Source organism: Lagopus muta, chromosome Z, assembly GCF_023343835.1.
Source record: "Lagopus muta isolate bLagMut1 chromosome Z, bLagMut1 primary, whole genome shotgun sequence".
Classification (NCBI taxonomy): Eukaryota; Metazoa; Chordata; class Aves; order Galliformes; family Phasianidae; genus Lagopus; species Lagopus muta.
This window is the reverse complement of record NC_064472.1, coordinates 53433521-53686683: the sequence shown is the minus strand read 5'-3', so window position 1 is coordinate 53686683 and position 253163 is coordinate 53433521. Positions and strand designations below refer to the sequence as shown.

General features: G+C 40.0%; 4 protein-coding genes and 1 long non-coding RNA gene across 17 annotated transcripts; 2 read left to right on the top strand and 3 right to left on the bottom strand.

The window, feature by feature from the left end:
* Positions 1-5993: 5993 nt before the first annotated feature.
* MARCHF3 (membrane associated ring-CH-type finger 3) lies at positions 5994-30739 on the bottom strand. Of its 2 annotated transcripts, XM_048932307.1 has the most exons (5): positions 30555-30653; positions 29807-30016; positions 29327-29534; positions 12847-13056; positions 5994-6385 (listed from the first exon to the last, which is right to left on the bottom strand). In XM_048932307.1, the coding sequence occupies exons 1-5, from the start codon at positions 30617-30619 to the stop codon at positions 6227-6229; spliced, it is 852 nt and encodes a 283-aa protein (XP_048788264.1). In that variant the 5' UTR covers positions 30620-30653; the 3' UTR covers positions 5994-6226. The 2 variants fall into 2 exon arrangements, with proteins under 2 accessions (XP_048788264.1, XP_048788266.1); XM_048932309.1 differs by lacking the exon at positions 29807-30016 and having other exon boundaries at positions 30555-30739.
* A 24411-nt stretch (positions 30740-55150) lies between these two features.
* On the bottom strand, positions 55151-71069 carry LOC125687293 (uncharacterized). 2 transcript variants are annotated; one of them, XR_007374045.1, is made up of 4 exons: positions 70946-71069; positions 69892-70265; positions 56196-57199; positions 55151-55507 (listed from the first exon to the last, which is right to left on the bottom strand). It is a non-coding gene; the product is annotated as an uncharacterized LOC125687293 (long non-coding RNA). The 2 variants fall into 2 exon arrangements; XR_007374046.1 differs by having other exon boundaries at positions 55151-56314; positions 57061-57199.
* Positions 71070-72632: 1563 nt separating this feature from the next.
* On the bottom strand, positions 72633-89572 carry CZH5orf63 (chromosome Z C5orf63 homolog). The gene is made up of 4 exons (XM_048932530.1): positions 89331-89572; positions 84935-85025; positions 81619-81675; positions 72633-80893 (listed from the first exon to the last, which is right to left on the bottom strand). Exons 1-4 carry the CDS (start codon positions 89570-89572, stop codon positions 80714-80716), a joined length of 570 nt encoding a protein of 189 aa, XP_048788487.1. The 3' UTR covers positions 72633-80713.
* A 19884-nt stretch (positions 89573-109456) lies between these two features.
* MEGF10 (multiple EGF like domains 10) lies at positions 109457-205295 on the top strand. 6 transcript variants are annotated; one of them, XM_048932292.1, is made up of 25 exons: positions 109457-109589; positions 134539-134671; positions 136820-136921; positions 137853-137953; positions 145081-145173; positions 158169-158415; positions 158710-158830; positions 160673-160809; positions 164200-164412; positions 169715-169889; positions 170641-170761; positions 173302-173465; positions 175541-175643; positions 184799-184945; positions 187936-188070; positions 188459-188587; positions 190621-190749; positions 192123-192251; positions 194368-194496; positions 195438-195674; positions 196916-197043; positions 197205-197328; positions 199197-199241; positions 199892-200098; positions 201010-205295. In XM_048932292.1, exons 2-25 carry the CDS (start codon positions 134556-134558, stop codon positions 201168-201170), a joined length of 3393 nt encoding a protein of 1130 aa, XP_048788249.1. In that variant the 5' UTR covers positions 109457-109589; positions 134539-134555; the 3' UTR covers positions 201171-205295. The 6 variants fall into 6 exon arrangements, with proteins under 6 accessions (XP_048788249.1, XP_048788251.1, XP_048788248.1 ...); XM_048932291.1 differs by having other exon boundaries at positions 109466-109619; XM_048932297.1 differs by lacking the exon at positions 109457-109589 and adding an exon at positions 114204-114281.
* Positions 205296-208970: 3675 nt separating this feature from the next.
* On the top strand, positions 208971-237622 carry PRRC1 (proline rich coiled-coil 1). 6 transcript variants are annotated; one of them, XM_048932305.1, is made up of 11 exons: positions 208971-209284; positions 209805-209899; positions 210487-210571; positions 215496-215612; positions 219258-219641; positions 220837-221000; positions 224431-224533; positions 229316-229479; positions 230505-230608; positions 232868-232970; positions 235652-236433. In XM_048932305.1, exons 4-11 carry the CDS (start codon positions 215516-215518, stop codon positions 235754-235756), a joined length of 1224 nt encoding a protein of 407 aa, XP_048788262.1. In that variant the 5' UTR covers positions 208971-209284; positions 209805-209899; positions 210487-210571; positions 215496-215515; the 3' UTR covers positions 235757-236433. The 6 variants fall into 6 exon arrangements, with proteins under 6 accessions (XP_048788262.1, XP_048788256.1, XP_048788257.1 ...); XM_048932299.1 differs by having other exon boundaries at positions 208974-209284; positions 236316-237622; XM_048932300.1 differs by having other exon boundaries at positions 208974-209284; positions 209805-209914; positions 236316-237622.
* The last annotated feature ends 15541 nt before the right edge of the window (positions 237623-253163 follow it).

Below are 253163 nucleotides of genomic sequence, written 5' to 3'. Positions count from 1 at the left end.
GGAGATCTTGCTATTGAACTATATTCTCAAAGCAAAACAACAACCGTGAATACCTTTCCTACATTTCATGTGAGTCCCATAATAACTTCAGAAAGTTTCTCTTTACTAGGCTAAACAAAGTCCTCCTATCTCTTCACCACAATTTCAACCTTTAATTAGTCTGTTGAAAAGCACTGACCTCAAGCTTGAAAGATATGATTTTGTCAGTATTTTTTCCTACCTCTTAACTGTTGTAGTTACTGCTGTTATTTGCCATTTTGTGTGAAAGAAGGCAGGTGGATGGAACTCCTTAAAGGTATCAGACCACTGGAAAATAAGCTTGTTGGCTTTTAATGTAATGCTTTGCAAAATGTGTTTTCATTTTCTGTAGGTTGTTAGCTAATGAGCTGGAGATGAATGAAACTGTCCTAGTTAGCTCTGTAGACCGGCTCCTACTACTTCTAGAGTAACATCTAAAGATTGCTTCTAGGTACACTTCCAGAATTGACAACATAGATGATCAAGATGTGATACTGATCTGTTTTGTAGCTGACAGATGAATGCTGCTTAGTGACTTGCTGCATGCAACAGGGAAAAAACAAACAAACAAAAAGAACACAACAGTGCTAGAAATACATCTGCTAACACGTTCTTCCTGTGAAAACCAGAATAAGAACTTAATAAGCAAGTCTTTTGATTTCTGTAACACTGCTATAATATGATGAGTGTTCCTGAAGCAAAGTGTATTCCCATCAGTTGTTCCTGGCTCAGAAGATTGAGTTTAGGTCTGGTCATAGTAAAAGCAACTAACATTTAGATCATGGTTGGTTTGTAGTGGACAAGCTCATAAATAAACGCTGGTGTAAGCAGTCCTAGCTGCATGCTACAAATTGCTATATGTTTCATCAACATCTACCCCTGCTGTATGTGATATAATGTGGGGAAGTGGTATCAATGTGCCCCAGGGAGGTTCAGAATGGATGTGAAGGAGAATTTGTTCATGGAGAGAGTGATCAAATCTTGGAACAGGCTGCCCAGGGCAGTCGGGGAGTCCTCTTCCTGGAGGTGTATAAGGGAACATATAGACATATTGCTGAGACATGTGGTGTTAGTGATGGAGCTTGTTAGGCCAGATTGATGTTTGAATTTGATGATCTTGAAGGTCTTTTCCAGCCTAGGAAGTCCAGCGGTTGTGTATTCCACTGAAATATTTTCCCAGGTAGACATCAAAACATGTAAATTAGTAGCTGTTCATGACTGCATTTCGTGACACATTCTATTCAGTAGAAACTAAGGATTTATTTGTCGACTTCTGTAGAAGCAGTTTTAATGCAGTTCTTAGAATCTCACAGGGAAACTTAATTGTCTTAACCAACATTTTTATACTGATATGAGAGTTTCTGGAGTTAAAAAGGTGTTTTTATGGGAAATTCCAAGTCTAGAAAGTGGTGCTTTTTTATATCTGCTATAAGCACTATATGTCCTTGTCCTGCTTTTAAAGAAAAAACAATATGCTAATTGACTATGAAGTACTTTGTTCCAGGCAGGAAAGTTTAGTAAAGGTAGGAAAGGTAAGTAGTTGATGGGAATAAAAACTTCTGAAGCTCTTGACCAAAATGGAGCATTTTATGAAAGAAACAGAGGCTATGTAGGATGAAGGAGAATATTTATTTAGACTTAATTGGAGCGCAGCATTTAATGTTGAGGAAGCAGTGGGGCACTTAATTATTTATAATTCTCAGCTAGATACAGGAACACAGCAAAAGTAGCTACTCTTTATCTCTGTTTTTGCTTAGTGTGCATTTAGCAGCCTCCCTCTAGTTTTCTTTAATGAGTTTGTATAGATAACAGAACTTGTTCTCAGCATGCTTAAATCTGAAGGAAGAAAACTTAGGTGTGATGGCACTGGAAAAGGTATGTTGCATTTTATACTGATTGTCTGGTTGGCTGCTTTTCATCTAGCTGTCAAAAAAAAACATTTGGGTGCAAAGTGTTGTAGCTAATTTGGCTGTTCCATTTTATGAACAGAAAAGATTACTGGTGAACAAGTCTGACTTAAACTTTAAGTCACAGAAAGCAGTTACAAAATTGGTTTTCTGTGCAACTGTAGCATTTCCTTTGTTTTCTTTTTCCCTGGAGATGGTGTTTTTGCTTTTCAGCAGAGTGGAATGCTGTTGATAGCATATCAGCATTATCCTTAAGTTTTATTGTGAAAGTGTTTTGTCCTTCAGCTGTATCCTGAGCATACAAGTTGTTAGTTCTATAATCTTTCAGCATCAAAGGGAGGAAGGTACTTCTGTAGTGTTGCCACAGTGAGGTGTAAAAGACTCAGTGAAAGCTGGGTAAAAGCTAAAAGCAGATACTAAGTAACTTGGCAGCATGTTGACATGGGTTTAAAAAAGTTTTCTTGTTGCTTCATGGGATAAACAAAAAACGAATAACAGCAGTGAGTTGGTATGTAGTACAGTGTTATCATTGCTGTGCTATATAGTGCTTATCCATATTTCAGACTTTGTTTTACAGGCTTGCTAGATGTTTATTAAGGCCTTCGTTGTACACTTTGCATTGTCGGTCAGCTTCAGAGGCACTTTGAATGCTCCCAAACAGTATTGGGCAGTAAATAGGTATTTTCCTGCTTGCACAGAAGATTCTTTTTTTAGTGAAGCAGATGCGTTTTGAATGGAGCTTGGTCTCATCAACAGATGAAAATCGTAATTAGTAGGAGTTTTTATCTTACCTTTGTTCTGTAGGGTAGAGCTTTCTTTCAGTGCACAGCTGGTCCCTCTTGTAGCTTTTCCTATTTTTTTTTTTTCCTGATGGTAGCTCCTTGGTATCTCTCTGCATCAAAGACTGTCTATGGATATTGGCCCTAATGCCCATTATGTGCTAAGTTGCCCAGTTGTCCTACATGAGTTCCTACTGGGGAAACAATGCAGAGCTGTTTTAAATAAATAAAATGTAAATGGCAGTTTGAAATCTCAGTCTGGCGGAACCATACAGACAAGATAAAAAAAAAAACAAAAAACCTGAGGGCTCATTAATCCTACTTATGCTGTGGTGTCCATGCAAAAGGCTGTGGTATTTCTAAAACTTCATTACAAGAGTGGTATAGTCATATATATAAATTTCTGCTACCCAGTGCATATATTCTCCTCTCCTTCTGCCTACAGTGTATACTGTTGCTCTCTGTCCTCGGCATGAGTGAGAGGTTACATAGCTGCCTGTTGCTGAACCTCTTCCCTTTTCAGCATCAGAATTTTGTCATACACTACTTCTTTAATCTCACCTTAATTTTGTCTTTTTTGTTGTTTTGGTGATAAATCAGGTTTGCAGGGAAAAGGTTGCACAGAAGGAAAAACCTGACTTTTTGCACTGTACTCGTACTGAATTGTAATAGACTGAGCTTAGTGGTATATACAGGGATGGTGGTCTATCATCGGCAGACAGGGTGTGAAAGGAAGGAATGGATCAATGTTGTGTGAATCATTAGAGATGGGTTCTTGATTGTTTTGTTTGTTTTTGATTACTTAAGTTGCTGTTTTTTATCCCTTTTGGCTCAAAATACTGATTTGAATGTACTACCTCTATGACTTTTTCCATGGAAAAGGAGTATAAGCAGCAAGGCCAGCTGCATGAGAGGAAAGAAGAGCCTTGCTAAGAAGAAAAGAGTGACATCCTATTAAAAACAACCTCCTGAATTATTAGTTAACCTGTATTTTTGCTTAACAGACACTATTGTACAGCTGGGAGTTCCGGGTAGCTGTAGATACATTTGCTATATCTAATCAATAAATGTATTGCTACTGCTGTAGAATATATCTGCTGAAATCCAGTTTTGAAATTGTTAATGGGAATTGGGATTTGATGTGGCAACAATGGCAGAAAAGCTTCAGGAAAGCCTTTTGACTACAAGTCTTACTGCACTTCAGAAGTGTGAATAAGATGTTAACATCACCCACCTTCTTTGTACTTTATAGAAGTACAAGGATGAATATGAAGTGCATAGTATTTCCATAGGTTTAGTGGAAAAGACTAGATGTGTGTTTGGTCTTCATTGTTTTCCTCAAGAAAATCCCTGGCAGACAACCAGTAGTGTCTTTGCCTACCATTTCTGCCCTGCTTGCTTGTGACATACAGAAACTAATGTAGCAATGTATCGTGCTTTCTCTGGTTGCTTCAGAATGCCTTCTGCTTAAATAACTTTCTTGAAACTAGAAATGAGACTTGATCTAACAAAGGCCGTCTGTTTCAAGTTTCTCTGTTGGTCTGTGTGCAGATGACTTGCAGCTTGATTTGAATTACTGTTTTCCTTGTTACTACTGGAATTCCAAATCGGCCCAATTTTTTGTTTTATAAAACAAACAAAAAAAACCCCTCTGACTGAACTTTTTCATGGGCACACTTCCAGGTTTTCTTTTAACCTGGAATATTCTCCTTACATCCTTTTCAATCTTCTACCCAGATAGTTACTGTTCTGTAGAGATATGGTAATAATACATTTTAAGCAGTCACACTTTTCTATACACTTCTTCAGAATTTTGAATATTTCTCCTACAGTTTTGTTCTGGAAGACAAGCAGGTATCCATTGCCAGATATATGATCAAATCCTGACCTTACAGTCAAATTAAAGGATACAGATCTGTAGGTTCATAACTTTCTCACATGAAGAGATGTTTGTTTCTTGGTGTGAAACTACAGTTTTATGTCTGAATAAAATTGAGATTTATTGTTCAAATAACTGATTATTTTTATACTATGAAATTGACAGCTTCAAGAAGTATTGATAAGCAGTTTCTTTATGGAATTATTTGGACAAGTCTAGCTATAGTTACGTTAATGGATTTGTCTTGGTGTACTAAGTTCATCTCTCCCTAAAGCACAGCCCTAAGCTCTTCTGATAGTGAACTACTTATTATGTGTTCCTTTTATTATCACTGCAGAGTTTGGAAAACAATGCACGTAGTGGCATTACTATCTACATTTAGAAATGTGTATATTCAAGAAACTATGCATCAATTTCTAATTCTAGCAGAATTTGTTAATGAAATATTATTTCATTATTTCTTGTTTTTAAAAAAAACAATCTGTGTGTTTGGTCTCTAAGAGCACAGAGTTGCTGAGTGAATTGGAAACCAAATGGGAAATAGGTAATGCCATTCAACAATACAATCTAGTGTTCAGACTCCAAATACAGTTCAGTTACCACTGTAGGTTGTTATACACATTTTAGAAAAGCCACTGTCACTGCTATGAGAGGCCAGGGTTTACATCAACTCTGCTGAATCCTACCTGGTGAACTGAAGACTCTGCAGGCTTTCAAGACATGCTCATTGTCATTCAAGATGAGTTCCTGCTTCCTGAGACATCTCTAATGATCTCATTCATTACGTATGTGGAGTTTGCCTTGCAAAATTAATTTATACAATTAGGATTAAATTCAGCTTGATGTAAACAGCAGGTTGGCTAACTGGAATACTCACTGGCACAATTGTAGTACAGAATGCAATGCCTCATTTGATGCTTCTGAGGGGAAAAAAGTACAGTTTTTGTTCCCTGAGTTTTGTTGAATTATTTAATAGAATACTTCAAAATAGGAAGGTGAGTGCAAGTGTCACTTTGTTCTTCTATGTATTCTAAATATATTCCTGAAAAATTTTCTTACGGGCAACTTCCCTGTAAAACAAGAAATGGGTAAGTCTTCCACTCACTACATCATGTTTAAGTAACATGCTGGCATGTAGAATTCATCACACAGAAGTATTTTAAGTAATCAAAAATGCTGGAATCTGTTAAATAAAATTAATTAGGAAAAAAAACAAACAAACAAAAAAAAAACAATCATGCAGTGCTGTTGATGTGATTCAGGAAAAACAAAATAAAGTACTGGTTGCTCTCTGCATTCCTAAGCCATACTACTGTAGGAACAGAACAATAAAAACAAAGCACTCTACATCTGTTTTGCATTGTTAATTTTCAGTTTATTTTAAACAATAATAGAAAAGTTTGCATCACTTGATGATGCAAATATTAACATCAGCTTCCACACAGTATCTGCTAAATAAACACATTTGGTAGCTTAGCAAATAGGACTGCAGCGTCCAGCATTTGAATTCAGATAGCAATTTCCTTCTTCATGAAGAGTCTGTGCATCAGGATAGCACACTGCTGGGTTCTGCATGGTGTTTGAGCATAGTGAGTTTGAGGCAAATGTCCTTAGTGCACAGCCTCAGAGCAGAATGGCCCAAATCAAACGATTGTCTCCTTTGAGTTCCTTTTGACTGATGGCAGGCCCAGCAGGGACTGCTGGTTGGAGGGAATGTTGGCAGACTTGGGGGCAAGGAGTATCACCCGCTGGTTGGTCCGACGCCATTCGTTGTATAATCTACAGTGATATCTAAATGATACCTGCCGAGAAAGGAGACAGGTGCATTCAGAATCACTTCATTCCTCTAAGGAATTGGTGAGGGGTTGGGGAACACACCTTCAAGTGGGACAGAAAGCCTATAAGCAGCCTCACTAGGTAGGATGAAATTGACATATGAAACCGTATGGATAGGGAGCTTGTTCCCCAAGCTTCCACAGCAGAGAAGACCAGTTTGTGCCCTACTTTCTGCTGCTACGCAGTTCTCATTCCCTTCTAATGAAATGAAAAACTAGGCATCCTGCCTGTCTATCCCAAGAGGTAGTAGCCATCTATAACTAGATGAATTTGGGTTTGAGGTTGTTAAGCTGATGATTTCTGTAGCTGACTGGATGGAGAAGGCTTGCATGCAGACACTAACGGCCTTATGTTCCACCTTGTAATGCTTTGTTGCTAAAAGTATTGAATTCAGGATTGCATAGGTAACACGAGGTGAGTGTGACTGACTTCCAGCATGCCCTGTCTCAGAATCAGTGTCTCAACCAGGGTTGTCTTTTGAATTTTTTTTTACTGGTCTCAGGTAACCAATTTCAAAATCAGTGCAGCCTGCTAATAGTGGAAGAGAAATGACTGCTGTGAAGATATACTGTATAGATAGTTTAAAGTAGTCTACTGGTTATTTTAGCAACAGCCAAGTGCACAAGTTAGGTCTGTATGCAGTGCTGTACTTAAACAACTATGTCAAACACCAGTTAGTTGGCTTTGGGCTTGTGAGATGAGGTGTGCCAATTGACAAGATGATGCTCCCAAGCTGCAGGCAGGAAAGGACCCAAGCAGCAAGCACAGAAGTGCTATGCAATTTTCACACACAACTTGTCATTTGTCATTGATTTTTATGTACTTGTGCCACTTCAGTTGGTCACTGCCATTCAGAGGGCAGAGAGCACTATGCAGATACTGCATCTGGTTCCCTGACATGCAGTGCTGGTGGTGTGGATGGCTACATAGCATAGTGCTTCTGCACTAGCCATCTGCATGCCTATGAATGTATCCTTCAAAACCCTTCTAGTTGCAAAAGAGTGTTTTTAGCTGAATAAATAATTTTCCATTCTGTAAAATCATACAGGAACCAAAAAAAAGAAAAAAAAATCTATTTTTTTTTATTAGGTTCTTATCCTGAGGGAAACCAACAAGCTGAGCAGTTACCCAAGGACAGCTCTTCCCACAGATGAATTAATTCCTCACTTCTCCATCTCCTCTGCTCCCCCTGAAGGTAAAGCAGTCTGTGTCTTCACCTCATATAGGAACAGCCCATATGTAAGAATATGAGAAATCTCTTTTAAAAAGTCACTGTAGTCACTGTAGTATCAGCAGAAATAATGTGGTAGAGAGAGAGAGAGAGAGGAAGCAATTAAAAAAAAAACAAAACAAAAACCCTCTACAAAGATGAATGCTATGCAGAGTGCTGTGACTGCCTCAGATAACTGAGTAGGAGTTCAGGCTGAGTTCTCCTATAGCATGATATGTGATTCTTTGAGAAAGAGCAAGATCGTTACTCCAGGCTTTAATTGCTTGTCTGCTTACAGCATTTCACAGAATATCCTGGTTCAGCAGGCTCTTGCCTTGAGGTGGTTTCCCAGTGATGTCAGCTGCTCAATTTCATTAAGAGCATCCAGACCAGTGCTCCTAGCCCAGTGCTGCTACTCTGGGGTGGAACTCAGACACTGCACCAACAATATATGTTCCTACATTGAGCATTGCCACACAGAGGTTCTTTGTTCACCTCCTCAATACTATAGGCAGGGGAAGCATTTGTCTTTCTAATTTGGGTTCATTTAACTGCTGGTGTTTAACCAGCAGTTACATTACACTGGAATCTACATGGCCAATCCTCTTGCACCCAGTCTTCTTAGTCTCATAGAAAGGTTGGCCAAAGGTTGGCATGGAGAGGCAGAGTGTGGCCCTGAATCCTTAAACAGAAATCAGTTTTTTTCATCTTGGGCAGAGCAGGACTTTTCTTTCTTTGGGGTGTGTGTTGGGAGGCATAGATCAGTTGCAGTAATTAGCTGAGGAAAGATAATAGCATTTTATGGAGGACTTGGCTGTGGCCTCCCTTTCAGTGGAAGGGATCAGACAGCTTCTTGGGCGCTAAAAATAACCTCCCCCATTTTCTGTTCACTGGGATACTGTGGTGCTTAAATGACCTAAGTGCCAGCTTTTGTCTACAAGTGAATAAGCTGATTTATGGGAAGTAAAATTAAATATTAGTTTTCTTAATTTTCTCAGGACCTACAGAAGCGTTATATCACAGGTCATGTGTAATTTACCCAGTAGCTCTCATCATAGCCATAACTAAGCAAGCGGAACTGGATTCTCCCATCTCCTCAGCACTGAGAACTGAAGGGAGGTCTGCACATCTGGCACACATCTGGGCAAACACAGGTGAAGCTTTCCTGCAGGAGCACTGCACCTCAGGCTGCTGAGCACACAGGTGGAGTGTACCCTCTGCCAGTTGTAAGGTAGCTGCTGTAAATCTCTACCTTGCTTTCATAAATCTGCCTTCTGATGAGGTGCATGAATACACCACCACTTGAGCTTGATGAGTTAATGTACAGACACACATATATCTCCTCAGAACTCTTCCAGCACTAATGCTGAGAGGGAAATGAGGGCACCTTCAGTACTGTGGACAGCGCCTGAGCATCCTCCCCACGGCGTCCTGCTCCACCGCTCCACCACTCAGCTGACTGGGTGCTGAGCAGAAGGTCCATGCACCCCACAAAAAGGCAGGGTGGGGTGCCTGCACCTGCTCGATGGATGCAGTGCTTCACTGCCCATCCATCTCCTGCTGAGCTGTGCGATGGCTCTGATTCAATTACATCTTGCACACCTCAGTGGGCATTAAAGATTTGTGCCTCGGTTAAACCAGTTGAGGTGTGCCTTTATATCAAGATCACTCTTAGCATACTCTCCAAGCGCTAAGTAACTTCTAAAGGGCGTATACATTTCTCTGTAGGATTCTGAAAGGAGAAACATTCTAAAGTGAATTAGAGGTGATTTTTCATCCCTGTCAAAGCAGTGGCAGTAGATGTTGCTAGCTTACATCTGAGATGCTCCTGAAATCTTAATGAGCAAGGTCAGATGTGTCCACATGTCACAAGCAATTAAATGAAATTATTATTTGCTTGAGGCATGCAATCCAGAAACTCAGATGGGCTTGAGCAGTGGCCCAGGAGAACCTCATGAAATTCAACAAAGCCAAGTGTACGGTCTGCACCTGGGTCATGGCAATCCCCACTACCAGTGGAACGTGGGTAAGGACTGAGCACAGCCCTGCTGAAAAGACTTGGTAGATAGCAATTGAATACGAGCCAGCAATGGGCCCTCACAGTCCAGAAAGCCAACTGTATCCTGGGCTGCAGCAAAAGAAGCACGGCCAGCAAAGGCAACGGAGGTGATCCTGCTCCTCTGCTTTGTGCTGGTGAGGCCTCACCTGGAGTACTGCATCCAGGTGTGGAGTCCTCAGTATAGGAAGCATGGACCTGCTGGAGTGCATCCAGAGGAGGGCCACAAAAATGATCCAAGGGATGGAACACCTCTCCTAGGAGGAGAGAGCTGAGGCTGTTCAGCCTGGAGAAGGGAAGGCTTCAGGGAGAAGTGATGGCCTTTCAGTATCAAAAAGGGGGCTACAAGGAAGAAGGGGACAGACACTTTAGCAGAGTCTGTCATGACAGGACAAGAGGAAATTTAAAATCCATTTCAGGGAAGACTTTGCGTGTAACGACTGCAACGAAAGATCCTGGCAAAGAGGTAAATCAGAACCAATCCCCAAAATCGCCGCTCGACCCGCCGCGCACAGCCATCTGGTCAGCGCGGCGGGCAGGAGCCGCGCTTGTACCGCCGCGGGCGCCGACGCTGTGTGGGCGGAGCCGGGAGTGAGGGCAGCCAACCCCCGCCTGTATAAAAACTGCCCTCAGTGAGCGCCGCGACCCTGGAAGGACGCGGAGAGGACGCGCGATCGAGGCGAGCTCGTCAGTTAGCGCCGGCAAGTCGCGCGGGGCAGGGTGGGACGGCCGGAAGGAGCCTCCTCTCTTTCTTCACTCCTCCTCTAGGAACTCTAGGGCGTTACCGCCTCTTTCGTCATCGCGGTGAGGAGCCGCCGCAGCAGCCGGGCTGAGGCATCTACACAGACTGAGGGGACGCAGCCTCTGTGGGCTCATGCGTACACCCAGGTGGACAACCCGTGGGATGAGGCGGCAATCCAAAATACTGACTGTGGAGAGCTCCGTAATCTGGAGGTCTCCCCAGGTCCTGAGGCAGGAGAGGGCTGTCATGGCTGCAGGTGTGCCCTGTTCAAGGAGATGCTTGAGCAGATGGCCGGACTGCCGCAAGAAATCAGCAGCCTGAGGGGCTCCCGGGAATCTCTGAGGGAGACAGATTGGAGCTGAAGGATGTTGTCACTGTTGAAGATTGCCAGGAAGAACCTCGAGCTGTCCTGTAGGATCGTGCAAGGACTCCTCAGAGAAGGTCATATTGCCAGTACTACACCCAAAATCTTCTTGTGTCCCTCCAGGGGTAACCGCACCTGCTGCTTCCCTTACCTGCCTGTATACGAATGCATGCTTTGTGGGAAGTAAACAGGATGAGCTGGAGATCTGTGTGCAGTTGCAGGGCTGTGATCTCACTGCAGTCACAGGGATGTGGTGGGACAGCTCACATGACTGGAATGCTGTCGTGGAGGCTACAACCTTTTTTGGAAAGACAGGATTGGGCAGTAAAGGTGGAGAAGTTGCCCTTTATATGAGGGATCAACTAGAATGTAATGAGCTCCATCTGGGAGGGAGGAAAGAACGTGTGGAGAGCTTGTGGGTGAGAATTAATGGGTGGGCTGGGATGGCTGGCATCATTGTGGGGGTGTGCTACAGGTCACCAGATCAGAAGGATGAAGTCTACCTTGTAGCTGGAAGTAGCCTCACAATCCCATGTGCTGGTTCTCATGGTGGAGAACCATCTATATATTTAATCATCTATATATTTGTTAGGTAAGCAACATGGCCAGGCATGTGCAGTCCCGTTGGTTCCTGCAATGTGTTGAAGATAATTTTCTGACACAGGTGGTGGAGGAGCCAACAAGGCAGGGGGTTCTTCTGGATTTTGTTCTTTTCAACAGGGGTGGGCTTGTTAGGAATGTGAAGGTTGAGGGCAGCTTGGGATGTAGCCATCATGAGATGGTGGAGTTCAAGATCTTGTGTGGAAGAAGTAAGGCAAAAAGTAGGATTGCTACTCTGGACTTTCAGAGAGCCAACTTTGACCTTTTCCTGAACCTGCTTGGAGGTATCTCTTGGGCATCTCATCTCTTGAAGGTAAAGGGGCTTGTGGGAGCTGGGCAGCATTTAAACAGCACTTCTTCCAAGCTCAAGATTGATGCAACCCTAAGAGTAGGAAATCAGGAGACCTGTCTGGATGAGCAAGGAGCTCATGGATAAGATCAAAGGGAAGAAGAAGGTTTATGGAATGTGGAGAAAGGGCCTGGCCTCTTGGGAGGAGTAAAGGAGTGTTGTCAGGGCCTGTAAGAAAGCAACATGGAAAGCTAAAGCTCACCTGGAGCTGAAGCTGGCAAATGAGACAAAGGTTAACAAGGTTTTTTTTTTTTTAAAGTATGTTAACAGTAAAAGGAAGACTAGGGATAATGTTGATCCCCTGCTGAATGAGGGAGGTGTCTGGTAATGGGAGATGCTGAGAAGGTGGAAATGCTGAATGCCGTCTTTGCTTCAAAGACAATCCCTCAGAACTCCTGGACTCTGGAGGGAAGAGAGAGTCTGGGAAATTGAGAGCTTCCCTCTGGTTGAGGAGGAGATGGTCCAAGAGTGTCTAGGTGGAATCAATGTGCACAAATCCATGGGCCCTGATGAGATGCATCCATGTGTGCTGAGGAAGCTGGCAGAAGTGATTGCTCAACTGCTCTCTATTATCTTTGGCAGGTCTTGGAGAGCAGGAGAGGTGCCAGAGACTGGAGGATAGCCAGTGTCCCTCTGGTCTTCAAAAAGGGCAAGAAAGAGGATCTGGGGAAACTACAGGCCATTCGGTCTTACCTCTGTCCCTGGAAAGGTGATGGAACAGCTTGTTCTGGATGCCATCTCAAGCAATTGAAAGAGAAAAAGGTCATCAGGAATAGTCAGCATGGATTCACCAAGCGAAAATTGTGCTCAACCAACCTTGTAGCCTTCTGTGATGCTATCACCATGCTGCAGCACCTGCTTTGAATTCCTCCTCATTGCTTCCTCTCTCCCTCTCACTATCCTGCCCAGAGTTTGGGATTTGAGAAGTGCAGACCTCAAATTCACTGCATCTTTCAGAATTTCCAAGAACTTAATAGACATGGAATGAAGAGATTTCTGAATGTAAACGATGCTTTATGCAATGCTTCACTCACTCTACAGCACTCTAGAGTGGTAGAGGTGTAATTAACTTCCTGCTCCACTCTTTGCCCCATACCCATACTCACTAAGGTCCAAAAGAGGTAAATGGTGAAGAGTGCAACAGTGAGTGCAATGAGGCCGACAGCTTCAAGCCTACTGCTGAAGTGCAGGTGGTCCACAGCTCCCCGCAGGCACAGCCAGCCAGAGACAGTTGCCAGTGGAGTGATGAACAGGAAACACACCATGTCTCCGAAGAGAGTCCGCTTCTCATGCTGGGGACCCGGGTTCCTCAGCCACTGCAGGCAAAGCACAGACAAAGCAAGTGTCAGCCAGCAGAGTGTGTCTTCTGCAACTCCAGAGCAGTTACTCTTGTTACTACTTTTTGTCCTATTTTAAGATATATGTATGTATATATAAAGCTGCCAGTAACACTAGCAAAGCCATTTTTAACTTGCCCTCAGATATCTGCATGCAAGCAGAGGTGAATGCATACAGGGTTACTTTTATTAAGAGGATATTAATCTTGCAAAACAGAGTGCCTGAAAGTCAATGCCTGAAGTGAAGGCTGATTGAACAGCTATCAGCCCTGCATGCCCCTGTTGCTATAAACAGGATTTCAGAATAGTAGAGGTGAAGGAAGTTCAGCCTGGAACAGCGCACTGAGGCCTTCTAATTTAAAAACCTCATCATTCAAGTCAATGTTTAAACAGGATGACTACTGAGCCATGCAACCTTTGCCACTGTGAGATGCAGGTTACTCTCTGTGACTGCTGCAGCATCCTTGTTTTCCTTTTTCTCTCTACAGATATGCTCAGTACTACCAAAGATAGCAAACATTTATCCTGTAGTGCCACCCAAAAGCCCCAGCCAGCAAAGGGCTATACACCAGTCCTCGGCCTTGCACTGCACTCTGGCTGGTAGTGCTCTCATCCTCTGCTCTCAGTGGAGCAGGAACCATGGCCACTGCAGCCATGATGCTCACCCAGGTGTCCCAACCTGCTGTTTTCAACCCCCACTTCCCCTTTTCCCACTTTGCCCACTGCAGGAAAATAAATGCAGCATGTATCTCTTCAGCTGAATATGAGGTAAAACAGCAGCCACAGAAGTGAGTGCATCCAGGAGCAGGTGGCCGCAGACCACACTCAGTTTTTCAGCATAACTCAAGAATTCAGAGGAACAAAAACATATACTTTTAAACAAATTTTTGGCAGGCTTTCAAGTCACTTACTTTAAAGTAACAGGATCAAAGAGTCATAGAATGGCTTGGATTGGAAGGGCCCTTAAAGACTACCCAACCCCATGCCCTTGACAGGGCTGCCCTCCACCAGCTCAGCTGCCCAGGGCCCCATCCTACCTGGCCTTGAGCACCTCCAGGGATGGGGCACCACAGCTTCTCTGGGCAGCTGTGGCAGGGCCTCACCACTCTGAGTAAAGGATTTACTCCTAATATCTCATCTAAAGTTCCCTTCTTTTAGTTTAAAACCATTCCACCTCATCCTATCTCTATCAGACCATACAAAAGTTGTTCCCTGTCCTACTTGTAAGCATCTTTCAAGTACTGGAAGGTTGTAATGAGGTCTCCCTGGAGTTTTCTCCAGGCAGAACAAGCTTGGCTCCCACAGTCTTGTTTCAAAGGAGTGGTGCTCTAGCCCTTTGGTATTCTTCATGGCCCTCCTCTGGACACACTCCAGCAGTTCCATGTTTCTTGTTCTGGGGGCCCCAGGCCTGGATGCAGTACTGCAGATGGGGCTTCACAAGGGCAGAGTAGATGGGGACAATCCCCTCCCTCTCCCTGCTGCTACCCCTCTTCTGTGCAGCCCGTGATACTGTTGGCCTTCTGGGCTACAAGCAGACACTGCTGGCTCATGTCCAGTTTTTCATTTACCAGAAACCTCAGATACTTCACCATGGGGCTGCTCTCAATGAGTTCTTCTCACAGTCTGTACACATATCTAAAATTGCCCTGATCCAGGTGCAGCACTTTGCTCTAGCCCTTGTTGAACCTCACTGGGTTCCTGTGAGCTCATTTTTTGAGCCTGTCCACGTCCCTTTGTATGTTAGCCCTTCCTGCTATTGTGTCAACTCCACCTTCAGCAAACTTGCTGAGGGGGCACTTGATCCCACTATCTAGGTTGTTGATAAAGATGTTGAAGAGCACAAAATCTTAAGTATGAAGAGCTTCATAACTACTTTGTACATCCACAAGCAACTTCAGATGCAAGGCAAGGCACTCTTCCAAGAGGACTGTGCAGTAGCATTCCTTCCTTTCCAAGCAGTGCCAGAGATTTGACATTAATGAGTGCACCTCACGACTGCAGCGGGGCAGGCAGAGGGCAGGAGCAACACACCCAGCTCACCCCCAGGGTGTGTGTAGGGAGGAGAGTTAGGCCCACATAGAGCAGTTTTTATAGTATTTAAATACCATAAAGCCAGGGGGGAAAACTTGCAAACACTTTCCTTGGAGTCTTGTTCCATGTGTTTAAAAAATATACCAAGGGTGCATGCATAACAGTCTCAGGGTATATTCTAGACATTCTAGACATGACTGATTGTGACTTCTTCTTGTTCAATTTCCGTGAATCCCTGTAATGAGAAACTGACAGGAAAATGAGAGGAACTCAACATGCCTGGCAGCAGGGATTCTGCTTTTACAAGCAGCTGTCAGAAGGGTTTGTGACATGCATTTGTTTAAGAGGTAACATGGCAGAAAAATGCTGAGCACCTGCTCTGCATCTCAATCTCCACAGAGCAGCAGCTGCACACCAGTTTTCCAGCATCTGCATACCCCAGTGCCAGGCAGGAAAGAGGCATGGCTGCTCCCCAAGCATGCTCAGCATGGTTACATTCATGAGGCCAGTAGAACCCAGGCAGCACAACTGAACGACAAATGCCATGCATCTATGGAAAGGCAAGGAGAAAGGCAGGAATGTGTCCATGTGGCAAGCATGCAATGCACCCTCAGTATGTTTGTAGATGATGACAAGTTGGGAGGAACTGTCAGTCTGCACGAGGGCCCTCAGAGGAGTCTGGAAAGGCTGGATCAGTGGGTTCAATGGTATGAACCTATAAGCTTTAACAAGACCAAGTGTCCTGCACTTCAGTCACAACAGACTCATACAACACTACAGCCAGCAGAACATGGGCCAGCATAATGCTCAGATGGCCAAGAAGGCCTATGGCATCAGGCACGTCACCTGCGTAGAATACAGGGATGGTGTCTGGTCTTGCAGAGAGGGGATTAGGAAAACCAAGGAACTGAACTTGGAGAGGGATGTTAAGAGCCACAAGAAGGGATTCTATAAGTAAAATGGTCAGAAGAGGTACACAAAGAGAGTGTACCTCCTTTGGTAAATAAGAAAAGAGAACTGGCTACAACAGATATGGAGAAGGCTGAGGTATGAAATGAATTTTTTGCCTTGGTCTTCACTGGCAGACAGGATTCTCATATTTCTCACATTCCTGAAGCTCGCATCCCTGAACTTCTAGGTGGGAACTGGGGGAGTAAATCCCTCTCCTGCTGTAAGGGCAGAGCAAGTCTGAGACTGCCTCATAAGAGTGAACATATACAAGCCTATGGGGCCAGATGACATTCACCGCGGGGCTCTAAGTGAGCAGGCTGATATAGTTGCTGAGCCACTCTACATCATATGCTCTCTGGTTGTGGCTCTCTAGTGAGGTCCCTGGGGACCGGAAAAATGGAAATGTCACTCCCATTTACAAGAAAGGGAGGAAGGAGGACCTGTGGAACTACAGGACAGTGAGCCTCACCTCTTTGCCTGGGAAGATCGTGGAACAGATCCTCTTAGAAGACATGTTAAGTCACATTAGGGATGAGTGGCCTCTTCATCCATGTAACAGTGATAGGACAAAAAGTAATATCCTCATGTTGCATCAGGGGAAATCCAGGTTGGATATTAGGAAAAAATTCAACTCAGAAAGAGTGGTGAGGCAGTGGCACAGGCTGCCCACGCAGGTGGTGTAGTCACTGGTCCTGGAGGTGTTCAAGAACTGTGTGGATGTGGCACTGAAGGGTGTGTTTAGTGGGCACGCTGGGGATAAATGGGCTGCTGGTTGGACTTTGTGATCTTTGTGGTCTTTCCAGCCTTAATGATTCTATCATTCTATGACTTTTCCAAAGCACACATCTTTCTCATAGTTCTGGAAATAGGAATACAAACAAGATCTTAGGAGTCTATTCCAATCTTAATGATTCTATTATTATATGATTCACACACATTAGGGCAGATGTTGTTTCCCCAACCCCATTGTGACTTTCACAATGTACAACACAGTGCACTTAAATAAAGACAGCATTTGGTGGTCTGCAGATTATCTTGATTGAAAGGTTGAGCATGCTTCATATCCAATGGCTCCCAGCACCATTTTTGTCTGTCTGACCCATGTGAACAAAGAACGAAAACTAAGTAACTCAGATACAAGAAGAGGCCAGGACAGATGAGTAAATAACAGTTATATAAAATCATTAGGTTATAAATTAAAACCTCAAATTTTTATAGTCCAATTTTAAAAGCTGAAGTAATGTCATATTTTGAAAGTGGAAGTCCAAAGTTCTCAGGGGAACCTGCTTCAGCAGGGATCTGGACCAGGTGATCTCCAGGTGATCTCCTTCCCATCCCTATGATATGTGATTCCAGGAATAGTAATTTCAATGGCTACACAGATTTCAGTCACAGCATGCATTTTAATCTGGAAGTAGCGCACTTGAATTTTCAAACATGCTCCTGTTTAGATTCTAGGTTTCAGTCTTTTGTTTTGAAAATGTGCGCTGTCAAGTTACTTTGTAGCTAAAAAGCCAAGTCAGCAAATCCTTAGGTGAAAGTGAAATCCATGCAACAGCTCCAGCAAAGTGCTGAGCTGATTAATTGCTCTGGCAGCACAGTCAGGACTGCCGTGTTGGCAAAGAACAAGGCGCAAGGCCAGATATAACTGTTAGACCTGCACTGTGGCACTCTGAAACCCTTCCTATTAAAATGTGTCAATGCACTCGATTATATCTGCAATAATTTTGATTTTTGAAAAACAGATGGTCTGTAAAAAGGGTCACGTTTGAAGCTAAACACTGGCCCAGCTGGCAGTCAGCGCCATCACCAAGTGCCATCTTGAAGTGAACATCCACTCCTGTTCCAGATATGCAGGCGGAGAGCCAGAGCAAGAAGGCACAGTGATGGCAGCAATGGCGCATGGCAACATCCCTTGGCAGACAGCCTCTTGCTAAGAAGCATGCTGAAGACTGCAGGAGTGGGGAAAGTTCCCTGATCTGGTCTCCTGCAGTCAAGAAAAGACTCTGCTTTGGCTGGAACAGAGAAGGAGCATAGAAGGGACTGAGAGCCTTTGTTGTAAGAGCAGACTTCAGAGGTTTTCTCAATTACCCTAGCAAAATCATGTCTATAGGTATGGCTATCTCAGGGGTGGCCAGGAAAACAGGAGAACTGATGAGGGATGTCAGTGAAGGAGGCGGGCTACTTAAGCTAATGGACAATGCTGGCATAAGAACAAATGGCTAATGATTGGTCATAAATACATCTAGGGTAAGAAACTGAAAAAACTTTCCAGCTTTCAGATGTTCTAGCTCTGGAACAGCCTCCTAGGAATCTGCAGATCATGAAGGAAGCTGTTTATCTTTTGAAAAGGACATCAGAGGTACTGCATTTGTCAAAAGGAACCACCGCTAGCACATCCAAAGTACCTTCACCTCACACACATAGTGCACACAAAGGACCTGCTGCAGTTACATCACCAGGCAGTGCTGAATTTGAATGACTGCTCATCCCAGAAAGACAAAACATAGCTCCTGACCCTCATCAGAGCATCTCCTTGCTTCTTTCAGCCGAATGCCAACTCCAGCTCTTCAGAGCTTGATGTGGATTTGCAGCAATCCCTGGAAGACTTCTGGCCTGTAAGCCAATTACTGGCTTCCCAAACTTCACTTAGGCTTAAAACTGCACACAAAGCCAGATCTATCCCAGAACCCTTTTAATACACATGTACTAAGATGTGGCAGAAGCTTTCCATCTGAAGAAGGAATTAACAAGAAGAAACTGAGGGCACATTCGAGAGGCTCTGCCTTGGCATTTATTGACCCAACTACAACGAGCCGCATCAGCAAACTTTCTCAAAGCACCTCCAGGAGTCGGAGGTATTTTACCAAGGTCCCAGTTCTAGGACAATTCACTCATCAGTCTGACTCCAATTGAATGACACACAAAAGCTAAAGTATTTGCTTTAGTGTTTTCTGTCTCAGATTCTAAGGCCACTCACAGTTTCTAGTGGGAAGACCTTTTTTTGTTCAATACATTCTGCTTGGAAAATTGATTTCACATAAATACTGCTTGAGTTGTATCAACAGCAAGGGAGATTCTGCAGAATATGATGAAAATCCTCCACCTTTTTAGTTAAAGATATTTATAGTGTTATCATATCTGAGGCTTGGGGAGAAGACAGGAAGGAATTGTTTCTCTTTGAGCCAAAAATAGCTTATTACACATCAAACATGCCAGTTCATTCCATTCTTTTAATGCCAATGGCTTCACAGTGAATCTCAGTGGAAGCAGCCTACATGCAAGCAGAACTAAGAACAATTATTGTCATCTCTGGTGTCACTCTGGCAGTGCCCAACGGGAGGGTTTTCTTTTGGGGTTCCTTGAAAGCCAAGGAAGGTCAATACTGCCTGGTTTTAAGCACTGGTTGTAAGCACTTCTCTTAGATGAAGGATATTCAGACTGGATATTAGGAAAAATTATTCTCTGAAAGAGTGGTGCTGCAGTGGCACAGGCTGCCCAGGGAGGTGGTGCAGTCACCGTCCCTGGAGGTGTCCAAGAACCCTGTGAATGTGGCACTGAGGGACGTGGTTGGTGGGCACGGTGGGGCTGGGATGATGGTTGGATTTGAAGATCTTGGAGATCTCTTCCAACCTTAATGATTCTATGATATTTCTAAATATGACCAGTTATGTACAAGAAATATACAGTAATTTAGTTTAAATAGGTAGGTAGTTCTGTTCAAATACTTTTTTACTTGAAAATTTTTGTAACTTAAAATTTCTCTCAGCCCAGATTGGTACCTATATTTGTTTCCAGTGTAATTAAACATTTTGGTTCGCTCAAAACTTTCTTAGGTAAATGTTTTACCAAGGAAAACAAACATTTCTCAACTGAAAAAAAGAATTTCTATTTCAGGTATTTTTCCTTCTTAGGTCAACTATCAATTACTGGTGCAACACTACTGTCTTCAGTGGGCTGCTCCTGGAAGAGCCATGGTGATAGCCAGTATAGATGCTCCTTCAATCCTAGAGAGAGAGTTTCTAGCTATGTGACAGCTGAAAACTGAAGATTTGAGCTCTGCAGTTTGCTGTGCCAACATTATGGCCTGTTCATACTTGTGTCAGCACTTAACCCTCATTTTAACTAAAGTTTTAGGGAATATTTTCATTGCTGATGTATGAATGAGCCAAAGATACTTTTCTGAAATAACAAAACAATCTCATTTGCATGTTTTCATGTACAAAGAGAATAAGAGGTTTATTATAAGGGTGGTATAGGATACAATTTAAATTATTGTGTTTTGAAATAAACAAACAAACAAACAAACCTGAACATAAGCAACAGTGCAGACAGGAACCAACCCTGGGCTAGAAGTAAGCATGAAGTCTGCTTCATGCTTGTACTGCAGGCTGTAGCTATCACAACACAGCAGATTCTGCCACTTGGATCTTTCAGCCTGACAGCTGGAAAGCAGGAGTGTGATACACAGTGCTTCACCAAGCTGTGATAACACAAGTGGCTGGCAGATGTGGTGTTCATTTTCTGGATTATACAACGTTACTATCTAAAAACAGGATTACTAATTTTATGATAGCAAAAACAAACAACAGAGCATGCTAAGCTCACAAAAGCAGTGACGTTTCTTGGAGGTCCAATTAAATAATATTGAATCTTGTAACATTACTGCTGTTCAGTTTTCCTATTACAGACTTCTAATTCATTTAATTATATTTCACATGATACTTCTAACAAGTAAAAGATTCCAAGATGTGTCAAGAAGAAAAATTATGTGATACTGGAGAGAAGCAGTATTTCATTTTATCTGCATGTTTTGTAAAGCCACCATTGCATTTTTGTGTGAATGTCCTCCCAAAAAAAACAAAGCAATCAAGAAAATCAATCAACAAAAATTATGGTTTTAGATTTTAAATCCAAAATGAAGCAGATTCACTATTTGCAACACATATTGTAGAACACTGCAAATACCATGATCCAGTCAATAAAAGTTTGATAGCTCTTCCAGAAGTCAGATACATTGAAACTTTCTGTCTTAGCAATTTTCTCAGTAGAAGCAGCAGCCTTTGACTGGCTCCTGTGGGCAGTATCTGCTACCTGCAGGTAGGAAATGCTGACTGCAGGACAGAAATGATAACCTGGTGGCCCAGAACTGCATTACAGAATTATTAACGTTGGAAAAAACCTCTAACATGTTCAAATCCAGCCTCCAGCTCATCTCACCATGCCACCATCCCTCAGTGCCACATCCACACGGTTCTTGAACACCTCCAGTGATGGTGACTGCATCACTTCCCTGGGCAGCCTGTGCCACTGCCTCACCACTCTTTCTGAGAAGAACTTTTTCCTAATATCCAACCTGAACCTCCTCTGGTGTAACTTAAGGCCATTCCTTCTCATCCTATCACTGTTACTTGGAAGAAAAGGCCGACTCCCACCTTGCCACAACCTCTTTTCAGGGAGTTGCAAAGAGCAGCAAGGTCTCCTCTGAGCCTCCTCTTCTTCAGAGAGTCAAGAACTACTGCAAAGCTTTTCTGCAATAAAAACTAACTATTTTGTTTATTTTACAGGACTACGAGCAGCTTGTTTTGATCTCTGGACTCTCCCACTAGAAATGAATACAGTAGGGCATTCTAAGGGCAGGAATGCAGTCTTGAACAGGTCATGTTTTCAAAACTCTATGTTTCACAAGGTTAATTGTTATTTCTTTTTGTAACACTAACTCAAACACACTTCTACCAGAAGGCTGCATGGCTGCTTCAAATTCTGCCCATATGGCTTGGACCTTAAGGGCGCATTTAAGCAGCTGAGAACAAGTAGATATAACAGCATCTCCCCCACTTTGCCCTTCCTATTTGGTATTTTTGGGATCAAGAAGGGAGTCAGGACATATATATGTATGTATGCCTGTCTGATAGAAAGGCCCCTGTGACACCTTCGAGATCTTCAAGCACTCTCTTCTCCAAAGCACTGTCCCTTTACCCATTCATTTAAGGCTGTAATTTGCTTGCTCTTTTTTCCAACTATTTATATTAGTAGATCATGAGCACTTTCCTGTTGCCAGTGCTTCATCAGTACTCTGTTCCCATTTTTAAAACATGCTACAGCAATTCCAAGTGCACCCCCTATTCCCCGCAGAAGCAGGCAAAAGAGCTCAACCTGTTTTGCACAACCATGCTGCACCGAAAGCTGGGGCTCCTCTGTGTTCTGAGATTTATGGAACATTTCATAAAGTCATAGAATATCCTGACTGGAAGAGACCCATAAGGATCACTGAGTCCAACTCCTAGTGGTGACTACACCGAGTCACCGTTTTCCTTCTGATTTGGAGAGCAATTCCTCCACCAACAGCATGCAACAAATCAATTGTTAATGATCTGCTTCACTGAGCAGAAGAAAAATAAATAAAAAGAAATACAACAGATAAAAAAGTATGATTCAGAGCCTTACACAAAAAATAAACTCATGTTTCGGAGCAAAGATCCTGGAAGTTTTAAATGAGAATGCATGCTTTACTTAACTGCTTCCTCTCTTTCTTATCTAGTATGAGCTCTAGAGACAGAAATATATGGGTGAAAAACTATAGTTCATTTCTACTCAATATTGCAATGTTTATCCTGACTATTCTTTCTCCTAGTCATGCTGCTAATATTTATGTTGTTAATGAAGTGCTTTTTGTTTGCTTGTTTGCTTGCAAAAATAATAATAAAAAAGAATGAACCGACAGATACCAAATCCAGATTGGTTTAAAACATGTAAATAACTTATAAGCAATACTAGCTTGTTTTAGAAGTTCTTACACCACTCTGATGGTGCATCTGGTTGTTTTCTAACATTTTGTTGGGCTTAAGTACATTGTAATGCCATGTTTTGGATATATTTCTGGAGGAAGGTCATGGGAAGCGATACAGTTGCAATGTAGAAATCAAAGCCAAGATGATACCCAATACTCATACAAAGTTTGTCAAACCTTCATGCTTAAACACAGCAAAAACATCCATGTGACTGTTGTCACACATTTCCAGGGTCACAAGAACCATAAACTGGCTTTACTGAAAGAATAATCCTACTTAAACGTGAAATGTCCAAAAAAATCACTTGCAGATTGATTCCACTTTATTTGTTTTTGTCTGTCACAAGCAATATCAGGTCTACGTGTACCAACCCAAATTATCAGACTCACCTTTCCTCCACCAACTAGAGTTTCTGCTGCTTCAGCCTAGAGGTTCTGGGTTGGTTGTGACAAGGCTCCCTCTGGCAGTGGGGGACAAACGCAGAAGCATTTTTTCCCTTTGAGATGAGGCACCCTTAGGCACATGCCACGCATCACATCTCCATGTCCACCTTCTCATGCTGTATACTCCTTGTATCCAGCCGACTGTAGAGAGGTGCTGCACATCTAATGTGTGTCAGGAAAGGGGGGATCAGTATCATAGCATACTTTTTGAATTGGATTTTCCAATATGGTAAGCCCTCAGACTGAGGAGAATGCGCATATACTGGTAATGTGTTAATAGACAGTGCATAAGGGATTACTGGCAGACAGACTGTAGTGAAATGAGTAATTCCAGACAACCTGGAGAAGCTCTGAAATCAAGGGAAATGCCTAGATTTGCTATGCTGATGCTTGTCAAGTGCCTCAACAGCAACATACCATCTCTAGCAAAAATGTCACTTCACATTGCAGCGTCAAGGATACCACAAGAAGTTCATGCTAAAGCACATTATTTCTGACTGATGTTGATTATTTCAGCTTTCTCAGCAACCGAGTTTGCTGCGTGACCCCTGTAAGAAAGGAACAAGTTGGAGACCATCTCATGAGACTGAATGTGTACAACTCCATTGGGCCCAATGACATGCCTAGCCACTGTGCAACGTCTCTGAAAAGTCATGGCACTCTGGTGCCATGGTAAACATAACTTCCATTTTTAACAAAGATGGAAAGGAAAGCCTAAGAAACTACAAGCTGGACAGCCTCACCTCTGTACCTGGGAAGATCATGGAGCAGATCCTCCTGGCAGACAATTAAGGCACATGAGGGACAAGGAGGTGATGTGAGACGAACAGCACAGTTTCAGCAAGGACAGATCATGCCTTGCGAATTCAGTGGCCTTCAACAATGAAGTGATGGCTTCCATAAACAGAGGAAGAGCAACTGATGTCATCTAAATGGACTTCTTCAAGGCCTTTGATAAGACTCCACACCCCCACTCTCATCCCTAAATTGGAAATACACAGATTTGAAGAGTTGGATATTCACTGGATAAGTAATTGGCTGGATAGCTGCAGCCAGAGTGCTGTGGTCCATGTCTCTACATCCAGGAGGGGGCCTGTGACAAACAGTGTCTCCCAGGCATCTGTCTTGGGACTGGTATTTTTCCATGTCTTTACCAATGACACAGACAGTGGGATCAAGTGTATGCTCAACAAGTTTGCAGATGATTCCAAGCTCAGTGGTGCAATTGATACAACATAAGGAAGGGATGTCATCCGAAGAGACCTAGACAAGCTTCAAAAGTAGGCCCAGGTGAACCTAATGATGTTCAACAGGGCATGGTGCAAGGTGTTGTGTTTGGGCTGGGGCAACACCAAATATGCATACAGACTGGGAGAAGAACTATTTGAGAGCAGACCTATGGGGAAAGAGTTGGAGGTCCTGATGGATGAAAAGCTGGACATGAGCCAGCAGTGTCTGCTTGCAGCCCAGAAGGCCAACAGTATCCTGAGCTGCATCAAAAGAGTGGTGGCAGCAGATAGACAGAGGGGATTGTCCCCATCTATTCTGCCCTTGTGAGGCCCCATCTGCAGTACTGCATCCAGGCCTGGGGCCCCCAGAACAAGAAACACGTGGAGCTGCTGGAGTGAGTCCAGAAGAGGGCCATGCCCAAAGGACATAAAGTCCTTTTCAGTGTTTTGTAATTTTCTATTTGCAGCCTCTTGTGACCCAGTTTGAAAGAGCAGGAGTGGATAGTAGTCCTCCAGGTTTACCATACCTGATACCCAGTTCCTGATGTCCCAAATGTACTGAAAAAGCACTTTTACTATCATATTCCATTTCTTTACTTTATTGCAACTATATACCAAGTTATCTCCAGTGCAGCTGCTGTGAACAAGTTCATAAGTAGCTGTGAAATGAAAGTCCAAGGCAGAGGAGCATCAGCCCATCCACTGAGCCAAAATCCCTGCAGAAGCAGGGACATGTGGAGGGAGTGCAACAGCTCCAGGTTAGCTGTCAATCCCTATCACTCCACACCTGCTGCACACAAACCACTTGTATAACTAACCCTGTGAAGTGCCTAGCAGCAAGCAGTTCTCAACAGTGACTGTAAAATCACACAGGGCAGCACTTCTGACACAAAGGAGACCAACGATATGGAGACAAAGAAGAATGCAAAGAACAATGCTTTCTGCCAAACAAGCTTTGATAAATACCCATGGAGATGAAGTGCTTGCATATCCCTGGTGCATACTTCTTTTACTTGTTGAAGAACAACACACAGAGCACTTCTCCCAGTGCAAAAGGCAAAAATGACAGTGTGGTAAACAGGTATCAAAACCAACGTAGAATTTGTTTCCCTCCTGTATTACTCTGTATGTCCCAGCATCAGAGAAAAACACAGGACCACAGCCTTCATATGTCACCACCCAGAACCATGGCATGATGCCTTGAGGTAGAAAAGGTGGAGAGCAACTCGCACTCCTTGAAGACTGAATAAATATCGTCCCAATCACATAGTTAAGAAAGAAAATTCTTCTAAGGACACGAATCTGAGCTGAGAGAATGTACATCAAGAATGCCCAAAACTTCACAAACACAATGTTGAGAGGATTGACTTTCCTGACTCCAGCACACTGTACATTCACAGAGGAGTGTTTCTCAACCAAACAGAAGCCTGCAGGGCATAACAGCTAAAGAAAAGTCTCCTATGACAAATACATATACCTTGGAACTCAATTGACCAGATAGAAACTTAGGATGGAGAAAAGATATAACAAATGAAAGACAAAACGAAGGTCAAAATCAAATTTCTTTTGCCATAACTTACAACATAAAATCCAGAAAAAAAGAAGGCTGCTGCTTATAATGTAAGCTGGGAGGAGAAAGCAAAGGTGAGATTCCTGCATTTCTGCATCCTGTGCAAATTAATGCAGGACACAGCTGTAGAGACATTCCCTTAATCTGAGCTGAAGGTCTCCTATTCAAGGGCACGCATCCTTAGCATGAACGTAAGCAGTTGCCAAAAAGAAGGCAAAAAGCCAACTCACAATAAATTTTCATGGAGTAGTTGCTCTCACTTAATAATATACTAATGACAAACTGACACCGTGGCCGAGGGAGAAACTGAATGGGTCCACTAAACTGCTCTGACTAAATAACTAACTGCAGCACGAAATGTTCTGCTGCTTCCATAATAACATACACAGGGGAGGAAGGAAGACGGCCGAACAGGCAGCCATGCCACCTTCTGCTCACTTCATTTCAAGCCCTCTACTAATGCAGCATCTCCTGGGTGCTAACAGCATGAAAGCTTGTTGGGTATGACATTTCTGTGTAGAGCAACTAAGTAAATCAATTTGTTTCCTTCGAGATCTTCACACACTTACGGCTACGCCCCATTAGAAGCAGCAATCAAACTAGTGAGAGGAATTTTTTCCCTTTTTTGTCCCTTGTAGGAAAGTGAATGATATTTCTTTCAATAGACAGAAGCAACTCTTTTTTCTTTCCCTGAAGAAAAATCTCTAAGAGAAAATATTAATATGATGATTGATTGCTTCAAGCATTTTTGTCGTGGTTGTTACTGACCAATGAATGGGATATAGTCTCTGCATGAGACAGGACCTGATGAGGAATTACTAGATATGCTTATCTTGGCTACACTCTATAAATGACCTTATGAGTACATCAATCCCTCCTGACCTCCCAAAATGCATTCATAAACTCATCATTCATCTCCACTAAGAGGACCATTTACCACTTCCATTATCTAGTTCCAAAGAACCTTTGGAGAACTAATTATTCTACTAAATGAAGAGAACTTTGACTCTGGTTGTGTCTCACATTGTCAGCTGTGCCAGCACTTTGTGAGTGAAAAACAGCTTGGAGACTTGACGGTACTTGCCTTATTTGTCATCCCATCACCCAAACATACACACACAGCTCTTATCCACACGTAATGGAATAAAGCAGGTGGTCACTCTGGCTTGCCATTAGTCCAAGATTTAGAGCAGGTTTTTGTGAAATTTTGTCTGATCTATCTGATAATCATCTCACCATGTTACTGTTACTTTAGGTAACACAGGGAGGCAGGTAAGATGGTGCTGGAGGGCATAGGATCTGGAAACCTGAACCTGGTTTAGCTGCAATGTGCAGCTATATGCTGGGAACTTTTCAGATTGGCTATAATTATTTGACTGGGGAGGTTTGGGAAATACAAAGCACTGTGTGAAATAGATTAATGCAAACTTTGAGTGCAAACTTAAATCACAGCAACAGAAATCAAGAAGTCTGGTTGACATCTTCCTGCTTAGGTTTGTCTCCTTGCAAACAGCCCATCTCAGTCACTTTTTGTCTTTGATGCTCTCAGCTTTGAAAGAATAAGTTTGATTCCCTTCTAAATCAGAAACACACTCCTTCTGTAAGACTGCAAAGGAATGTAAGAGAATCAGTTGCTGCTTTATTACAAGCCTTTCTGCAACTGCTAAAAACTGCATTAAAATACTGTGGTGTGGATGTGGTGGCTGAGAAGCAAGAAAAGACTGGATAGTAAAGAGAAAAACATGTGCCATATTTCAGAGATGTCCCTGTCCCTCCCACTTGTCTCCAGCTGAGGAAAAAAAAGGCAGCTTTTAAGTTGTTACTGTATGTGTGACATACATCATATCATATATCACATCATAATAATACCATTGATTTTTAGCATGAAGAGGCTTGCTTCTCTGAGATAAGTCATGCTCTATTTGTACAAAACTAGGCTCGGGAGCAGCCACTGTAAGGGAACAGCTTGATAAAGACAGACTCCAAAATCAAACTGCTTGTTTACACCCTCTCAGGACTGCTTATCTTTCTTTTTAGAAGAACAGTTCAGGATGGCAACATCCTTGCACCAAAACCACACCAACAAGGAAGCAAAAGGAGTTCAAGCCCAGCTCAGGGCATCTGGCTGTAAGAAAAGCTCCCACATCTCTGTTTTTGTGGATCCTAAGGAAGAATGAAGATCTTCTCGGATTCAGACACAAGTGGGAACACCTAACTTCACCCAGTCTGGAGCAGTTTTGGTGGTCTTCAATGAGAACTGCTCACTCACCACTGCCCATGCTCTGACACAAATCCCACCTGTCAGCGTTTTCCTGTATCCTCCTACTTGGGAACAAGGGCAAAACAGAACTCCTCTCCCTCATTTTCAACAGCATAACTACTACCTTTTCTGCTGTAGTTTGTGGTAATAAGGTAAGCAAAAAGGACACTTTGCCCTCAGCACAAACTTTAGCATGCAAGTACTTGCGTCACCACTGCTACGGTCACTTCACATCGTTTCTAAAAATAGTTATTATTTGTAATTCACTTTTAATTTCAGTGTAAATTATATATATTTTTTTCTTCCAAAAGAAAACAGAGAAAGAAAAAAATCATTAACATGGTAGAGATAATTATTTGGGCTTTTTTCCCCCTCTTTTCCTGGAGATGAAAAAAAAATCTGGCAAGCTTCATGCAGCCACTAAAACATCTATTGTTCACTGAAACTGACTTTAATTGATAAGGGAAGAACAATTACCAATTCGCGGTCTGGTCTGGTACCCAGACAAGAGGAGGCCAAAAGGTCATTCCAGAGTGGCTGAAAATGCCAGACACTGCACAAAAACAACTACTTCTTTTGGGCTCTATACTGAAGCCAGGTTCCTCCTTAATTTGTACTGTCTTCCTCAGAAGCAAGGAGAAAATAGTTCTTGACATATCAAATATTCTGAATATATCTAGCAGAAACTACCACATATCTGTGACACACCTCTCACCATCACCACCCTGGCTGCTGTACTCTGTATTCCTCACACAAACTGCTCCCCAAACCTTCACTTATGTTTATAGCAAAGCAAAATCATCAGTCAGGCTCTGCTGCTCATGCCCTTTCCTTAAGCTCCTGCCCTCACCCTGCAGAGCCTCAGGCTTCCAGCTTGCTCTTGCTTCAGCAGAGCATCTCTGTGATGCCCACATAAAGCAGACGCGACGTGCTCATTAGGGCTGAGCTCGGGAAGATGTGCCCCTCATACTGACCTCTACCAGCGGCCTGGGTTTGCGCTCCACTGCAAACCTGAAGTGGCAGAGCTCGCAGAAGCTAGTGTTGGACGAGGACAACCAGTGCTCCAGACAGCTGCGGTGGATGGTCCCCAGTGTCCCCATACACTCGCAAGGAGAAAGCAGGTCTTCCTGACTGCTGCCCTCATGGCAGATCCTGCACATCGGGCGGTCATTGAAGGGACTGCTGCGGGAGGAGAGACACACTGCTGGTCAGCACACAGCCCTGCTGCCAGGGACACCACCAATTCACAACGCAGGAAATGTTTGCAAGGTGCATGCTTTGCTCTGTGGTCAGTGCAGCAGGCTGCCAGGCTACAGCCACAGCCATGTGCATAAACTTACTTACAGGGTCTGTTCTGTGGGTGTTAAAAAGGGGAGAAAACAAACATACAGCTCTGGCAGGTGAAAGGGTCATGAGGGAATAGCTTTATTTGCTGTGAAAACACAGTCACTCACCATTCCTTGGGACAGTCCCCCACCAGATGCCCAAGAGTAGATAAGAGCAGCCTGGGAAGGGAATGCCATGTCCAGCACTTTCCTCCCGCAGCCAATTCTCCTGCATTCTCTCTCAGCATCCTAGAGAAGCTGTGGGTGCCCCATCCCATGGAGGCACTCAGGGCCAGGTTGAATGGGATCCCGGGCAGCCTCGTCTGGTGGGTGGCGGCCCTGCCGATTGGATGGGCTTAAGGGTCACTTTCAGCTAAAGCCATTCTGTGATTCTGTGATTCTACGTGCGAAGGGTGATCCTCCTTCTAGAGAAAGCCTGGAGACTCCGAACTTAACCAACTTTATTACCGAAGAATCTCTCTTCAGGGTGCACGGCGGCTTCCCCACTCCCGGGCTCGCCCCGCCGCAGCTGCTGGCGGTGCCTGGCGCAGCTCCTCACGGCAGCGGGGCGAAGAAGACAGCGGGGTGCACCGAAGCGGGGCGGAGCGCGGAGCTCCGCGCCCTCCCGCTTCCCACGGGGACGTGGAGAACCACCGGGTTTGAAAAAGTTATTGCAAATAAAGGGGGAACAGCCCTTTCGGGCCTCCGGGTCACTCACGCGGCGGGGGTGAGCAACCCCACAGCGGCCAGACGAAGGGTCGCGTCCCGCCGAAGTCCAGGGCTAGCCCCGTCCGACGCATCTTTCCAGCTCCGCGCAGCGCAGCCGCGACCCCCGCTCCCCGCCTGCACCCCGCCGCTCGCTCCCCGCGTTCCCTACCTCTGTGTGGCGAGAGTCCGCACCACGGAGGAGAGCAGCTGCCCGTCCTTGGCCGCCACCTGCATGACATACCGCGGCCGCCCGCCGCCCGGGCCAGCCGGGCCGCCGCGGGGCGGGCTCTTGCGGCGCGGCGCGGCGGGGGGCGGCGGGGCGGCGGGCGGCGGGCTGCCGCGGCCGTTCGTCATAGGGGAGGGCGGCCGCCGCGCCGGGCGCACATCTGCGGAGGGAGCGGGGGGCGGCGGTCACGCCACGTCCCCGCCCGCCGCTCTCCGCCGCGCTGACCCCCGACCCCGCCGAACCGCAGCCGGCAGTGAGCGTGATCTCGGCTTTGCTCTTTACCTTTGTGCTCAGGGGGCTGAGCCCTTCTCCCTCTTCTCCCCACCCGAGCGCTGCAAGGAGCGCACAACCTCTGCCGTGCGTGCCCTGCACCTGGAGGCTGTCCCGGCCGCGCTGGGAGCCGTGCGAGGAGGGAAAGCTGTGCGAGGGGAAGCGGCTGCCCCCCCAGAACCCCGGACGGCCTCCCGGAGCGCGGCACTGCTGCCCGCAGCCGGCGCTGTCACGCGGAGCCGCCGAAACAGCGTGCAGGGGTGACCCGTGCCACGCGGTGCGGTGGAAATCACGGCCTCCTCTCTGCTCCTTTTCCCATCGCTTAGAGTGTATTTTATGCGATGTCCGGGTGGCAGCCGGGAAGCAAGTGGTGACTGCTCGTCAGCACAGAGGTGCTTGGGCAGTGAAACTCTCGGTGCCTCGTGTGTCGCCGCTCGCAGGTGTACAGCGAGGAGGCTGCGTGCCTCCACGTGCGGGCAGATTGATTGCCTGCGTGCGGAGAAGGCTCTGAACACGGCTTCGGGACGCGGGCCACTGAGCCAGACTGCCGTGGATTACCCCGTGACAGTCACGCTGCAACTGGGCACGTTCCTGTCTGCACTGCCTCTGATCCTCGCTGAAAGCGTTCAGCCTCAGGCACCGCTCCTATTTGTACCGCACCGCAGTGGGAAGCAACACCTTCAAAAACTAAAAGCTCATTCACTCTTTAAACGAAAGTGTTTCCTTTAAAAGAAATCCTGTAATGTGAGCAAATGGCACCGCTCCCTGCAGCCTCCTGAACGGGAGACTGTGACGGGCAGTCCGTGTGATGTGCGAGGATGTGGCAGGGATGCTAGGATGCAGCTTTTCCCGTGGGCACTTGGATTCTTAGAAATAGGAAAGCGTCGGTCTACGTGCACGTTGCGTGGGATTCCTGTCGGGATTTTCAGACTGTGTACAACCTAGAGGGGAAGCTGCAGGCTATGAGCGAGCTTACAGTGGATGTAGCATTCGGAGAACAGGCAAGAAAAACAACAGGACTCTGCCCCTCATTTAAAATGAAAATGAGGCAAATGGTTGATGTCAAAACCGTTAACACATGCAAGACTTTGTAGAAGAGGAGGAGCCACAGTGTTCCAAGGAGAATGGAAGAACATCCATTTCAGCAATACTAGTTTTAAAATCCGCACTGAGACTGTTCAACAAGAATACCCAGCCACTGAGGATCGGCTTCATTAAGCCTAAAAAGCCCAGGCAGTGCAGACCCACACTGCAGTACTATGTGTGTCTTCTCTGGATGCTTCACTGACCTCATTAAGCACAACAGCGGGTTTATCGTTGCGTGTAAAGTGACCGCCTGAGGTGTTACATCTATCAGCTACTTCATGAGTCCACGAGAATTTGCCAAAGCATCAGATGATGCAACTAAATGCAGAGCTTTAGAGCATGTCTAACGTCCCAACAGTGATGTTAATTCAAATCTCTGAGTAGAGAACTGCACCAAAATCCAACCTTGGAATAGCAAATATATCTGACCTATTTCCTTTTTTTTTTTTTTTTTTTTTTTTTCCTTTTTTCTTTTTGTTAAAGAATGTTGGAGACTATAAAAACACTTTTTCCCCCCTGATTTCAGGAGAATGCAGTGTTAAACGACGGAAGCCAGATTATCAGGTGTTATTTCAGGTGCCAGAAAACTGAGAGAGAAGAGGTTGGATCTGGTTTGAAGATACATAGTAATTAGCTCTTCTTTCTTTTCTGTTACTACTCCCGCCTCCTGCACATCTCTTGTCTATCCAAAATCTATTTTAAGACTGCCTGATGACAGCAATACCTATTCCATTTTTCCTCATCTTAGTCTTCCTACTTTTTCTTTGCTACCAGTTTCTGACTCTCTCTTCTCACCTCCATGAGATGAAATGTCAGAGTGGCAAAGTCCAGCTGTCTCTTAGAGTGACTTTCCCATTTTAGCCCTGTCTTCCATCTATCGCTGTATGCTTATGCTGTTCATGGAGTATTTCTTCTCTTCACCTTCTTGTACAATCATTTTAATATCTAAAAATCCCATTTTCCAGGTCACTTCATGATCACTAACCGATACATCTTGCTGTGTTGTCTGATATATATGTAGGCTATATATTATATGTGTGTGTAAAGATGTATTTTTGGAGCTGTTCTGTGTCCTCTGAAATTTGAAATTTCTGGTCTGAAACAAAACAATGGATGTCCTCCTGTAGGAAGTACACACTAGGAAAACATTCTTCTAGTCACCAATTAAAATGCCCTCGTGGTGATTTTTTTCCATCCACTTCATTCTTGGCTAGTTTAATGTACATTCCTGCTACTTTTGCATCCACTTTTGTTATTTGTGAAAGTGGAAAGTGCACCTTGTGGAAAATGAAATCCACTTCCTTCCTTTTTTTCATGCAATTACATATTCAGGTGATCACAGTAGTCTGCAGCCCCACCAACCCTGCAGGCACTACATGTATAGTCAGTAAATTAAATCCAGCCATCACTGTGAAGCAAGGATCTGCAGCAGGGAGTTGAGATGCATTGTGCACCAGCAAATTATCTGAGGTCGCTGCTGGAACTGGATAGAAGGCTCAAGTGCAACCTACAGCCTTCTCCATGTCATGATTTATTGGATATCATTCCAGAGAACGTCAGTGATAACTTACTCTCCATCTTCAGTCCCAGTCCTCTGGGTACTCCTCCAATGTTCAAATACAGGTCAGCATCTCACTCTCTTGCCACACTCTGCATTTTCTCCCCTGCTGCTTGTTTTGGTTGTTATTTTTAAAATAATTTCAAAGTCTGGGCTGCTTTCTAGGGCTGTAGTAGTTATTCAGAGGTATCTGGAGTATTTTTCTTCTTGGCATTACATGAATTAATGGAAATAGGTTGGATAAGTGGCTTAGCCCCCTAAACAAATGCTGCCTAACAATTGCAATCTTTGTTTCAGAGACAAGCTGCTTCTGAGCTTTGTCAGCTGCCGATTATTGCTAGCAACATGCCCTCTCTGAGCTCATCAAATACTCCTTTATATGCTGCCTAGTGCATCTACTTTCCCATTCTTATATTTCTTTGTAAGACTTCTATATCAAGAAAAACCACGAGACTAAAAAAAATTGCCATTGAGCAAAACACTACCACTCTTTTAAAATCACACTCCAATAGGAGATGTTTAAAACTAGCATCACAACCCTGGAAAGGAATTTTAAGAAGAAAACATACGCATTTGCAATTAGCAACAAAAACTGGAATCCATGCTGAACTTTAGCCTATTGTATCTGAACTGACCTCATTTCCTAAAGCATTATCATGCTGATGAGTTAAATTATCATAACAGATTTTTTTAAGCAGTGGAGATTTTCCAATAAAGCTGCAAGTGATTCAGATTTGCACAATGCAAATAGATCTTACACTTCAAATGGTGGGGTGCAAAAGCTAAATAAATATTCACACAGAGCTCCTGGAAATCCATTAACTTTTCTTATACTCAAACAGTTTCAATATGTGCAACCTAAGCATGCATCAGTCAACTTCAAAAGTTAGCAAGTCTAAGAAAAACACTCCATTCTTATCTGGAGATTTTTTTTTTTCCTAAGATATACAGCATTATTTAAAATGCAATGTTTGGAGATGTATTTTTATTTCCAATTTATGCTATTAAATTCCAGAAGACTATTTCCCTTTCCACCATAGCTGCGGTCTACTGTTCAATTATAAAATTAACAGCCAGTATCAAGGAGAAATGGCATACTAGCTGTGATTAAGGAGAAACCAAAGCACGTGTGAATTGATGGGGCCATATCTTCTACCAAGGCCCATGGCTGCACCTTGTCTTGCCTGATGGTCATGCAGGAACAAACCCATCCACACTGTTGCCCTGTCTGAGCAGTCTGACTGCCAGCAGAGCCTGGCATGGACAGAACAGCGACTTGTGCTCTTGGATGGCTCTTGGTGATTAGCAGACTTGGATGGCAGATACAGTTCTGCATCACACTGCAATCTGAAGGTGCAGTTTGTGTAGAAATATCTTTTGCTTCTATTTCTCCGAACAATCTTAGTTAAATACATTGGATTGCAAACTGTTGCAATCTGACATGAAGTACTGGCTCAAAAGATTGTCTGTGATACTTTTATTAGGTGATGGTGGACAACAGGTGTACATTTTTCCCTCTCTGAAGTTTAGGCTTTTACCTGCCATCTTGTTTCTTAAGACAATCTCTTTAGTAGTTCTCATTACAGAACATGTCCCTCTTCAAGTTATCCCTATTTTGCACAATTCCTTTGGAGATGAACCAGTTCCACCCAGTAGAACTCTGCCTCAGTTAAACTACTGTTATGGATTTAGCTATGATTATTTGAGCCGTGTTTGTAGCTGTAGATTATATCATTTGGAATGTGATCCATGCTTCTTTCAACTGGCAACCATCTGATGATTTAGGAAGACAAGAGCCTTGTCCTGTACAAGCTGTCAGAAGGGCACGCACAGCCCAGGCTCCCAACCAGCTACTAGAGTCATAAAAGTATAGAAGCATAGAACAGTAAAATTGTAGAATCATATAATCATGTGAGTCAGAAGGGATCTTTGAAGATCTTCTATCTATTCCAACCACCTGCAATGAACAGGGACACTTAGAACTCAATCAGGTTGCTCAGAGCCCCACCCAACCTGACCTTGAGTGTCTTCAGGGATGGGGCTATCCTCAGTGGCATGACTTTGGATGTGCCTCCTGATCCCAGCCTATCAGCTACTCTTTCTTTTTCCTCCTGGACTCAGTTTCAGCCCTGTTGTGTAATCCTGTGTGCACTGTGTTGTTCTTTAAATAACTGAGGCCTAGAGCAACTAAGACTAGGATGCATGATGGGAAAGGCCTGCCTTCCTGCAGCTTCAGTGGATGCAAGTGCTATTATAAATAATAGACTTTGTTCTGTTTGCAGAAATAACAACAAAAAGAAAACAATATGATGTACAGAAACTTTCTTCAAAAACATCTGGATCCCACAGGAAGGACATCCTGAAGAATCTTAGGCCCTTCATTATATAAAATTCATTTCTACAATTTGAGAAAATGAAATGCCTACATCTGATAAATGCGTTGCTTAGGGTAGTGGAAGACATGTAAGTAAATCTCATCTAAACTGCTAAGTGCTCACTGGATCCAGCTATCACTGAAGTGCAGGAATGTACAGGGTAGTTCAGGAACACTGTGAGGATGAAACAAAACTGAAGAACAACCATTACAACCTTTCAACAGCATTCATTTTGTAGCAGCTACAGTAACAACAACCACAAAAAACCCTGCAGGAGCCATGAGAGACAATTGAGAGTGTTGCAAAAAGAAGATGTAATGCCTGTTTACCTGTGAGGAAGGCAAGGAACCTTTACATTCCTTGCAAGATTTCACTGTAGAGAATATTAAGAAATAGTAAGTAGTGCAATACTGAATTTTACCAATACTTGGCAATTTCAGGCAGGGTGTTTCAGCCCACAGTTTACTAATTCTTCATGCTATTGATAACATTTTCTTCTCAGTTGTACTGACTTCAGAAAGCTCTAGGGCTTCTTAAAATCTACCATGCAGTATGCTGCATGTAAAATACAACTTTATCAACATGCACATCAAAGAACTGAGTGCTAGTCTCAGGCAGTAGCCCAAAGCAATTCAGCATGAATAGCCATCCATCCATGCATCCAAACTCATGGCCCAGTCAGAAATCAGTATTTTTTTCTTTCTTTCTTTCTTTTTAATCTATTGAACCTTGACCTTCCACAAGAGCAATGAACATTTTTGGCACTGCAGAACTTAATACGTTGTTTTATGTCTGCACAGATACTAACCGAAGTCTTTTGCTTAAATTTTTCTTCTTTTAATAGTTGCCAAAATGGAAGATGTCACCAGCAGAGGAGAGCTTGTAATATTTGCTAGCTGAAGCATTTAAGAAAGCACAGTACTGCATTTGGGTGGCATTTTAATCTTACAAAAGTAGTTTACAACCAAACTGGAAATAGCAGTTATACCTTCTTTCAAGTTATAGAGAAAGATGTACATTTTCTTTCCTACCAGCATTTTCTAGTGGAGATGTCTTTCCTGTCACAAGTCAGAATGCAAACCCTTCTCTCTGCAAGTACCCACCGTTTCTTAAGAAAGATTGTCTGTTACACCTTCCAGCAGTAGCAGTTTTAACCTTTAGATTCTGGGTTCTCCTTTCTTTGGATCCTTCATTTCTGTTGCTCTTTTAACCAGAAAAGTTATAACCCAAGACCATGGGGTTCTCCCCTGACACAGCACACCTTCTCCTGCCCTCTGAGACACACCTTGCAGAGCATTCATGTTTCCAGGCTAAGCAGTTAAACTTCATCTGAGCAGCTTGGGATGGCTGGAAAATGTACACAAATTGCACCTGCTACGTGCTGAAGTTTTAAAGCTGACTGTTCTTCAGTCTTGCAGCAATACAGTGTGAGACCAATATTTACTTGTTAAACACTAAGTCTTAAAGGGAACAAGTCAATCCAGACCTGATCCAATTGTGGCTCTACTTGATGGAAAAGGTACCACTGACCTCGGTGAGGTTGTATATTGGACTTGTGTTACTATTCATTGCCTCTAGTCTAGATCTTAAGGGAGAACAAAGTTCAACCTTCATGTCCATCCAAGGCTGTGTTTTCCCCTGTAAATGCTCAGGAATAGCTCTCATCATTTTCTCATTGCTGCCACTGTAAGGCTGAAAGGGAGGCTGATCCAAAATTAACACCTCCTATTTTATGATGTTGGCCCTCAATGTCAGAAGTGAATGTTGGTGGTGTGACAGTAGAGATTGAACCTTCCCACCAATATCCCATTAGGTTTTGCTGCTGTGAGACAGATAGTAGCAGAGGGGCAGTCTGACAGGATGGCATCTGACATGGAGCAAAGATGGAGCGGATGGAGCAAAGATGTGAAATTAGTTTCCTCCATGTAGAAAAAAATGGCACTCATTGACATTCATCGATGCTTGGTGAACACTGATGGAGACCAAATGGTGGGTGTGAGCACCGTGAGGCAGTGAGTGGTGCTTTTCAGCAGTGGTGACAGGGTCAGTAGGTTACCTCCGCTGATGCAAATTGTTAGTGTGGCATACAGGCTCTTGTTCATCACTGAATAAAATGCACAGCTAATGGTGGTGACTATGATGTGTTTTGTAGCTGAGAATCTGCTCTATCAGTCAGTGCTATTTAGCTCTTTGTATCTATTATCGTATATGTGGAAGTACAGTATAGTAGGTATACTTTTTTTTTTCTATAGTAGGTACTACTTTTGGAGCAACCTATTTACATCTCTGTCCCATATATTAAGTTCGTAACTGTGCTTCATCCTCCTCTCACACTGGTAAATTTTAGCTTAGGTTAACTGATTTGTCCTGGCCTGATGATGTCACACTGGAAATGTCTCGTTTAAACTGCAAATGTTGTACATATTGCTTAACCTCATGTCCTGGTTTTATTAAGAAGTCCTGTTTGTGTACAGCTTGTGTATGTGAATTCTCTGACGAATGGAGCAGTTTGAAACCAGTGTTTTTATGTGACTCACAGTGCTTTAGTCAGTGTAACTCCTGAGCAGGATCACAACTGAGCAACTTCTTCATGTAACAGCATGCAAGACTAAGAACATAGGTAGCTCTTGTTAGCAAAGGTGATGGGCACTGGAAAACTTCAGGACCAATACAGCCAGAAATGGAAAGCTAAAAGCAGTGTTTTTAATTATTAAAGGAGAATATCTGGAGAAATATGGTCACAAAGTTTCTACAGACAGATTAACTGTTAATTCTCTTGTTCATTGTTGCTAACTCAATTATGTGCCAATTTTTAACATATCTCACTCTTCAGGCTTCAGCTCTTGCAGTGATGATTTTACTCATATATGATCTCATTAAAATATCGCAATCAGAGTCCTGACTACGGATGGGAAATATTGAATGTCTGAAATTAAAAAATGTTCATTACAAGCACTTCAAAATTAGAAAAAATAATCTAGAAAATTAAAGATGTTCCTCAATTTAATAGCTTTACATTTTAGTACCAGACTCCTCTGATATTAACTGTGTCGGTCTTCTGCTTGCTAACCAAAACTTAATAGAAGCTTCATGAATATGACTTCTTATCAAGACCTCAGTTTTGAAATAAAGACTATCTTACCCTGAATACTGCTCTTTTGCTATGCTGTAATTAAAAATAAAAATCATTCAGACATCTGTACATGAAATTATTTATTTTCCTAGACTTAATCTGCATAAATACATTTAATGCTAGCATTTACTTCCTGTACTGAGCACTTCAGTCCTTCTTATTGAATGCGTCCAGAAAATCTTACCCTATAAAACCTTTCTGTGCAAGAAAACTGCATTAGTAAAAGCATTCTCTCTACTCTACACTAAATCTTATGTGCATTAACTACAGTGAAAACTTAAGCTGAAGGAGCGGAGTGCCAACACCTTTTCTCCCCTGTACCTTGCATTTGTCAGTACAGAGACTGAAAATTACTTGGAGTATATTCAAGTCTTCTAAAGTTTTATTCAGTGGTGAACCACCTAATGACACCCTGCAAATACATGGAACACCTTGTAAGTGGTGCTTTGTCAAGCATAATCCAGATAATTTTGCATATTTATATGCCTTCTCTTATTCTGAGATTGTGATCATCCCATGTACTTCTCAAGGTGACATCTAACAAGCTCTTCTCCTTCAATAAAGCTCATTTACTGTGTATTATCTTGCTGTGTTTTAGTTGGCAGCAGCTGAGTTCTTGACGTTTGGGATGAGGGAGTTAGTCTTCCAAAAGTTTTGTTTTTTCCTCTTCCTCTTCTTACTCTCCACACAAAACCAGCAAAAACGCTCCCACTGCATTTTCCTCTACATAAGAAAGGAAGAGAAAGGAGAACAAGAAGAGTTTATTCCTCTCAGCAGGAACAAAATGTAGGCTCAGTGGTTTACATGAAAATTTCCCTTTGAACTTGAATTCTGGGGGAAAAGTCTTTTATCAATCTATATGAATTGCACTCTAAAAATCAATCCAGATGTGACAAGCCTACAGGAGTACTGCAAGGTAATAAAACAGTGATTATTTCCTACTCTAACTAACTTTACAAGTATGTCTTGTGCTATGTAATGCTGTATGTTTAACTGAGCAGTGGTATACTGTTTTCTGGAACAAGAACACCAACAAAGTGGCTAGTGATTGTCAAATAAGCTTCATATTGTTCAAATAAATCAGACCTGACATGTAGATCTGAGAATGTAAACAAAACAAATAAAATCCAATTTCTACTCAACAATTTTCAAGCAAATTACTAGAATGCTTGCAGTGCATGAGAACCACAACATTTAATTGAAACAGCATAGGTAGAATTTAATTGCACTGTGTTATTCTCCTTGTCCAAAGCAACAAAAAATACTAACATGTACAAATTGTAAGGAAAAGAGTGAATAGTTAAGTTTAGCCCTAATATTATGGGAAATAAAGGCAATACAAATGTGGAGAACGTGCTGATCTCTGAGTGTTATTTTGACTTCACCACTGAAATTAACCCTGACATGCAGATTTTCTTGTGTGCCTATTATAAACTTGGCACAAAACTGTAACAGCAAAAACAGGTTGGTGATGGCACCTCATCTTGTACCAGTGCTTCTAGAACCTCTCAGCAGTCCAGTAAGTGCCATCCAAGTTGTAACATTGACATTTATTTTTTTAGAAGACTACATATACATAATGGTTTCTTGATTTATAACTCTATATAGCTCTCTTAACTGATGAAATGCCTAGCTATCCACTGAAGCCTGATTCTGGCCCTGTCACTAAGATAACAAAAGTTGTGATCTTCATCTAATTGCTACAAATGCAAGAATTTGGAGGGTGGCCTTACTAATCTAGGAAATTGCATCCAGCAGTAGCAAGTCCTTGAGAAGCATATTGTGTTTACTTGCATTACAGGCAATTCTGGATAATGAAATAATAAATATTTACTCGTCCATTCTGAATAGCCTTGAACCTACTCTTCTGATGTCTCCTAAAACATAGGCATATTCTTATTTCACAGAAATACACCCCAGTTTACAGTAGCGAAGCAATTTGCTTATGTTCTGTGCAGAATGAGTTTAAGAAATCAACACTTGTCCGTATCTCAAGGGACAACATTAATCAGAACAAATATACAGTCCAACAATTAATGTATATCTAATACAAATTCTTTTGAATTTCATTAATCACTTTAAAGTTAAGCTTCTCCGTGAAGATGAAGCATGCCTGTCAAGCCTAATATATGTGGGGACAAAGAACAGTATTTAGAGGCAGGTACAAGAGCCATTACCTTACCACCATGCTCAGGTTTGGAGTGAGTTCTTGTGTGGATACGGTGAAGGGACTCTGGCCAAATTCCATGAATAGGTCGAATCTCATTAGGTCTGACGTTGTGACCATTACACAGTTCCTTCAGCTAGCCTTTCAAATCATTCTCATTATAGATTCTCTTACATCTCACCAAAGCGCACCATTCTGCATGTTGTAAAGTCACCAATGACACAGAAAGCATAGAAGCATGAAGTCTGGAAGTTGGTGGAGCGCATTTTGTTCTGTTGCAAGTCAGCCTAGGTGAAGAAAAGTTAATCATTGCCAAAGGGCAACAGAACTAAAGAACTCCATGTTTTGCTTCAGTGCCTGGTGTTTCTTAAAATGTTGTGAACAGCAAGAAGTAAAAGCTAAGATAAAATTATCTGACTTCAGCAATGTGTTATGTCAACACACTTCACTAAACAGTATATCCATTCTTAAGAAACAAGTAATTAAAATGCTCCTATGTAGCTCCTGAGCAGAATAAGACTGTTTTGGGGTTATTGCTTTTTACTGAAGTAGGAAAAGAGGAAAATTCTGGCAAAGGTTTTGGATGCGGGATTTCTATGGGCAGTTGATTAATTTCCATGTTCCACAGAGCAGGATTTAGTGAATCCTTTTGCTTCCACTTCCTCTAGGTGATGACTTCCTTTCAGCCAGTCTTATAACATCAAAACTGTGGTATTTTCTGCCATGATGCCTATGGCCCAAGGACCACACACAACAGCTGAGTGTAGTTAGAGACAATTACCAATGAAACCTAGAAGTGGAAACCTTAAAAGTCCTAGGCAATAATTATAGGCGGGCTTTGAGGTACTCCTGTCTTTTTATGGAAACCCATTTGCACTTACATGGAGTATCAAGTGTGAAGTTTGAGGATATGGCTTCAGAGGGGTTGTACATAACCGGGCCGCATCTGGAAAGAATAAACAAACACACAGCATTTTCCATGAAGGGCATTTTTTTGGTTCAGCTTACTCTCAGGCTTAAGTTTTTAAAGCACATTCAACAATAATCCAAACATGGCCAGCAAGCAAACAGGATCAAGTCTCTAGTTTCTAATTCTATCTTAGTACAAGATGGGCCGTGAATGTTGCTCTGAGCTACAGAAAGTAGATGGCACTTCTTATCCCAGGAGACTTGGACACAGTGATATCTCAAAATAAAAACTAAAAAATAAATTGATTACAAAGATGATTCAACTAGTTCTGGTACCCAGGGGAAAAAAATATATATATTTTTTTAGTATAGCAATTCATTATTAGTTTAATGACATGCTGAGGTTTATCAACCTGTCATGTCAGGAAGAAAGTACATCTTGTTAGGGGGAAGCACTGAGGCAAATTTCCTCATTAAGTACCGTGTCTCCTAGTTTTTCAGCATTGCCAGAAGGATAATGTTTCATGCCACAGATTTGGTAAATACAAGTCAGTCTTTTTTCTATTGGTTATCTCTCTTCTATTTGGCTACTGTATTTTTAAGTGGTTGCTTCTGGGTCTTGATATACTTTTCATACTTATTTTATAATAGCACTGACCCTGAAAGAGGGAAACAGATCACTGCATATACAAGCATCTCTCTAGTCTAATGCAGCTTAGTGAATTTGTGTTTCATGTTTTTGGGACTGTTGCATTGCTAAAGGTTAATTACATTTCCCATACTGTCATACTTGTTCTGAAATTTGTTCCATTTTCTATCAAAAACATCCCCAGTGTTTTTGTCTGGAAGATGAGATCCTCCAACAACTCTCTTTCCTTCCTACCTCCTAGTTTATCTTTTACCACAGCTGTGGATGCAGAATAACTCCTGGTATCACACAGTTCTAGAAAATTCATCTCAATGATTTGGTGCACTTGTTGATATATTGTCTGTTCAATACCCTCCTGGAATACAACACATCTGTAGCTTTAATAAAGAACATTTATTCAAAAGAGTTACAAAAATTAGTTGAAATTAAGTCAAAGTCATCTTCGTACTTCTTCTCACTGCACTCTTCTCCAGAGTTGCACTGTCACAGCCTTACTTCAGTTAAAACACATACGTGCATCTAATGTAATATCGGTCCTTTCAGACTGCCAGTGTCTTCTTCATGCATACTACATTTCTGGCTGCTGATACAGTCTGTGGATGGACTAATCATGGATAGGTATTTGTACAGAGGTATTCCCAAAATCTACATTCAGATTATCTATCTCCTTATATAAATCCATCAGCATGTGCCTGTCAAGCATACCTGAAAATGCAAAATAGAAAGAGAAAATTCCCATTCTCAGTCCCCAAATACTCAAGCTTGCTGTTCTCTGAAGCTCAGAGAAAAACTAAAGGAGCCTAATGTTCAAATAAGATATGTAATGACAGTGGGACAGTGCAGAAGCAGTGGGAGACACCAGATGTTAGTAAATTTCACCTGTTTAATTTTCTGTGCAAGTGAAAAGCAGTAATTGACTCATTTCCATTTGAATCTTTTGGGAGAAGAAAAGATGGACCTACTTAATGTTCCTTGACATACTGTGCTCCTAACCAACTGTGAACAAGCAAATGGTGAAGGTCTGCTAGCCACTGGTAACAGATAAGGTGAAGATGTCCTTGTATGGCCTGGTTTTAACAGGCTAAAGACATCAATTCCTGTGGCAAAACCCATGCAGTAGTCATTCAGGTTTGTAATTTTTCATTATTCCATGTTGATTTAGTTTGGAGAAGCTTTCAAATCAAACCAATTGGATCAAAACTCTTGAGTGTATGAACAAGTGGGTGAATGAGAGCAAGCAAGCAAGAATAGCACACTTGTGTGCAAACTATCTCAAAGGGCTGTGAGAGCTGCATGTTGATTTCTATACCTCAGTGGTATTGATGTGGTTATAATAGTAATGTCAAATGAAGTACTTCTGTTTCTTCTCCCCGATGCACTTCTTGTGGTTCATGTAAAATATGGGCTGTTTGCATGGGCAGCACTGGAGCCCTAGGTTGGCACATAACAGGCATTACCTCTGTGTTGTAGGCCATGGCTGAAATCCCGCACTAGCTTCACAGTCAACAACTACTTCCAGTCAAAAATGTGCCCTTAAAAGTAGGATTATCATACCTCTGCCACAAAACCCTATTCCTGTACAATGAAGTCACTTACAACTTCCAAGTTCGCTCGAAGGGCTTTATTAAGGATCAGTTCCTGCTGTGTTATTGAAGATACTTTGATCTCTTGGATTTTAGCACAGCCTAAATTTAAAATAAGCTGCTATAAGAGAAGCGATCCTTTCATGCTGCAATTGAACTGCATGGATTGAGAAGTTACAGACACAAGGAGGAAAGTAGGAATGGAAGATTAGCTATTGCATTCATCTTCCTGTCTGCCTTGGCAGAGGCCCATGCAATAAGTCAGAGAAACTACAGCTTCAGCAGTACTGAAACAGTGACTTCTCACTTTGCTGGAAGGGGAGAAGAAAGAGATAGCGTTCAATTTCCAACATCTTAAAATTTGATCATCTTCAGGGGCCAGTCTTAGGAGACAAAATCTATAATGTCTTATTAATGCTCCCATTCACACTGAGTAATTCCTCTTCCCCTGCTGCACCGGTTTCCCTCACATGTGATTTAAGCTGTACTGCTAGAAATTGTTATTTCTTCTGTGTGTTGTAGAAAGGGAACATTAACAACAACATTCTGGGCAATGGCCACCAATCTGTCCCAGGGAAAACTTTCCAGCCACACCAGCCCTGTCCTGATTCCCTGGCACCAGCCTGCATAGAAGCCTGGACTCAAATCAGCATGACTTCTTGTGAAGGATCCAGGGATATAACCTCCCCGGAAAGCTTCACAGACCAAGTGCCCACGGTCATGTTCAGCAACTACTCCTTCCTGCATTTCCACAGCCTCCATAACCTAGGCAAGGACCCCATTCAGGATGGCTCCATCAGCTGAGTGCTGGCACCAGCATTTGCTTCAGCCCCCATCTGGCCCATTTGGTTCAGCCTGAGAAATCAATCTGAGTATTTCTGTACTGGTTTACAAGGTTTCCAACAGCAGAAGTTATTTCCTTTAGTTCCATGGAGACCTGGGCTCAAAAAGAATCAGAGCTTAAAGATTTATTTAATGGTTCAAACAGCCCAAAGGATGAGGCAGTAACACTGTCCTTGCGTGATGATGTTGCTGCATGTAATGATATGTCTGTGTCAATAAGGAGAAGGTTGAACACACTCTGTATATTTACTAAGTCCAGGTACAAACATGAGCTGCTACAGACTTTTATTTCCAAACGCTTTATAGATAAATGCATTTAATGCCTCTCCTGATCAGCTTAGAACAGATAAGCAAACAACTAACACTGACTTTCTGTCAGAGTTATGATTTATTTTTTAAACCCTCAAAAAACTGATTACGTAAAGCCTAAGATACTTAGTACAAGACAAATCTGCCAGTTTTCAACCCAGTGAGGCTTGCAGAGCATTAGGCTGGTGGAGAAATAGGACTGCCTTGCAGCGTGCTGATATGACAACCACAGACCAAGGTGCTTCTGATACTGTTGCTCCACCCCTGGCAAAATTAACTGCTTAAACCCACCAACCAAATCTTCACCCGTCAGCCAGAGATGCTGCTGGAGTATTATGGAAGAGCAGGAACACACAGTAGTTGCGCTATAGTTTGCATTTTCCAAGAATTTCGCAGATGCTAGTGAATGATGAATCAGACCACTGATTTATGCAATCAAGATAACTCGCCTTCAGCCGAGGGCCATTCTATCAGAATAAGATAAGGAAGGAAAAAAAAACTTCATAAAGGCCTCAAAATGACTCAGAGGTGATAAAGGCATTCTTCTGCTGCTCATGCACTGTTCAATACACAGAAATGTGGAGACTGCAGGCTAGTGCAGCTTTCACCTTGTCTCCCACTGCTGTCCTTCCTGAGAGAAAGCTTTGGTCAACTACACTGATAACTAGGATACCGCACTGAGTTTTGATAACAAAAGGAGAGGAAGATCTCTTGCATTTCAACTGCAGCCCAAGCATCTTGGACTACCTCCTCTTTCTTCACCAGGTGGAAGAATTAAGCACGTCTGCAGCATCCTCAGTGAGGAACACCAAGTCACAGGTAGGCACCACATAATGACCATCCCAAAGTGACAGTAACCACTACTGAAGCGCACAGTTTAAGCGCACCCTTTTACTTCATGCTAACTCTCAATCACACACTGCCTGTAAGAATCCCACTGCAAGACAGTGATTGTCTAATTTAAAAAAAATATAACAAAAGGAGAACTGTCTCTGTCTCTGCAGCTGCATCATGATCTTCAGTGTCCTCAGATTTTATCTCCCAGAAGTTTCTACCCTGGTGTCCATGGAGATGTCACTATGTGGTATATCCTGATTGTAAGATAGGTGTTAAAATACATGATAAAATCCCACTAAAGGGCTGTAATAAGGTATGCTTTTTTGTACTAGTTTTAATAGGGGAACAAAATTAAAATACTTCAGAATGCCTAGGCTGTAACAGCTTCATATCAGTGTTTATTTGTGTTTACTGTCCCATCCTAGTAAATATTACAGCCAATAAAGGTATGGTGCCAGTTGCCTGTATTCTTTGTCTCACTTTCTGCAAAGCCTGCATATTCTTGGCAATCACAGTTAGGCCAGAAAGCAGTAGCTCTTACTTACTTTTTCACTATGGGTACTTCTATGCAGAAAATTTTAAAACATGAATGTATTAACATCTGCCCGGTGGTTTTACCATCAGCTGCTGCAACACTTGGGCAGACTGATAGCAATATGACAGAATACTGAAAAAGAGCAATGAACAGCAGAATCTAATGGAGCTCTTCCCTCTATTCTCAAAAGGGAATCTGTTTATGGACTTCTCTCTGATCATAAAATTGAAAGCTAGGCCAAGGACACCAGCTGTCCTCACTGTGACCACCTTTCACCACAAAGGGAAGCTGTTCTTCCTAAAAAAATACACAACATTTGAGTAGCAGCTCATTAATTCTCTGTCAACCTACGTGACACACGTTTATTTCACGACTTTGACTATTTGACAATCTGGCAATCTTTGATCTTACAGGGCATGATATATCTCTATGTCTTCTGCAGAAGAGCCAACATAAAAATGTTCAGTAAAATTGATCAGAAGTGCCCCTGAGTGCTCCAAGCCAGTGTGCTTCCCTCCATTGGCTATGATGGGTGAGGATATCTGCTTCATGAAATGCAGCAATTCAAATCAAATGTATGCAATCTTAATAAGAGTATTTTTCTTAAAAAAAAAAACAAAAAAAAAGTAAAAAAAAAAGATGTTCACTTAGCTTCCACAGCTTCGTCAAACTAGGTGAATTCAGACAAAATACAATGGTCTTCACATGATTATTCTGAAAGTGGTTTGTAGGTTTTAAGAGTCATTCAGACTGCAGCAGACATAAAGCAGTGTTAAGTAGCTGGCAATTCTAGAGCAGAAGCAGTGAGCATTTTTTGCAGGAGCTGTGGGAAATAGTGTGTCAGAAACATCATTATATAAATCATTCAGCTCAATATTTGGAAAAGCAAATATAATAAGGAAAAGTTATGCATGAGGGTAATATGTAATGACAGGATCCTATCGCTGCTGATTTCTCTTCTGCACAGGTCACTGACCTTCTAAACTTCCCCAGCGATGTTGACAGGTAAGATAAAATTTAGTAAAAAGATCTGACTGAAGCATTGTAAGATTTTTATATGGATTGAATATTTTGTCTCCCTTCTGTGGCAGCAATGCCAGCATTGATTAATCACCACTAAATACTGTTCAGTAATTAAAACAAGGTGATATTTCTGTTCTCTTTTAATAAAATTATTTTCTCTTGGTAAGTTTTTTATTTAAAACAAATGTCCCCAGTCAGTTAATTAATGTTAATTTTTCTAGGGTCTGCTCAAAATAGGAATATGCTAACTCCTCAAGTGAAAGTAATTTATAGACTAGGTTATCCTAAGTAATCTTATTTTGTCCTTGGCACAGCAGTGTTGCAATGACAGCCAACACATTAGAGCAAGTCATGTTAACAAGATTGTTCATTTCTTGTGTTCTGTTAACAAAACACCCTTACAGCTCTATTACATAAAACAGAAAGGCAACTATCACCAACTTTATTACAGTTCCACAGAGAACAGATGTTACTGATAGCTGAACTCTCAGTTCAGTGAGCACCTAGTTATTCTAAGGGACAAATCCTGGATCCATCAAGCTTCTTTGTAGAATCACAGAATCACTAAGTTTGGAAAAGACCACTAAGATCACCAAGTCCATCTGTCAGTCCACACTCACCATGCCCACTAACCACATCCCTCCGTGCTACATCCACATGGTTCTTGAACACCTCCAGGTGACAAGATCTCCTCTGAGCCTACTCTTCTCCAGACTGAACAATACCAGTTCCTCAGCTGCTCCTCATAAGACTTATGCTCCAGATCCCTCAGCTTCCTTGCCCTAACACTGTGTTTCTTCTAATGGTGCCATGAAAGAACTTGCTTCTGAATAAGCCTGGGAGAGCGTTTTAGGCACTGGTAAAGCTGCTTCTGTGCCTTGGATAAGCATTTACAAAGAAAGTTTGGCTTCTTCCCATAAAATGTCATGTTTGTGTCTAAACTGTTAGAGTTTTTTATCCACTTAATGAGTGAGTTTGGGGATCAGTAAACTTTGTCCAAGTTGTTTGTGTACATTGTCTCACAGCTTACATTGCTGTTCTACATAGTAGCCTTCAGATGGGTCTTTGATGTAGCCAACTGGCTTTTGATATAATCCAAATTTGTTTCTAAAACACAGAAATATTTGTTTCTATAACATACTAATCAGTGGACATTAAAATTAAAAGAGTAATAATGGAACAGTAAAGATAGTTTTCTTCTGTCAAACTGTATTTTACATTTCATTTCCAGTAATTTTAGAAGCTAAAATTGTGCCTGTATTCAAACTATTCTTTTAAGACAGGCTCCCCTGGAAAAGTCGAGATAATCTGGAGAACTGGAGACACTGATGTTGTATCAAGTTACTAATTCACTCTGATTTTAGAAGACCTTCCTAGGACGTCTGTATTTGAGGTTTTGTGAAAGCACAAACCATTTAATGTTAAGATATGTTTGTGCACACTTAAAAAGCAGACAAATGGCTAACTTGGACTGTAGTTTATCTCATACCGTTTTTCCTTTAATATTTGATAAGGAGGTGCTAACTTTATTTCATCACTGCTAAGTGTTGTAGCTTGGTGCCTAACTTATTAACAAATATTATATATTTTTTAAGATATCACACATTTTCAGTGATGTACTTCCCCTGGGCATTTTGGACATCTTTTAATATTCTGCATGAGTGCTGGAAATAACTTGAGCTTTGGCTGTGTGAAGAGGCTCAATTTCATTCAGAGTTATCAATATCTTTCACCCTAAATGCTTGGTGTAGTTCTGTGGTGGAGTACTGTTAATATTGTATCTATCAAAATTTATTGTTAGAACTCTGTAGAACTGTGGCATAATCCATTTGCTTTTGTCCTTTTTCCAAACACAAGGTTTAAGTTTACTTCATTTTATTCTCTTCTTTAAAAAGCAGGTGTGTTTTTAAAGAAAAATCTCAAACCTGATTGCATAAGGAAGTATTTACTTATTTTCTATTAGGACAGAAATTAACAAAAAGAATACTTTAATTTCAGACTTAAAATTATTAATGACTGCATCCTTAGGCACCATGCAACAAAATGTGATGTAGAATAACAGATATGTTTCTCTCAAAGTTTATCGCAGTTGTATGGAGACCAGCAGCTTGATCCTGTGACATACTGCTGGGCTGGCCTGAAAACAGGATGAGGCAAATAACACCTGAAAACAATGACAGTTTTTTAAAGCTCCAGACTGGGAAAAACACCAATTTTTTTAAAAGTGTGTGGCAGGAATAAAGTATAGCTGCAGACACTGAGGAGTGCTCAGCTGGAAAGGGTTCAGTCAGGTACAAATCCAATGAAATAATGTGAGCAGAAGAAACAAACAAATAAATCCTTCCTTTTCCAGTAACTAACCCAGAATGAAAAGTCTAGATATTTTACCAGCATCTTTCCATTTACTTCCAGTAAGTCTTCTGTATATTCTTCCTTGCATAGATGTGGTCTAAGCACCAAGGCTGTAAGATGTGCATCATTTACTTTCCTGAGCAAGCCTTGGTGTTACTCTTTGGCATGTCTGCCATTATAAGCATTTGAAGCAGGATCTCTTCCAGCAAACATGTTTGCCATCACTGTATCACCATTGCCTGTAATTAAGGCAATGGACTGAGTTCTGCTCTCTCTCTAGACTGTGAGTGAGAGAACCAATGGGACAGGGATGATCTGTGAAACACACATGACACATAACTTCAAGATTCTCCAACAATAAATGTAAAAAGGTTTCATATCTCGTACATCATTTCAGTTTTCACATTCTCACATGGCTCAAGGGGCAGCCCTTGTGAAATAAAGCTATATTCACACTGAAGGTCATTAATTCCCTGTCCTTTCCCTCAATCTGGTCTCTGAATAGTACCTAATTTTCACTGTTTTTTCCTATGTAATATCTCTTTTTTCCTGAAATTTTCAGGCCTCACCACTATATCATAAACTTCTCTTGTATTGCAATAGTTAGAAAATTCAAGCTACAATTGTGAATCTAAAATTGACCTCAATTGTAATTGTAATCAAGAAACACATAGGAAGGCAAGAACGTAAATGTTCAGAAGCCACTTGCCAGGCAGGAAATTGGCATCTACTATATATAATTCTTCATTTGTTTTTGAAAAGGAATTTGTCACTGCTTCAACTGTATATCCATGCAAACAGAGAACTGCACATGTTCTCAAAATGTTGTCAGTAGTTAATCATCGCTTCTAGGAGGACTGATGAAGCTGACATTTTTTTCCATATAGAAAGTACCTCTGTGACATTGTCTTAGCTTCTGAATTCAAAAGTATTCGAGTTACCCATTTCAATGTTAGGCACTTAAACCTAAGATAGAAACAAATGCAGGTGAACCAATTGCTCCTCAGAGTATCTGCCAGTACTCTGTGCAATTGCCTTTTAAAAGATCTTAAGAGCCTAAACCAATATGTGAGATTATAATGATAACGTCTTCTTAGTGTGTGCAACTTGTCTTTATCCTCTCAGGTGATACTGTTGTTTGGGACAGAGGAAGCAGATTCAGTCCTTGCTTCCCAGAGGCACAGTGCCCGAAAGGCAGATGGCAAAGATGTGGATACTCTCCGAAGAATCTCTCAGTAGGTTTGGTTAGATGTTGTCAATAAATCGAAAACTGCCAAGGAAAAAGTGGGCTGTGTTATTAGAGCACTAGGTGACAAACTTCTGTGCAGTGAGACTTGTTTCTGATCCAAAGTCTTACTTGAGTTGGGTTAAATTCTTTGCAGGAAAGGAAAGGAAATCTTGGAGATGAAAAGAATAAGGTGCTGACGGAAAAAGCAATGTTTACCTACAGTTTATCTGCAGTTAGGGCACTTAGGGGTTCTTCAGCAGTTGACAGAAGCATACAGCAAGATGTATTGGCAATTTGTTGAAAAAGGTCTTTTAAAGAGAAAGGACTACAAGTTGGTTATTATGAGGCTTGATTTTAGTTTTTTGCATCCATCTCTTGAAACTTTTAAATGAGAACTGGTTCTCTGGGAACCAAAAGATCATTAGTTGAATGTCTTGACATTCACTTACATAGCAGGGAGAAATAATTTTCTTCCTGTGGGCAGGGTCTATAGAACAACCTTCTGCGTGCACTTAGACCTCCATTCTGAAAGCACCAATTTCACACTCCTTGCTTTACAGTGCTGAAAGGATGAAAAAGAAAGCAAAAAAATGAAAAACAGAAACTTAAAGGGACAAAGTCTGAAACTTGACGTCAGTGTTGCTGTGATTTTACAAAATTGCAGAGCACTCTGACTGGATGCATGAAGGAAATGGATTATAATGTCAGTAATATAGAGAACAAGATTTCCAAGGCACTGGGAGCCAGTGTTTTGTTATAAGTTAATGTGTCATTAGACTAGCAGATGAAAGAACAGATTTATGTGTGATGCATTACCCTAGCACTCTTCAAGTAAGCAGCTAAACTTTTTTTATCTTGGGTGAGATCACATGGCATATATGTGGTGTCCAGGGGGTCAGGCCCAGCCAGCCTGGGCCTGACCAGCATGACCAACCTCATCTCCTTTTACAACTAGGTGACCAGCCTGGAAGATGAGGGAAAGGATGTTGATGTAGTCCTCCTAGACTTCAGCAAAGCCTTTGACATGGTCTCTCGCAGTATTCTTCTGTGGAAACTGGCTGCCCATGGCCTGGACAGGTATACCCTTCTTTGAGTAAGGAACTGGCTAGAGGACCATGCCCAGCGGGTATGGAATCAAGTGCACCCTCAGCAAGTTTGCTGGTGACAGCAAGCTGAGTGGAAGGAAGGGATGCCATTCAGAGGGACCTCAATAGGCTTGAAAGGTGGGCCTGTGTGAACCTGATGAGGTTCAACACAGCGAAGTGCAAGGTTTTGCACTTGGGCTGGAGGAATCCCAGGCATCCATACAGACTGGAAGGAGTGGTCCTTGGAAGCAGCCCTGTGGAAAAGGACCTAACATGAGCCAGTAGTGTGCTCTTGCAGCTCGAAAAGCAAATGGTATCCTGGGCTCCATCAGAAGAGGGGAAGCCAGCAGGGAGGGAGGTGACTGTCCCCCTCTACTCTGCTCTTGTACTCATCTGGAATACTGTGTCCAGGTCTGGAGCCCCCTGTAGAAGAAGGACAGAGAGCTGTTGGAGAGGGTCCAGAGGGGAGCCACAAAGGTGATCAGGGGACTGGAGCACCTTCCCTACGAAGACAGGCTGAGGGAGCTGGGAGAAGAGAAGGCTGCGGGATGACCTTGCAGCCTTCCAGGAGGGGAATCAATTCTTTGAAAGGGTAGAAAAGGAGGACAAGGGAAATGGCTTTAAGTTGAGGGAAGGAAGATTTAGGTTGGATGTCAGGGAAAAGTTCTTTACAGAGAGAGTGGTGAGGTGCTGGAAAAGGCTGCCCAGAGAGGTTGTGGAAACGTCATCCCTAAAGGCGTTCAAGGCCAGATTGGATGGGGCTCCGGGCAACCTGGTCTAGTATTAAATGTGGTCGTTGGTGGCCCTGCATGTGGCAGGGGGGTTGGAGATTCTTGATCCTTGAGGTCCCTTCCAACCCTGGCCATTCTGTGATTGTGTGATTCTGGATAGTGGTTAATGGAGTTAAGTCCAGCTGCTGACCTGTTACAAGTGGTGTCCCCCAGAGGTCAATAGTGGGGCCCATCTTGTTTAATATTTTTATTGATGACCTAGATGAGGGGATTGAGTGTACCCTCAGTAAGTCTGCAGATGACACCAAGTTGGGAGGTGGTGTCGATTTTCCTGAGAGTAAGGAGGCCCTTCAGGGTGATCCAGATAAGCTGGATCGCTGGGCTGAGGTGAATGGGATGAGGTTCAACAAGGCCAAGTGCCAGGTCCTGCATTTTGGCCACAACAACCCCATGCAGCGCTACAGACTTGGGGATGAGTGGGTGGATGAGTGTGAAAAGGAAAGGGACCTGGGGGTGTTGGTTGATGCTTGGCTGAACATGAGCCGACAGTGTGCCCAGGTGGCCAAGAGGGCCAACGGCATCCTGGCCTGCATTAGAAATGGTGTGGCCAGCAGGAGCAGGGAGGTGATCATCCCCTGTACTCAGCACTGGTGAGGCCATACCTTGAGTATTGTGTTCAGTTTTGGGCCCCTCACTACAAGAAAGACATTGAGGCCCTGGAACGTGTCCAGAGAAGGGCAATGAAACTGGTGAGGGGTCTGGAGCACAAGTCTTATGAGGAGCGGCTGAGGGAGCTGGGATTGTTCAGTCTGGAGAAGAGGAGGCTCAGGGGAGACCTTATTGCTCTCTACAACTTCCTGAAGGAAGGTTGTGGTGCAAAAGGGTCTGGCCTCTTCTCCCAGGCAACAAACAGGATCCGAGGAAATGGCCACAAGTTGTACCAGAGGAGGTTTAGGTTGGACATAAAGAAGAATTTTTTCTCTCAGAGAGTGGTCAGGCACTGGAATGGCTGCCAGGGAGGTGGTGGAGTGGCTGTCCCTGGCAGTGTTCAAGAGGCATCTGGAGGAGGAGCTGCGAGATACGGCTTAGTGGCTTGTGGCACCAATGGCAATGGGAGGACAAGGACAGTTGGACTAGATGACTTTACATGTCCTTTCCAACCATGTGATTCTATGACTCTATGATTCTATGATTCTACGGCTCAGCTCTGGCAGCTGCAGGTCCCTGTTGGAGCAGCTGGAGCTGCTCTGCTCTGACACTGGATTCTGCTGGGCTCAGTTCACAGAGGACACCCTTGCAACCCTCATGGTACCAAAATCTTGCTGCATAAGCTCAATGCACCATGGAGTGCCTTCTTCCAACTGGGAACATTTTCATGCAGTCTTTAGATACCTAGCTTGTGTTAGATTAACTGAAGATTATATCTGCTAAAGGGGAAAGATGTTAGCTATAATCTTGTGTTATTTCACTGAAAACTAACATTTTTAATTTTTTTACCTCATCTTTACAGGCTTTTCACCCTTTTTATAGAGCAAAAATCATCTGAGCATTTACAGCTACTTACCACTATATTCTGAAGGACTTCTTTGCATATACCAAGTCTCATCTCCTTGTTAGTCATCAGTGTCTCAATTTTTCTTTTATCTGAATGGGTTTATGTGTGACATCCATTAAGAAAACTACAGGATACAAAGTGCTCAGAAAAAAATAGAAAAGAATGTTGTGGGCAACAAGTTTCTAACTTCAGCAAGTCTTTATTTATGCTTCATTAGTAACATACAGAGACTTAAAGAAGGTGTGAGCTGGGCTTGGCAACATGTAACTGACCGTCTTTATCATATACGAAAAGCAGTCTTTGCATCATGTTAAATCTATGTTAAAAATTATTCCTCTCATTCCACACTCCTCCCCTAACACCAACATTTCTTCTTCAAAAGCTAAATGTGAAGATCAGGAGTAAAACTGAAACATTCAGCCCATTTCTACTGTGGTAAAAAAAACCCAAACATAATGCTTCCAGGGGAAACAGATTGAAGACAAGGTTGAAATTTCCAGTCTGAGGGCTGATGTGCAAGGCTGCCAGCATGGATTATAATCATGAAAAAGAATGATGCATTTAGTGTCTCGTGATGTAGAACAACCCATCAGTATCATTGTAATAGTATTTATCACTGCTTTTAAAATTATTGGACATCTGAGTTATCTGCTTCTGATTCAGGAATCCTGAAAGAAGAAAAAGATTACCTTTAAAAGAAAGAATGCGGACAAATAATAGGGGAAACGATGTCAAACACAGAGTTTGGTTCTTAAATCCAAATTGCTTCTAATAAAAAATAAAGTGCACAGAGAGTTGTGTGAAAGGCACTCTTCCTTGTCCTGCTATAAATTTTATTCAAATTTATATCTATTCCAATGAACACTCAGAGAAAATTAAGAGAATAAGAGACTGAAAACAATTACCACGTTCACATCCCTGATATTCCATAAAAATCTTTTCAGACTTTTAATGGAAAGTGTGGTGTCTCAAAGTATACCCTTTTTCCTCTTTTGAGCACTGTATCTTTGTGTATATAGAACTCCACATCTTTTGATAACATGCATTAACTATCTGGCTGCTGTCTGAACCCTGATCCCCTCTCTCCCAAAGCTGAGTGAGAACCAGGACTTTGCTGGGGAACATTCTCATTACTGTAGTATAGTTCTGCTTTCCCAGTTCACTGAGACATCCTATAAATCAGCTGCAAGTAATTTAGCATATGGTTTAAAGACAAATACATTGGCAGATACATCCAGACAAAATGAAGTCAGCACCTCCTGAGGCAGCAAGACGACGGAAATTTGGTTTGAGCCTTTGCATACATCTGTAGTTTGGTATAAAAGACATGGTACACTTTATCTGAATTTCACTCACCTCTTTTTCTTCTTTCTTCTTTCCATTATGTTCTTTTTGCACTCCTGAGGACTCCAGTGGACACCATCAGTAGCCATAAGACACAGCCAAGCAAATTCCCTTGCAACTCTAGTTCATGACTACTCTATGAAATGAAATGAATGTGGCTGTACAGGAGCAGAAGGAGCTCAGAAACAGGCTATAGACAACTGCATTCTGTTACAGTGACAGGTTCTGGTTTTCTGTGTATTGCCTTGGACAAATCACCCCAATTACCATTTTCACATGCAGCTTCAGGGACAGAGGAACACTGATTCAACTCTGCTTTTGTACACTTAGTAGTTGTGGATAAAGGAGTTGGCAATTGAAATTAAGCCTGTAAAAAAGATGGTGCCCAAAGTTCTACATTCTGGTCTGAACTGGCTCATTCACACTGCTTCCTTGGGCTGATCATAACCCACGATAACTCTGGAAAAGTTGGAAAAACTGCCCTTCCTCAACAGCAGAAACCTCCAAGAGATTAAGTTGCTGACCCTCCCTTCAATGGAAGAAAACAGAGACAATTCCCACACCAAAATGCATGTTAAATCATCCATTCCTCTGAAAGTAGTAGTTCTCCAGTCCTACCTTCCCTTCACCTACCATCTGCCTTCAGACGTAAGACAAACTATTTTACACAGAGCATAAAACAATGAAACACTGGCCACTGTTGGCTTTGATTAGTTATTTCATTCTTTACTAAAGTTTACGTGCTCACAATTAAAACTGGAAAGCACAAGGGGAAAAATAACAGGGTTACTAATACGTCTTTAATCTGAAAAGTTGAAAGAAATATTTATTTACAATTTCAATCTTGAGTAGTGTTTAAAACGAAAAGATAATTCACCTTGCTTGAAGGTGTTCTGTTGATTTATTCATATTCCTATTGCTGCTCTCTTTATAAACACGGTACTGGAGCCATCACTGGTACTTCTCTGTGTAATTATTTCTGTGAGCAGTAGGAGTAGCACACTTCCATTTAGCACCTGTCAGAATGATTACAAAGAGGCAGGCAGTTCTGTGAATTAAGTCTCATATCTCTATTTGTTGGTTTTGTTTTTTTCAATTCCACACATTCTTTTTAGCCTATTTCTTCCCTTTCTTGAACTACGTCCAAGCACTTCACATAAATGGAATAATCCACAGATGCTAAATATTGAAATGTAGACATACAAATATTATGATTAGTTTCTCAAACTCTGACAAAATCTGTTGTTTTTGTTTATTAAAAATAAACACCTTTCAAAAGGCATTTACAATTTGTCACCTTTGATTCCCATTCCTATCTCACTGATTTTTTTTTTTTTGGCAGCAGCCAGTGCAACGAGGACATGGAAGGCCAGATATTTGCTTAAGGGAATTACTTTTTTCCCCTAGTTTACAAGTGACACTATGTTGCAAAACACAACTAAAATAAGATTTCTTAATGAGACAGGTCTAGCAGAAGTTCCAGAGTCTGTTTTCTTTCCTTACCAAAGCAGAAATGGGTTCAGCTCATATCTAAGACAGACAGTATTAAGGGCCAGGACATGCTTGAGCCCTTCCTGTTGTTTTTTTTTTTTATTATTATTATTATTTTATTTTTGCTTTAGCATATATAATGAGAAACTCAGCTACTGCTGTGAATATCAGTAAATGACAACCTGCTAAGTACTGTGAATCACACATTTTAAAAAACAAACCAATACTGCATTAGTTTTGGTTTGGCATAGCTGTATTTTGGCCGCTGCTTTTGGGTGGAAAGCAGTTTGGAGAGCTGCCAGCAGCACTGCTAAAGCAAACAAGCCATAAAATCTAGCACAGGGTGGGGAAGAACAAAATTATTTTGGCAAGAAAAAGCTGTCAGCAACCACACAGCATCCTCATATAAAACTTTAAACATCCCTACATTACTGCATAACACTTTAAAACTCTTTAATACAGTTTAACCTCGTCTATCTTAAATAACTAAAATTAACAGCTGACAGCTTTTTCCATTATTGCTTCTTTCCCACATATTCATTAGTGCTGTCTGACATTCCTTGTTAAGTACGTTCCCCAGAGTGACAAACTTGTCTAGTAGTGTGCATGCTTAATACACTAAGGTAACAAAACTTTTCTTAGGTTTTTCCATGTACTAACAGCCTTTCCAAATTGATTTATAGCTTTTGCCAGCAGTGTTTTATTCATGCTGTGTGGAATGCAGAGTAGCCATGTAGTTAACTTCCCATGAAAACACTAACAGTTGTAGAAAAAACATTTGCTAAGCATAAAAGAGGAATACTGTTGTCTGTCCAATACTTACAGAAGTAACTTTACTTTTGCTACCAAGCCAGAGTAGTCAATACAAGCATGCAATTATTTTTACCTCTGCATATGGCGCAAGGCTAATTATTCCACCTTTGGCTCTTTATAGATCCACTATGAAATTCCAGTCAGAGATCCATAGTCAGATGTAACCAAGCAGCATTTCATGCATGCTATTGTTTACTTGTCTTAAAATTACAGTTCTAAAATGTAAGATTTATCAGTGCTATTATTATTCCTGTAAACAACTCAGAACCCCTTTCAAATGGAATTTTTATCTCTCTTTCATTGGTCAGTCATTTACTTCAACAATTCGTGTGACCATTAGCTGGATCAGAGTGCGATAGTACCCCAAATCTTCTGCTCACATCTCCAAAAACAGAGGATTCTGCTCATGTCCTCTGTACTGGAAAACAGAAACACAGAATTGCTTAGGTTGGAAAAGGCCTCTAAGATCATCCAACCTCACTATGCCCTCGACCACATCCCCCAGTGCCACATCCACACAGTTCTTGAACACCTCAGGGATGGTGACTCCACCACCTCCCTGGGCAGCCCATGCCACTGTATTACCACTCTTTCTGAGAAGAAAGCTTCCCTAATATCCAACTTGGACCTTCCCTGGCACAACTTGAGGCCATTACCTCTCATGCTAATATGCATCATGATGAAGGCACAAGGTAAATAGATAACGTAGATGTAATGTACATCAGTGTATAGTTACAATACAGTAAGAACACAATGAGCCTTGAAAACATGCCAAGCGTTGCTTTTATGACCCAGGTTTTCCACACACTCAATCCAACAAGACAGTGAATTTAATGGCTCGTCCATCTGGAGCTCACATTACACATATGCTCAGAAAAAATTATTAAACCTTTCGATTAGAGCCAGAAGACAACCATCACATATAAGGATTCAATGCGTGTTCATGACAGCCTTACAGACGAGAATACTTGCCTGCAGTGTTTGTTTCTTCCTTCAAGTAAAAGGGCTTAAATATCTAACCTTGGCTCTGGAGTCAACCAGAATGTCTGAGCAGACCTAGCATGACAACCAGTCAACCAGGTTCACAGCTCTCTTTGCAGAGGCAGAGTTGCCCGAAGAACTTCTGTTTGTTTGGGGGCTTCTATGCTAGCTGACCTGCTAGACTCAGGTCTGTAGAGCCTGGATTCATGAACATCTTAATTGCAAAGATATTTGCATTCGTATTTCTGCTCCTCAGTTTGGAAAGGACCACAGATCCATAACAAGGTTCTATCAGAAGCAGACAAATATATAGAGGGCTTTTTGTTCTCAGGTGGGAAATGAAATAGATTCTGCTTACTGCATTGTTTCTAACAGGAAGAAACCCAAGCATATACTACTAAAAAGGCTTACTCAAAAGCAGAGCTCCAGAATAGGTTCTTGCCAGACTGTTCTTGCAGAATGTGCACACTGAACCAAAGAAACACATCAATACCTTCCACAAGCATCTTGAGTTCTTAAAGGTACAGACCAAGGCCACCCATCTTGGATATTCACTGTCAAATTTATCTCAGCCTTCAAAGACCTCTTTTCACTTAGAACAAAGGTAAGTGATGAGCTCTTTCAATTTACTTTTATTTATTTAACTGGGTGTAATTGAGGCAGCCTCTCTATGTTGTTGAAGAGCTCTGCCTATGACAGTTCTAGATAATAAGACCACAGCACTATCTTCTGTTATTTACAACAAATTTGTTGCTGACTTTATGGGTGAGCGCTGTGTTCCTCTGAAGAATCCCTTTGTCAGCATAAGGAATGCAGTGTGGAGACCTCCAAGTACAGGAGAGAAAAAGAAGATAAAGAAAAGCAGAAGAGAAAGCAGGTAACAATGCAAGGTGGATAGAGGAAGGCAGTGAAAGGGGGTAATTAACTAGCAACAACTGTGCAATTAAAAAAAAAAAAAAACAGATTTGGGAAAAAAAAAAAAAGCTTTTTCTGGAGGAAGGTATACATTTATATGACTTAAAGAAAATGAGGCTTGATGCAGTATAAAAATCAAGACGTGTTATGCTATACTTTCAAATAATCCTTTCAAATTCATTTGTGAAATGAGGCTTTGATCACTACCATTTTGGGAAGAAGACCAAAGCAACAGCAGAATTTTGAAGAGGAAGGAACTGCACAACAGAGCAGCATAGAAAAATAAAAAACAAAGCTAGGAGAAATAAAGAATTCCCCTTTCCTCTGTCTACCATTAAGGAAAGTCTAGAGATTGTTTGGTGTCGGGGACAAGCATTATAGGATAAATTTGAAGCCAGAGGTTACAAGGTCAACATCTGCAAAAATATTAGTTTAAGAGGAAAGGAAGAACTTGTGAAGAGGATACTCAAAAGATAAGGTACCTAGTGCCTTAAATACATAACCATTAAGAAATACAAAGGTTGACAAATCATTAGAATTTCAAATATATATTTTTGCAGACAAGTATCAAAACCACTGTGAGGTTTAAATGCCCAGCCACACCATCCAATACGATAACATCTGAAGTACTCTGGAAACAATTGATCTGACTCCCACTGGGATCATTGGTAAAACAAGTGTTAGAAGATCAACTCCAAAGCATCTCCAGATCATCTAGAGATTTTCTAGTGCCTTGCTTCCCATGTGGAATTTCACCAAGCACACTCCATGTATGCTGTTTATGAGGATCAGTGCCAGTTTCCATGCTCATCTGCCCTTATCTGCTTCCTCTGTTTACTTTTGCAATGAAGCCATCAGTCTCTGATACCTGAAGCCCTTTGTCACATGGAAGCTTCAGTTTCAGAACTGAAAGGAGCTAGGGAGATTAACAGTATCCAGCATTTTGCTGTTCTTACTGGAGGGAAATGTGTGAAGACTCCCGTTTGGTGCTGGCAACCTCCTCTGTTACATGAAGAGAGGGAGCTGACAATAGTTGTGTATTCTACCACTTAAGGGGAGAAATGCCTATCTTCTGCCATTTCCCACAGTTTATCCATACAGCCATGATGAATTGATGGGAAGATCAGAGAGAAACAGAATTTAATCTTCCCTAAAAGGATGGTGTGCTTTTGTTCACAGATCTCTTCTTATACTAATTAACAGTTTTTTTAAAGACTTTTCTGATCAAGATTTCCCATTCCCCTTCAAAAGCCTGCATCGTCTCTTGTCTGAGGCTTTTGGTGACTGCTCCACGCAAAGCACAAAAATGAACAAACAGGAAAGGGGAGGAGTTACAGTTTTTCTGAACAGACCATCTGGATCACATAACCACCAAACTGCTCATTTAATGAGGCGGGACATATCGCACTATTCGTATTTTAACTTTCAGCTGCTGTGACAGTAAATTCCACGTATCTGCATTCCTGATCACAAACCGGTCTTTGCACAGGAGGGAGAATGCTGCTGTAAAAGTTTGTTGCTGAGATACTTGCAGATTTTTCACATATTGCTGTACTGCCAGCTGTCTATTGGATATAAATAGCACTCCCTCCTGTCTTATTTACAAATGCCCAGAAAACCCCCAGTTCTGCTTGATCATTCTTTGACTATGCTCTCATAAAGGGTCAGGTTTAAAACATGCTCAGGATCAACAGTTCAAGTCAAGGGGTGTTGCAAATATTCATCAGCATTATGATTCTCACTGTGAAATATAATGAATCCTAAGGCCAGTGCTAACTGGTCAGTCCATGCCAATTCAATTCAAAGCGATTTCCCTTCAGAAATGAGTCTAGTCACACACAGCACCAGTTAGAATTGCTTTTAGCCCTACTAATAACTACAGAAAATGAAGGGAAATTACAATTATTTCCTTCCTTTCTTTCCTTCTTTCTTTTTTAATATACATTTATATATATATATATATAGTATGCAATACAATACAGATCATTCTAAAAATACATTCTCCAAAATATATATGGAATAGAGAATACATGCATTGCAACCCATCACTTAGAGAAAGCAGCAGACTACAAACACCCTCAGTGAACAAACTTCAGCTCTTCTTAGCCTTTTCCAGCAGTTACTGAACATAGACTGCAGGGAAGCTGAGACTACAACCCAGAAAGCCATGTTTCTCAAGAATGCTATGTTCCTTCTTATTCCTCTCAAATATGAAAGGAAATAATCAGCAGTTCTGTGAGTCATCCTTTTTCCAGGTTTTAATGAGTCTATGGTCTTCTGATTGTGAGTCTATGGTCTGCTATCCAAAGCATCAGGCACCTAGGGTAGGACATACACATTAATTTGAGTCTCCTCTTCCCAAACCATGCACTCCATTTGCTTTATTTTTTTCTCAGTGAATTTTCATGTTTTTTGGACAGAAATAGGGAATTAACCTTTGGAGAACTGCCTATTAACCTTTGTCAGCTTTGATATTCCTCTTAGTAACGTATGAAGTCAAGGTCTCAAAATACCCATTTGGTTTGAAGCAGATTTATCATCTGACAGTGTAATGAGTAAAAGTGCACGTGCAGACCTTCAGCCTTGATTAGCTCTGAAGCTACATTTTGTTTCAGCTTTCTAGAATCTGGCAGCATGTGATAATGAGTACACTGCAAGAAGAATTAGAGCAGAACTCTTCTGGAATGCTGCATCTACTTCTTTTGTATTAATAATGGTGTTACAAGGATGATCTGCTTCTTATTTGGTTTGGGTTTTGCTCATGTATGAAGTACTTCCCAAGCAGGAGAAGTCCTTGTCCCAAAACACTTATATTCCCAATCCAAAAATGCAACAGAGGGTAAATGGAGTAGAACGAGATAAGTTATTTAGGTAAAAGGTGCTCACATTCAGGTAACTCATTGTTTATATTGATGCACTTGTTACTTAAGAGAGCCTTGTTGTTCAGTGGACTGTCTGCTCTAAAGATATACAATTAATATTAAGAACTACTGTGCAGGAGAGCAAGGATAGCTTTTTAAAGTGGAATACATAAACCACTTTCAATTACCCTTCCTGTGTCGTTAACAGTCAGTAATTTCTCTTGTAAGCATTGTGGCAAGCATTTATCTCCAGGAAGGGGATGAGAAAGGGGAGATACGAACTTTCTGAGGACAATGTCATGAAGAGTGTCCCACACACAAATAAAAACAAGGGACTGGCCAGGAGACACTCCCTCAAAGAATGCAATGAGGTGTCAATCGTCAAGCAAATAATAGAAGGGGTGCTACAGAAGATAAGTACAAAAGAAGATAAGTATAAAAAAGGAAAAGTTATGTGAGACTTTAGAAAGAATCTGAATTCTGTGGAGGCAGTTACAGAAGGGTGACAAAGAGTCCTCATTGAGGACTGCTGTGGCCATTGGGAAGAACAAGATTAGAGCAATCCACAGTAAATTGCCTGAAGAAGGAGAGAAGGACAGGGTGAGAAAGAAAATGAACTGCCACATAGATAACACAGAAGAAGAATTGAAGACACTGTTCTTTGTAGGCAGCACAATTGAGCAAGAAATTACACATGTTGGTTACAAGTCTGACAAGCTGGGCTGAGAACAAGAAAAAAAAAAGTAAAATTCATATCCAAAGCAAAAGATCAGCTGTCTAACATTTTATGCTCAAGTTTACTGAGACCATAAAGCCAGAATGTTTACTCATCCAGAAAGGCTTAGAGGGATGGGCTAATGGGAAATGGGTAGAGAGATAAATGCTAAGAAATGAGAGACGGGTTTAATTGTGACACGTTAATGATGACAGTAGGGGTCACCTAAAATAAGACTACAGAGGTAAAGAAAAAGGATCGCTAAAGACTCAAAATAGATCACATAAGTGCAGACATGTTCTTCCCTCTGTTCTGCAGCCCCAGCCATTGCACAAACACCAGTGCACCCTGATAGTGAATCAAGCACCACACACAATCCAACCACATTGGCAGTCACTCTAGAAGACCACCATAGTACCAGTCCTGCCTGCAGCCAAAGTGTTCTTTCAAAGAAAGCACCTTCAATGCTGACAAATATATAGAATCAAAGGAAAACGAGAAATCACGGAATCTCAGAATCACACAATGGCTGGGGTTGGAAGGGACATCAAGGATCATGAATCTCCAACCCCCCTGCCACATGCAGGGCCACCAACCTCCACATTTAATATTAGACCAGGCTGCCCAGGGCCCCATCCAACCTGGCCTTGAACACCTCCAGGAATGGGGCATCCACAGCCTCTCTGGGCAGCCTTTTCCAGCACCTCACCTCTCTCTCTGTAAAGAATTTCCCCCTGACATCCAACCTAAACCTTCCTTCCCTCAACTTAAAACCATTTCCCTTGTCCTCCTGTTATCTACCCTTTCGAAGTGTTGACTCCCCTCCTGTTTGTAGGCTCCCTTTAGGTACTGAAAGTATGTAAGGGTACAAGCTGCAATTAGGTCATCCTGCAGCCTTCTCTTCTCCATGCTGAACAAGCCCAGCTTCCTCAGCCTGTCTTCGTAGGGGAGGTGCTCCAGTCCCCTGATCATCTTCGTGGCCCTCCTCTGGACCCTCTCCAACAGCTGCATGTCTTCCTTGTACTGAGGGCTCCAGACCTGGACACAGTACTCCAGGGCCTCACAAGAGTAGAGGGGGACAGTCACCTCCCTGTCCCTGCTGGCCACTCCTCTTCTGATGGAGCCCAGGATACCACTTGCTTTTTAAGCTGCAAGAGCACACTGCTGGCTCATGGCTGGAAGACACTGGGAGGTCTGTAGATGATCCAAAAGGCTTATATCAATATGATATCAAGGAGAAAAATAAATAAAGAAGCAAGAAAAGTGGGAGGAAAAGAGTTGCCTAGAAAAAGCATTTAGGATTTTGGTTTAGCATGGAGTGATTTTTCTTAGACTTTGTTGAGACCAACATCAGAAAGTACCAGTTGAGTCTCCTTCCAAGTGGATTAACCAAAATGATATCTCATTTTATTACTGTATTTATAAAAGGAAAAAAAAACAAAAACAAAAACAAACCAAAATGCACAAGGTTTCAGACTTCTACATCTTCCCTTACCTCAGGGAAAAGAGGCTATTTAATTATTTTGAACAAGATTTCCTATTTTGTTAACCACATCTTTTGTGGCAGAAGTTTTTCAGCATGAAATGCCTCTGGCTAACAATAGCAAGTGTGTTTAGGAGTGGAGACAGTGTTAAAGGTTTTAGGAGGACAAAAAATCAAACTTATTAAGAAGAAATTTCACACTGCATAAATGGAAAAAAAAAAATGAAGTAATTGACATATCTTACAATAAATGTCAGCTGTACATCTTCCTGGTCTGAAGGATAGATGACACCAGGCACTCTTTCATTGCAGTTCATTAAGCATGTGAGTTAGGGCTCTGGTTTTTGTCTTCTGCACCAATTTGTAATAGGGGAATTTTAAAAATGAATTTATTAGATAATTATAGTTACTCTAAATTGTTGCATCGTTTGTAAATAGTAAATGTGATTGTAATATATGAGACTGTAATGTACACCAAAAGGAGAAGTTAGTTATTCTTTTTTAGGAAATACATTAAGTAGAACTCCATTCAAATTAACTCATTGTTTAACTACTTGTCATCCATTCACCTCACCTAACAACAGAATCAGGACAGAAACAGCTTGCATTTTCTGGCAGCACTTCAAGCAAAGAAAAACAAAGCTTTGCATCACTCCCAGCAAGATCACGGGCAGCAAGATCCAAGGCAGCCCTATTGGATCACTCATCAGGTCTCAAAGAAACCTGATGCACTTCATATTCCCTGATTAATTACTTCCATCTCTGCACATACAAAAAATTGTGAGCCTGCTTCCATACCCAAATTAAAAGATCATTCACACCATCTCCTCTCATGTTATGAAAAAAATGTCTCCAGACAGAGTGGCATCTTCCCAGGAGACTGACCCAATCAGCACCCAATGCTGCTGTTCCTGAGCTCCTCTGTACCACACCTCAGTGTGCTGTCTTCTAGAAATAAACAGCACACACAACCCTGGGTCGATCTTTCTTAGTGCTTCCCTACTGGATTACTAGAGCTCCATTACTCCTCTGCACTGGCTGTCCAAAGCGTTGGAGTCTCCATCCTTGGACGTATTTAAGAAATGTGCGTACATGGCATGAAAGAACGGTTAGCGATGGGACTTAGTAGATTGATGATTGGACTGCTAATCATAGAATCATAGAATCACAAGGTTGGAAACGACCTACAAGATCCTCTAGTCCAACCATCTCCTCATCACCATTGCCACCACAAGCACTAAACCATATCACGCAGCACGTCATCCAGACGCCTCTTGAACACTGTCAGGACGGCGACTCCACCACCTCTTTGGGCAGCCATTCCAGTGCCTGACCACTCTCTGAGAGAAAAAGTTCTTCCTTATGTCTAATAATCTTGAAGGTGTTTCCCAAACTACATAACTCTACGACCTATGATGATTCTATGACTCCATGCCTCTGGCCAGCAGCCAAGTGCCAGGGCCCAATCTGCTGTCTCTGACAACCTGCTCACTGCATGGGCAGAGTGTAGGAAAGAGAAGAGAAAGACTCACAGTCATTGTTCAGCAACAGTCAAGCACCGGTGTGTTATCAAAAACCAAAGGACAGCACCACACAGGCTGCAATGAAGGTAAGTGTCTCCATCATGGCCAGACCCAGTAAATTAAGGAAAATAAGTTGGATTAAAAGTTAGGTGCCTTCACGGGGTGCTGAATTGGCAGCTACAGATCTGACCTTGCTAAGCCAGCTTCTTGCTGCCAATAACGGATGCTTTTCTATAGATATAGACAGTAAAGACAGCGGGTTGCCTGTTTTACCAAATAACATTGTTAACTTTCCTGTCTCTGGAATGTGAGACAGCAGACTAGGATGGTAAACCACAAATTATCACGGAAGCAGCGGTTTCGTGGACGGAGTTGTAGCCAATGAGATGACCAGCTAGAGCCAGCCAAGTGTTTTCCAAACTGACGCAGGTCAAATTAAAATAAGATGATGGCCTTCATCAGAAAAACCATCAAATTAGCACCGAGACATACACATGAGTAAAAGAACTGAGACTTGGGCAGTGGGGTGGGAGGGATGTCAGTCATTCTGGGGACTTATTGTAATAACTCAGCCTTTTCTTGGACATCTAATGCATATGCAAGCAGCTTGTTCTTTAAGTACATGCCTTTCTTGCCCTCCAGTATGCAGGCTAGGTGGTAATATCCTCTCTTCATCCGGCATGTGCACAGTGTGCTGATTAAACATACCTGCTTTATAACTACTCTGTGGTTATAGTTTGTTTCCACATGTCACCAGTACTGACAGGAAAATCAGTGTACTAAGGTAGCTACAATTCCACAGTTAACTGCCTGGCCCTACCCAAATTAGGATTATTTTGTCCACAGAATACTACATACCACAGATAAAAACACCACACTGGATGCGGAACAATGTAGTGACAGTCCATACAAAATTTTCACGGGCAGAGCACCACCATCCTATTTACTCTGGGAGGAGCCTGATTAGTACAAACAAATATCGAAATTCCACTGTTGCCCAGTGAACTCAAAACCCCTCTAACAGTCCTAAAACAAAACTGCTCCTGGGCAAAGGAGGGAATTCCAGGAACACCAATAGGCTTGACAAAGATCACAGATCTCAAATATAACTGTAGGGTCACATGCCTGAATTGTGTTGTTTAGAGTCAGAAGAGTTTAATCCATAGAACTGCCTACAGAAGTTTCTGCAAATTATTGCAACAACCATCTGTGCAACATACCCTGTATTCATAAGCTTACTTTTTTTCTGCTCAGGACTTTCTGTGAGTGAACAAATACTTGCTCACATAAGAGATTCAAATTCAATCATCACCGCATGACTCTGCCCACTCATCCAAATAACTCCTGGCTTTTCAGGCAGATATTCAACCACTTAATCTAACATGAGTGGTTTGTATCAGTACCCAAAACTAGATTCAGTTTGGCACAAGTATATGTAGTAGCTTAAGCAGACTGGATGCAGAACAGCTTTCTGTGCCACTCTAAAATGTTGCTTAAATTAGCATCAAGCATACTCACTTTTTCTTTTCCCTTCTTTTTCCTTCTTCTTCTTTTTCTTTTTTAACAATTGCAATTTTCAAAGTTAAGCAGAGTTTGGAAGGTTTTTTACCTTCCTAAGCTTGAGGATTCACGTGGATTTGTGAAATTGCATCTTTTGCCTCTTTCTTTTCTGGCTCACATGTGGATTTGTAATGCATTATAGAAATTCTTTACAAAAATAGTTATTTAGCAAGCATTTTATTCAAGAGAATCATATGCTTTAAAGCCAAACAGTAATTGGGATTCTCTGATTAAACAATAAGCAAAATCCTGACAAATCATTTATAATTAACATGTTTAAATTAAATGCTTTAATTATGTACTTGGAATGGGCAACAGAAGACTAACAGCTAAGTAAAATTCCCAGGCAACTTCGGAACTTGTGTAAGAGTAGCAACATAAGTTCTACCTCATTAGATACAAGTATTTTTCCCCTTGATAGCATATTTCATACTTCATATAATCAGTAGACCAAATTAAAGCAGGGGCACAGAATTATTTCAGGCAATGCTATGCATTTCAATACTGTGCTGACTTCCACGCATTAAGTAGCCCCGACTGAATACATTCTCAGGTGGGAATATTAGGGCTCAGCCACTGCAGAAGCAGAGGCAAAGGTGAGAAGAGCTAACCAAAACCAGAGCAGGGACTAAAAGTTCGAGTGATCGAGTCCTCCACTTCTTCCTTCATTCAGGATGTATTTCTAACAAGGTATTCTTTTGTATAGTTTTGTTTTCAGTACCAATGCTTAGTGTATGTACCCAATACAGCTGTAGAGAGCAGGTCAGGAAAGGATGAGTCTAGACAACTCTTGCCTTTTCTCACTGTGGAACCAAGTAGCCTGGAGACAGTGGTGAATGACAGAAATGTTCTTCCTACAGCTCTTTTAAGCTAAGAAATTCTGCTCATGTAACCTTTCAGATGTGCACAAAAGACAATAAAACAGTGGCAAAATGCATTGGATTGGCTTCTAAAGTTGTGACATTGGCCTGCCTCATGTCACACTATTGAGCGACCTCTCTGTTGAATTCATATGTGGAATTTTCAAAATCTGAAGCTGAGATCTGAAATTTGAAAACTGCTTTTTACACCTGCTTTCTTCTTGGCTAGAAACCTACTGTGACTAATGTCCACATAATCTTCATCTGAGGTACTGGAAGTGCTGCTCCAAATTTTGCTGCTGAACTGTTTAAAGTTTGGGGATATAAATGATTCTCAATAATCACACCACTTCTTAATTCCACTGTTCTCAGAGTCTTTTTAATCAAACCACACAATGCCTGATCTTTACCATTATTAAAATTTTGCAGGATATGAGGATATGAAAATACCTCTTCTGTGACATAAAGTTTTTCAATAGCAAAAAAAAAAAAAAAAAGAAACTTACCAAAAAGACATTTTCTTCAACTTATTATTCAAATTTCTACCAGGGCTTACATAGAAAGCAATTAGTTTTAATCTCCATTCAATTTTACAGAATGCCTCCACAGGAGCTTTTAGCACAAAGCTAGGACTCTAGTAAGCACAGTGTGAAGAAGATGAAACACGGCTAATATTATCCTCACAGAGATAGCAGAACAGCAATTCCCACGTGGTTTTGATTAAAAAGCATTATGGTCACAATGTTCAAAAAATTGCTCCTTGGTTTAACATCAGCCTTGGCTGCATGAAAGCAAACTTCCTCATGCAGTCACTTGAAACACAGACAGCAAAATCCAATCCAAAGGGACATAATTACAATGAAAAGGAATAGATACAGTCCTGGAAAACAAAATGAAGAGATTAAAAACTATTTTAATTAAAATATTGCATTAAATGCTAATACTTTTTATCAGAGCTATTCATAGAGCTGCAGTTTAGAAATCTCCTTCCCCCTCCCCTTTTTTCAATACTTGCTTTAATGTAAATTACCTTTCTGAACATTAGTCAAAATTAGACTGATCTAGCAAAGCCTACTCAAAATTTCAGTTTGTTGCTCTCTTTGACAAGCAGACGTTAAGAAAGCTGAGAAGGGGCCACTTCACTATGAATGAACAATAACATGCTTCATAAGCCATTACTATCAGCAAACAAATGCATTCCCAAAACCCCACTCCCTGAAAACTTTCAAACAGATGGGAGCAGCACGCACTATACCTATCTAAATGCATTTAAAAACCCTACAGCCACTTCAGCCATAAAGCAGCTGCTTTGGTGTATCACAAAGGTTTCAAAGCATACTGCTCACACACAGAAAAGTACAAGCCCAGTTCTGGGTTTAGCAGAGAAGAATCACTGATATTACTTCAGAAGCGTTTCAGTTATGTGAGTGTCACCATTACAGCATCTTTCTAATTGCAACTACTTCCTTCTCTCATTCTCTATAAGCCCATGCTGCTTTCCACCCACACAGCCTGTGGAGTAAATCTGCCTTACCACCAAACTTCCCAAGGCCATCTTACCAGATGTGAAATTGTAGGCGTGTAGTATGTTGAGTCTGAAGTCACTGTGCATGTCTACACTTTCAATGTCAAAGCTGCAGTCATCTTCAGAAAAACCACTTGCTTCCCATCAGTTTTCCTCTATCTGCCATTTTGGACAACACTCAGTAAGAAACCACATTTTAATGCTGTTTACATAATAGGCTTAATGATGACTACACAAATTAAATGAAGTTCTTATTCTCTTTGGTTAGACTGTCTCTGATATGATAGCTGGACAGAAAGAAAGATCATAGAATCATAGAATGGCTTGGGTTGGAAGGAATCTCAAGTATCATCAGGCTCCAACCCCCCTGCTGCATGCAGGGCCATGGACCTCCACATCTAGTACTAGACCAGGCTGCCCAGGGCCCCATAAAACCCAGCCTTGAACACCTCCAGGGATGGGGCATCCACAGCCTCTCTGGGCAAGATAAGGAAGGAGTTTTTCTTATAGAGCAAGTAAAGAAAGTGTAGTTGAGACAGTTCGCTTTAACTCTTGTTCTCAGTATCGGATTTGGAAGGGACTTACAAGTATCAATTCCTAGCTCCACAGGGAACCACCCAAACCCTGTGTCTGAGAGCAGTATCCAAATGGTCCTTGAACTGTGGCAGCTTGAGGCCGTGCCCACAGCCCTGTGCAGCCTCTTCCATGTCCACCACTCTCTGGTGAAGAACATTTTCCTGATATCCAACCTTATGACTTCAATGAAGAAAAGGATGTTTCCTAAACTACTCTGAGAAGCATAGTATGAAACATGATCATTTTTGGCAATACACTCAAGAACACAGGGAGAAGTGAAAATACTTTACTTGTCAAGATCCATAAAAATGCATAGCTATTTTCAGACACAAAAACTGGGTTCAATCTCCTTTTGTGGAACAAAAGGGGAAAAACCTAAATCTGTGTGCGTGGAAGAACAGTGTTTCCAGAAGAATAAATTCCATTTGTTCTAGCTGGTTAAAATGAATGGAGATATTATTAAAATTAATATAGACATCGTATTACACTGATGCCTTCCAATGTTCATGCCTGAATATAATTCTACTAAAAAAAAAGGAGAAGATAAAAAATGAACCTTAACCTGTATTCATGTATATTACCATCAGCGCCAGGTTAATCATAACATCCATGCATAGAAATACCAAATGTAAAGACTTCTACGCTGTAGACTCTTCTGGTATCACTTTCTTCCAGTACGTCTTGTTTTCTTTCTTAGTCTCTAACTCCTACACCCTCCTCCTCCCAGTGTATTCTGACACTGTGATACAGTGTCAGGCATTTCACCAGTGGAATGAGTGCTGCTGTGGATGGTTGGCTGTGGTATAAAAAATTCAAACTGAGAGACAACCAGCAAGCTGCTCAAGAAACAAGCATGTTAATAATCAGTACTTACCGGAATGAAATAGGATAAATGACTTACTGCTAGATGGGAACCTGTTACAACATTTATATATCAAATAACATTTACACAGCTGTGGCTCTTCCCTTTCCCGTATGCCTTGCTGGCCCAGCCAGCAGTGACAGCAGATCGGCAGGGCTTCATGTTCCCTGAACATGTATATGGGCTGCGTTGGTGCTGCTGGAGCCTGAACAGCCCCAGGTCCAGGGTCACCATGGGACACTGCCAACAGAGATGGTCCCAAAGGTGGGTATGGTTATGCTTACCCAAGATTTTATAGGCAAAGAGGAATCTCAGTCCACCCCACCCTCCTGGCCAGTCCACAACTACTGCATTTTTGGCATGTGGGACTCCAACTCAGCCATTAAACTGCTACCACCTTCAAAAAACTCCTAAAACATTCCATATTCCTTGGCAGAGCTGTGGGCTGTTACAGTTTGATACAGAGTTGGCTGCTCCCCACTGGCTCCAAGAATAGAGAGAGCAAAGAGATTGATGTCTGTCTACACCAAGGATGCACTGTTACCCAAAAGGCTCACTGACAGGCTTACTGGCACAAGTACTTCAGCAGCTTGTGGTTTTCACTAACAAATAAACACTGCTTCCATTCTTACTTAGAGAAAAGCCAGCTGCCTGGAGAGCCATAGAGGAGATCAAGTATACTGCCCTTGCTTTCAGCCTAACCCCAGCCCATGGCCTAAGCTTGCTTGACTTTTCAAACTGCCAAGCAACTTGCATATATCAACTATGAGGCTGCCATCTCTTGGCCTCACTTTCTGCGTCAAACTGTAAGTGACAAGGTTCCTCATGCTTCAGCTGCCAGGTTTTCAACAGTCTTAACCATGTGGATAACATTATTAGTGATTGCTTTGCACTGGGCAATGTGAATTTAAGAACAGATTTTCTATATATCAGCATGCTGCAATTCATTTCTAAATACAATCACTGCTGACAGAAGAAAACTAAAATAAATCCCACACAAGAGTAAGTGGGCACAGCCAGCAATTAAAGCACTATGGTTGCAGGAGACAGAACTTTTCCAAGTGACATCCAGCAGCTCAAGTCAATTCATGGCAACTACAGTTGCTCCCATTTCCCCTGAAATCCTGGTACTGGTTCTTGCTCTTTCCCTTTCAGTGTAGCTCACCTACCAGGAGATAGGTACCACCTCCCCATGCCACCTCATCACAGAGACAGCTGAACACCATCCTCAGCCCTAAGATGCAAATTAAGATTTGGGATGTCAGTCATTGTTTCTTGACTGTCCCACCTGATCCAAATTTCAGACAAACGCTGACCAATTGCTTGGTCACTAAACAGTGGGTATGGAGAAGAATAACCTCATGGATGACTTCTGCTCTGTGGAATATTCAGCAAACACTCAATGAGTTCCTTCCACAGTGGGAGAGGCCTGATCCCAGAAAGGACAGCAAGCACCTCTGACTTAATTTCTTCAGACCAGCTCCTCTGACAAGGCTTCTTCTCATGGACAAGGAGCCAGTGCTTTTCATATAAACATTTCCACAGGACATGTTGGCAGGGGTCACTGGCCTCCGCCTTGGACACAGAAGGTTTTTTTCACCTTCATTGATCACCTGGCCAAAAAGATGGAGGGTCTCCTTCTGGCCAGCTGCAGTCTGGCCAGCTGCATTCTCCAGACAAGGTGACATTTGAAGGCTCCCATCCTCAAGAGGAGAAGAGACAAGCAAAGAGCTTAGAGCTGAGTCTGGCACTTTCCCTGTTCAGATTACTACTGATCTTTAGGACTGGCTTCATCACAGCAAAACAAGCATTTTGTAGGTAAAAGATTAAGGATCAGCCCTACGGTGCTCTTGAGGTACAGTTATCTTCCACCAGTTTCTCCATCAGCTTCCATCCTGAGTACACTCACTCTACAACCCAGGCAAATAGTCCTCATGTTCACAATAGGGATTGCCTATTTCCCACCTGCAGAAGCCCACCTCTGTTGTGTTATAGAAAAGACATTGGTCCATCCATGAAGCTTATCTGGATTGTTTCTTTCCTGTTTCACATCTTACAAGTACAAATGTCTTGGGAATTGAGAAGTTGTTCGGATTATTCAGTAGTCTCAAGCATAAATTCTCTGTTTGCTATTTCCCCACTGTAATAAAAATTTGTTTCGTTTTTTTAATATGAAGCATGCTGCTGAGGAGACAGAATAGTAAATGAGGGAAAAAAAACGGAGGACACTCGTGGAAGTTTATCAGCTTTACTAAATCTTGCTGGCATAGCCAAGAAGCTATCACAGTGACTGCTGCTGTAGAGCATGCAGTTGGCTATGTATGGGGCTCCACCATAGAATCATAGAATCACCAAGGTTGGAAAAGACCTCAGAGATTATCCAGTCCAACCATCCACCTATCATCAGTATTTTTCACTAAGCCATGTCCCTCACTGCAACATCTAAATGTTTCTTGAACACCTCCAGCAATGCCATTGTACCACTTCCGTGGGCAGCCCTTTACCACGTCTGACCATCTTCTTGGAGAAGTACTTCCTAATGTCCAATCTGGACTTCCCCTGGCACAACTTGAGGGCATTCCCTCTACTATTACTGCTGGTTACAAGGGAGAAGAGGCTGCCTCCCACCTCACCACAACCTCCCTTCAGGTAGTTGTAGAGAGTGATAAGGTCTCCCCCGAGCCTCCTCTTCTCCAGACTGAACAATAGCACTCCTTCAGCTGCCCCTTACAAGGTCAGTGCTCCAGACTCCACACCAGTTTTGTTGCCCTTCTCTAAACATGCTCCAGGGCCTCAGTGTTTTTCTTGTAGTGAGGGGCACAAAACTGAACATGATACTAGAGCTGCAGCCTCACCAGAGCAAAGTACAGAGGGCTGGTCACTTCTCCACTCCTGCTGGCAATACCGTTTCTGATACAAGCTGGGATGCCATTGGCCTTCTTGGCCACCTGGGCACACCATTGGCTCATGTTCAGCTGAGCGTCAACCAGTACCCCCAGGTTCATTTTCTCTACACTGTCTTCCAGCCACTCTGCCCCAAGTCTGTAGTGCTGCTGGGGATTTTGGCCCAAGCGCAGGACCAAGCACTTGGTCTTGTTGAACTTCATTCCAATGGCCTCAGGCCACTAACCGAGCCTGTCCAGACTCCTCTGAAGGGCATTCCTCCCATCAGGCCCTGAAGGCCCTGCTAAGGCACATGGAAAGTAAAGATGAGGTGAGTGGTGGTAACCAACATGGCGTCACCAAGGGCATGTCATACCTGACAAACCTGGTGACCTCTTATGATGGAGTTGGATCAGTGGATAAAGGAAGACCAACTGATGTCATCCACCTGGACTTGTGCAAATCAACTGACACTGTCCCATATGACATCCGGGTTGTCAAATTGGAGAAAAATGGATTTGATGGATGGACCACTTGCTGGATAAGGAATTGTCTGGATGGTCGCAATCAGAGTTGTGGTCAATGTCTCAATGTTCAAATGGAAATCAGTGACAAGTGATGTTCCTCAGGGATTGGGACTGATGTTAAATTTAACATCTTCGTAAGTGTCACAGAAGTGGGATCAAATGCACCCTTAGCAAGTTTGCAGATGACACCATGCTGAGTGGTGCAGTTTACATGCTAGAGGAAAGAGATGCTATCCAGAGGGACCTGGACATGCTTGAGAGGTAGGCCCTTGCCGATTTCATGAAGTTCAGCAAGGCCAACTACTAGGTTCTGCGCCTGGGTCAGGGCAATCTCAAGCACGGATACAGGTGAACGGCTTGAGAGCAGCCCTGAGAGAAGGATTTGAGAGTGTCAGTTGATGAAAGATTCAACATGAGGCAGCAATGCGCATTTGCAGCCCAGAAGGCCAACTATATCCTGGGTTGCATCAAGTGAAGCGTTATTCGACCCCTCTGCTCTCATGAGACCCCACCTGGAGTGCCTCCTACGAAAACAGGCTAAGGGAGCTGGGCTTGTTCAGCTTGGAGAAAAGAAGGCTGCAGGGTGACCTCATTGTAGCCTTTCAGTACCTAAAGGGAGCCTACAAACAGGAGGGGAGTCAACACTTCGAAAGGGTAGATAACAGGAGGACAAGGGAAATGGTTTTAAGTCGAGGGAGGGGAGATTTAGGTTGGATGTCAGGGGGAAATTCTTTACAGAGAGAGAGGTGAGGTGCTGGAAAAGGCTGCCCAGAGAGTTGTGGTTGCCCCATTCCTAGAGGTGTTCAAGGCCAGATTGGATGGGGCTCTGGGCAGCCTGGTCTAGTATTAAATGGGGAGGTTGGTGGCCCTGCATGTGGAAGGGGGATTGAAGACTCATGATCCTTGAGGTCCAGAATGGTCCTTGGCCATTCTGTGATTCTGCGATTCTGTGAGTGCAGTTCTGAGGCCCCTAACACAAGGACATTGAGCTGTTGGAGCAGGTCCAAAGGAGTGCCATGAAGATGGTCAGAGGGCTGGAGCACCTCCCCTACGAGTACAGGCTGAGAGCTGGGACTTCTAGGGGACCTTCTAGCGACCTTCCAGTACTAGAAGGAGGTCTATGGAAAAGCAGGGGAGGGAGTTTCTATAAGGGCAGGTAGCAGCAGGACAAGGTGAAATGGTTTTAAACTGGAAGTGTGTAGATTTAGGCAGACACCAATATTCCTCATTGTGAAGGTGGTGAGACACATTGGAATAGGCTGCCCCATGAGTCTGTGGATATCCCCCTCCCTGGAAGCATTCAGGTCCAGGCTAGATGGGACTTCAAGCAACCTGATCTAGACAGAGATGTCCCTGCCTATAGCAGAGGGTGTTGAAACTAGATAATCTTAAAGGTCTCTTCCAACTCAAACTATTCTGTGATTCTATGAACTTCTGCCAGCTGTTTGTAGAATGCCTCTGTCTCTTTATCCTGGTTATGCAGTCTACAGCAGATCCCCATTGGGGTGCCCACCTTGTTGGCCCTGCCCTTGATCCTTAGCCATAGTCTCAATCTCATTACTCCCAGCCCCAAGCTCATCAACACCACAGTAGACTTTATGAGAGTCACACCACCACCCCTTCTCAAATAAGGCCATCCCATTTGTGGGCTGTGTTGTGTCAAGACATCAACAAAAAGCTGGAGAAGTTGAACAGGTAAGTGGGTAAGCTTGGTGGGAGTTTGCAAACTATAGTTACTGGAGGAAGACTGGACATTGTGTATGCACTTTTCAACTGGCCAGAAATAGGATGTAAGAAAAAAAAAAAGTTTACGTATGATTTGTTCCTTCCCTTCTTGTTTTTGGAAGATGAAAGCAACAGACCCAGCAACACCATGCCATTTAGTCTCCCTGGACATCAAAGGAAATGGGAAACAGTTAATTATTTGAGGCAAAATTCTGGTCCACCAAGGATCTCCCAGTCAAGGAGAATGATGATGGTAAGAGAAGAAACTAACATCTGCAACCTTGACAGAACCTAAACTTGCAGTGCGAACCTTGCAGCACATGTGGTCCAAAATGAACTACCAGCCTCTTGCCCATCACCCTGTCCAGTGGGGTTTCACCTAGAAATGACTGCAGGTCCACTACTTCTGTGAGATGTGCAAGCCCACACTCCACATTAATGATCCGTTTTCATCTTTGTGTCCAACAGAGCTTCTGCTACCTTGAAACAGAAGAACAGCAAGCTCTCCTACACTACTGAAAGGCTCTGGCGTTATATCCCATGTTTGGCTTTGAAAGGGTGGGGTGGTGGTTGAGGTTGGGTGGCTGGAACTGATATTTCCATACCAAACAGAGTCAAGGCCTGCTGCTGGCACAGAGGTCTATGACGACCTCTCCTTGACAAGAAAAATAGGATTAGGTGTGCATAAGACAGGGCTGCATTTGATTCCAAACTGGAAGAAAACTGGAAGAGGCAGTCACCCCTCTCTATATTATACACCACTAGAACCCACAGCAAAAATAGAAAACCTCCATCCAACTGACAAAGGCTAAGTCATAGTCAAAAGCTATTATAAAATTCATGTTACCATCCATGTCACAAAGTAAAGTGGAAGAAAATCTGCCTGGACTACAGAAGAGAACCTCCACAGCCCGGATGAATAAGGACAATGAGGTAACCTGCTTTTGGTTTCCTTTTTTTCCCCCACAAAAACAGAGCTTATTAAAACTAAAGGAAAATTGCTCTCTGATGGCTATTCCAGCCTCTGTCAGTTATGTGTTTTGGGAAATGGGGCAAGACCTCTGTCCTGTGTATCTTTGAGATAATAATGGTGTATTTTAGAAAATCGTTTGATGTATACTTGAAAAGCACTGTGTGTCAGTTATCTCATTACAAGATTCTCAGCATGGAAAAATCCAGGCTATCTGAAACCATCCCAAACTACAAAGATAGATCTTGGCATTTGGTTGCTGACACAAGAGATAATTCAGACGTATTATTTAATGGTACCCTGTGGCAAACTTACAGCATTATAAACTGCAGAAAGTGTGGAAGATTTTGTCTCTAGGGACCTGTGTTCGTTTTAATGGTGAAAAGCACTGTGGGTAGGGCAACACTATGCTGCAGCACACAATGCAAGCAGCATTTTTTTGTAACAGGTTCCACATTTTTTTTCCTCCTGTTGGTGAAAACATTACATTTAATATTTTGTTTGGTTACTTGGGTTCAGTCACTTATTCCTAAGAAATTCCATCTTTTTTTTTTTTTTTTAATTATTATTTTAAACAATCTCCACAACTTACAGTTCTCTCTTCTAGCAATTCTCAGATATTTTCAGATCCCTTGCAGAGTGCACTCAAGTTGCTGAACTGGAAAAAAGTTTTTTCTCACCCTTTGATGCCCAGAAAGCTTTCCTCTAGCAGAATCCACCAGAATTGGGTAGTGGATAGAAGATGACACCGCAGGACGGGCTGACAGTGGGACTACCATTTTCACATGAGTGGATTAGCTGTTTTGTTATTCAACCATACCCGAAGAGCTGAAGCTGTAATGCATCTCAGTGAATTTCAGCTTGCTGTTCTTACTGAGCTCTGTGTCTGGATTCTTCCCTCTCTGAAGACTGTATCTGCTAAGCATCCTTGCTTACATTTTTAATAGAGAACATGTGATAGAAAAGAACAGAAATGCAGCACATATGTATGAGCTTATGTTTAGAAGGTTCTATCAAGGAGACCTTAAGCTGACTTTTTTTCAGTGTTTATTACAGCCCATTCACCTTAGAACAGCTGAGCTTTTGCTTTTCTCCTGCTTCTGAAAAATATATTTAACATAGGCATTCTCTGATTACCATACATATTTTCATTGCCAATGACACACTAAAAGAACTGCAGAGCCCTTAACAAAAGGCTACTGTTGCCAAATGATAAATGGATTTACAGCTGTCTTGTAGAGTGAACAGAAATGTGACTCCTCTCTGTTAAGAAGTATAAAGAATGGATTGAATTACCACAGAGCCCTAGCTCATAGGCTCAAGCAGCGTTCCCATAATACAGTAAGAGGAAGAAGTTTTCTGTTCATTTGGTTTGTAATGTTGGACAAATATGCCATAAGTATCTCTAAGGAGACCAAAAGTGTACTAATTTATGGTTTTTGTTTGTTTGTTTGTTTTTAAAGAACGTAACTGGAAACTAATGGAGAAATCCTATTATTTTAAGCCAGAAAATTTTAAAATAAGCTCTTTGGGCTTCTTGCGTACCTCTTTATAGTCTGAAATTAATGACATTAGTAGAAATTAATTTGGAGCTAATAAATGTTGCTTTCATTGCAGATCCTGTTTGTTTGGCTCTATTGTACTTCATTCCCTTCTTTCTTTCTCAGTTGTGATGGGGAGTAACTCTAGTACTGAGGAGCTCAAAGCTTGCAGTAGAAGACAGAATGTATTTAAGTGCAACATGTTCACCACATGAGAAAAAAAACACTCAACTGTTTATGTATGAATAATAGCTTCATCAAATTGTGCTGATTATTCTATAGGTACAACTCTCCTTCGTTGAGAATATGCCACCTTTAATCAAGTGTCCTTTTCATTTACAGCACATTTACAGCCTTCTTCTCCACTTCAAAATGATCACTTGGGACAGACTACTATACTTCATGTCTCTTACAGACCTGCAGCTTACACATACTAACAATCTCAAAGCACGTTTCATTTTCTCTGCTGCTATGGAGCAACATTTATTCTATCAGTGAAAAGCCACAGTGTAGGAATACAGCAGATGCTCTCTACAGTTGCTACTGAGGCAGCTGGACTGAATGACTAATACAAAACAGAATATGAGTCACCCAATTTTTTTAAGAACATAGGTACAGTAAGTTCTAAGAAAAGTAAGGCGAGATAATGAGTACTATTTCTTCATACCATTTATTTTGCACAGTTGTTTCAGAACCACATTGGAACAACCGTATTTGCTTCAATGGTTTCCATCATTATGCTTCTCCAGCTTCGTAAGCTGGTCCTCAAACTTTTGAATGTCTACTTGATGCTTCATTAAGAACTTCCCATTCAAATGAAAAACAGGTATGTCATATTTGTATTTATTATACCATGACGAGTTCTCCGGAAGGGTAATATCCACCTCCTGCAAAATAAACTGTGACAGGAAAGAAATATGTCATTACATACTACAGTGGAAAAGTGGCTTATCTTTGCATCAAGATTCTTTTTCAGAAATGAAAGAAGGTTCACTTTATGCTTCTGGATTTATTCTTCTATATTGCAAAAAATTGCCCATTTTATGGCAACAAAATGTATGCAGCCACAGTCCTTAGCTATGCATCTGCAAAGGACTCACTCCAGTTCAGAAAGGTACTTTTGATCCCCTGTACTGAACCCGTTTCCTTTGAATATTAGCTACAACAAAGTGTCAAGCAGTACAGTGCAATACCTTTCAAACACTACTATTAACAACTTCTTCCCAGGGCAAAGAACAGTAAAAACTGTCCTTAAATACAGTTGAAACATTTGAAGCCCTATTTACCAAAATGTTTTTTCCCAAATGTTATCATCACCTGCCCCATAAAAATTGTAAACTCCTGTCAGACAGGAAACAGTATTTACAAGTGCAGTGGTTTTAAAAACTTTTGCAATTAAGTGTATGATGGTTTGGTTTGCCAATACTTACTTGAGCTGCATGGTCTCAAAATGTTTTCTGGATAATGAATTTTATGGAAATCAGTGCTGAAATTGTCTTGAAGAGGTCACCCATGAAAGCATAATGGATGCAAATAAAACCAAGCAATTTTCTTTCTCAAAGAAAGAACCCTCATGAACTATTTTTTCTCTATATGAAATGTATACAGTATTGCAATACGTTACCCTTCTCTTATATGGCTCAAGCACTTCTTTTGCTTCATCACAAAGAGGGCAAGGTTTCTAAAGGGGAAAAATTGAGACCATCATGAAGCACAAAGTAAAACACACAAATTAGCTGCACTGTAAAGTGCAAAACAGGCAGATGTGATCATTACTGCAAACATCATTTCCCTCCGCCATTTCTCTCACGTCTTAAGGCTTTCTAAATTTTTATCCTTGCAGCATGGACAAAAAGAAATTACTCTTGCTTTACCCACAAAAAGCATACATTTGCTGTTATTTTTAACATTTTTCAACTGCTATTCCAAAGGTTTAGAAGGTCATTATGGCTTATAAGGCCATAAACACATCCTTTCTTCTGGCTAGCAGCTGCAGGTAAAAGTGCTTCCATCTCCAGTTGGGAACAACTGCCCATAATACTCTAGTCAGAAGTGGAGCAAATGAGGGACTCACACGAGTAACTTCTATTCCACTACAGATCAAGTCACCAGTGTCAGTTCAAATAGCATGACATAGGCTGACAATGTCTGATAGAAATTAAACATGATACCTCCCAACCTGCACAGCTAGGAGGGCAAAAAACCTCCAGCAGAGTGAACTGGCAAATGGCTCTGACCTGCAATGGGGTTCAAGAAAACCTCTCCTTTCTGAAAATTCCCTAGACTTCCTCTGTAGCTATCAGCTGACTTCTGCTGATAATGTATCATGACTGTCAGAGCACCGCTCACGTGAAACAGTGACTCACATGAAGGCATGCTGCTTCAGTATCTGTAGTAGCAGAATTTGGCCTATAATTCACACAGCAAAACACACAGACATCCTTCTGTCATGAAACATCACTTACAGCTGGAAAAGACCTACTCCTTCCCACTTAAAAATCTTTCTATGGCTTCTTTAAATATAGAGCTATTTCTTACTTCCCATATGTTAACTCATCTGGATTAAATACTCTACTTTCAATTCAGATCCATCTAAACTGTTTTTCATGCAGGGACATATCCTTATACTCTGAAAACTTACACAAGATGCTAAACATCAACAGTTCTGGGTTTTTGCTTGCGGCTTTTGGATAGATCAATATATTAGAGACCCAAAAGTGCATATCAGTGACCGAAAGAAATGCCCCAGAATCCTGCACATCAGTTCTTCATATCACTCCTTCACACTTAGTTCCAAGAGCCAGCCTCTCTGTACTGTTATTAGGATGTTCTTAATTTTCCTAGGATTGTGGTAAACTTTCTAACAGTCACACAAAAGCATTTAAAAAACTAAGCTGATTTTCAGCAAAGAATATATTTTGCTTTCCTGCATGAAAGGCGAGTGTTTGTACCGCATAGTATTAATATGATTGGCACTGGTTTGGAATCAGACAATGAACTAACTCCACTAACAGTTAAATCAGTTTAAATGGTCTACTTATATTATCATACATTTTTCAGTACTTAGTACAATAGTAAGTCTCTGCCGTGGATTTATCCTATTCTTTAATAGGATATATAATACATATTCTGTGCTAGGATAAATAGGGCTGCCTGGTTGAGGCTGTCTTACACAATCCCCATCTGAAAGGTACCTTACTGCAGCAAGTGGGATTCCTACTGCTGACACAGTAAAAATCCCTTCTCAAAGGGACCTGTGCTGTATTATTAGCTGGATCTGTTTGACAGTACACATGCTGGGAGGGAAAGTTTTATTTCTATAGACAATGCTCATTTGTGTGGCATACTCTGCCTGCAGTTTGGTACTTATTTTACAGTGAAGCTGAAGGAAGCATGCCTATGTTCTAGCCACCACTTCTTTTGTACTAACGTAAGCACTCATACAGCTACGTGGTAAAACTAGACATGAAAACTGATTTGACTTACAGTAACACTATAAAAAAAATATTCCTTTTTTTTTTTTTTTTTTTTTTTTTAAACCTGGAGCAGCTGTTGCACGAATGCCTGTGTTGGCATAAACAAAGCCTCTTAGGGGAAAGACCATTTGGCAATGCTAGCATCTACTAGTTTAATGTGGTCACAGAAGCCATAGCTCTCTCCTGCCTTTTCTTCCTCTTTTCTTTTCATTCTTAAAAATTGGAAGGAGGGAGAAATGCAATTAATAAGTACAAACTAGAAGCAGTCATTAGTTTAAAGCAGTCTGCCTTCTTCTTTGCAACTGACAGTGATACGAGACATGAAAAACATTTTCCATTAAAAACACATTCAGCCAGAGAAGACAGTTTAGAGAGCTACTTGAACTCTGCACCCAGAAAATTTTATTTCATACAGTACTACTAGTTTAAGATTTTGTGAGACAATATCATACAAAGGAGCTTCTTCACAATTATTAATCCAAAGCCAAGCTCATTATTCCCTACCTTATCACACTTGCTTTGTGAATGAATTCATGCTGAATCAGACAAGGAGAGAAGGAAGCTGTACAGTACCGTCCTTAAAGAATGCATTCCACTAACTAGGAAACAACTGACGAGGACTTCTAAAATCTATTCCTCTGTTACACAATTTAAACACTCTTTTACAGCTAGGAAGAGAATGAACAAACATTGTTCAGGAAGAGGAAATCATATGAATTTCACCCAAAACCAACAAGTACTGCCATACTGATATCAACATTCTCAGTGCTTTGCATTTAACATTATTCTCCCAAAAGCCTCAGAAATTATGTAATGACTAACCATAGTTAACTGCAGCGTGCCATTCCATCTGAAAGTGAAAAAGACCTCTGCAGATATAGCAGATTCTTAGTAACAATTTGTGGAAGGCAGTAGCTCACAGATGACCATTCTTGCTCATCACACCTGTTTCCTACACGTGCTTAAGAATCCTAACAGCCTATACCCCAAACAAAAGTTTATTTCCATTTTATTCCTGTTAGCTTTACAGAGCCCGTAAAGGAAAAGAAAGGGTGATAGCAGACTTTTCTTTTTCCTCATATACTATCAGTACTACTCTGATATATTTTCAGTCTCAAATATAGCAGTGAAATTAAATGAGTGCTTCTAAGAGCCTATTTTGACTGTTTATGCCTGTCTTGAACAGATTAGGTATGAAAACTCATCTTTGATGTCCATTTCCAGGATGAAACACTAGCAGTTAGAGAACAATTTTCTACTAGAAAATGGACCACAGTGTCACTGAGATTGAATAGTCCTGAAATCTCCATTTGTTGCTTGTAACTACTTGCTTGTGAGAGGAAAGTGCTGTAAAGCCAAGATTAAAAACACCCTAAAAGCAAATGACCAAAACTACACAAAAGGTCAAGTTGTTTCATCTAGGATTTGTGTATATTGATGCTTTATTCTGAAAACTACTTTTACCTTGGTGAACAGAGTCAATACTGGCTTATTTGTGCGAGCTGAACAGAGTTGTCTTCCCGGTAGACTGGATGTACTTGCTAGTTGCACTGTTCTGCTTAGAAAACAAAATATCATTGTCCTCCTACGGCAAAAATAAAACATATGCTTTAATTGTTTTCTGGTATAAGTAACAAAGTTCAATTTAAAGCTTAATGTGGTTCTTCAGTAACAGCTCTAAAATATACAATCAAACCATTTTCCCAGCACTTCTATGTTCACAGATCAACTGCTTTTTAATCAGAAAAACTCTGTGACAGACCAGAAGCAGTTTGAAGTAGCTCAAGAATTGCAGCTCCATTAACAAATATATATTTCCTTGCTGAAATGCCTCTTTTAAATTCTGTATTACAAACACTGACATAAATGCGTAACAGTTTCAACTTGGCATACGCTAGTAAGAATTATGTGATATTAACCAAAGGCAAAGTGCTATGCTTTGAACCTCAGTAATCTTGCTGCAGTGCTTGACATATTCTACTTAAAATTATTCCATCAAACGACTAATCTGTACCTAATCAGAATATTAAAATAATGCTTCCTGCAGCAAATAAAATGCTGCAGCTAAGACAATTTAACTTTGTAAAAAGTTAATAAAAGTATAATGAAAGCATGCATATCACCCTGAGTCCTTCCTGCAACAGCAAATTAATTTTTGAATGATGCTGGTATGTTCTTGCTTTCTCTGGGGAAGCTTAAGAAAACTCATAGAAGGTGTTGCTGTTGAAGGGTAGCAAATTGAAGTCATCAAACTACAGGAAGACTAATAACAACAGTTCTTCCTCCCCAGCTTAATCTTAAGGGAATCTCTGAATGACATTCTGGGACTTGGAGGCAAAGAAGAGAAACAAAAGGGAGTCTGCATAGAGAACATCAGCACAGGCAATATTTACTATCAGATTATGCACTGTAGCTATCAAGTCAGTTTACAGAAAGTCAAACTGTTCATTTTCCACTCAAGCAGAACTTGCCTATAGTTCTACTGACTGCAGAGGACCACAAACATACCATGAAACAGCACAAGCTTAAACTCAAGTATAAACCAATGGGATAACAGAGAAGAAAAGCAGGACTAAGTTGCAATTGATACTCTTGTTTTAGGATGTGCAGTAAAGAAGAGCCCACTGTATGTGCTGGACTTCCAAGTATTAATATTACATTGCTCTGGTTTATTTTTGGCACAGTGAAGTGTACTATGCCAGCTTGCTCACATGCAAGATAAAAAAGTCAAAAAACAAATAGTTTGCATTCTGGTAAGTTTACTTTTGTTGTCAGCCTAGTAAGGCAAATTTCATTCCTTCAAGACAAGGACAATTGTCCCCATACTATTTTGTGAACAGCAGAATGATTAAAGCCTAGATACATACAGATTTATTCCCCCACTTACACATATGATGTGTGTAGAATGACTCTGGTTCTCTCCTTTATCCCTGCTTTTAGACCCCTCCATCCCAAGCTGAGCTTGGACGACACTGACAAAACACCAATTAAACACAAGCGGATATGCTGCTATCAACACAGAGCTTCAGGATCTCACAAGAATAAAGACAAAAGTCCAGCATCTTACTCCCCCATCAATTTCAAATAATCATAAGCAATGCTGTATTTACAGTTCAGGAGCAAATCTTCATTAACCAGTACTATTACTAAAAGAAGAGCCTTGCAGGAGAACACAGACTTTGGCTGGATGTTTTCATAAACAATCTAAGCACTGTATAATCTTAGTTGCCAAATTATTCACCCCCGGAAAATGACACTAAGGCCATGCTGTAATGCCAGCTGCAGAATGACTCAAAGAACTAATTGGATTTATGAAATGAAACCAGTCACAGCCCAGGCTCCAGACGTGCTCTGCTCCTCCAGCACAAAGCAGCCTGAGACACCTTGCCCACAGGGAGGGTAAGATAGTGTCAGACAGTGTCATGTTTCCACAGTACAGAAGATGTAGTTTCACTTCCTATGTTTCAGAAACCTACAGTTGCTGAACAGCATCTGTATGTGAGCAGTGGCCAGAACAGCTGCATTCAAGATGCAATAAAGCAAGGTGCTAGCAAAAAGCAATTGAGCTTTACCGAAGTGTAACCATGGTTCTGCTCCGGCAGAAATCTGCACATAAATCAGGGAGGGGTTAATAATCTTCTTTCATGCAAAAAGATTAAGGTTTTGGATAAAACACCAGAGCTGTGGTGGTGCAGGAACCCAGGAGGTTTCTGCTGTTGTGTAGGGTTCAGCATAGCTGCTACTGATCAGAAGATAGTGAAAGGGAATATCTAACTGCTCACCAGGAAAATCTACGGTAGCTGCACAATTCACCTAAGCAGCATTCAGAGGACCATGTGCTCAGCACATGCACACCAACACCACAGCAACATGGGAGGAGCATGCTCCCAGTGCCAGCCCTCACTGAGCTGAGCACAGCTCCTGAGAGGCAGAGACCAGCTTCACAGGTCACTCTAGCCAGTTTCACCGCTGACAAAAAGCCAGGGAAGTGCCACACAGTGTTCACATCCTGTTCATATCTGTGTTGTACTTGTCTTCTGTCATGAAAAAATTAAACTGCTAAAGCAAATATAAAATCTTTCAACATGATTACTTCACGCTTTTCACTCCCCTGCCTCCAAGCTATTATAAAGACCTGTTTGAGAGACAGAATCAACCCATAAATGTAAAAAGAAAGGATGCTTGCAAACTTAAAAACCCTGCCTTTCTTATACTACAGTAGTACACAATAATTTAACTGATGATACTTCTGAGTTCAAACTTGGCCCATGCATGGTGTATTTTGCAAAGCCAAATTGAATTAATTTCCTATCCATATTTTGGGATGCTGGAAAAATAAGATGTGAGACTAGAACTAGCCATTATTTGGACAAGACAATTAGCTGTAAAAACTTTAGCTTAGCATCAGTCATTGAAAGAGAAGTACGGCTGACTTGCTCCCTAACTCTGTACTTCAATGACACTATATATTCTGAGCCTCACTCCAAATCACTGACAGATCCTTGCATTGTGTTCCTGGTTGTTTTATACACAAAATTACCTATGTATCTCGATAAGATTATGCACTGCATACTGTTTTCTTTCTGTGAATGTGTATGTAGACCTGAAAAAGAAATTACTATGACCAGACAGGCATTTGACTGTATACACTGCACAATGATGCACTATTTCATTCTGGAACCTTAGCATGTGTTTGATCAGTCATGACTGCTTGGACCAATCAAACCTTTTTTCTGTATGGTAATATATCAGCACCAAGAAAACTACTAAATTTGCCTAAAATGGATCCCAGTCCTAAATACCTCCTAGCTGTTTTCCTTAAAGAAACTCTGTAAATTTCTGTTCTGCTGACTTGACTCCCCATTAGTTCCTCACTCTAGTGTGACAAAGAAATAGGAAAGAGAAACAGATGTCAGGTGAAATCCCCAGTGACTGGAAAAAAAGGAAACACCACTCCCATTTTTGAGAAAAGGTGAAGATCTGGGAAACAGCAGCTTGGATTTTTTCTTTGGGATGATGACAGAACAGATCCTCCTGGGAGATAAGGCAGATGGAAGATGAGGATCTGAGACAACCACTACGACTTCACAAAGGGAGACAACGTCCCATCAATCTGGTGGCTTTCTACAATGGAATGATGGCTTCAGCAGAAATTTAGATTAGATCTTAGGAGGAAATTCTTTACTCAGAGGGCAGTGAGGCCCTGGCACAGCTGCCCAGAGAAGCTGTGGTGCCCCATCCCTGGAGGCACTGAAGGCCTGGCTGGATGGGGCCCTGGGAAGCTGAGCTGGGATGGGCAGCCCTGCCCACGGCACGGGTTGGGGCCAGGTGGGCACTGAGGTCCCCTCCAACCCAAACCATTCTGTGATGCAGATGCAGACTGATGGCCCAAGTCAGCGGAGGCTTACCATATTTTTTCTATGCCTCCTGATTCAAATGCTGGTATGGTAAGCCAGGAAAAGAGAATTACTGGCAGTGGGTTTCGGTTTGCTAATGATCAGGATGACGCGGCACGACAAAACACGGTGACACCGCAAGGCAGCAAGGACCGCACGAGCTGGGCCAGGCGGCCCCGTACCGACCGCCTCCATTTGCAAACCTTTCCCGGGCGCAACACGTTTTCCCACTACCGCCCGCCACCAGCAAGCCCCGCTCCCCCCGAGCCTTACCAAATCTGTCTACAGACTGAAAGAGAAACGCGTCCAGCGAGCTAACTACCGCGGCCTGCCCCGCTCACAGCCTGCGCTGCGGGCAACACAGCAGCCGCACGCAGGGCTGCCCCGCAACACCAAACCTCCCGCCGCCCTCCTTCAGCCCCCGTCGCGCTCACCCCGTGCGGGCCGGGGCTGCGGACTCCCACCTTGCAGAAGCCGGGGGAAGGCCCAGCTCCGCGCTGCGCCCGGGGAGGACGCGCGGCCTCGGCGTGCGCGGCGCCCCTCCGCCGCCCTCTGCTGGTGGCCCCGCGGGAAGGTACGTTTCCTCTGAAGGTGAACTCGGTCTGAGCAAATAAATGAGAGCACTGGGCCTAGCCTCCCTTTTTCCCAGTGGTAAATTGAATGTTAGGGAAAATGTCCAGTTCCCTGTGACTCGAACAGAAGCCATGTAGATAAAATAGAATGTTAAAAATGTGATATGTGGCTTTTTTTTTTTTTTTTTTTTAAATCTTTGAATATTGAATGTAGGCATCGACTGTACTCATAACTGAGTGGAAAATGAGGAAAAAGAGTCAAACACAGAGATTCTTCCTAAAAACAGTACTCCTCTCTCTTAACATGTAGCACTTGAAGCACTCTATTAACTTGAAGCACTACATGGTATGTTTGTTAGCCACACTGGTGGATGGTATGAAGCTGGGGTGTTTTGGAGTATATGAATAAATCCAAATGAGATTGGAAATGGGCTCAAAATAACACAGAGAGTTGCAGTAAGAGTAGAAAAGTTGCTGATCTAAGGAAGATATCAATCTTACAGTCCCACAAGGAAGAATCTTTCTCTGCTGAGATTAATTTTTGCATTCTCGTCTGAAATTATGAGCCATTTTGATTTTGTCCTTTCCATTTTTTCCAGATTTTTTTCCATGTAATTTTCCAGATTACATGGCTTACAGAGAGGGCTTCGAGATCTTTTGAAATTCATCTGTGTACAGAAATTTGCAGTTTTAGTTCTCGAGTGTGTTGATTTTCCTTTCTCCAGAAAAGTATTGTAAATAAAAAGCAGCAAGCATTTGCTGCTGGGAAACAAGGACTGTGGGCTCATGTTCTTTCTGTTGCTGTATTTCTTTCCGTGCCTTGCTTGTGCTTTTGTAGTTATTCCAGGGAGTGGGAGACAAATTTTCTGCAGGTACAATCTGAAGTTTCCCCTGTATGCCTGTGCACTGTGAGGCATATCACTGCAATGGGAAGGCTGCCAGGAGAGTTGCCTTACCCAACCACCATGACATACCTAATTAATGAGCAGAGTAAACAAATGTGCCTGCTGAGGATTAATCAGCTCCCAGTGACTCGTTTTCAGACACTATCTTAATCCCTTCAGTTGAACAGGAGTATAATGCTGGCAGCTGTTCATTTTTGTGCCAGGATCAGAAAACCCAGTGTCAGCTTTGGGTGTTCTGCTTTGCTATAAGACAGGCTTTTCGAGTTTGCCACAAGTCTCTCCCTTGGCTCTTCCCAAGTAGTCCTGCCTTTGGTCTGCTCCCAGCTCATGTCTCATGGAGCACAACTGTGCCTTCAGTGCTTATTTAGGAAACCTTAAGTCATGGATGGAGTGGAAAGGACTGGACTTTTAAATGTTGGGAAGGGATGGAAGGAAGACTCTTTGGGTAGAGGATACTTTCGGCAGAACCTAGTAAAAAAGCAGGGGTAAATAAAGAGGAAAACGTGTTCCTGGTTTCACAGGTATCAGACTGATTTTATCCTTCTCACTCCAAAATGAAGGTTAGCCTACTTCGGGGTCTGTGTACAGGATTTAAGAACCTGAAGGAGGTGGAATCACAGTCCCCTGACTGATTAGTTTATTCAAACAGAATTGCTGCTGAAGTGAGCTAGTTCTCCAATGAGGTCCTTTCATGACCTATGGAGCCTGTCATATTTCCCAAATCAGTTATTACATCACTAACTGACCTTGCTGAGGTGAATGTTTGGAACAGCATTCATTTGATTCTATGCGCTGTTTTCAAGACAAAAATGTTTTTCAACAGTCTTGCACTGCTTCGTGTATTCATTTCTTCTGTGTTTAGGCATATCTGGCAAAGGCTGGTTTCAAACTTAATCTGGGCTATTCTTATTCTGGGATAAAGGTATGAAAAAAGAAAAAAGAAAAAAGTCAATTCCCTATACTACACCTTGTGTAAAGAGATACTAAGATTAGGGTGCTGTGATTGACCAGTTTTGCTTTGGCAGATTTCTGCTACATTCTTGTGGGTAGCTCAGTACAAAGTGACTTTTGATTTTAATATGTTGGTTATGTGATAAATCCTCCTTTATGTTTGTAGCTATTTGAGCAGCAAAATATTACAGATGAGGAAAGATTTAACACCACAGAATGTGAGTCACTACTGCTCTGCTTAGGAATATGATGAGTTGCTGTGCAGCTAACTATGAAGTATGTTCTGAGACCTCGAAGTAGTGGAACCTCATCCTGTTTTTCATTCTAGCGCATAAAATGTCTTTAGACCTTAAGGGCAGCTGTGACTCAATGGTTAAATATGCTGCGCCAGTGTCCTGCTATGGTCGACAAAGCTCTTCTGACTTATGTATTTGTTTGATCATTTACTGAATCTCTTTAAAAATGTCTGGAATTATTTTCATGATTTCTGTCTAAAAAGAACTCATATTGTAATGGATTGCTATACCTACGGCCTTCAATTAGGTATGTGTCCAGATTTCTATATTTATTTCTCAAGTATTTTGATTTTATCTTTGCTACTCCATACGTTTGACATATGTCACAATATGCTTTTCATTACCTTTGCATGTTTTGTCTGTATTTGCATCATTCCTCTCATCACACAAGGTAGTTAACAAGTTAGTGTTTGTGGAGGGGATTTAGGAATTACTTTGACTTCAAAGTTTATCTTATGTATAAATCTTGGGCCATTTTTGCTTTGCAAGTAGTGTACAATGAGCACTCAATCATCAAACCTGAAAATCATCAAAGATTAAAAGTAAAAACAATAGCAGCGAAGACATAGTTTTTTTTATATGGAAAACTCCACCCATAAACATTTTTAAGGCTGAGGCACACTCTGTTGAAACTTATGCCATTGTGGAAAAGAAAGAATATAATTTTTCCTTCTCTGTGATCCTCTACACCTCTCACTACAAGGTTTCTAGTACTTTAGATGCTGTTGTCCAAGTTTTCCCAAAGCTTTCTCCTGAAAATGGCAACTCTTGTGCTTGCATAGCACTCTGGGATTGTGTCAGCCCTGCTTGCCACAGCAAAGGCAAGGCACTGTATTCCTGTTCTTATAGGTCATAGAGAATCTCTGTCTGTTTTGCTCTCTTATTTGGGAGGACATTGTTATCTTTGTGATGCCATGCTCAGATCTGTGAGACACCTACCCCGGTTTAAACTCTGAAGGCTTGACAGATTCAAATATTACAAAAAGTAACACACTGAAAGAACAACCATATTGTCACAGATTGATTAACTTAAAATGAAGATTAGAAGAACATCAAGAAAATACTTGGTTGTAAGATTAGAGCGAATTCTTGCAATAAGGTATAACTGCAAGAAATGACACATATCTTAGCATCAGGCAAAGTAGCTTGAGAAATATATTCAAAAAACACAATGTGGCTTTTAAAGTATGAAAATAGGTTATAGAAAGTTTTAATTTGCTTTAATGACCTATGTAAGGGAAGGTTAGAGGTTTACTTGCATATGAGCTTCCACTACCTGCTAATCCAGTAATCATCTGAACATTAAGCATAGTGACAAATAAAATAAATTTTGCCTATTAGTGGTTGGGACAGCACTTAGAATTTACCTTCACATCTAATAATCCCTATTGGAGCAGTGCTGTGATGACTGCTGTGAGTTTACTGAGCATCACCAGGACACCTGTTTACAGACCATGCCACAGCTCCTTGGAAATCAATGTGACTCTTTTAATCCTTTTCACAGAGCTTTGGGTCAGCCATTCATTTGCTTATAGTACTGCAAAAAAATGCAGCTTTCGTTTGGAATGCTAAGAAGATTCCAACATGTTTGTTTTTGACAAGTTTTTTCCTTCACTTCACATTTCCTTCACTCAAATATCAGTGGGTAGTATTTATAAGAAGTTTTGTATGAAATCTAGGATATGCACTAGCTTTGTCTTCAATTAATGGTGAGGCTGCTGTGATAAATGGATGTTGTAAATGTCACATTGCTCTCATCTCCAAGATTACACAGCTGATAAGTAGGGAGTGAAATAATGTTTGTAATTTTGGCCCACATGTCCACAGCAAATTATGTAATGGTCTCAGCAGTCATTTTTCTAACTAAAAAGCCATACTATTTCCTTGACTACACATAAATGACATCTGAACAAGTAGCAGTGGCATTAAGTGAACACTTGGCTTTTCTCTTATACATTCCTCTCTTTTTCCTTAAAAATGTCTTCCCATGTTTTCTGTGTATTGATCTGCTGAAGACAAAGAGCTTCTCCTTGTATTATATTACAACACTTCACTTTCATAAATGAATAAATATTTTTGGTTTAAAATAAAATGAGAAAAAAAGGCTAAATGAGGCTCTGGAATCCCTCTTCCAGATGTCACATGAACAAGAAAAGACAGTTTATTTCTCAGCCTAGTGATGCACTTTGAAATGATGTATTAACTGATGATGTACTGTTATAAAATATGATGCACTTATTTACTGTCTCATGATACAAGACCTTAAAGGAAATGTATTTTTTCCCAATACCACATCATCGTTATCATCTCTTTTCCAGTTCACACAAAATTTTGTCAACATTGTGTGAAGGCTGGTTATTGCTGCTATTTCCAATCCATCACTTCAAAATCAAACACAAGGAAATCATATCCCTGTCTTAAATGTTGTAAAACATTAAAATTCTCTCCTATTTTTAATGTAAACTGAGTTTAAAAGTAAAACAATGTATTTACAGTTGAAATTATAGTTATTTTAATGTTGATTATAAATGATACATACTCTAAAGTGCTTCTATTCACCTCATTATTTTTTTTCTTCTCCTGAGATATTTTACTTCTCAGTATACTCTTTCTTTCTTTGCCACGTGGTAACTATCTCTCTGCTGGCATAATCTATACTGTAACCCGTTATCTCTGATGCCATGGATTTTTTGGATAAGCATTTTGTGTCATATAATGACTGCAGTAACACTGTGTTTTGTGTTAATTTGAAAACAATTTAGCGCTAGTAAGGCTGACCACTTATCTGATATGTGCTTTATTTTAATCATTGCATAATCCCATTTAGCTTCTCACTGTGTAATAAAAGCTGCATATACAAGCTACAGTACTAAGGAGTCATGCAGCTGTCAGAGAAGCCTCACAATCTTGCTCCTTAGGAGGGAATGGAAGCACTTTTCATTTTCCTCTTTTTGAGGCTGAACAAGCTTGCAACCATCTCCTTCCTGTGCCCTCCACTGTTTGATGTCTGGATGCATCACTCAGCTCTGTCTGTGCTGCTGAGGTATGGCTCATGACATGCCAGCCCTGCACGCTGCCTCCCTCCATGCAAGGCTAGCAGGTCACAGCCATACTATTGACTACATGCGGGCCTCATTAACACCTTAATTGTGGTCTTCGTTTTCATGTGAAGGAGTGGTAATAAAACTTTTCTAATCATGGTGATTCAACTGCAGAAGAGATTTCCATAACTGGGTATGTTTTTTTATTTATGCAAAAAAGTTTTCCTTTCAGTAGGAAGGAAATTTAAATTTAATTTGAAGATAAACAAATGGAAAAGATTTGTCTTCAAATCCATGTGCAACTTGTCTTCTCAGTAGAAGTATTTGAAGGGATAGAAATGGTTAAACAGTGGGTGTACTATTTGCTTCTTAAGTTATTTCCTAAAATGATGGCTTCATCATTGCTAAACCCTTCACCTGGGCCTTCCTTTGTAAAATTTGTGATTTCCACTCCACCTGCCACAGTTTGCCAAGGCTGCAGTGATCCATGATCCTCACTGCAAACATCTAGGGGACCAATAATGCACTGTTCAAGCAGAGGAGACTAGAAAGGAGGAATTTGTCTTCTAGGTCAATGGATGTATCTGTCTTTGGGGCTATCTGCACAGCAATAGTTTCTGTGCTCTGAATTGCCCAGACAATCATTAAACACATCATATGGTTCTTGTGGAGTCTTTTGTAGCAGAATTACCATGAGTTCAGCCTGTGCTTCTTTCTTCCATGACTTTGGCAACAGCTGTATAGATAGACTTATTTGTGTTTAAAGAATTTGAATTGCCAAGATGAAAAGGCCAATATTTTTTCAATGTAATGTTACCTAGCTGAACATGGTGTTACCGTGATTTCTTCACAGATGAGGGTCTCTGATTCTCTATATAAAACTAGCTATCAAATATGTGTTGCGTTGTACAATCTTTATTAGCTAGACAACTAATGAACTTGAATGATAGCAGCAAAATTCAGTTCTGCTATACTGCATGGACCACTGAATGGATCTGCTGTCAAACTGGACTCAAAGCTAATTGTGGTTTCCCAAAATACTGCGCAGCACTGCCTCTGGTACTGCAAACAGACACATGATGGGCTAATTTGCTGCTTTGAGTGTTGCTGTAATTATGATCACATTGCAGACAATGTGTATGACATCAATGGTGGTGATACTTCATTATTGTTACTGTCATGAAGCTTTTCATCATGTTTTGCAAACAGACCTAGGATTTTAATAAAATAATTGGAAATGACAATGGTTCTATTTCAGCAGCATTTCCCAATTAAAGCAGTTGTATGATAATGCGTAGATGTTATCAGATATGTTTGTTTGTTTTCTTCTCCATAATCTACTCAGATATATCAACCCTATAGCCTTTCTTTATGAGTTGATTCCACAGTATTTCTTTGACTCCAATTGGTATTTTCTTTGAGCAATTAGGTGCAAGTGGAGACTAAAACTTGAAAGCAGAGCACACATGTACGCAAACTAGACATCTTATCCTTTCTATCCAAAAGTAAGTATTTCCACCCACACCCCTACTCCCCTTGTAATGTAGCTGTTAGTTCTGCGGAAGTAAAACAGAACATTAATCTCTCTCTTGGTTTTCCACTTACCTTTTCTTCCTCTCTCTCTTGTGGGAGACCATTGCAATGATTGTTACGCAGGCTTGCAACTGGGTGAACTCTTCAACTCAGGCTTCACCACTGGTGGTCACTTCGCTGACCTGTCTCTGTTTGGTTGTACAGCATCCGTGGTCCGTGATCTTTCCTAATTGTCTTGCCTAATTATTGACTGGGATCACAGCTCATTATTTGCGTTGCTACAAAAACCTGTCTTCATCCCCAGGAAAAGTAAAGCTGTCTTACCTCCTTTGTATCTCTTCTCAGTGTAAATCTCTTCTTACTTCAGTGTAAATAAAATCTTACCCTTTTTCTTTCATCATATAATCTCTCTGGTTTCATTCAACCCATGATTCTTGTTTCTCTGCCAAATCAAATACAAATTAATTCTCCTTATTTATACAGCCATTAAACTTCAGCTGACACATCTGATTTTTAATCTAGCGTAACATTTTGATATGTATTCTGGCATTCACTTTCCTGTGATCATGGCCTCCTTGATCATACTGATTGGACACGTTTCTCTGACTGCACTGACCTTCTTGACGTTCATGAGGATATCTCATGTGACAAGAAATCAACAATCATTGTTAGTTACTAAAATTTTAAAAATAAATGTTAATCATGAATTTGAAGAAAATTGTCCATGTTGCAATGAAGAATTCCTGTATTCCAAAGAGAGATCACACATTTCCAATGATGATTTCTCAGCAGTAGTGAGAAAAGAGTCAGAAAATCAGACCCTCTTAAAACTATGTCATACTGGGTATAATTAGGAGTTGTTTGTGGGTTTTTGTTGTTGTTGTTAGTCCTCTTATTGTTTTCACTTTACTTGCTATAAGGAGATAACTATCTGGTAAGGATCATCACGTAAGATATTTAAAATTTCAAATTATGAGTCTAAAGGCTGAAAAAGCTTGCCATTATAAGGCCAAATAATAAAGTTACTGAATATTATACTGTAAGTACTAAGAAAATTTAATAGAAAATCTATATTGCATCCTTTTTTAATGACATCTTGAACCTGTCTGCCAGTACAGTTATCACTCCAGTTCTGTGACATTACATTTTTGCAGTTAAACTTGTACTAGTATGAGGGCTTCTTTGAAAGTAATGGTACCTGTTTGATTATTTTGGCTCAAGACATCAGAGATTATAATTCCTCTAACAAGGTGTCTGCAAATTTCCTTAAAAAACAAATGAGTCAGTAATTTGTGTTGATCAATGGGAGCTGCTCCCTGCCAAGACACTTCATTTTAAACATTTTTAAAACTGATTTAAATCCAGACCAATTCATCTTGAAGAAAAGCACTCAAAAGAATAGGAAGAAAAAGTAAAACAGCTTAAGTTTATGTAGTTCACAGACGCAGAAAGACAAGACAAGACTGTCAGAAGGCATTTGAGGCTGAAGGATGAGACAAATATTAAATTAAGGAGAAGTCTGTATGTGTCGTCCCAATGAGTACAGTGCCATGGTCTTGGGAGATCTTCCCCAGAATGTTGAGAGGCTACCTGAACATGATACAAAGTAGTTACCATGGATTAATGTGTGTGATCAGAATTTTGTATGGTGATGGAATGAAAAGAAGAAAAGAGCAGCCTGGAAGTTGCCCGGGTTCCTCTTTATATTGTACACCACTCCTCTGTTGCTTCACTTATTCTGACTTTTGCTTTGACTTTTAAATGGTTTTAATTGCAATAATAGCACACCTCATTCCTCAAGGATTTTTTTCTTTTTCCTAAATGCATTTCTTATTATGATTTACAGCATTTTCTCTTGTGCCTGCAATAAGAAGCAGAAAAATGCTGGTTATTTGATGGTGAGAAGAGCGGCACCTTGTGGCATCTTGCTTGACTTTTTTTGCTTGTCTATTTCAAGTCCCGCAGTAATACCTGGTACATGCTTTTTATTATTAAATACGCATTAAAATATCTCATGAAATTGGATTTCCTTTTAGCAACTTGGATTCTCTGCATATGAGATAGAGTGCATTCAAGGGAAAGAATATGACTCTAACTTAGAAAAGTTATTTAAAAGCATTGTTTCACAAACTGATGTGAAACACGACAAAGGATGCAGTTGTTTATGCACTTGCTCTACTGCTTTGCTTGTTCTGTGTAAGCCAGTCCTAAAATCGCTATAGCTTCTTTCACAGCCGATACAATGACATGCTAGTCTTAGTAATCACTCAAGAGATTGGTACTCTACTTGTGTAGAAATGGAAACATTGTCATGAATAGCTACACATTTTTCAGTGCTTAAGGGGGTTCAAACAACAGAAGTAATGAGTTTTGTTCCAGAAACCAATAAAAACCTATAAATCCAGGTATTAATCACGCAATATGAACAATAAGACATACTTCTTCATCAGTAAAGTATACCTAAACCACCCAGAGAAGTCTTAGCGATGATGTCTGGATTAAGTTTGAATGCAATTTTGCTTATATGGATGAAAGTAGGGATTAATAAGGGTATATTGCTCAAAACCAGACTAGCCTCTGAAACACTTATTAGTATCTAATAGTTGTATTTACATACTGGGGATGCTGGAGGTGCTTTTTTTCATATGTCACATCCACAGAGTAACAGAATCACAGAGTCACTGGGTTTGGAAGGGACCTCTGGAGATCAATTAATCCACCCCCACCCCCACTCCCACTAAAGCATGTTCTGTACAGAAGCTTGCACAGAAAGTTTGCAGGCTGGTTTTGAGTATCTCCATGGCAAGACTCCACAACCTCCTGAGGCATCCTGTTCCACTGCTATGTCACCCCTGCAGTAAAGTTGTTTCTCATGTTCGTATGGAACATCTTATGTTCCAGCTTCTGCCCATCGTCTGTCATCCTGGTGCTGGGTGTGGTTGAAAAGATCCTGGCCTTATCCAGTTGACACCAACACTTCAGTTTTTTAGAACCATCGATAAAATCCTGCCTCAGTCTTCTCCAGGCTGAACAGTCCCAGGTTTCTTCTCTCCAGCCCCTAATTGTCTTTGTGGACAGTATTCAACTCTCTAGTAGTTCCCTTGTCTTTCTTGTACTGGGAAGCCCAGAAATGGACACAGTATTCCAGATGTAGACTCATCAATTCAGAGTACAAGGGGAGGATCGTCTCCCTCAACCTGCTGGCCATATCTTTTTTTAATGCATCCCAGGATACCAATGGTCGTCTTGGCCATGAGGGCACACTGCTGGCCACGAGGATACCCAGGTCCTTCTCTGTATCATCAGCACTCCATGACAGCAATCAAGTATCGCGTACTTCAGGTCTGAGATGTTGATACTCTGCCAAAGGATTAGGAACCATCCTTCAGAATTATAGAACTGTAAAACAGAACATTTAGTGAGGAGATCTTAAGGAAATATTACATTGTTTTCATATTTCAAGTGGATTTGAGAGGAGAAAGCATGAATTTGGCCTCTGAAACACTAAGTTGCTTAAGAACATTTGCAATTCATTTTATTCCCTTATGTTCTAACACAGCACAGAGGTGATAATTATGGCAAATTTGAAGAAAACCTGACTGAAATATGTCACTATTAGATTTCAGGAACTGCCCTACATCCATTTATTGCTAGACAGAGTTTTTAGCAGTTCAATACTTTCCTTAAACGGATTATTTGAATATCAAGAAAAGTCTGAAACTGGTTTAAGGCATAGGTCAAATCTACTTGCATTTAACTTCAAATGTACAAAGATGATTGTGAAATTCAAAAGCATTATCCAAATTTTCTAAATATGGTATGCAGGATATGTGTTTCTTTCCAAAATTTATACAGTGTTTCACATTAGAAGAAATTTTGCAATTTATAACAAGTATTTGTATCTTCCTGTTCTGTACAACAGGCAAAGGTTATCTAACTGAGAGGCTGCCTGGATTATCATATAAATGATAACATAGAAGAAGATTTCTAAGCTGTATAACATATAAACTATTTTGGAAGAAATTTGAGAATCCAAGTTTTGTGCATCTATCTTACAAACCTAAAAGCTGCCTTCTAACATTCAGGCAATTTTTATTAATAGAAATAAAGATTATGAACTTTACCCTGTCTTGCATGTCCGATCTGAAAATTTCCTATTAACAGTAAAACAACAGAAATGTTACTTTTTGCATCTTTTATTATCTCAGCTAAGGCTTTAACATGCTATTCCATGGATGTTACCATCTCACCAATTTGATTAAGATAAATACTGCTGTTGTATTCACTGAAACTGGAAGAAACCTCCATATTTATAAATACTACTTTGTGGCTGAAGTTGAAAGTAGTCCATCATTCAAACCTGGAGCTTCAGTTTAAGGAAAGCTAAGAATTAGCAGAATGAAAGAGATGTTTCATCTTAAATTCTGTTCATGGAACGCACAAGAAGAAAACCTTAAAACTCTAGCAGCTTGGAAAAGTCTTCTCTTAATTTCAAAAAACTCTCCACAAGAATTCTACTCAATAGATGATTATACATCCAAATTTTAAAAGGAGATAGTTTACTTTTTACAAGTCAAATGTAGATAGGTGCTTCATAAAGTATAACTTTATCTGTAGACTCTTTACTGCTTCCCTTTAACAGTGGGTTTATAATTATTTACCTTCCCTTCCCTTCAGTTCCCTTCCCTTGCCTTCCTTCTCCTCCCACTAACTTAGTGATAAGTTGCTTCTGTTTCCTGCATATAAAAGGTTTGACTGATCTACGCTGCACTCAGTTTTACAAGGCTCTGAACACCTCAGTCTTCTGCTGCAAACTCTGAGGATGGATTTGTATATATTGGCATAATTTATTATTTAGCTTCAAGTTTTCTGCAAAACCTACTAGACTGAAAAGAAAAAAGCAGAAACAGAAAAATTCTTAACAGGCAATTTGCATATGGCTTTGCCTCATTTATTTATTTTCTATGTTTCTATGTTAATGATAAACCACACACCATAGCAACCTCAGGATTTTAGCTAGACTGTGTGTCGAGTTTTCTACTCAAATACCTCTGCAACCAACAATCAATTTCCTTTGCTTCTTTTTGCTAATTTGATTTACCTTATTAAGAGGTTAAAATGAACTGGAAAGTTTAATTCTATGAGAATTAATTTCAATATTTTCTTATCACGTACTAAAACGTGCAAAAGAAGGGCTACATTCTCCAGAGGTTCAAGAGAAACTTTTCCCTGTGAATGATGTCTTCATTTAAACATGTTTGTCTCTTTGAGTTGAATGTCTGATTGTAACACCACATATTTTGTTCGAAAATTCATAATGACTTATTTTGACTAAGACTGATGATGATTTTGACTAATCTACTACATTTTTTTTTTCAGTCTTGACACCTGTTCTCAAGTTCCTGTATAAAAACAGAAAGCACAGCAAATTGTATGCATCGTGATATACTGGCTAAACACTGTCCTGTGAATGACAATGTCCTTTTGTCATTCACAGGACAGTGTTTAGCCAGTATATCACGATGCATACAATTATTTGCCATCACTTGAGTCAATACTGCAGTGTGCCCTCAGCATGCCCTGGTTTCAGCCCAGACAGTGTTGATATCACACCACTCTTAGTTGTTGTGAGTGATGGGTGTGTGCCCAGGGCTGGGTAGAGCTGCCACCATGATGGTGTGGGGTGGTGGGCAAACACAAAGCAAGCAGAGCTGGGCTGCATGTGGTCTGGAGGCCACTGGTTGGACATGCCTGCAGTAGGGCTCTGCTTTTTGAGCAAGTTACTGGTGTTAATTTCCAACTCAGGCCTTATCCACAAGCATACCAGCCCTCATTTCACTCCTTCACCTGTTTAAACAGGGAACTAGTGCCTTTTGAAGTCACTCATCCATTTTATCCACATGCTTACAGTAATTTGATGTCCATTTTCCACCATGAAATATATCTCTTACTATGCTACTTCCTAGTTACAAGCATTTAAAAGTGTGTATATATATATATATAAATATGAAAATAATTTATAAGCTAACGCTAATTTTTGAGGAAAGATTCTCAGTGCTTTTCCACCTTCCTTCAAGGACTCACCCCCTCGGCTCCAGGTCTATGTATGTGCAAGCACTGAAGTTCATCATTGCTCACTGTCATCTTCCCATAGCCTTACCATACCTGTCAAGGAACGCACACCTCTTTTCCCATCTCCAAATGCTGTGGTGTTCCTCCTCTTTGCAGGAATCACACTGAGTAAGTAAGAGCTGTGCACAGCCTTTTGTAGGGCTTCTCCTCTCCAGCTCCACAGACAGGGGATAATTGCTGGGGGTACTGCAAACTTTAAGCACCTGGTAATTATTTCTGAGCAGTACCCCTATCAGGTTGCTGTAGCAGAAAGAGAACAGGCGTTCTTTGTTCCCAAACCACACAGAACAGTCTATCCAGCCTTGGTCTGTATTTCTGAGAGGGTGATGGCAGAAATGTTTCACCTGTGCATTTGGACATCGCTTCAGGATGAGCTGCTTGGGTGCATCGAGTGCAGGCTGTTTGTGCCCGGGGCCAAAGCCAGCCCTTGAGGCACGAGGAACTCCAGCAGGAACTGCTGGTCTGTGCCGTCGGTCTGAAGCCCCCAGAAGCACTGGTCATCCAAATGGACTTGGAGGTTTGGAATTCTGAGCTCCAAGGCCAATGCAGGAGCTCTGCAGTGCTGTCATGCATGAAAATGTGTCCATGTTACATCACGGCATCTCCCAAACAGCAGTGACCAGAGCTAGCTCACATCCAGCCAACCTCACAACCGCTCCTACAGATGGCACATCAAAGAACTTCATGAAGAAGCGATGAACATACGCAAAGTGAATGAGAAATACAGGCCTCTTCCTCAAGGGTCTGAACTCCAGTCGCTCGTGCGAATAGCAGTCGAAAAAGCTGAGGCATTTCAACTGGGATGATGGGAACAGAGCGTGATTACAGTGGCACCATTCCTACCACAGCGATGAAGTCTCTGTCTGCATTTCCCAAGGAAAATACTACGCAGGTCTCATTATTAATGTAACAGTACTGAGCTCATAAAACTGATTTGGAAGAGTATGTGCTTCTGCCCTTTTTCACTTCCACGGGTGTATTACTTTGTGAAATGTCTACTGATTGGGAACAGAGGAAAAGTAGTTGAATTACGAACAATGTGCTCATACAGATCACTGTAACAAGAAATCCAACTCAATAGTACAATTAATCCACGTCTTTTGAAACGTTTCAGAAAAAGTATTTCTTAAATGCTGATGAGGACTCTATTTCTGGATCAACCAACACTTTTTCAATGTATATTCCATAATAATCTTGAATACTTACCTAATGCAAATACACAGCCATCTACAAATTCAATAATGTCTGATATTATGAAAGGTTCAAAGGAATTGAATTCAAATAGATGTAAAACAAGTTTCATTTTCATTCCAAGAGTTCTAATGAAATGGAAATGAAATATAAAAAAGCTGTACAGCTTAGGAAAGGTGAATCAAACAAAACTTCCTACATTATCTTTGAGGCTAAGCTTGTTCCTGACATACCTCAGCTTTATGTCTCTCACTCTCAAAAAGGAGACCAGCATCACCAAACACATCACTGGAAAACGCACTTTGTTGTTCAAGCCTCTAAAACCTGTAGGAAAGCACTTTTCTCTATCACACAGTGAATTGTTAGGCACACAGTACATAGTATTTTAATCGTTTGGTTTCAGCCTGTCTAACAGTGAAATCCTTCCGTGTATACTGTAGTTACACTGACCAAAGCATAGAAGAATGGTCAGAAGGAACTGCTCTTGATTCAGAGCTGAGCTTCCCTGGGATGGCTCCTAGCATGACACACCTACTAACTGCTGGGCATGCTGTTAGCTGCATGGACCAAAATTCCTCTTCCCACTTAACATGTGATGGAAGAAAATGCTATTTCTAAGAATCCCACAGAATAATAAGATTCATTCAATCTCAAAACAGCATTTTTTTTGCTGAACAGTAGCTGTCCTGGAACCCAGTGTTAAGGCTGGCATGAAAGCAGAGGAGTATTTGAAAGGAAATTTCAGCATTATAAGTGATTTCCCAACTGGTGGGAACACAGATGAAAATGTTATAAATGCGCCCACCTCAAAATACCCGAGTGTGTGGAAGACAGAGCCAACCACAGCTGAGCCATTTCCTTCTGCATGGGGCAGGGAACACCCACCACTTCCATGTCCTGCTCTCCTGAGAAGAGCAGCAACAGTGGGCAGAAGGTGATGGCATCGCTCACAGGCAGATCATTCATGTATGTGAACCCAACATGCCACAGGGCACTTCAGCTCTTCCCTTCCTGCCCTCTTCCACTTCAGTGGACCGAAGAGGCTCTCACGTATTTGTGTTCATGCCTAACATCCTATCTGACCACGTATGTTCTTCAGCTCCTTTCAGAGAAAGGAAAACAAAACCTCTCTTCATCAGGACATACGTTTTTAAGGAAAACACAGCCCCGATGAAATACCCAAGAAAAATAAACCACAGTAACCGCCACTTGAATTGAGCACAACCAAAGCAAATAATTGAAAAGCTCTCTTTCCCGTGAAGTTACACTGAAAATCGCCAAAGCTTTGCTGCTTGTGAGACAAAAGCCAGTAAAGGAGGACATGAAATGAACCTCAAATATGTACATAACTTGACACGGTTAATATCAAATCAAATAAAAAGAAGAAAAGGAGAAAAGAACAAAAGCCACACCAAGGCTCCCAAACCAGTCCTTTGTAGAAAGCAGCTTTTTTTCTAATAATATTTCTGAAGTGTCAAGACTGAGGTCCACGTAAAGTTAGGTCAGATCTCTTTGCTCACACATCATACGAAAATGTGACACTCCCAGTGCCAGCGTCACATTCTCTGCTCAGACAGTACTTTCAAAATGAGCCCAATGAGAAAAAAACACTCTTGACTCCTTCAGTCCTTCATCCCTTTTCATACCAACAGCATCAGTCAATATGATAAAAACATACAAGGGAAGCAACTGCTTAACTTTGCTGCTCAGTGAACCACTCAGGTTTTCCTAATACTTCACCTTCACCTACCAATTACAAGGTAATTACTTCCAATTTCCTACTGTTGGGGTATTTTCTGTATTCTTCTCCACATCAGCCAGAAATCTCATCTCCCAGAGTAGCACAGTCACCAGCAAATCTCACAAATGCACAGACTCTGCTGTATGCTGTTGTAGGTATCAAAGAGCTATGCATTCAGACACAGAACGCCATCAACCCCAAACAAGCCTGCAAGAAGGAAAGCTGATTGCTAGAGCAACCAAGGAGAAGTATTTTCTTATAAAAAGCGAGATTTGCTAAAAGGCCAGAGAAGGTACACTCCAGAGCATGGGCCACATAAGCTGTCAAACTATGACAGCACTTTCATTGATATAAGGAACAACAAATATTCTGAAGTGGTTAATTATGAAGAAAAGAAAAAAATGAAAACCAGCAAAGTATTTCAAGCATTTCCCTAGTACACCATGCTTTTTCCACAGTGGAGAGTGTCATCATGTCGATCTGAGCCTTGCTGGCTTGGAAGAGGAGGCCCTGGTCTGGCTGCTGTGGCTCTCTCTACTACATGGAGATATTTGTGCACCAACGGACTGACACTGATGAGTGCCAGCACAGTGGGCTGGCCCACCACTTCTTAGGCCTGCAAGAGTCCTACGCTGCTATGTGCAGGGTCACCAACCACCAGAGCAGGCTGCCCAGAGCCACATCCAGCCTGGCCTTGAATGCCTCCAGGGATGGGGCATCCACAGCCTCCTTGGGCAACCTGTTCCAGTGTGTCATCACCCTCTGGGTGAAAAACTTCCTCCTAATATCTAACCTAAACTTCTCCTGTCTCAGTTTAAAACCATTCCCCCTTGTCCTGTCACTATCCACCCTTGAGAACAGCTGTTCCCCCTCCTGTTTATAAGCTCCTTTCAAGCACTGGAAGGCCACAATGAGGTCTCCCCAGAGCCTTCTCTCCTCCAAGCTAACCAATCCCATACCCTCAACCTTTATTCATACCAGAGGTGCTCCAGCCCTCTGATCATCTCAGTGCCCTCCTCTGGACCTACTTCAAGAGCTCCACGCCCTTCCTGTATTGGGGGCCCCAGGCCTGGGCGCAGTGCTGCAGATGGGGCCTCACAAGAGCCGAGCAGAGGGGGACAATCACCTCCCTCTCCCTGCTGACCTCCCCTCTTTTAATGCAGCCCAGAACACAGTTGGCCTTCTGAGCTGCAAGCACACACTGTTGGCTCATGTCCAGCTTCTCATCCACCAGGACCCCCTTCTCCGCAGTGCTGCTCTCAAGGAGATCTTCCCCCAGGTTGTTGATGAAGATGTTGAAGAGCACTGATCCCAAGACCAACTCCTGAGAGACACTGCTTGTGACCAGCCTCCACCCTGACACAGAACCATGGATCACAGTGCTTTGGCTGTGTCCAGCCACCCAATTCCTAATCCATCGAACGGTCCATCCTTCAAATCCATACCTCTCCAATTTAGAGAGAAGGACGTGGTGAATCAGTAACAGTGTTCAAGTTTCATTAAAAAGTCAGTATCCTGCAGTACTGAAGATCACAGGATTATAGAATCAAAGACTGGTTTGTGCTGGAAGATTCTTAAAGCCTACTCAGTTCCAACCTGTGCTGTGGGCAGGGCTGCCCCCCCCCAGCTCAGCTGCCCAGGGCCCCATCCAACCTGGCTTTGAGCGCCTTCAGGGAAGGGGCACCACAGCTTCTCTGGGCAGCTGTGCCAGGGCCTCACTGCCCTCTGAGTAAAGGATTTCTTCCTACAGCCATTCTAAATCCCCCCTGTTTTAGTTCTTTCCTGCACTCAGAACACAAATTATGTCTTTGTTGCTTTTTCACAGGAAGACTTTGCACTTCCATGTGTGCTTCTAGCCAGCAATCTGGAGTCTGGGCCATTGACTCAGAACACTTCTGAGTGTGCAGCACAGAATTGCTTTCACCTCACACCATCCATCACTGTCTGAAAGCTAAGAATCTAATCCAAGTCATCCAAGTCAGGTGGTCAGCTGCGATGGTCAAACAGACTCACAGGCCAGTTCACCTCACCTCAAAGCAGGTGTCTTACCATAGCTAAATTTAATTGCACTTTGTGTTATCAGCTGAGCCTAACACAACTTTTAGCAAGAACTGCATTGTGGTATAATGCTTGATCCTCTACAGATTCATGATTTTGATAGCGATCTTGAACTGACAAATCAGTTTAAACATAAGCTGTGAACAATGTTATAATCTTTGTCTTATTAAGGAGGTCAGGTTCAGACGTTGGAAATGAAAACATGATATTGCTCTACATTTGTAATGGGTGAAAGTAATGGTCCAAATGATTATAAAGTGGTGCAGGCTTTTAGACTAAGAGGAGGAAACAGGCTTGTAAAGTAAATAATGCTGGCTGTGACCCTGATTTATGTTGCCCATCTCTAAAATTCTTATCCTGACTAAATGGCACAGTTATTGGCTTCAGGCCATTGAAGATTTTGGTTCAAAGTGATACAAAACCAAAGACACAAGGAGAGAGAAGGAGAAGCAGTTATCTGGTAGAACATCACCACATCACTTGCTGCTGAGTTTGTTCATTTTCTACTTGGGATGTACATCTCCATGAAAAGCATGCTAAAGAGGAAGCTGTCTTCAAAAGAGCATTTTGGGCCATATTCTTACAGCACAGTTCCTCATTCTTCTGACACTTCCCTTAAAGAAAATGAGACAGTTCACAGAAGAATGTGGTTCACATTGCAAAAGAGGATGAGAAATATAAAGCTCTTTTCTTACTATTTTGTATGTATTCATTAGAGGTGAACAGATGATGAAAGAAAACCTCTTCAGCTTGTGAGAGGTGTCAAGAAGTAATACAGAACAAGCGTAATGTTTTTCTGGCTGAAGTCAGAGAATGAATATGTAAAGATATATTTTTTTCTGACACCACAACAGCAGGGAACAGCACTGTACAACTAAATTACGGACTTACAATTACTTGGAGAAATTGTGGTGTTTTTAAACACTAACTGGTCCTAAGGCACATGCACGGATAAGAAGCAAGTGGATATAATGAAGTTAAACAAATCTAAGCAACAACCACAGAAAGGAGACTGATGACCTCCTTCCGTTAGTGAGATCATTTTCCTTGGCAGATAATTCCCACCCCTCTCCTTTTTTTTTTCTTTTTTTTTTCCCCCGGTTTGTCTTAAAAAGTCTGCACAGAATCTGGGTAATTAATTTGAATCCACTTGAAAATAAACTTGTTAAAAAGAAAAATGCTCACTGCTCACATTTTTTTTATTTTTTAAACAATTGACAGGAGATCTGAGCAAAACTACCTCTAGTTCCTGATAGAGGGAACACAGATATGCGGGAGGCGAACGTCTGGGTTATGGATATTTTATTTTTGCTCCTGCAGATCGCTCCGTGCCGTCTGTCCCTGTGCGCGCAGAGCGGAGCCCCGCGGCATCCCGCAGGGGTCGCTGCTCCTCGGGAAATGCGCGCAGCCCGGAGCTCAGCAGCCGCGCCCGCTGCACCCAAACCCTCTTCTTGGCCTCGGCGCCCAGCCGTGGGCAGTGGCAGCCTTCGCTGCTTATCCCGGGCGGGCCTCCTCGTGCATCAGCTAATTGGGCAGGTTATCGACTGTCCTGACTATGTAAGATTCCTTTTTTATGTTGAAAGCGTACCAGCGTTTGTTTGTCCTACAGAAGCCGCGCAAGGAGAAGGCTGGGGGGGAAGGGGAGGGAAACGGAGAACTGCATTTGTCAGTCTTTCCGAGACTCTCTGCTGCAAACGGTAATTGCGCTGCTACACGAAACATTTTCCTCCCATCGCTCCAAGCTGCAACTTCAGTCACCAAGCGGGAGTTACCCGAAACACTTGAAAAACAAGCACACATCCACCTCTACTGTTATGCGTAAATATAGGAGTGAGAAAGTCGTAGTGCCGAGTGCTAGCGAGAGGCACGGGTCTGCCTGTTGCTTTTGGGACCCACGAGCGAGCTTCGAGGGAGTTGGGAAAGCTACATCCCTCCAGCACTCGCTTGGAGGGCATCCATCCTCTCCAAGCTCTCCCCCTCTGAGTTCCCTGAGTTTTACTCCGCTTGAGAGTGGCCAGACGGGGGCTATCGGGGAGCAGCGTGGCGACCCACCCGTCTCCGTTCTTCCTCTCGGCGCTGTCCGGCACGCTGCCCCCCGCGAGGGCGGAGGGGCCGTGGGCGGACCGGGCCGAGCCGTCGGCAGGGCGGGATGGAGGGAGGGAGAGAGAGAAGAAGAGAGACGGAGGGAGGGGCTGTGCCCCGCCGCACATACCGCCCCTCGCCCGGCGCAGCGGCAGTGGGGACTCGGCGGCGGAGCGGCGGTACGCAGCGGCCGCTCGGACGGGGAGGGCGCCCGCGGACAGGTAGGCAGCGGCGGCCCGGCCATCCCGCAGGTGCGGTGCTGAGCGGTGCGGGCGTTACGCTGGCCGAGGCGCGTCCCGCAGTGCCTCCGGTGCGCGGTGTCACGGCTGTGCGCGGGGAGCAGGCAGCACCTCGTGCGCTGCCGTTGTGGGGTGAGCCGGGTCGTGGAGGGGTTCTGGGGCTCGGGGACGGGTCCTGTCTCTCCCGTGCGGACGCTTCAGGGTGCGGTGAGAATCAGTGAGAACAACACACTTCTCAGAATTTGGGCACACACTTTATGTGAATGAAAGGGTGGTGTTTTGTTTTTAAAGGTTATTGTAGTTTTCGTGGAAAGTTTTTGACAATCCTGTACAGGGACTGGCATCTACTGAGAGACAGAGGTGTTTGTCTGCATATGTAAATAAGCATGACCTGCACATGGAAATGTGCACATCTGCTTAACAGCTTGACTTCGTTCCAGCGTATGCCTTTCAGCACGAGCTGCCCAGAAAAACTCTGTTGTGTGATGTTCTGTACATATTTTCTCTTGGCTGCATCCGTAGCGTGTAAATATTTCCATTTTTTGTTTGTTTGCTTCAGCTAAGAAACGGACTCAAACTAGAAATATAGGCACAAATCAATTAGGGAAAAAAATACCCACCCCAAAACAGCTGCTCTTCCTAGAACGAGCTGGGAGTGCAGCCTTATTTGTAATCTTATGAATTGCTTAAATGCTGCAGCCGATCGCTGAGTATTTTCCTGTAGTCAAAGCAGGATACTGTAATCCCAGTATCATTTAGAGCTCTGAAGTTTTTACTGGGTACCAGCTTCTGATTACACAGAATTTAAAGCCTCTGTTTTGGATATGCTATTAGTGCTGATGGGATTAGTACTTTCTCAGGTTTGTAACTGAGCTGTGGCAGCAGCAGTTTAGAAAGCAGATTAACATAATGACTCTACTTAGGAAAAGTGTTTTTATCCAGAAACTTAGAAGGAAAAAGAAAAGTCTGAAGACTGACATTTATTTCCCAGTAGATAAGTCGCAGGCCAATGCTGCAGAGCTTCGGATGCTCAGACTGAGCAGCATGTCCGATGGGAGACTGAAACTGAAATCTGGCTTCAAGCTCCAGTTTTCTTGTCAACACCCCTAAATGGCACTTGTGCCCAATAGCACAGTAACAGAGGAAAGCATACATTATTATCTCTGTGTGTCCTTCTTGATATGCAGTGGGGTGAAACTGGCCAAGCCAGAGTCAGAATTTAGGAAAATGGAAGACTGGATGGGTGAAAATCATCTGTATCTGTTGCCACTCTTCAGCCCTGCAGATGAAATGCAGTGGTAAACAAGAACTGATATCATGTCAGAAATGCCTGGGCACAATTGGGCAGGTGTGCTGGGGAGTTTTTAATAACCTGGACAAACAATGCAACTTAGGCCTTTATTCCAGTTTGTTTATTCATATAACTCATGTGCCTGCACAGCTTCAGAACACAGAACCTCATCTTCAACAATCTATTTAATTTTTCTTGCAAATGCAATTGCAGTCACCGTATATCCTTGTCACACAAAGAAATCTAAATACGGATCTCTCCCACAGGAGGTAGATCAGTTGCATCATGTTAATATTGATTATTAATAATGCTGTGGAGGCTCCTCAACTTTGCATTTGACTTCTTTGGATGATGTATTTGTTAGTGTGTAGTGTTATGGGTTTAAAGAGATCCCTGGTAGGAGATGAGCAGTTCACAGGGCTGGGAATGAGTTTCCCATGTCTTACTCACTAGTTCAAATCTCTATCTTGCATTTAAAAATAAAATAGAATAAAAAAAATCCATCTGCTTGCTGCTCATGACCTGTGTGCAGTGAGTTGCAGTGAGTTGGTTATGTCTGTTTAATATCCTTGGAAGTCACCTACTAGAGTTGCACTTATTCTCCAGAGGCAAAGCTGTGTTCACCAGTTTTGACTCTCCAAAAGCAGCACCAGTATACTGAAGCCATGCTGCCTCTGCACTTGTGACATGATGTTTTATCCCTCTGTGCCCCCTAAGTTTTGCCCTTAGTTGCTAAAGCTTCAGCATGCATGGCTAACATGAGTGCCTGAAAGGCAACTGGGAGCTTGGGTTGTGTCCTCTGGTGCCCAGGGATCTCAGTTTTGAGTGAGCAGCCTCCTGCCTTGCAGACTAGCAGAGGAGTTTGGCTGATGAGCAGTCCACCAGCAGCCTTCATAACCATGTTTTCCACAAAAGGGTGAATTGTACTGTTTGGGAGCATGCACCTAGGAAAGTAAAGGCACTTCAACAAGAGCAGTTAACTCAGCTATGCAAAGAGCACAGGAACCACACTGTACTTATTAATGTACTTAAGTTTGATTAACATCTAATGGAGTTTGGAGTATGTTTACTGCAGCTGGTGAAGGTCCCTTGAATTTATATTCAGATTACTTGGCAGCAGTTGCACCATGTCTCCACCTACCTAGTTGTTGTCTAAGCACTTCTACTTCTCATTAGGGAAAGTAAGTGTCATTTGAGGAAGGAAAAAAATGGACAGATTGTCTTCCTCTGTGCTACAATTTTAGTCAAGGTTAGGGTAGGTTGATTCTTATGTGGAAAATGCTGTGCCATGGATGTAATCCAACGTATTATTGTTATTATTAAAAACAGAATCTAGTACAGAACATTAAAAATCCAGTGTAAGTCTCTCTTTAGGTGTGGGGTGGCGAGGAGTAGTGATATTACAGTCAAGGTTCTCACACCCTTGTTCCCATTAAGCAGAGCCTTGCTTGATGAATGATACCTGTGCTACTGCATTCTAGTAAATAGAGGCTGTGTTACTGCATTATTTTTTCATCTATTACAACAATCTCTGTCTTGCTATTCCAAACGTTTTCTTATGAAAAGGGTATGCATGATCTCAAGCCATCTGTCAGAAAAGTGGGAGGGATATTCTGGGCAGAGATTGCCTTTACTAGAATAGCATTATTGATTGTGTCAGCATTCTTGTTAATTAACCCATTCAAACTGTCTGATCTTTAATTGATGTTTTGCTTCTGTAAGGATTTGTGGTTCATTCCTTTGGATGTACACATTAGGTTTATATTAAAATATGGACAGCCAGCTCTTAATGTCTTATCTGTGTTTTGTATCTGGTTGTCAGAGAAATTAACCCATAGTCAGCAACAAAGTACCAATTCCGAGCCCTTTTAGTGTACAGGACAATGGAAGAATATAGATTGAGAACTAAAAAGTGTAATTTTAAATTTGACATTGACTTGTATGACCTCAGAGAATGGGTTGAATTTTTTCTTTTTCTGCTGCTGCAAAAGATCATTGCTTCTATGGCTAGCAAATTATTTTTGAAGATACAGAAATGCAAGCTTGAATATGAAGACCTAATATAAAATTATGTTTAAAACAGAAAATGCCAGCACTGCTAACAGCTATGGGTTATATGGCTCTAGTAACTGTAGGAACTGTACAACAACACAAAAACAGTAGCAAAAGTGATCTTGCCTTTTACAGTCTAAAATCTAAGACAAAAGCCAATAGCAATGAAGGAAGGACAATGAAATCATGCAAACAGCTATCAGATTATTTTTCACAAAAATAAAGAAAATGTGGGAAGGGATTAAAGCTAGTTTTCTCAAGTAGCAGTTCCTTCTAAGTGGAGGTCTTCAAACAGGAGACAGCTCAAAACTACCAATCAGAAAAAAACAGTGCATTAGCAATGAAGGCTGGTTCCATGGTCATGCCAAAGAAAGGGTCAACATTTTATGTAGTGCCAGAATTGATGGTTATGGGAAGAAGCCATGAGAGGCATAAGTTTTCAGAACAAGAAGCAATTGAGAAAGCATTTCAGTGAGCTGTACAATATTTTCCTATGTGGAAATAGGAAAACATTCGTTGTAGAAGGTTTCTGAAGTTGTATGAAAAAGTATTAGTCAGATTTCTGATACACGAAGAAGAGGCTAAAGTAGTCAGGTGGATGTCAGAATATATGAGATTTTTTGTGTAGATAGAAAGCTGTAATTTGGACATTTGCAGGAATCATCCAGAAAATTTATGCTCAGAAAGTAAGTTCTGAGCATCAGAGTATTTCGTGATTTACTTATGTCAAAGATGATTCACCAGTTATTGGGGGCAGTAAGTAAAATAGCTGGAGACTGTATAATGGCTCAGGAGTTGTGACATTACAGAGATGCAGAAGATGTTGTCAGCCTGATCTGGAGAAGAAGACAAGCGGAGCTTTATGGTACAGGTGAAGGTGTTGAGACCTGTGACTGCAGGATCCAAACCTGACATACTGGTGTCTGTCAAAGGCATTGCTGTTCTGGGAGGTTATGCTTGAAACAGCAAGGGAGAATGCCGAGAGGGAAGCCTACTCAAGGCATCTGAAGGAAGAAATAAAAACAAGAGACGGATAAGATGGGTTTAGGGTGACTGACACATCTATGAGCAATAGCGGGGGAATATGGGAATATGAAACCCAGAGTTATCAGCGGTTCTGTTGCTTTAAGGGACTGCAAAGGAAAGAAAAATGAACTGGACAGGAAACAGTAAGCAAGCTGGTAGTTTGTTGTTCCGTGCATGCTCCCACATCTTTTGGAAAGAAGCCATTGCTTTTTAAAGTTTTGCATGCACTGAAAGCATTATGCTATGAGTTATTGCCGTGCTCTGCTTATCTCCTTCAGGGGTAGATTCCATAAGCCCTCTTCAAAGTGAGTAGTACTATATTCTGTAACTGTATGAAACAAATATGTGCAGCACAGAATTCTTCAAAGAAAGGAGGATGTCGTTCATAATGTTTCGGTGTTAGCCCTGTGAGAAGATTTTGCATTAATGAAAACAAAAACATCTGTGTACAGTCTCAATGAATTCGGCATCTTTTCACAGCATCTTTTGAAGTTCCTTTTATACTGTAATCTTCCTTATCTATTTTTCAGGGAATCTAGAGGTTTTATATAACATGGAGAAACACCATCACTTAAGTTACTTGGAGTTATTTTATAGCATTATTTTGATATAATTTTTTCTTACGGGCATTTTTCAAAGGTACAGGAAAAAATATTCAAAGTGGAGATAGCTTTGACTGGGAGTTTTCTCCGTCTCTGGCAATTATTTCAGACAAAACAGCCACCTAACAAAAGGGCTTAGGTAAACTCGTGATGAGATCCTTATCCATACTTTGCAGTGCCTCTGTGCAGTGTGATACTGTTCACTGGCTGTGCGATGCTGCAGTGCTAGCCCTGGGTATGGGAGCTATTTGAGAGCTTCTCAGTCCTGGCTCAGCCTGTATGCTGGGGCTTCACACGGAGAGACAGCATGTGCTGGAGGAAGGCATATGCTGCAATCTTGTTGTGATGTGCAGTTGAGACATGTTCATAATTCATATCTAAAGATCAGGGCTGCAGGGTCATCTGCCTTGTGTCACAGACGCAGCCAGGAACAATGAGGTTGTTAGCTGATGGAACAGAGGGAAGGAGTTTGCAGCTGTGACTGTGCACCTCTCCTATACTGGATTTCAGAGGGATCCCACTGCCATGAAGGTATAATATGAGCTCACATACTGCAAAGGTGAACTAAATCAAACTTATTTCTATGTTTTCACTTTGTTGGCCTCATTCAGACGTTTTGCACCGTGACAGTCTGTTTTTTACTGACTGCTTGAGTCTGGTTTTGGTTCATGCATAATGATTTAGGTCACGGTTGTTTTTTGTTACTTGCCCTTTTCTTTAAGTGTAGAAGTTTTAGTTGATTTGGATGAGAGCTTTTGAATCCTTATTTTTAAAGTTTCAGAATTGCTAAACTGATTAACTGCAGGAGTGAAAGAGTCTTCATCACGAGGCCCTGCCAAAAAGAGACCCAAAGTGGACGTTTTGTGTGAAAGCATGCCTTGCAGTTTTAGCCTGGAGTGACAATAATTGTAACACAACACTGTTCATGTGACAGCTAGACAAAGAGGCCATTATGCATGGCTGGCTGGCATCAGATCCTCCCAAAGCCAATAGTCAAACTAAGCTTGGTAGCCCGGAGAATGTGAATATACTGGAAGCAGTTGCATGTTAAAAAGAAAAAGAAAAAGACATGTATGTGTGTGTGTACGTGTGTGTGCGCCAAGGTCTGTTTAAACTGTACTACAAAATGACATAACTGGTTTGTGTATTGTTTGTTTGTTTGTTTGTTTGTTTTTTAAGTTGCTGTCAGGGATCAGCAAAAAAAAAAAAAAAAAAGTGTAGAACTGAGAACAAACATGGTGGGAATCAGAGAAAATCAAGAGCTCAAGCAGATCTTTCAGGTCCTTTGCCCTGTGCTACAAAGTTGCTTACTACAGTGTGCTTTTGAGCATGCATAATTAAGTTTTAGTTTCCTCTGAAGCGTTTGCAAAATTTTGTACTGCTCTAGTTTGTATCAACACATGCATGTTGTGGTTGCTAGATGTTATGCGTGAAATAATGCTCATGTGTGTTTGTGGGAAGCATCTGTCTGGTGACTTAAAAATCCTCTTGAAAGTATTCAAGACCAGCGGCAAGAATCAGAATAGTTGATAAATGAAGAAATGCCCTTGACAACTTGTGAGCTGCAACAGTCTTGGCCTCAGAGGCAGCATACTTGCCTCAGCCATTGTAAATCTACTTAAAAAATACGATACAGCAGCTGGAGTGGAAAGCTCTTCAATTAGAAATGTATTTGTTTAAAAACAACTGCTCTGCCTGTAGAGCCCTGAGGGCTGGATTGTCTTCTCCAGCACGCAGAATGTTGCACCTGATGCCAGCCAGAGTGGCTGGGATGATGCCTTGCAGAGGTACTTTTGCCTCATTCTCCATGTACTGCCATATGTCACCATTTTGTTTTGAGTTCTGATTGAGAACTCTATTAATAAACTGGTCTTGGACGCTCGCTCTTAGGCATTCATCTTGAGGGAAATGTGGTTTATGGAGTGGTCTCTGTCTGTTTGTTGGTGTGTTGGTGCTAGTATAAAACCAAAACACTATGAGTTCAATATTTTTAATTTCCTGAAACTTTCAAATAGGTGTTTCTCATTTATGACTAATAAAATTTTGGAATACAGAAATTCAGGATACAAAGAAATTCTGTGTTCTGCTGTTTTGTTTTTCTTGGACTGACACATCATTTCTACGTTGTTTCCACTTTCCTAGTGAATATTTCATTTCAGAAAAGCTTTTGAAGTGCTAAGAGAAACAGAAAGCATTTTTTGCAACTTGTAACAGAGTTGCATCAAATAATACATCTTATTTATTTAGTGGTCTGTCATTAGGTTTTTCTGTAGAGGATTTTTTATCTATTCAGTTGGGAGAGGCTATTAGCAAAACTACTTACACCTGTATTAAGAGTTTTGTGTCAGCAGAAGTAAGCTGAAAACTTTTAGGCTGTATTTTGTGTTTGAGGCACAAATGATAAATCAAAAACCATGACTTATTGATAGCTGTGTTTTAATGAATAACTGCCTGGGGAACTGATGATTTTGTTGCTTGCACTTACACCAATGAACATCCATCCAGCGTGTGCTCGCCCCACTCACCCTGTGCACTCCATACCAATGACTGTCAGGAGTTCTTGCAGGATCTGTGTGAAGTCAGCACTTTTGCTCACAGATTAGTTTTTCTCCAAGCTCCTTGTGATTGAGGATCAAAATTAGAGAGCTTAATGATTTACTCTGAATTTTGTATGTCAGTAAAAATCCCAGCTAATTTTGACCTGTTGCTTGGATGTTTTCTGGTGGTTGCTGCTTCTTTCTTTAAACTAAAGCGTGCATGAAGGATACTGAACGGTCTCATTGCCCCTGGTGAAATACCGGGAAATGTTTGTTTGAGGGAGCAAAGTTGGCATACTTAGACTCCTGATCAGCTTCTTCCTCCAATATTTATGTTATGCATTTTAGTAAATCTTTTTAATAGAAAAACACATAGTGAGAATACAGCCCAGCTGTGTTCAAGAGAATCTAAGTTGCTGGTCTAAGATGTCCTTCCCACTGATAATAGACGGCTTCTGGAATGAATGATCTCTGAGTGAGTCAAGTGAATAAATGTTTTTTGAGAGTAAGGCTGCACTAGACAAGATACATATATGTTTTTTTTTCTTCTTTTTTTTTTTCCCCTTTTGAACAGTCCTCAAGAAAAAAGATCAGTTCTTCACAATTTTTTAAAAGGCTTTTAAGAGTGTGCCAGCCTGTGTAGGAGCCTGGCCTTCCTTCTCTCCTGGAAGCACTATGGAAATGATGCTTGTGATGTCTGTCTGTGCCGCCACTAAAGGATATAGGCCAATCTATTATATTGCAGTGCATTTTAATTATACATATAATTACTTTTTTTGTGCATAAAAGTCTCTTCAATTATAACGTCACTGCTGATGTCTTAAGAGTGCATATCACATGAAACAGGAAATTGTCCTTTAGAAAAAGGATGGCAAAGCATGCAGCCTCTTTGAGTGTGAAATCTGTCTTCTCACATGGCCTTTATTCTCAGTGAGAGGAAATTGTTTCCAAATACTAACATTTGGATTTGTGCAAATGAACTCATGTCCAAAGTATGTTTTCGTGTTTAGATCACATCAGCCTATACTGTGTTTATTTCTGAGGCCGCGTAAGACAAAGACATTTGAGTATGTATATTAAAATGAATATGGCATAATGCTAAAATGGGGCTGTATGATTCTTGCCTGTCACATACAGTATCTCTGTCTCCCACAGCATAAACTGCCATGATTCTGCTAAGAGCTGTCAGGTTCTAATCATCCTTGTGGTATTTTCTGTTGCACTGGAGGTCTCTAAATTACTGTACTTGGTGACTATTGTTTCATTTATATATATATTTTATATATAAAATTACATAATATATATAAAATACAAATTTGTTCTTAATATAAACTAATATACATAATATGTAAATAAATCAAACTTCTAGTACATCAAGCTATTCTCTTAAGCATGTATGTGTACTTTTCCTTGTCATAGTTTAAATAAGATCACCAGTGATAAAAATGAAGAAATGAAAAAGCAAACAGATAAGAAGGTATTATCAGTCTCTTCAGAGATGACTTCTTATTGTGATCATTGTTGTCATAGTGGATTCCAGTTAGTGAAATGATTGTTCCAAGTACCAATTAAGAAATAGTTTCTTCTGCCACGATGAAGCCCTTGGCACCTGTGGCCAGATTGATGCTGCTGTTGCTTTGTGCCTGGGGTTGCCTCCTGGCATGGACTGAAGGAAAGAAAAAACTCTACAGTTTCCCAGTGCCGTGTTTATGAGCAGAACTAGAAGCCAAAATCCAGCCTCCTTGGCCTGATCAGCCTGTACAGAGTTCTCCACAGAGCTGGGAGTGGATGGTCTGCACAGGCGCTGCACTGATCAGTGACGCCCAGCCTGCAGGGCCTTGCCTGCACTGGGCCCGGCACCATTGGCAGCCCTCCCTCATTGCCTCCACAATCAAGAGAACTCTGAGAAAAATCAATTCAGTCCCCTCTGCCCCTATGCCCTCACCATGGGCAGCACCGGGGGCTGTTGGTACGCTGCTCCCCAGAGTCCAGAGCTCCCTTTCACCCGTGGCTCTTCCTGCCACGCCATGGCACTGCCCAGGCCCATGGTGTGTGAGGGTGGGTGACCCGAGCAAACCCTGCGGGGAGACAGAAGCCCCGTTGTCTGCTTGGAGAGCAGTTGCTCAGAATCTGGTGTACAGCTGTGGCCAGGCTTGTTTGGAAGTGAAGAGTAACTCGATCTTTTAATCTTTTTCTTTTTTTTTCCTTTTTCCTCCAGACTGGTATCGTAAATAACAACTGTTACTGAAGGGTGTCTGCCAGAGAGTCTGAAGTGCGCATTTAAAACTGAGGAGTAGATGTCATGAAAAATTATGCTATCTGCTAACATATGTGTTTTAAATTTTGTTTTCCCTTCTTCTCAAATAAAAGGCCTGAGAGCAGAGGCTGAGGGCCTGATGTTCCCACTTGCATTGGATAAAGTCATTGCTCAAGTGAAATCAGTGGAGGCAGGGCTAGCTGAGGTGAGGTGTGCAAACACATCCTCCTGCTTTGCTCAGGTAATGCGCTGTTGGGTGTGTGAGCATATGGAGGTCCAGCGCTGCCTCTACACCCAAGACAACTAGTCTCTGAATAGATTATTAACTTTTCTTTTAGGGAAAAGATGAATTGACAAGTCAGTCATGCACTCTGCTGAGAACACATAGCATCATTAATACCCCCTGTGATTCAGAGTCTCTTTGGATCTAGAGCACTAGGTATTGTAAATGTTCTTCTACAGCTATGCTGTGGAGCTTCACACTTTAAGACATAAAGTAGCTGTGAATAGAAGCGCATTTCACTTGTTCTGGGCAAGCTCCCTAAACTGTGAAATCACAAAAAATGCACTTTAAATTACTGAGTAAAAAGAGTGGTTCAGTAAGTGTTATAAAGCAAACCAAAATCATAGCAAGGGGCATAGTTCTTCACTGTAAGTACTCCTGTTGCTGTCTGTAGAATTTTCCATCTCTATAACCCACTTCAGAGATTTCTGCAAGTTTAATGCACTTTTAAGATGTGCTCCGTTCTTTCTTGATGCTTGTTTACATCTATTTGCATTATGTATGTATAACAACAGCCAGGAGTTGAACCTCAAAGGATGCAGTGATTGCATCCTAGGTAGTAAGTGAACATCAGAAATGCAGTGATTTCAATAAACATCCCAATTTGGTGTCCTTGTTATCACTAAGATATAGTAAAAAAATTTTTTTTTCTTTGAAGATTGTCAAGCTTTCTATGCAAACCCCACCCTTTTTATAAGTTGACTTCTATTTTGACAGTGAATCAACTTCAGCAAATAGTTTTTTGTTTGATTTGGTTTGCTAAAGTAGTATGGGATGCAGGAAGGAAATGCCCTTTCTCCTGTGGCAGTGGTAGAAGATGTAATTGATTGAAGATGTAGCTTTCTGCCTCTTGTTATTTGGTAAAAATTTTTTGGAATGAAGTAGAAGTCCACTGCAGTCACTCCAAAAATGTTTACTGGCATTCAGAAGTATCTCTGGAGGCTGCATCTTAAGATGTACTTGAAGCTTCCTCTTCCTCTCCTGTGATAGTCTCTTACTAGACTTCCAAAAATTACCTTGCTTTCTGTTGTATTGCTATTTCTAGTATTTCTATTGTATTGCACCAGAGAAATACCTAAGATTTAGTACATGAATCTTTTTTTCTTAGGCATGTATGTGTGTTTTTCTTCATGACAGTTTACAAAAGGAATACCAGTGGGAAAAATAAACGAAAAAACAGGCAGATAAGAAGGCATTATCTGCTTCTACTGACATGATCCAAATTTATTTAAAAAAAAAAAAAAACAACAAAACTGGCATGAGACTCCATATGGGAATTACTTTGTGAAAGTCTAAGACCCCAAAATCTGTCTTCTATGATTATAACAATGCTACAGCTAAGGCAAGCTTAATGTGGCAAAATAGTGAACTGGAAGCATTGAATCCTAGGGGTACACTGACAACATGCATTAGGAAGCCCTTCTATTTTCCACTCTGCTGTTGATTTTATGAAAATTATGAAATTAAACACAAAATCTAGACAGGAGTCTAAATACATATATAATGTGGCTCTCGATAGTAGTCTTATGAACAAAAAGCCTTGCAGCATTGGAAAAAAAATGTTCTAGCTCTTGGAGAGAGTTTTGCCGAAAAAAGTATGGTATGTGAGATAATTTATTGACATATTCCTAGAAGTAAATGTGCTTAAGTAAATGAAATCCTATCTTCTGCTAAATTTAAGAGGTTAAGGGAGATAGCACTTCTATTGAGCGCTATTTGCAAGAGTCACATAAGAGCAAAGAGACTCCCAAGGTAGGGAACCACTCAGGAACTTGCTAGAACATCTTATAATCTGGATCAGCCTTGAGCTTCTGAGAGCACAACAAAGACCTTCAGACAGTGAGAGAACATCTGCCCTGGCTCATCTCACAAGGCAGGGAATACTCTTTCCAAAAACTGGTCACTCCTGGAGGGAGTGAATCTGAGTATCTCAGTCTGCTCTCCAGAGAGAAGAAAAATTTATTATGGATTAGTTCCCAAGGCAGCTGATAGATTGGTTTGAACGAAGTGCCTATCTTTTGCCCCAGCTCACGGTAGACAGCTTTGCTTTAGCTTTCAACAAAAGGGCATCCTTCTGCCTTTGAGGAGTGGATGCAATAGATATCAGTAGAGTTTTCATTGCTCTTCCATCCATTCCTACCTTTCTTCTCAGTCTCTAGAATGGCACAGAAAAATCAGTAAGGAAGGTCAAATAATTCTTTGCTCCTGTATGTATGAAATTGAATAAAAGAAGTAATTTCAAGCAATTTGACAGGTGGTCTGTCCATCTTCCTTGCTAACAATAGCAACATTTATTTCTGTGCACTTAGTAAAAGGGAATAAAGTTGAAAAAGAGCAGTTAGTCGAGGGAGAATGCCTTAGTAAGCTCAGAGTCATTTTGCTATTACATCAGGACTGTTAGATTCGAACCACATAGATTTTAGATCCAATATGAATTCAGCTTGTAGTAAAAATAGTGCAATAGTAGTCATGCTCCAGCTGCATATGGATTTTTCACCAGGTATAATTATACATGAATCTGAGTCTTCAGCCATCAAAAGTCAGCTGTCAGCATCATGCAGTATTCTTCCATCAGCTTCCTCCCAGCACTGGGGTGTCTCCTCTCATTGCTTGCACTTACATTGGCTTTGGTTTTCCCCTCCTGTGAAGTTGTAGGCTGGTTTGCTACTCCTGTACAATGCACTTGGCTAAGCTTTGAGCTGTTGGGCTGATCAGGATCTCAGAGGGAGCAAGTAGTTCCATGACTTAGTTCACGTGTCATCCCTAATTTCTACACTGATCAAAGGAGAGTGTCCGTGTCATCTCTGTTCTACCCAGAAGCTCTTTGACTGTGACTGACTGCCCAGTCCCTCTGCAAATTCTACACTGGCTTTTACTGCTCTCTCAGCTGGCTGCTCATCTGTTAGCAAACTTGAAAGCCTATGTACTACTGAATGTGAAATTTTGACCTGTCTGGTTCTATGGATTGTTTATATCTCATTAATTAATGAGAGGTGATTTATTCCTGCACTCAGGTGACCATCGCATTTCTTTCATTGTGAATCCATTGTATTTCCATTAAAAAAAAAAAAAAAAGCACAACTCTCCTTTTTTTTTTTTTTCTGATGAATGTCTGAACCAAAGCCAGTGTTCCTGTAATTTTAACTGAGCAGCAGTAGAAGATGTAACAGAGATGCTGCTAACACCACTTGGGCTATGACTTATAACTCTACTTACAAAGTTTGCTTGTTTTCTGGCACAATCTCTGATACATTCGCTCTAGTCAATCACAGTAAAGTGCCTAATAACAGATGTGGCAATTAAGCTGAAGAATTCCGTCTCTCTTTTAATTTTTATTACAGAGAATAACAAAGTACCTCATTAAACCCACCACCATAGAGGTTTTCTGAATTTGGCATACAAATGTCTGCAAAAATTAGATCTCTGAATAGGATGCCTTGTCACTAAAGGTGCTGTATCAGAGTATGCTATCAACAGGCCATTTTTGTAATGACAAATATGTGCTCATGAGACTGTTGTCCTTTTGAAACCCATACTGTAAAGAGGTACAGATTTAAAGAATGCAACATGTGTCCTAAAGGATAACAATCTGAGGGATTTAGGAGCTTGTGCTCAAGTTAATAAAAATGCAGTCTTGATTCTTCTAGCTTCAAATTACACTGCTTTTGGCTGGAATTAGCAGCAGACATTTTTAGGAAGGTTTCAGATAACCTGGAACCAAAGTAAATTAACATATTTTAATAGGAAAAATTATCTTGAAAAAAATAATAATTAAAATTAAAAAGGTCTTCTTTTGATTGTTAGAGTGTCTAAGGCAGTTGCCTTCATTAGTTTATTTTAATGATGAACCAGGCACTCTTTTTAAAGAAGAGTCTGGTTCATCATTAAAATAAATGAATTTAAAAATTTAATGATTTGGGATGTCTTCAAAGTTGAGGTGAGAGAAAACTGAAATTGATATAAATCGCTACTGGAAAGTTGGATATGAAATGACTCATTATCAAAGATTTTTTAATGCATAAGGTGCACAGCTGTTTACTTGGTCATTCAAGGAAAGAACGTGTTTTGTTACTACCAATCACTAGTGTTGGTAGCAGTTTTATTTCTTCAAGGTGGTATTTCTTCTTTAATAAACAGCACCTTGCTTTTCAGCTTCAGTTACGTAGCTAGAAGTATAGTGAATCTATGCTACTCTGTGCGCATTTACCTTTGTGTATACATAGGCACCCACATGCATATATGTGTGCACACACTCAAACTTACAGAAGAGAGATCCCTCCTGTGCCCTCAGGCAACTGTCAAGCTGAGTTTCTCTCCAGGAATATCTTTTCTTCTCTTTTGACAAATTGCGAGACTAAGCACTAAAACTATGTAACTGTAAACATGTTTTTTTAAGTTTGCAATGCTTTTTTTATTTGTTAGTTTTAAGAATAAAGTATTGAGTTTAGGTATCTTGAATGTCCAGCTGTTCCATAACTGCTTGCTTATATGTCTGCAGGTATAACAGGCCACAGATGGGACACCGATCCAGGTTGTTACCCTGTAATGTCAGGGAGCAGTGGAAATCAAATAAGCTAGTAAGAAAAGGACAGAGATTATTTAAATAGAAGGCTCACAAATACAAGCAGTGTTTTCATAACCACAGATACTCATAGGCTTTATCAAGGGTATACAGAGTAAAATTAAGTCATACCCAGGCTCTCCTAGAGCAGAAGCAATGAAGTAGAGCAACCAACCACCACTATAAATAGACATAATGTGATCACTTGACAGCATCTCATTAGGGACTTCATATGTAGTATTTTAGCTATAGTGGAGGAGAATAAGTAAGAAATGAGACGACTAGTCAAGAAAATGGGTCTGGTCTTGCATATGTTGGTTTATAGATTCAGTTCCAATTATTCTATCCAGTAGCAACTCCAAAAGAGCTCCCATGGTTGATCCTAACATGTTTCTCACTGTGTAAAATGGCCTCAGCAAGTTATCCTGTAGTGTCATTGACTTCAAGAGAATGTGATTTGCTCCTTTAACTGTGGTTTTATTAAATAGAATTATTTAGGCTCTTTTGGTTTGCACTATAGTCCTCAGTTTTCCCCTTTGAGTAAGAATGGAGGAATGCTATATCCATTCTAACTATTACAAAGCCAAAATAAAAGGTAGAAGAAATGAACGAATGAAATGTGAGCTAAGACACTTATGGATTCCCCATTCTTCTCTCAGGGTGCTTTGGGTTTGCTTTGTTGTGAGAAGGGAGGTCTTATGCAGTGAATCATAGGCGCTTTGAACTGGATTGCTGAAAGTGGAAGACAAAACCTAGTAAATAATGCATTGAAATGTTTCAGTGCTACATAGACTGTTAAAATGAGATGGCAACTTTTTTTGTGGTTTGGTTTTTTTTTTTTCTTTGAAAATTAAAGACTGTCCTGTGGTAGTTTGTCCAAAGTGCTTTGTTGAGAATTTACAGGAATGAAATGTCCAGTCTAAATCATGAAACAGAAGCTATCTGAAATAACAGTTTTATTTGCTGTTGAATGTTACATAAAAATGACATTTCAAAGATAAATGTATTGAAGGAGTGTTAGCAGCAAATTTGTTCACAAATTACAAAATTTATTAGCAACAAGAATATGAGTATGTTTTTACATGTGATGTTCATAAAGAGTCCAGTGAAAAGCTGTCTGAAGGGGAACTGCAGACTGAAGATTTTTGTCAGTGTTGACAGAGGCTGTGTCTGGGAAGGAAAAGAATCTAATGTATGTGGAAGTGTATGTGGAAAAAGAGAACGTGCATGTAATTGGGGAAGGAAAAAACAGAGGAGGTCTTTGAAGAGAGCTGAAACAAGAAAGCAAAAGACTTTTATAGAAGGCAGACACATTTGAAATAGATCCTAAATGAATAGGAAGCCAAAGGAATTGTCTGGGTCCTGTGGTTGTACTCTTTTATGCACTAGCAAAATGTTGGATACAGTGTCTGGAAGGCTGGTGCTTGAGATAATAGGAAAATAAAGTGCACAAAAGCTACGGTCAAGAGAGGGTAAAACTATGAATGAGAATTTCCGCATAAGTGGAACCAGGGAATTGGTGTATTTAGGCAACCACAGGATTGTTCCAGGCAACTTGTCAGCAACCACAAAGTTTTCACAGTTGCATCCATGAATATAATATCCTTGGGGAAAAAAAAAAAAAAAAGATATCAGATGTCTGGTGATGTTATCTTATATCTTATTAGGGGACTATGTTAAACATTCAGTAAAGATTTCTTACCAAGTTATTCTGTTAAAACAGAGCTTTCATACATGCCAGTGACATCTAGCTTGAGAAATAATTTTCTCTAAACACATGCATCTTAGCTCTCTAGCCTTCATCTGTACAATTAAACAGACTGACAGTCCAGTAAGGACTACATTATTCGATTAAAAATAGGAAAAGGGAGTGAAGAAGTCTGGATATGGTTTCTAGATCAAGTCCTGGACTGTATCGCTTGTCTTAAAAAGTATAGTATTTACTTTCATTACTACTATCCATCAACAGCTATCCTGGGAAGGATGCCCAGTGCTGACTGGTGCCATCTAGGTACAGACCGAAAGCCACTGATGCATCTCTGCATAGCCCCATGCCTGCTGACCCTTTCAGGCTTGTGCCTGGTGCCTGTCCCCAGACCACAACGGTTCCCTGTGCTGATGGCCTTGTCCCAGCCTGGGGGAAGGAAGCAGCCAGATCCTGGCTCTTGCACATTCCTGTGTCCCGCTGCTGTTTATTTCCAAAATGTGGCTGGTGGCTTTCCCCAGGAGCAGCTGGCCAGCCCTGGGGCCATCAGCAGCTGTGGAGAGGGAATGGAAAAGGAGGACAATCTGAACCTCTTTGCAGACCACAGCTGCAATAGCTTGCACAGAAACAGTAATGTCTGAATATCCATACAAACCTTAGCAGAAAGGTACGGCAATTAAAGTTTGTCTTTCTAAAGCCAGGCTTTTGCATGCTCTTCACTGCACATGGACTACTCTTGGTCCTGAGTTCTTCCATGGTAAAAAGCCATAGGTTGTGATTACCTAAAATTCTGAGCCTGAGATAATGCTACTATCCAGTATGGACACAGGCTGTTAACATTTTTCAGTGATCTATTTACCAAACTGGTCAAGTATAAATTATTCTCAGAAGTAATTTCCTTTTCTTTGTCCTTACTCATCCCACATGTAGCTTCTTTAACCATCTCTTACTCTTGTTAAATTATTTGGCTTGGGATAAAAGAATATTGAACATCTTGAGGAACTTGTGTTTCTTTTTTTTTTTTTTTAAATAAGAGCTGAATGTTAAAACAATAAATCATTCTTCAGTGATACCCAGACTAGAAACAGATATGAAGTACACCTTCTTGACATCATTTTATATAGTCCACCTAATGTTTCTTGTGTAAAGATTTATATCAGGATTTATGTTCTAGCCACTGTTCATCTTCTAAAGTTGCACTTTTCAGATACTTTGTCTTGGATTCTAGGCAGCCTTAATAAAGACAACTGTCTTTATTGCGTGTTTTTTCATCTAGTTGGAAAAGAGCTGGACAGCACTTTTAGCTGAAAGATTTATTTGCTAACAGTTCATCTGTGCAGCTTCCTGTGTGAATAATCTTCAGATGTTCTCCATATGCCATTCACACATGTGCAACAGGTAACCTTAATGATCATGACCTTGCATGCTCAGGATCTGCATTTGTCATCTTCCTGAAAATAATGTAAAATCTTTTAATGTCAACAATGCTCTGGTTTAGTGCAAAATGACATACAGTGAAAGGACCCCATGCCTGTGATGTTTGGCAGCCTGCCCCAGAGGAATAATAATGAGTCCATCTGCAAAGGATCTGGCATGCTGGCATTTGTTCTTTTCCATGCCTCCTTCCCCATGCAAACTTGACTTCCACTGAACTTTCTTTTCCTCTTAACACTGGTAGGTGAGAGAAGGGGATTGATAAATGGATATGTCATCCTTGACAGTTTAGTGCCTGTGGTCATTTTGACTGTATAGTGAAAATGCTGCATAACTGTAAGTGAATTTGATGGTCCAAAGAGAGCCTTGTTTTTTTTTTTTTTAAGAATCCAGAAACTTCAATTTGATCTTCTACAGTAAGAATATGTCTTGAACAGGATACTGATGAGTGACATACAGGAACGTACTGAGTCGTATAAAATGCAGTTCACTATAGTGATGGAATAGCTCTCTTTTGTTTGCAAGCAGGTGAATGAGCAGGAAATGCTTCAGTTTCCAGTTGTCTGGGACTCTGCTGCAACACTGGGCAGCATAGCTAATATAGAGCTGAAAGTTGAGAATTTCTGATTCTTCCAATCTGTGAAATTACCTTCTTTTGTTCCTTTTAATTCCAGTTCAACAATTTCATTGTATCGTGGTATAATAGAATGGCTTGGGGCCTCAAAAACCACCCAGCCCCAACCCAGCTCAGCTGCCCAGGGCCCCATCCCACCTGGCCAGGGATGGGGCACCACGGCTTCTCTGGGCAGCTGTGCCAGGGCCTCATTGCCCTCTGAATAAAGAAGTTCCTCCTAACACCTGATCTAAATCTCCTCTCTTTTAGTTTAAAACCATTCTCCTTTGTCCTGTCTCTGTCAGAGAAAACAAGTCTGTCTCCTTCCTGTTCATAAGCAATGAGGTCTCCCCAGAACCTTCTCTTCTCTAGACTGAACAAGCTCAGCTTTCTCAACATTTCTGATAATCTTCATGGCCTCCTCTGGACCCACTCCAGTTCCACATCTTTCCTGTGCTGGTGGCTCCAAAGCTGGACACGGTACTGCAGATGGGCCCTCACAAGGGCAAAGTAGAGAGAGACAATCCTCCCCTCTCCCTGCTGCCACTCCTTTTTTAAGTGCAACTCAGGATACTGTTGGTCTTCTGAGCTGCAAGCACGTACTGCTGGCTCATGTCCAGCTTTTCATCCACTGGAACCCTCTCATCCTTCTCCACTCCCTACGTATTCTTTTCACTGTCTGTATGCACACCTGGGATTGCCCTCACCTAGTGCAGCCCCTGGCATTTGTTCTTGTTGAATCTCATTAGGCTCACATGGGCCCACTTCACAAGCTTGTGCATGTCCCCTGGATCCCTTCATTCCATTCCATCAGCTGTACCTCTCAGCTTGGTGTCAACTTCCTGCAGTTGAGACTGCACTCAACCCAGTCATCCAGGTTGTTTATAAAGATGTTAAAGAGTACCAATCCCAATACAAGTTCCTGGTGGACACCAATTATAACTGGCCTCCACTTGGACACAGAGCCTCTAATAATTTGATAGACAATTCTGAAACAATATGTAGTGTGACACTGGCCAGCTACTCCAGCCCTTGAAAGTTTTCATGCTTAAGAAAGTGCCTGTTCCAAAATGCAGTTTGACAGATGCTTTCTGTTATTTAAGATAATATTATTCCACTTTTTCTTTCTTTTCTTTAAAGAATGAGTAGTTCAGAGATGCAGCCTATGAATTATTTCATTAGTTAAAGTGTACTGACACCATAGATTCCAAAACAGATATTTCCAGAACTTACAGACAAATAATGCCTGGCTCCTTTTAGATCTGCAGGTTGTCAAATGGGTACTCTGGAACTTGGTCTCTATTAATTTCAATTTAAATGAGCAATAGATTTGGAATTTTTGAGGCACTAAGCCAATTCATATAGACAGACATTACTATTACATAAGTTCCTTTCTTTCTTAGAAGCAACTGATAATTAAAAAGAAACAGAAAAATAAAGGAAAAACAGTGATACATTAATTATTTTTTTCCTCCATAGTATAGTCCTTGAAAAAAGAAGGAAAATGCTTCTGAAAAAGACCTGTTCCAGCATATTCAGCCTTTTATTTGATTATTTCTCAGGTATCAGTCTGAAGTCATTTTTTCATTTAACTGCTCATGGTCTGTCTCAGAAAAGCTTTGGACTCTTAAAAATTTTCATTTCTTTTCACTTTGAATCTTAAATGTACTAACTGAGGTTTGAGACTCCATCGGAGGTATAGCTGTCCTTAAATGTCTTATGGAAACCCTCTTCTTCATTGATTGAGTACTGTGGGATATTGCTAATTGCCTTGTAGGCAATTGGCATAAATGACTGCCATCCCGAGGGACTTCTGTTGTGAAAGATCTTGCAGAAGAATAAATGAGTTGAAGTTGAAACCTGGAGGGACTGTTGCTTTGGTGTACTAGGATGTGAAATCAGAAAATGAATATCTTCTCTTGTGGAGTGAGCTTAGTGATTGGATTACTGCATTTTATGGCTACTTATACAATTAGCATATTCAGCAAGCAAGTCAAGTTGTTAGGATATTGTTGAAGTGGTCTGTCAGAACAATTTATCTGTGCATTAACATTTTAAAGAAGCACAAGAGTGTTATCTTTTTTAACCTGCACCGAGAAAGGGCCTTGTCATCTCTGATGGTCAGGTTCTGAAAGAGCCATTCAGTTTAGGCCATTTTGAGTTATCATTTAGCAAACTGCCCAAATTTCACATGTTCTGTCGAGAAAAATCTCAGCTTTGAAGATGAATGGTAGTTTGGTCTCTTCTGTGCTCCCCTAACCAGCAATGATGTCTTTGGAGTGACATATTTTGAGCATTCAAGAAGAGATGGTCACTTGTGGTGAGATGGTGTGATTGTTGTGGGTTTTTTTTGGGTTTTTTTTTTTTAAGTTTTTCCAAACATCTAGGGTTTATGTGATAATGCTGCTATTCAAGGTTAGTTTGTATTTATTTTATGAGTGAGATTTCATGTGACATTATCCAACTGATTTCCAAAGGAGAACTGCTTTCTGCTCTTCCGTCTATTAATTTTCTAATGCAATCAATGAAAGCAATCAGATTTTCTTCATAGAATTTAACATGGGACTAATCATTATTGACAAGATTAGGTCAGGCTCAGATTTTGCTTCACTTGACATCAGCCGTGTAAGAGATGATTTTATAAACAAATTGTGGATCTGGTAGAGGATCTGAACCTTGGGAGTGAGAACAGCATGAAGGTATCAGGAACACTAAGTAGGAACTAAAGGACCAAAAAATTCACCAGAAGATCTTTACAGAATGTCTTTATCTCATCTGGGGCTGTAATTTCTACATGCTGGTAGCAGTCTGTTATGGGCCCCTTCCTTTTTCACGGCCTTGAGATCGTAAGGGCAGAGCTATCAGCAACAGAATCTTTAGTAGTGACTATGCAGTTTACAAATTCAGTCAGAGTTCATCTGTGACGGACAGAATGAAGATTTTTTAAAATAGGATTTACTGTACATAGAGAATAATGCAGTGTAAGTGCAATTTAAACAACCCATTGAACTGCAGCCCAGAGAACACTGTTTGACATATCATGCTGTGCCACTGCAAAAAGACAGAACTATGTGTTGTAAAATTTTCCAGATATCACAACAGAGTATAGAAAGAGCTTGATATCCTGAAGTTCATCCTCTAATTAAACTGTATATTCCTGCTGCATTTTTTATATTGCAGTGTAAAAATGCTTTTGCAAAACTAATGAGAAAGCTACATCAGCATTTCCCTCAGTCTTGGGTGCATTATGTCATTTTAGCAACTGTATCATCGTATTCTTTGTTGCCAGTGCAGTTCTAATCCTGCTTGATTCACCAGCAAGGTTTGATTTTGCTGACCATAAAAAATTTGTTCACAGCCTTGAGCAAGCTTCACTTTTTGCTTTGCATTGCTTTATCTTCCCCTTCTCCCCCAGTTCCACCCATTTACCTTTTGTGCAGACCAGTCTAAGGAATAGCTGTGTCTCTGTGTCATGCTTGTAGCCCTGCTTGAAGCAGGCAGAGAAACTCATTTGAAATCACATCTCAGTATTCAGTAGTCAGAGGAAAATGATTTTTCTTTTTTTTTTTCTTTTTCTTTCTTTTTTTTTTTTTTTACTTATTCTGGTTTTGATCCTACATTGTATAGAAAAAACAATAACAAACCAGAATGTGTCCAGAGTATCAACACTGCTGGTGTTCACAGAGAAAGTGCCTAAAAATCTCAGATGACAGCACTTGTTAGCTTTCTTTATGCCTATATATCATATACATACAGGCTTTTTCATCTGCTTACTGGTGGGATTAATGTAGTTCATGTAGATGCTCACATTTGAAGTGTTTTAGGCGAGTATTCATAATTTTGGGGAGTATATTTTTAGGATACACCTGTTATTTCATCTTAAAAATGAGCTTGTTAGTAATTACAATATGCCTTGGGATGTTCAATTTGTTAATATGGCTGTTATTGATGGCTATTAATATCTTGATTTGATAAAGTAGATGTATCATGAGCTAAGTATATTTAATAGGAGCACAGAAGCGTATGGGAATAATCTGCAGATGCTTCATGCAGTGGTATTGCTTTCTTCACATTTTAAAACTGTGATTTATTAGACTGCATTAAAGCCCATGGAAACAGAGATATGTCTGATCTAAACAGACTGTCACCTCACTGCACAGGACTTACCTTAAAGGTCCTTCTCGAATGCAAATGAAGATGGCTTTTACTCCAAGTTTTAGGGTAATTAGATTTTCAAGTTTTCTGTAGATGCCTGATAGAGTTTATGGCTTGGGAACATGAATTACACAATATTATGTAGCAGGCCAGAGGAGCTGTCAGTTTTAGTGTGTGTTATTATTTCCCTCTCACTTCTACTAATCACTGATTTACAGAGATAAGGCGTCCTGCAGCCTGAACATTTGAATTGCTTAAATCAAGGTACACTGGATGTAGATAGTGAGGACACTGATGTATTATTGGGTGAGATGGTTTAAGCAAAATGTAAGAAGAAAAGTGAATTTCTGCAAAGGGTATCTCAGTGCTAACTGAAGACATCAAGAGTTAAATCAGTCATCTGCATTTTTTATTGCTAATATAAACACTTTAGCAATGCTAATCAGTGGTGCTGATTTTCTGTTTTGATTTTCCTTAATAATTAAGCGAAAGATCGGGAATGCAATCAAGTTGTACACTAGGGGGTTCATGCAAATTTTTTTTTTTAAATTTTATTTCATTAATTTTATACTTCATTAAATGTATCCAAAAGGAAAATTACTGAAGTTGAGAAGAAGAAAAAAAAAGAAATACAGTTTACAGTCTGCATAATCAAAGTGACTATTTCTAATGAGGGAAATGGCCACTTTCTTGAAATTATTAGTTGAAAATACATCTGCTTTTATTCCTTCTTAAACAACTCCACATTGGCTACTCTGCTATGCAGAGAAACAGTTATGACCGTGAAATGTCCTTCAGCAGCCATGATTTTTCAAGAGAGATTTAGCAATATGGGATCATCTCTGCATTCCCAACTATCTTAAATACAGTATTTTCCTTCTGAGTTTTTTTATGTCGACTTCTGAAGAGGGTCCTGTAAAGTAAGACTATTCCATCTCCTTATTTTCATGGATTTGTAGCCTGTTTTCTCTTAAAATAAGTAATTGGTTTGTTTTGCTCTTACCTGTTCTACAATATTTAAAATAATAAATTTCTGTTTTCAATTATTTTACTTTGTTAGAAGTATTTGTAATATTTGAAAAAAAGTACATTAACCAGAAGTTATCTTCTTATTATCCTGCAGATTAGACTCAGTTATCTCTCTTTTTTTTTTTTATCTCAGAAGAAATATAGTGTTAAAATTTGTTTGAAAATTGAGATATAAGGTCAAATGTTTCCCAGAAGGGGAGGAAGGGTAGTTTGAGCCATTACAGATTATCTTCTGCCAGCTTTCATTCTGGCATTTATAAATCTAAGGTAAGTCAAGTTCTACGTGATTTGGTATGTAAATTAAAACATTGCTTGAAATCTAAGACAGACTCAGAGTACTGAGATAGTCTTCTAGATTTTTATGTTATTAAGGTAATTCATTTATGAGCAGAATGCTTTTTCTATTTGGGAATTGTAAAACTGGTAATGAAGGAGATATTTATGCAGGCTATATGGGGAATTTGACTTAAAAGAGCAATAACACTAGAATAAAATGAGACACTGTCTTTTGACGATTTAAAGCAAATTGATTGAAACTCTTCCTCTCATTAATTAATTTGTTTGCATAGGAATTATTCGCTAGTTAATAAAAGGCACTGTAACATTTTTGCACTAATTTTGAACTAATGTTGCACCTACTAATAGTGTTGTCTAACATCTTGAAGAATTAATAGAAGATCATATGACACCTTTCCCTATCCCCTGTGGGGAGGTGTTTTGTGCATGAGCTAAAATTGAGGTAGCACCAGGTATTGAGATGCAGCCTTTCCTGAGCAGACACTGGGCACTGCACCCTTGCTGGCCCAGGTTTTCAGTGCTTAGGCATCTTTAGAGAGGCTGTATTGTGAAACCTGTTCATAATTTCAGGGATATGGTTTCAACAGAAAGTGCCACATCAACTGAAGCTGCCTAAGGTCTTTATCTGCAGTTTTGAAAAAGTTGATGCTGCTATCCATCAATGGGGAAGCACAAATCACTTTTTTGAGTAAGTTCAGGCTTTTTTGATGACACGTTGTCAGCCAAATCTTTAATGGGGGTATTTTTGTTGTTGTGGTCTTCAGGAGGCTCTAGCATTTCCTTTAAACTGCAGCTGTCTGTATCAGTTATCTGGTAGGACAACCACCATGAAGCGGTCTGAGTCTGACTGACTGCGATTTGGTGATGGCTGCCCAGCCACTTGCACAAAATGATTCCATTTGTTTTCTACCAAAAATGGGCATGTATTTACTGCTGCTGGGCAGGCATCATGTGTTTCTTGAAGTACCCACTGATTTTTACCACCAAAACATTGATTATATATATCCTAATAAAATGACTAGTTAGTTTTGGCTCCTTTATCATTTGTATATCTTCATAAATCATAAATTTATATATATTTTTTTACAGGCTACCTTTTTGAAAAGATGTTTCTTCATTTGAACTCCCTTTTTGGATTCCCAATTATTCTCCTGTACCATTGGCTGGGGACAACTTTATCTTTGAATCTTGAAGATCCAAATGTGTGTAGCCACTGGGAAAGGTAATAATTTCTTTAACAGAAAACTTGATACAAATACTGATTGTAATAATGTATGTTTTACTAGTATGTTTTACTTAACACATTTTAAGTGATTTAAAACTTTCAATCGAATAATGAACTAGGAATAAAATTTTATGCTAACACATGGGCAGAGTAACTTCAGGGTAAGTAAAAGACTTTCATACTGGAGTGAAATGCAGCCATCTTTGTGGTAGTAGTTAGAATGCAAAAACCACAACAGTTGCACAGGCAGTGTTAAAGAACCATCTAAGGACAAGAAAGGGATCAAAGCTTTTTTCTTATTTAAGTGAAAAGGAGCTTTTACATATGCAAAATGCAATTAGCCATATTGGAGTTTGGCCAAATTTGATTATGCTGATTCTTTCCTTTTCAACATTCTTGGAATCCAAATTAAGATTTGTTGTTTAATTTTTTTGATGAGGTTCAGAAATTTGTAACATACAGCTATAAATTCATGCATTTAGTTAATCAATTTGTTCACGAATTTCATGTTAATTGCAAGTAGAATGCTCACAGTGGGTAGCAGAGGTTGAACTGCAAGCATTTGTTGTACTTTTCTTGAGTGAAGATTGTGGTAGTGAAACAAGGCCTGAATGTCTCACTGCTGTTATTTTATTAAGGCCATGACTGATCAGCTATTTCCTGAGCTAGTCTAAGTGTTCATTTGAAAACATAAGTATTGTCTTCACTGGAAGTAAATTGTATTTTATGCTGGGAATGCTGCTGAGCCACTGTACATTTATGTGCAATTGATATGGCTAAATCTTTGCAGAAAAAGTTGAAACTTGTATTTCATTTTTTATAAAGTCAGCATATAAAAAAATGCACCTAAGGATTTTCCTCAGCAATTAATCTCAGCTTGTGTTAAGCAAGGGTAGGAGCAGAAACTTTGCATGCAATTGAGTATATACAATATTTGGTACATGAAGTTACCATACTAAATACCTGTTTACCACATTCAGGCTCAAGTTGAGGTTATTACTTGATGCTACTCCACATTGTATATCGTTTTTATCCATAACAGAGGTTTTGAGGGAAGACATAAAGTACTGAAAACAAAATGGCAAAAAACAGCAACGTTTACATAGCATAACTTTATAAAATGATGAAAATCTGCAGAAGAAAAAATGTTCATCAAGCACATTCAGTTTTTGAATAAAGTTTTATCTTTCTCTAATTATTTAAGCCTCAGAAATGAGAAGGAGCTGCAAGTGAACTTCCTGAAACTGGTGCTGTTTCTTAGAATGGGCAGCAGGGGAATGAATACAGCTACAGCAGAGTAAAGCCTCCAGATACAAGTTTGTTGCTGCTGCTCTCAGTGGCAGTGCTGTAAACCTACCAGCTCTGTTATAAAATGATCTTCACGGATGAACTCTGATCACAGCAAAAATGGATAAGCTGGATGTGGTGTTCAGCAACAAGCAGGCACAGACGTTTTGTCAGGCTGTCTTACAGCTGGACGAATTAGAGATGCTTGCCTTTTTAGGGAGTAGGGAGAACAGGGAGCAAGTTCTGAGCAGTGAGGAGTGAATGGATCTGGATATGTTTTCTCTCAGTATAGGTGATAGCAGTAGGAGGAGATTGTGGTTGTTAACCTGTAGTAGGTGCTGAGGGGTCAAAGGTGGCATGGAAATTCAGATGGGCTGTACACTCACCAAGTGTTTTGACTGCTCCTGGGAACCAGTGCTACAAGAGGGAGAGATCACGCATTCCCATATTTTCTAACTCTTTTACGCAACCACAGACTGACAGGCTGCCAGCACAAACAGTCTGCACAAGAGTTTTCTAGGGTGATTCAATATTTTTCCCTGCTGCAGCAGAAGATCTCTTCCTCTGGCCCCACTGACAGCTCTGGAGGCTCTGGATTTCAGAGCACAGATTTATTTCTAGGGCACCACACTCATATTTTGGCAGAAAGCAGTAAAAGACATTCAGTATATACTTCTGAAAAAAGGCTCTCTGTTCAAAATTAAATAGAAAACAAGCAAACAAAAAGTATGGACTAAAATATAATTTCTGACTCCTGAACAGACTGTTGGTTAGCACAATTGTTTTATCTGTTTCAGTAATTATTACCGTAAAACACTTGCTTAATAATATGTCTGGCCTCTCTCTGTCTCTCCCCAGTTATTCAGTTACAGTGCAAGAGTCATATCCACATCCTTTTGATCAAATTTACTACACCAGTTGTACTGACATCCTAAACTGGTTTAAGTGCACACGACACAGGTGATGTATAATTGCTAATATTGTCAAAATCTTGGTATTGTATGTATTTGTAGAGAACTTATCTCTGTTGAAATATAGCATGATATATAGGATCTTTTAACCATAGTGACTTATTTGTGTAATGTGTAAGGTATCTGACAACTGGAAAATGCCTAACCCAAGCAAATTCACATAAATTTTATTGGCAGGTTAGGGTATATCACCCTATAGATATCTAACAGAAAAAGAACAAATTTGAAAAAAAGTATGCAGTAAATTAAATTAATTTCCCCAGATCCTGTCAGACGTATTTGTTCCAAAATGTTAGGAGGCACCTTGCTGCTTTGAACCTTATTTTCTGGGGAAAGTGTATGTTACTCGGAAGGGAAGTATAAATATGTTATTTGATGATGTCTAGAAGTCATCTGTCCAATCCTTCTGCTCAAGCAGAGCCTCTTAGAACAAATGGTCCTGCATCACATCCAGATGGCTTTTGAATATCTCTAAGGAACAATTCAAGATATCTTGAAGTTGCATTAACCAGCACTTAACCAGCACAGTGTCTCTGTCCCTATAGAAACCAACTCACCCTTGTAAGAATAAATCCCAGAAGTCTCTACCTTGGAAACTGATTCCATTAGTGATACAGCAAATAGATTTGTTTTGCTAGCTTTTAATCTTCTTTGGGGTTGCTAGTTGTGAAGGTAGTGATACTCCTGTTTGTGCATTGCTTAAGTAGCTAGAATGCTTAACTGTACTGTTGTCTGGCCACCCATGGAAATAAGTTTTTTGGGGGAACCACAAAGACTCTTGAATTCAGCAACAGATAAACAAAGGTCTCTTCTCTGAGTGTTTTTCTTCTTTTACTAATGGCTGTAGATTTTTGAAGATACGTAAGAATATAAATTTTCAAAGTGAAATGTATGCAACAACCATTCATTCTTTCCTTTAGAATCAGTTACCGCATTGCCTACAGACATGGTGAAAAAACAATGTACAAGCGTAAATCCCAGTGCTGCCCTGGATTTTATGAAAGCAGAGAAATGTGTGTCCGTAAGTCTAGCTTTTTTTTGCTTTGATATTCTGTGTGTTTATTGCCTGGCTCGCTCCCTTTTGGTGGATGACTTTTAGGAGGTGAGGTACCAGAGCCTCAGTTATTCAGAGACAGTTGTGTGATTATGCTGTCATTTGCTATACTGTGTATGTGCGTATACTTTTATTAATTTTAGGGAGCAAAATGGGAATGCTCTGAATGGGAAAACAGCTATCTCCATTCCTTAGTTTTCAGCTGTTCCTAGTATTGCCTCTTTCAGCCAAGATGTGGACTGGCTGGCCTACACAGTGCAGCCCTGGATGAGGCCCTGGCTAAACTCACCGTGTCTCCAGCCTAATGCCTCCAGCCTGCATTATGGTGCTTTACCTAGTGCTTTTTTCTCAAGATTGTGAGAAATAGAGACGCATTCATTGCTTTATCATTTCCCTTACTGCTACAGTGACAGTGGTGAACCTCCTCCAGTTTGGAGGAGCAAAACCTCCTCCAGCAAAACCTACAAAATTGTGGATAATGAAAGATTTGTCTTTGCCACTGGATTTTGCTACCAAGTTTAGGAGAACACAGTGAAGCAGATAAGTCTTTAGTCTGAAAATTAGTTATCAGTACGTACATTGAGTTTATTTATTCAGTATAAATGTGAGTTTCTTAATTTGTTCTCTCTGATTCATATTTAAAATTACATAAGAATTAAAATTCTCCTGTGGAGCTAACTTTGAATTTATTTGAATCTGCAGTCATTGACCTGCATGAGCATGAGGGTCCTTCACTCATGACCACCAGTTCAAGTGAGAGCTCCATTTCCTCAGGGAAAATGGAGGAGCTTAATGTTTAACACAGTAAGGGAAACATTTTGTGCTTTATGTTCAGCTAGCTTTTTTCACTCATATGTTCTGGAGTAAAGAACTTATACATTCTGTACTATACATGCTACACTTAACACATACTGGAGTAGACTTTACCTGCATACAGTGTGATATGGCTGGTTGTCCATTTTAATTTGGAAAATAGGTGTGATGTTTTCAACTGGAATTAACCTGTAAGGGATAGTGACATGAGGAACACTCTTCTCCTGTCACTGAAGCATAAATGTCACTGTCAAAAAGCCAACACCAATTGTTTCTCCAGAAGAAAATCATGACCATATTGAAAAAACATATATGCACTTCCTCTCTTTTTTGTATGTTAAGACAGAAGAGGATAAGAAACAAGTGCTATATCTTCTTTCTTGTCATTGCTGCTCTGCAATGCAGGCAGGATTTCTGTTGGAGTTGTTTCCATAGTGTGGATTATTTTTTTCTTTGGGGAGGATGTAGAGGAGAAAAATAGCAATAGAACTGTAAAATACATGTGCTGTTGATATGCTGTTCTGTATTTGCTCCTTTATTTGACTTCTCGATTTAAAAAGCTCAATTAGAAAATCCTACTGGTAGACGATTTGGGTATTAGTCAACACTTCACTGCATACAGTGATGAACTGAAATCCTGTGACTTCCTTTTGAAAATACTAATGGGGAATTTACAGCTTGAACACTCACAATTTGCTATTCTGCTATGGTAACTGCTTACTAATGGTAGTGCTACTTCACTGCTTATTATGGGAATAAAATTGCTTATCATTGTATGAAGCCAATGTAAAAATGTGGTAGTCTTACACTGCTGAAGGCTCTAAATGTTGTACTCATGTAGGAAAAGAATGACCAGTAGTCACATAAAAGCGTACTCTGAATTTTATGTGTTATAAATACATACTTTTCAGAATCTTCCTGAGTCCAGACTGAATAGATTCACTTAAGCTCAGTATTTTAAATTATGTTAATAAATATGACAAAACAGTATTTTTTCTATGTAACCTTTGGCCAGTAGACAGATTCTTTTGCAGAGTAAGGTAATAACAGCAAGGAGTATTCAGTCATTCCGAACACAAACTTTGCCACCCTTAAGTAGTTGTGCCACCTGAGTTTGTGTTCAGGTGGATAAAATATCCAATATTTTTACTTAAATTTACTTAAATTCCAGTACTGCATTAGGCATCAGTACTAGAATGTTAGTGAGCAGGAAGGAGGATCTCAGTACTTCCACTGCTGCATTGTTCTGTAAACTCCTTATATAACTGCTGTTTAAAAGGAGATGGAGTTTCTGATTTCTGGCTTCACTATTGACAGCTGCAGAAGGGCAGGCCAACTGTAGCTTGGCTGTTGTTGTTTTTTTCCCCTTTATTTATTTATTTTCTCTTAATGATTGCAGTGCATTTTTTAGAATACTTTTATAGGTTTTCTTCAGATATGGCATGAAAGTAGTTCATGGTTAGACCTAATGAATTTCCTGAGGTGATCTGCTCTGCAGGCAGATTCAAAGGTAGATTCATTTTATCAAGTTCTGTAGAGCAATTCACTCAGAGACTTAAAAACTCCATGCTTAGTCTTTTATTTATTCCAAATAATTTGCTGTCACTTTTTGTTCTCAATCTCAAGGAGATTTGTCATATGGGTGCTAGACTGGGTTTCGCACTGGAATGGTTTTACATAAAAGCATAATCATCTCTTTTTTTTACATTTACAAAATCCATCCAATTTTGTTGAAGGAGTTCAGGCATTAAGATATCTGTTGATTTGTTGTGTGTTGACAAAGTAGATTAATCCTTGCAGCATTTTGGTAGCATGAACATTAACTTTGCATACAATTTCTATGGTCTAACAGATTCCTAAGAGCACTAAGGGAGGATTAAGCCTGTTGAATTTCCCCGAGACAGGAAATGGAAAATCAGCAGACTATGGGGAGAATTAAGAATCTAGCTTGATGTACGTAACTGAATACCATTCACCTTAACAAAAAAGCAGATATCAAAGCAGAAAAAAAGGATTGATCAAAGGATTTGTTCTAACATGCAGTGTAGAAGGAAAGACTTCATTTGAAAAAGGCACATTTATAATGCAGTTTAAAAGGTACATGAATTTCATCTTGCACAAAAAGTGCTGAGAGACCATGCTTTAATTAAGGTAAAGGAAGTTGGAGGTAATTTTTGTGCGATATCTAAGAATTCTTTTCAATTTTGAGTATAAATTATTTATGCACTCAAACATCACTCACAAAATTTTGAGAGCTTTAACAGGTAAAGAAGCTTATTTTTCCTGAAAAATGGGATGTAACTCTTCAAGTTATTCTTTCCAAAGACTGTAGGTATCCAAATATAGTTAGAATGGTATTAGCAGAAATGACAAAGCATGGAGTCACACATTTGTTATGATTTCTTCTGTTGGAAATAATTTCTGTGAATTAATAATATGCAGATATACTTAATACTGAAAGTACAGACTTCATTCAGTTATCACTCTGTTCTTTCTAATATTAATTCTCCTTGAAGTTGATCAGAATTTCACTTAATAGGAGATTTCAGGTATGAAATCAGGTATGACTTCAAGGAACTGTTTATTTGAAGACCTGACTCATTTGTTCAAAAGATAGAAGTCTAATCTGGGAACTGTAGTGGATTCTCCTGCTCATCTATGTGCATAATTACAATCAAAATATTTCAAGCTTTTATTCATTTTAATTGATTTATGTCTGTTTTTTTAAAGGGAATAAATGACAGATATAAAAATGCATGCATGAACTTTAATTAAAGGCAAGAATAGTCTTTTTCACAACTTATTACTGGAAATACTCTTCTGTCTTTTTACATTAGGTAATGGAATGCACAGCTGTCTAAATATTGTCAGTGGTGACTTACGATTAAATAACTACATGACACTTTCTTAATCATAGAGAACAGATTCATAAAATGCCATTCAGAATTTTCAAGTTTTATGTTCCACTCTTCATATACGCTCCAATGCAGAAGTTGTATGAGATGCTGGAATTACTCCTCTCAGCTGTGATATTTAAAGTAGTAGGAGGAGCAGTCGGCATCTCCACAGCAAGCAGTATGCTGGAGTCCATCAGCATGTAGGTGTTTGAATTGCAGTCTTCTCTTGAGCTGAACACCATCTCCCATCTCCCTCCTCTCTTTTGTATCATTATGAGTCATATAATCAGTACGTAAAAATGGCATCTTGATCTAAAATTGCATTACATACGTTATGTTTCTTGTATGACTGGCTTAGCTCCCTTGGTAAAAGCATCCCTTCCAAAACTGTGGTGATGCAGAATGTCTACAATTGATTGTTTTCTGAGAAGCCTTTGCCTCACTTCATTTTCAGATTGCTGTAATTGTGGTATTGATGTGGTATTGATGTGGTATTGATGTGGTATTGATGTGGTATTGATGTGGTATTGATGTGGTATTGATGTGGTATTGATGTGGTATTGTGGCTTTGACACTTAAGACACATCTTTCCAATGTGATTCATGTTGCTGAGTTTGCTCAGCAGGGCATTTTTATTTGGCTGGTGGCAGAAACACGAGAGCTAGGAAGAGAACTTGAGAAGCCAGGTGACCCTCTGTCTGGGGAACTGGGAAAGATATTTTATGGATGCTTCAAGTTGGGTGATGATACTGTATAGTTAGGAAAGGCAAATCTTCCTCCTGTGCTTATGAAAATGCAAAGATGTGATCTGCTGAAGTATAGGTATGTGAGTTGGACAAGGCAAAATTTCAGGGATGATTTAAAGGAAACAATAAGACACAGAAGAATGGGGAAAATAAGATGAAAAAGCAAATATGCAACTGCAATCTCTGATTGCTTTTCATATGATAACTGATTTTTGCTTAGAAAGGAACAAGGCATGATTTAGATGATTTACTGCTGTCAGTGAATTTTTGGTCATTCTTTGCACTGCTCAGTATCAAAGAGATTTTGGAGTAAGTTTTTCATTTGCTCTTGCACATAAGTGTTTCTTTACAGCTTGTGTAAGAGGAATGAGAAAATTCTCACTGTTTCTGATGTCATTTAGGCCTATTCAGCTTGTTTTCTAGTACTCTTCACACTGCTTGCACCTTGCACATTTTTTAGATCATGTAGTAAATTATGATTCCCTCCTCCCCATATTCATTGCAAAAATTTTGGTAGAGACAGTCTCTTAGGAATGTTAACTATGGTTCTGTTAGCAAGAATTGGTTAGACTAGTTAGTGTATACAGAATAATTCTTTTGGTTACTGAATAGGTTTTTATGTATGTCTGGAATATAGTTGGAAATTGTTCCTTGTTTGGATATATTTTTTGGCATTAAGAAACTTAAAAAAGAAAACCAGGATTTAAAAAATATATATACTTTTAGCATCTTTGAAACATTCTTGGCTTTAGTTCAACCTCTTCAAAGTAAAGAATTACGTTACTCTACTTTCAGAAGGGATTTTATATATTTGTGTGCCACATATTTTAACTATTTTTGAGTTTGTTTGGAAGAAACATTTTGTAAGGTTCATCAGTGTTCCTTATCCACGTGTATTCTAGTTTGTAGAGTCAGCAGAGTTTTGAATGTCAAAAATGCACACATTATTAATGATGTTGGGTTTTGCATGTTGATATTCATTAAGATTTTCACACATGCACACAGAGACATATTGTCTTATGGTTTACTGGGAAGATTTTTCACACAATTGGCCCTGAAAAACCCTAAGTGCCAAAGGCAGAACTTATTAGGCAAGAATCTTCAAAGATGTAAGTAATTCATGTCTAGCTGTAAAAAATGTAAATGTGTGATGTATTATTTAGTAACTATTTCCATAATAGGTAGAGAATAATTAAATAGGGTTTTTTTTTTTTTTTTTAGTACTTTATATTACTGGACAGTTACAAATATTCTCCCTGGTAATTTCTAGTGAAGATCATTTTAATGCACATCTAAAAAGTGGCTTGTAAGGCATAAAAGTTAAGAAGGAAACTTAAAGGTTGTAATTAAATGTAAAAAAATAAAACTAACTTAAAGGTAGTTAATGTCTGTGATCTCAAATAATGAATGATTTTAGTAATATGTACTGTTTATCACTTTGTGTCTTTCTTTTTTGTATGGCCACACAAAATGTAAAGATGACTGTCCTGCTTTATGATGTCGAATTAGGAAAAAAATTGCAATTTTTGCAGTTTACCAAGTTATTTTTCCTAGTTATTGTGTAGTATTTTCTGTCCTTTTAAAACATAAATAATTTGTGTATAATCTCATTAATCTTCTTGTAAACACAGCCTTGTCTTTTCGTATTGATCACTTTGTATTGATTGGTACACCAGTAAGATTCTTGTCACAGCTTTTCTGGAAATGAAGGTATAAGAAAATTCTCATCCTTTGCACATCTTTGAAGTTTTATTCCTGTTTGAACTGGATGGAAATTATTACACTGTATGTACTTTGGAAAGCTGAGAGCATTTCTTTATGAATATATTGCCAGCAACTTGCTGATTGCCAATTTCTTCAGTGTCTCATATTCTGAGTAAGTTGTATTGGTGTGCTGGGTATTGGAGCCATTTCAAGTTTTGTTTAAAAAGAAAGCCTTATTTTGGAATAAGCCATAACTGTAGAAACACACATATATGTGCTTGCAAAGCATAGTGAGTATTGATAATGAAAAGTTTCAAGCAGCTTCACTTAGCACTATTATAAAGGTTGCAGTGACTCATAAAATTTACACACTGTGGCTTACCTTAATTGTCATCAGAGTTTTGAACTGTGCAACCATTCAAAAAAAATCAATGTTAAGATACTGATATGTTGCAAATCATATTTATCCACACTCTTTTTGCTTGCAGAGGTTTCCATATCCCTTGGCATAAGACTTGGGTTCACAGAATAACAGAGTGGGTTGAGATTGGCAGTCCTGATTCAACAGTCTGCTCAAGCAGTGACACTTAAAGCAAGTTGCCCCCTACCATGGCCAGACAGCTTTCCAACCTGTATTATGATAGGACTGTTTTTTTTTTCACTAAATGTGGATGATTTTCTCTTTTCTACATGTATACATATTTGAATGATATCAATATAGTTTAGCTGGAGCCTTCAAAACATGAAAAAATAGAAGAGACAGAAGTTAGAAAGCATATTTTGACGGAGGCCATCAAACATTAATGTATTCTTATTTATTTTGCTTTTAAACAATGTTGGAGGCATGAAACATCATGATTGGGGGTAATTTTTGAATATTTGTTTCAATACTAGGAGCTGTAACTTGTTATTTTTATATTTCCTTCACTGACAGCTCACTGTGCTGACAAATGTGTCCATGGTCGTTGTATTGCTCCAAACACCTGTCAGTGTGAGCCTGGCTGGGGAGGACCCAACTGCTCCAGTGGTGAGTTTTCACCTGCTTCTGCCTATCTTATGCTCTTTTCACTGCTTTGTCCCCTCTTTGGGGAAGATCATCACTGATCCTGTGCTTGGTTTCCTGCTTTCTGGTCAGGATGTTTGAGTTATCAAGTTACTATGTGTGGTCTCATATTTCTCCGTTTACTTGCAGACAACTTTACCCTGCACCAGCACTAAATATCATGGTTAATGCTCAGAAATATGCCAAATAGTATAGAATTTAGTTTCTGCAGTAAGTAAACAACATGATATTTGAATGATGAAGTCCCCAATTTTTTTGTTTTCTTGATGAATGAAGAATGATGGTGCAAGGTCGCATTTAAAAGCTCTGAGCTTTTAAACTGCAGCTTTTTAAAGTGAGCTGTGCTCCCTTCTTGCATTAATAGGTCCTCCATGGTGGCTCAGTTTCTCTCTATTTTTCTCACTTCAGTGATCCTTCCCCAACTCTTTTCCTCTTCCCCTTTGCTTTAAGAGTGTGTACAGAAGAGGACAACAAGAGAGGAATATGAGGGTCACACACAGGAGGAAGACAGATTGGTACCATCACTGCTTGGTGTATGGCTGTACTCACACACCAATCAGCTGGTGGTCATGCTTAATAAAAAGTTATGAAGTTCGAGGCTGTCACATACTTCATACAAGAACACAGCAAAATATCAAATCCATGAAGTGAAGTACTGCAGTAATAGCATTTGATGACCATTTTAGTCACTACCACTGTTCTGTAGCTGCTGACTGTAAAACCACGTGCTGTAGCCATGGAGCCAGGCTGCAGTAAGACAGAGAGTGCTGACAGAGGACAGAAACTCCTCCGTGGCAGAAGTGGCATCTCTGTGTACTGTTCTCTTCCTCTGTCTAAGGTAATGATTTGTGTAGACCATGAATTGATTTTTTTCTTCACTTTACCCCAAACAGAGGTTCTCAGAATAATTCTGGATTTTTGCTCATTATAACAGGTTATCTATTCCTTCTTTCCTCTCTCTTCACAAGGTGTTAGGAAATGTCATGTTGAGGCTGACACTACAACTGTGTACTTCGTTACAATCACGATCAAAGCAGGTCACTGTTAGTAACTATGCACTTGAAAGGAATATATATTTTTAGTCATTAATAAAAAATAAATAAGGTTTGTAATTTAAATTTCACAGACATGAAAATCTTATTCATAAAACAGAGTGGATGTCTTGCAAAGATATTATGCAATGAGTTTACTTAGTAGGAGATTCCTGTAAAAATAGTACTTGTGGAAAAACCTAGATCGTAAGCGGGTCAAAAAGAATTTTGGATTTATTTTCACTGTCATTTTTTTCCCCACTTAATAAAAATAGGGAAACGTGTTTTGTTTCGCTTTGCAGGCAAGGTGCTAATGTTACTCTATCTGGAACTGATCTGTTGTGAAGGCAGCTTATTTTATAAGATATGGGGTGAGAAACAATTAACGAGTTACACGAAAGAGAACTTGTAACTTGTCACTGTAAGGTTATTATATTTAGTGTATGGTCTTTGTATATGCTTACAAGTGGTTCTTTTCATAAACAAAGAAGCAAAGTTTTGCTTCAAGCATAAAATAGTTGGCAACTCTGTATGTAGATGTTGATCTAGTGTGCAGAATTTTCAAAGGAAATTGTTGAAAAATGATAACTTTATGCCTTGTGAACTTTATGCCTTCAACTTCAAGCCTTATGAATTGAGATTCTCTGTAACTACTCAGATTTTTAAAAGCGAGCATTGCTATGCAACACAGAATGAGGACATACCATTATTTATTGAGATTTCGAAATCTGAAACTCACTGAAAAGGCAATTTAGGTGAGTCAGGAATCTCTAAATCTCACTCTGGAAATAATTATTTCTATCTCAGGATTTGCTAGAGTCTGTTTCCCTTACCTGCCTGTTATAATTCATTTTGAATACGTGTACAGCTATTTTCCCGTGCTGCTTCTTCAGTTCACTGCCTTTGACTGCTTGTCTTGGCAGTCTCAATACCAAAATTATTTTCTCATGTGAATACATAATAGGCTGAAACTGAGAGAGCCTTTGTGCACCTTTGAACTGTGCAATCTTTGGAGAGTCTTGCGATCCTCTGAAGACTTCTGCAGGTGCTACAGCTAACTGGAACTGCAGATATTTATTTCAGAGTGCTGGCCTAGCCCAAGAAGAAGGGGAAGGTGCTAAGGAGATGAAAGGGTTTTGTTCATACGTTGCTGGGAGATTTGGCTTCGTATTTGTCCTGTTCCATGTTTACAAATTTAAGTAAGACGTTGGTTTCACTAGGTGGTTCTTTTGAGTGCTGCTCTTTGTTGCTAGCCATGTGTAATTTCCTTGTCTATGTGTCTGAGAGCTGCAGTGCAGATCACATCAACTTGAGAGTCATTTCATTGTAAGTACCTGAGAACAGAGTAAGGCCTGTAGCAGTTTCTGTCCATGTGCCATGCCACACACCCCACAGTTAATTTTACATGTTGTTTCTTGGTTCTATTTACCCACTTTGTTTAAAACATTTTTTTAAACCATATGCTGTAGCTTCTATGGCACAGTGGATTCCTGGGAGGTAATTGCAGTTAAGTGCATTCTAAAGACTTCAGTGTTCTCTAAAAGTGACAGAGTGATTGCATGGACTAAATTGGTGTATTGTACAGTAAAAGCTGAATAAGAAGGCTTCCTCCTGATCTTTGCATACCAGTGTGTGCTATGGTCTAATAATCTTTTCAGGGACTAAACTTTTCAGAGACTCATTTCTTTATGTGGCAACCATTACTTCCTAATAGCCTAATAGGTCAATGATTGCTTTCAATTGAGGGAAAAGGGATGAAGATTTAAGTAGGGTACTTTGTCAGTATTCTTTCTCTGAGGCTGTCCTCATTCAGTGCTTATTTCTAAATCTACTCTTAACTTTCCCCTCGCTCAGGTTCTCTGCCTTTCTGAAAACCCTGCATCCTTCTTGAGAGGAAAATAGGAATGGATGTTTTCTTCTGCGAGTAAAACTGAGATGTGTTTTCCAAATTTGACTCATTAATTAATATCTCCCTGGAGAATGTTGTCTGTGTGAAATGTATTTTTTCTTCAGGCTTTTTCTTTTTAGTTAAAAGTATTGCAGTTACTCACTGTTGGCTTGCAGTGATTTTTGGTGGGAAATGAAGGAGACGATGCTAACATACATATACCTGAAGGGAAAAACGAATTGAATTAGGTGGTCTCTTGTAAACAGAACCCTTCCATTCTAGAACAAACAATGAAACTCATGCAAAACAAGTTATTCTAATAATAATTTATTGACTGAGCACAGTAGATGAATGACAAATGAGTGGGCAGAAGACATGCAGAACATGTATCTCAGATCAAGTGAGTCAGCATGATGTGTGTGCTGTCAGCATCACTTTGAAGAAATGTTTGTGAATTTCAGGAGAACAATTTAATTAATTCTAGTCTGAGGAGAGGGTAAAACAGAAAAAGGATAAGGTGGTAAAGATAGCCTTGTTTGTATGTTAAAAGTGTGAACAAATAGATTCTATCAAAAAAACATGACAGCAAACCAATTAATCAACCAAACCCACCTATCTTAGATTATTTTTTATATCAGATTTTTAAATTGCATGTGTCAAGTTGGTTGTTGTGTGAGAACAGTTTTGACAGAAGGCTATGTATAAAGCAGTCTTCTATAAAAGTTGCTATATACAATGATAACTGGCTATCAGATGTGTAGTACTGATCAAACTATCTTTTCCATTTGTAAATTACTTTTTCTGCCCATTTTCTATTCTCCTTAGTAGAACAGTATTTGCTATAAAACATAAAATATGGACCTGATTGTCTAATGTGGAGCCCCAGTAAGCAATCAGGACATTCCCTTTGTTTTTCTTCTCATGCCTAGTAGTCCACAAATAATTCAGTCAGAATCAATAGGACAGTTTCTGCATAAGCTTGGAGCAGGGGCAAAAGGCCAAAATCAATATTACACTGGCTTGACTGCAAACGATACAGCATTACTGGATCCCGGCTGGCCTGAGTAATATAGGAAAAAAAGGAATGACATGTATTCTTTTCTGGTTTATATAAATATGCTAAAACGGCCTGTGGAAACATGAATAAGCACTTTCTGTTCAATTCTTTAATCTCAGGTTTGCTTGAATGGCTAAATTTTCATCTGTAATTCTGATGGTGATTAATAGTAAATCTATATATACTCCGAGTACAGTATAATGTACTATAGTCCGAGGGCACAGAGGTACAACAAATGGCATTAAGGCATAATTTGGCTCCATGGTTTTACAAACCATAAGAAAAGAAGCATTGGCTTTTTCTTTAATATTTCAAGCAGGGTGTTTAAAGCTGTAATCTCAGAAAACCCTCTTTTAACCTATAAATACAGTTTAGGAAACTTCTAAGGTGCAATAGCGCGGCTACAGTTAGATTTCACTTGTGGATGTTAAGTTTTCAAATCTTACTGTTTTCTTCATGATACTTGGCAGATGCAGAATATGGCAGAAACTGGATTGCTTGGCACAGCTTGTGTGAGACGCTCACGTGAGTTGCAGGCACTGCCAGTTTCTCAGTAGAGCTTGTAATATCCATTAACCCTTATGAAGTGGATGCGTGAATGTTTTCTGCAGCCACCTTTGCACCCCAAATGAAACAGCCCCCTAAGTGCAGGCAGGGTGCCCAGGAGCATCTCATCTGTTCAGTAGCACAGCCTGTGAATCTTGAATGTTTACACTGCTTTCTGATTTTGTTTCTCAAAAGTATTCTAAGAGCTTACAAGGTATACATAAAGAATTAGCTTTTGCTTAAGTTTACTAAGCTACAGCAGTCTTAAGGAATAGATTTGGATTTTAAACACTTGCTCAAGCTGCAGAAGCTTAATTCATGGAACTTAGAAATTGCTAAACACACTAGTGAAACTACAGTGTCCTGATACAGAGCTGTTTGTTTTTATGGGTTGTAGAGAAATAGCTCATTCAAGTAATGTGGAACTTTTCCTTCCAGCTTCTGAATGGCCACATATGCAAATACATCCTGTTAGCAAAAGTGACAACACACCATAAGCAGTTTAAATTTAAACTTTTCCTGTTATACATAACATTCCCATGTCCTTTGCTGGAATGCCTGCAGATCTCCTGACTGAGTTACCAATTTTCTCCGCTGAACAATTTATTTTTGCCTCAAAAAGGCTGGTATCTTTGGACTCAGAAACTAACCCAATAACAAGTTAGATCAGGTGCTAGGAGGGAAAACAGACATTACTGGAAGTTGCTATCGCCTTCATTGTCATTGTAGTCACTACAGGAAAAGAAAAATAAATATATTTTCTGCAAAACTCAGTTATCAGTTACAGAATTTAGTTGAAATTTACTGAAGGAAGGCATTGCAGTAAACAGTAATCATTTTATTCCTTTGTAAAAATTTTGTGTATCAGAGAAACACACCATTTTTTGTCTTTGATCATTTTTTAAGCTCAGTGTATTTGTGGTTATTTGAGTTGATCTGTAGGAAAACCTCTGCGTAATATTTTTTTTTCCCCAGTAACAATACAAACGTATTTTCAGTATGTCTTATGTATTTAGTCACTGGCTGTTTATCCTGTTATCACAGGATAATTTTTTTGACTAATTTAAAAATTTAGGTGACCTTCAAGATCTTAGAAAGTATTATAAAAAGAATAAAGAATAAAAGCTAGTATTGTGCAGGGAGATCTGCTAAATCAGGACTGTGGACAACAGTCAATTTTTAAAAACACAATCAGATTGTTATAATTTGATAACTTTTCCAGTAATAGTGATTATTTTTAACACATTTCATCTCAGTTCCAAGATAAATTGAACACCAAGAACCATCTGTGTGTTTTCCTTAGCAATTTTCCAGTCTTGTGTTCCAATGTCTAAAGCACTTTAAAGAATCTTTTGAAATTTATGGCATGTGAAAGGCATATAGTTCCAGTCTTTCATAGGATCTGAAAAACACATTTTTATTGTTCTTCCACTTCACGGGTCAAAAAGCTTTTACAAAGTGAAAATTGAAAAAAGTAATAAATCTCTAAATTAAATTAAAGCTTAGCATTTTGAATAAAATCCTTTCTTTTACACGAAACAAAAAGCAAGAATGAAAAATATGCCACAGGGTAAAAAGCCTTCAATATAACAAATGAAATCAGATAAAAGCAAAGATTCAAAGGAAATCCAGACTTAATAGAATGTGTATTTTGGAAAAAAAAAACAAACCAAAACAACAAAAAAACCCACTGTGCATTGCTGTGTCTGGGATGTAGGTAAAATAAGTCTTTTACTAAAATGAACGGATATTTTATAATTACCATGAGTGACTTTCTGCAGGAAAAGATTTGTTTTCTGATATATACGTGCATGAATTTTCATAATATCTGAAGGTGACTAGAACAGATTATATCCAACAGTGTATGGAGAATAATCTCATGTGTTTATTAAATAAGGCTCTGAATTATTTTTTTTAAGGATATTTTTATTCTAATATTTTTTTACATTGTTATCTTGCCTGTTAGACACATCTCTGAAATTTTTGTTTGCTGTATTCCACATTTACTGTCTTGAAATCTAGGCTGACACATAGGTTGACAAGGGTCTATGCATTCTGTCAAATTTTGAGTATTTATTATTTTCAGAATCTGCGGGACTTGACATTTATTTGGTTTTAATTTTACTAGGGAAAATAATTATCTGTTCCCTACCCTGCAGGAGTTTCTTAAGGGAAACAAATGCCATGAATTTAGACTAATAACTGACCAAATTGTAGTACCAGAGAATAGCTTCAGTACTCTGTAAACTTTCCAGTATAAGGATGATCTGGATTTAGATTTGTGACAACTTCTATATTTTTATTATAGATTTTTCTTTGTTAATCAATAAATGTTTTAAACTGAGACAAGCTTTGAAATTAAGATCACTAAGAATAGCATCTGCATGGCTATGACTTTTCCTGTCCATATCAGCAAAGAGTAATTGAGAACCCATAAAGTATTATTCACATTTAGTTTTGTATGGACTAAATGTACATAATACATTTATGTAAAATATGATCTAGGTGAGTCTTGTTATGCAAGTGAAACATTGTCTTTTCTGTCAAGAAGGATATCGATCCCATTTTCTGACAAGATTTTGATCTGAAGCATGATGTATGTTATGTCTACTTATAAATGGATATCTAAAATGCCAGTTCTATTACTGTGGATTTATGTTAGGCAGGTTTCTGACTTCTCGAGCTGAGAGAAATAATCCAAATTCTAAAATAAAGACAGCCTTAGGGCAACTTATCATAGCAAGCTTGTCAGTAAGTTATTCCTTCGGATAAATCAGCATTTTCTCAGTATTTTTCTATTTTACTAGCATTGGCTATACTTAGGTATTAGTAGTTGTTATTCCCTGATAATCATAGCATGACAGAACTATTTGAATTGGAAGGGATCTGAAGAGTCATCTAGTCCCAACTGTTCTGCCATGGAAAGAGGCATCCCCCCAGCTCAGCTGCCCAGGCCCCATCCAACCTGGCCTTGAGCACCTCCTGGAATAGGGCATCCACAGCTTCTCTGGGCAGCTGTGCCAGGATCTCGCCGCCCTTTGAGTGAAGAGTTTCCTAATATCTAATCTAAATCTGCCTGCTTTCAGTTTGAAGACATTATACCTTACTATATGTCCAGCACTACACTCCCTGATAAAGTGTTACTCTCCTGCTGCAGGCCCCCTTTAATACTGAAAGATTGCAGTGCAATCTTCCCAGAGCTTTCTCTTTTCCAGGCTGAACAAACCCAGCTCCCTCAGCCTTTCTTCATTGGAGAGGTGCTCCAGCTCTCTGAGCATCTTTGTGGACCTCCTCTAGACCTATCCAACAGTTCCATGCTCTTCTTGTGCTGGGGGCCTAGGCCTGAACTTAATATTCCAGGTCCTAGTGAAAGTGGAGTAGAAGGTGACAGTCACTTCCCTCAATCTGATGTTCACACTTCTTATGTTGCAGCCCAGGATATGGTTGACCTTCTGCAAGTAAAAATATAGAATGGAAAGTTGCCTCTGTCTTAGAGAGCCTGTAATTGATGGCAAAGAACAGATAAAAACAAAGTTCAAAACACGTAAAAGATAAGGGAGGAAGTGAATGACACTGGGAGGTAGCAATTTCAGCATATTTGCCTCAGAATTTGTGTTAACTTTTTGTAGACTTCATAGAAAGGTAGAGACATGGAGAAGGACAATTTAGCAATTTTATAGTTTGTTGTATGGAGAGCTTTGCCAAGTCATAGAGGCTACTTGAGGAGAAGCAAGGAAGACGACAGTCTCAAAATATCACAAAGGGCCCAATGTCATGGACAATGTAAATGTGATGGTTGATATTTTTACACTTGAATAAGAAATGATAGATGAGGGTTAGACTATAAAGGCCATGAAATTAAGGACAAACCAATAGATATCTGAGAGTCTAAGAAGCGATGCCAAGGAAGGGGCAAAGATTTAGACTTATCCTTGACATGACAACTTAGAAACAAAGAAAGGATGATCAGAGCTAACGTTGAAATTACAGCCAGCTTCAATTTATTTTACACACTGGAGCAAAGAAAATTGTCTTTCACTTACTATTGGCTGTGACTTATCTGAGGAAATTATGTTGAAGTTTTGAAGGGGCAGAGAGGAACTGCGTATTTGCTACTGTTTGTTTATTTTAGATTTGTTCTTGACAGTATTGCATGCCAGGAGAGGGAGTGGTCCACTTTGTACCTGCTTTTTGGAGATGGAGATTTTGTTCTCAGTTGTTTTTAAAGACCATAAAAGCTCTATAGCCCAGAACTCCAATAAGAGTCCCCTCTGTTTTGGCAGCAGTGTTATGTAATTCCAGAAATATACAACAGTGTTTTCCTGTAAAAAGGCAGAAAGACATGCAATCCAAAATAAAATTCCATTCTGCTATCTTGGAAGTGCATGGAGGACATCTGCAAATAACAATGGTAAAAATAGTAAATCTTAGTTTTGCTATTATTTTTTGCTTTCAATCCCTATTAGTAAAACAAAAACCAAAAAACACTCAACAAACAAACAATCAAAAAAAAAAAAAAACCAGAAAGAGAAGTCAGATCTTAAAAAAGTAAACCAACCAATCCATTAAAAAAAGAAAAAAGCAAAAAAATCACTGTCTGTCTTGAATAAAGTGAACTGTAGTGTTCTTAAAGGGTAGTTGTAAATCAGAGTTTCTAAGTGTAATTTTACTGAAATGTTCCTTTTGAGCTGATTTGATAGCCTTATTTTGTTCTCATTACAGGCTATTCTTTACAGAAGTATAGAACTGTAGGTGATCAAGATGGGTTTGTCAAGAATAAACCTACTTATTCATTTTTTTCTTTTTTTTTTGCCTTTCAATGAAATCAACTAAAAACACCAAAAAACGCCCACCAAGTGTGTAATCTCATTTTGTTAAAAATATATTTGTTTACATAGAATAAGAAAGAAATTACCAAATTCTGCAAAGATGCTTCCAAATAATAATAGAAATCAATATTTTGTGTTATAAAATACCAAGTTTCCCTATGCTGCAATTTGCAAATCATCAGCGGTTCAGAAACAATTTGCATAAAAACACATCTAGCTTCATATAATTACAGTGTGCATTGGAGCTATGGGAAATACAGTACATTAAACTTTCACAAATGCTGCAAAAGACAAAAAAAAAAGGCAATTTACATCATGGTTTGTTTGTTTGTTTGTTTGTTTGTTTGTTTCTTCTTAAAAGTATCTTCTTCACACATGAATCCTTGAGCTTCTGTTTCCTAAAATCAACATTTGGCACTCAGTTTCGTAGAGCATTTCTATGTGTTGATAGATTTGTATTGTCTTGGAGTTTTGTACCATACCTGCTTGTTTAATTGAGGGTTTATACAGTGTGGTACCCTTTTTCTCAGAGGCTTTTGCTTTCAGTGAGCAGCCTTCTGAAGGAAAAGTTTCCCACCTGATATTGGTAGCATTGCATGATGTGCAGACAAACAGAAAGTATAAAAGCAAAAATGGTAACAAGACAGGGCTTCAACGCCATCATGTTTTTAAGCTTTTGCTTTGAAATATTTTTTTCCCCAGCAGTATAAGATGAAGGTAGGAAGGACCTCAGGAGTCTCCTATGGAATTCAATAGTGAGCAGTGCAGCTAGATAACACATCTACTTATAACAAACAAACAAAAAACCACAACCAAACAACTGGGGATAAATACAATATATATGCAAGAAAAAAAAAAGCAACAAATTATGTTCACCTCTGCAAGAATAGTGCTCTGTATAAAACAACAGTATTTGGCTATTTCTTTATGATAATTACAGAAAATTAACCATGGTGCACAGACTGGCTTTTTCTGAACACAGGACTCTTGTTTCTCTACTTTGCTTCTCTTTCATGCACACCCTGTGCTGAGACAGATGATGTACAACCTCAGCTCTGTTTGGCAGCCAGTAGCTGGCACTTCGGTGTGTGTGTGTGCATGTCGTGTTAGCATATGTGCATGTGTCTGCCTGACCTTGGTGCAGTCAGGACAGCAGAGCAGCTATTCTGATTAAACTCCAGCTGACAGTCTGTAATCTGATGATGGTTATCAATGCAGAAATTATCCATTCCACCAGATCAGCAGCTGTGCAACTTCCAGCTCAGCTTTCTCAGTTTCTGAATGCTAGGAAGTAACAGAAGCAGTCTGATGTAGTAGTTGGTAAATTCAGCTTTCAAAACTAACTAAAGGTAAACTCATCACAGAAAACATTTTTACCCTTTGCCTTTTTCTTTCTTTAATGGTAAATGGAGTATCAGTTTCTGACAAATCACTTTAATTTCCTATGGGGAATATTATTGATTAGCAGTCATTAGATGTAGAGGTAAAATACACTATTTACATGTCTCATTCAAAAATATTAGATTTTTCCTTTAATTCTGCAAATTTCTCCACAGCTCTGCCCATTAGTCACAGTTAGATATTAGGCTGGTGACAGGCCTTGCATAATGGACTGCTGTGCATCCATAGTATGGTACAGCCATCACAGTCCTGGTGGGATGCTTCACCGTTGCGCTGTAATGAAGAATCACGCACTCAATATTTGTTACCCACCTGGCCGTTGCCAGGAGAATGGTCATGAGGCTGGAAATACTATTAGCAGCTGTCTGTTGCTTTTTATTTTAATGATTTCCTGCAAATATAATGTGAAGATCACGTCAGGAAGCTAATAAATTATTTTATTCTGTGCAGTACATGCTCTTGCAGTAAAATAGTCTAGAAAGCTTCAAGTTCATTGGCACAGCACGTTCATCCCACATGTCAGTAAATCTCCAGGAGTCAGCAAGATGCATCCCAGGGAGAGACAGCAGATTGGGAATAAGTAAAAGGAGCAGAGGGAGTGCAAGGCTCTGCTGCTTCACAAGTGAGTAGCAAGGCTTTCTCCGTGCCTGGGTGTTGTGCAATGGTAGATGTGAGGTGGGTTTGGTCTATATGGTTCTGAAACTAATTTTCTTTTCTCCAAAAAGGTGTGTGAATGTTGTTGCAAACCACTTACCAGCTAGTGGGAAAAGAGCACAGACTGGAATTTATGAACCAAACATTTCTGCCATGTCTTTATATCTAAGAGTGGGTTTAGGTCATGTTCATCCTTAATTCTGCCCTGGAACAACCCTGTGCTGTTGGCCGATCTGGGTTCTTCTGTTTATCAGGCATCTCTAATTTTCTTTTGTTTGTTTGTTTTAATTATTATTCCATGAGGAATAACTGAAATTGAAATTCTGTATTTTGTCTGGGAGCAGAAGAATGACTGTTATCTGAATCCATACTAATGTGTTCAGAAAAAAAGCAAACAAACAAGTGTAGAGGTGTCTGTTCAGTCATGAGAGAACTTGTATCTGTCTCAGAAGTTCCACTGTTCTTACATATATAATTATATCCCAAAATATTTAGTTGTCTGAGGATAATCACCTGCTCAGCAAGCAGATTGCCTATTCTGTTCCGTGTGAATATGCTGAAAATAAGTAGGTAGAAGTTGATGAATGAATATGTGTTACCGTGGGTAAAGACATCCTGTGATGACCTGTATGCCAGAGGGGTGTATGGTGTTGTGTACGGAGTCCAGAGCAGAAAATAAATATCATCAAGACGATAAATGGAGAAACCACAGTGACAATAAGGTGGGTAGTCATTCTGTCAATTTGACAGTATTGCTGGACACTTTTAATGCGTATAATATTTTCTGTTGCTCTGCATTTTGCTGTGTGTAGGTGTTCACAATATCTCCATTAAGCATACAGATTCTTGTGATCTTTACCGGGAAAAAAATCTTTAAAGGTTCTAATCCCTTTTCATTTGTGTAGCCTAAGTGAACAGCTCCTGAAGCAGAACAATTCCTCCCCTGAGGATGTGTCTCGAATTACTTTGCCGTACTCCAGGAAAGCGTGCCTGTTCTCAGCCGGTCTTTTTTGCCCCAGGAGAAGATTGAGAGAACAATGGTTGTCAGTCACTGAGGGGAGCCTAGACTTTCAGTTGCTGCAACTGACGCTTTTCTGTTGCAGCGCTGTTATTGATAGAACACAAAAATAAAAACCAGGTCATTTGACCATATAATTAGCTCATTCCTGTTGAACTCTAAATGACCTTAACCTTCCTCCTCTTTACAGAATCCCCATGTTTCTCATTAAAAAATATTCTTCCTAAACAGTGGGTTTTTTCTTTTGATTCCGAGATACCCCTAGTGGTTACTTATGGAGTTCTAAAGGGCTGCATTGGCACACACAAGAAAAGATGCACTTGAGTGATCATGAAGACACACTGGATAACCAAATCTGTTACATCCAGATAATGTTTTACCACCAAAAATACGAAGGAGCTGAAGATGGGCCCAATAACAACTTTGGTGTATAACTTTTTCTTTCTTTTTTTCTTACTGTTGACTCATAGTTTCATCAGTGCTCTAACATGAGCTATTGTGGAAGTGGTTTACATTTTTCCTTCTGCCCTTCCAGCTTGTGACAGTGACCACTGGGGACCTCACTGCAGCAGCCGCTGTCAGTGCAAAAACGGAGCCTTGTGCAACCCCATCACTGGAGCCTGCCACTGTGCGTCCGGTTTCAAAGGCTGGCGCTGCGAGGAGCGCTGTGACCAAGGGACGTATGGAAATGACTGCCATCAGAAATGTCAGTGCCAGAACGGAGCCACCTGTGACCATGTGACTGGAGAGTGCAGGTGTCCTCCTGGATACACGGGAGCCTTGTAAGTACAGGGCATGTTGTATAGAGGGAGGAAATGCAGAGTATGAAGCGTGCCAACAGGAGAAATCAAGTTTGGAGTAACTTCTGTTAGTTACAGAAGGTAACTTCTGTTACATTCTAGGTCTGTTCCCTTAGGTGTGTTGCACAGACACTATACAACCTTCAGTTTGCTTCTGTTGTGAACTGCTTTCTGTTGCCTATTTTTGACCACAAACAAATGATAGAATTAGCAATACAGAGGTAGCTGGAGAGCGAGTGAAGTAACAGTTGTGTCTGCTGTGTACCACCTCTGCAGCTGTGAGGATCTCTGTCCCCCGGGGAAGCACGGGCCGCAGTGCGAGGAAAGATGCCCCTGCCAGAATGGAGGCATCTGCCACCACGTGACCGGGGAGTGTGCATGCCCCCCAGGATGGATGGTAAGAACATTTTCTGAAATCGACAGTGCCCTTCAAAATTTCTAGAATTCAGGCAGCAGAAACAAAGAACAGGGAATGAGAACATAAAATGTAGCCAGGAGTAAGAAGTGTATTTCAGCATGAAAAACTGGAATAAAATACTTGAATAATCCATCTGTTGCTGAAAATCCTCCAGCTCTGCACTGCCATTTTAACCATGTGAGGTCCAGGGAAGCAAGGGACGTGAATTATACCATAAACAGGTAGTATCCATTGAATTTTGTCCAGAAAGTGTTCACTTCCAGATAGAACTTATTACTCTAGGGAGCTGATGCCTCCTTAGAGAGACATTATGTATTTTTCGTGGGGGATTTTGCATCTATTTTCAAATGTATACTATGCATTTAAAACAAACAAACAAAAAGAAAACACCCAAACTTTAAGGTATTGTGTTAAGTAATGCTAACAGAAACAAGACATTAGAATTTGACCGTTATCTTTTCACTTTCTACCCTCTGGTCAGTGCAAAGGGAAAGAAGCTACAAATGAAATTCCTCACTTTCATGTAGGCTCCTTTGCCAGACTGGCAGTTCTGAGTTAGGAAGTTGGAAGATGATCAAAAGGATGGATAGTGATCAAAGCCCAACAGTTTCCTTAGAAAATATTCATAGATAGTATTTACAATCATATTTATTCATTTTTTTTCTACATAAATGTCTATGACGGGTGAAAATCTACATTTATTGAACTTCTCATTATCATGATATATGAGGAGTTCAGTGGTAACATGGGCTCTTCACCAGCAAGGGTACATCACTGTGAGCAAATGGTGTCTCACTGTGTGAGCATTGCTCACCTGTCAACCTAACTTGGAGTATGGTAATTTTAACATTTATTGCATTTCGTGATGGAAGAACATAAGTTATTGATCACAGGATACAGTTGTTTGCATTTTGCCTTTACTTCTTCTATGGGCCTCAATGCCACTAATGTAAAGAAATACAGCATATGAAGAAGTAGTGAAAAATTTCTGCCAGAGCACAAACTAATTAACTAATAACTAATAAGTTACTCTTTAGCTTTTAGATTAGTTATCCACTCCAAATAGTTATATAAGCATAATTTGATATTAGTTTTAGATTTCTCAATTTTGTGTGATGATTTTGTTAACATAAACATTTTTGCTTTCCATGCAAAGTTGGCATAAAGTAGTCAAATACAAACTCTAAAGTGTCTTATGTTAGCTAAAATTCCCATGTATCTTTTGCCTGGTGAGACACTTGTAAATCTACTTCTCTTGAATTGGCTTCTTAAAAGTCTTAAGGTCTGATACTTCTCTCGGTACATAACTGCAGTTAATTCCAAATATGTAATTAGCAGTTCAGAAATTGAAGTCTTGTGGAAAAGAAGCTTTTAAGGTATTTCACTGCTTTCAGTGAAATTAGGCAGTTTCTCCTTTCACCAGAAATAACAACAAGAGATTACGAAGTCGTATGATTGGGGCATTACAGCAACCGTGCATTTCTACGCTCTTATTCACTGGAGGGCATTTCCAGATGTCTTGATATATATGGCTGCTGATAAAGAAATTGGGAAGAGTTTGACATCAATTACTCTTAAATGCTTATTAATTTTCAGTGTTGCTTAGAAATAGTATTTTCCACAAGCTTTGGCCCGCTAAATGGAAATCCTGGAGAACTGTTACTATTTAGTGCTGAAACATAGACTGTGAGATGGAGATGAGCATTTCTAGGATCTGCACTAGATGAGGGACATGATCTCACTCTCCCTTCATTGCAAACCTTTCTTCCTTTTCCATTCAACCTGAAATCGAAATGTAAGATTCTTTTTCTGCATACACAGGGCATGGTCTGTGGTCAGCCTTGTCCTGAGGGTCGTTATGGGAAAAACTGTTCCCAGGAGTGTCAGTGCCACAATGGAGGGATCTGCGACTCAGCAACAGGCCAATGCCATTGCAGCCCAGGCTACACAGGGGAAAGGTAAGAAAAAAATTATTTTTGCTTAAACCTGCAAGGGATCTGGTACAACGGAGAAAGTAGAGAAATGGGAAAAGTGGTAAAAGTGGGAAAGACAAAAGAAAATGCCCATGTTATCATTAAAAGTTTTGTGTAGTGTTTTCCACATCACTTATCAGATATTGAATCTCAAGTGAAAAGCGATTACTTTTCTGTGAAGAGTTGCTTGGTTTCAGGAGTTTTATGCTGTGGCCCACACTGCCAGTGTCCTTTGGGTCTTCATTCGAGTGCTGTGCAGAATGATATAGATAGAGCTGTGGGGTAAGGAGAGAAGCTCTTGGTTTTCTACAGATGTTTGGCAATGGCTGTAGCGAGAAAGGCTCCTCCTGTTCCTCTGCAAAGTGAGCAGGCTGGAGAGTTGTCTCTTAAAGTATTGTGTTCAAACAAAGAAATGAAACTTTGGTATTTTCTAATTTGCTGTTAAAAAATTTTCTTTGGTAGATTTCAGAGGAAAGAAAATGGCAATTTTTTGAGGCAGGGAAAAGAGAAAAAAATGCTTTCCTGCATACATTTTAAACAGCACACAACTCATTTGCTGAAGTCAGCAGTGTCTTAATCACTGTGGTCAGTCCAGGGGATCTCTGCCAACAACAGTTAAGTATTATAACTGTATGCTCTTCCCACGTGAGCTTCACAGGACATAGAGAAAGCTGTGTCAGGCATAAGGAAAAAAGAAATATGAAGAAGAGACACACTTAGTTCAGAGCCTGCAAAAATTATGAGGGCTGCTCCGAAAGAAATGTCTCCTATTTTATTATGTTGACCCGTGATGTCTGAGGTGGATGTTGGTGGTATGGCAGTAGAGGTTGAACCTTCCCACTAATATCTCATTACATGTTGCTTTCTGACAGATAGCAGCAGAGGGGCAGTTTGACAGAATGATGTCTGACATGGAAGTGCATATGAAGCAAAGGTGTGCCATTGAATTCCTCCATACAGAAAAAATGGCACCCATTGACATTGGTCATTCAATGACCATAAACATTCACCAAGCATTGTCTTGGTGGTTGTTTATGGAGACCAAACAGTGGATGTGAGCTCAGTGAGGGGGTGGGTGGTGTGTTTCAGCAGTGGTGATAGCGATGAAAAAGACAAACCACATTCTAGACAGCCATGCACAGCTGTGACACCACAAAATGAAAAATGTCTTGATAAGCTCATCTGTGTGACTTGGTAGATCATGACTACGGAACTAAGTATAGAGCTGAATACTGCCTGTGTTGGAAAAGAAGGTCACAATTAATATCACAAAGTTGACTCTATAGCTGGCTGATGTGGTAGCCCAGCCACCTTCCCTCATATTTGAAAAGTCTTAGCTGTCAAGCAAAGTTTCAGCTTTTGTTTTTAACTTACTAGTATATGCCTGAGATTTCAATGGCGTTAGCTAGAAAAAAAGAATTACTGGAGTATAATCACAGTTTCTAGGTGATCTAATTTAACACAAGACAATCTAGTTTAAAGTTGAACTCTTCAAAACTGATGAAGATGCTATTAAAAAGAAATTGGAGAAATAAATCTTGTCTCATTTGTGTGGGGTCACTGGTTGTCATCTGGAGAAATTTCATTCTCAGCTTTATCTGTATAACTTTATTAGGAAAGATTTAGATAGATTCCACTTTATTGTAACTCCCTTTGAAGTAAAAGAGATTTTATTACTGTCTCCAGTTGCACCTTAAAATTCCCAGATTGAGGCACGTACCACAGACACATGAAATGAATATGTCTTCCCATTCTACTTCACAGGGTTCTGCTGAATGTGTTGCAGTGTCTTGTATCATACTAGCCTTTGAAATTCTCCTAAAGTAAACCATCAATCATACAGTTTTACTCTTAAATGCTAACTGTATAAGAAAAGTGGAAAGAGACTATCATTTAGATTTTTTTATATGACTGGTGAAATCAGCAAGTTTTAAGCTGATAAAAGCACTAACAGTGTGTCATATTATCAGGTAATCTGTAACTTGATAAAGCATACATGTACCCAAATTGTAGAAGATGTTATGTGCATATTATTCCCTGATGAGCTGACAACAGGCCTCATGGCTTTGGTCTCAGAATGTTCTGGTCAGAAGCTCTGAGATTTCGACATTTTATTGTTTTTTCTATGTTTGCGTAATTAATAATTTATAGAATACCTATACTGTTGAATATGAATATTTTCCCTGAGACAGAACCTAGGGAATGTTATCATCCCTGGCTCTGGAGCATGAGCCTGTTGAGCTGAGAGGTCTACCCTGACACATGCAACCCAGTATTTTAACTGTCCTTGATGTTGGAGCCTTTAGTGGTTCTGTAGTGCTGCTGACAGTTAAAGATGAAAAAGATGAAGCTTGCATCATATCTGTTAAATAACTGAATGAGCTTTTATGAGGGGACTCACTAGGAATCAAGTTTCAAGTTCTCAATTAGTGGAAATTGCCTAGACAGTTAAACATATAGTCTGATCTTTATGTAAAATGTGTTTGATGTATGAAAGATTAGTGAAATACAAATTAGCTAAATCAGTTATTTTCTAAACACTCTGCAAATGAAAAGGAAAACTTTGATGAACAGCTATATTTATTAGGAGACATTCTCCTTAAGGAGCAAGAAGAAATTATTGCTACCTACCCATATGGTTTAAACTCCAGACTTCTGTATCATATAAATACAAAATCAGTGAAGTCAGATGAAATAAAGAGTTTGGGACTCTTGATGATTTTCCCAGGTCATTGTGTGAATCTACGAAGGGTAAAGAAAACCATATAAAGAAAAATTTCAGAATGAAATTCAGGAAATAAAATCACTGTGAAAACAACATCTGTTTGGAAACATAATTAGAAAATACTCTCTCTGGAGTCAGCTGAGAGCAATTGCAAAGGATCTTCTGCTTCAGTGTCTGCAGGGGCACAGATGTCTGCTGGCTGTTCACAGTATTGCCAAGTGGAATACCCAGATCACTAACCAAAAATAAATAAATAAATGATGATTAAAAATATGGATGGACATTTTTGAAACAAAATTCTTGAAAATTTATTACATTTCATACCTAACTTCTGATTTAAGAGGATTCAATTTTGTTCTGTTATTGAATGTGAAATGTGGTGGTCTGTGTATATTATCTCCTTTGTTGTAGAGAAGAGAGACCTTTTCCACAGTAATCTGTGGAGGCAGTGTTTTTAAGCCTGTCTTGTTAGCAAAGGAATCCAGAGAGACAGGCATTTTAAAATATAATGGTATATAAGTTCATGGTCTACTTACAACAAATTTTAGACCTGAGTCAGATTCCTCGTGAACAGAATTTTCCTTAAATCCCTAAAAGCTGTAGTTTACTTCAAGTAAAATTAATTGCTTTCTCCTTTGTTTTTCTCACAGATGTCAAGATGAGTGTCCAGTGGGCACTTATGGAGTACAGTGTGCTGAGACCTGCCAGTGTATGAATGGTGGGAAATGCTATCATATCAGTGGTGCTTGCCTCTGTGATCCAGGATATACTGGAGAGCACTGTGAAACAAGGCTTTGCCCTGAGGGAGTTTATGGCCTCAAATGTGACAAAAAGTGTCCCTGCCACTTGCATAATACCTGGAGGTAAGCTTTACACCCTATAGGCTGTTCACTTTTTCTGTGTAGGCCTAAGAGATCAGAATATAATCTGAAAAGAAATAATTACTGATGCAGAAGGGCTTTCTGATATACATTCATGACAATGGAAGCAACTAAAGATTTCTGAGAGTCTTTAGTATTCTCTAGTCATAATAAGAAAGAAGATACCAACTCCAAAGAGCTTCTGATTGTTGGTACTTGTATGTGTATTTATTCTTAATATTAACCTCTACATTCAGTCATTGATACATGATATAAATGTTATGACAAAATGTGAACTTTTTCTATATTTACCACATGAATACATCTTTGTATTCCTCACCGTATGAAGTCAATTCTCTGGGATACTTAAATGTGGACTCAATTGAAATCAGTGGGTATAGAGTCTTAAGATTGAGTCCAGTAAGGGAGAAGAATCTATTTTTCTCTCTTCTCTCTCTCTCCCTCCACTCTATAAGAATTAGAGCAGGTGAGTAATTTAATCCGAAATTTCTGAAGAATTTTACCAATTGTAAATCTAGTTTTTTGTTTTTTTTTTTTAACTGTCACTTAAACACCAGAAAGCTCTTAAAATCTAATCCCTAGAAACCAACTAAAGGTAGTTTTTCACTCATCTTACTTTTTCCCATCTCTCCTTTCTAGACATAGTCTTATTTTTTGAGTTTTGTATGTCTTTGTGGACTCCACTCTGAACATACTGTTATGAAAATCTGTAGGCCTAACTGTTTGGAGACAGTCTTTCAGCTGCAAAGGAGGAATGTCAGTTGAAGCAAGTCAGTGTGTTTAGATAACAATTCTTATTACAAAACTGTTCCTTTATGAAATACTTCGGTCACTGCATTTGCTTACGTGTAGCTTTGTTAATAGTCACAGTACCTTATATAACTTTTGTGAGTATATGATGAATTTAAATGTTGAAAACTCTTGTCAGAGAAATTTGCAGAAATTATTTACTGTAGCACAGAATGCTGTTGTACTTTGTATACAGATTAAAAAAAAGAAAAAAAAAAAGCCTTTAGTTAGTATTTAGAAGTGATGTTAAAGTACTCAAGCACTTATTTCCACATATGTGGAAATAACCTATTAGGGCTCTGTGAAAAATTGTTTTGTGGATTGCCTGAGTTGTTGAACATACCATTCATTGGCAAGCGATGTGACAGCAAGCTGAATTTACTTTTCATTCATGTGCTTGCACAGTTGTGCACTTGCAGTTCTGTTTATCCCATTTACTTGAGATGCCTTTTGAAAAAACCAAAAACAAAAAAACACAACTGTGTTTTTGACATAAAATCAAGCCACTTTGGGCAATACGTTCAGGAATAAATCGAATCATAATGCTGACCTGTCTAGCTCTCAAATTATGCTGGGAGACTGAATACTATTGCGTTATGAATTATGCTAGCTACACTTCTGCAAATGTGTCTGTAGACTGTTGCAGAAGCTTTGTTTGACAGAAACGCATTACAATGTATAGTGTTGCTAATATTACAGGGATTATTTCTGGTTCATGTTCAACACAGCTGTTTCTTCATTTATACTGTGCAGGACAGCTTGTCGTCAAATCAGATCACAAATGTTCACATGTAAACAGTAACATATGGTTGATTGGTGTTTTGAACATCTTCGCCTCTATATGACAAATAAAAACTATAGGTGCGGGAGCATATTTGCAAGGGCATAATAAGCAGCAAGGAAAACAAAAGTTTTCATGACTTTAAAAGTGTATTTGTCATAGATGAATAATATCAGCAAATAACAGACATCAAAGGCTAAAAGGCTATTTGAGTAATCATTGGAAGGGATTGAGTTGGAAGGGCCCTCAAAGCCCACCCAGCCCCAGCCTGTGCTGTGGGCAGGGCTGCCCCCCACCACTCAGCTGCCCAGGGCCCCATCCAACCTGGCCTTGAGCGCCTGCAGGGTTGGGGCACCACAGCTTCTCTGGGCAGCTGTGCCAGGGCCTCACCGCCCTCTGAGTAAAGAAGTTCCTCCTAACATCTAACCTTAATTTCCCCCCATTTACTTCAAAGGCTTTCCCTTTCTTTTATGACTACCTGCCTGAGTAAAAAGTTGGACTTCCTCCAAACTAAGCTCCAAATAAGTATTGAAACAAATAGTTCAGAAGTGAGAACTTCCCTGCAGACTGTCACTTTTGGCATTTTTTTGAGAAGCAAGTCATCCAGGAGACAACTAAATATCAGTCATTCAGGATGCAACTTTCTTAACACATTAGGGAATATTGTCATTTCGTACTTTGTTACCACAAGTAATATTTGGGCTTGTTTTAGCCAAAGGAACTTCATAGCATTAATCCATTTAACAGCAGTCAGTAGTCCCAGGATACTAAAAAGGTACTGTACTGTATCTCCTCTTTTTATAAACTCCATGTGTCTGTATATTTAGGACTTTGAAGGGACTTCTTGGGATCTTTCACCTACATATGACCATTGATACAGATTTCTCAAAAAGGAGCTGTTGGCAGTCCTGAACTCCATGTTATTGTTCACACTCTTGCATTCACAGATAAGAAAATGAACTAAAGGTTAATTAAAAAAAGTAATTAGCAGCAAAAAATGTTCCTGATCTCAGATGAAACCTAAAAATATTGGGTACACATTTCTATTATGATATTATGATTGAGGAAATGGCATCAAAAACAACTTTGCCAATAATTCATTTTTTTTTAAAAAAAAGTGAAGTCAATTTACATGCAGGCTAGGCTAAGCTACAGTTATTCACTGCTGCTGTTGGTTAATGGAGCTCCTGAGAGTGAAAGGCATGCACACTGCTGTTCTAGCTATGAACAGTAGCGGCCAACATAGCCATGCACCCCATAAAGGGTTAGATACAGGTGCATTCCAGAGATTTTGTTCTTTTTGGACAGCAGCAAATAACAACCTTCTTCAGTCACGTGATGGTTCTTCCCTGTTATGTCTTTTCATAGGTATGAGCTAGAGTGAAAATCAGACACAGACTTCTGTTCCCTGATTAGGTGACACTACTGATATTCTCTTTTACTAGACTGCCAAGAATAAATCCAGAGTGAGTTAGCTGGCTGAAAATCAAGACATTCATCTGAATTGCTATAATACATATTTTCACAGATATATTTTATGTCAGTGTACAAAGTAAGGCTGTACTTCTAGAAAGTATGAACAAAAGACTGCAAATAAAAGTGAATGTACTGGCAGCATTTCTCAACATGTCTTTGTTTCCCTATCTTAACATAAATCTTATTGACAATTAAGCTAACTGCTTAATTTGATGGGATAACCCATCAAAAAGCTTTAGAACAACTCCAGCTTCCTACATCTAATTACAAATTATGGAGTACTGATTTTGGTGTCAATCAATATATGTGCAAGTATGCATTGTAACACTCACTGCGGGGGCACAGAATATCGATGCCTCTGTCTGCTTCATACCTAATGCTTGCTCATGCATATAGGCTCCCTCTATTCTGAAAGGAAAACAACCAACAACAAATGAAGCTGGGATTTACTCATACTCATATGTCTTAAAATACTAATTTTACATTTAAAATATTCTGATTCATATTCTAATGACTGTTCAGTCATGGATTGAACAACCCTTCCACATTCCCTGCCCTGTATTCCTCCACTGCTAAGAAACCTAGGGATTGGATCCAAAATGCCACTACAAAATGTCTAAATGTCTACAGGATGGAGTTAAGAATAGGGTACAAATCTGATTCTACCATCATGTGTTTTCTTAGTCTAGCATTTTGTTTTCCATGAGAATAGTTCTGTTCCAAGTAATTTCATTGGTAAGTATACTTATAACTGAATAAATAACCAGAAGTGTTGACTATGAATCCCATGAGTTTTGAATCAATTTTGCATACATCATTTAGCTAAAACAACTTTTCCTCTTGGCTTAATACTTTTAAAAAGAGGTTTTAATTCTTCATGACCCTCAAATTCTTGTACTGTTAAAGTGTATACAATTGTTTATACAGAACTGACTGTACCATAACATTTTATGCCCTTTATTAGTTCATTCTTTCCTTGATCAGCACTATATTGTCAGTTGTGTTTCACAGTAAGAAACTTCTGGTTTGAAAGAGCGTATTTTGAGACTAAGAGCAATTAATACTTCTTTTCCTTGTTATGCAACTTTTTCAAAGAACATGATTATTACTTATGTTATAGTACTTACAAGTGTAGTAGGTGTTTTTTAAAACTTTCCAGTGGCTAGGAAAATACTTTATTTCACACACACCACACACCCCCACGCAAATTGTAAGCAAATCTCACAGAATCAGTCTCTTGTCATGGGTAATTTAACGTGCCTGGACAAAGACACATTTTTCCAGCACACTTAAAGAAACTTCAATCAGTGGCAGACAAATATCTTTAAACAGTCTTTCCATTGTAAATATATTGGATTTGGATTGTAAGGCTTTCCTTTGGTGAGAATTAAGCAAGTGCTTTGTCTGCCAGAGTCTTACAGAGTACCCCATTGTGTCCACTTCTCCAGCACATACATCTTAGCACAGCTGATGATGTCCATTTGTTATGAGGCAACAGCTGTCTGACTGGCCCTTCAATGGAACTGCTGTTCCAGGTAGGGACAGATGGTCTGCCACCAGGTATGGCCAACATAGGGGAGATACTCTCCAAAAGATTCCTGGTCTGGTGGTATATCTGAATTCTACCCAATGCAAGTGATTTTGTAGCATTCCTGGAAAGATGCCTGTTGTTCTCTTTTAAACTAGAGGTTTGGAAAGAGCATGCTCGCAGCTCATTCAATGTTGTGTTACTGTTTTAGGATTAGTTGCTGTATTGTTATTTATTACAGAATTTTAGTGAAGCATCATTTCTCAGAGAAATTGCTGCTGAATTTGGTCAGCCTTATAAGGATCCTATTCTTATATAAAACAAACAGCTAGTGATACATTTCGGGATTTTAATGCTTTCATCACTTTAATATCAGTAACCACGGATATGTATTTAATAGTAAAAACTATGTTTTGAGAGATAAGTTTGTCTTCAACAAGCTGCAGAAAAGTGATATATCTTTTCTCTCCATGTCCTCTCAAAATGTCTGTATGATATGTAATACTAATTTCTTTTATCTTATTTGGCATGCATTTTTACATGTATAGACAGAACCCTTTGCTCTGTGGTTTGGGAAGGAAACCCATCTCTATGTATAGAATTCAAGATCCTTTCTGCAACCTATCTGTAGCAGCATTTTGTTCTCTGGAAAAAAATACTGGTGTCACATTTAGCCCTAAATTATTTATCCTTTCATCCCCTCTTGGCAGCTGTCACCCTATGTCTGGGGAATGCTCCTGCAAGCCTGGCTGGTCTGGGCTCTACTGCAATGAGACATGTTCTCCAGGGTTCTATGGCAAGTCTTGTCAGCAGATCTGCAGCTGCCAAAATGGTGCTGATTGCGACAGCGTGACTGGAAAATGCACCTGTGCCTCTGGATTTAAGGTAAATAAGTTTAACTTTCTTTACTGAAGTGCAGAAGGGTTAAAGATGCTAGAGTGTCCTTTCTATACTACAGTAAAGGAGAGGTAAGAATACTTGGCTATCACAGGGTGTGTTACAGAATAAGACCCTGGAAAGGCAGAATTTCTGTTTAGCTCTAAGTACTGAAATGTAACAGTGGTTAAGAAAGAAAAAGTTCACTGAGATACTTATTTTTACAGTGTAAGGTACATTTTTCAGTAGCTTTTACACATTTGCTGTTCTTTGTGCATTGGATGCTAATAATCTAACATAGAAATGTTTTTGCAGTATGACTACTCTAGCAGTAATATTTCAACTAAATTAATTCTTAAAAGATTTTGCATAACCACAGTATTTTCCATTAAACTACTATCTGACTGTATTTTGGTTTTGCAAAGGACTTTTTTATTACTAAAAATACCGTCTATTGATCTCACCATGTGCTGTTCGTTAGCTCTGTGACATGAGCTCTGATTGCAACTAATAGAAAACTAATGGTTATAGTAGACCTAAAAGTCATGGAGAACTCAGTGTGAAAGACTTCTTTTCTCTTAAATTCAGGATAAATTAGTGACAGCCTAGGATAGTCGTGACTTGTGTGTTTTCTGACTTGTGTGGCATCTGAGTCAGTCATCACAATCAGTCAATTCCATGTCCAGGTAGTTTGTTACAGCTACAGTTATATTGCCTGAACTTTCTGTAAGAGTTTTTAGACTATTTTTGTGTAATTCAGGGTGCTGATTGTGGTACTCCTTGTCTTCCGGGTACGTACGGAGTAAATTGTTCTTCTGACTGCAACTGTAAAAACGAAGCCATATGTTCACCAGTAGACGGTTCTTGTGCTTGCAAAGCAGGTAAGTGTGTCTTCAGATTAATATTCTGAAATCATAAAATCAAGTTGAGTTTTTGAAGTTGAGAAGAAGCAACGCATTTAATAAACAGCAGACCAACTGTAAGGCCATATATTTTATTCTCTATGCTTCTCCTGCAGTGAGGGGTGAAAAATGGGAGAGCATCTGCTCAGTGAAGAGGGCACATACTTTGTATTCATCTGAAAGAGCTGGATACTGTGGCTAGGTGAACTACTAGTATTTATTAAGTCTGGAATGGGCTGCCGCTTGCCTCTTCATGGCAGGGCTAGGATTTGCTAGAATGACTTCTGGTACGCAGTTTATGTGTTGTTAGGCTTCCTAGCCAAAGCAGCCCTATTTCTGCTCCATCTGGATGAGCACCAGGTCTGTCTACCACACTCTTTGTACCACAGACACAATTATTTTTCTGCCATTTTAACACTGATGTTGGTCTCTCAGCAAGAGACAAGTTTTGAAGAGATCTTTTCACATGTAAAGATCTACAGATCTATATGAGTTCCCATTCTATACAAAATATAATACTAAGTTCCATTTAAAGATCCCTTCCTGAAATACACATTGAGAATGTGCTCTTTTTTTCATTTCTGCTGTAAGAAAGCTTTTAAAAGGCAGCATCTCTCAGCTGTGATGCTGGATTACTGAGAAGAGAGGGGCAGGCAAATCCATAAGCCCAGTTTATGTATTCTCCCACTCTAAAAATGTTGGAGGGACCTCAAAACCCACCCAGCCCCAACTCGTGCCATGGGCAGGGCTTCCCCCCCCCCCCCCCCCCCAGCTCAGGCTGCCCAGGGCCCCATCCAACCTGGCTTTGATTACTTCCAGCAATGGGGCACCACAGCTTCTGTGGGCAGCTGTGCTACGGCCTCACCATTCTCTGAATGATTAATTTTCTCATAGTATGTAATCTAAGTATCCCTTCTTTTAGTTTAAAAGCATTCCCCCTTGTCCTATCACTATCATACTGTTTAAAAAGTCAATCTCCTCCAAAAAGGAGGTTTTTTTAAGCCTCCTTTAAGTGCTGGAAGGACATAATGAGGTCTCTCCAAGGCCTTCTCCAGGCTGAACAAGCCGAGCTCCCTCCACCTCTTTTCATAGGAGGGGTGCTCTAGATATCTGATCATGTCTCCTTACATCCTTTCCCTATTAACTGGATATATTTTCTACAAGTTTAATAACTCAGGTGCCCAGTGGAGGTTGGTTTGACGCTAGTAAGACAATGATGAAAATCCCATTGATTTCAATGAAATGAGAATACCCCCCAGTTTTCACATTGCATATAATTATCACTTTCCTGCTTTGCTCCTTCTACAAAAATTCTTCTTCTGCTTTTTGAATTAGTAGTCACATTGCTTTTCAGTCATGATATTTAGAAATTAGGCAGCTCTGTAGCTCCGAGAAAAGCAGGTTGGTGTGGGTAGATCAGCATGCATTTGGAATATGTAACCTGCCTGCCATTGAAAGATTCCATGTCTGACATTATTTGCTTCTTTTAACTGTGCTTATGCTATGGGAAGCTCTTTAAGGAGACAGAGAAGGTAACTTTAAAAAGCCTTGAAAAGCACTGGAGAGAAAGTGTCTCAATGTTTTAGCTATTACAGTGTAACATTTTTTCCTGCAATGACCCCTAAACTCTGAAATTATCAATCTAGGACACGAGGCAGCTCTATTTCAGTACATTTGTTTTGCATAGTCTATTGATTGTACTCTCTGCTGAATTATTTTTCCTTTCACTTACTGTAAACAAGGTACAAAATTAGAAACTTGACTTGTGTCATTGCTGATGATAACATATGAACTGGCTCACTTGTTTTCTGTCATACCCAGTAGTTGATCACACTTTTGAAAACCTATTTACATTTCTGTTTATCCAGTGCACAGTCTGTGAATCATTGCTAACAGACATAATCAGTGGTGAACACTGCATTTCAGAGACACTTTCTATTACATTCTATTTTGTGTGTTGAAGAGAAGTGCAGAAGTCATCTACAAGGTCTCCTGTGTATCCTTGGAGAAATCCAGCTTGTGCACTACTTTACTGTTTTACTTTCTCTATTTTTATATTTTTTCTTTTGGGGGGGTGTGGTGGGGAGGAAAATCTAAGATTTCTGTTAAAACCACACTGCAGAACTGTCTATATTTAGTAATGGTGTAAGAACTATGAAAGTAGCAGCTTAAGTGAAAAGACTGTGATTTTTTTTCAGGCTATCCCTGTAAACTTTCAAGATAGCTAGTACTTCTCAGCAAAATTTCAAGGTGTCTGTGATTACCTTTCAAATCTCTCATCAATGGCTCCTGCATGTTGGCACTGTCTGCAAAGTATGTGCTGTGCACAGATGTTACAAGGTGCCCTTCTGCGTCTTTGTTCAAATCCAGATAAATTCTCAGCTGAAATAGTATCGCTATCCCATTGAGATTCTGTGTGCCTCAGAGATTCCAAATGGGAGGTGGAGGGAAATGTGTGCTCAGTGAGGAGGTGGGGGGAAACCTGATTAATTTGTCACTTTAATTCTTGTTTATGGTAGGTTGGCATGGTGTAGACTGTTCCATCAATTGTCCCAGTGGTACCTGGGGACTTGGCTGTAACTTAACTTGCCAGTGTCTTAACGGAGGGGCTTGCAATGCTCTGGATGGAACCTGTACCTGCGCCCCGGGCTGGAGAGGAGAAAAGTGTGAACTCCCTTGCCAGGTAGTTCAATCATTTTGCTCAGTACGGCACTGTGTTAATACCGGGCAAGGGGACACTAGTATAATTCTTCTCACTTCATTGGAATAAATCCCTAAGAAGCGCTGCATCTAACAGTCATCCCATGTTTGACCAGATTCAAGATTAGGGACATAAAGCAATTCTTAAAGAATTTTTTGGGAATGCCTTTGTTTTTTTTTAAAATGTAGCTTAGCGTACACTCATTCTGATATAGCAAGTAAAGTGACAGACAAATCTAAAATATTCTGGAAAGCTGATTAGAGTGCTTCCTGAGTGTGTTTATGCAGCCTTTCCAACAAATGCATCTCAATTAGAAGACTAATTTTTGTTTTTCTAAAAAAGCTTCACTTATCACTTAGCATCTAATTCTGAAAGACGTTGGTAAGTATCTCCTAAATTCCATTAGTTCTTCTGAAAGTGGCTTGTTAGAAAAGATCAGTATTGTTTCATGCCATTTGCTCCATTGTTTCAAATATAGCAAGCTAGTGCTCAAAAGAAATTCTCAAATTTACAATTCCCAATCAACTTACTGTCATGTACTTTCTCACTCTCCACTCACCTCCTTTTATTTCTGTGTCAAATAGAATATTTTCCATATGTAAATGCATATCAATGAATTTCACTTTTTTCATTAAATTTAGAAAATCAATACCACTGTTCAGATTATTAATCAAGATTGACTTAAGTTTGGGCAAAATACATAGAAGACTAGAATTACCCTTTTTCAGCAATATATTTCAAAACTTCCTTTATTTCCAAATCTGATTATAAACAAAGGAAGTGCCTTCCTTAATCTTTTCTTTTTCTGTCTATAAAAATGGATTCTTCAGATGTGCAAAACTCTCCTTATTCTCAAGTAATGCATGATTTGTTCTACTTCAGACTGGACAGACTGGGAATTTAATATCTGTGTCCTATAGATCTATGAAACTCTACAGGGGAAAAAATAAAAAATAAAAATAAAAAAAGGGGGATACCAGATGAATTATGATGTATGTTTTATTCCACTTTTTGATGTAACTTTGACCGGTTTTTCATCTTGAATATTGTCTTTTAAACCGGACATATCTTTTCTTTATTTATTTCCTTTGCTGTGAATGGTCCCAGAAGTATTACTCAAAATTATCCTGCCTTTCTCCTTGGTTTTGATGTTTTACACTTTCTGTTTACTGATGTATTTTTGCCTTCTTTTGAAAAAGCAATTGTAAAAATTTTGGTTTTGTTTCTGAGATTGACCTTATATGAAATTATTGTCTAAAAGTTTGTGGCACCTTCTACTGAAGAAACAGGAAGTCAAATTCATGTATTCTGATACAGTTCCATGAAAATCAGCTGTGTTCTTTTGGCACAGTTGAACATACTGAGAAGGTTAACTTTTAATTTAACCTTTTGATAACATTTTTTGTTGGTTCAAAAATGTTCAACAGCCAAAATATAATTTTGTGTAATGTGTAATAGCAGAGAGCTTCTTTTCTGATATATTCTATGCTGTTATGCAGAAGAAAACATTATCAATCAAAAGAAAGTGATTCAGTGTGCATTCTTTAAGAAATAAACTTTACACTGAACATGTGTTTTAATACATTTCACTCCTATTTGATTCTTTTTTTTAGAAATTGTGAGTTTAAGGGCATCTTTTTTTTTTTTTTCTTTATTTTTTTGACAAATACATGAAAAAAACAATCTGAGGCAGGAAGGAAAGTGAATTAATTTCCCATCTCTATGACTCCTGGGTCATAGACAAGGGACTGAGATGTAAGAGAAATTAGAGGGACAGTACAAGAGACTTACAGTGCCACCAGTGATAGGGTAGGTTTGTGTTCTCTAAAAAATTAATCCAGAATTAATTCTTTATCTTCCCCGCTCAAATAAAAGAATGAAAATATAGGGCATCAACGTTTTTCTAAAGCCAGAAGCATTTTATATTAAGTAAACTGATTACAGGCTTAGAAGAGATCTGAGGTTTCCTTTTTCCTGAGGCAGGACTGACCAGAACTTGTTCTCATCCAACTCTCAGTTCTCATCATCTCTGTTTTGTTTTGTTTTCCTGGCTGCAGGACGGCACATATGGCATGGATTGTGCTGAACGCTGTGACTGCAGCCATGCAGATGGCTGTCATCCTACCACGGGTTACTGCCGCTGTCTACCAGGATGGTCAGGTACAAAAGAGACCATCGCAAAATACACCGAGAGTTTCCTGTATGATGGGATTTGGTCTCGTCTTTCTTTTTTTTGTGGGTAGAAGAGTAGTATGTGGGCTTGGAAGGAGAGGCGGCCAGTTCTGTGGCTGTTGTGTCCCTTCCTGTGATTCACAGTCATGGAATCCTTGCTGGCTGTGGTTTATATAGAAAACTAGGAATAGAAGATGAAATCTTACAACCTGTGTACCTCCACATCATGACTCCTCATAAAACTGTTGAACAGCTGCTGACAATCAATCTTGAGTTAGCAGTTTTGATATAAGTGGTGCAGAATTGTGTTGTGTTGCCATTGAAGTTTCTCATACTTTTGGAAACAAATAGATTCTCTTTATATATTTGGTCGTGAGTTCCCCTTTTTTTTTTTCCTGCAGCTTTGTTGTTGTGGCTTTAGGAAATATATATAGTTATTCACCAGAATTGTGTTTCATGCGTTATCAAAATGTTGCTTACAGAAAGCAGGGTTTTTTGAAAGTATGATGAAACTATGGGGAAGGTTCTACCATTGTGAAATAAATGTTCCCTTTATGAGATTTAATTCCCACATAGATCTCTATGCTGTAAACATTGGAAAAACTTGTTTATCTTCAATTATGATTAGTTGGCATGAGTTTGTCTTGCAGAATGTTCTGGATTTTGTGTTTCACTGTGAGATGCTCACTGCTGTAGCATTGCAAGGATCTGATTTCAAGTATGGACTCATTCCATTTAATAATGAAAAGCCAGGAAGAAAAACATACCTTTTAACTTCTGCTGTTTTATGAAAGGAGTTTTTTGTGATTTCGGATGTAGTATAGTATTGCTTAGTATCACCTCACCCATTCATAAGTTAACATTTTTCCTACTTGATTGGTAGTCCATTATACAATTGTTTTTCTTTTTTCTCTGGTGCTTCTAGCCATGTTAGATGGAGTTGAGTGGATAATCTGCAACAAGTAATGGCTTTGAAATGGTTAGCAAATTATTTTGCTCATAAAAGTTTGTGTAGAGTTTATGACTTCTCAGATACAATCTCTGTTGATCTTTCCCCAAAATTTTATGCGTTCTTATTTCTTTCACCTCTGTAGGTGGATCACAGGCATTCTGTGCAAAAGCCAGTGCCTGCAGTTCAGGTTGATTAGTTGTAGTCAAGTACAGCTTACCTACTTCTTATTAGTGCAATTTGTCTGTAGGTTTGTGCCAAGTTCTCTGAAGAGGCTTTTTCCTTATTGTACTGTTCTGCAGCTGGTTTCAGTGTAAAAGACAGAGGTTTCCAGAGCCAGCACTTACCTTTGTGCGAGGCTTTGACTGAATTTATTCTCCTCCCACAAGCTGCAGTGTAACTTGCTGTCAGCCACTCAGATACCTCTGGGAAATGACTACCACAAGAATGCAAAAACAATAGAGATGATTTGAGTGGGTTGTTAAAAAAAAAACAACACAAATTTAACAAACAAAACAAGCAAGCAAGGAGACAAAAAATAATAATAATAATAAAAAAAAAACAACAAAAACCCAACCCAATACAAACAAATAAACATGATTCCATTTTTTTTCTAGAGATGCTGCTTTGTGTTACGGGTTATTTTCTTAGGATATTAATGGCCTCTGATTTGTTCTAATTAGCCTCAGAATTGCATTTAGGTCTTTGAACATTCTTTCTCAAAACTTTATTTGAATGGTTCAAAATACAAGTTGTTAAGTTAATAAATCTATGAAAACATACAGACATTGAAAGATACGTAACAGTTGCAGATCTTCAGGGACCTTGGTGTGGAGAGTTAGTGAGGTTCACAAGCTCTGGATGTACTGTCCAGATTAAGTCTTACGAGTTTTCTGGTACTGGGACAAATAGTCAGAGACCAAAAGTATGTAAATGAGTAAAGCCAAATTAAAAGCAGTAGTTCTGAAAGGTCACAGTACAAATCTTAGCAGTGCTGGAATTCAAATATTGAAAAGGACAAAATATTTTTGCCTTTAGTAAAAGCTTGCTACTTCTGCATATTTAGACTTCCTGTGTGATTGTAGATATAACTGGATACCCATCGCTGGATTATGTCATCTCAGCAGTGTGTAAGACTAGTTTGAACAAGTTGGTGATGTCTAGACATACAACATGACATAAATGTGATAGCTTGCTTTATACTCAGTGTCTGGAAAAATCTTACTCCCACACTTCACATGTTGGAGCTGGGACAGGAGGAATCTGTTCTTTGAGTAGACATTTATATTTAGAATAATTTAAAAAAGGAGAGAATATTTTAGAAATGGGCTCTCAAATAGCTGTAATGTAATGTTACACTGCAGAGAATAGCATTAGACTTCAGGATTAAGAAGGGTTGTTGTATGCATATGTGTGTGCGTAATAGGTGGAGAAACAGGTGGAGAATTTGTAAAATAAATAAATAAATAAATAGCAAAACAAAAATCAACTCCAAACGACCCAGCAACAACAACAAAAAACCAACACTCAAACAGGAAACCAGTTTGGGATCTAATGATGCTAAAACAAATGATGGTTATTGTTGCTGAACAAACGTTGAAGGGAGTGTTGAAAAAGCACATTTAAACAAGCTTTTTTTATTATTATGTTTTTTAATTATCTTTTTTATTATCTTTTTTTTAAAAGAATAAATCAGTGAGTTCAAGTCAAATTTCTCAGAATGTTCTGATGCCTCCAAATTTATGTAAAGCTTCAGAAAAGATACTTTAAGTGTAGTTCTTTTCTCATCTCTCTGAATAGGTCATTTTTCTAGTTTGCTCAGGGAAAAAGAGTTCATGTAACTCTGCTGAAACAGATTGGGAGTGGAAGATTTTTCCCTTGCTGGTGGATACAGTTGTGCCATAGCACTGGGGCAGAGGAAGCGCACTGCCCTGGAGACAGTCAGAGCCCTAGTAGGATAAATGCACCTCGGATAGCCAGGGCAGCTTTGCTGACATGCTTCCTGTGCTTTGGTCCCAAGACAGAACCGTAGCTGAGCATTCTGTCAGCAGAAAGATGCCAGATAGCTTAGTTTCTTAAATAAGCTTAATTTTCAAACATGCCTGTTGTATAATCTGCAAATGGTAGCTATGAGTGAAGTTCTGTTTCTAGTACTGTGTCAGGAATTGTGGCAAAACTCTAGAAATAATTGAAATTGTTTAAATAACCTTTATGTTTTAAATTTAGTTTCTTTTGTCTATGCAGCTACTTAGAATTTGATTCCTAAACACAAGTCCCTTCCTATATAGGACTCCTGTTAGAGACTGCACTGCTTAAGTGTTCATTCTACAGCAGATTAATTCTGTTGAAAGAAGCAAGAGTTAAGGGTGATGTTTTTTTCCAGGCAATCTTGCCATTCCCTCACATTCCAGGAGCCACATGACATGATGGTACAAATGAGAAACATCCGCCCACACTGAAGATGATGTCTGCCCCAAACACTCTCATCCGCTGACATTTTCGCTATGACTTATAAATAACTTTTCTTCATCTGGAGAGAGTGCAATAGCTAGACAGTGGAAAAGAGTAAGAGGCATTAAAATAAAAAGCCTAAAGGTAGAGAAAAGACAAAGAAAACATACCTCCTCAACAAGTAATGATAATTAAGCCTCCTAATAATTTATACCAAAACCTTAAGTTAACTTTTGTGAAAGAGCCACCTCTACCACTTCCCTCAATAACCACACAATCCAGCAAGCACCGTGGTACCTGTTAATTTCATTCCTTAAACTTAACCTGTGCTACAAGCAGCTGCCAAGAACACAGATGATCCAAACTGCCTAAAATATCAGATAATCCATATTCTTGCAAACTGGAGTTTTTCATTGAAGCACTGTAAAAGAGGCAAAGGTTTTCTTCCAGACAGTCTGCTTACTGCAGTACAAAGTGGGTGTCAGTGGTAACGCACTGCGGTTGTGCTTTCTTGGATGTAGTTCTCTTGGACCTTTCTGTTTATGAAGAAATGTCATGTCATACTCATACCACGCTTGTTATTTTAAAAATCAATTTAAAGGCTGTGTTGTGCCAGGGATTGTGAAATACCGGTAGTCTGCTATCTGAACCAAAACAATAGCGTCGGTTTATGGAAAAGACAGATGCAGAAATATCAGCCTACATTCTACCAGCACACATGGTGTTTATTCATATGCTGTGTCAGATAGCATATTGGTGACTTTGCTGCGCTGACACCTGCTGATGCTAGTCAGATTGTCCATCACCAGATGTGTTGTTGCTGTGAGGAAGTGCTGTGTCCTTTCCATGTGCTCGCGACGTTACTACTGAGAAGCACATTTGTTGCTGGATTAGAGCGGACAGGATTGTCATCTGACACCCTCTCCACTGATGCAAATAACTAGGTCCCCAGGGAAGCACCAGCTAGACCTCTCCCGTGCTCCTTAGCTTTTACTGTGTACACAATTTTCTTTTTTCTACTACATAGAAGAAAAAGGCATAAAAGAGTACTGCCATAGGCCTTTCTCACATTCAGACTGAGAAATGAGATGCCACTGGGAGCACACACAGGGCTGGCACCCTTGTGCACCCCAGGCAGGAGCCTCTTCCGAGACAGTTTTTCCTCCACACTGGCCAACTTCTCTCTGCTTCTGAAGTGCAAGTGTCTGTTGTTGCAGATATTCTGTGCAGCACAAACTGAAGTTGCATGTGTGCATGGTGTCATGATAAACAGTGTATTTACTCTCCAAACTTCAGTTAAGGGATTTGGCTCACCCTAACTGTGTCACTGTGCCTGCATCTCTTTTGCCTGTGCATTGCAGTGAGTCTTTGTGTGAAGTAAATATCACTATTTTAAAAGAAGAACTTTACGTCAGTGCATTAAGGACATTCATTTTCTACCTGCTAAGAAGGTAAGAAAGGGAGAAATGGTGTTTTTCTGTTACTTTCCTGTGGCTACCAAAAATGCTGTAGATGACAAGAGAAGCATCTCTGGGTTGGTTGAGTGTGCAGCAACATTTTGGCTTTGAGAAAGATACCAGGGTATCTCAGAAGTGGTTCTTCCACTAAAAAATATAGTTACTGATATTTGCTTTTAATTTGATACAGCGCTGCTGCACAGAAGTGTTTGTGCCTGGCTTCCTACCAGAACTCCTAAACACAAACTTTTCTACAGCTTTCAGTGATGAAGCAGCAGCGTGAACTTGTAGAGAAAAATCTTTAATCCTTTTCGTAGCTGCTTAATGAGACACTTCCTTCAGCTATGGATCAAGGCCTTCCCTTCTGTTAGGGACAATGAGGGTACTTCTAAGCAGCGTCTCTGAATTTTTCCACCACTTCCCTGTGTTACTGCTTCCTTATTTGGGCTGCTTATCCTTTTGACAGAGAAGCAAGGAAGCAATTCTGCTCCAGTTTTCTCCCATCATAAGTCTCAGATTACTTAAACAGCAGTAATTCATTGTTTAACAGCTTTTCTCAAGTAATTAAATATAAAAGGTGATATCTTGCACGATAATGGAAGTTCATCATTAGCCTGATAGAACCAAACATTTTTAAGGCTCGATCTTGTTTATACTGTATATTAAGTTCAGTTCTGAACAATGGAAAGTAAGGCACTGTGCAAACAAGGTTTAATTTTGAGGCTATCCTTGAAAATTCCATGTGTTGTGAAGATAAATTGTGTAGCAAATATATGAAAAAAAAAGTCTTTACTTACTAATTTTTGATAACTTTTATCAGAATAATGAAAACAAAATAACAAAGAAAATAACAAAAGTCCAATAACAATTTACCTTGGAAGATCGTAAGAAATAATTGTTGAATTTTGGATGCATCATTGAGTCTAAAAATATTAAAAATACAGTATGGAGAGTATGTAAACACTCTGCTAGCATGGGCAGAAACGTTCCTATCCTTAAATAATTGTTTTCTTTATTCATTCAATTACAAACGCTGGGGGAGTGCTGATTTAAACGTGGGGCCCCCGACATAAAGCGCTGGATATAAAATGCATGAGCATTTCTTCAGAGCAGCTTAGCTGAAGTTTATCATGACCATTCAGCTATTGCCTAGCAACTTGTGAAGGCCATCAAAGAGTTCTTTGTCCATTGCTCTGGCAAAAACATTTCCTCACAGATATCCTTATCACTATTAAGATCAGCACAAAAACTGATCAAAACCAATTTTGTTGCATACAAAGTTAATACTCGCTTAATTTTGCAGCAATTGTAAGCCTGCTGATACCAGTGTTGTGAAAGCTGAGTCTAATCTTGTTTCCAACTTCTTGTAAAAGTGTTGTTTTCTTCTCCTTCATTTCTAGCTTTTCTGTAAAAACACAGCATGTAAAGCATCAGATTTTGTGAAATTCTCATTTTACTTTTCAACTTTTAATATTTCTGACCTATTCTTTCTCAAAAATATTTATATTTAATATTGTGAAAATGTGAAACTCAGTTTCCCATTTATCTTGTCTTACTTATCTAATTATGAGCTATTGAGTGAGGCTTAAAAATATTTTTATTAACAGAGAGGTAGTAAGTCACTGAATCAATTTCTATTTCCTCTCTGCTACTTATCATTCTTAACACTCTTGGACACAGAAGTGCAATTGATTTTGTTTATGATCAGCAGCAAATATAATAAAATTGCTTTTATAGTGAAATAGACGTCATAATCAGCACTCTTTCAATACACTAAATTGTCATAACTGTTATTCAGTGATGTGCTTTTGCTGAGCAGGGGGATTTCATATCGACCACCTCCTCGTATGTGCTGAAAAGGGGGAACAAGAGGTAAATTTTAGTTTCCCAAATGGATAATTTTCCCTGATGTGTACTGGAGAAACTTGTTTCTTTTTTATTTTTAATAGTGCTGCTTCACTCTTGTAAGTCTTGTGGATCTGAGGAGTATGCATCCCTTGTCTTTTCTGTCCCGGTATGTCCAGTATCACTCTTTGACACCATGCTGTCATAAAGCATCCTCTGTGCACCGATCAAGACGATATAATTGAGCCTGGTGTTATTGTATGTCACTGGTCTACATAACTGCACATAATGCACTCTGGTAACTCTTGGCAACCACTGACTTGTTAACAGTGACCATTGTATACTGAACACCACTGAAACTCATTAGGACTCCGTGAAAAATGTCTTTTCTCTATTGGGGTTCGCTGAGCAGAGCTCTGTATGATATGACAGATAACACTCAAGTGAACAGAATGTCAGGCTCAGCTCTGAAAGCCCCTGCATGTGTCAGCTTGTACTTTCACAGACACAAACCCAAGTTTTCAATTTGAGAGCCTCAAGCAGAGAAGTCCTAAGTGCCTGAAATAAGTGGTCTTGTTTCTAAAAAATGCAGTGATCTCATCCTGCTTGTGTGCATCAGCATCTCTCAGAATCAAACCCCTCTTTTATATCTGTTCATACACAAGTAGAGACTTCTATGAAAAAGCTGACCCAGATGCTGAGGAGCCAGCTTATCTCTCTGGCTCTCAAATGTAGTAGATAAAACCAGCAGAATGGCATTGCCTGTGCAAGCAGAAATGAAAAAGTTAGTCGTGGTGGAAGAGGGTTTCATTTTGGGGGGTTCCTTTCATTTTTCAGGTTGGTACTAACCAAGTAATCATTGGGCTCTGCTGTTCTACTGTCTCATGCTGGCTTCTAAAAATCAAGTATTTTCTCTCTTGCTAGCAGCAATTGGTGCAATCTGTTGAGCCACATATTTGATTATTCAAACTGTTGATTGTCTTGCAAAGAAACAATTTGAGCGTCTGCAGCTTCACCTTTCCTCTAATTAGAGAGTTGGTCTTTGGATGTAGGCAGCATTACACAGCCCATGTCGTGGGGGTTGGGGAATTACCTCTGTGTCTGCCCTGTGCATAAACAGCGTAATTATTTTTCAGTGTTGCTACAAACACTGCTTTTTGCTCTTTAGACTTAAAGACTTTTTCTTGTCATATGTGAAACTGTTTTGCTTTATTAGAACTCTGGCAGCCCACGGACCTGTGATATATTTTTCTGGAAATACTTACACAGCAAGACATACTTGTGGTTGGATGTTGTCCACTTTTCCCTTAGCAAAGGGCTTCGTTCAGTAGAGGCGCTACAATAATACTTAATTGTTAATGCAAAGTACTGTAGACACAACACGGTCTGAGTTCCACAGCGGTGGTGCCTGCTGGCATGTAGCATGCAGCTTACTTTCTGAAGGCAGACAGCGTTAGAAGGAACTAGGAGAGTTATATTTAACGTTTCTGTGCTGCAACAGGAAAAAAAAAAAGTGATGAAGTGTGATTATAATGAGCAGTTTGCGTTACGGCACATGTATGGGGGTTCACACTGGTGAACTTCTAATCAATTTTATGCCAGAAGTGGTTAGACAAAACGACTGACTGACCAGCATCCTTAACAGTGCTGCAGCTAAGCATTTTGGAATGCTCACGTGTTGTGTTTTGAAACTCTTTGTGTGCACTACATTTTTCCATTTGGTATGAGGCTTAGCGGTAATCAGCTCACTACTAATTAGAAATCATTCTGTGTTCTGAAGCCCATTATTACACAGAATTATCTCAGACCTTAAGAATTTTTACATTCAGGGGGAAAAGCTGCTGCAGTGCCTTTTGTCATGCATTTCCCTAACACTAAATTTGAAAATAAGCTTTTGCTGTTTTAAAGCAGCCATTATGGAAGAAGCAAAAGCCATTATTTTGTTGCGTTTGAATTACTTTCTACTTTCATTTCTCTATTGATACAATTGGTGAAAGTGAGAGGAAAAAAAGAATTTTTATCCTGGAAAATGATTGAGCTCTTTATAATACTGAGGGACTTGCAGTTGTCTTTTTAGGAGATCTTAAATTGCTAGTGGCAAGGAAGCCTGAAGGTAGCATCCCATGGAGCTCTTATGTTCCATGTGAACTGGCTATGGAAGTACTTGTTACAGAGCTCAGGATCAGCTTTTAAGTGCATCTAAAATTTTCTACTGCTAGAATGTAAAAGAAAGTTACTACTCAGGGGCCTGGGGAATGTAGGCACAGAGATTCATGTCTACCTTATTCTTGTTCTATTCTCCTGACATTACTGATATTTTCATAAACAGTTTTTGTTGTCACTGTTTTGAAAAATGAGTCCTCTGAGAACCAAAACTTTAAAATAACTGTGCAGAAAGCCTCTTAATGTTTTCGTGCTGACAATCTTGCTTATGGTTGCAGGTATACACTGTGACAGTGTGTGCGCTGAGGGACAGTGGGGACCAAATTGCTCACTGTCTTGCTACTGCAAAAATGGGGCATCATGCTCTCCAGATGATGGAATCTGTGAGTGTGCACCAGGATACCGAGGCACCACCTGTCAGAGAAGTAAGGACAAAGTAAAACTTTCTATAACCAAAACTGTATTGAAACATGGAATGAGTAAGATATAATAACTCATTAGTTTTGTTAATTGCACTAGGAAATACAGTGCAACAGTCCTTAAGGGGGTCTTTCAATTGTAAAAATGTATGGATGCACAGAAGGGTGATCTGAAGTCAACAAATCTTTCCAAATAGAACTTCTTTTTGTGGTGTAACTGACACACCAGATGACTGTGCTGCCATTTAACAAAATCTGGTTAGGCTGGAGAGTTAGGCAGACAGGAGTCTGAGGAGATTCATCAAGAACAAGCGTGGCGTCCTGCACATGTCGATGAATAATCTCACACATCTGTGTCGATTCAGGGCTGAACTGCTGAAGAGGAGCTCTGCAGAAAAGGACCTGGGTGTCTCGGTGGACAGTAAGTTGGTTATGTGCCAGCAGTGTGCATTTGTGGCCAAGAACACTGATGGTATCCTGGGCTGCATTAAAAAGAGCCCCTCCTACTCTGCCCTAGTGAGGTCACATCAAGAGTACTGTGTCCAGCTCTGGGCTCCCCAGTTCAAGAAAGACAGGGAAATTCTAGGGAGAATCCAGTGGAGGGCCACGAAGATGGTTAGGAGCCTCAAGCATCTCCCATATGAGGAAAGACTGAGAGCCCTGTGACTTTTCAGCCTGGAGAAGAGAGGATGAAAGAGAAGCTGTCATTGTTTATATATATATAATGAACAGGTGTCAAATGGATGGGGCCACACTCTTTTCAGTGGTATGCAGAAACAGAACGAGGGGCAACAGGCACAAACTGAAACAAAGCGTGTTTCATACAAACGTATGAAAGAACTTCATTACTGTTAGGGTGGCGTAGCACTGCAGCAGGCTGCCCAGAGAAGTTGTGGAGTCTCCTTCTCTGGAGATATTCAAGACCTGCCTGTCTCCTGTGCAACCTGCTGCAGGGAGTCTGCTCTAGCCGGGGATTGGACCTGATGATCTGCAGAGGTCTTTACCAACACTTGCAAATCTGTGATAACTATTTTATTCATGTTTTGTGCAGTGACATTGTTATGTTCATGACTTTTTGAGAAATAAATTAGGTAGGAGACTCAGCTCTAAGGTCAACATTTTTCAAATGCAATTGACAATTATTAATTTTATAATGCATATTTTGGCAGGTAAATAAAACATCTGTGAGTTTCAGAAGCTCAAAACTTTAGCTTTCCACTGAATCTGGTAGGAATCATTAGCGTATCTACTGCCTCTTTAGGCTTTCATTTTGAAGCAGTGGTAAATGGCCAATGGCATCAGACGTAAGTAAAGGATACCACATTGAAAAATATGCTCCTATAAAATTTAAATGCTCCAAGAGAAGAGATGCAGATAGAATGAGGCAATTCATACTGATACAGGAAGGCAAAAATATGACATACAAGTATCTGCCCCCAGGAAAATCTGTGACAGCTTTTTAGCAGCTTAGCTTTCTTTACATAGTTGTAGTTTACATAGTTTACATAGTTGTAGTTCTATATGAAAGGTGCTCAGAGCAGAGAAATGCAAGTCCTCTGCAAATGGAAATAGCTGTACTTTGACAGGGTCAAAAAGCAGGGGAAATAAGGCCAAGGTGTGATGCTCCTAGGGCCTCTCCAGAAGAGGTGGAAGAGAAAGAAGGTGTCATGAAGTTAGAATTACCAGAAGATAGGAGAATCAGAAGAAGACGAACAGTCCACAAATGGCAAGATTTCACACTGAAGAATGTTTGCCTTTGGTACCATCAAATCCCACATCAGTAGAGCATTAGTGTTCCTTTAGGATTTCTAACTAAGCTCAGTAATTATTCTCACTATCTAATCTGTACAGACCTTACAGTTAATCAGATAACCCAAAGGTAGAGTAAATATAAGGCTACTTGTATGTATATGAGGTATTCCTCGTGTTTTGGAACTATGCCTAAAACCAGGACAAACAGCTTCCATGCCTCTGGTGGCCCCCAGAGCCCTTCTCTGATGCATGGTCTGAAGGCTGGAAAGACAAAGGTCATATGGATAATTTGGACTCCAATCAGAAAGTGCCTTTTCAGTAAACAGGAAGACCATTTGGCTCTGTTCCACTTGGAAAAGTCAACCTCTTGGGAGAGATCTGGCCACATAACTTGTATCAAGTGTATAACTGAAAGACTTGAATGAATCTGAAATATTGAAAAGGTTCCGAGTTTTTGTCAGTGCTGATTGCTGCCGTGCAACAGCTATTTCTCTTGATGAATCACATAATAGTTTACCAGGGGAAAAAAAAAAAAAAAAAAGCTGAGAAGGAATTAGAGCAACCGAGGAAACAATTTTATGCAAAAGTCTTTTTTATTTTTCTTTGTTTTTCTCTTTTAAAATAAATTTTAAGTGCTTTTGGCTAGAGAATTAATGAAACTCTGTATTTCTAATAGCAAGGTCTTTTAGAATTAGCTGATGTGCAGTTTGTCTGTACCATTTAATGACTGCAATGAATAACTAAGTGAAAGGATGGCCAGAAAACATTTGCACATTTTTCTCAGTGAAGTGATGGCAATTTGTCTATCAAGTTAGGAAACATGGAAGTCAAGGTTTAAGATGATTGTACTCATCTGTTGATAAAACTAAATCTGTTTTTAAAGTTCTTCAGGTATACATTAAAGGATATTCACATTCATGTATGTAGAGAACATATCACATATGGACAAATATGTATACATATGAAGTACATGTGCATTTCAAACATAACACAAGTGAAATGTGGCCTGACAAGTTAACAGAATGTTAAATACGTAGTTACTGATTAGAGCACAGTAAGCTCCTCAGAAAGATGAGAAAATCTTACATGAAGGCACAGCGCTGAGCTGTATGAATACTAACAACCACTGCTGCAACCCTTGCATATTTAGAAAGCAGAGCTAATTGGTAGTTAGGAACAAGTGCATTGAAGAACTCTCGTAGAAAGTGCAGGAATCAATGATAGTTTGTTCTTTCTCATTCCAGTTTGTTCCCCTGGGTTTTACGGACACCGGTGCAGCCAGACATGCCCACAGTGTGTACACAGCAGTGGCCCCTGCCACCATATTACTGGATTATGTGACTGTTTACCTGGATTTACTGGAGCCCTGTGTAATGAAGGTACAACCTATAGTAAAGACTCTGTGGGATGCAGAGACCAAGCACTGTAATAATTCTCATTCTGTCTACCGAAGGTATAAGGACAAAAATGCTACATGCAGCGGTATGTGCAGTTTATAAATGTAGAATCTTAAGCAGTTTTTAAGCTCTTTAAAATTTGATCCTTAAGTACAAAAAAATACCTTTCTCCAGAACAGTACCATATTCTTATATACAGTACTTGAATAACAAGTATGTATTATGGGCTTATCAGATTTCATAACGTGTCACTGTACTATTGTACTACGAATAACTTTACTTAATCCAAACATAAATTCATTATTCTTGAACTAATAAAAATATATTATGCTGATTATTCAGTAATTCTAATACTGAAATTTGTTCTCAGTATGTCCCAGTGGCAGATTTGGCAAGAACTGCATTGGAATATGCACCTGCACAAATAATGGAACATGCAACCCTATCGACAGATCCTGTCAATGTTATCCTGGGTGGATTGGTAGTGACTGCTCTCAGCGTAAGGATCAGCATTTTACCCTTTATTTTTAATTAAAGATTTATCTGTGTAAATTAATTAAAAGTTTATCTGTGCAAATCCTCTATTTGTTGCTAAACAAATACCATGTAAGCCAGAAATTAGGATTTTGTGGTGTATTAGGGAGAGATCCTAAAGTTTTCTGCGTTGCATTTGCATGCAATTGGAGAATCCACTTGCTGCCCAAAGAGGAGCTGTAGAAAAAATGTATCAGAGTTGTCTCAGAAAGGCAGTGTTAAAAGGTAAGTGGCAATGCTCACAGGTTGTAGCAAGGGCAACTCTAACTGAATTCATTAAGAAAATTCCTTGGTGTGAGTGGTCAAGCACAGCAACAACCCAGAGAGGCTCTGAAGTCCTCACCCTGAAAGAGTCTGAAATTCTCATTGTTGAAAGTTGTTAGAGTATGATATTGCATTAGATGATGCCAGAGGTCTCTTCCAACATAACACAGTCTATGACCAGATTAATCTTGACTGGATAGAGGGTTCATAAGCTATTTCCTTGTCTGTGCAACTATTAGCCATGTCCCAGTAGTGTTGTGTACATCTCATGGTTTATATCCTTAGGACAGCCATATGAATATCTGTGGTATTTAAAACAACCAAGCAACAACAGCAACAAAAAACCCCTAAAACCGACAACAAACTAGCATTGCATAGACAGCTAAAAGCAAGGCTTAGAACAAAGCCAACATTTTCTCTGTCAAGTTTGTATACTTGTCAGTGGGAATGTCCTGGGTCCTCTTCAGATGAAGAATTCTTCTTCATGCTACCAATAAATCATCTACTATAATTTACTAAGTACTTTTCATTAGATATTTTATTTCTGCCTTTATAAATATGTTTGAAAGATAAGCATTTTTAGCATCGTTCTATCTTACTTTATCTGGATGTAGTCTTACTACGTTAAAATCAGTTAAGACTTAGTTACCTGCTTGAAAAGAAGAGCTGGACCCTAATTTTCTTATGCTTCATTGAGTTATGTTATTAAATAACTAGGCATTCTTCAGATGCCTTCCTTGATCTGTGCAAACCAGTAATGATAAGAAAGTAATATCTGAAGCAAAATTCTGAGAGGAACAATAGCTTATTCTGTCAGGTACCAAAATCCAGAGTCTGCAGCACATGCATGCAAAAATTTCAATCAAACAATTTTTTTATGAAGAAAAGAAACTGTATAGGACTTCAGTATATCAACATTTAAAAGATACTGTGCTGGGATTTCCAGGGAAGTGTGTTCCTAATAATATGCCTCATAGATTTACAGCATTCATGGTTTGATTGGCCTAAATTATGGCCTAAATATCTGTACCAGAACACCTTTGCTGGTTAAATTCTGAGAAGAGTTTAGCATCTACAACTCAGTATGATACCAAAATAAATGTGGGGCCCAAACCTGTGGAAGACAGTAGCAAGACAGCTCTGTTTTTTATGGTAAAATAAGTAGGTACTTGGTAGAGTGTCCAAAATGAGGATATTTAGGAGATAGAGACGTACTTACTGAGTCAGTAGCAAGAAAATGGTATTAGCAGTATGCATGGGTGTGACTGTTGAGGCTGGGCTCATGGACTAAGACAGAGGCTTTGTATGAAAGCCTTTCACTCACATGTAAAATAATCATTTCATTAATTTCTTTTGGAATTAGTGAATTTTTTGTAACTTCTAACCTTGCACCTGTGTGTGATTTAAGTTCTTTCTTGGGTGACCACTAATTTCAGATGATCAACAATCATAAAATAGGTCAACGAGCATATGTTGTTCTTAGAACACCCTTTACTTTTAGTAATGTTCTGACATGAAGAAAATTTTCTTCTCTGCTATCTCAATAGTCACTGGCATTTTTTAATCACTTCACTATTTTAATAGCAGTACCTAGTATCAAATTCATTCATCATAACATTTTCAAAACAATCAGCAAAACTGTATCGATTGATAGAAATATAAAGCAGCTCTCCAGCCATGAGTACTGAAGATTTTTGTCTCTTGTGACTGATTACTTGCTCTGCATTTTTTCAGCTTGCCCACCTTCTCACTGGGGACCAAACTGCATCCACACATGCAACTGCCATAATGGAGCTTACTGCAGTGCCTACGATGGAGAGTGCAAATGTACCCCAGGATGGACTGGCCTTTACTGTACACAACGTAAGTATCCTAACTGTCTGTTCACAGTCTTATAGGTCTAAAAATCAGTGGCAGAATTTCCTTCAGTACTTTCACACTTTATTCCTCAGTTTATCCACCTGCTGCTGCACCTTTTTGACTCAGAAATGCAGTCTCTATGGTTGCAGGGGAAGCCCCTATAAAAGCAGGGGCAGAGTGCCATTGCATTTGGGCTCTCTTTAAGGCCTTCTTCAGAGCAAACAATATTTGGCCACAGGCAGATATCCCAATGTAAGATATCCCTGTCATGTGCACATGCACATTCTGACATTCAGGTGCTGCTACTACAGATGCATGTTTATGGCTGCAGACCGTAGCATGGTTGCTATTAGCTGTACAAGTGTTCCTTATCAGGCAGGGTGATGGCTTCATGCTAATTGTTTCCCTCTCCATAACCTCCCTAATAAATATTTTAACTTTGGAGATGCAACAGTTAACATAACAACATAGCACAATTGCTGGCAGAAGCCATGATAGTAGCTTCTGACTTATCTTTGGCTGTGATAGATGTCTTTGCAGATGCAGTTACAACCAGTGCAGTCACTGAGTCTAGTTGAGTGGCACAGACTATCTGCTTGATGACATTTCTTACGACATTTGAGAGGGAAACATTAGATATCAATAAAGTCATCTTCTTTATCATTAATAGTTATATCTATGGCTTCAGGCTGATTTATCTTCAATACAGGCACCCCTACTTTCTGCAATCTGGGCAAAACCGTTATTTTTAAACTAAGGACTGTTTTCCATTCAGTGTCCAAATGCATGTTTTTCATTAAATCAGAAATTACGTTTTTCCGCAGAATAACTTCATAGTGGCAGGAAGGAACACATGCATTATAGTGCCATATGGATGCGGCTCTGGAAGACGTTCAGTTTTGGTTCATTGTCAGCTATCGTGGTTATTTTGCTTCCTGCTGGTGAATAATGATCTCTTAGCAGCGATATGTCTTTGTCACGTGGAAATGATATCTTTGTGAGGAGCTGTGTTACAATATGTTGTTATTTTTATTCTTGTATGCCTCAACATGAGCTGTGAACACTGGATAACGTGTCCAAAGGTTCACTCATCACTAAACAGACTCCCTTTTCTGGTTCACAAAGTTCCCTCTTTCTCCTTAAAGCATGAAATCCTTCTTGCTACCTTTTTCTGATTGTCTGCTATTTTCACAATTTGCAATCTCATTTTTATGTACTTGCTGCCCAGTATTTTAAATCCCTTAAAACAGGGCAGGTCTTCACCCGTTGTGTTTACAGATAGTCACACTGAAATGACTTTTCAATAATCGGAATATTTGAATTTTATTTCTGGAGCACCCGTCACTCCTTTTTCTCTCCCTCTCCTTGTATTGCAGGATGTCCCCTTGGATTTTATGGGAAGGACTGTGCACTGATATGCCAGTGCAAGAACGGAGCCGACTGTGACCACATCAGTGGGCAGTGCACCTGCCGCACAGGATTCATGGGGAAGCACTGTGAGCAGAGTGAGTAGGAGCCCCGGTTTGTCTTGATAAGAAATACCAAACCCTGAGGCTGAGCTTCTGTTGTTTTAGCTGGCGTTGTGATGCAATCTCTTGGCTTCAGTGGGCATTTTAACTGGGCAGGAGCTTTGGGAGTCAGACCTGGGCCTTTTCTAAACAGATAAATCGCAGAATTAATACCTATTAAGACTGATTATGATAGTGGTGCTTGTTTCTTTCAATTTGTAGCAATATTTGAGAGGCATCTGTAATACATAATGCATAATTTAAAAAACTGACAGTTCTGAATGTAAAAGTAACAAATGAATCTGAGTGATAGTCATTAGCATAAAGCACAGTGAAAATTATTAGGTGGAAAACTAAAAGATAAGTAGTACCACATAAATCCTAGTGGATACAGTTAATCTTTGGAATGTGTCTTTACAGTCAAGTGGATTATAAAAGCATAACAAATGGTATTTTATTTTCTTACATGCGTGATTCTTTACCCAAGAAAATTAACACCACTGACATCAACTGTAGTATAATGTTGTGCAACATTAAAAGAATAATCAAGCTCATAAGCACAGAACTCTATCAATCTAGCTCTAGCTAATGTAACAGAGTGAGTGGCGGTCCAGTATTTCAGGCATTATTGCAATGCAAAGCAACCCATTGAACACAAGTCCTACGTATGCTTATTTTACTTAATTACTGTTTGGAAGGTTTAAATTTGTGCTTGGGATCAGCACTGTGCACAGGACTTTTTGATAGGTAAAGGAGAGTAATTATCTACAACACCTGTCACACTTGGCACTACTGTAACTGAAAGGAGAGGAGGTTACTATGTGCTGAACTACAGACACACTTAATTCCCTCAGCAGTAAGCCTAGTTCCAGCTTCAAGAAGTGTTATGTAGACAAGGACAGCTAAGATCTGCTAAAAATAAGGAAAGAAAAATACAACTACAATAAGATATGAAAATTTTGGAAGTGTGTTTATTTCAGTGAAATAATAACTGGCGCTGTGTAATTATTAGTTTTTAAACCTTATTCTACTTTGATGATGTAAGATGTTTCACTTCAAAAGCGGAGTAATGTTTGGGAAAAGAGAAAGATTTTAAGAGCATCATAAGTGTCATCATATCAAAATGTTATTTTGAATCTTATAAAAATATTATTTGAATACTTTGGCAAGACTGCCAGTATTACAGTGTTTTATAGAGTTTATATTTATCCCATAATTTGGTAATAATGATTATATTAATTTTTCAACAGTATTAAGTTACATGTTCTTACATTTCTGAATTGGAACTTCAGTTTTAAAAATTGACTTTTCATTTCAGTTTAGCCATTGAGTTCACTAGTTCTAATCTGCCCAGGGAGGTGGTGGAGTCTCCTTCTCTGGAGATGTTCAAGACCTTCCTGGATGCCTACCTGTGCAACCTGGTGTAGGGAACCTGCTTTGGCAGGGGGTTGGACTCGATGATCTCTGGAGGTCCCTTCCAGCCCCTACAATTCTGTGTGTGATTCTGTGAATGTAATCAAGTGAAAGAGAAGGTATATTGAACATGAAATTACACGTTTATCTGCATTTATCAAGACTGCAAGAAGGTTCTCTGGCATCTATATCCCCATGAATTATTATAAACCAGGAATACATAAAAGATTATGTAGACGAACAAATTAATGCCTTTACAAAATTCCTGAAAGACTGAGAAAGTTGTGTCTCAGAAGGAGGAATACCGCCCTTCCTGAAACCATCAGTACTACATTAATACAACAATCTACCTGTAACAGAGATGGGCATACAAAAGAAGTAATTATTATCAGTGTATGATAATTTAAATGCAGTTTCTTTCTCCCTCTAAATATGCACATATGTATACATGCACAGACAAATGCAGAGATCCTCTTAAGGAAATCTTTCTAGTGTATGTGTATCACTGATAAGACATTGCCATCTGCTGGCCATATACGCAGACATACATGGTCAGACAGAAGCAACTGGTAGCAGGTACAGTGCTAGGTCCGTAATGTACCACTAGGTACAGTGCTGTAGGTCTGTTACACTGAAACATTCCAGAAGCACTAACTACATCTGCTTTTTCTTTGTCCTTGTGTCATCTCATTTTGTACAGAATGCCCTCAAGGTACATATGGATATGGATGTCGGCAGATATGTGACTGTCTGAACAACTCAACCTGTGACCACATCACGGGAACATGTTACTGTAGCCCAGGCTGGAAAGGGGCCAGGTGTGATCAAGGTAGAGCCTAGATGTAGTCAAATTACTATAACTGTTTGCTGTAAAACTTAGTCAACCTATCAGATGCCATTTATTGCCATTAAATTATTTTTATGTTCATGTAAATGTTCATGTAAGTGTACATGTTCATGTAGTATGTTTCAGTAGTCTGCTATTGAATTATATATATTTAATAGATTTGTAAGTATTAGATACCTCAGAGATAGTTTATTGGATCAGAGCACTCAGGTGAAGATTGCATGAAATGTTTTACAGTGCTGCACTGTCCAAAGCTGCTGGTAGAGCGTATATTACTCTGTACTTTTGCCTACAAGATGTTCTCACTTTTTCAGCTCTTTCTGTGAATCATAAAGTCATAGCAATGGCTTGTGTTGGATGGGATCTCAAAGATCATCAAGTTCCAACTCCTCTGTCACAGGCAGGATTGCCTGTTGCTAGCATCTACTAGGCTGCCCAGGGCCCCATCCAACCCAGGGACGGGGCATCCACAACCTGCCTAGACAGCCTGTTCCAGTACTTTACCACTCTCAGTACATTTAATCCAAACCTCCCCCTTGTCCTGTCACTATCTACCCATGTAAAAAGCTGATTTTCCTCATGTTTACAAACTCCCTTTAAATACTGGAAGGCCACAGTGAGATCTCCCCACAGACTTCTCTTCTCTGACCTGAACAAGCCCAGTTCATTCACCCTGTCTTCCTAAGAGAGGAATTCCGGCCCTTGGATCATCTTTGTGGCCCTCCTCTGGACTTTCTCCAAAAAGATGAATGCTTGTCCTGAAGGCTAAGGTTGTTTTTGCATTGGTTTTGGATGTCGCTCTATTTTGGCATTATAAAATACAGTTAAAATTATCAGATACAGAAGTGAAATACCATCTTCTGCTCCTGACACATAAGCCTCTGAATTTATGCAATATATTTTCATTTCTATTTGTATTTCAGCTGGCGTAATTATAGTAGGAAACCTGAACAGTTTAAGCCGTACCAGTACTGCCATCCCTGCTGACTCCTACCAGATAGGGGCTATAGCAGGCATCATCATTCTTGTCCTGATTGTGCTGTTCCTGCTAGTGCTGTTCATCATTTACAGACATAAGCAAAAAGGGAAAGAAACAAATATGCCTGCAGTGACCTATACTCCGGCAATGAGGGTCATCAATGCAGATTACACCATTTCAGGTAAATGAGGTTGGGAATAGATTTTTCCCTCTGCCTCTTGACTTTGAGTTTTCAGCCAAGTTCTGAAGGGGTTCTGCTCTTAAAAGGGCTTCAATGTGCATCTCATCTTTTTCCATCAGTGAGGGCTGCAGTGAGCAGGAAACTTTTTGTTCCTATAGAGTGTCTGAAAGTCTGCCTTGGAAGCCTACCTCGAAAGACAGACTGGGGAGGGTTTCCTTTTTTGGGAAGAGGAAGACTGCAATTCACTGCTCCCTATGGCCCTTTGCCAGCAGAACAGCACCTAGGATGACATGCTGGTGGTGAACCAGAACACTGGAATACTGGAATGCAGTTGTAGGCTAGTGAGACGTTCCTGCTGCTGCCAGAGATGGGGTTCAGAGGGAGCATGCTCCAGCATCTGCAGCCATTTAATTTGTTGTGTATCACAGTCTTCGAATCTGTGCATTTAGTACTAGAAAGCTGGCATTCATTGGTAAAATATGTTAATTGCTGAATAAAGGATCACGTGACCATATACCTTGCTTTACTGTATTATGTTTTTCTGTGTTAACCAGTGGAAGTATAGGTTTTACTATTCCTCTGTGCCTAGCTTTAAACAGACTTGGAAAGTGTGAGAAAAGATGGTATCTGCTGAGACATTACATTTGATGCCAGCGGATAGAATGTGGAAAGACTGCTGTAGCTAGCTGTGGTTCTGTAAAAGGCAGAGAACAGAGCTGCTCAAGTCTGAGACAGATGAAGAGAAGGAGCAATGCTTCTGAAAAAGAACGGGAGTTTTCAAGCTATGAAAATGCACATAAGTTGGCATTAAATGGATAAATGATAATGCAGGCAGTGCTTTTGCAAATAACTGTAAAGGAAATTGGCAAATAAAGAAGCTAGCAGAAGCAGTTGCTAGAGTAGAGAAGGATGTACCACCACAGGTAATGGTAGAGTATAAGCACAAAAAAAAAGTTGCTGTAAAGTTTAGGGTAGAAGTGTCCATAATTAGAACAGTGCCATGATTACAGCTGCAAAAGACAGCAGGGGACCACATCTGCTTGTGACATTTGAGAATGCTCTTTGGGGAAGGAAGGACACAGCTGGTCTCTTACTGCCTTGTATCTCTCATTTATTCAGAGGTATGCCACATTTTTATTCAAGAAATGCTAGACCAGTTTCTGAAATCAGTGCAGCACTATGAAAAATGAGAAAGATACGATGCTTTATATTAAGTTGTTCGTTTTTCTTTTCCTTTTCAGAAACCATCCCTCATAGTAATGGTGGAAATGCTAACAGTCACTATTTCTCTAATCCCAGTTATCACACCCTAACACAGTGCACTACACCACCTCACATCAACAACATGGACAGACTGACACTGGCAAAGGTAAAGCAGAAAAATTCTATGTAGGTTAGCCACTGAATTATGTAACTGCATTCCTTGTGTCTCTCATTGGATTTATTTTGCTTTCCTTGATTATTACCTGGTAGAATTCAGCAACCCCCACATTAGTTTCAGGTTCCATCATCTATCTTTCTTTGATATAGGCAAAAAACAATCAGCTGTTTGTGAACCTTAAAAATGTGGAACCTGGAAAGCGAGGCACCATCATGGACTACACTGGAACACTGCCTGCTGATTGGAAACACGGTGGCTACCTCAATGAGCTTGGTAAGAAGAGAAAGGAAGAGAAAATATTAGTATGGGATAGAAAGCAGAAATTTTCTTTGATGTAGAAAGTGTTCTTCAATCTCTGAGTATCAGAACTATCTGATTTGTGACACTACTAAATCTGTTTGTTATGCCAGGCTTGTCAGATTGTGTAAGGTTCAGGGTTGTGGGTTTGTCCTTCCTTTAAGCAATACTCTCAAAGATGAAAAAAGTTACTTATGAAGAACAGTCAATCAGGCTGATGTCCTGTGCAGATATGGTATGCAAAATATCTCTTTTTTTTAATATTAAAAAAATATATATTAATAATTAGTGCCATAATACAAGGGTATTTTATAATAGGAGTCATCTTTGGCAAAATTTCAGATTCTTGATATATAAATTTGCATGTATATATATATATATATATATATATATATATATATATATATATATATATATGCCCACCGTACAGAATCAATGCTTTAAAAAAGGTTTCTCACCATGTGAGCTTCCTATGCAAATTCTAGGAACATCATCTAAGTTAAGCCTCCTGTTAGCCAAAACTCAGGGCATCTTCTTCTTTCTAAGAAGAAAAATTCCCAAGAACTGTTGAGTTATGGTATCTTGCTTTTATGCTGTCTCTTGACATCTTTTCATTCTTTCCCATTCTCCTAGATTTCATTGATCATGATCTCTGACCAGTAAAAATTTTGTAAGGGATTTTCAGTGCCAGTATAATTTAGAGTACCACTTCTGGTAGAGTACCTTCATTTCTGGTCCTTAGTAGTATTCAATTCTGGGAATCAGATCAAATGTGTGGAACCATAATTCTTCCTCCTGATCATCCCTGATACTTTTCATACCATAACCGAGTCTCAGACCTGGATTTTAGAAAAGGTTTTCAGTTGTAATTTTGCTCACCTTTACATTTTCTTAGTTAAGAGTGTTTGTGCTAGCACACTAAGCTATGTTCAACCTACTGCAGTGTACCATCAGTAATATACTGAGGACTGGAGGATGGGATGAGTAGCTTGGGTAACTGCAGGCTGGTGACCAGAACATTAGTCTTAGCAAAAACAGCTAAAATGAGAACTAATTAGTAAAATATGGGATAGGAATACAAGGTATTGTTTAAAGATTTCTCAAATAGTGTATTTCCATTCTTCAAAACTATTACTTTTGTTTATAGAGATACTATATAGGTGATTTGGGGCTTGTAAACTTTCTAGCGTAGAAAAGAAGGCTGTGAATGGATTAACAACTGGTTAAGTGTCAGGTCTTGGAAAGGAGTTGTCAGTCATTACTGACCATTGATGTTTATTATTAAGATTAATATTGAGATAAGTCTGCTTCAAGTAGAACGTGGCAAAGCTGCAGACCTAGACACTACAAGTTTAGGCCATTCCCCCAGGTCAAGGAACTGTAACAAGATGACCTTGGACAACGCAGTGGGAGTGATTAACCTTGGAATTGTAATACTGAGAATTTGGAGTGAAAGTTCCATGCTCTTAGGGTTTCTGGTTGAGACGGAGTGTTACTGCAGTAGGTATCGTATACCGAAACAAAAAATATATTTAATCAAACAGTAATTACTAGTTTCACTGAGGAGTAGCTGCAGGAAATGTCATGGCCTGTGTCATATGTGATGTCCAAGTGATAATTTAATTGTCTCTTATGACCTTCCTTATTCAGGGAACTACTGAAAGAATGCAAGCAAATTGCAACAAGCATTTGTAATCCTTTGACTGGGCTTTTTCACAGTGCTTATAGGAGAATATTTCTGCTAAGCTAGAAATTAATCTCAAAGCTAATTTTAAAGCTGTAGAAGCTGTTATATAATCACTTTTATTTTAAATCTATTATGTTTTTTATATCATTTTTCTCAGGAGCTTTTGGACTTGATAGGGGATATTTGGGAAAATCTCTGAAAGGTGAGGTTTATTTTCTGATGCTTCTAGATGAAATGACATTGATATTCAGTTAACTCTTCTAAATCGTCTTTGGTTACAAGCCTGCAGCACCACAGTCTTCATGCTTACTGCAGGCATTTGGAAAGCTTCTCAAAGTAAATCTGAAACATGGTGAAACATGCTGCTGCCCTATGCTCCCAGCACCTCCTATCACCAAAGGGCTACAGGAGCTGGCAGCAGACAGCACCTGCCACAGCACTGGGGCACTTGCAAAATTTCTGCACTATCAAAGGGACCAGGAACTTTAGGTATTTCTCATTTATGCAAACATGTTTCATGGAATCTTCTGAGTTGGAAGGGACGCTTACATGCCATCTGGTCCAAATCCCGTACAATGTACAGGAACACCTACAGCTCCATCAGGTGCTCAGAGCCCATACTAGAGTGGAACAGTAGAGATGTTTTCACTAATTTCTTTATAAGGATTTTAGAGTGTTATGTCTACTTTAAATACTCATTTATAAGTAACTTTTTAAAGCTGAGAATTAAGAAACGTCTGTACATTGGCAGACACTTTGTAACAGTGAAAATGCATTTTGCTCTGTTTAGTAGCAAAATCTATCCTACTCTATCCTAGTGCTTGAGAGAATAGTATGTTTTTCTTTTTTCAGATCTAGTTAAGAATTCGGAATACAATTTAAGTAATTGCTCCTTAAGCAGCTCTGAAAACCCATATGCCACTATAAAAGACCCACCGGCTCTTGTACCAAAAAGTTCAGAATGTGGATATGTTGAAATGAAGTCACCAGCACGCAGGGACTCCCCGTATGCTGAGATCGCCAGCTCTGCTTCAGCCAATAAGAACGTTTATGAAGTTGGTAAGTAGCAAATCTGCTTCCAGATTTTGAAGGATTAAAATAGACAGCACAAGGTTCTTTTCCTTCCATTAAACTTAATGAAAACATATGAGAAAGCACACACACAAAAAAATGATGGCTATCCAATTCCATTTTCTGCTCAAAAGCTGTAACAGCAAACTGATAAGTGATGTAATTCACATGACCATCATTTGAAGTATCTTCAGCTCTGTTCTATAACCTAGAGCTACCTCTGATTTTTCTTAGTTTGAAAGCCTTTCTGTAAAGAGCAGCAGAACATATGCTTAGCATTTAACTGCAATATAATTCAACTCTGGATTAGGCTGGTAAATAATGAATACAGATAGATTTAAGTGTATGGGAGGGATAGAAAAGGTCTGTTTCATGTCCTCAATAAGAAAAATAAAGCATTTTCATCCACAGAAGTGGTATTTTACTAATACGGGTCCCATGTCATTGCTGTATTACTGATGCTAAAGAAAATTTTGGAATTCTGTGAACAGTTATTATCATAATGATCTTAGGACTGGAATGATGTGTACGTCACACATTACGAGACACCGCTTACCAATATCTGCACTGTGCTGATAAGGATTTTTATAAGATCTAGATTATAATCCTTTGGGTTTTTTGGTTTTTTTTTTAGTTTGTCCACACACAAAGATCAGATGTTGTCATAAATATACTCATAGTAGGGCTCTGATGCAAGCTGGGAGGTGGTTAATGCAGAGCTAAAGAAGTTTAATATCAACTTTTGTTTCTGTACCTTCATTTCAGCATGCAGCATGACAAGGAATCTTTACATTGAAGCAAAAAGAAGAGAGTATTTTGTAACACAACCTAAAATGAAACACAGCGCCTTCTGTTTGGCATTTCTCACGCCGTGTGTTATGTGTTCTCTTTTATCACAGAACCAACAGTGAGTGTTGTCCAAGGAGCATTCAGCAGCAATGGACGTTTCAGCCAGGATCCTTATGACCTTCCAAAAAACAGCCACATTCCGTGTCACTATGACTTGCTGCCAGTTCGAGATGGCCCCACATCCTCTACAAAGGAGGTTGGCAGTGAATGACTCCAAAAGCTGAAGTGTAGCACAGGGGATTCTCAATGGGACAAGTGGCATAGTTGTGCTCCTTCCTTAGTTTACAGTCATATTTGGTTCCTAATCTGTCCAGCAGAAAATTGCCGTACATCAAAAAGGAATCTCAACATGAGGTTTATATTGCGTATAGAAGTGACACATGGACGAATGCCACACTTGGGAGACCCTGATTGTTCTTTTTTTTTGGTGGCAGTTACTTTTATAGAAACAAGTATGCAACACATCTATACGGTAATATACAGGCGTAAAAATCTTAGTTTGTAGATCAGTTTTGATAACAGATCCCACTTCAGCTACTTTATATTAAATATAGACTTCATATTTGACATGTTTCAAATACTCCCAGGACAGTGTAATTTACCAAATGCCATTTCATACAGGTTATGAGTTATGTGGAGCAAAAACCATCTTGCCAAATTTTACCTTGCATTCTGCTCTTTAGTCAAGACATACATACTAAGAAATGAGATCAGATAAAGTAAGCACAACACTGCAGTTATTTGGGCAGTCCATCATCAGACTCTTTTGTCCCTTACTGTTGGTGGGAATACTTTATTTGAATAGCTTTCAAGATGATAACAGCATTGCATACGTCAGAATTATATGATGCCTCAAGATCACTGGGTACTCCAGACCCAGCACCAGTCCTCAAAAATTATTTGCTACACTTCAACTCCACATGTTGCTGTTCTGACCACTATTTCTACCAAACACAATTAATAATCCATAACATATCAGTAATTATTTCATAAAATATGTAAATTAAATCAGTTTATTTTTGTCAGTGGACTGAGTGTGTAAGGAGTGGAAAAAGGTGATGATTTATGTAAACCGGAACTTGCGAGGAACGGTTTACATTTTATAAACAGGTAGTAATAATTACTGTAATATAGTAGGGTAAAAGCAGTAAAATGTTGTGATTTTTTTTCTTAGAAATAACTAAGCAATCTCTGTGCATACTTGCTAAAAGGCACCTTTTTTATAGTTGATGTATGGAAAAACATGCTTAAGCTGGTCTTTTGCATCGCTAATAACGTGACACGTACCCTTGTTCTTCATTAACTTCTGCCTCTATTTTTAAGCTGTATGTCTGTGTTTCTAGTGATCTAGCTTGTAATTCCAAAAGTATTCTATTGTGTGTCCATTTTTTTTCTCTTGCATTTTTGCCAAGTGGCCTTTATTTCGTCTGGTTAAAGAATCCTCTGGGCAGAGGAAGAGGATTAAAGTAAGGATAATGTCATACTGATAATCCAGGAGGCAGTTAGCGATTACTTAATAGATTATGAATTGAATTTAATTGGAAAAATAAAATATCAAGGTGTTTTTGTTGGGGATAATTGTAAGAATGCACAAAAAAGTGAAAAATCAGACTCTCTCTTCTTATTAGAAGTTTAGATTATTCTGTTGACTGTGTGGATGGAGACCAACTTCCAGGAGACTCCTTTCTCTATGATCTACATAATTCATCAGATTTGCCCGTGTATCTATCCACTGAAAGAAATGCGTTCCCTTAGCGCTTTCAGGCAGTTTAAAAATAAAATGGTTGATATGGACTAGACATTCTCTTTCATGGAAAGATACCTTCAGAAACCAAAAAATCATATTCTCAGCTATAGCAGTATTATTTCTAGCTGGTAGTATTTTCTAGCTTGCAGTGATGCCATCAGCTAATGTGCTGGCCATGCTGATGGCTCACCCCAGCAGTCTCCTCCACCCCCCCTCAGTTCTAGCTGTGTAGCTTGTTGTAAGAAGTTTTCTCCATGGATTGATGCTTCCCTTGGGAAAGGATGTAGGTGGTTGCATCGTAGGACATGCAATGGGAAGCATAATGCCATTCCAGTCTTCTTTCTGCATTAGGGCCACATTCTGGCACGAAACCTGTGATGTGAACAGGAGTTGAGAGATTAAGAGTGTCAATGCAAAAGAAAGTCAGGTGGATGAAAAAAATGAAACAAAACCAACTTTTGGAAATATTTTTGAAAAAGAATCCCAGATCTGAAATGGAAATACCATTTATTCTTTTACCTCATCAGTTCCTTTATTTGTTGTCACCAAAGTGTTGATAACTGAAAACTGCATTCAAGATGTTGTTACAAGTGTTTTCCAGCCTGATAAAGTATATGCCTGTTTGCAGTGCCCTCTAATATTCCTGCTTCTTACTGACTGTAAGCGCTGTTTTTCAGTTCCTTGCACACTGTTGGTCTTTGCCAGCACAAAGATTAAATGCAAGGTTTCAAAAGCCAGTCACCATTTAATCCCTCCATATTGACTGGATTTGTGTGCATACAGGTACATGTGGCACTAGTGGTACGTACATGTGTTTGTACTGTGGGAAACATTTTAAAATAGAACCTCTCTTTGAAGCCATGATTAGAAAATGCTGTATTTGGCAACTGTGAGCTCACAAAAATTAATTTTCTTACTCTGTGTAAAATTTGGAGACCCTTAGGTAAATTCCCATCATATGAAGTTATTTTTTTTTTATGCAACAGTGAATAGCTCAATAAATGATTTTTAATATGCTTGAAAATTTTCAGTATGTCACATATCCTCAAGTGATATATCGAGCCAAACATTCATGAGAAGAGATGAATTTCTGATAATACTGCCATTGGTGTATGTTCCAAATATACACATAATCAAAAACAGCTTTCTGCATGTGGGTATGGCGTCAGCTTAAGCTGACTGAGCTGTGTTTGCAGTGACTCTAGATCAAGTAAATGACTTGTGAATTTACTTAATCAGATGATCCTCGGTAGACGCAGAAAAAAGGATAACCTGCAAGGGTAATCTAGTAAATTGTTATCTATTTAGCATTCATTTGAAAGGAAAAAAAACAACAAAACACATGGAACTTATGTTAGCAGTCCTATCTCCTCTACAAGCGTTAGGGAGGCTTGCCCCAGAGTGCACGCTGCTGTCATTGTAAATGCAATTAAAAACTCAGTCCTCCTGATTGCCATGGTCCCTTTTGCTGATTCATCTGTGCTCTTTAAAGAGCCTAAACACATTTGAACACCTACACTATAGTCTGGTGGGAACTTACTGAGAAAGTTGATATAATAATTTTACAAATACTGACTACAGAGAGAACTGGCTTCACCACAGATAGGAGTGGAAAGAGATGCATTATCTCTGGATGTTCACATTGTAAGAGTGAAAACTATAGCACTGAAAATGGAGGTAGCTGACCTCTACTAATATGGTTGTTGAATGAAGTGCAAAATTCTGCACAAGGGTAATAGCTGATTTTAGAAGTGTGTAGTGAGTATAAACATTAGGTTTTAAATAGTATAGGTGTGTTAATTCTAGTCACTTAGAAACATAATGAACCTCAATGGCTTTTTACTTTGTCAAAGATCTTTAGTCACAGCACACTGTTACACAAAAATGTTGTCCTCATCTTTTTCTACCCAGACAATTCTCATTAGTTTTAATTGGAAATGCATATGCAGATTACAGAGGAACAAAGATTTTGTTGTACTTTCTGCTGAGACAATCTGCAAAATCAAGTTAATATTGAAATTAAATAAAAAATTAGAAATGGGGATGTATTATTTAAAATATGTTGAATTTTCAAACTACTGTGAATACAACTGGATATTTTAATTAGGTACTTCCAAATTTTAAAATTCTTACACTGAAGCTCTAAAATCCAGACTGAAGAATACAGAGCTAATTTTGACAAAAATGCTTTATATTAAAGATTATACATATGTAGTAGTTTAAATGACTGAAAACAAATGTGTGCATGTTTATTAATTGCCGTATATAAAATCTTTCCACTTTTGGTACACTTAAAGTAGTGCTAGAGCACTGAACCTAACTCTTCTATTTTCAGTTTTTTAGCCCGCAGGACTTCACTTTGAGAAGACTGAATTGTAATATATTCTTAAAGAATACCTATTGAGTATGTCTGGCTTCTTTTTCTTAGCTGTAACAAAAAAAGTGTTTTGTTGTTAAAATATATCTATTTTCCAAAGATGACTGATGTTCATCATTTTGTCCTTCAGTATCATTTATTTCACTTCACATATTTGTAGGTTAACATAATAAAGTTTCTAATGAAAGATGGGAAATGGTTGATTTTTTCCTTTTCTTTTTAATTTAGGGTGACTCTTAAATTGAATGGAAAACATAATCTTATCTTTGCTGGACTATCAAGTAATGTAGTTTATTTTCCCTCTTACAAAATCTAGTCATTTTTTTGCAGAATGCTTTGCAGAATGGCAAGGCTGGTTTTGGATTTTAAACTGCTGAACTTTTCTAACTGTTCATACAGGAATTAATTCTGTGAATTGGGCAGTTGTTTCAAGCCTGTTTCTTGTAAAGCTTTATCCTTGAAAAAGATGCAGAACTGAAGTGCCAAAATCAAGGTGTTCTTCCTTTTCTTAGCATAATAACCATGGACTGATCATTGCAAAGACAAAACTGAAGTGCAAACACGAGAGTAGTGGGAGACAACATACTGTCCTTCTGTTGGTTTTTTTTGTTGTTGTTGTTGTTATTGTTTTTAAACTTAGACTCTGTAGGATGAACCTGAAATACTGGTCACAGGTTGTGGTGTGGTGGTTAACTGTAAGTTTGTTCAAGAATGAAGGATTTGACAAAAGAAAAACTGGTTCAATTGGGTTATGGCTTGAAGTAGTAGCTAGCTACCATAACACCTACTCAGAAGACCATGCCTCAGATGTGCATTTACTATATGAGTTACCCTGATTACTTTCAAGAGTCTAACTAGAAAGTGAATACTCTAGTTTACCAAGAGCCTTGAACACACAGTGAACTGCCTTAAACAAGATAGCCAACAATAAGAGAAATGCCTTTTCAGGGTCAGACAAGACACCCTGGACCCAGTGCTGACCTGGCTGAAGCAGCAATTGTCACAGATCCAGGTGCTGCACTGGTGGCAAATCAAATGGCTGAAGAACATGATCGTGTCACACCTGTGCCAGGTGGGGCTGGACAGGGACGCCCTGGCACAGTGCTTACAGGGCACACTGGGGCCCATCACCATTCTGTTCACTGACATAATCATTGAAGCCACCCAGACAGACACTGTGCACCCAGGAGGCCTGAAGGCTGCTCGGCCTCAAACATCCCAGCGCAGCCTACGAGCAGGAGGACAGCACCGAGGCCCCATCCAATCCCACCGCCACCCACCAGGGGATGTCACCCTCAGCACCACACATTCCAGCAGCTTAGCAGGTACCGATGTGGAGGAGTTCCCCACCACATCCAGCTGAGTCCTCGGCTGGGGTGCTGGTGAGCTCCCTGCCGCAACCAGCCCTGAGAAGCAGGGGCAGGAGGCAGCTGGCCTGTCTGAACTGGGCCGCAGGAAGGCACGAAGTGCTTGGCTTGGGAGGTCTGGAGCCCCATGAAGAGGAGGGCCTGCAGCACCCATGGCATTCCCCCAGCCCTCTAAGAGGCGGCCCACCTGGCACCCCTAGCAAGGCTGTCTCACTCCGATTGTCAGAGGGGAGATTCTTTGCTGTACCTGGAATAAGACTGAGACGCAGGTCATGAGCAGCGCCTGTGGGCGTGTAGGTTTATGGATCGTTCTCTCTCTAGAAATGAGCCCTCAAAACGCTGCCCACCAGACATTCAGCAGCTGCTTTTGTCTGGCAGCTGCTTACCTCTTATTACCCCTGGCCTTCATGTCTTCAGACTAAAGATTATAGATTTGTCCATCAGCTGTGTGCAGGTCTTACGATGCCTACTTTTTCTAGTTCCTGCACCCTTCTTGAGATTTCCTCTTGCCCCCCAGGAGTCTATACTGCTTAGCATCAGCAATCCAGCAGCAATCTGGCAGACGAACAGGCTCATGTTTAGCATAATGGCACAATGGCACTTGCACCACTCGAACCTTTCTCTTAGTCTGAAATCTCTCTCTGGAGAGTCAGATCCAAGAGTGTATCTATGCCCAGAATATATTCAGGGACAGGGGCAAAACACACCTTATACTCTTGGGATGGGAGATGCCCAACCCACCCATTGCATGCACCGGACATCCCCTGCCTTCCTATCATGTGCTCCATCACTGTTTAAAGCCATGACTTAGCATTTCCACTATAAGTAATCATAACCATTCCATCTGTCTTCACTGTACCACTTCATAAAGGAAATTACAAGACTTACTAAAATAAAAGTTTGCAAAGCAGTTTTGAAAAAACTCAACTAAGCAAACTAAAGAATTATACTTCTGTGGTAGACATTGTTTCCTGAACACGCTATTAATTAACCTACCAAAGAGTTGGTGGAAGTCAGACAGAAATCAATAAAATTAAACATTTATGAATGGTTTTCTAGGAACAAAGCATACTTGCAAGAACTTCTTTACAGTGAGGGTGACGGAGCACTGGAACAGGCTGCCCAGGGAGGTGGTGGAGTCTCCTTCTCTGGAGATGTTCAAGACCTGCCTGGATGCCTACCTGTGCGACCTGCTGTAGGGAACCTGCTTTGGCAGGGGGGTTGGACTCGATGATCTCTGGAGGTCCCTTCCAACCCCTACAATTCTGTGATTCTGTGATTCATACAAAGTCTTTATTTACAAAAATTAATGTTACTCGGTGATCCCAGCAATGTCATGGTGAACACTGCACAGTTTCTGCTGGGCTTCTGCTTAACTCATGTAAGTGATCACATACCATGTTGAAAAATGATAGGCATGTGTTCCATTCAGCTAAACAAGGAATTAAATAAATGGCCTTTTATTTAGTGATAGATAAAATATTAGCATATTCCAGTCAAAGACAAGGGGGAATTCAGCTCAGGCTCAAGTCCAGCTTTCTGGAGCATGGGAGACAGAACACTGAAAAGCAGCTTGACACAATAAGAGAAGCACTGCCAGTGAGCTCCTAGAGAATAAGTGATAAAGCAAGTTTCCAGTGCAAAGTGGAAAAGCAATCTTTAAAGCAGGAGGAAGGGAACCACCACTTGAATCAACACTACAGGACTTTGCATACAATCCTTGTAAGAAAAACATTTTTTGTATCCTCTTTTCCACTAGACATTTGATTCAGATCAAAAAGGGAAACAGTCAAGGAACAGACAAAATTCAGTTCCACTGAAGCATGCAGCTGATTATTTTTTCAGCACCTAAGACAGAAGTAGCAATAGTTTCCACGTTACATTTAGTTCAGTAGCTATAGTTCCCTCAGAAAATTCCTTACTGGCAATTTAGTTGTCTTTTGAGATTGAAGCCAACACTTTCCACAAATCTCTAACATACTAGGCTATTTTATACAAAATATTATTAAACCTAACCAGAAAAGCTTATCTATCAGCTGACGCTGTCCTTCAGCAGTTCAATGTGGAAGGCCAGCACGCTGCCGAGCACAGTTTGAGTTGCACAGAGGCTTGTGAACGTCCAAGCTGCAATGCCTTGGAGCTCAACAACGAAACCTGATGCTGGCCTAGCGTCCCTTCGTGCAATGATTATACAGCTATTCACGGCTGTATTTTGCCATAGCGACCGTAACTAAAATACAGCAGTATCGTTATTAGAACTCTAGGAGACAAAGCCTCATGGCTGAAGGTTCTCCCTGCACGGACAACCAGACGGCTCAGCAAACGTGGCAGCGACGGCAGCGGCGGCAGCGCCGAACCCCGCGGCGCCATTTCGCGGCCCGCCGCTCGGGCAAAAGGACGCCCCCACCGGGCGTCCAGAGGGCCGCCGGCCCCGCCGCAGGAGACGTGGCGACGCGTGGCGGGGGGCGGGACCGCAGCGCGGGGCGGTAGGGCGCGCGCGCCTCGCCGCAGAGGCTGCCGGGAGTTGCAGTCGGCAGCGGGGCCGGCGGGTGCCTCGTTCGTCGGTGGCTGAGGCTCGGGTCGCCCCTTCCCCTCCGCGCCGGTTCGGCCGGTCCGTCCGTGGTGCTCGGAGGGGCCGATCCGCGGCGCCGGGGCTCGGCGGCGCCTCCCGTCACGCCGCGGGAAAGTGCCGCGTCGTCACCCGTCGTCCCCGGCGGCGGGAGGGAGTGGCCGCAGGGCCGGGCTGGGCAGGGCGGCGGGGCCGGAGCGCCTCCGTCGCCGCCCTCGCTCGCCGGTCTGACTGCAGCGGTGCGGGCCCGAAGCGGCTGGGGCAGGTGCGGGGCTCGGGGCGCTGCGGGAGGCCGGGATCCGCCGGGGGCGGAGGTGAGAGGTAGCGGGGCCGGGAGAAGCCGGCGGAGGGTCGAGCCGTCCGCCTAGGCCGCTGCCGCGCCGCGCGAGTGCGGATAGAGGGTCTGGGCTGAGGCCCCGGCACCCCCACTCCGGGCAGGTTCCCCAGGCAGCCCTGCGGCAGACAGCCCGGGCCGGCACGACGTACGTTTCCGCTTGGCTGCTGCTGGCACGTTGCGGTGCGCGGTGAGTCACCGGCTGCCTTGCCCGACTGCCTCCAGGGGCTCCGGGTGTCCGGCTCCGACCTGGGCGACCCGCGCGGTGCCGGTGTCAGTGACCGCGGGCACTGACCGTCCACTCGAGGACGGGCTTCTGTCTGACAGGCGGTGCTGCAGTGTCGGTGCAGACGCTGGAGGCACTGCTGAAGTGAATTGCCCTTGATTTTAATGATTCACTCTCTCTACCTCACAAAAAGAGCTTTTTTTTTTTTTTTTTTTTTTTTTTAAGAGAAAAAAAAAAAAGCCAACAAACCAGCATCTGGAAGTGCAGCATCTGGAAGTGCAGCAGCTGTTACATCTCATCATATCGACAGCTCCCTGAAAGTAAGCAGCGTCAAGGTGGGAGTTGGCCTCTTCTCCCAGCTGACAGCAAAAGGACCAGTGGGAATGGCGTTAAGTTGCACTTGAGGGTGTTTGGGTTGGATATTAGGAAATATTGCTCTTCTGGAGCAGTAACAGTGCATTGGAATGGGCTGCCCATGGAGGTGCTAGAGTCACTGTCCCTGGAGGTGTGGAAGAACCATGTAGGTACCTCACTGAGGGACATGGTTGGTAGGCATGGTAGGAACGGGTTGCTGGTTGGAGTCAGTGACCTCAGAGGTCTTTTCCAACCTTGGTGATTCTGTGATTATATATTGAATCAGTAGCTCTTTACTGTGGTTAACAATAATCGGAGGTCTTGAGAGCTATACTGCCTCTGTGATATTTAAAAAGAAAAACTTGACAAAGTTTTACATATTATGGAACAAATCCTAAGGGTTAGAGGTATACTGAGAATGTGGGGAACAAAGTAATTCTCAGAAGATTAGAAAGCTTTTAGGCAAGTAAAAATGCCTGATTTATATATTGCTTACAGTGAAACTTTTTTTTTTTTTTTTAACATTATACATGAACTATGATATCCCTATCAGCAATAGGACAAGCCCTTCTAGCACACCTGGCATTTCAGTCTGTCTTGGTGCTGTGACAAGTCTGAAGAACACTGGGTTCCGCTTGGTAAAAACTTTTTTTTTTAATTGAAAAATATTGTGGGTGTTTTGATTACAACTATTTTTGTTATTAGTATGAAATAAGTGTGGGAAGGTTCTTAATTACTTTTTTTTTTTTTTCTGCACGTTATGTGCCTCACTTTGCACTTGAGGGCGATCATTTAATACCGGATGATTAGACTCACAATCCCTGCGTGCCCTTCCTTTGGCTTCCGTGTGGCTTTGTATGCCCTCTGGCACCTTCCCACAGTCACTGAAGGAAGTTTTATCCCTGTCCTTCTCTCTCTTTCTAACACAGAATAAAATAATGTGAGGAATGAAGGTTTTATACTTACTGCACTTAGAACACAAACTGTGTTTTTGATTGGGGTCAGCTTCACTTCATCTTCAGTAGGATGCCTTCTGTATTGTTTTCTTTTTTTGTGTACATCTTGATCCTTTTGTTTTTAACATCTTTTTTGTCAAGTCTGTATGAGTTCTTGTGTCCCCTTTTGTGTCCCCCTTGGTCTCACTGTGTTCAATAGAATTTTGTCTCTGTGACACAGTTAATGCAACCTGGGATGTAACATTTAATTGAAGTGGTGGTTGCTTTGGGAATGGTTCCTGACTGGATTAGACATAAGGAACAAATTTTTCTCTCAGAGAGTGGTCAGGCACTGGAATGGCTGCCCAGGGAGGTGGTGGAGTGGCTGTCCCTGGCAGTGTTCAAGAGGTGTCTGGATGAGGAGCTGCAAGATACGGCTTAGTGGTTTGTAGTAGCAGTGGCAATGGGAGGATGGTTGGTCTAGGTGATCTTGTAGGTCCTTTCCAGCCTTGTGATTCTATGACTCTCTGAAATAAGTAACTGACTGCTGCTTGTTCTGGAAAGCTGCCAACTTGTGTGTAGCTGTCACTGGTGACGGCTGCTTCATTGCTCTGCTTCACGCATTTAAGTAAAACAGATATGCATATGATCATTTAAACATGAGAAGTTTAATAGCATTTGAGATCAATATTACAACTACTTTTTGTCATTTCAGGCTCTGCTTGAAAAAAAAAACAATGTTGCCTGTTGAAGCTCTTAAGTACATTGGGTTTGTTTATTAGCAGGAGTGTCTACTGAAAGGCAAAAAGGGGTTAATAAGAATGGCAGAAAATATGACCGAGCATAAACTCTGAAGCCTGTCCAATTTCTGGATAATATCTTCTTATCCATGTGAAATTTCCTATCTCCATTTGTTGGTAATCTCACCATTAACTGTCAATTTCTGTATTTTGGAGTAATAACCTGAAGAAAAAGTTTTGAAGTATGGTAGTGTCATTGAGATTATTGGAAAATACGGAAACAAATGCAATTACTTCCTATTAAACTTAAGTAAAGAAAATGATTAACTTGCTTGTTCAATCTCCAAATCAAAAGCTTCCCGCTTTTAACATGAGCTCTGTTACAATTTTCCGTCAGATCTGGAGTCCATTGTTCCCCTCAGTGTGTACAGACCTTGCCTTTGGGAACTCACCTACGGGCTGAGGTTGACTGTTGAGAGTCAGCATGGTTATTTCTCAGCTACAGAGTGGCCTTTTGGGTCTGGCCATATTTTTTAAACCAAATAACTGTTGGGAACTCAACATGATTCGTGCAGCTTCTTAAAGGGGTAAATTTAAAGATGACTGAACATTGTACGCACAGAGTTGATTTTTTTTTTTTTATTTCTCTGCATTGATTTTTCTTACATCCCTTCTTTTGATTTTGTAAAAGTATAAATGAAGATTTTCTTATGTGGTGAGTCTATCAAATTTCTGAAGTCAACTTCTGGTTACAAATCAGTAGATGGCAGTACTGATGTAATTTTTGCCTCCTAGTACATACTTCGCTTTGGTTGTTTCAGAATTTTTCCTTTGTCTCTTTAGTTTATTAATACAAAGTGTTCTGGTTTGCAAGAAGGAGAAGAAGTCTCTTTTGTTGTTGTTATTTGCTGGGTTTTTTAAGTAATTTTTTCATCTACTTCTGTTTCATTATGTGGCTTTATTTTGAAAAATCTTCGCTGACCATAAAGCAGCACTAGAGCAAAGGGGTGAAACAAATAATTTAGTAAAGCTGATATGATGTGCTTGTGTTTTCTGTCTAAGCAGCCTAACTTGCAGATGTGCAGCATGGCTGCTGTGATGAACATTCCATAGAAAGTTAGGTGCATTAAAAATGTGTCTGTAAAAGCAGAAAATCTCACCGTAGCTTTCTGTAATGATTTGTATCCTTAAGAAATGAAACTGAATTTTTGAGAGCTCTTGGCAGTTGATTCTGTTTGTGGCCTGGAGTGTAGATAATGATTTTTTTAAAAAGTATTTTTTTGTTTATTTAGAAATCACTTAAGCACAGGCTAGTTCCACATTCAGCAGTAACAAGGAGTTCCGGAATTTGTAGGATTCTGGAATTTCTGGAGCTTTTATTCATCTTCTTTGAGGGAAGTTGGAAACCCTTGCTGGAAAGTTTGTTGAGGACTGAAAACTGTTGAAATCTTTGATTTCCTTGTGTTTTTTGACTTCCTTGTGTTTTTTTTTTTTTTGTTTTTTTGTTTTGTTTTGTTTTCATTCTTTTGTGTCTCTTACATTCTGCTTGCTTCCTGATTTCTGATACACAGCTGTGTTCAGGCAAGCCATTTATATTCAAGTGCTAATCTGAATCCATATGTGCTGCAGAATTAGTTTTAATTATATACCATGGTGGATTATTTTGACATGATGAGCTATTATGTCCCAATTACATCTGTTATTTTTCTTTCCTTACCTTTTGCGTATTCTCTTCTCTCTTTTCTTAACCATTTAAAAGAAGACAAAAAAAAAAAGTTCATGCAGCGCACACAAACTGCTACTGACTTATGTTGAGAACTCAGTGTTTAGAAAGCTGCTGTTTGTGCAGGCTGCCAGGTCAAAACTTCACAATGAGTTTGATGGTAATGTGACATTTCTCAGTCCTATCTTCTATGGGTCTTGCTCTGTTTCCCTCTTGAGGCTGCTTAGATAAGTGCAGAAGAGTATCTTGGGGTGGAAGGGACTCGGGAAACAGAAGTAGATGGAAAATGTGAGGAGATGCATGAGCCACAAGAAAAAGACTGTGGGAGCATTTAGGTTTCAGAGTTCTCTGGTTGGCAAAGGGTTGGGAAGGTGAAAAGGAAAAGAGTGAAGGATTGGGAGGGGGGAACAATATATTGCAGGCAGCTGTTGTTATGTGCTACGTGTGAGGATTAAGGAGTTTGTTTGCCTTTCCACCAAACCAATTACAGAAGACTGTGTTGTGTACTTGGCTCAGAGGACAGGCATAGGGGAAATGGAGCAGTGAGCTTCTGATGGTACTGCTCAGAGGGCATCCATCTTGTTGAGGACAGTGCCTAGCAGTGAGTACTCAGGACCATACGGCCCAAGGTAGGGAAGCAAGTCCTACAGCTGTCAGACTGGACTCCCCCCTCATGCTGTCTGCTGGCCATGCTGCATCTGTGGGTTGTTGGCTATCTCACAGAGGTGGACAAATGAGGAGAGAAAATGTGAAAACAACAGCACTTTTGTTTGTTTGAATTAAAACTGTAAGTTCTTCATGGAGCTCTTGAAGAGAGGCTCCCTGGAATCTTTTCAGTCACTGTACATGGCCACAATATTGAACTATGTTACTAGCTGAAATTAAGCAGCAGATCAGCAGAGAATTGATAAAACAAAATGTTTCTAGGAGATTTTGGCCAATGATCAGTTGCTCAGTGGAGAATTCCTTCATGCTTTGCAGTGAGTAGTTGGGAGAAGAATGACTTCAAACGAAAAAAGCTTTTACAGGAGGGAATGTAAACTCATGTAACTTGATTAAAAGGCAGAATCTTATCAGTATGAACTCTTCTACATTGTGAAGTTTAACAGAAGGCTGGGTGCAGTTCCTTTCTAAAGGATGATAAGGCGGACGTGCTAATTTTGTACAGACAGCCTGGACCCCACCAATAACTGTCCTGCCCATCCTGCCTAAAGAGAGGCTTTTAAGTGGATTAAAGAGTTGTCCTCATTTTTTAAAGCTATTTTGTTCTTATTTCTTTGAGAGAAAGAGGGAAGATGTATTTTTGCAAGTGCAATTAGTCTTATGTATGTGAGTTTTTTTTTAATCACATTACCTAATCCTTTTCCTCCACAAATTGTTAAGGGAATAAGCTGGCATTTCTCAATAGCTGCTCAAATAGCGGATATTGTGTAAAATGCTTGAGTGTCTCAAATTTTCATACATATAATTACTTTATGTAGGATTTTTCTTCTGTTAAAATTTCCTTGGGAAATTTTATCTCAGAGAGTGGTGCAAGTTGCTGCTGTGCAGCTTACCAGGGTTGGGAGGAAGCAGGGCCTCTGCAACCATGCAAGTATTGCTTTTCTAACTGTTGCCTTTTCTTCATCTGTAGCTTCATACTCCCATTTATTTTTTCTTTAATAAGCATATAGCTTTACTTTCTTGGAAGTAGAATATCTGCAGGTTTACTCAGAGGAGCTACGAAGTAATTGCAACGTAACTTGGCCTTCAAAATACAAGCACATTTTTTTCATTTCTGACTTAAATGGTCTGATTTTTGGGTGGTGCTGTGTGGAGCCAGGAATTGAACTCAATAATTCTTATGAGTCCTTTCCAACTTGGGATATTCTGTGACTCTACTGTTATCAGAATAGTATGATATTAATATATATATAAATTACATATATATATATTTATATATATATAAATAATTTATATATATATAAATTTTTATATATATATGTAATATAAAATACTGTGATATTTGATATGATATCCCGTCCCCCACCCCTGGAATTGGAATTTAAATTACCTTCTCTGTAGGATAACTTAACTTACTGTGTTGTGGCCCTCATACTTTAGGGGAAAAATCTTTGATACCTTTCTGCAGGTATGCTTTTTAAATTTTTTTTTTTCCTGACAGGTTTTTGTAGCTGAAGGAAAATGATGGAAGAGAGTGGAATAGAGACAACTCCACCTGGTACACCCCCACCAAGCACAGCAGGATCTACTGCTGCCTCTGCTACGCCTGTCTCATTAGGTAAAGAAACTTATTCTGCAATCACATTTAATCATGTGTTTTGAAGTACAGCCATTCATCCAAAAATGTGTCACAATCAGCATGATTACGATGCTCTTCGGACTAATTTGGAGAATTAAAACTATTTTTTAATCATGGAAGTCTGCTTGTTTGGCATTTTTTTGACATACAGAATATTTTAATCGTATTTTTGTTCTTGAATTTTTTTAATGAAGTTACGTGTGTACACTTGCAGTTTTTTTAAGGATATGAGTCCAGAAAAATTGTAACTTACACTGCAGTGTATAATTAGAATATCAACGTAGAAAGGTGTTAAAAAACAAATTTACACTCTAGTAGGGAGTAGTAGTAAGCCTGGATAATCTTTTTTTAATACTGTAGGTGGAAATCAAAGCCATGTGTATAATCAAAGAACATTAGGATGTTATAATCACAAAATAAACAAGAGAGTTAGGCAAAGCAGACTGTGATAACAAAAGAGAATAAATAGAAGGCTTACCCCTATCCTGGGCTCACTCACAAAACACCAGCAGAGGCAATCTCCAGAAGAGATCCTTCCCCCCTCATAGCCAGCTCTTAAATAGGTCAGGAGGTCTTAAATAATAGGTCCTGGCTCCACCCCTTCCGGCAGCACAGGTGAATTGCCTTCAGCTGTGCTCCTCTGGCTGACTCATGGCTTGCCTCAGGTGATCAGAAGTTCAGGCCGTGACTCAGCAGTTCCCATACACCATGTGTGCATTGTATCTGTTGTTTTTTTTTTTCCTAAGAATCTGAGCAGCAAGTTCTGAATACCAAATATTTCTTTTTTTTTTTCTGGTACATCTTCTAGTTTGTGCAGTGATCTCCAGAGTGCTGTGTATTTACCCTATGGGGTGTGTAAGGCAATCCACTACATTGTGAGAAGAAATCATTAGAACTTCTGTTGATATATGTTTTTATCCATTCCAGTTCCTGCAATTGAGTGAAGTAAGAAAACAAGCTTTATGAGTAATATTTGCCGTAGCCCTGCAGCGTTTACTTGATTGGTCTGTGTGTCAGTGACATGTTGTACATGAGATGTCCTGATGAAAGGGTAGATGTTCCCTAACACAGACAGCTTGAGCAGTACTTCTCTTGCTTGGTCACTTTCCATGTACTGCAGCGTTGTCTGTGAGGGTTAGTGGATTTATGAATTATGCTATCTAGTTTTAACTAAACTAACCCTCACAAAATGGACATGTGGCCTAGAAATATTGCAGTGAAGAGATCACAGATCGATTATAGTGTTAATTATGTGACTGCCAGTGAGCAGCAAGGAAATGACAGAGCTGACACTTCTGCTCCGCATAAGAGTGTTTGTCAGATCTAAGAAGTTGGCCAACCTCCTACTACCAGTATGACCCCACTGAACCACATGTCCCTTAGTATCACATCTAAACATTTTTTTAACAACTCCAGGAATGGTGAATTATCCACCTCCTTGGGCAGGGGAGCAAGAAATGCAAAAAGTGCTAGAGGATGTTTCTGATGCAGGTAATTTTATAAGAACAACTAAATGGTAGAATCTTTACAGTACTTTAAGATGAAGATTTATCATGAACATCTTTTGTACCACACGGATGTTTGTTTGCTTTGTGGTAAAGTGCTTTAAAGGATTGTTCAGCTTAAAGATGAATTAGAATCATAGAATCATAGAATTGCTCAGGTTGGAAAAGACCTTAAAGATCATCGAGTCCAACCACAACCTAACCATACTACCCTAACTCTTAACAACCCTCTGCTAAATCGTGTCCCTGAGCACCACATCCAAATGGTTTTTAAACACATCCAGAGATGGTGACTCAACCACCTCCTTGGGGAGCCAATTCCAGTGCTTAACAACTCTTTCTGTAAAGAAGTTTTTTTCTGAGTTGCGTATTTTTCTTCTCTAAAAAGACAAAATTTCTGACCTGTTCCATAATGACAGTGCCAGCACTGTGTTACCTAGCAGATATTTTCAAAAAAGGTTGTTTGGAAATGTTTCCATCATTATGTAATGCTTTTGCTGAAAATGATACAAGTATATTGCCTATACAAACTCTCACATCTGTGCACTTTGATAACTTATTTAAAAATCTTCAAAAGAATGGGTTTGTGGATTTTGAGTGGATTTTGAATCCTTTTCTTAAAATATTAAAAATTCAACGTTATTGTACATTCTGTTTGTTTCTTATTAACTTGCATGAATTTACAAGCTGAATTTAAAAAAAAAAAACTTTGTGTAATTGTGAATGGGAGTGGAAAATGAGTATCCTAATGTAGTAAGCACAGTGAGTGATGTGCTTCCTCCATGTGGATCTATGTATTTTTGTGAAGCAGCTTTTCCACCTATGACAGATATTAAAATCACATGTCAGAATAAACTGACCACGAGACCAGACCTTTGAATCAGTCTATTGCAAAGTGTTAAACCAAGATTTTAAACAATAGTGAGGCTTATTCAGTCACATTTTTCTCACTAAAAATTCAGTATTAATAATAGTATTATGTGGTATATTAATGCTTGAATTGAAAGCATGGGATACTGTCCCCACATAGCATCCTTGTCTCTAAAATGAACAGACACGGATTTGATAGCTGGACCACTCAGTGGATAATTGGTGGGATGACTGCACTCAAAGAGTTGCTGTCAGTGGCTTGACGTCCAAGTGGAATCCAGTTATCAGCAGTGTAACAGGAGTTAATATTGAGATTGCTGCTATTTAATGTCTCTAATGCATGGAGTATGGAATTGAGGGCACTCTCAGCAAGTTTGTGAGTGACACTGAGTGGTGAGATCAGTATGTTGGAGGGAAAAGATGTTGTGCATCTTTTCACAGGCTTCATAGGCTTCACAGGCTTGCGAAGTGGGCCTGTGTGAAACAGATGAGATTTAACAAGTCCAAGTATAAGGTCCTCAGTCTGGATCAGGGCAATCCCACACCTGAATACAGACTGGGACAAGAGCTTTTAGAGAACAGCCCTGCAGAGAAGCATTTGGGGTTTCTGGTGAATGAAAAGCTTGATATGAACCAGAAGAGTAATGGCTTTAAACTGAAAGAGGGGAGTTTTAGGCTAGTTTTTAGGAGGAAATTCTTTACTTAGAGTGTGGTGAGGCATTGGAACAGATTGCTCAGAGGAGCTGTGAATGCCCCAACCTGGAGATGTTCCAAGTCAGGTTGGATGGGACTTGAGCAGCTTGGTCTAGTGGTAGGGGCTTTGAAAATGAATGACCCTGTAGGTCCTTTTCTACCCAAATCAACTGTGCGTGTGCCCAATTACTGTTTCTGGTACATACTGATAGTATTTAGATGAGTGATATTACATTTCAGGAAGAATGGTGCTAGCTATAAATTTCTGAGGCAACCTTCAGCAACTGTTAATTCAGTAGACAAATGCTAGCTCATCTTCCTAGCTTAAGGCAAATAGAGTAATGCAAAGCTACATGGCTTACATAATACTGTTACTAGGAATTGATTGAAGTCAATGTTTTTTTGCACATTTATGCAGAACTAAAATTTCCTTTGAAGGGCAAAAAGCAGATGATTTCAAAACTTGCTTGTAAAAACCTAACCAATTCTCTAACTGAATCAGTTAGGCTAAGGCTTAATACTTCTAAAATGTTTTTTTTCTTCTTCTCTCTCCCAGCTTTATCCAGTCCGCTTGCTACACCAAGCATATCATCTCCGGCATACTCTCCACCTTTGCCAGCTGCAGTGGCTCTGCTTCCTCCTCCTATAATGACTTCAGCTACACCTTCATTCGTGCCTTCTGCAGCAGTTTCTACTATTGCTCCACCTCTGGCTCCTGCCCCAGCTCCTGTTACCTCTTCAGCTTTTAGTACCTCTCTGCCCCAGTTCTCTGCACCTCCTCCACTAAGCTCCACAACTGGTTCTGGTCTTTCTGTACCTCCCACTGGTCCACCCATTTCAGGATTTTCCCTGTCTTCAACCTATGATATTACCAGAGGTCATGCTGGTCGAGCACCACAAAGCCCACTGATGCCATCATATTCTGCACCTCCAGTTACAGGTAACTTTTTGTTTGTTTGTTTACCTTTTCGTTTGTATGCTTTTATATTGATGAGAGAGACAGAATGAGGGATCTCTTGGGTGTTTTTTTCCACCACTCTGCTGGAATCCTACAAGTTCAAATTCTTAGTATTCCAGCTACATTTAATTAATGTAGCTGCACGTGGCAGAAGAGAGAGTAGCCTTTAGAACACAGACATGGTCTGGAACAGAGTTCCCTTTTGCTGAGTTCTACTAGTATCTAGACTTACAGAAAAAACATTTTTTGAGAGCTGTGTTTTTTGTTATCTTGCACAGGAAAGTCAGCTGAACATGAACAGAGAATCAATTCTAGCCATTGTAGCAGTATCTCAGGCTGTAATCTCATATATAATTTATCTATAGTAAACTGCTCTTCCCATGAGACCAGCTTCTGTTTTCTTGTTTCCAGTCACTAAATTGCATTAGGGCAGCTAAAAATAAACATCTTTTATGCAAATGGTTGCTGTAGTTGCTGAACTGATGTCATTTTTGCTAGTGGAATGGAAACTTGGCTGTTGGATATCAGGCCATGGTTTTACTGATGCTGGTGATATCTCCTTTAAGTGGTCTGTATTAGGCAAATGTTTATAAAGACCTCTCATTTGGGTAATATAAGATAAAAATAACTCTTGATTTCTTGTGTTGGAAAATGCTGGATATTTCTATTGTTTTTCTTTTGTCTTCTTTAAAATATGTAAAGATTTTTGGTTGTTTGCTCCTCTTTCTATTGCTACTGTTTTCCAGTGTGCAGGGTTAGAAATTTTCCTACCTCTTTTTATTATGTATGAGAACATTCCTGTCTCTTTGTTCAAAGAGCAACACCCATTTCTCTTTTTCCTCTGCAGAGGGCTCTAGTGAATATCTGAGTACAATAAAAAGTATCATTATTAAACTAACCTGCTAAGAAAGAAAACATTGTTTAATTTCACATGTGATGTACAGGCATTCTCAATTCTATTGGTAGACATTGTTTGAACGTGTTTACAGTGGTTATATCTGCTAACTTTTAACAAGCAGAATTGTTCTGGGACCTTCAAGAAATGAAGCAAATCTGCCCAGTATTCTTTTATTCTTCCTGCACAATTTCCTATTAAACAATGCCAGCTGCTGCATTTTAACAAGTATAGTACAGCAAAATAAATGAACATTTGTGTTTTATTTCTCCTTCTTGCTAGGTGTTTTGGCAGATCCTATTACTCAACAAGCATCTTTCTCATCACCTTTGGCTTCTGGAACGGGAAGTGGTTCTGCAATCACTTTTCCTGAGGAGCATGAAGACCCCAGAGTGTCTGCTGCCCAGAGTGGAGCACCTGCTGGAGGTCTGTGGGGGTTTATAAAGGTACGTTGTTTGTTTTTTTTTTCATTTGTTACCATTCACAAGGAGTTGTGACTTCTTACTAACTGTAAGATGTATGTAGGTCGGAGATTGGGGAATTGTTAATTATGATTGAGCCATAATGTTCTCAGTGTGTTAGCACTCTTGTTTTCTAAAGATCAGATGAAATCTGGGAGGCTAATAAGTAATGACTGCAGAAATGCATCCTGGATTCAGTGCTGATGAACTAGCATCATAGTTACAGCACCTTGTTACAGTTACCTTGTTTCTATTATGGAACTAGTCTTAACTTTGTGCTTTTTTTATCTCTGGTGTTTTTAACAAATCATTTACCTTTCTTAAAGATTTCCTTTAAATTAGATAGTGCTTAAAAGAATCTAAAATTGACAGATTGTTGGATTGGGATAGGATGAGACTATTTCAGTTCCCTGAATCTGTCTAAGATGGCAGTCTTACATATAAGTTCCAAGATTGGTTGGCATATAGTGTATCAGAAACAAAGTTGATACTAATGTAATCACCACACCCCACATCTTGAGTACTTGTTGAGCAATTGAGACAGTACCTGAATTTTCAAGAGATTTGTATTTGCAGTTTGCCAATATGGAAGATTCTCCATCTGTTTGGATTTCTGTTGACTTAGCATCAACTTGATAGAAATTCCAAATCTAATTGCATTACAGTTCACAGTGTTGTGACAACTTTGTGCTCTTCGTTGATAGAAAAATGTAGATTATTTGTCCCTGCTTTGTGATAGACCAATGACCATAAAGGCAGTCTGCACAGGAGCAGAAACAACTCCAGCTTTTCAGGAACCTGATAATCTGTAGGGACAGTATATTATAATTACTAGTTAGGCAGCCAGGCTGCAAGTATTTGTAGAAGTCTTGACTCCAGACCTGGAACTTGTTACTACAAATGTTTCTGAGGATCTCGTAGCATTCCCTCAGTTCTTTTTAAAACAACATTCAAGCTTTCAAACTGTGAGGGAACTGAGGGAGAAATATTGCTGGTCTTGTCCTTGAAGGCATCTTGTGGGTAAATGAGAAATCACAAGAACTTAGATATCAGCAGATGGATGCTACCATTCAGAAAAGTTTCTGGGGTTGTGTGCGTTGACAGGGAAACAGTTGCTGTGGGCTCTGGCTCCAAAACTTCCATTATACTAGCATGAGTAATTGTTTAATTTTCTTCACCAAATTCTGTAACCAGACTTAGTGTTCTGCTCAGTGGTGAGACTCAATAGTGAACTATTTCACTGTGAGATGTGAGGAAATTAATAATTATTAGTCATTCTGTAATATCTCAGTAGATGTAGGATTGTGATTTTTTTTTTTTCCCTCTGTTAAGCTTGCAACAAAGAAATAGTATTCATACAGAATCACAGAATCACAGAATCACCCGGGTTGGAAGGGACCCCAAGGATCATGTAGTTCCAACCCCCCTGCCTAGCAGGGCCACCAAACATACACATTCAGATCAGGTTGCCCAGGACCCCGTCCAGCCTGGCCTTAAACACGTCCAAGGACGGGGCATCCACAACCTCCCTGGGCAGCCCGTTCCAGGGCCTAACCACTCTCCTAGTAAAGAACTTCCCCCTAACATCCAACCTAAATCTTCCCTCCTTCAACTTAAAACCATTTCCCCTAGTCCTGCTGTTGTCAGCCCTTTTGAAGAGTTTACTCCCCTCCTGGGTGTAGGTTCCCTTCAGGTATTGATAGGCTGCAATGAGGTCACCCCGCAGCCTTCTCTTCTCCAGGCTGAACAAGCCCAGCTCCCTCAGCCTGTCCTCATAGGGGAGGTGCTCCAGCCCCCTGATCATCTTAGTCGCCCTCCTCTGGACCCTTTCCAAAATCTCAATGTCTTTCTTGTACTGAGGGCTCCACACCTGGACACAGTACTCCAGGTGGGGCCTCACAAGAGCCGAGTAGAGAGGGACACCTCTACACATCACCTCCCTGTCCCTGCTGGCCACCCCTCTCCTGATGGAGCCCAGGATCCCATTTGCCTTTCGAGCTGCCAGAGCGCACTGCTGGCTCATATTCAGTCTCTTGTCCATCAGGACCCCCAGGTCCTTCTCTGCCGAGCTGCTCTCAAGGACCGCTCCTCCCAGCCTGTACAGGTGCCTGGGGTTCTTCCGGCCCAAATGCAAAACCCTGCACTTTGCCGTGTTGAACCTCATCAGGTTCACCCGAGCCCAGCCCTCCAGCCTGTCGAGGTCCCTCTGAATGGCATCCCTTCCTTCCACCGTATCAACCGCACCACTCAGCTTGGTGTCGTCAGCAAACTTGCTGAGGGTGCACTCAATTCCCTCATCGATGTCATTAATAAAGATGTTAAAGAGCACCGGTCCCAAGACAGACCCTTGGGGGACACCACTTGTTACCGGCCTCCACCTGGACATAGAGCCATTGACCACCACCCTCTGTCTGCGGGAATACCTATGTCATACCTATGGGAAAGAAGCCTCACTAAGGAGAAGTTGTTCAGGGATGATTAAAACTTCTCTGATTCTGGACTTAGTGAAAATATATGTTTGTATACTAAGCAAGTGCTTGTTGAAAAGAAGGCATACACAGTGCTACCATGTGTAATGCTTGTCCTGTAGTGAAGCAAATGTAATCATATGCAGTTTAAATGTTACACTTTAAAGAGTCAGTCTACTGAAGAAATTTTATAAAAGGTTTCAGTAAATTGGTTTTCGGGCTTTATCTGTCAGTTACTCAGCACTGCTGTCTTTTTTTCATCCTGTGACCTTACCTGGCTCTAAATAAACTTGTGAAGAGATGCAGACAATCATTAAAACTGCTTGCAAGACGTAGGGTAGCATATGTATTTATATTTAATCATCTTCAGGGTTTGTCAGCAGCTCCACCTATGATTTGGCTGGAGTGTACAGAGCATTTTTTCCATATTGTTTAGAATCTATTTATAAGCTTTCAGCTTAATTGCCCTAGAAATATTTTTTAGTAATGGATTCAAAAATAGATCGCATTGTCTTTAGGAAGGGTAGAAAAGAGACCTCCTTGGCTTAAGTTAGCACAATCTAAATCTAGCTGTGTGGGCTTACCATGCCTGTAGTTAGCTTTGGAAACCTGCAACCTCACTAAATGCTCAGGGCTTCTTGTCCCAGAACAGGACTAGATCAAGTGTGTTGCCCATCACTGCTGTTGAAGATGTTTCTTTTCAAGTCATCTGAGAAATGCATTAATGCAGAAGAGATGGTAGAGATGGTAGAGATTGTATCAAGTGTATGTTGTACCCGAAGAGTTGTGCAGTGATAGTCTTCTCCTGTAGCATTACACACTGATGAGTGAGATACACTAGTTGTTAAAAAAGGTAAATGTGGTAAGAAAAAGGCAAGACAAGATTTGAAGAGAGTTGTTTGTTTGCTTTGTAACTGTAACATGGAAATCTGTCTGATTAAATGCAGGGTGTAGCTGAGAATCCCATGGTAAAGTCTGTTCTGGATAAAACCAAACATTCAGTGGAGTCCATGATCACAACACTGGATCCCGGCATGGTTCCATATATCAGTAAGTATTTGTGACAAGCCATTACATAACATATGCAAATAATAGGTTAATTTAATAGCATGCTGCTTACACAGTTGAAGTTCCTGTATGCAGTATGCTAATTCAAAGGCAGAATATTGTACTGATTTCTTAAGCATATTGTCCAATGAACCACTTACTCTGGAGATTCATTTCTTTTATTTGTGTCTTTAGGTTCATTTGGCTTCAGTATTTCACTGTAGTTCATTTACTGGCATAGCAATGCCCTTTTAATACAAATTGTGAATAGTGAGGAAATAACAAATAAAAAAAATTGGTGACAGGGTCTTCTGTATAATCTCTTTGTTCCATACTTTTTTCTCCCACTGTGTCTCTATGTAAGTGTTATGAAGTTTAAATTATTCTGTGTATCAATCCTATTGGATCACCTATTTTAATTTTTTGTAAAATTACACATTAATATTAAAACAAGTCAAAAGATTGGCAGATTGGTAAAATAAAGGTATTTATATGACTCTAGAGACTTTGTTCCAATTTTGATGTGTTTCACTGGCAGTATTTATTTATTTATTTATTTATTTTCTTTTTAGGGAATGTAGCAAATTTAAAGTGAATCAAATGAGTAGGAAAGTTAAAATTTTTAAAAACAGTTCAGTGAAACCTGCTGAGCATTTATGAGTGCTGAGCCTGGAAGAAAAAGCACGATATTTCAACTGAACTTTGAGAATTACTAAGAGGGAGAAACTTCATGGTATTCTGCAATTTTTGTTTTTTCTAAAGTAGATTGTAAGTGATGTAAGGTTTCTATTTCATTAAAATACGTAAGTGAAGACATAACTTGTCCAGGATGGTGGTTTTTTTCATCCAGAGAGACCTGAATAGGCTGGAGAAGTGGGCCCATGAAAACCTAATGAGGTTCAATAAGGCCAAGTGCAGGGTGCTGCACTTGGATCAGAGCAATCCCAGGTATTTATACAGACTAGGGGAAGATCTCCTTGAGAGCAGCTCTGTGAAGAAGGACTTGGGGGTCCTGGTGGATGAGAAGCTGGACATGAGCCAGCAGTGTGTGCTTACAGCCCAGAAGGCCAACTGTGTTCTGGGCTGCACTAAAAGAGGAATGGCCAACAGGGAGAGGGAGGTGATTGTTCCCCTCTACTCGGCTCTTGTGAGGCCCCATCTACAGCACTGCGTCCAGGCCTGTACAGGTCCCCAGTACAGGAAGGACGTGGAGCTCTTGGAGAGGGTCCAGAGGAGGGCACTGAGATGATCAGAGGGCTGGGAGCACCTCTGCTATGAGGAAGGTTGAGTTAACTGAGATTGCTTAGTTGGAGAAGAGAAGGTTCCAGTGAGACCTCATTGTGGCCTTCCAGTGCTTGAAAGGAGCTTATAAACAGGAGGGGCAACGGCTGATTTCAAAGGTGAATAGTGATAGGAGAAGGGGGAATGGTTGCCTGAGGAGGTTGTGGATGCCCCATCCCTGGAGGCATTCAAGGCCAGGCTGGATGTGGCTCTGGGCAGCGTGATCTGGTGGTTGGTGACCCTGCACATAGCAAGAGGGTTGAAACTGGATGATCATTGTGGTCCTTTTCAACACAGGCCATTCTGTGATTCTATGATCTTAAATCTAAGTGAATACCTCCCAGCAGCTCACTAGTGAGATCTGTCAGAATGCAATGACATTTTTGTACTTTGACACAGTATTCATTGGACAGGAGAAGCAGTATGTACAGAAGGAAGTCATTTTAATAATTCATTTTCTTCTAATACTCAGAGGAAGCAAGTTCAGCAGTTATCTCAAAGTTCTCTGGATGTTGGAAAGGAAGGTAGCTGCGTAAATCTAGATTCTTGTTATACTGCATTTATTTTGTAGCTGCACTTTATGGAATTAGGACAGAGATTTGTAAACTTAGCAAAATTTTGGAATCAGTGGAAGTCTTTCCCTCAATAGCAAGAGGCCCCATTCTCTCTGCTCTCACTTCATTGCTGCAATTTGAAGCAATTTCAGATTCCTCATGCCAAAGACTGGAAGTACCAAAGCCTCTTGATGAGGTTAGTTAAAAGAATATTTTCACGTGCACAAATACTACTCCACTAATCTCTTACTGGAAAACGGCTGAACTATTTCACTGGTTCATTGTAAGTATCTCAGTCTAAGGCAAGCACACGGAATGGAAATTTTCTGTCTGTATAGTAAATGTTTTGTCACATTATAAGCATAAAAATCATTATTTTTATGACAAAAAAGGACAAGGAATCTTAAATTTTCTGTGGAACTGACAGTTTATAGCACGAAAGATGCAGTGCAATTTCCTGTATATAGGGACTTTAGTTTAAGTTGGTGTGGCAGTTCTGTCTCTGGATCAATGAAATTCTTACATTTCGGGTTTTCATATTTTTGTATTATTGTTATGCGTGACAGATTCATTCATTTCATTTAATGCTGTAATATCTTTACTTTTTTTCTGTAGTATCTGTGTCGAACAAGGATATACTCATGATATGTGATGAACATAATCTATACTTGTGTGGAACACAAGCAGGAGTTTCTTAGTTACTATTCCTAAGCTAGTATGCAGTAGCTTATTACATATGTTATGGGATAGTTTTCAGTAGTTGCTTTAAAATTTCATCAGCAGATTTTCTATCCCAGGAGCATGCAAACAGGACGAATTTCAGCAAAAGCACATTTAGTTAGCTTGATTTCTGTGAAGAAAAAATCGATGAGAAAATAGATTCCTTAATGTATTTACTGTCATTGTTTTTCCGTGCTTAGAATAACTGCTCCAGAATTCAATGGTGTGTACATACAATTCCATTCAGTAAAATTAGCGGATATGTAAAAAAACAAGAAAGCTTCCAACCCTAAAAAGAAGTTATATATGTTGTATTACTATTCTGACATTTCTGGCAATTCTTCATTAAGCGAAGATATTTCCTGTAATCAAAGTCTACTGAGTAATATGAGCCAAAGAATAAAATGTTTGTTTCTTCTTTTCTTTGAAATTTAGGCATCAAGCTTTTTTTTTCTTTTTTCCTTTGGAGGGCTGATGTGGAGCTAGGATTTTTTTCTTAGCTTGAGATAAAGACTGTGGACCCATCAGCAGATGTAATGAGGTGGAATTCAGTGTTTAGCAAAACCACTGGGCTTTGCTCTTTTTTTCTTTCAGGTGTAGTTTAACTGGGTTTTGTTAAGTCACAAGGTCTTGGTAATGACAGGTTAAAAGTCTGTTTCTTTACTAATTTGCTGCTCTTGTTGAAGAAATGCACCCTTGGATGACAAAATCATAGATTGTTTTAGGTTGGAAGGAACTTGTTGAGGTCTTCTTGTCCAAACCCTCAGCTCGAAAAGGGATCATTAGAACCATGTGCCAAGAACTGTGTCCCAGTGGGTTTTGAAGGTATCCAAAGAGGGAGGCTCCACAACCTCTCTGGGTAACCTGTGCCATTGCTCTCCTGAACATTGCTGATGTTCAGGAGCAACCATTAGTGTTTCAGCTTATGCCCATTGCCTCTTGTCCTGGCTCTGAACACCTCTGAAAAGAGACTCACTGTGTCACCATTGTACCTTTCTGTCATTTATTTGTATACATGAATGAGGTCCTGTGAGCCTCGTCTTCTCTATGCTGAAGAGTTGCTGCTTGTCCTCCTTTCCTTGGAGAGATTCCCCAGTCCCTGAAGCATTTGTGTCAGACCAACATTCTGTTTGAGCAGAAGCTACAGGAGGTGCTGTTTAATAAATGACCACAGAGCTGGTGACTCACTGTAGTCTGTTCCCTTTGGGCTCAATTATCATTCACAGCCAATGGACTAAAGATGAAGAAAGGCATGTCCTGACCTGTTGCTTTTAATGCATGTGGACATACTGTCCACGTGTTTATTGCAGTCACTTAAACGTGCTGATGCAATTTACTTACTCTGACATGCAATGTTTGAAAAAAGTTCAAGCTGTTTTTAAGAATCCTTGTTAAAGTGCTGATAAGTTTTCTGAGATAATTTTGCATGTAGTAAGTTTGACAGTAAAAATTACCTAGCTGTGATAGACAGCTGTGAGGTACAACTGAATTCATGAGTCTTTAGAAATGTTCTTAGATTTCTTTTAATTCATGAAATGGTTTTGTTTTATTATTAAAAAAAAAAAAACTTAGTGAAAACTCATTATTCTTCATGGAACTCATCCTTTTCATATGGAAATTCTTTAGAAGTATTAACAATTTCTTGGATCCATGGATGTTTAATAACTAAAAATGCTACTAACTGAAAAAGAGTTGTGGGAAGGAAGGTGAGCAACAGGAAAGTGTTAGAATTTTGCAGTCCAAACACTAGGAGGAAGTAATGTGATCACTTAAAAGTTTACAAAATTTGACAGTTGTTCACTGGATTCTATTAACTGAATCTGTGTTCTTCCTTGCTTTTGTAAGAAAGAATTTCCATATCACATCAACACTTCTTACTGCTTCCCAAAATGACAAAACATCCCTAGAAATAAACGTTTTGAGTTATTGTCCTAAATCCATTAGCTGTCATTGAAGGGTCTCCTTTTTTTTTTTAGGGTACTGCACATCTCCAAGTTCCTATTGTTCTTTTTGTGTTTGTTTGTTTTTTAACCTATAAATCTCTCAGCTCATCATCTAACTCTTCCTAATTTATGCCTGCTTCATGAAACAACTTTTGTGCTATGTATGAGAAGGAAAATACCAAGTGAAGCATACACTTCAGATGTGGGGTATATTTGAACTAGCTTTAATATGAATATAGAGAAATACATATGTACACTAAATATGTTTTTTGTTTGTTTTTTTAAAGAAACTGGTGGAGAACTAGACATAGTGGTTACTTCTAATAAGGAAGTAAAAGTTGCAGCAATTAGAGATGCCTTTCAGGAAGTCTTTGGGATGGCTGTTGTTACTGGAGAGGCTGCACCGTCTAACATCGCACCCCAACCTGTGGGCTATGCTGCAGGTTTAAAAGTAAGTCAATAGGTAATAATGCTGAAGCATCTCCAGTGAAAAGAGAGATTGTAAAAACGTTTACCTTAAGGAATCTGACTACGTGAAGGGAGATCAACTTGTAAGGTAAGCAAACCGCTGCATTTTGTGATCGTTGGATTGTTGTGAAGTGGCTTGCTGAAACAAGTTTTAATTTATTGCTGTAAATATACTTACAACAGATGAAGAATAGTTTTGTAAACCTACTTACAGTTTCATTGGCTGCCTCCCTATTAATTCAGCAGATGAAAGATAGCTTGATCAACGTCACAGGAATCTTCCCAAACAGATAATAATAAGGATAATTAAGAATAATAATCCTTAAAAAATGAGAATTCACTGTGCAGAAAGGGTTAACAAAGAGTGTTTCACGAGATTCAAAAATACCCAGAATATAAATATAAGGTGTATAGGTGGAACCACTTGCTGACCAATAACCAAAAATGCTGCAAAAAAACTATTTAGCATTCTGTTTCTTAAATATAAGAAAATTATCCACTTATTAATAATGAAGTAATCTCTCCTAACTGATGTGGCAGTGTTCACAGCAGCACGAAGCCGCATGTTTTCTCTATGTATTTCTACTGCTGTGTCATGGTAGTATTTTCATTACAGCCTGAGAGTGATAACAGGCTTGGTAACAGGTTCTGCTTTAGTCTTACAATCCTGGTAAAGGATTCAGAACAGACAAATCTTATGCTGCAGAAATGGCAGTGGGAGTAACAGGAATATATGTTTATGCTTTAACTAGTAGTGAAATTTGTTACAGCTACAGCATGCAAAGAATTCCAAAGCTAATGTAGATCTTTTTCATGAAAAAAATAACAAATGAGTCTTACAACTTTTTTTAACTGCTGGGGGTTCCATTCTGAATTTATTTTTTCAGTGCTGTTTTATTTTTTCAAACCTCTCATATTTTAACTTGAAAAATACATTCAGTTGTTGTTCTTTGCATTTGTCTGCAAGTACTGTGCTGTGCTTTTTTTTTGAAGAGACTTGCTTTTCAGGGAGCCCAGGAAAGGATAGACAGCTTGCGTCGGACAGGAGTAATACATGAAAAACAGCCTGCTGTGTCAGTGGAAAGCTTCATTGAGGAATTACTTCCTGACAAGTGAGAACTTTAAATATATTCCAATGAGAGGAGAAAAGAAAGTAGAATGCTCTTTATAGACTTGCAATGGCCTACGAGGAGTTACTAGCAGTACCTATCTCAGCAGAAGACAGGAGACACTCTGTGTTCAGTACTGCTCTATCAGACTTTATTTTGGTGGTGGTATTCAGCTTTTTTTCCATACATCTTGATAGCTGAATAGACAAAATCGTTGTCTGTTTCTTTCATACTATACAAGTACTGAGCTGACAAAATTAATTAGCTGTTGTAAAACCTGGAATTCGGTAGTAGCTTGCTCACTTTTGTGATTGAGCTCTCCTCTCTTGCTCTGAAATTGTATTTTATTCAGAGAGCATATTTGGAGCTGTTCTGGCATTTGCAGTAATATGACTTTTTCAGATGCAAGATTGTCATTTTCCTTTCATTGAGAATGTACAGTTTGTGATTTTTTTTCCCACAAATATAAATATTGTGTTTTCAAGTATATTGTAACCTGTATTTCATAACATTCTTTTTGTCATTTTTAATTGTTTTATAATTAGCTTCCAAAACATTAAATAGTTGTTGTTGTTGTTTTTTTCTCTTTCCATCTTTGCGTTTTTCTTCAAGTGATGGAGTCTTGATTCATTTGTTTTCAATATTCTCTGCTCTTGCTTCATTTTTAAAGTTACATTTAGTATCCTTAGTGGAAGATGGATGGTGAATTTTCTGCAGTAAATAGAATTAGGAACCATTTTCATTTTTGTTTAGTGTTCACTTCCATCTAGTCCAATTGAGATGTTTTATCATGTGCATGAAGGAGTAACTCTGACAACCAGATTTCTTTTTCAAAATAATTGCTATTCTCTTCTTTTGAATTTACTAATTCCTTAGTCAGATATTTTTTGTTTGTTCATAAAGTAGTCAACATGATTGAGCTGGCTTAGAACTGCAAGTAATTGAAAGAAATGCTAGCTTTTCTGCCCACGCTTTACAGGCCCCACAAACATTTTAGTCTTCAATATCAGTTACAGTAGAAATAGAATAACTTAACACATGATTTAATTCTTATTGAACAGGTGATTTTGGAAGTTTCCCTGCGCAGTGCTATGGAAAACATTTGAACTATTTTTGACCCTACTTTTTCTGCAGTTAAATGATAGGTCATAGTCATTGAGAGAGCAGAAAGACATTACTTCCCTTCCAACTGCGTATGCTGGATACTATTTGCAGAAAATATTGCAGTGTTCTTTTTCTGTTATGTTTCCCTTCAGATTCAAACTACTTTATAAATTGAGAGCACTTCAACAATGAAGCTGTCTCAACTGTCTTTCATAGTTGCAGGCAGGAGTAGTGCTCTATCAGAAGTGCATCCCGGTGCTGTTTCCCCCTATAAAAGAGGGTGGGAGTGAAGCATTTCTTCCTCATTTGCTGCACTACACTCTTGTTCTGACATTTAGCTGTTGTGACTGCCAGTCATTTCTTAAAATCGGAGTCTTGTGTTTCTATTCAGAAGAGCAAGATTATTGCTTTCCACTCTTTAAAGGATAAAATACAAGTTATACACATAAAACAGTGACTGCAGTATTTTGCTTTCTAACTCTTCTGTGATTCTTGGCAATGCTTTTGTGTTTTTGCTTTCCCGGAGTGTTTCTGCTCTGGTATCTCAACTGTACAACTGTTTTGGGAATTGTATACAGTGAGTCATTGATGCATTGCTCTAGTTTTGTTTGGATCTTATCAGTGTTGTCAGTTTGTTGACAGGGAGAAATGATTTAATGTTTTGCAAGCTAGATACAGAAATATTTTGGGTACTGCTTCAGTAACCACTGCCATTTTTTCAGAGTGATGCCAAGCTGTTCCTGTGACTAAATAACATAAATGTTCATAGTAAGGTTAGATGTACCAGAACAGTCTTCTAAATATACATCGTGAATGAGAAACCAGGTTTTTAATTGTTAGGGAAGGCTAAAGTAATGAGAAGCACTCTTGCAAGGACTATGTCAAAAATGTCCAAAATAATGTAACTTGCATCCCCCGCTTTCCCTACTTTCTAGTTGTCTTAATATTTCCCATCTACACACATGGACTGTAATTACATATGAATAAAAATGATTTATACTAATTTTACTTTAAAATTACAAGATCTTCATGAAACTTTATTACAAATACCTGTGCAGTAGAGTTTACTAAATAGCTGAGGTGTAATTTGAGTATTAACGTGCTTTTAAACTGAGTGATTTTCAGTACTCAAGTGTGAAAACTTGCATGTTATTGCAGGTGGTTTGACATCGGATGTCTGATTATTGAGGACCCGGTTCATGGAATTCATCTGGAAGCTTTTACCCAGGCAACACCAGTTCCTCTACAATATGTTCAGCAGGTGAGATTATTCAGATTATTATTTTTTTTAAACCAACGGTAGATTCATAGTTCAGACATAAGACTTCAATTTTAATCACCTTTATGATGCCAGTTCTTACTGTTGCTCCACTTAAATCTTTTAGTTTATGAAATGAAGATAAACATGCTTCTGAGTCATGTGTATGTACTACCTGAGGTGTTTAGTCTTTTGTGGCAAAGAAAGCTTTGTTTCAGAGTCTCATTCTGCATAATTTGGCGTATGGAAGTATTAGTTTTACTTTTCTATTAAAAAGAATTCTGAAAAGAAATTAACTGATAGGAAATAATAGCAAAAAAAAATTACTCAAGAAGAAATAATCCCTCCAAAATGGAATATAATTCTATCATTGTTCTACTTCCATCTCTCTGGCTCAGTGACTAAAAATAAACCTTACCAATCTTTAAATAGGTAAAATAAGGATACTCTCACTTCCTCAGGTGAGAAGGGAAAGCTTTGCAGCTCAAATGATGCACTCAACAAGTGCACCAGGTGCATGTGGTAAGCGCTCTTACCCACCCAGAAGATGTGCTTTCCTTTTTGTTTTTTAACTTACTTGGCAGAAGTTTTTGAGTTTCATCTAATCTCTGCAAAATTATGCAATAGTGAATTGTGGACACAGGCACGTTTTATCAACTCAGTGAAATAGCTAACATTCCATTTAGGCATGAGCTGAGATGACTCAGCTTTTAATAAGTGTTCATAACACCTAGCTATTAGGTGGTTTATTACCAGCAAACTGATAGCATACTGTATTAGCTAGTGTTCCTAGAACTCATTCCTGGTAGGTACGTCTCTAGAATTGTGCACTGTGAACAGAGTCATACCTAAAAAGCAAGTCAGATATCCTGTTTGGCCTGTGCTATTCTGACAAAGGTTTGAATTTTCTGAACTATAAAGATAGAAGTCTTGGAAAAATTGTGTTTCATCCTGTTGTGGAAATAAGCTAGCAGTGTGATTTTTAAATACCAGCAGTAGCATTTTTTCATGAGATCACTTAGGTTTCCTGGACTTGCACTAGAAATTACTCCAGACTTTGCCCACTGCATGTTGCCTGACAGATATGAGCCATACATTAGTTCAGAAATTTACTGGTTCTGTAAGGAATTAAAAAAACAAAACAAAAAAACCACACCTGTTTAGTGTTTGATCCATGGGGACTGTTTAGAGAAAACAGATAGCAGTTGTTTGTTTGGTCATACCAATTCCAACAGAGTGATCATTTACTTGATTGGCTTTAGTTCTTATTTTTCAGAGATGTTAGAACTATGAGAAGCTGATGAGTAACAGCAGAAGAAATACTGCTCTAGTTTTCCACAGTGTTCTCAGAAGGGGTGTAGAAAGACATGAAGCTTCAGAAAAATTACTAATCAGTGCTCACTTACCTCAGTGTATTTGCCTATCTGAAAATAAGCACAGCTGTGTGAAGTTACTGCATAAATTGTCACAAGTCTACAGATCATTGATACGAATTAAGCAATTTTTTAACATAGAACACAGCTGACGTTTGCTTTTGTTTTGTAGAATATATTTTGTTATTTAAAAGCAGTTCTTAATGGATTGACTTTTAGAGTAATTTTTTCATAGAATCACAGAATGTTTTGTGTTGGAAAGGACCTTAAAGCCCACCCAGCCCGTGCTGTGGGCAGGGCTGCCCCCCACCAGCTCAGCTGCCCAGGGCCCCATCCAACCTGGCCTTCAGTGCCTCCAGGGAAGGGGCACCACAGCTTCTCTGGGCAGCTGTGCCAGGGCCTCACCACCCTCTGATGAAAGGATTCCTTTGTAATATGTAATCTAAATCTCCCCTTTTGTAGTATAAAACCATTCTGCCTTGTCCTACCACCATTAGACTACATAGAACTCAATCTCCCTTTTTATAAACCCCCGTCACATATTGGAAGGCCACAATGAGGTCTCCCCAAAGCCTTCTCCTCTCGAGGCTGAACAAGCCCAGCTCCCTCAGCCTGTCTTGATAAGAAGGTGCTCCAGCCCTCTTATCATCCTCATGATCTCTTCTAGACCCTCTCTAACAAGTCCATGTTCTTCTTTTGCTGGGATCCCTAGGTGTGTACCTTAAGACTTGTACTAGCAAGACTAGTGAAAAATTATAGTTAAATTAATTTATTCATAACGCATGGCAAATCATTGACCTTTTGATTTTTTGCCTTCAGCATACGTGTTTGTTACCTTTATTCCTGTTATGCATCTTCTAGAATCAATGTTTCTCTCAGGGTTGTGCAAGAAACTTTTGTATAAATCCAGTACAATATCTTTAAATAAAATCTAAATGGCAAAGGGAAAAAAAGTCATTTTATAATTGTGTTTATGACTAAGAACAGAGGAGAAACATGCTTTAGATGATAAATGTTATTTGTTTTTCGCAGTACAAAAGATTGAATATTAGAAATAAGAAAAGCAGTTACGTTCCTCATAATTTTCACTGATGGTGTGTTTTATTCTTTTAAGTAATGGGAACAGTGATAAAAGTATCTATACAGAATCCACAGAGAATGTAACTTTTCAGAGTTAGACTGTTATGTGGACCATAATGGAGATAGTGTAATTAGATATTCATTGCCTACTTCCAGGTAGATCGTTTACTTTTTACTGACAGTATGTTGTGACTAATTAGAACAAGTATTGAATTTACTTTTCCCTTTCAGAGGAGTCTGCCTCTTGTGTGCTTTTCGGTAACAGATTATTTCCATATTGGAACAGAGTGGACATTCTCACAGACTTACATATGCTGTTATTTTACAAGGCAGTAAATGAACTTTAGTCTGCTGTACATACAGTGGAAACACAATAAGTCGGTTATTTGTCAGAGAAAACCTGTATGAAGAAATTGGCCAGTAGTGCAATTCTGTGAAGAAATAAATAATATTCAGAAGAGTCTTACTGAGGCTGGAAACCTACTCATCTTTATATACGAGAGTGGCCAGAGGTCGGTGCCTGGGATGAGCATGAGAAGAGATAAAGGTGGTGATGCTTATACTGCTGTTTTTCTTCTGCATCAGGGAATTACAGAATGTGCTCCCTTGGTGATCTCGTGTATAGCTCTGTACTCATTTTCTGCCAGACTCAGGTGTCTTGTTACTTTTCTCTTTTGAAGGGGACAATTTATCCATCTTGGGAGGGTAGCAGTTACTTTTTTAAGTAGTGTTCTAAATTATGGGGCAGTATGAAATGTGGATTCTGATATTCTTTTATTTGCCATGTAATCCTGGTGACGTGAGAAGGATACTTCTGAAAGTTGGTAGTGGTGAAGATAGAAATAAAAGTTCTGATTTCATACTCTGAATAACTACTTCTCAAAATGTCATACAGGCTAAGAGTCTCACGCCTCAGGACTACAACCTGAGATGGTCGGGCCTGTTGGTGACAGTGGGTGAAGTGATTGAGAAGAACCTACTGAACGTCAACAGGACTGATTGGCACGTGGTGTTCACTGGCATGTCCCGCCGGCAGATGATCTACAGTGCAGCCAAGGCTCTAGCTGGGATGTACAAACAACATTTGCCACCTCGGACCGTTTGAAAGAAGATTGATCTGTGACCATAAAGAATACTGGTTTTAATCCTGGAATTGTAAAAGTTACATATTCTGATTCTAAGTGGGGATACAGCACAGATTTATAATCTACTTGTAAACTGTATTTTACTTTTTGAGAAGTGAAGGTTGTTTCCGGAAATGAGTAATTCCAGTTTTTGATAACTGTGTGATTTCCAGTATGATTCATAAAAGAGGAAATCAGAACAAGCGTATTTATGACTAGGATAATAGTGTAACAGTTTATGAAGTGGAATGTGCTATTACTTGACACCTTAAAAGGCATTTGGTGTGATGTTTAATATTTTAGTTACTCGGTAACTTTTTCTAAAGATGGGGATTGTTGTTTAGCTACTTTTCTTAGTAATATAAACATGTTGGCAGCATAATGTGTATGTTGTACGTGCGTTTCAGTGTAGGGAGGCAACTTCTGTGGTGGATGTTTCCATAAGGCCTGTGCTTACGTGATACACTTCACACCACCAAGGCTTGGTGTACTTAAGTAAGTTCTCAGGACTGAAGCTGCCTAGTTCTGATAACATGTAACAGTAAATTGCTGAAGAGCACAAGTCCATGCCCAGGTGGTTGAAGTCTGGACTAATGAATTTTTGAAATACAATTTTCCAAACAGCAACTTCTTCTTTCTTTTCCCTCGTTTTTTTTTATCTTTTTTTTCTTTATGTATAGCTTTTCTGTAGCGGAGATGCGATCCATCTCCAGCTAAAACGCAGATTTATTGTTGCTTCTGTGGCTTTTAGATCAGATACCATATACACGTGAAATTATTTAGTTTCCTCTATTAAGTTACAATTGTCAACAATTTGATCTAGAAAATGGTGGGATGTATATCTCTTGCTTTGTTATCCTGCATTTTCTATACGTTTGTAAGTCTTAAAGGCATTCTTGTTGTCATGGGCTGTTTTTTATAAAAGTTTCTGGTCTTGTCTGATTTGTTTTTCATGGCTAAGAATATCTTCTATCCATGCTCACACAATCTGAAATCTTTATTCAGAAATATGGAAGTAATTGTGAAGAAAATATTTTGTTAATAATACTTTTTTTAAGAAACAAAGAATAAATAAATACTTTGTTTGCCTTAAACAGTTTTTTAGCTTGTATTCTTTTGCTTTTACCTTTCTTAGATGCCTTCAAAGGACATTTTCTTATACAATATACTGTTAAGTCAGCTAATACTTGTACTCAGTGCAAGCATTTCTATTTCCAAATAATATATTTCGCCTTAATTGGCTTAGTCAGTAAATTAACTGAATAAATTTTCCTAGAGGACTGTATCTATTTTAAAGATGATTATTTTTTTGATGTTGCTGATGAACACCATGTTTGCAAAAAAAAAAAAATAAAATAAAAAAAAAGGAAAAGAAAATCTCACAACAAATAAAAAAACAAGCCCAGAAAATGATTCTTGAGCTTGTGAGATCTCTCACTGGGAGGACTTCCTAGTATCATAAGCTAAAATGAGGGTATGTAGACTTCTGATTTATATTGAGTGAAGCAAAGCTCCTGTATTCCAGTGGGAAACTGTATGTGAACTACTTTGAACATCCACAAGTCCTGAGGAGCTATGGGATCCATCCAAGGGGATCATCCAAGGGTACTGAAGTAGCTGGTGGCACAGGTCACCAAGACATCCTTAGTTATTTACCAGCAGTCCTTGACTAACTAGAGCTGTCCCAATTGATGGAGATTAGCAAACGGGAAGAAGAAAGATCAGACCAAGGCATTGCAGGCCTGTCAGTGTGATCACCAGAGAAGGTGATGGAGCAGATCACATTCAGTGGTAACCATAACAGAACATACAGGACGGCTGAATGATTAGATGCAGCCAGTGTGGATCTATGAAGGGCGGGACCTGCTTAGGTAACCTGATGTCCATCTGTGACAGGGTTACCTGCTTGGTAGAGGAGGGAAAGGCTCTCTATGTTGTCTATCTGGATTTTGTTTAGATGTTTGATGCTATTTCCCACAGTATTCTCCTGGAGGAACTGGCTGCTTATGGATTGGTCAGATGTGCAGTTCAGCTGGTGAGGAACTGGCTGGATGACCAGGCCCAAAGAATTGTGAATGGAGTTTAAGCTGGTTGGTTACCAGTGGTGCTCCCCAGGAATGGTCTTGGGATAATTTTGTTTAGCATTTTTATCAGTGATGTGGATGAGAATCGTGAATGTATTCACACTAAGTTTGTGGGCAGTATCGAGCTAGACAAGACTGTTATCTGCTTCAGCTTCAGTATAAGAAGGTTCTACAATGATCTGCGTAGGCTGCAGCCAATCTCAGATGACATTCAACAAGGCTAAATGCTGGGTCCCACACCTGGACCATAACAGCCTCACGCAGAGGTATAAGCTGTCTGGAAAGTTGCCTGGTGGAAAAAAGGACAGGAAATAATCATTAGGCTTGGGTGTCCTGGGCTTGAATTAAAATTTGAACTGGAAAAGAATTTGTTTTCCTACTCTGTTGCCTGTTCATGTATAAGAAATAACATCCCCAAATAAAGACCAAAGTTGAGCTTCTTTAAGAGACCAGTAAAATGAAAAAGTTGCAGTCTGCTTTGGAAAGCTAACAGAGTCCATAATTATGACTTATCTGAGTGAAAGCTCTTTTCAGTCTGAGATGCAGTTGGCATAAATGAATCCAGGAGTGAATTAAAACTAACATTCAGCTTTTTACAGTCTGCTGTGTGGTATTGTGGACGTGTTAGAGAAAGCTCCACAGATGGCACATTCTGTGTTAAACGTGCTGAAATCAGTGTAGTGAAGCACATGTCAGAATACATTTAGATGTCTGAAGACAATTCTCAACTGCTTATCACTGTTGTAGAAACAGATACAGAATGGAGGCTTGCTCCAGTAAGGATGTTGTAAGAAAAAAAGTTCAAGGAAGCTCTCCTGCTTGTAAATGGAGGATATCAGCAATTGTAAATGATCCAAGGGATGCATCCAGAAGGAAGGGAGACCAATTATATAAAGAGAGTATGTTGCCGTGCTTTATTTCTAGATTTGGAATTGCTGTCGAGTTGCTTTGTTTACTGTGGATTTTGTAGCAAGCGCCGCTGAAAGCAGTTTTTCCATGACCACAGTCTTTTTCATCATGTGTCATATGTCATGTGTATGTCATATGTGTATGTCATATGTATTTTCATCATACGTCATCTGTATTTTCATGATATGTCATCATATTTTTCTCAAAGAAGTTACAATTGTCTCAGCACAAAATACGTGTTCTTAATAAGTAATGTTGTAGAAAGAACATAATTTGGTTCGAGGTCCTTCTGTTATAGCTCCTGTCTCACTGCAGTCAAGCAGGGAGCAGAAGGGTGGGCTGTGAGAGATTGTCTGCATCTTCTGCATGCTCCACTATGGTGGTGGCACTGCTTGTTTTTGCTGCACATCTTTATAATGATTTTGTGATTTGTTTCACTGCCATTATCTGATCAGTTCAATTCCTTGAGGCTGAACTGAGACATGATTGCATCAGTGCTTCTCAGTACTGCCTGGTAGAGTGACAAAAATGTTCTCTAAAAACCTTTATGTGCCTGTGTGCTTGTCAAAATGTTTATTTGTCCACTATCGAACTGTTTTGTAAAGAGAACTTTAGGTAGATGAAGCCCATTTTTCCAGCTTGCATTAAATTGAAGCATATCTAGGCTAGTTGAATGAAGGCCGAGTCAAAAAACATAGGGGAACATTCATTAGCTCCACTGTTTGCCTGAACACTTGCTGCTTTTGTGTAGCCTCTTTAATGCTAAGTGTTTAAATGCACTGCTTAATACATGTTAAGATAGAGATTCTAAGTCATCTGCAGGTGGCACAGCAGCAGCATTTTACTTATTCTGGAAAACAGTAATGAGTGATAAATTCAGGCTGAACCTGAGAGGATCTCTATATGCCAAAAAGAAATGGATCAGTCGGTCCTCAGAAAACAAATAAAACAAAGAACAGCACAAGGATCTTCTCTACAGGAGAAAAACTGGATTCTTATTTATTTGTTTATTTTCAAAGGCTGAAAGACAGCTTCAGAGCTTAGTGAAAGGGTTTAAGGAATAAGACCTAGCTCCTGCTGGTGAGTAAAGGACTGAAATTCCTTTGTTTTGTGTACTAGCTCTTAGAGCCAGTTTTTCTGCTTCTTCCACCAAGTACAATTTTAGTAGGTGAGAGAGAAACTAAATATATTTCCTCTAGTTTCTTTGTTCTAATTAACATTCCTGAGGAGGAAAAAAATGACCTGCTATGTCAATAGCTGTCTTGTTAAGATGATATTCTGTGTCACTTAAACATTTACCATATCAAATTACTCCTACTGGCCATTATTACTGAGCTTTTCTGTTTGCAGGAGGTGTTTGGGGATGATTATTAGCAGTGGGTTTAGGGAATGAATGATTTTTTTTTCTTTAAATAAATATCCTGTCTGGTCCAAATCCACAAGAAGTAGTCCTCATAAAAAGATGATGTTTAAATAAACAAAGCAGAAAATCTGAAATGATGGCTCAGATAAGAAATCTGTCCATAAATATTCACGTGCCGTGATAAAGCCCATAATGGGCTGAGAGGTTCCCTGGTGCAGAATGAATGAACTGTGAAAGTCTTATCAGAATGTGTAACCAAACAAGTGGGAAGCTAGAGCTGAGAAAGGAACTCCAGTGCAAGCATTCTGTTTGCCTACAGGTGTGCGACAGAAGTGGGATTGTCTCAATAAGGCTGAGACAAGCTGGGGGTTCAGGAGAGTATGAAATAGTAAGGCTTAGTTTTCTCTCTTTTTCCTATACTTAGAGATTATGTTCTCGTAGCTGCTGTATTCATTTAGTACAGAAGCAGGATAACCCATCTTTTTGGAAATATCTGTAGCCTGCCTAACAGTTTTCCTGCAGAATTCCAAGTGGAAAGCTTTGTGTAGGGAAGCTGGACTCTCTTCTCAGCAGTGTCACACTCAGAAACTCAAAACTAGTGCCTACCTTTTTACAAAGGTAACAAAGTGCAGATGAGGTGCAGCAGAGAAGGGCTTACATGTGCCAACTTCATTCTTAGGGAGTGGCGATGACAACAGAAGGAAAAGCATCACAACAAGTTTAGTCTCTTTTTTTATCTCATTTGAGATAATTGTTATGCTGTGGTGAAGTCCTTGGCACTGCCTTTTCAAACACTTGTTAATTGTGTCAAGGTACAGATAGCAAAGTACAGATAGCTGGTGCTGCTTTTCCTTTTGTATCGTGTTGACCTCCTAAGGTAGATCATGAATATACATGGCTTGGCAGACTGCAAAAGTCAAGGTGAGCTGTATGATCCATGTAGGGGTTGGGGTCAGATCCTTTTGTGATTGACTTCCTTTTATGAAGTTAGAGCAGCCATGAGTAAGAGCAAATAATTAAAATAAACAAATAAACAAATAAAAGAAAAAAGTTGTATCCATTTTAATCAGAAATTGATCTATATTATGTACTATTCCTAGCAGAATAAGTTCTCTTTTTGTTCACGATCAGCTGAAGTTACCTGGGGCAGCTCTCATACGCTGCATCTGCTTTTTCTCACTGCATCATCATTCAGAACTGAACTGCTGTAGAGCACACTCAGCCATTGAAATGGGTCTGGACAACTTCCATCCAGTTGCCCTCTTCAGATTTGCTGTAGATGTCTGTGGAGAAAGAGTAGGACATGGGAGCAGGGGCTGCTAAGACAGCAGATATAATCTGTTTTCATGGACCATCAATTTATTCAAAATCAGAAAGAAATCACATTTGAGCCCATATGCTTTCCAAGATGTTCTGCTCTAACAGGAGTTTCTAGAAATGCCTTCCAAGAGTCATGCCTTCCTTTTTAGACATCTGCTCAGTCTGGGCAAGTGAGCTTTGGCAGAAGAAGGCAAAGAGAGGAATGTAGCCTGAAATGATGTGGCAGAAGTCAGAAGACAGTCAGAGAAACAGGAATGTTCTGTGAGGAATGGAGAAGTGCCACAAGAAAAGGTAGATCAGCTTGATCTGCTTAGGGTTATTCAGTGCACTGGATGCAGTACAGGGTAATTGAGGGAGCAGGTGGGAATAGGTGTAATTTCTGAATGAAAATATCTAGAGTTTGTGTGCTACTGCTGATTTTGGTCAGTTCTAGAAGAACATGAATTCATACATTCATCTCCTTCAGTACGGTGTTTAAACATAATTTGATACGTCGCCTTTCATAATCATACAATGTGGGTTTTGTATCTAGAAAAGAAGTATTTATTTCTGAACAGAATTCTCTGAGAGCGAGAACTCTGTGGGTCTAGTTTACAATTACATTTAATATTTGAACGAACAATTTTTTTTAAGCATTTCTTTCCTTCTTCATGTTAATGGACACCGGAATAAATAGCAAAACGGGAACATTCTACATCACATCAGTAGTTGCTAACTCTTGAAAAATAGAATAAAATTGCTTCAACTTAGGTTAATTTTTCAACATGCATCTTAACTGCCACAATTAAGTATGTAATCTATCAAAAACTGACATTTTGACATCCTGAACCTTGGAGCCATTTGGCTTTGACTGTATGGCTCTGTTCCATCCATAGTTATACAATTAAGGAAAAACTATTCACATAAAAGTAATGGTATATAGAGCTGCAGTTCCTAAAAGGAAAAAATGTCAGTTGTTTTGATTTATTTTCTCATTGTACAGAATTCTGTCAAAGCTTTAGATATTCCAGCAAGTTAACTTTGTAAAGCAGCCAGACTATGACCTGGTAATTAAACTTTCAATACACAATGCTGCAAATGAATGACAGGTCCAAAAACACACAGCTGCTTCTGAACTAGTGCAAGTCATTTTTCATACAGTGTGGAAAAAAAGAAAATACAGCTTAAAAAGGTTACAGGAAAATTTAAATATCTCTCAATGGGAAAGTGATTTGCATTTATTTGGGCATTCAAAATTCAAGTGTGACTGAATGTAGCCGTCGGCTTGCCTGTAAAATGGGGAAGTACCTCACATACTTGAGGAGACAGCATCTGAGATCATTTTCTGATATTGAAAGTTGGCTTAATTCAATGCAGAAAGAAATAGAATTCTCTCTTATGTCTAGGTTTCCTGGTTCTTAATCACAAAAGTATGGTTTATGTACAGGTATACTCTGATCAGAATGAACAGGATTTATTCATTTTTATTTTAAACCTATGCTATTAATGATGCACTTAGACTTTCAAATTTGTTTTCATAGAATCATTTGAGTTGCAAGAGACCTTTAAAGACCATCTGTCCAACTCCCTTGCACTGAAAAGGGAGGCTCGCAGCTCCACCAGGTACTCAGAGTCCCCTCCAGCCTGACCATGAATGTCTCCAGGGATGGGGCATCCACCACATAACTAGGCAACCTATGCCAGTGCCTCAGCAGCCTCACTGTAAAACATATCTTCCTTCTATCTAACCTAACTCTACCCTCTTTAAGCTTGAAACCATTTCTGTTCTTCTGTCACAACAGACCCTGCTAAAGAGTCTGTCGTCTTTTTTCCTGTATCTCCCCTTTAGATACTGAAAGGCCACTATCAAGTCACTTTGCAGCTTCTCTTCTCCAGGCTGAACAGCCTCAGCTCTCTCAGCCTTTCCCTCCTAGGAGAGGTGTTCCATCCCTTGTATCATTTTTGTGGCCCTCCTCTGGACACACTCCAACAGGTCCATGTCTCTCCTGCACTGAGGACTCCACACCTGGATGCAGTACTCCAGGCCTCACCAGTGCAGAGCAGAGGAGCAAGATCACATCCCTTGCCCTGCTGGCTGTGCTTCTTTTGCTGCAGCCCAGGATAAGGTTGGTTTTCTGGGCCATGAGGTTACATTACTGGCTCATGTCCAGCTGTATCCACCAGTATCCCCCACCTATTTTAATCTGGTTTTGGCAGTTGAAGGGAAACAGCATGTATTTGATAAAGATCAAGCTTAAAATTAAGTAATGCAGAAGTTATGCAGTGAACAATGCATTGAACAACTGAGCCAAATTCATTCTTCAGATTTCTCTTGAGTTCTGTTACAAATTCTCTGAGGTTAAAATTTTCATTGGAAAAAGCTTGAGTATCTGTAAGCTCGTGCTCTACATCTTGCTTAGTTGAGCCAGATTCACTCTGAATTTTCAGAGCAATTTTCTAATCGAAGAAAACTCTTATCTAAGGGAGTTCTAGACGGGATTTATTTCTTTTCATCTCTGTCAGAAGTGAGTGGATGTTGTCTTGCTTGCATAGAAAAATAGATTAATTATGTCTAAAATGAATACACATGATATTGGCTCAACTAAACTCTCATGATTGGCAGCATTTACCAGTGTGAAATGGGTTGTAAAGAGCATTTAATTACAAATTTTTTCAGTATCAAAAGGCAAGTTGTTCTGCCTGCTTTTACAGTAGATTACACATGAATTGATAGCATTAGGTATCCTTGTGATAATTTAATTCTTTCAACTGTAGGAATGGCTGTTGCAAGCAAGTGGCAATTGTACTGTGGCTATCTGGGGAAGTTAAAAAGTTGTATTCTTTTTTTGTAAGGACGCGTACTTTGGCCAGTGTTGGGACTCTGAAGGGTACCTATGCCATCTAAAAACAGTAAAAACAGATATACTACAGAGATGCAGATTTATAAACTCTGCCCATACAGGTCAGGTTGTGTCCGCCAATTCGGCACAAGAGATTCACCCCAGAATACTCAGAGAGCTGCCTGCAGTCTTTGCAAGATCTATCCCTATTGATTTTCCAAAGTTGTGGGAATTTGGAGAGATCCGATCAAGTAGGGGCTCGCAAATTTTGTCCTGATATTCAAGAAAGGAAGAAACAAAAGACAACTAGCTGTTACATGATGCTTGAGAAGCAGTGCTAGCAATGTCCATTTTCATACAGATGTGTGTGAATGCATGACTGTAATTTGCTAATTTTAGTTACCCATCCCTGCAGTCAATTTATTGCCTACAGTTTGTTCTGTAGAGAGAACATACTGGAGCAGAAATCCATCTCTTTCTCCCATTTCTGTTGGATGAAAACATAGCAGATTTTAGTCTAGTATAAATCAGTTTTGTTTTATTAACATAAGTGGAAACAGAAGACCCCCATATAGGTATCCCTGTGTTTTCACGAGTTGGTTAGATTTCACTTTTAATAAGTCAAGATCATAAGGTACTGTACAATCAATAGGCGTACATTCAGTAGGTATACAGAGGCTAGGTTTAGTAAGATTATCACGATGGAAAGATAAGCAAAATAAATGGAAAGTCTCACCAGTGTCGTAGGCTCACAGTAAACTCCACAAGGAGCAATCTCCAGAAAAAGATCCTTCCGCAGTGCAGTCAGCACTTCAATAGGGCCTAGGAGAGGTGGAGCCTGTGCTCCCGCGGCTGACTCTGCTCGCCTCACGTGGTCAGAGGTTCAGGCTGTGATCAACAGTTCCCATACAGACACCTTTTGGAATTCTGCAAAATTGGAAAATTCAAAGCCATACAAGTAATTGAATAGAAAAATTCAGTCTTCAGAGGTCTGCGTTTCTTCAAACGCTGAGCTGCATATGGTGGATATTGGACTGAAAGCATTTGTCATCTTAAATTTTGGATGTGTAATCCACCATCATGTATTTTCTTCTGTGTACTCCTGTAAAAGAGAGATGGGATACTGTAAAAGCTGTCCTGTAATTATCCACTCCAGAGATAGCAGTGCCAAAGCTGTAGAGAACACAAGAGGCGCCAGCGGTTGTGTACCTGGCGTGTCTGCTGGAAGGTGGTGCTGGGTACCCCCTGCCACACTCTGCTCCAGCTGATGCCAAGGGCAGGAGGTGTTGCAACTTGTCTTATGCGTGTATAGGAGCTATTTTGCAGGCACATCTGATGAAAACTTTAAAATGAAGACATTATGTGAGACATAATGTGGCCATACTTTCTTTGTGACTCTCAGCTGCCTTGCACTAGTTACACTCTTTCCAAATTAAGCACTGCTGGTTCTACTGTTCATTTGAGTTGTGCTTGTTCTTTTTAACAGGGATGTTTCTATGGTTCTTCTCTTGTTTTGTTGCAGTTTCAAAAACTTTTCTGCAGGCAGCTTTGACAAGTAGCAGAGCACAAGAAAAAGAACAGTTGCTAGCATCCAACAAACTTGTTTTGCTGTGTTTTTAACTCTCATTTCCAAAGTCTTATCATTTCAGTTTCCCTTACCTACTTTCTTTTAAATTTCCCTTAGCCTGCTTTGGTGCTCCCTTACCTTAATTCCATTCCTTCTTTCAATTCTCTTCACCTAGTTTTATTGATTTGAATTCATCTTAAGAAGTTTCACAGCTGTGATAAGCCTTTCATCCTCTTCCTGAGTGCCATCAGGGACATCTTACTTCCTCTCCAAGCTTTGACAATGTTTCATTCCATTGACAACAACTATTTGTAAACACTGCTTATTCTTTTGGCACTTCAGCGCTTAACATCAGTGAAGTAGGCTGCAGTGGCAGTCACAAATCCATCCTTAATGCTTCAGGATGTATTTCTGTATGATGCTTTTGTGTCTTCTATTTGAAGAGTTTTTCAAACAGTGCAGGGAACTACTTTGCTTAGAAGGCCTTCAGAGGGTAGCAGCTGAGGAGCTGCCGATTTTCTACAGAGGAGGGCAGTGTTGTTCATGCAGTAACCGCGAAGGTACATTCTTCACAGCAGATTGTACAAGCCTCCTGTCTAGGAAATGTCTGATCTGTAGAATTTTGGGAAAAAAAAAAAAAAAAAAAGAAGAAGAAGTCTTATGTTCATTCATTTCCTGCTGGTGTTTGGCTCCTATTTGTCAAACTTGCAAAGTGAACAAGAAGATGAAACCTGAGGATTTCCAGAGCACATGCACGTAGATGTTGGTTTAGATAATTTTTGGACAAAATTATACCTGTTTTATAAGTAGACAACCTGAAAATCTGAAATTCGGTGGTTTTTGAATTATATTTGTGTTCTACAGAAATAAGTGTGGGTGGAAGTGTGAAGTCTTTGTTCCATTTCGTTGCTGAATGTGTCTCAGGTTACAGCATGGCTAAGCAGCCAGCAGAGCTGTGTTCTCACGTAGAGGGCAGCCTCTTCATAAAAGTGCTGTTCATCTGTTCCCCTAAAAGAAGCAAAGCAAAAATGCCTTTCTGCATTCAATTTAGGCTATAATATTCTAAACGTATGTGCATTTCTCATACAGTGAATATGTGAGAGAGTAAACCTTCAAATGATACTCAGGATACTGCGTTGCACAGTTTCTGGAGAATGTATTGCAAGCTGCTAGTGGCTGTAAAGATGTGCTTTAGAACAGTGTCGAGTGAGGATCTCAAACTCAGAAGCAGGCAGAGAAAGTATGAAAGCACAGCATCAAGAACAATGAGCTGAACAGAATCTTAGGCTACAGATAGGCTGCAAATGCCTATTTAACTGATGTTTCACTTAATTTCCTTTCTTTTTTTTTTTTAATAGAAATTGGAAAAAATGCTATTCTTCTCCTTCAGTTAAAACAAACAGGGAAAACATGAAGCAGATGGAGAGATATACAGTGGAAAAGAGTTTTCAGCAAATAGAAATGCTTTTCACTTTGTGCTCTAAATTATTGAGTATATCCAAACTTTAGGCAGGAAATAGCTGGAAGGTTATTCTCCTCTTATAACTGATGAACACAGGAGGGCCTCAAAAAACAATCTGAAGGATCTATGTTAGGCTTCTCCAGGGAGCATTTCAATTTCTGCAAGTACAGGGGAACCCTTATTTTTTAACTTTAGTTGCCTTCTTTGATCCGAAACACAAATAATAGCTGGGCAGGGAATGGCTTGAGAGCAGCCCTAAAGAGAAGGATTTGGGAGTGTGGATTGATGAAAGACTCAACAGGAGGTGGTAATGTGTGCTTGCAGCCCAGAAGGCCAACTGTATCCTGGGTTGCATCAAGAGAAGCGTGACCAGCAAGTTGAGGGAGGTGGCTCTGCCACTCTCCTCTCCTCTTGTGAGACCCCACCTGGAGTACTGCGTCCAGTTCTGGGGCCCCCAATGCAAGAAGGGCTTTGACCAGAGGAGAGCCACGAAGATGATCAGAGGGCTGGAGCACCTCCCCTTTGAGGACAGGCTGAGGGAGCTGAGCTTTTCAACCTAGAAAATAAGAGGTTCCATGGAGACCTTATGGTGATCTTCAAGTACTGGAAGGGGGTCTACAAGAAAACTGGAGAGGGACTTTTTATAAGGGTATGTAGTGACAGGATGAGAGGAAATAGCTTTAAGTTGGAAGAGGGTAGATTTAGACTAGAAATTAGGAAGAAATTCTTTACTGTGGGGGTAGTGAGACACAGAAACAGATTGCCCAGAGTGGTTGTGGATATCGCCTCCCAGAAGCATTCAAGGCCAGGCTGGATGGGGCTTTGAGCAATCTGGTCTGGTGTCCCTGCCTATAGCAGGAGGGTTGGAACTAGATGACCTGAAAGGTCCATTTCAACCATTCTATCGTTCTTGACTTCAACATGTCTAAAATAGCAGAAGTATTTTGCAGCTTATTTATTTATCTATGATTTTTATTCTTATATATTACAATCAACACAGGGATGAAGAACGAGCAATAGTGGTTCATTACTGGCAGCGGTGTCAAGATGAGAGCAATAGTTTTATTCTGCTGACTGATTACACCTGCCCAGTTATAGTCCATCTTCTACTGATATCACTAGCAATTTCCCAATCTATGAATTTCAGTTACCATCTGATCATGTTAGGTGACAATTATACAGTGAGCCTGAGATCTACTGAGTACATTCTTAGAGCATGCTCTAAATTTGGATGAAAGAGATGCATAGCCACAAAACCGGAAGAAATGGTGCCAGAGGTCCATGCTGCCATCCAAAGGGATATGAACAGGCTGAAGAAATAGAATAATAAGAAACTTACGGCAAGCTTAAATGCAAAGAGCTGCACCTGGGGAGGAATAACTCCAAGCACTAGGACATGCTGGAAGCTATCCAGCTGGAAAGCAGCTCTGCAGGAAAGGCCTAGGAGTCCTGGTGAATATGAACTTGAATATGAATCAGTAGTGTGTCCTTATCACAAAAAAGGCTCATACAGTTCTGAGTTATATTAGGCAAATGCCACTAACAGGTCAACAGAGGTGATTCTTCCTCACTACTCAGTGTGAGGCTATACTTGAGATAAAGAGTCCATTTCTTGGCTGTCTGGTGCAAAAGAGACAAGGACATAATAGATAGAATTCGACAAAGGGCCGTGAAGATGTCTGAGGGAACTGGACCTCTCTCCTAATACTGAAAGAGTGAGAGAGCTGGGAATGCTCAGCCTTGAGACAAGAAGGCTCAGGGAGGTTTTATCAGTGCATGTAAGTAACTAATGGTGCCGATGCAGTTAGGCTCTTTTCACCCAGTGACAGGACAAGAGGCAGTGGGCACAAACAGCAACAAAGAATGTGCCTTCTGTACATCAGGAAAAACTTCTGTGCTGTTTGGGTGACACAGAAGTACAGAATTCCAGTATTTACAATAATATAAATTAAACAAACCCTATTACACTTCCTAGAAAATGGGAAGCCTTAGCATGAGAAGCACCATTGTGTGCTGAATTATTCCTGTGTTATTTCATATGGAGTCTGCTTCTGATCAATGTCAGAAATAGGATGCAGAGCTAGGGGGAGTTTTGGATCCAGCATCACTATTTTGATTGTGTACTGCAAGCTGCAGTCAGAGCTGCTGACAAAATTCTCTGACTCTCTAGAGGTTATGGAAGAAAATGTTCAAGTATTTGTCCCCATCTTTCTTAAAAACTGAAAAATCCAATATTCTCCCAGCCTATATTCTAGCACTTATTTTTTAGTAGCTAAGAAACAGGTATTAATTTTCCTGCAACTCTACTACATTCTGCAGAGAGATATCTGTACCAACATGACCACAAACTCTTGTGTTGTTTCATTTCTTTCCTTCCTTTCTGCTGAAAACAAATGCCACCTCAGCTTCCAGCTGTTTTCTTTTCTCTTGTTCACCACTTTGGACTCCTACTCTCAAATTTCTCTGAAGTCACAGAATCCTTAGAGTTGGAAAGGGCCTTTAAAGAATTAGGTTTGCCTTCTGTGCTGTGAGGACACATTGCTGTCTTGTGTTCAGCTTCCCACCCACCAGTACCCCCAGGTCTTTTCTGGCAGGACTGCTCTCAATCCCTTCATCCCACAGCTTGTATTGGTAAAAATACTTAAAATATTTGTTTTTTTCACCTTATGTATCAAATAGCATCATACTTTCCTTTAATGCCTTTTCAGGTTATCTGACAAGATGTTCAGAAAGCAACTAAATGAATGGGCAAACCTGAGCCCCAGATTAGACACCCTAAGTTGTGTCTGTTTTCCTTGGGTTTCAGTTGAACTGTGGGGGGAGTTTCAGTGGGAAACAGCCTTGTTGTCTGAGCATTAATTCAGGCACAGAAATGGTTCCCGTTAAGATTTTGCAGAATGATCTCCAGGAGGCAGCCCCGCTCTGCTCATTTTATCATGAAGTGGAATTATTGGAGCTTCTCTGTGGTTTTGCAAATCCATTTCTTGATTTTCAGCAGTGTCAGTACTCTATGCTGGACTAAATGGCAATCATTACAGACTTGTCTTTAACTATCAGTTACTCGCTCAGTAACTCGCTTTCATCAGGCAGATGAAAATATTCTCCAGACCTTTTTAAATTATCACTATAATAAATGTGTGTGGAAGCATACATTCAGACAGGATTCACAAAAGAAAAGTTATTGGCAAACATTTGGAAGGTTTTGAAATGGAGAAAACAAGTTACGGAATAAAAAATATATATCTAATATACAAGGTTGGTACTAAAGCACAGGCAAGCAAGCTGAATTGATGACTTGACAGAGAATTTATGGTGCAGGAAAGAAATGAGAACAAGAATGGAGACAATTCTTGTAGAAGGTGCAAATAATTTTGGATGGGAGAAGCCAGGTCAGGGACAGGATAAGAATGGCAGAAGAATATATAGCCTGCCATCACTGAAGTTTTGTAGTACACCTCCTCTTGCATGTGTGAAAACCAGCGAACAATTGTCAGAAGGCAGGAAGAAGGAGGGAAGGTTTTGAAATTCTGTGGCTGAAGGGCAGAGATGGGGAGAACTAGACAGAGACCCCTGTTTGGAAGCCTGGTGTGATGATCATGGCCATTATTTTAGTGCAACATAGGAATGTGTAACTTGAAGCTGTACTGGAGCTGTTGGATCCCATTCTCTGTGATCTTACTGCACAAGCCTGTTCACCTCTCAACCCTAACATAACTTCACAAGGCTTTCCCTGGCCCCACAGAGGTCACATTCAAAGCACCTCTTGATTTCAACCCTCACTTGCGCAGGTTACTGGTCCAGGCACCATGGGACAGAGCACAGGATGGCCTATACTAGAGTGATGCCAGTGGCTGTGCTAGGGGTTAAGTAAGCAGTGCTTGAGCCCCTTCCTCAGTTCTGCTTCCTTACCCATATATAGACACAGCCCAGAGGTCAGTTGGCTGATGCTTCCTTGACAATGAATTCCCTTATTCTATTCACCACTAACATACCCCAGGTTAACCCAGGCTCATTCTCCAGTTAATTAAAAGAACTTTTGCTAAAGTCATGTGGCAAACTGTAGCTGCTTTTTGGGTTTTTAACACTGAGCGAAACATAGCCAATCACTTTCTTTGGTTTATATCTTCAACCACTGCTTGAGCTTGATTAATGAAGGAGACCAAAGGTTATCAGCTTGAATAGTGTTAATGAGTTAATGTGCTGTGGCTACTATTCTGACAAGAAAACCCCTCGTGGACATTCTTTAAAGAAATACTGGTGTTTTTTTTGTTTGAAGGTCATTCTGACATCCTTCAAAGACTTGTGCAAAAGCCAGTTCTATATGTTCTCAGCTGGGAAATGTACAGCCAAAGTGAGTCAGTTCATAGCATTACCTGGCATTTGCTAATAGGAGTTTCAGCTGTCATCTGTATTTTCTGGCCCCTCACCTGCTCATCCCGGCTTGTTCCTTTGTAAGTGCAGGGCACTTAGTATGCCTGCAGATGGAAAAAAAAATCATACATTATACATTTGTATGTATATATGTGTGAATGAAAGATAACGTTTTTTCTTTTCTTGAGGAGGTACCCTGAGGAAAGCCACTGAAAAGTGTAGTTCCCAGTAACCCCCAGAGATGATTCTTTCACACTATTTTTAAACATTTATGGCAAAAGAGACCCCATCTTAGCTCAAGAAAGAATTATTGTATTTCAACCTATGGGGAAATGTGGTAGCTGGCAGAATGGATCTCTAGTGTTAAGGCTGACCTTCATCGCCAAAGATCGTAATGGCTAAGTATATTAATAATGTGAACTTTTTTTCCCCGAAATTTCTTTCATGATTGCAAACACGATTTTTAAAGTGAGTTTGCTACTTTATCCTTAGATCTTGACGACTTTATCTTGATGAAGATAAATCAAGGAGATCTGTCATGCAAAAAATCATTTCTGAGGATCTCCATGTCTACAGAACCGAGGTTCAGGGCCATTGGACAAATGCTACAATTCAGACCCAGACAGTAATAAGTTAATCTGCACAGGATGGCCCTGCCTGTCAAGTCCAGCCCTGTGAGGAACAAATAACCTTCATCAGTCAGCAATACAAGACAAGTTCTTTA

Coding starts and splice junctions, on each gene's coding strand:
- MARCHF3 (XM_048932307.1), bottom strand. CDS start 30,619: ATGCAGGTGGCGGCCAAGGACGGGCAGCTGCTCTCCTCCGTGGTGCGG. Junction 30,017..30,554: donor CGGACTCTCGCCACACAGAG/GTAGGGAACGCG, acceptor TCCAATCGGCAG/GGCCGCCACCCACCAGACGA. Junction 29,535..29,806: donor GGGGACTGTCCCAAGGAATG/GTGAGTGACTGT, acceptor CTCCTCCCGCAG/CAGTCCCTTCAATGACCGCC.
- CZH5orf63 (XM_048932530.1), bottom strand. CDS start 89,572: ATGGCTTCTGTTCGAGTCACAGGGAACTGGACATTTTCCCTAACATTC. Junction 85,026..89,330: donor CTTCCCCCGGCTTCTGCAAG/GTGGGAGTCCGC, acceptor TTTTCTAAGCAG/AACAGTGCAACTAGCAAGTA. Junction 81,676..84,934: donor TATTGACTCTGTTCACCAAG/GTAAAAGTAGTT, acceptor TTTCCCCTTTAG/AAACCTTGCCCTCTTTGTGA.
- MEGF10 (XM_048932296.1), top strand. CDS start 134,095: ATGCTGCTATCCATCAATGGGGAAGCACAAATCACTTTTTTGA. Junction 160,810..164,199: donor CCAGGCTACACAGGGGAAAG/GTAAGAAAAAAA, acceptor TTTTTCTCACAG/ATGTCAAGATGAGTGTCCAG. Junction 188,588..190,620: donor TGGTAGTGACTGCTCTCAGC/GTAAGGATCAGC, acceptor GCATTTTTTCAG/CTTGCCCACCTTCTCACTGG.
- PRRC1 (XM_048932302.1), top strand. CDS start 215,516: ATGATGGAAGAGAGTGGAATAGAGACAACTCCACCTGGTACACCCCCA. Junction 221,001..224,430: donor GTCTGTGGGGGTTTATAAAG/GTACGTTGTTTG, acceptor GATTAAATGCAG/GGTGTAGCTGAGAATCCCAT. Junction 230,609..232,867: donor GAGGAATTACTTCCTGACAA/GTGAGAACTTTA, acceptor ATGTTATTGCAG/GTGGTTTGACATCGGATGTC.